At 31.5% G+C, this 288,358-nt stretch overlaps 29 protein-coding genes across 54 annotated transcripts; 11 read left to right on the top strand and 18 right to left on the bottom strand.

The window, feature by feature from the left end:
* Positions 1–232: 232 nt before the first annotated feature.
* On the top strand, positions 233–4,901 carry LOC110623155 (E3 ubiquitin-protein ligase RHF2A). Of its 6 annotated transcripts, none has more exons than XR_002489246.2 (9): positions 233–436; positions 1,323–1,480; positions 1,599–1,645; positions 2,547–2,609; positions 2,713–2,821; positions 2,915–3,306; positions 3,407–3,505; positions 3,628–3,984; positions 4,586–4,901. XR_002489246.2 is itself a non-coding variant. In XM_021768075.2 (8 exons), exons 2-8 carry the CDS (start codon positions 1,349–1,351, stop codon positions 3,932–3,934), a joined length of 1,149 nt encoding a protein of 382 aa, XP_021623767.1. In that variant the 5' UTR covers positions 233–436; positions 1,323–1,348; the 3' UTR covers positions 3,935–4,203. The 6 variants fall into 6 exon arrangements, 2 of the variants coding, with proteins under 2 accessions (XP_021623767.1, XP_021623766.1); XR_002489245.2 differs by having other exon boundaries at positions 235–436; positions 1,297–1,480; positions 3,622–3,984; XR_002489243.2 differs by having other exon boundaries at positions 235–436; positions 3,622–3,984.
* Positions 4,902–12,502: 7,601 nt separating this feature from the next.
* LOC110623445 (fasciclin-like arabinogalactan protein 17) lies at positions 12,503–15,026 on the top strand. Its single transcript, XM_021768392.2, has 3 exons — positions 12,503–14,048; positions 14,629–14,736; positions 14,812–15,026. The coding sequence occupies exons 1-2, from the start codon at positions 12,734–12,736 to the stop codon at positions 14,700–14,702; spliced, it is 1,389 nt and encodes a 462-aa protein (XP_021624084.1). The 5' UTR covers positions 12,503–12,733; the 3' UTR covers positions 14,703–14,736; positions 14,812–15,026.
* Positions 15,027–18,491: 3,465 nt separating this feature from the next.
* On the bottom strand, positions 18,492–19,421 carry LOC110622729. Its single transcript, XM_021767331.1, has 2 exons — positions 18,854–19,421; positions 18,492–18,757 (listed from the first exon to the last, which is right to left on the bottom strand). The coding sequence occupies exons 1-2, from the start codon at positions 19,419–19,421 to the stop codon at positions 18,492–18,494; spliced, it is 834 nt and encodes a 277-aa protein (XP_021623023.1).
* Positions 19,422–26,709: 7,288 nt separating this feature from the next.
* On the bottom strand, positions 26,710–30,460 carry LOC110621970 (protein WVD2-like 4). Of its 2 annotated transcripts, none has more exons than XM_021766287.2 (9): positions 30,235–30,460; positions 29,097–29,355; positions 28,617–28,982; positions 28,466–28,524; positions 28,240–28,317; positions 28,081–28,159; positions 27,917–27,988; positions 27,705–27,812; positions 26,710–27,372 (listed from the first exon to the last, which is right to left on the bottom strand). In XM_021766287.2, exons 2-9 carry the CDS (start codon positions 29,331–29,333, stop codon positions 26,899–26,901), a joined length of 1,473 nt encoding a protein of 490 aa, XP_021621979.1. In that variant the 5' UTR covers positions 29,334–29,355; positions 30,235–30,460; the 3' UTR covers positions 26,710–26,898. The 2 variants fall into 2 exon arrangements, with proteins under 2 accessions (XP_021621979.1, XP_021621978.1); XM_021766286.2 differs by having other exon boundaries at positions 28,081–28,162.
* A 3,799-nt stretch (positions 30,461–34,259) lies between these two features.
* Positions 34,260–38,744, bottom strand: LOC110623759 (fra a 1-associated protein). The gene is made up of 2 exons (XM_021768780.2): positions 38,479–38,744; positions 34,260–34,864 (listed from the first exon to the last, which is right to left on the bottom strand). Exons 1-2 carry the CDS (start codon positions 38,673–38,675, stop codon positions 34,492–34,494), a joined length of 570 nt encoding a protein of 189 aa, XP_021624472.1. The 5' UTR covers positions 38,676–38,744; the 3' UTR covers positions 34,260–34,491.
* A 1,161-nt stretch (positions 38,745–39,905) lies between these two features.
* Positions 39,906–44,050, bottom strand: LOC110622243 (putative pentatricopeptide repeat-containing protein At5g06400, mitochondrial). Its single transcript, XM_021766697.2, has one exon. The coding sequence runs from the start codon at positions 43,959–43,961 to the stop codon at positions 40,866–40,868; it is 3,096 nt and encodes a 1,031-aa protein (XP_021622389.1). The 5' UTR covers positions 43,962–44,050; the 3' UTR covers positions 39,906–40,865.
* Positions 44,051–45,547: 1,497 nt separating this feature from the next.
* LOC110622327 lies at positions 45,548–53,890 on the bottom strand. Of its 10 annotated transcripts, none has more exons than XM_021766800.2 (12): positions 53,615–53,890; positions 53,469–53,521; positions 51,429–51,643; positions 51,167–51,294; positions 50,814–50,922; positions 50,637–50,676; positions 50,012–50,101; positions 49,803–49,902; positions 49,533–49,672; positions 48,105–48,207; positions 46,942–47,756; positions 45,548–46,196 (listed from the first exon to the last, which is right to left on the bottom strand). In XM_021766800.2, exons 3-12 carry the CDS (start codon positions 51,565–51,567, stop codon positions 45,914–45,916), a joined length of 1,947 nt encoding a protein of 648 aa, XP_021622492.1. In that variant the 5' UTR covers positions 51,568–51,643; positions 53,469–53,521; positions 53,615–53,890; the 3' UTR covers positions 45,548–45,913. The 10 variants fall into 10 exon arrangements, with proteins under 10 accessions (XP_021622492.1, XP_043815812.1, XP_021622489.1 ...); XM_043959877.1 differs by having other exon boundaries at positions 53,432–53,521; XM_021766797.2 differs by having other exon boundaries at positions 53,469–53,534.
* An 11,251-nt stretch (positions 53,891–65,141) lies between these two features.
* Positions 65,142–71,700, bottom strand: LOC110622889 (ubiquitin carboxyl-terminal hydrolase 8). The gene is made up of 13 exons (XM_021767590.2): positions 71,367–71,700; positions 70,804–71,004; positions 70,474–70,615; positions 70,024–70,083; positions 69,843–69,935; positions 69,283–69,636; positions 69,052–69,192; positions 68,741–68,911; positions 68,197–68,454; positions 67,216–67,364; positions 66,586–67,131; positions 66,048–66,321; positions 65,142–65,565 (listed from the first exon to the last, which is right to left on the bottom strand). The coding sequence occupies exons 1-13, from the start codon at positions 71,666–71,668 to the stop codon at positions 65,455–65,457; spliced, it is 2,802 nt and encodes a 933-aa protein (XP_021623282.1). The 5' UTR covers positions 71,669–71,700; the 3' UTR covers positions 65,142–65,454.
* A 13,057-nt stretch (positions 71,701–84,757) lies between these two features.
* LOC110623668 lies at positions 84,758–88,662 on the top strand. Its single transcript, XM_043960346.1, has 4 exons — positions 84,758–85,396; positions 86,018–86,173; positions 86,434–87,117; positions 87,352–88,662. Exons 1-4 carry the CDS (start codon positions 85,046–85,048, stop codon positions 88,459–88,461), a joined length of 2,301 nt encoding a protein of 766 aa, XP_043816281.1. The 5' UTR covers positions 84,758–85,045; the 3' UTR covers positions 88,462–88,662.
* Positions 88,663–92,071: 3,409 nt separating this feature from the next.
* LOC110623550 (uncharacterized protein At5g39865) lies at positions 92,072–93,309 on the bottom strand. The gene has a single exon (XM_021768537.2). It carries the CDS (start codon positions 93,124–93,126, stop codon positions 92,236–92,238), a length of 891 nt encoding a protein of 296 aa, XP_021624229.1. The 5' UTR covers positions 93,127–93,309; the 3' UTR covers positions 92,072–92,235.
* A 6,333-nt stretch (positions 93,310–99,642) lies between these two features.
* On the bottom strand, positions 99,643–100,556 carry LOC110623784 (RING-H2 finger protein ATL70). The gene has a single exon (XM_021768805.2). It carries the CDS (start codon positions 100,368–100,370, stop codon positions 99,855–99,857), a length of 516 nt encoding a protein of 171 aa, XP_021624497.1. The 5' UTR covers positions 100,371–100,556; the 3' UTR covers positions 99,643–99,854.
* A 10,048-nt stretch (positions 100,557–110,604) lies between these two features.
* LOC110622064 lies at positions 110,605–113,299 on the top strand. The gene is made up of 3 exons (XM_021766429.2): positions 110,605–110,996; positions 112,548–112,655; positions 112,779–113,299. Exons 1-3 carry the CDS (start codon positions 110,679–110,681, stop codon positions 113,088–113,090), a joined length of 738 nt encoding a protein of 245 aa, XP_021622121.1. The 5' UTR covers positions 110,605–110,678; the 3' UTR covers positions 113,091–113,299.
* Positions 113,300–115,952: 2,653 nt separating this feature from the next.
* Positions 115,953–118,467, bottom strand: LOC110622730 (agamous-like MADS-box protein AGL8 homolog). The gene is made up of 2 exons (XM_021767333.1): positions 117,270–118,467; positions 115,953–116,032 (listed from the first exon to the last, which is right to left on the bottom strand). The coding sequence occupies exons 1-2, from the start codon at positions 118,465–118,467 to the stop codon at positions 115,953–115,955; spliced, it is 1,278 nt and encodes a 425-aa protein (XP_021623025.1).
* A 14,008-nt stretch (positions 118,468–132,475) lies between these two features.
* Positions 132,476–133,541, top strand: LOC110623685 (secoisolariciresinol dehydrogenase). The gene is made up of 2 exons (XM_021768699.2): positions 132,476–132,581; positions 132,648–133,541. Exons 1-2 carry the CDS (start codon positions 132,541–132,543, stop codon positions 133,432–133,434), a joined length of 828 nt encoding a protein of 275 aa, XP_021624391.1. The 5' UTR covers positions 132,476–132,540; the 3' UTR covers positions 133,435–133,541.
* Positions 133,542–137,172: 3,631 nt separating this feature from the next.
* Positions 137,173–138,296, bottom strand: LOC110623729 (secoisolariciresinol dehydrogenase). Its single transcript, XM_021768750.1, has 2 exons — positions 138,218–138,296; positions 137,173–138,127 (listed from the first exon to the last, which is right to left on the bottom strand). The coding sequence occupies exons 1-2, from the start codon at positions 138,256–138,258 to the stop codon at positions 137,335–137,337; spliced, it is 834 nt and encodes a 277-aa protein (XP_021624442.1). The 5' UTR covers positions 138,259–138,296; the 3' UTR covers positions 137,173–137,334.
* Positions 138,297–141,706: 3,410 nt separating this feature from the next.
* On the top strand, positions 141,707–142,680 carry LOC110622731 (secoisolariciresinol dehydrogenase). The gene is made up of 2 exons (XM_021767334.1): positions 141,707–141,797; positions 141,888–142,680. The coding sequence occupies exons 1-2, from the start codon at positions 141,757–141,759 to the stop codon at positions 142,678–142,680; spliced, it is 834 nt and encodes a 277-aa protein (XP_021623026.1). The 5' UTR covers positions 141,707–141,756.
* A 4,976-nt stretch (positions 142,681–147,656) lies between these two features.
* LOC110622213 (nuclear transcription factor Y subunit A-10) lies at positions 147,657–151,995 on the top strand. 2 transcript variants are annotated; one of them, XM_021766645.2, is made up of 6 exons: positions 147,657–147,879; positions 148,144–148,485; positions 150,174–150,286; positions 150,394–150,462; positions 150,700–150,843; positions 151,333–151,995. In XM_021766645.2, the coding sequence occupies exons 2-6, from the start codon at positions 148,221–148,223 to the stop codon at positions 151,735–151,737; spliced, it is 996 nt and encodes a 331-aa protein (XP_021622337.1). In that variant the 5' UTR covers positions 147,657–147,879; positions 148,144–148,220; the 3' UTR covers positions 151,738–151,995. The 2 variants fall into 2 exon arrangements, with proteins under 2 accessions (XP_021622337.1, XP_021622336.1); XM_021766644.2 differs by having other exon boundaries at positions 147,658–147,879; positions 148,153–148,485.
* A 1,090-nt stretch (positions 151,996–153,085) lies between these two features.
* LOC110622033 (self-incompatibility protein S1) lies at positions 153,086–153,499 on the top strand. The gene has a single exon (XM_021766378.2). The coding sequence runs from the start codon at positions 153,086–153,088 to the stop codon at positions 153,497–153,499; it is 414 nt and encodes a 137-aa protein (XP_021622070.1).
* Positions 153,500–153,783: 284 nt separating this feature from the next.
* LOC110623099 (33 kDa ribonucleoprotein, chloroplastic) lies at positions 153,784–156,274 on the top strand. The gene is made up of 4 exons (XM_021767981.2): positions 153,784–154,308; positions 154,399–154,500; positions 155,429–155,737; positions 155,812–156,274. Exons 1-4 carry the CDS (start codon positions 153,895–153,897, stop codon positions 155,935–155,937), a joined length of 951 nt encoding a protein of 316 aa, XP_021623673.1. The 5' UTR covers positions 153,784–153,894; the 3' UTR covers positions 155,938–156,274.
* A 161-nt stretch (positions 156,275–156,435) lies between these two features.
* Positions 156,436–160,062, bottom strand: LOC110623098 (putative deoxyribonuclease TATDN1). 2 transcript variants are annotated; one of them, XM_021767980.2, is made up of 12 exons: positions 159,933–160,062; positions 159,790–159,810; positions 159,577–159,677; positions 159,158–159,215; positions 158,988–159,031; positions 158,796–158,876; positions 158,352–158,422; positions 158,121–158,231; positions 157,649–157,731; positions 157,354–157,570; positions 156,950–157,033; positions 156,436–156,749 (listed from the first exon to the last, which is right to left on the bottom strand). In XM_021767980.2, exons 1-12 carry the CDS (start codon positions 159,952–159,954, stop codon positions 156,686–156,688), a joined length of 957 nt encoding a protein of 318 aa, XP_021623672.1. In that variant the 5' UTR covers positions 159,955–160,062; the 3' UTR covers positions 156,436–156,685. The 2 variants fall into 2 exon arrangements, with proteins under 2 accessions (XP_021623672.1, XP_021623671.1); XM_021767979.2 differs by having other exon boundaries at positions 159,158–159,233.
* A 5,352-nt stretch (positions 160,063–165,414) lies between these two features.
* On the bottom strand, positions 165,415–167,014 carry LOC110623470 (syntaxin-121). The gene is made up of 2 exons (XM_021768429.2): positions 166,102–167,014; positions 165,415–165,982 (listed from the first exon to the last, which is right to left on the bottom strand). Exons 1-2 carry the CDS (start codon positions 166,652–166,654, stop codon positions 165,546–165,548), a joined length of 990 nt encoding a protein of 329 aa, XP_021624121.1. The 5' UTR covers positions 166,655–167,014; the 3' UTR covers positions 165,415–165,545.
* A 2,616-nt stretch (positions 167,015–169,630) lies between these two features.
* On the bottom strand, positions 169,631–179,697 carry LOC110623015 (testis-expressed protein 10 homolog). Of its 6 annotated transcripts, none has more exons than XM_021767826.2 (18): positions 179,421–179,696; positions 179,258–179,330; positions 178,919–179,041; positions 178,229–178,398; positions 177,264–177,413; positions 176,087–176,218; positions 175,932–175,992; positions 174,887–175,179; positions 174,349–174,480; positions 173,150–173,269; positions 172,865–172,951; positions 172,609–172,728; positions 172,353–172,470; positions 172,135–172,260; positions 171,378–171,512; positions 171,133–171,284; positions 170,814–170,954; positions 169,631–170,261 (listed from the first exon to the last, which is right to left on the bottom strand). In XM_021767826.2, exons 1-18 carry the CDS (start codon positions 179,475–179,477, stop codon positions 169,863–169,865), a joined length of 2,589 nt encoding a protein of 862 aa, XP_021623518.1. In that variant the 5' UTR covers positions 179,478–179,696; the 3' UTR covers positions 169,631–169,862. The 6 variants fall into 6 exon arrangements, with proteins under 6 accessions (XP_021623518.1, XP_021623517.1, XP_043815772.1 ...); XM_021767825.2 differs by having other exon boundaries at positions 172,135–172,263; XM_043959837.1 differs by lacking the exon at positions 178,919–179,041 and having other exon boundaries at positions 172,135–172,263; positions 179,421–179,697.
* Positions 179,698–187,583: 7,886 nt separating this feature from the next.
* Positions 187,584–190,058, bottom strand: LOC110623635. The gene is made up of 4 exons (XM_021768636.2): positions 189,573–190,058; positions 189,274–189,435; positions 188,919–189,138; positions 187,584–187,868 (listed from the first exon to the last, which is right to left on the bottom strand). The coding sequence occupies exons 1-4, from the start codon at positions 189,777–189,779 to the stop codon at positions 187,735–187,737; spliced, it is 723 nt and encodes a 240-aa protein (XP_021624328.1). The 5' UTR covers positions 189,780–190,058; the 3' UTR covers positions 187,584–187,734.
* Positions 190,059–195,436: 5,378 nt separating this feature from the next.
* On the bottom strand, positions 195,437–196,722 carry LOC110622974. The gene has a single exon (XM_021767753.2). The coding sequence runs from the start codon at positions 196,720–196,722 to the stop codon at positions 196,042–196,044; it is 681 nt and encodes a 226-aa protein (XP_021623445.1). The 3' UTR covers positions 195,437–196,041.
* Positions 196,723–197,002: 280 nt separating this feature from the next.
* Positions 197,003–199,216, top strand: LOC110622973 (nudix hydrolase 27, chloroplastic). The gene is made up of 6 exons (XM_021767752.2): positions 197,003–197,235; positions 197,322–197,372; positions 197,741–197,833; positions 197,944–198,038; positions 198,720–198,834; positions 198,914–199,216. Exons 1-6 carry the CDS (start codon positions 197,014–197,016, stop codon positions 199,055–199,057), a joined length of 720 nt encoding a protein of 239 aa, XP_021623444.1. The 5' UTR covers positions 197,003–197,013; the 3' UTR covers positions 199,058–199,216.
* A 798-nt stretch (positions 199,217–200,014) lies between these two features.
* LOC110622972 (testis-expressed protein 10 homolog) lies at positions 200,015–212,123 on the bottom strand. Of its 4 annotated transcripts, none has more exons than XM_021767747.2 (20): positions 211,572–212,123; positions 210,628–210,867; positions 210,465–210,537; positions 210,120–210,242; positions 209,428–209,597; positions 208,468–208,617; positions 207,550–207,690; positions 207,394–207,454; positions 206,383–206,675; positions 205,806–205,937; positions 203,627–203,746; positions 203,342–203,428; positions 203,094–203,213; positions 202,854–202,971; positions 202,636–202,764; positions 201,890–202,024; positions 201,646–201,797; positions 201,327–201,467; positions 200,411–200,731; positions 200,015–200,308 (listed from the first exon to the last, which is right to left on the bottom strand). In XM_021767747.2, exons 2-20 carry the CDS (start codon positions 210,682–210,684, stop codon positions 200,204–200,206), a joined length of 2,628 nt encoding a protein of 875 aa, XP_021623439.1. In that variant the 5' UTR covers positions 210,685–210,867; positions 211,572–212,123; the 3' UTR covers positions 200,015–200,203. The 4 variants fall into 4 exon arrangements, with proteins under 4 accessions (XP_021623439.1, XP_021623438.1, XP_021623442.1 ...); XM_021767746.2 differs by having other exon boundaries at positions 210,628–210,871; XM_021767750.2 differs by lacking the exon at positions 211,572–212,123 and having other exon boundaries at positions 202,636–202,761; positions 210,628–211,543.
* Positions 212,124–222,194: 10,071 nt separating this feature from the next.
* Positions 222,195–226,555, bottom strand: LOC110622640 (receptor-like kinase TMK3). Its single transcript, XM_021767231.2, has 2 exons — positions 223,665–226,555; positions 222,195–222,936 (listed from the first exon to the last, which is right to left on the bottom strand). The coding sequence occupies exons 1-2, from the start codon at positions 226,027–226,029 to the stop codon at positions 222,428–222,430; spliced, it is 2,874 nt and encodes a 957-aa protein (XP_021622923.1). The 5' UTR covers positions 226,030–226,555; the 3' UTR covers positions 222,195–222,427.
* Positions 226,556–261,678: 35,123 nt separating this feature from the next.
* Positions 261,679–268,222, top strand: LOC110622796 (digalactosyldiacylglycerol synthase 1, chloroplastic). Its single transcript, XM_021767436.2, has 7 exons — positions 261,679–262,445; positions 263,807–263,836; positions 264,677–264,764; positions 265,722–266,206; positions 266,309–266,575; positions 266,802–267,151; positions 267,567–268,222. The coding sequence occupies exons 1-7, from the start codon at positions 261,822–261,824 to the stop codon at positions 268,093–268,095; spliced, it is 2,373 nt and encodes a 790-aa protein (XP_021623128.1). The 5' UTR covers positions 261,679–261,821; the 3' UTR covers positions 268,096–268,222.
* Positions 268,223–274,193: 5,971 nt separating this feature from the next.
* LOC110623735 (aluminum-activated malate transporter 8) lies at positions 274,194–276,922 on the bottom strand. Its single transcript, XM_021768756.2, has 6 exons — positions 276,489–276,922; positions 276,069–276,209; positions 275,683–275,955; positions 275,463–275,596; positions 275,142–275,285; positions 274,194–274,842 (listed from the first exon to the last, which is right to left on the bottom strand). The coding sequence occupies exons 1-6, from the start codon at positions 276,805–276,807 to the stop codon at positions 274,336–274,338; spliced, it is 1,518 nt and encodes a 505-aa protein (XP_021624448.1). The 5' UTR covers positions 276,808–276,922; the 3' UTR covers positions 274,194–274,335.
* Between the last annotated feature and the right edge of the window lie 11,436 nt (positions 276,923–288,358).

The raw sequence follows: 288,358 nt of genomic DNA on the forward strand, positions 1-288,358 counted from the left end.
TTTTTATATTATAAAAATTAAATAGTAATTTTTTATAATATTAAAATAAGTAATAATTAATTAATTAAAAATAAAAATAAATAATAATAAAAAGATGATGCCTGTTGTGGGATGGTGGAGGTTTGTTTTCCAACCCAATAATTATAGAAAAGAAACAAACGAAAAAGAGAAAGAGGAATCCGACAAACAATCGAACAATCAGAGCCAACCAATAAATAGCCATGTCTCGTCTCTCTCTCTCTCCCACTTTCTCTCACTTCTCTTTTCTCTTTAATTCATCCTTGGTTGCTTTCCTGTTTTCTAGGGTTTCCATGAAGCTCTAGCATCATTCCAACGGGATTACTCTGAAAGCTCTGATCTTTCAAACATTTCATGGGCATTTCTTAAGTTTCTTTCTTCACCCATTTTCTGGAGCTTTTCCAATTTCTCATTGGAGGTAAACTCATGTTTTTCTTCTCTCTTTTCCCTGTTGAATTTCCATGAATTTTTTTTTTGTCTCGCTCCCCTTTCTGCTGTAAACGCTCTGTTCTTTTGATGGGGTAATTCATTTTATGTTCATAATTCTAGCTAAATTTTGTTGGATACCTTTGTGCCTGTCAGTTTGTGTTTTCAAATGTTCTGATTGCGGTTCTCTTATCAGTTTGTGAAGGGAGTAAACTATTTGCCTTAGCTTCCTGGATCTTAATACCCTTTTGGTGCTGAATTTTTCATTCAGCCTTAGCTCCATTTGTATCACTAAAAATATTATGTAGGAAAATATTTTTCACATTTTCTTACGTTTGGGCACTCAAAACAATTGGTCAATGAAAAATATTTTTTCTGTCAAAGAAAAAAATTACTTCCGAACTTTGAAGATCTTGAAGACCGCTATATATAAATTTGTTAATATATTTTATTTTTTAATAGAATTTTAACAATGGAAAATAAGTTATCTAATTGGAAAATATTTTTCAAATTTAAGTTATTTTCTTCAAACAAATTGAATCTTAGTTTTAGTTTGACAAATAGGGTGTAATAAGATTAAGCTCAGGTGGAGAAGAATATTGCATCCAGTCACCACCATTAGTTTGGCCTTGTTTGGTAAGAAAATGGATTTATTTACTTTTTAAAATTTTCAGCTCATTGGAGATGTTAGATGCATTTGAGTTTGCTTATCAATTTAAGGAATTAACTTTTAGGAACTGCTTGGAGTTGCAATTTCCTTTTTTTTTTGGCTTAAAAATGTTGTATTTTCGTGAAAAACATGAACTGAAAATGTTAGTTGGTTCAGTTGAGCAATATTTTTTCTTTTTGAAGTTTGGCTCGTTTTGAACTTCACACAGATTTTGGTGCTTCAAAGGTTCTGGAGATGGAGGAGGTCAAGAAACCTGAGATTCATATGACATCAGTTGCAGCTTTTGTGGAAGGAGGAATTCAGGATACCTGTGAAGATGCTTGCAGCATTTGCCTTGAGGAATTTTGCGAAAGCGAACCTTCAACGGTATGAATTATGCTGTTTGTGTGTTAGAATCCCACATGTAATCATGGATTTCTATCACATCTGCTATTTTTGTGCATATTTTCATGGTTGAATTTATGTTCTCTCTTGTGCCTTGCAGGTGACTAACTGCAGGCATGAGTATCACCTCCAGTGCATCCTTGAATGGTATAGTATAATATATTATCAACTCTACTCATTTTTTTCCTTTTGGACGCTTATAATTTCTGCAAAAAGTGCTATTTGTGTTCTACGATATTAATCACACTTAAATCGAGGCTAGGAATTTGTGGGGGGGGGGTGTGATTGATGCATCATTATCTTTTTTTTGTTTTTTTTTTTTTTCATTTATCCTTAAGAACTGATAGGTTTAAAACTGTTTAGCCTATGGAACTTGGTAATTTGATTTAGAGGGAGGAGGATCAGAGGACTTATTTGTAAATGGGAAAAAATAGACATTTGAAACAACTAAGACTAGTTGTTGCTTGACATGGATAGTAGGCAACATTTAACTTTGATATCTCCAATGGTATGTTTTGCTTCTGGTCCAATGCAATAGGTGGTGTATAGTTTGTTCTTTGTTATAAAGCCATAAGTTTTCTGATCATCCTACTGCCATTTCCCCTTTCTTCCATTGGTTTATATTATATCTGCAGTTTCTCTTTTTAACTCTTTGGTTGGTATGGTATTTTGTAAAGATTTTTGTAATTAGTAGCGCTCTGGTAGTTTTAATTCAGGCTTCTTTGTGAAATTCCTTTGGGCTTTCTTTTGTTGGTATTTTACCTGTTTTCCTAGTTTCAATAGCCCTTCTCTTTCTTCCACAACTATGAAGTGTGGGTCTCAACCAGTTGAATTCTTTTCATATGTTGCCCGAGTTAGTGCTCTCTGTTTTCTTCAATAGATTATGATTTGTGGAGTATTTGGTCCACTTTATACTTTACATCCATTATAGCCTTTCATAATGGAAATTTATCAGATGTCAATGCGAATCAATGAGGTGTAAAAGAGTCATGGTGAAGGAAAGGGGAAAGAAAACTTTGACATTTTGCATGTGATTTTTCACTCGTAGGTGTCAGAGAAGCTCTGAGTGTCCCATGTGTTTGCAAGCTCTCAGTCTGAAGGATCCCACGAGGTTTGGTTTTTCTTGTTATTGTTTTTCCTACTTATTTTGTTATTATTCTATTTATTTCTTTATTCTAAATCTACTGAATTATCTAATGCACAAATTATGGCAGTCAAGAATTGCTGGAGGGAGTAGAGCAGGAGAGGAAGTTCAGAGTTGCTTCATCTAGAAATCCCACTATATTTCGTCATCCTACACTTGGGGGTTTTGAATTACGACATGTATATTTTCTATCATTGCTTGAATTATTTGGTTATAGAATGCAAGCAGCATCCCCAGATAAAGCTGATTTAATCGTATGCACTATAATGCAGTTACCAGTTGGTGCAAGTGATTCTGATCTTGAAGAGCGTATAATCCAGCACTTGGCTGCTGCAGCTGCTATGGGAAGGTCCCACCACTTCAGTCGGAGAGAAGGCCAAAGAAATAGGCAATCCTCCCATGGTCGTCCACACTACATGGTGTTTTCTACACATCCTGGTGCACCATCTTCTGACCATGTTTCTTCCTCAATGACTCGGGTAGGAGGGGAAAATGAGCCAGCTACTGTAGCTGTAGCTAGTCGATCGACTCGAATTGAATTTCATGGGGATGAAATGCCACAAGAAACTGTGCAATTTCCTCCTGCTGTGACGGGCCAAAGTTCATCTGTATCTCGATCTACCATCATTTCTACAAATCGTCGAGGAATGTCCTTTAATAATCGGTATTCATTATTTTCTTTTGTACTTGCTTTATCATTAATCTTTTGGTGTCTTCAAGTTATTAATTTTTATCCTTTTTTTCCCTTTTTTTTTAAATATTAGTGCTGCTAGCCATTCTTCATCACCGAATGAAGACAGAGGAGGACCATCAGAACTTCAGTCAGGGTCTTTCAAATCTAGACTCAATGCAGTGTCAATAAGGTGCAGTTCCAAAATAGCCTCTGTTTTTTTTCTGATCTTTGCCATGTTGTAGATTTGATACAATTTTCTTGTATCTGTTTTTTTTAAGAAAAATTTCTTTATAACATTGTATTTAGATACAGAGAGTCTATTTCAAGAAGTACAAGAGGGTGGAAGGAAAGGCTGTTCTCTCGTAGCAGTTCGGTGTCAGATCTTGGTTCTGAACTCAGGAGAGAAGTGAATGCTGGAATTGCGAGTGTATCTCGTATGATGGAGTGCATTGAAACCAGAGATAATAGACGAGCTAACCGAGCCTCCATACCAACTCATTCAACTGAATATTTGGTTGCAGAAAGGAGCAACCAAAATAGTAGTCACATTCGCAGACAGAGCACTAGAAATGAAAGCAAAACACCGGCTTCTTATGGTGCAAGCTCAGCTTCTTCTTAAGAGTTAATGATTGTTTCAGGGTATCTGTCCTCAGCATTTCATCTTTGAAGGTGTGTGATGATTGTCTGCTGCCGCTAGGTTCAATTATTAAGATTTTTGCCGAGTGTTTTCGTATATTTGACTAAGGACATGGATGCCAACACCCAAGTCCCATAAATGAATGTCCATATTGATGGCTGATGAGTATTATGCTGTTGTTAGATGCAGCAAATATATTAGGGAAAATTATTATTTGGTCTTTGTATTATAAGAAAATTCATTATTTAGTCCCTTACTTGCATTTTAAAAAATCTACTAATTAATTCATCCGTTAACTTTAGCCGTTAAATATTGTAAAACAGTCTAAAATGCCTTTAATACGAAGTGACTAATCAGTAAATTTTTTACATAACCAAGGGGTCGACTAATGAGATTTTTCAAACTATAGAAATTAAATAATAAAACACTTGACGATTAAACTAATGGAATGACTAATTAGTAGATTTTTTAAAATTTTCAACTAATAGGTAAGACTTCTCCATTGTTAAGAACCTTTCATAAGCCCCTTTTAGCGAATAAATGTTATGGTGTTTCGTCGTGTTGGAAGTCTGTTTTGCATCATCTGAATCCTTTTGCAGGAGATTAACATATGAGTTGGGTTTGAATTTTCAGGTTGTAAACTGCTTTTCTCCAAATATGACATGCTGAGGAAAAGATACTTTGATATTAGAGGCTGGGAAGTGATCATTCGCCTGAAACCCAATAAGAGAGGTAAGATGAAATCTTGAGAAAGATTCCAAAGATACTATGTAAATTTGTTTGACACCCAGATTTGTTTCCTAGGCAGAAAAATTATTTTAAAAAAGACCAAAAAAAAAAGAAAAAAAAAGAAGAGGAACATGTATTTGAACTATGTCTGGATTGTTTGACTGTGGCACAAATTGAATAGTAATATATATCTAGTAATACATATCGGTAAAATTCTTAAGTGGATTCGGTCTACTATGAACCTAAGAACACATGAATATAGGTCTTATGTGAACCGGGTTTAGGTAAGTTTTTTAGGTATGTCTAATCTCTTATTTGAAAACTGATTTGGATACCAGAAGTCTTCTGAAGGAAATTGATCTGTTATCGGTTATTTAAGGTGGCAATATGCATGGTTTATTCAAATCATGAAATGCAATCTTCGAGTATGGGGAAGAGTATTGATGAATTACAGTAGCAAGTGCAATAGTTGTGGTTTCAATTAATAAAGTAGTGAGAATTATGATATATTTGTAATTAAGCTCATATCACTCTAATGTTATTTAAGAAATGAAATATTTTGAGTTTAATTAAAATAAAACTAACAAACAAAACGAAAATATGTTGGTCGTTTTTCTTATCAACTTCTCAATATTGATTGTTTCACATATAATTTATAAAGTTTCTGGTTTTGTAAAAAATATTTTTTAATGAGAGAATTTATTTTTTATTATTTAATTTTAATTTTAAAAAATAAAATTTATAAATAAATTTATATATAGAAATTTTAATAAGAATTTAAAAATTGTGAAAAATGATTTATTTTTTTAATTAAAAAATTCTTTTTATTCATTAAATTTTTTAAAAAAATATTTTATATGAAATAAATGAAATTTTAATTTTTTTAAAAATTAAATTATTGGTTTGTGAATTTCGAACTTTAAATTTAAAATTAGTTTAATTATTTTTTTTTATATCTGAGGGAGAGATTTCAATGAAATTAATTTAGACTAAAACACTCCAATACAATCTGCATTTAGCAGTAAGTCAGCCTTATTGTCTGGATTATTCAATCACACAAGCTAAGTCTCTCCTGCCACGGTTAATCTTGCAAAATGATATGCAACATTGTTGGCTTCCCTAAAAATCGTTTTTACTTTCACCTCTCAATTTTGCTGCAAAAAGCTAATAATATTCCTTAATAAATTAGCAATTCTAGCTTCTTGTCCTTGAACTAAAGTCACACAGCTGCATGATCAGATTGTAATTCAATCTTCTTCCACTTTCTTTTCCAAGCCACACTGTAAATTCCCCACAACTCCGCTTCCAAAGATCACATCCACCCAAAGCAATCATAAAACTGCCAATCTAGCGATCGAAATGGTCTTTGAAAACACTAGTACAACCTCCACCACGAGAATTTACACTACCATCTGTGTTAACGATTATCCATCCTAAGCCATTTGGTTGCTAAGTAATGAAAGACAAATGCTTCAACCTATTCTTGTGCAGCGAGTCTCTCTTCCATGCCACCTGAACCGTTTTAGCCTCCTTCAAAATAAAATCAGACAAGAGCTCAGAGTGGTGAGAATCATGATAAAAAACAAAGGAATTTCACCACTTCCATAGCTACCATAGACGGACATCAAACACAATATCACAAGAAACACCATTGATCTGAGCATCAATACATTGTAAATTAGAGACCAGCCACCTAAACACATCATTGGTACGAAAGAAATCATTCTCACTTTTCCTAACACCAAGTTGATTCCACAATCGCATTGCCAAAGGGCAATCTCTTAAAGCATGAAGATAGTTTCCGGTGCAGAATAGTATAAGTCACAACCATCAAAATTAGTGAAACCTCGCTTTTTCCTCCCTACGTTACACATAATTTTTCCACGAGCAACCTTCCACATAAACATTCTAACTCGTTGTGTTCCTCTAGCCTTCCATATCCATTTCCAAAATCGCTGATGGTCTTCCCCATTAGGATTTAAAAGAATTTCATATCCTGATTTAACAGAATATCTACCTGACGAGTTTCTGCTTCAAATCACGCCATCAGCATCCTCAACACCATTAGATAGAGTTAACGGTTGCAAGAAGCTCAAAATATTTTGACGAAGAACTTGCCTCAAGACATTCCAATTCCATCCTACACCCTCAATTCAGTAGTTGCAAATCTTGTCTGATAGACTCAAATGGGAAGTAGGCACCGAAGTAGGCACCAAAGTGAACTCAATTAAAGGCCCTATAGACAGCCATGAATTTGTCCAAAAAAGCATCTCATTCCCAAAAAGCACATTATGACTGATTCCTTTACGAAGAAGCTCCAAACCAAAATACACCGCCCTCCACTTCATGGATGCTCCACTTTTTATCTTCATATCCCATGAAGTTCTACCAGCAGCATATTTCTTAAACAAACATTTAGTCCAAAGCTCATCACAACTGTGCAAAGCTCGCCATGCTAGCTTGCCCACAAGCGCCTGGTTTATGTGTCTCATACAATGTATACCAAGTCCACCCATATAGAAGGCTTAGTCGCTATCGCTCAATTGAACAGGTGCAACTTTTTATCACTAGAATTTCCATGCCATAAAAAAATCTCTACATATCTTTTCCATTTCTTTACAAACTGAAACAGGAAGCACTGTATTTTGTATTAAGAACACTGGAATTGCATTAAGAACCGAGCTAATTATAGTGACCCTCCCTGCTTTAGAAAGCGTAGAGGCCTTCCGGCCAGACAATCTGTGTTTCATCTTGTCAATAACCTCTCGAAATGAAGCTGGATCCACTCTCCCATGAAACAAAGGCATCCCCAGATGATTACCAAGACTATCAGTTCTAGCCATCCTACCATATTCACTAAACTTTCAGCCAAATCTGAAGTAATATTTAGAGAGAAAAATATGAAGGACTTGCTGAAATTTATTCGCTGCCCAGACACAAGCGAAAAATCATTCAAAATCTTCAAGATACAACACATCTGCTCAACCGAGGCTTCAGCGAAGAGGACCATATCGTCGGCAAACATAAAATGAGATGCAGTTGGTCCTCCTCTACATATAGGGACCGACGCAACAATCATATTACTCAACTGCTCAATACATAAAACAAAAAGATAAGGGGACATAGCATCACCTTGCCGAACCCCTCAGGAAGGCCTGAACCCTTTCAATTTTTTACCATCCCATAGTAATTTCAATATAGCCGAGCTGACACACTTCATAATATTATTGATCCAAGCATATGAAAACCCAATATTGAATAAAACTAATTCAAGAAAGTCCCAATTAAATTTATTGGAGGCTTTTTCCAAGTCGATCTTCAAAGCCATATAACCATTAGCCCCTTTAGCCTTGTTCCTCGAGTGGAGTACCTCTTGATATATAACAATATTATCCACAATTTGCTTTGCTAACACAAAATTACTCTGTTTCGGACCAATCAAGAATGACATAACATACTTTAACCTCCTATACTAGTTTAATTACTTCAAATTCTATTGAAATGCAAGCGGAGTTTCTAGTGAATAAAAATCTACCAATTAACCTCCTATAGGTAAAAAAAAAAATCAACCCAAAGAGTGTTGCAATTAAATAGCTGAAATTTGAAAACATTGGAAATTTAATTTTTATTTTTATTTTTTAAAAATAGCAACTAACAGCAACAATGTAAAATTTAGGCCAAGAGATAACTATTATTTATACAAAGATTCAATTAATATTTTAACCTTTCAGTAAATTTTATAAAATATAATTATTTTATTTTTAAATTTTATAAAATATGAATGTAAATCTATGAAAAGTTAAAATGCGAAGGATCAGCTTAAAATTTGTTAAAGGACCGAAACTAAAAATTCAATCGCCATGGATATGAAAAACCTAACTCTTTTATTTTCAAAATTTTAGACGTAGAGAAAAACTTATAGTTCCGTTGACATTGTAGCAAATATTTTTCTTGGTTACTAAATGTATCTATTGCCGACCTCTCCATCTATACAATCCATACCATTAACATTATCGATATATCTTTTTTAATAAATACCATAGAAGTTATTGAATTAAAATTAATATAAACTTGTTAATTAAAAGTATTAATATGATTTTACGGAAAGTATAGAAAATAAATTTTAAATTTGAGTGTTCATTGCAGAGAATGCTAATATCAAGTAGTTAATTTTGTCTCCTTTGCAAAAAGTTCATCACAGATAGTTCGTTCAGAGTTAATCCCCTGTATCAAATGAACTTTGTATTCTCCTTGCCACTTGATGGCTTTTAGCAATGAACTATATCTTATGACCAAAAAAAAAAAAAAAAAATTCTGTCGGTTTATATTTATCATTTTTTCTTTATCATTTTTTCTTTGTAATAAGAGTATAAGGGATTAAAATTTTAAATTTGAGATTTTGTATTGCCGTATTAAATTCATAAAATTTATTTTTTTAATATTGCAATAAATGTTAAAAACAGCATTTAAAATTATGGTATGTATAATGGGTGAAATATTCCTATAAAAAAAATATAAAATAAAGAAAATGACAGATAAACAAAACACCATTTAAAAAAATTTTAGGCGTGAAATCAGCTGAGAGTGACCACTGATTTGCCTGGCAGGCAAGACGTCGCCGTTCGGGAATTTTATTTTGGCTAAAACTAAAACTCAAAGGCGACGCTCTCACGGAACAAAATGCGCGCGTAGAAGGAAAGTCAGTAGAAAAGAGAAAAAAATAAAAAGAAAATCGCTTAGCGTATAAACAATGGGCAGCGGTATTTAATTATTATTTATTCTGTCAGTGGAGACACCGACGCGCACACTACCACCCGTGCTGGCCATTTCTAACTCACGCTCCTTAAACGCATGTCTGCTTGGAGCTGTACACCTCACTTACCTTCTCATTTATGCTCTTCTCATTTATTATTATTTATATATATAAAATCTTAAATAAGTGCGATTTTGAAAATAATTTTTAAACTTTCTTATTATATATTAATTAATTTTACATTTTCAAAATTTAATAAAATTTTATTACGTGAAATATTTTCATTCATCTATATGTTCTGAGAAAAGTTTTGTAGAAGCCAAGAATAATGTGAAGAAAAGAAGTCAATAAAAGTAGAAAAAGTTTATATTATTTATGTTATTTTGAAAAAAAGTGATTTTTTTTTGCATTTTATTGTTTTAATCTCTAAATTAAAAATAAATAAATAAATATTTTAAAGATTAGTAAATATTTATTATCTCTTAAAACAAAATCCTAATAATAGTTTATATATAATTTTATTACATTCTTTAAATTTCCTAGCATTATTCCTAGGCAATTTTGTTTTCGGCTGATAAAGCTTAGATTCGGCCGGTGTTCATATGAGCACCTCTGGGCAAAATTTTGATTCATGGATTGATTATTAATCTGCTATTGATTTTTTTAGGTTTCTTCATAACAGTTAAAGGTCTACCAATAAAATTTTTTGTGGAGATTCTCTAACATTCAAATTAAATTTATAAATTTAGTTGTGTTAAAAGAAGTAAAACAGAAAATAGAAGATAATGATGATTTTTGAATTTCTTTTTAGAAAGAAAAATATTTTTCTAAGACCGAAAATTCTTTTTTAGAGTTAGTTCAGTATATATATATTTCTGATTGTTCTAATAGTCCTAGTGCCGTATTCCATCAGATGGAGCAGATATACTTTTGTGTATATGTGTCAAGTGGTATTTTAATAATGAATTACAGTACAATAAATACGAAACTGATCGATTTGTAACTTTTGCATACGCATTTATGTAGGAGGTCGACATATTTATCTTGCTTTCGTCAGGTCGTGCCCAAATCATGATTAGTTCATCCAACCTACATAGGGTTAGCTTTTTGTCATCGAGATCGGCTAAATCTGCATTCAAAGTCTTGTTGAAGTATAAATTTTAAAGGAGATTATTCGTTTTCTCTGAGTCTTGGTAAACTCAGAGAGTTAATAATATAATTTTTTATACTCAATAGGTCAAATTTTTTATTATTCGGTCCGATCAGATAAAAATACTTTCAAATTACATGTAATCGTATTATGATTTGAGCGATTTTTTTTTTACATATTCTAATTCTTCATATCCAATAAATTGAAATTCTTACTATTGAGTCTGATCAGACATAAATATTTTACTATTGAGTCTGATCAGACACAAAGAGTAGGGAGAGGCTTCATGGATAGTAATTTACAATTTATCAAAATTATAATAAATTTATATAAATTAAAAAGCTGAAAAACTGTAAAATTATAAGATAATGATTTTTTATTACTGAGATTTCACGGTTTAATAATATTTGTTAATGCCTGTAAGAAATAAAATATAAGCACGTGGAATTCATGAAAGCTTTGACTAGTAAAAGTAATATAATTATTTTTATTATTACTATTTAGTAGTTGTTATAACGGTTATAAAATTAATATAATATTATAAATACTTCAAAATTAATGAATATTAAAAATAAATTATTTTAATAATACATAAAGTTGACATAAGATAAAAATTAATTTTATGCATTATGTCACATACGAATATTAAAAAAAATTATATTAAAAAATTAGATAAAAGTGTTTTTGAATTTTGATTTTATTTACACTTTTTATTTTACTCGATGAATTAAGAAGTGATCCATCGAATATTAAGTATTAATAATGATAAATATTTAAAATTGAGAATGCTTATAATTATAAATTTAAGGACAAAATTATAATTTATTATTTGAATTATTGAGATATTTTTAATATTTAGCGAATGATAAATAGAAGTGAGCAGTATTCGATTTAAATCGAAAAAATTAATTGAATCGAATTAATTTAAAAATTTAATTTAATTTTTTATTCATTTCGGTTTGGTTCAATTTTAATCAGAAAAAAATAAAAAATCAAATCGAACCTATTAGTGATAATAATATATTATTTTCAATAATATAGAGATTAAATTATATTAAAATTAAATATTTCGATTAAATTTAAAATATAAAAAAAAATTATTAAAAATTTAAATCGATCAAATCGAATCGAATTGAGATTTAATTCAGTTTCTAATTAAAATTGATTCGATTTAATTTTTATAAATATTAAAATTTTAATTTTTGATTTAATCGATCGGTTAAATATGAAATAATAAATAAAGTAATAAAATATATATGATAGAATTAAAATTAAAATTTAAAAATATTTTGAATTACTTTTTTAAATTATAGATTTAAATATATAAATAAAAATATAATTTATCCTTTAAAATATATATGTTTTCTATAATTTTTTAAAACTTTAATTATAAATATTATCAAATTAATCTTTTTAACTTATAAATGTACTATATTTAATCCTTTATTAAATATGTATTCTATAATTAAAAATAATATAATTAAGAATTAGATAAAAAGCATGAAAATAAAAATATACATTTTATAATAGTACAATTAGAAAATAGTTTAAATGTAAATTTTATTATATTATAAATATTAGCGATCGAGTTTTTTTCGCAAGAAAAATTACAAAAAATTGCTCTGCAAAAATAATAATTCTTTAATTTAGTAAAGTTAAAATACAGAACTAAATTAATTATTTTTAAGAAATCTAAGACGGTAAATATAATTAATAAAAATTACATAAATAAACTTTAATTTAACGAAATTAAAATATAAAAATAAATTATTGAATTTTTTCTTAAAAAAAATTATATATATATATATATATATGTATAAATTTAGAAAGAAAAAGAAAAAAATAAAAACTAAATTCAACGCCTTCAGAAAGGTGTTTCACTCTCTTTCATTATCATATTCTTTTTCTTTTAACAGGTATGAGGTGTCTACATTAGCATTACTTCTGAAGTCGTCGTCTTCTTCTTCTTCCTGTCCCACTAAGCAAAGCCCCAACCCGAACCCAAACCCGCAACGATACCTCACCTTCTCCCTCCTTCTCACTATACTTCCCTCCACATTAACTCTCTCTTTCTCCACATAACACCTAAAGTTCTCATCTTTGATCTTTCTTCGTTCTGCTGCTTCACATTTTTCTTTCTCTGAGCGCCATGGATCCTCCCATCTATGGTGTCTCCAGGATTTTCTTCACTCTCTGCCTTTTCGTTCTCCTCTCTGCTTCCTCTGCTTCCTCTGCATTGCCTCAATACCCATCTTCTCCTAGTAACAAGAACACGGGTATCAATTCAAACTCTGTTCTTGTCGCGCTTCTTGACTCGCATTACACTGAGTTGGCTGAACTCGTTGAAAAGGCTCTTCTTCTTCAGACTCTTGAAGAAGCTGTCGGCAGAAATAATATCACCATTTTCGCACCCAAAAATGAAGCTTTGGAGCGCCAACTTGACCCTGAGTTTAAGCGTTTCTTGCTCGAACCTGGTAATCTCAAGTCTCTCCAGACTCTGTTGATGTTCCATGTTATTCCTCAACGGCTCGGATCCAATGACTGGCCCTCTGAAAGATCCAAGCTTTCTAGGCATACCACTTTGTGCAATGACCATATTCACTTAATCAGTAAAACTTCTGGTAAGAAACTCGTTGACTCCGCCGAGATAATCAAACCGGACGACGTTATCCGTCCCGACGGTGTTATCCACGGGATTGAGCGACTCCTAATCCCGCAATCTGTACAAGAAGACTTCAATCGGAGAAGGAATCTCAGATCCATATCCGCAGTGCTACCAGAGGGTGCGCCAGAGGTGGATCCAAGAACCCACCGGCTGAAGAAACCAGCAGCACCTGTGCCTGTCGGAGCACCACCAGTGCTACCCATTTACGATGCCATGGCTCCAGGTCCTTCCCTGGCTCCGGCGCCGGCTCCCGGTCCCGGCGGACCTCATCATCACTTTGACGGTGAGAGTCAAGTCAAAGACTTTATCCAGACACTATTACATTACGGAGGCTACAATGAAATGGCGGATATTTTAGTGAACTTAACCTCATTAGCCACTGAAATGGGGCGGCTGGTTTCCGAAGGATATGTGCTCACCGTCTTGGCACCAAACGACGAAGCCATGGCCAAGCTGACGACGGACCAGCTAAGCGAACCCGGTGCACCGGAACAGATAATTTACTACCATATTATCCCGGAGTACCAGACAGAAGAGAGTATGTACAATGCAGTAAGGAGATTTGGGAAAATAAAGTACGATACGCTGCGTTTGCCTCACAAGGTGGTGGCTCAGGAGGCTGATGGGTCGGTGAAGTTTGGGGCGGGTGATACGTCAGCGTATTTGTTCGATCCAGATATTTATACCGACGGCAGGATTTCAGTGCAGGGAATTGATGGGGTTTTGTTCCCGGAGGAGGAGAAAGAGAGCGTTAAAAAATCGACGGCCGCCGTTAAGGTTGTCACCAAACCCAGGAGAGGTATGTTCCATGTCATTTTTCTTGATTATAATAATTTTTTATTATTATAATATTTGGGTTTATAAATTAGGCCGTAATAAACCAAAAAGAGTCTGTAATTTTGTGTCGGCGGCAATACAATTTTGACATTATAACTGCTAGGGCACAATTACTTGGAAGAATTGTATGGGCATTTAGCTTCCACCGACGGACAAGGATGGTTAGTGATATAATCCATGTGATTAATTGACATACTTAATGATAAATCAATTAGTTTGGTAGCTGTGATCAAAATTCTCCTACCCCACCCCACCACAACTAAGATGCTAATTCACAAGACCCACCTCCAATTATTTTTATTTTATTTATTTATTTATTTATTACCTCATTTGTTTTGTCTTCTGTATTAAGACAAGTGTGTGGTTTGGAGATGCCTATTTAATTTCTTTTCTTTTTTTGTTGTTGACTTATTCTTTTGTGCCAATTGAAAACAAAAATTACAAAAGCTATCTAAAAATGGAAATGAGATAGCATAGAGTTCTTGTTGAGTCTATTCGGCACGAATCCGAATTAGTCGAGATCTAAATTTGATAATGTGCAGGGAAGTTGATGGAAGTAGCCTGTAGAATGCTTGGAGCTTTTGGTAAGGATTCACATTTCAGTAGATGTCAATGAACCTGCACAGCTAAAATTACTAGTAAATATGATGGTGAGTTCTTTTACTCTTCACAGAATAATTTATTTTCTCCATACAAAAATTAAATAAATTTATTTTCAAATGCAGGAAGGCTTGATGGATGGATCGCCCAGTGTATGATTTCCAAATAATCCCACATAATTAAGAGAGGGGGAAGTGATAGAATTTGTTGTAATTACTGCTATCGCACATCAATTTTTAATTAATTTTTCTTCTTAGAAAACTCTTTTTTTTTCCCTGTCTTTTTAATCACGGGTTTTGTTGTTTGTGGTTTGTGAATTAATTTTTTGAATTTTTTTTTATTTTTTTCCTTGTCGGTAGTGATATTTATTAATTTTGTGTGGAAGTAGAGTGAATTACATGGGTAATAAGATACAAGTGAAATTATCAAAGGTACTGATTGTGGGATGGAGATTAAGACAGCCGTAGTATCTGTAGACATACGGCTACCGATTAATATTCGATTCGATTGAAATCGGTTGAATTAAATTAATTTAAAATTTTAATTTAATTTTTTATTTATTTTAAATATTTTAATCATTTTTTACTTATTTTAAAAATTTTGATTAAAATATTTTTATTAAAAAAATAAAAAAATTGAATCGAGATAATAATATATAAAAATTAATTTATAATAAAATTAAAATATTTTAATTAAATTTTAAAATAATAAAAATAAAGTGTAAAAAATAAAAAAATTATTAAAATTGATCAAATTAAAATGAATTAGATTGATTCAATTCGATTTAATTTTTAATTAAAATCAATTAATTGAATTAGATTGATTCAATTCGATTTAATTTTTAACTAAAATTAATTCGATTCGATTTTTACGAATATTAAAATTTTAATTTTTAATTTATTTAATTCGATTCGATTTTAAATAGAATTTAGCTATTATTCGTATATTACGTTGTCTTTTAAGATGGTTTTTGTTTTCACATAATAAAATAAATAAATAAATAAATTATATGAAGAAGGGCTACCTATCATTGTCAATTAAGGAAACTTTATATTAATTAATTTATTTTTGTGGGATCATTTCCATTAATAAAAAATTTGCATGCTTAGGTTTAGAAGAAGCCAAGAGCAAGGCTATTCCATTGATTATTTTTATAAAAAATTTAATTAATTTTATATAAATATTTTATTTTTATTTATAAATTATATTATGTAAATATTTTATATAATTATTTTACTCTATAATTTTTATGAGACATCGAATTATTCGATAATTTTATTACACGTAACATATGTAATTCATTACGATTCGAATTAATATGGAATTAAACCAAAATCAGTTTATTATATTTAGGATCGACGGTTTAAGAATTTGATGAATGTAGAATTAATATCATGACAATTAGGGATGCTAAACCGAAAAACTAAAAGCTATATCACTCTACCAGAGAATATCACGACAAACTACCACTACGGAGAGCTTACACGGCGTCGTTTACTCCCTTCATCAATATACACCTTACTCCATCCCTTTATTTCCGATTGTTTCCATTATCCCATCACTAGGAAAGCGGGTTATATAATTTGACACTTTAATTTTATTTAAAAAATTAATTGTATTTTATTTTTTATTATTAATTTTTAATACTTAATTTTTATAGAAATATAATTATTTAACTTTTATGTTATTAATTTTTAATATTTATTTTTTATAAAATATAATTATTTAATTATTATATGTGTATATAATATATACATATTTTAATTTTTTAAACATTAAATAATTGCATTTTATAAATTGTAAAGATTAAATAATGATATTTTATAAAATTTATGTATTGTAAAAAAATCATAATATCAACGAAATTTTTGTATGAAAGTGAGCAACTATCATAATTTAGGTAATAGAAAAATTAAAGGGAAAATTATTATTTGATTTTGATATTATAAAAAAATTTATTAATTAATATTTCGATTTTAAAAAATAAATTGATATTTTAAAAAATCTAATAAATAGTTTATCCGTTAATTTTAATTGTTAAATATATAAAAAAATTAAAATAATTTTAATATTTAAAATTAATTAACAAAATTTTTTTTAAAAGTAATAAATCAATTAATAAATTTTTTAAAAATATAAAATTAAATATAAAACATTTAATTAATAAATTTTTTAAAATATTTTTAAAATTAAGAGATTGATTAATAAATTTTTTTATATTATAAAAATTAAATAATAAATTTTTTAAAATAAGAGATTGAATAATAAATTTTTTTATATTATAAAAATTAAGTAATAAAATTTTTCTGTAACCGACTCTTAAATGCCGAAAATATGGAGTAACGGGGTTGTAAAGTTAGGTGAGCCAGCGCAGTAGTTGGGATGTGTCCAAATCGAAACAAGAGAAAGTTTGGTTTCACAGAAAGGTTTTTGCTTTACTCCACAACGACAACCATGCTTCTCACCTCTCCCAATTTCAATTTTTATTTTTATTTTAATATCATATCTGCATGAATGAATTTTGTCATTTATTAGTGAATTTAAGAGATGCTATTGATCTTCTTCAAATACAAAATTCCCCTCCTCTAGTAAGTGCAAAGACAACAATCTCTTCTAACTTGGGGCTTCACCAGTAAATGGACGAAACTAATTAATTCCAAAATAAAAAATCACAAATAAGCCGTAATTAAGATGCATAGATATTGTATATTTTTTTCAAAATAATTTTACTCTTAATGATAATTCAAAAAATTGAAAACAAATAAATTTTAATTATAAAATTAAAAAACAAACATGAATTGTGTGAATAAATATTTTTTTAATTTTTTTTATAGGTATGTGATTTTAGTAAGAGATTTTTTTTTTAATCAAAATAAGAGCTCAGTTCATATTATTAATATCAAATGATAATGCGTTGTATAAGAATAAAGGAGGGCATACCCCAATCAAAATCAGACATAGAACCAGCCCTCCTTGCAACTGTATGAGCAACTTGGTTTGCTGATCTCCTAACAAAAGCAAACGAAATATACTGCAACTCATGAAGAAGAGCCTTACAATCATTAATTATCAACTTAAAATATAAAGAATCAGAGTGTGAAGAATTCAAAGCGTTAACAACCAGCTCACAATCCGTCTCCATACAAACTGGAAAATAATTTTTAGACTTCAACTAGCTCAATGCTTCCCTAAAACATAACACTTCACCCAATAGAGGATCCATTAAACCAGACACGATCATAATTTGACATTCACAACAGTACCCCAATGAATTTCGGACCACCATTCCTAACCCATATGAACCATTAGCCTATACTGAAATGTCTATATTGCATTTATACTGTCCAAGGGGAGGAGGTTGCTAAACTGCTGTAGCTAGTGGTTTAGTACCAGAATCTGTAACTCTAAAATGTAACCAAGCCAGCTGCCATTCTTCCAACACTACTCTAGCCCTATTAACCACATAAATAGGCTGCTGAAAAATTTGATTCCATACAACATCATTACGGTGTATCCACAAGCTCCATATCAACATAAAAACCTCTTCACGTTGAGACACATGCAAAAAAGTAAGAACATAAGACAACATAGTGTTGAGAGAAGAAAAAGATACCCAACCTAAATTTGACAGTAACCAATAAGATCTTGCAAAAGAGCAACAATAGAGAACATGAAAGTCTTTTTCCAGACCAACACTACAAACGGTGCAACACTCATCAATATCCATATGACGAACTCCCAAATGAGAAGCTTTACCTTAGCTGGAATAACAACTTTCCAGATGAGATGCCATGGAAAACTATGGTCAAGATACATCAGCAAGATTATCCTCCATTGCCACGCGATAGCCTTCCTTCACAACATACTCACCCTTTCGATTTAAAGCCCAACACCAATCATCATCGCATTCCCTAAGAGATAAAGGAATATGCAAAATGTTGTCAGAATCATGCTGCTGAAAATGAGTCTGAATTAACTCGGCATTCCACGTCCTATTCAAAATCAAATCGGAAACCCTAACAAAAGGCATGTTCTCAGCGACCTCAGTCCGAATATAAGGATCACCTGCTTCTAAAATCCAATGATCAGTCCAAATGTGAGTGGAACGCCCATCCCCAATCCGTCACCTGCAGCCATAAGTTAAAATAGAGCGAGAAGCACAAATACTTCTCCAAATCTGACTTGGACCATTACCCACCGGAGCTTGGAAAAAATCAGAATGGGAAAAATACTTCGCCTTTAACACTTTAGAAGCCAAAGTATTAGGATACTTCAAAAGCCTCCAACCCTGCTTAGCCACTAAAGCAAGATTAAACTGTCGTAATTCCCAGTATCCTAAACCACCAGCTACCTTTGGAACTGCAAGCCGTTTCCATCGAAACCACCTTATACCATCACCATTGTCTTTCCCATTGCCCCAAAAGAAACTATTCATTATAATCTCAATATCTTTACAAGTATCCACTGGTAACAAAAACAATGATATAATATAATTGGGAACTGACTGTGCAATAGTACGCAAAAGAATATCTTTTCCAGCCTTAGAAAGAAATTTTGTCTTCCATCCTTGGATACGCTTTGCCACTTTGTTAACCACATAATTAAAAATTAATTTCTTATCTCTGCCAACGACCGAAGGCATGCCAAGATAATTATCGTGATTTTCCACCTCCTGCACTCCCAAACATTGACAAATACTTGCACGAAGCCCATAATCTCTATTCGGAGTAAACATCACTGTCGACTTATCATAATTTATTCTCTACCCAGATGCTTGTTCATAAAGAGTCAAGCAATACTTCATCTGAAGCTCTAATAAAGAAGAGGGAGTCATTTGCAAAAAATAAACGAGAAACCGAAATGGCTCTCTTTGTAACAGTAGCACTATGCAATCGACCCTAAGCCTGGAATTTAGACAAAACCGCTGATAATCCTTCAACACAAATAATAAAAAGGTAAGGAGAGAGAGGATCACCTTGACGCAAACCTCTTTCTGGAATTAACGGGCCATAGTCATCACTGCCTCTCACAAAAAAAATAAGAAACAAAAGTGACAATTTTCATGATGCGAGAGACCTAGGACTCATCAAAACCCAACTTTAACATAATAAGCTTCAAATAATTTCATTCTATACGATCATAAGCCTTGCTCATGTCAGTCTTTAATGCCAACACCCCTCACTTGCCTTACTTCTTTTGCTTTAAAGAATGGCAAAGCTCATATGCCACAATAATATTATCAGTGATGAGACGATGCGGAATAAAAGCACTCTAGGATTCAGAGATGACTTGTGAAAGAACAAGCTTCAATCTATTAGCCATAGCCTTACACACAATACGATCAACCATAAAACTAAGAGAAATCGGTCTCAAATCAGCTGCTCTTTCAGGAACAGACTTTTTAAGGATCAAAATTATATTAGTTCTATTACAACCAGGCATCAAACCATCCCCATTCAAACAATTAAGACAAGCAGTAGTGACATCAGACCCAACTATATCCCAATAATTTTGAAAAAAATCATGGGTTCAAACCATCAGGTCCAGGAGATTTATCTGGATGCATTGAGAACAGGGCCACCCGAACCTCCTTAGCTGAAAACAGAGCAATTAACATTTGATTCTGTTGATCAGTAACCTTTCACTGTACATGTGAAAGAATTGGCCCCATATCACCAGGAGTAGACGTAAATAGGTGCTTATAAAACTCAACAATTACAGACTGCAATCTAGAATCCCAATCCACCCAAACTCCTTCATTGTTTCTGTAACGACCCAAAAATCGGACCGCTACCGGCGCTAGGATCCAGATCGGCTTAAGGCCGCCGGGACCCGTAGCAAGCCTGACATATAACCTGTGAACCTGTCAAATCCCATACATGATCATACATACTCATAAATCTGTAAACTTTTCCTTTCCATAAACCAAGCTCAACCTGTGCATACTCATAACATAACATAAACCACACACTGGAGCCCTCATCAAATGCTCCAATGGGGTATCATAACATACATGAATTAAGCTTGGTTGAACATAAACATCATAAAACATTCTATAGATCATGTATCAAAAGAGATTACTATACAAACTCGGTCAAGCACAATTTCTAAACCTCAATACATCATCATTACATATCATAACTGTATAAGACATTACATTACAATTTAATCATGTCCACTGCTAGCTATTACATAACCATGACTTTACTCTATCCGACTTTCTGCTCTATCCTGTACCTGTAAGCCTGGGGGTTAAGGGAGAGGGGTGAGCTAAAAGCCCAGTGAGTAGAACCATAAAAACATATTAACAAAAAATGCTCCAATGAAATGCATCATAACACAGACAATTCACATAAGGGTTGGGTGAACTTGTCTGTTCATAAACACAACATATACCCATAAACATAACAACAACCTAACATGCATTTCTACCCCATGGATCTACTTAAAACTTACTTAAAACATGCAATGAGCTTAAGATCGGCTCTTACCTCTTGAAGATCGAGAGAGAGACGACCTAAACTCGGAGATGGGAGGGGTTGAGTTTCTTTGAACCTCAAAACTCCAAAACTTGCTCAAATGCTCAAGAACTTCAAAACAAAGTGAAAACTCATGAAAATCTTGAAAGATCTTAAGGAAGAAACTCAAGATTGATGAGGGATGGTGGAGGGCTCACCTTGACCGAAAATGGGGAGAAAGCTTGCCCATTTCGGCTAAGGGACCCCTTTATAGTGGCTGGCCAGGCCAGGCCACATTCGGGAGCCGAACGTGCCTCCACATGTATGCCATGTTCGGCGGCCGAACTTGAGTTTCGGCGGCCGAACCTGGACTTCCCTCACTTATGCCTTCGGGGGCCTAAAGCACTCCCAAAGTGCATGTATGTTCGGCGGCCAAACTTGGGGTTCAGCGGCCGAACCTGAGTTTTCCTCCAAGGCTATTTTCTTTCCGACACCCGAGATTCCACAGGACGGTAGAAATTTCGATACCGGAGTCTAGCCGGGTATTACAGTTTCGTAATCTAGTAATAAAATTCTTTCTGTTCCGATTAGACGTAGAAGCATGAAAGAACTTTATATTAGCATCACCTTCCCTTAACCAAGTTGTTTCGCCCTTTGCTTCCAATTCAATTCATTCTGAAGAAGCATTTTATGATATTGATTCTCTAATCGACGTAAGTGAGCAAAGTCAAAACTAACCTGTCGTCGAAACAAAGATAATCTCTTCTTAATCGATTGAAGATGTTCTTGAAACTCCTGATGACGATTACCAGCCCACTGATTAAGATATTTTGCACAAGAATCAATTCCGGATGGCAAAGATGACATATTAAAATTCCACCACTCGTACACAATCCGACGACACTCAGATTCCAGGGACCATGAGTTTTCAAAACGAAACCATTTACGTACAAATTTATGGAGCTGCACCCCTAGCGACAAGCACAACAACAAGTGATCTGAGGCCGGATTATCCAACACAAAGAGCTTGGCCATATTAAAAATAGATTGCCGGTGGGAAGTTGACACTGCCCGATCCAATCTCTCTTGAACAAACTCCAACTCTCTTCTGTTTTCCCAAGTAAAACGGTTACCAAGGAAGCCAAGATCATGTAAACCGCAATCATCAAGAGCTTGACGAAACCCCTCAAGTAACCAACGTGGATGATCCCTTCTGCCTCGTTTTTCAGAATGATACAAAATATCATTGAAGTCTCCAAGCACGCACCAAGGCAAGACAGATTTGGATGGAAGAGAACGCAATAAATCCCATCCCTGACTTCGTTGAGCTCTATTTGGGAAGCCATAGAAGCCGGTTAATCTCCAAGACGCCATACCCTCAATACACACTTTGACATCTATGTGATGTTGTGAATAGCTAATTAGTTTAGCCATCCCAACATCTTTCCAAAACAACGCCAGACCACCTCCTATTCCAACTGAATCAACAACAAAAGATCCCTTAAAGCCCAACTGCTTTCTAACCTTTAAAACACTACTTTGTTTTATTTTTGTTTCAATAAAAAAAATAAAACTGGGTTTTATTGGACACAATGTCCTTTAGGGCCCGAACTGCTTTTGGGTTCCCAAGCCCATGGCAATTCCAGCTTATAGTACTCATTGGGCCAGACGGGACTGGAAACCAGAGCCCGCTCCATCTACATTTTTTGGATCCACTTCCAAAGTCTCAAGAATAACCTCCTCATCCATTATATCCACATCCAACTCATTCATTCTCCTACGTTTTTGTTCTGTAACCATTAATTGATCTGGATCAAGATTTTCAAAATTGGAAAACAACTCCTTCCCATGCACGCTACTACTGGCCAAAGGATCAGACTCAATATTTTTTGAATTTTGAAAATGGCTCGCATCAACAGACTTGCCTTTCGGATCCTTATCCAGATTTTGCATTCCCCTATCCTTCTCTGCCGTCAAACCCGCCCCTGGAATAGCCTGTAAACCACCAATGTCCTCCATCAGGAAATCATTTTCAGACCTAAGCCATTTAGCACCGATCGCGGGCGGCTGCCGAACCGCGGCTCATATCCAAGGACCATAAGCAAATTTATCTCGTGGAAAATTAGGCACATCAAATAACTTAGAACATGACCGATCCGTATGCCCAAGGATTCCACAGAAATAACAAAAAATGTTGAGCTTTTCATATTTAAAATGGACCCATTGCCATGCACCCTTAGGTTTCCTCACTTGCAGCTTACGCTTCAATGGTAATCGCACATCCACATCAACCCTAATACACATGTACTCATGCCAGACTTGTGTAAAGTTTTTGGGATCAGCTGCAATGAAAGAACCAATAAAATTTCCAATATCCTGAGCGTACTTCTCAGACCAGAAACCCAGTGGAACATTATGGACTTGTACCCACATGGCTAACTTCGTTAACTCCACCTGCCTTGGGTTCTCCTCTGGCTTTAACTCATGTAATAAAATGGGTATTTGCTGGTAATTCCATGGACTATATCTCAAAGCATTGTCAATATCCCAAGGGTGAAAGAACTGGAACAAGAAAACATTATTCCTCATTTCTTTAACATGCACCCCTTTGGTAGGCTTCCAAGCAAGAGCAAGAACATGTTGAAATGAATTGAAATTTATAGGTCTTTCCGTCAAAATACGCCCCACCAAACAATACCACTGGAAATGAACTGAAGAAGACGAGTGAAAGAAATGAAAGACTATAGAAAAATCGAAAAACAGGATCAACCACACTCGGGAGAAGAGAAAAAAACTTGCTATGCAAAGCAAGAGATTATGTTTATACACCCTGTTTATAAATAGTAAGAGATTTTCTTTGATATGTTATTCTTGAATGTGTTTTTCTTCTGTATATACTTATGGGGTTGCTACAAGTTGCTCCTTGGTTGTTTTCTGTAGCGATATCTCTTGCATTCAACAGGAAACAAAATATCTCTCACCCTCACCGGTCATACTCCAGTTTATTATAAATCTATCTTGGCTGTGAAAGGTTACCCTTTTAACTCAGGTGGAGGATATTGGGGTTTCCTTTACCCTCCCTTCTTATGGAGCCATCGATTTCCAATGGCATGAGTTTTGCTAAAAGCTCTCCTTCTTCTCCTTTCTACAGCTAGGACTTCCGATGACATTTTAGCTTTTAGAGTTTATTTTAGTTTATGTTGTTTCTATGGATCTTTTGGAACCTAGTTGGCTTTATTACTGAAGGTATGATGTTTTTATGTGTTTTCTCCTCTTCTTCGACGATCTATCAATGGTTCCTGTTCAGTACGGTCCATGCGACAACAGTGGCAAGTCACAGTTCTTCCGCCTCCAACAAGCTAGGGTTCTTTGTAGTTGGGTAGGGCTTGAGTTCTTTGTAGTTTATTTTTTGTCAATTAAACTATATCCAAAACCTTTTGATAGTCAATTAAATGTTCCACCCTTATTTGTAAGGTCGAGTTACTCTTTTAAATGTATTTAAAAATAATTATTTATATTATTATTTATTTTTTTTATCAATAATTTTATAATAATTTGTTTTAATTTTATTTTAACCAAAATTATTATCACTCGATTTTCTTTAAATCTGTTGAATATACTTACTATATAATATTACTTTTAAAACTATATTTAAGAAATTAATCTTATTAAATACTACATTCGTTCCATAATTTTTGTTCATATGAAAAAAATAATTTTTTTTATTAACTTTTCAAATTATACCCAAAAACATTAAATTTTATTAAAATAAAATTATAATAGTGAATTTATAATAGATATTTTTAGAGATTTTTAAAAATAAAATAAAATTAAATAGAATTATAATAGTGAATTTATATGCTATTAATGAAAGAAAGTGGATAATAATTTTAAAACATCTAGAAAAAAGATAGACAAAAATTATGGGACGAAAAGAGTATATTAATTATGAAATATAAAAAATTTTTTAATAATGGTTAACATGATTCAATTTAAAAATATAAAAAATAATAAATAATTTTTTTTAAATGTTTTTTCTAAATTAACTCTCAAGCATGATGTTAAAAACCAACTTTTTCTAAATTATAAATTATATTAATATTCAGAGTGAATTAAAAAAAATAATATACCAATTAAGTTGGATTTGATTGTCTAGCTTGCTTGGACTTTTTTTTTAAAAATTTTTTTTGTAACTTGTTATTTTTAGACTTATAAGTTTTTTTAGGGGTGGGTGTGTTCTTTGAGCTTAAAGCTAAATCAATATTTTAACCTTTTACAAAAATAAAATTACTTCAATTAAGTTGTACGAAATTTTGTAAATTAATTATTTTTTTCTTGAAAAAAAGCATATAGAAGTGAATATAGTACAAAGAATTGTAAGCGAGAAGAAGAGGAAAATCGAAAAAAAAAAAGGACAGATTTATAATTTTCTTTTTAGGTATTACTATTATTCACAATTCAGTTTTTACATTTTTTAAAATTTATTAAAACGTTTTTATTTTTTTTCTCCGTCAACAAAATAGTTATTTCGTCTATTTTTTGCCGTTAAAAATATAGTAAAAGACCAAATTATTCCCCTTTCTTTTCTTCCTCCTCCTTCTTCTTCATTGATTCTTCCTCATCTTCTTCTTTTTCTTTGGTTCTTCTTTTTCTTTGATTCTACTTTTTATTTTTCTTTTTTAGGAGGAGGAGGTGATTTTCTTCTTCTTTTTTCTTGTTTTCTTTTATTTTTCTCCTTCTCCTTCATCATTATCATCATCGTCTTTTTTTTTTCCCTTTTTTTTAATGAGGAGAAGAGGCTATTTCATTAATGAAAAAAAACGATTAAAACTTTTAATAGATATAAAAAAAAATGTTTTAATAGATTTTTAAAAATAAACAACAATATTCAATGATTAAATAAGAGATTTTATTTGAGAGCAAAATTAGATTTTAAAAATTTTATCGCTCATCTTTTATCTATTTTTCATATAAAAGAGTACGGAAAGATTTTTTCATAGAATTTAAAAAGTAAATCTAAAATGAAAAAAAAGAAAAGATAGGATTCCTTTGTGATAAACTCAAGTAATAACAAGAAAGCATTGTTCATGATGCATCAAATCATGCAGAATGGTAGCGGCCCTTTGATATGACATATCTACCTTACATTATTGTTCTTTCATTGTGATGTCTATCTAGTTTTTGTAATAAAAGGTAGATTACAGGATGAGAGGTAATGATTTTTATTCTCACTGTGACAGTGAATATTATTAAATAAGTAGACACAAAACACGAACTTGATATTTTATCCAATTACTAAATTTCAAAAACTAATCAAATTATCCTTTAATTGACATTTAATCTTGTGATAAGAAAAAGAGTGATAATGATTTTATTATTATTTAAATTAGCATTCAAGAATTTTATGTTATAATTTAAAATTCAGTGATAATACTATTTAATATTTTAATCGTTAAGTATGAACTATAATACAAATAAATATTAATTGATCTCAATTTTAATTATTTTATCGTTAATTTTAATCGATAAGTATTAAGAAAATAAATAAATAAATACTTCAAAGAATTTCCTCTCCAAAAATAAATAAATAAATAAATAAAATCATACTATTTAACAAAAGAATTCATGCTTACATGTAACCTATTCATTTTATATTACTTCCACCCAAAATAGAACCAGAGTACCAGCATTCACAACAATATGGAACTTTAAACATCAAAATCTATAGATACAGGGCATATGCATCATGTTCTCTCACCCTCCAACTGTGACCTCAGGGGGCATGGTCTCATAGTTCGGTGGACTCAACATTAATCCATCATCCTCAGCAGAATTCTTTTCAGACATTGTATTTTGATTCTCACATGAAAGAAGGTTAACTGGATTCATATGGTTTTCTTCAGCTTTTCCAACAGAACCTGCTGGGTTTTCGCTCTCGGCTTCTGCAGGCTTTGGTTTGGTCTTGCTGGTCTTTCCTTCTTTTCCAGTGGATGAGCTTTGCTGCTGCTGAAGCTTAGGCTGGGACTTCTTGGTTGTTGTTTTTGAGGCTACGGTTTCTTTGTTGCCATTTCTCTGAGCTCCCTTGGTTGCATTGCGCGATTCTGGTTTCAAAGTAAGTGGACTCTGAGGGCTAAGGGAACATCCACCGCCTTCTGTTGAGCCGTTGACAGAAGTGGTTAAGCTCTTGTGCCTTCCAAGCTTCGGTGATATCGGACGGGTGGTTGGTATCTGTAACAAGTAGCAGACAGTATAGCTTTACTTCAATGTTACATAATGCTCAAATTAGCATACATCTCTGTACAAATTATAATTAGAATGAATAGCAAAGAACTGAATCCAATTTGGCTTTAATTTGTTGACTTCCTGTATCACAGGCGATGTCGTTTCCAAAATCAATCTAACAGATAATCAGAACTGAGAACTTACAATGGATCTAAGCTGAACAAAAGAGAAAGCTTTTAAGGAAACCTCCTCTAGTTATTATTAGTATCAGAAACTTAAAATCATATGCTGCTGCTGCATGACATTTACTAGTATCGAAAAATTCATGCACGCATTACCTTTTTCAGCTCAACTTTTGGTGGTGGATCTTTATAGAAACAGGGCATAGGTGTAGCCTTAAATGTCAAGCTCTTTCTAAGTTGTTTGATCTCTGCTTCCTGGTTCTCCTGCATGCCACCACAAAGCATGATAAAAAAACAATTCCAAGTGGTGAAACTGGAAAAGGAAAGATTAAAAGGAAAAATATTTCAGGTGAAAACAAAAATAATACCTTCGACTTCGCCTGCAAGTTACTTTTTTCTATTTCCTTGGCATTAATCTTCTCTTCTAGCTTTGAGAAAAACTGGCAAAGAAAGGCCATAAGAAAATTGTAACTCTGATATGAATAAAAGCATTAACAAAGATGAAAAAGGCACTTAAAAGTCCAGGTATAACCTCCTTTCGCTTCTCTGCACGTTCATCCAACCTGAAGGAAAACACAGAGCCACTAGCTCTCCGTGCACGAGGAGTAGCACTTCTGATAATAATACAGAATATTTTTACTATAAAATGTATAGGATACAAAATCAATTATAAAAAGATAAAGATTAGTACGAAGTAGTTGAATGGATGTCATCCTCTTCTTTGCTCAGCATTGCTGTTGTTATATTTTGAGAACTTTGATCAGCCAATCTGCAATCACAAAAGAAAACAAATTTTAATATCTTTTTGATTTTAGATGGAGGGCGGGGGCACAGATGCTTCCCCTAAGTTAATAAGAGATACTCTAAGCTCAAAGATTTTAGATTTCAAGAAAAAGTTGATGGGGGACATGACTTACTCAGATGCTTCGGAGGGAGGGCAATTGGTGGATTCATTCAAAGAACTTGATTTCACATGCTGGTGACAATCAACAAAGGCCAAATGAAATAAGGCCTTAGAGAAACAAAGAGAAAGCCAGAGAGAAAATATTAAAGGCATAAAAATCTTACTGGAGTCTGTTGTTTGCTTGGCACAGTTGCCAGAGAAGTCCTCCTGGGAGTAGCTTTACCACCATTAACATTTGATTCCTTTGAGTTCATTCCAGTGGATGTACGCCTACTGGGTTGAGTTAAACGGGGAACTGAAGTGATTGATCCATTTGCTTTTCTACCGTCATCTTCCGCCTGTTTGATCACAGTTTTTGATGGATGTCCATCAATACTTTTCCTCATATTATCAGGACGAATTCCTCGCGCTGGAAATGAAAGACTTTGAGAAAGTGATGGCCTCTGATTACGAGAAAGTGAACCAAGGGTTTTCAAATTAGCTTTATCCTTGGACAATTTGTTATTCTTTGAACCCGAAATAGCTAGTTCCTAAAGACAGAGAGACAGACAGTGACAAGAAGGATAAGAAAGTATGTTCGTATCTAGTTGTAAGATTTTACCAGCTCCAACAAAATGGCTCCATACATATATAGCAGATTATACCTTTGAGGAATTTGAGAGTTTACTTTGAGAAACTTTTGCTTTGGCATTAATTGCCCCACCAGAAGAATGATGACCATCATCTTTCGCAACATTCTCAGAAGTTTCATTGGTGTTCGATGGCCCTTGACCATTAGCAGCAATTTTTTCTTCTTCCGTTGGTGTCACAGCCAAATCTTCAGTGTGAGTTTCCTCAATGACACCATTATCCTTCAATTTAGCAGCATTCTCAGACTCCATTACAGAATCTCACAACAACAAACTGCAAATTTTCAATATTGTTATGGTCAAAATGAAGCATAGAGAGTTGATGACTCAACTGCTATACATTAAATAAGTTGGAGACGAAATGATCATCGAAAACTAAACCACAGTAAACATTCTATAGCAAGCAAATGATAGTAAGCCAAGCAAGATTGGAGATCTCCAACCCAAGGCTTCACTACCAGCAACCAAAATGAGAAGATCATATGTATTCTATAACTGAAAAGGCAATAGCATCAAAAATTAAATCAGACTAAAAACATACGGATCCGAATTAATTGAGCATTCGAACAAAACATCAAACCTTCAAATTTTCAGTCAAAATTATTGAAATCAATAATCAATGCCTAAGAACATAAAAAAAAGAGTGCAGAGAGGGCGATTTGAGAGGTGAAGCTACAGCAAACAATGATCGACACTCTAGATTACCAAAGAATCAAGAACTAGTAAAATATCCCAAGTATAAATTAAACTTCAAAGCAAAAAAACAATAATTCAGTTTCAAACAAAAATTTTCCCACACTTTCTAAGCAACCAACCAGAATCAAATGATGAACAGAGAAATTAAAAAAATAAATAAGGCAAATTAGTACAGAAACAAAGCAAGCAAAAGGGTATTAAAACCCAAATTCCAATGAGTTAAAGCGTTCGCAATCCTTGGTTTCTCCTCACAGTTTCTTGGCAACCAAACAACAGTACAATCTAGAAACCCAAAACTTCAAAAAAGGAAAGATCCAACAGAATCCAGCATTAACCCACCAACTAATTTCCGATGCATATAAAACTTATGAAAAGAATTCAAGATCCATTGAACCCAGAAATTCAATAAGGGAGATAAATACAATGCAAGGGTTAGAATCAGAAAAGCAAAGCATACCTAGGAGAGTAACAGAAGATTGAAGGTTCAACTGTTGAAAAAGACCAGAGAACAAATGGGATAACACAGAAATCTATGCATATATAAAAAGAGTAATAAAGAAGTGACAAAATCAGAGTGTAAAGATGGAGTATCTGAGGTAAGTTACTGACAGACAACTCCTCACTCTCTCTGTGGTTCCAGAAACATAAGAGACAGAGAAAAAGATGGCAGTGAATTTGGGATAAAGTAGGATTGCTATTTCAATGTAATGGATCATAGATTGATGAGACTCTCTCAATGTCTGAAATGCCATTAACAGCAACTTTTTTTTTAAACAAAAAAATCTAATAGAAAAATTTACTATTTAATTGATATATAGAAACTCAATATATTAAAATTTTAAATTATTTCATTAATTTTAATTGTTTAATTATAAAAAAAGAATGTGATGAATGAATTTGCAATTCATGGTTTATGCTAAATTGGTGAGAAAAAAAAAAAAAAGAAACTCTAACCTAATGAGTTAGTCTCTAGAATAGGTCTCTACCCACTAAGCTAGTTGTACAAAGATTTCCATATTTGACTTAGCCTATATTTTTTAAATGCTTCAATAATAGGCTTAAAAAAATAGTATTTTTTAAATATAAAAAAATTTATTATTTCGTTTCCACTATTAAAATAATTTTTTACTAATAATTTACATAGTGACTCTTGATACACTTTTATATTTAAATGTAATAAAATTTATTAATTTATTTTTTAATTTGTTAGACTTTAAATTATATTATATATATTATTATTTTTTATAAGTTAGAAATAAATTTATTTTTTAAACAATTAATTTATATACTAAATATATTTTATTATACTTTCTAAAAAGTAAATTTAAAAAAAATATATTTTCTGAAAATATACTTTCTAAGAATTAGAAAATTATGTGGATTTTTATCCTATTTGGGTGTAGATCGGAAACATTGAATCTTCCAACACATTTCTCTTAATTTTATGATGTGTATTATAAGTTTCAAAATGAAAGAAAGATAGAAAAACATATCGATCGAATTTAATAAATTTAATAAATTTAAAAATTTTTTATGATTTTTTATTTTTTATAATTCAATTTAATTTTTATTTTTTAAAATTTTAATTCTTTTGATTAAATTCAATTTTAATTTAAAAAAATTAGTAAAATCTAGTAAGCAATAGCATATTAATTTTAATAATATAAAAAAAATTAAATTATAATATTAAAATATTTTAATTGAATTTTAAAATATTAAAAATATAAATATAAAAAATAAAAAATTTATTAAAAATATAATCAAACCGAATAAAATAAATTTAATTTAAATTAATTTTTATTTAAAATTTATTCAATTTAATTTTAAAAATATTAAAATATTAATTTATTTAATTTAATTCAATTTTAAACTACGCATAAGAAAATTTTAAAAATATATGCATGTAAAAAAAAAGAAAATTTTAAAATATATGTATGAAAAAAAAAGAAGAAGAAAAGAAGTTTGAGCAAGCAAGGGCGTTATGGTAAATATAGAGCAGCCAATGATTTAAGGTTAACGCAACAGAAGACGACGTGGGGGGTGACAAAGGATCATCTCTTACAAGTCACAGGTGGGTGTGTTTCTGTCAAGCCCTTTTCTATAGCTGACGTGGCAAAAAAAAGGAACGTGATTGGTATAAAACAACCGGGCCTGAGCTGTCAGGAGGTGCGTTGAAGATATAACAGCAGCAAGGTGAGAGGGACAATCTGAGCCGTTGGATATAGAATTTCCAATCATTTAGACACGTTGTGGGACCCTATTTGTTTGATGGATTTGTAGTTTTGCTTGTTTCAGGATTTTGTGGGTGGTGCGTTGCATCCTCGGGCAAAGGCCAAGCCCTGCCTCACCCCTGCCTTGGAGCTTTCCTCTTCAGGTCAGGGTCGTTTCACCACTCTAATACAGCATTCAAACTTGGAATTCTATCCATATGCGACTGTATATATTTAATTAATTAAAATATATCACATATATTAAAATTATAAATATTTATTTATTTTAATAAAAATTTATTTTTTATTTGACATTTTTCGATATAATTATTCTTTTTGTAGGGAAATAATTTGTAACAACCTCATGATAAGTGGCAGAGCTAGGAGTTTATTTTGGGAGAATTATAATTATTATTAATTCATTAGAAAATTATTTTTATTTAATTTTTTTTGCAATAATTTTATCTGAATTAAAAAGTAAATTAGAAGACATAAAAAAATATTTATTTATGTACATGTAATTTGATATTTAAAGAACGTATTTTAATACACGAGAGTTAAAATAATTATTATGAAATTTAATGAGATATATAATTGTTAGTTAATTACTAGAAATAATATATTAATTTTTTTTTTCTTAAAAGAGCTTACGTAATTTTTCAAAAAAAAATAAAATTTATGATTTATAAGGTAATATTTCATTTAAAAAAAGAAATATTCAACTAAATTTGTATTTTTTTAATTTATTTTATAAAAAAATTTAAATAAATTCTTATAAAATAATATAAAATTTTAATTTCAATTAAGATGAATTTGTTTTAAATTAAAAAGAATTAAATTTGATTATGGTCAGAAAAGAAACTAATTAAATTAAATTTTAGCAAAAATTTTTTATTCTAAATGGAGTGTTAATATCTCTCTAAAATCAACGCTCGAACTTCTATTCTGAAAGCCATTTTTACCTATTTAGAATTAAAATTTACTAAAATTCAATTTAAATGGGACTTTTTTTTATAATTTTTCTATTTGAAAAAAAAATATTGAAATTTTATACGATTTTATAAAAAAAATAATTTAAATTTTTATTTTTCTCAATAAATCATGAGAGAAAAAATTAAATTTTTTTTTTAACTTAAAAATTGAACGAGGATTTGAGTTTCCCTTATTGCAAAAAGGAAACGAATGAAAATGAAAGAAAGAGCAGGAAAATGAAGAGCCAAGAGAAAAGAAAATTACCAGTTTTCCATCATAAAAGATCCAAAGCATGTCAATATATAGAATAATTTTTATTTAAATCAAGTCTACATAAGTTTATAATTTAAATATATAGTAATAGACTAAGTATTTTTTTAATATAATATTTTTTTTTAGATAAAAGGATTGTATATACCTATATATGTGTATTATATATATATATATATATATATATATATATATATATATATATATATATATATATATATATATATATATATTTATTTATTTATTTATTTATTTATTTATTTATTTATTTATTTATATTTAATTTATCATTGTATTATATAGATTCTAAAATAATTTTTAAATCGATCTAGCGGCATTATAAAGTGTATATATTTAAATGGGTTTAAGTTTATTTTTTTATATATATATTTTGTTTGAAAATTTATAACACAATTTAGCAAATTTTATAATACATATGATTAATTTTACTTTTTTTAATAAAATAATCAATAATATAACTAATTTGTATAATTTTTTATACATTCATATATTTAAATTTTAATTTAAATATTTTATACATAAAATTTTAATTTGAATTTAAATTTTAATTTAATTTTTATACATAAAATTATTAATCCTTCATTCTGCTCTTTGTGTCTGCAATGAAGAATGCTGAATTGGTGCATGCAATGAAATCTGCAATGGGTGTGACCGTTCGTGTCTCTAGTTTGAGTTGATTCAGTTTGGTTGGTTGGATTGGTTCATTTTGTTAAGTTTTGATTTTGGTTTAATTTAGTTCGGTTTCTGTATGTTGTGTTTGTATTGAGCCTGTGGATCAGTTGTCTGTAACCCTCTCTTTTAATCCTCTGGGCTCTGTAAACTATGGCCCTATGGGCCTTATTGAAATGCAATATCATTTGCATTGGTCAAAAATTTTAATTTACGCCAACTTAAGACTTCAAATACAGCAGATTGCAAGTACTAAGATTAACATTAGCGGCCAAGTTGAAGCAGCATGGTTGGCTTGGCTTTCGTTTCCTATATAAAGCAAATATAAAAAGCTTTAAACTACAGCGATTAAGAGTATCATATCATAATTAACTTCATGAAAATCATCTATCAAATTAACCACAGTGATCATCCTTAGTTTCAACTTATCAATGAGAAGCAAATTCGTTTTCATATTCAAGAGAATATGACTTTAGATTCCAGCACAAACTCCGGCAGCCATGTTTCACTAGTCACATGAAAAAGGAAGGGAACAACAATTGTCTGCTCGAGCAAATCATCAACAGAGCAACTCAGACATCTCTAGCTAAACCAGAAAGATCAACATTACCAGTATCAGTCCCCCTTTGTTTAGGAGAGGCCTCCCTTTTTTGTGGATAGTCTTCAATTGGTATCCCTCTCCTCATAGATGGAGGACAGGATGGATTCTCCTTGTACGAGTCCCCAAAATCATCGAAAAGGCTACTCTTAAACTGTTCAGCTGCGTCAAAAAATCTATTGATTCCACCAAGGAAGTGTCGTTCAATGCCTTCAATATCACTTCGGAGCCCTGGTAAGCCGAATGGCAAGTTTTCAAATTGGCCTAGTGAAGAAGACCCTTTAACCACCAGGTCTGTAACATCATCTTCAGTGTACTCCTTGTTGGACTTCAGCACTTCAACAGGCCTAATTGAAGCAAATGATAAATGAGAGCCAAACTATGTAGGGAAAGGAAAGAACCCTATACACAGGGAAAACTGAAAAATTTGTGAAAAACCAAAAAAGAAAATTGATATTGCTTCAACATATGCAGTGATGTACTACATTTTGATAATGACAAATCTAAACAAAGTTTTTAACATTTACCAATTGATTTCCAAACAAAAAGAGTCCAGAGGTTAACTGAAAATGGTGATGTGAAGATACAGAAATTCATGTTGCTAATACACTTCAAGGTTCAAGCTATAATTGAAGACATGAAACAAAGATCAGAAACCAAATCTTTAAACACAAAAGTTTGACCTCATTAGGAAATCTGTAATCCCGATAAAATTCGCAATAAGTTCACTATTAGTCAGGCATTTCAAATTTCAACCATATTCCAAATTTCACAGACAGAAAAGCTTTAAATTATTTCAACCAAGCAAAACCCAACCATTTTAAGCGTGGTGTCATTTTCATCAACCATAATGGTTAGTTCCATATTCAGCCAATAAACTGCATGTTTATTTGTTCACACCTAGCCAACTATGTTTTGTTTATATTACCTTCAACATCCAAAACTCTCTCAATATAATTTCAATCAGATGATATAGTGATACGTCAATCTCACAAATGCATCCTGAATTTAATATGTTCAGCTTCACTACTCAAATTGCTGCCCGCCCATTTTTAGATAAAACATCCGGTGACTCAAAGCCATTATGCAAGACGAGTCCTTGTATGGATGATCAACCAGCAAAATAAAGCAGTTCCCAATCATTCATGCATTGCAGAACCAGCCAAAAATGTCAAAGCTATCAACCTCAGCAATTAGTTTTTCTGATCTTCTACTTCACTAGTTCTATTGAAGAAATAGAGAGACATGACTTTCCACCAGTCAAAAAATATTTAGTTTGACCTCATACAAAATGAGACTCGCACATTCAATCTGAGCTAAATGAAGATATTAAAGCAAATAAAATCCAAGTACATGAGAAGCATACAAGTATGTATCAAACAGAGCAAGAAAGAAGAAACAAAGGATAAAGAAGATAAAGATCTAGATAATTAAGAACCTTATAAGTTATAATGCCATGGTGGACATGGGTCAATGGTAAAAGCAGATATCCTCATGAAGTGGAAAAAACACACATTAAAAGATCCTCACGTCATCATGCAAAATCAGAAAAGGGCAGACATCCAAATGATACCATTTCAAATGTTGAAGCATGTAAACTACAAAGAAATAAAGCAAAAAAATAATTAAAAAATATTTATGTGGTTCGCCACCCTCTCAAGATGGGAGGACATTTACGCACATGCTTTCTTCCACTATCATCAAATGTTCAAGCTTATCTCCCATGATCCCAATTACATCAAATGATCCAATGATCCATCACAACAAATTAATTATACTAAATAAGTCACTTAGTCTCTATCATTCTCCTCCAGACATAAACCAATGCATCTACCACTTCAGCTACATTATACACTACGAAAAGTGAACTCACCTACACAAACAATAACCCATCATCGATGGATAATAATTTCCTCATAAATCCATGCTCTTTCACCACCTTCGGCTAAAGAGCCTATGTCTCTCTTAGTACTATTAAAGGCGCCAAAAGATGTCGAATGAGGGGAGGCAATGGCCTTGCCTGACTCAAGGCGCGAGTCAAGGCGTTTTCTCTTGAAAATAAGATGCATGGTTTTTTTTTCTTTCCTTTTAAAAACTAAACCCTATATTTCCTTTGAAGCTGCAAATTGGAAAACTAAATTTTAGGTACTAATTAGATAATATATCTCTATAATTATGCTAGTTAATTATAGATTTATATCTTATAATTAGGAACGTAATAATATAATATCTACATAGTTGACTTTCAATATTAAAGCATATTCCAATACTGAAAAGGATTGCGTATATATATAAATATGTCTATAATTCAGTTTGCTAACTAATTAAAAAAGAATTAATACAATATGCATTGCATATATATTTATACATAAGTATGGCATCTCACTTCAAACTCGCGTTGCCTTACCTCTCGCCTTTGGCGAGAGGAGAACTGTCATCTTAGTGTTGCTTTTGGCCTTAATAACATTGCACACACTCTCTCATGAAACTATTATTTGAAATATATATTAAACCCCCAAATCATAATCTAATTAAAAATCCATCTCAATTTAAAAATAACACTATCAAAGAAGATCTACACTATACAGGAAATCTTCCTCCTTCCTATTAATGAATGTTTATTCACTCATATTAGTAATAATGTCTCTACATTCTACAAGAACTATGAGCCCTTAATATATATTGCATATTTTCTCAGAATCAGCTGATAATTCGTGCGATTACCCTTGCATATATGTAAAGTTGATAATTTATATTGACATAGGACTGGTTAGACTCCGTCCCTCAGGAGTTTTAATCAATAACATTGTATTATTTAAATTTTTAAAAAATTTAAAAGTATCCCAAATAGTCAATAAAAATAACTCTAATATATAAAATTATAAAAATATTTAAAAAAATAATTAAAATATAAAATTAACTCCAAATAGTAGAATTTTCAACTGTCCTCCGTCACAATTTAAAAAGAAAAATTACTTTTTAGTCCCTGAGATTTAACGTAATTAAACCTTCTGTCCCTCTATTTTGAGGGCCCAATACTTAAATCACGAAATTCCATCCAAATTCGTAGTCCTTCTGTCCATTTCCTCTACGAAATTCCGTCCAAATTCGTAGTCCTTCCGTCCATTTAAACAGTTCTCTCAATGTGAAATCTCTAATTTTTTTCTCTTAAATATTTTCTCCAGTTACTTAAGAAGAAGATGTTGCAGAAATGGTAGGAAAAAAAGAAAAAGAAAAGAAGAAGAAGAGGTTGCCGAAATGGTAAGAAGAAAAGAAGAAGAGGAGGCATTTGGGTTTGGGTTAGTGAGGGTTAATTTTGTCAATTTAGGTGTCTCAAATGGCTACTACGAATTTGGACAGAGAAGGACTTGTTGGGTCGCCAAAATAGAGGAACAAAAGACTAAAAAGTAATTTTCCCTTTTTAAAACTGTGCTTCTCGAGATTTTTTTTCCCACAAGCTCTCTATCAGTCTAAAATGAGAGAATTCTTTCTTTTTGAGGTCTGGGTTGTGGTTATTCAGTATTTATCTATCAACAAGGACTTTGCAGAGCTACTCAACGTTACCGATTTAATAGAATTATCAAGCTAGATCCAAAGTGCAGAGTATTCTCTTCCTCAGCCAACAAATACAAAGCCAATTCCCCCAGACACAAATGTAAACACCGAGAGAAGAATTAATTGCTCAATTGAAGCAAAAGATATATCACAATCAAATGAAACTAAAAACAAGTTCATTCTCGTCCACCACCCATACCACGCCACACAAAAAAAAAAGGAGTTGAAAGCGATACATAACAACCACAAAAGTAACAAACGGTATTTTATGCTCACTCGTATGCTCCATAGTCACATTTCTAACCCACCACCAACATATTTCCCCTGTTTCAGGAATTAATAGACAGCTAAATAGAAAATTTCAAGAAAAAACCAATAATACAGAAGAAAAGAGAGAAAAACTCACTCTCCAAGGCATTCTCTGAGAATCTCCTCAGTTTTCTCGCACTTCCTAAGGAACTTTCCAGGCTCCACCTCCTCCGTATTGCACTGCGACTTCACCACTTTCCTCGTCGAGCACACCTTCCCAGAGGATGAATCAGGGCCTCTCCAATATTCGCTGATTTCATCAGCAGGCTCGTCGTCTCTCCACACCCAACCCATTTTCGGTTTCTGCTACAACTAGTCTCCTCGCAAATTCCACAATTTATCATGCGTTGCTTGCTTAGGAGCTACGCTTCCTCTGCACTATATATAGCCCTCACTGACTCGGTGGCACTTTGCGAGTCTTGACGAGAAAGTGATCCGCTGACACGTGGCACCGCCGCTGCACATTTATGATCCTGACCGTAGACTTGGTAGACAAATCTAAGCGACATTAAGGTTGTCGTTTTTGCAGGTAAACATGCGAAAATGTGCCAAAGCTTTCTGGAAAACTGAGTTTTCTAGAAAGCCGTAGAAGAAAATTAATTGAAATATATATTTGAAAAAAAAAACTTAATATTAACTTAAAATTAGAGTGTAAATGAACAGATTCTATTCTATTCTTAAAAAGATTAAATTTAATTATTTTTTTAAGTTTAAATTCGAGTTTTAGTTATTTTAAAATTTAAATTTAATTATTCTTTTAAATTTAAGTCTCAACTCAAATTTAATTCTTTTAAATTCGAATTCAATATTAATAAATTTAAATTTAATTCATTTGCAAATAAATTAAGGTGAATTGAATTTTTATTAAATTTAATTTTAAATAATTTACGGATAGAATTTATTTATACAGATATTAAATTTTAATTTAAAATTAAATAATTTTAATTAAATAAATATATATATATAAATTAACTCCAAATTTATAAAAAATAAATTTTTATATTTTAATGTGTAATTAAATTACATAAAATTGAAATTTAAAATATTTAAATTTGATTCATAAAATAAAATTAGAGTTTATTTCTATTATGATATTAATTTTATTATGCTTAATGAAATTATTTACTTTTTCGTAAATTTAAAAATGAGTTAAGTTCATAAATTTTATTGAATTAAATAATATAAAATTTAAGATTGGCTCATTTATTAAATAAATTTAAAATTAAACTCAAACTTAATTCGTTTAGAAATCGAGTTGAATTCGATTAAATTTTTATTGAATCGAACTTATATAATATGAATCAATTTGATTTATTTATATTCTTATTTAAATTATATATTAAGTTTTTAAGAAAAAAATCGAGACAGTATAAATTTTAGTTATATTTCTTGAATTATAGAATCAAATTGAACCAGACTTAAAAAGGCACGGATTTTATACATGTGTGCGGTAATACTTTCTATTGTTTTGACTCTTCTCGTTTTTTTTTTTTTTCTCTTCTTAGTTTTTAAGGTTATTCCCTCTTTATTGGTCGTTGGTCGAACTTTCTCTTGCTTTTTGGAGCACGTGAATAGTAGAGGAATTTTTAGAGATAAAACTAATTATTGTCAAAATCATGATAATTTTGATAAACTTTTTTATTTTATATAAATTTTACATATGCACACTCTACATGCGACGACGTGAGGTCTTGAAGATCAATTTATGGGCATGCTTCTAAAGAAAAAAAATGTTTGAGGATTTATGGTGCTCACCTACTTTCTGTTGTGTGTTTTGGTTTGCTAGTTCTGTTTTTGTTTGCAGCTGGCCTCTCTTCTTGGAAGAACTTGATCAGCTATTTCGATAACGCTCATGATACTCTTTTGGTGGGTTGCTTCGGCATCAAAGCTCTCGTTGCTTCGCTATTGTTGATGTTTAGATCTGGCTAATGGTCTGACGATTTTCTTTGCTCCATCATAGATTCCTGGGAATTTTTTTTCTAGGCTTGCATTTGGGTTTTTTTCCCTCATATAAATTCTTAGTGGACTGGTTGTTTTGAGATACTGCTTTGAGTTGCTGACCATAGGTTCTTTAGGCTTGCAATGTTTAGTTTCTCTTGATAGGAGTTTCTAGACGCGTGGTGCCCTCGCTGCAAGCTTTATCCGAATCTCCATCCTCATTCAGCTTGTCCGGCTCCTTAGGGTTATGTTTGGTCTATTTCTTTATGCTTTTGGCTTATCTATTGGAGTGGATTTAGACTTAATTAGGAGTTATTTTCCTTTTGGGCTTTATCTAAAGAACTCCCTATATCTTTGGCAAAAGAAAGGCATGTATTTTACCGTTTAGTTGAAGAATTTTCAATGAAAATCATTTTTTGGTTTGTTTTAAATAATAACAAATAACTTTGCATCATTCAATTGTCATACGTTAATCCCACAAAAAAAAGCTGGTGGCCAAAAAAATTGCAATTAGAGCATGCATCTATCCAAAAAAGAAGCAGCAGATTATGTCAAGAACTTGCGTTTGCTTCTTAAAGCCAACTTTTGTTTCAATACAGTCTGAGCTAAATCATGTTTACCTTCTCTATTCAGCCCAAAAATAACAGTTCTAAAATTGATAGTACTTGGAACAATCCTATCATCTACCATTTGGGATATAAGCTGCAAGGCTTCTTCAGATTTACCTGCCCTACAGAGACAATCAATGAACATTGAATAAGTCTTAAAATCTGGCGCTGGTCCTTCCAATTTCATATGATTGAACACATTCCAAGCATCAACATCTCTTCCCATGTTCATGTATCCTCGGATCAATGCTGAATATGTAACGATTGTCGGTTTGCAGCCATCTTCTTGCATTTTCTTGAAATATTCCATAGCTTTTTCCATCTGTTTCTCCTTGAAAAAATGAACTATTAAGGAGGTATAAACATGGACTGTTGGTTGAATGCCTGTCTGTTTCATGGAATCCACCTTGGCCAATGCTTCTTCTTGTCGTCCCTTTCGTAGTAATCCGTGAACAAGGGTTCCATAAGTATACTGATCCAATGAAGTTTGTTCTGCACCAACCTCATCTAGCAAGGATAAAGCTTCTTCCAGGCGTCCTGATCGACAAAGCGCCCTAATGTGCAGAGAATAACTAAGAGGAATTGTGAAACCTACCTTGTGAAGAGAATCTAAGCTCCTTCTGGCTTCTGATAATTTACCAGCTTCACATAAACAACAGAGATAAGTTTCAACCACTTCCCTGTCAGGGATGTGTCCAGCACGAATCATCTCCTGGAATATGTTAATAGCTTCATCTACCTTTCTACCTTTTCTCCCACAAAGGCTGATGATCAAATACTTGTAGGTACTTTCATTTGGATTATAACCATTATCTTTCATCTCATTAAAAATTTTTAAAGCTATCTCGGTAAGACCTGTTCGACCATATTGCATTATCATGATTGCCCAAGTGTCTGGTGTTATTAAGCAACCCTTCCTTCTCATCTCATAAAAAAGGCTTCTCATGTGCTTGAAATCTTTCCCGCGTCCTGAAATTTTCATAGCCATGTTGTATGTTTCTGTAGTGTGGCAACAGCCAGTTTGCAAACCTACCCATGAAAAAAAATGTAATGCAGCATTGCCATGCATGCTGCAGTTACGCAATATCTCCACAACCAATTCTGGTGTGAACTGAACAGTGCATTTCTCCAGAGCTTCTCTCATTATGCACCAATTGTCTGAAGATGACAAAATCGAACTGATTTCTTGCAGGTCCTGCTCATTATAGCCCTTTGAAAATGGTTTCAACAAGTAAGGGTCCGTCATTCCTTGCTCTGACTGATCTATCATTCCAAGCTCGAGTTGGTTATGATTCTGTTCTACTTTGAGCTCCTCATCCATGGATGCCTTGCATTGTAGAGAATGAAGACTACACATACTTTGCATATGCTTCACTTTTTGAATATTGTCCTTTTCTCCCTTCTTCTCCATACAAGCTATAACCCACTTGAATATTTCATTATTAATGAATATCTTGGAAGCCTGCATTTTGTTCAGAACCTTCAAAATTTCATCTGTTTTTGAAACTTTACAGAGCTCCTTAATGAATATGGAATAAGATTTCCAAGTGGGAATGATTCCCTTGTCTTCCATATTATTGAATGCTTCCCATGCTTCTGAAATTTGATTCTGGCGAACATGACCTGCAACAATCGTCATGATTGCTACACAGTCTGCCTCAATTCCTCTTCCCAGCATCTCATCATATAGATCGAATCCTTTTTTGTACTGATTCAAACTGAACAGGTGTTGCATTAATTCTGTATAGGTGGAAGCAGTTGGTTGCCATCCGGATTCTTTCATGCTTTGAAACAGCTCCAGTGCCCTAGAAAGTTCTTTCTTCCTCAGGTATCCACTGATGATAATTCCATAAATCTTTGCATCAATTAAAGATTTTTTCTTCATAATTTCAACGATTTCCATAGCATCTGCAATATTACCAGCCCTGCACAGTCCTTTCACTAAGATCTCAAAATATTCATAGTTAACTGGTATCCCTTTATTCTTGAGATCGCGAATCAATGCTAAAGCTTCTCTAATTCTCCCTGCCATACAAAAGCTTTTCAGTACATAAACATGAACATGCTGCTCCGGAATCTGGGAAAGCCTATTCATGTCATCAGCAACCAAGTTTACACCACCAACGTCTCCTGACTTTGCCATGGTATTCAGTAACATTTTGTACAAAGTTAAATCCAGTCCCATATCCCTTTGGGTCATCTCCTTGTAAACTTCCAATGCAATCTCACCTTTGCCAGCATTACATAGAAAATGCACCATCGTTCTGTAATTTTTTTCATCAGGTTCACACTCAGATTTCTTCATCTCCTCAAAGAATAACAAGGCTCTGCCTGTTAATTTTGCCTTCCCAAACTGAGAGATAAGAATGGCCCAAGTTTTAATATCCTTCTCGCATGAGTTCTTCTCCATTTCCCCTAGCAAATCATCCACCACCTTAAATTCTTTCGCTTCCCCAGCTATATATAACATGGTATTGTAAATCTTGGTTGTATGATAAAAACCATCTTTCATCCGCAGCCAATTAAAAAACCTGAAAGCTAAATGTGGAACTTTAAAGCATCTCTTCAAAACTTTCTCAATAATCTCCGGTTCAAACTGAAACTCTAGACTCTCTAACCTCTCCTCCATTGAAACCAAGTCATTTTCTGCGCGAACAATCTCAGTGATCTCATGAACTACAGGGCTAACATCAATTTCATCCAACACTGAGAAATTCTGCTTCCCTTGCAACACATTGTTGGGCTCAACATTTTCACGAACACTTTGTGTGTGAACCTTTACTTCTTCATTGAACTCACTTGTTATGATCCCAGATGGGGATTTTTCGGGAATTACATTATCAGCTCCCAGAATTTCAGTGATCTCCCTGAAGAGCGGATTGATAGAGCTAGATTCTGCTTGGGCTTGCAATTCGGGTTCTTGGGATTTGTTCGAATGGGATTTAGAGAGGCTTGAAAGGAAGGAAACCTGAGGTCTAAAAAGCTTATAGCTTGAGTTTGAGAACAAGAATTGTTGTCTGATTATATGCCTCATTAGCTCAGGAGCTTGAGAGATTTGGAAGTTGAAACTGGCAGAAAATCAGAAACAATACCTCAGTTCCCGTGCGCTCGGAGAAATGGTCATTAGCCTGTATGGAGTTCTAAATTTATAAGAATTTAATTAAAATGTTTTTTTAAATAATATTTATGTTTAGAAAAAAAAAATTAGTTGCGGTTTGACGCTTTTTTTTAATAATATTTTATAATTTAATTTGTAATAAAAAATTATATAATTTTACTTTATTAATAAAATAAGATTTTTTAATATTATTAATAAATATTGTTGTGATATTTAAAAAAATTAATTAAAATAATTTTTAATTAAAATAAATTATATTTTAATTCTGTATAATTCATATATTTATAAAATTTTATTTTATAATAAAATAGTGCTTTTAATTATAATTTATATATATATATATATATATTATAATTATTTATAAATTAATTTTACATATTTATTAAATTTAATGTTGTATAGTTAGTGACAAATTTTATACAAAAGTGATTATATTTATATGATAATTAACTTTCTCTCATTTCATTTATGTGACACACACTAATAAATATAAATATAAAATACAAAAAAAATACAGAAATACAATAATAATTATTAATATTATTCATTTAATATTTTTTATTAAAAAAATAAGTGTGAAAGGGTGATTTACCGCAGTATTTATTGGGGAATTATCGAGTACAGCAAGAACTAGACTAGCTCACACTTCGGTTTGAATTGTGAATTGAATAAAATTAGCTGGGATCAATTTAGAATCAAATTGCTCAACCTCTTCCCCTGAACCAAGATCAAAATCAGCCAGTTCTGAACCAGAACTGATCCGATTTCATTTTTCTTTTTCTTTTTTTAAAATTTATCTTGGTTGGTTTGCTATCTATAGTTTTTTTTACTATATGAATTAAACAAATGATATATTCTAAGTCTAAATTTAATGTATAAATTATTAATATTATTGTAATTTAAAAAAATAAAATAAAATTGAAAATAAACCGAAACTGAAAAAAAAAAAGAAATCATTTAACCATTTTTAACTAAATTCACTTCAAATAAAAACTTATTTGAACTATAAAATTTAGTGATCAACATTTGGTCGGTTCAGTTCAAAATCGAATCGAATAAATTAAAAATTAAAATCTTAATATATATAAAAATTAAACCGAATTAATTTTAATCAAAAATTAAATTAAATAAAACCAATCTGATTATTTTAAATTTTAATTGAAATAAATTTAATTAAAATATTTTAGATATAATCTCTAAAAATAATATTCTATTATCACTAATATACTATTATCACTAATCCGTTTGATTCAGATTTTTTAATTTTTTCTCGTTAAAATTAAATAAAAATAACTGAAATTTTTAAAATTATAAATTGAATTAAACTAAAATAAATAAAAAATTAAATCAAAAATTTAAATTAATTCAATTCCATCAATTTTTTCAATAATAAAACCTTACCTAACCTAGAATTCCAACTTAAAACCAAACTGAAACTGGCTGTAGCCGGATTTGACCGGAAGTTTATATTCCCTCCTCACAAGATTTCATGAAGTCCACTCTCAGAGGAAAAAAAATTCTTATCATTTATATAAAACATAACATTTCAGTGTATTTCTAAAATTTTCCATGTTTACAAGGATTGAACATACATCAAGTAAGACAATGGACATGTCTTTATCTGTAAATCACCACCTTTAAGTGATGTTCTTGCACAGTAGTTGCTTATTCATTGATCATCTTCATCAAATCTATAAGCTTTCAAATCTTATCCGAGTTGAGGGATGAGAGATACAAAAGATTTATTGGTTCGGTTTCTCCAAAGAAAACAAGAATATAATGATACAATCCATATAAAAAGATTTCTGTAATTCTGTGTAAGCTATCATAGATCAACTTTATTTGGATGTGAAGATAACAGTCACCATTTACGGGCGGCTCGGACTGAAGCAACACAACCTGTGTTTTCTACGCCAGCTTGATTTCTTCTCTACCTGCAAAACATTTTCATGGATACCATTTACCTCAATATCCATTTGCTTTTCGTTTCGCAATGTTCGATCTGTAATTGGTAGGTCTGCATTGACATCCTTGGAAGTTCGCAACACCTGGATACTTTCGGTGGCTATTGGAAGATACTGTTCTGGTGATGCTGGTGCGATCTTGTTATGGTTCACTTCCCTTGTGTAAGAATTCGATCCCACACGCCTGCTGAGCAAGATCAGATCAGTAATTGTATTATTAGAACGACGTTCTAAAGATCTACGGCGAAGAGAATCATTTTCGCCTGCCCTTTGGTTGAAGGAGCAAGATAAAGAAAGCAAATGCTTCAGAGACTGTTTAAGCATAGTCAGTTTTTCCAGAGACAGAATCAAGGTCCAACATACTTGGCCATGAATGTCTCTCTCTTGTTTTTCGTATTGTTCAATTAAGAAAGAAGATGGCATACTAATTGTTACATGAATGAAAGCTTTGCCAAACAAATATATTAAAAATGAAAGAAAATGGAGAACAAGAACGAAAATGGAGTAAAAAAGGAATTTTACATGATTAAGGTTCCATTTGTTTCAAGGAAAATATTTTCCAGCAAAACATTTTCACATTTTCTAGCATATGGTGCCACTCAAGAAAATTAATCATAAAATAAAAAAGCAAGTCATTTTAAGAAACATAACATCTTCTTTTGTCAGTTTCTGCACACTTTTATATATAAATTTGTTAATATATTTTATTTTTTAACTTAAAATTAAACAATGAAAAATAAATTATCTTATCATGAAAAATATTTTCTACGTAAACTATTTTGTTTAAAAAGTATTTTTCAAATACAATTTATTTTCTATAAACAATCGGAGCCTAAACTTCAATATGTTTGCGATTATAGAATTTGGACAAGGATCATCACTACCATCATTATTGTAAATTTGTATGATAGAAATATGTTAAGATGAAGTACCTGACATCACGATTGCTGGATTTATTCCTGGATTCATGTGAAGTTCTCTCCACTGCTGTAACTTTTTCGGATACTTCAGCAGAGACCTCAGAATCTGAAGATACTCTATCGTCTGCAAGAGGTGAATCCTTTTCTGCACCCTTTTGTAGGTTTGGAGAATTGTCACTGATTACGCCAGGGGAAAACTTGCCTGGACTGTTAAATCCACATTCCCGGACCAAAGAAATGGCCTTCTCTAGAGTTTCTAAAGCTTCTTCTACCTCTGGACTAACAAGAATATTTCTTTTGCAGTTCCCAAGACTCTTTGTTACAAATTTATCAGTTAAGGGTGGACCTATACTTTCGCCACAGTTCTCTACTTCTACACTAACGTCACTCTCTTCTTCCTCAATTTCGTCAAATGCTTTCCTATCTGTAGTCACAGTAATATTTTGCAATATTTCAGTTACACTGCCATTGCTATGAACTTTCAGTTCTGTGTCATCTATTTCATCTTTCAATTGTATGAGTTCTTCGCTCTCATCTTCCTCGATCTCACAAAAGATTTTCTTGTCTGTAACTTGTGCATTCTCTAACATGGATTCACTTGCACCCTCACCTCCCGTAACTTTCGGTTTCATATCCTCCAAGTTTTTCTCCATATCTTTCGGAGAATGCTCTTGCAGTGGAAGGCAAGCATCGTTTTCAAGTTCTTTCCCTTCCGTAGTTCCATTTGTCTCATCAGTGGAATAAAGAGACTCACGTATTCGAGCATACATTGGATCCTCCAAAGCTTTGCGATAATCTTCATCATGGGTAGACACAGAAGCCACTGCCTGTAGTAGTTTAAAGATTGGTGGTCAGAGAAAACAGTTCAACATCAAACAGAAATCGTGTATTCATGAGAATGCAAGGATGGATCATCGTATGCCCTAATCAACCCATTGAGTTGAAAATGGGTGTAAGACAAAAGATAGCATGTTCAAGATCCTGCAGCTCCTATTGCAGCTAGAACACATGACTGTCTCCACAGAGACTCAAGCTATTATTTTGGCTGGTGCCGGTTTTAGTAATTATGTGAATAGCCTGAAGGCTTAAAAGAGCCAAATAAGTTGGTCCCAATGGCTGGTATCCAGCATAGAAAAATGATTCTAGGGAAGAGAATCAGAGAAGAAATGTACAACCTTTTGATAGAGCTTGAAACCACTGCCAACAAGTTGCCTTGATATAAAGTTTATAAGGGATGGGGGGACAAAGTCCAGCTTCAAATCCACGGTTGCTATAGTCCTAACAAATTTGATGACAATATTCAAATTATATAATAAAGAAGGTATAAGAAAAAAAAAAAAAACAGAAAATAAAAGGTGAAATATAATTGTGCTTTCCTTCTTTCAGCTTATTTTTATCTTCTTTCTAATTAGCCTATCTTTTTTCTTAAGCTACAAACAGCCTCATTTTTATTTAAATATAAAGAGCAGCTGCCATGTGGCAAAAACCTTAAGCCAATTTAAAGCTAATATTGACAAGGTGAAGAGCATACATCTTGGCTGATCATTCAGGTCATACCCCAAGATGAACATTCTACAGTGAGTCACACTGAATAAAAATTTACAGATGCGTGCATACATGGTTTAGCAACCTCTGAACTATCTACGAGTCCCTAACTCAAGATTGTTGTGAAACTGCACCTAAAGCCAATTAGATTAACCATGGAAGCAAAACCTTTTATCTACAGACTTTGCTTCAACTATGCATCAACTAGAAACAGCCTGAGCTCAGAGTTACAAGCAAAGATAGAGTACACTATTCACCTCCACTTCATCTTGTTTGAGGTCTAAATGATAATACAGGGATAAAAAACCCTTTATGAAAGGATTAAGAGGGATATTTGCACTAATAGAAGAAACAAAGGAAAAAAAAAAAGGAACCAATTCATTCATAAAAGCTAGAAATTGCCCAAATCGAGTAAAAGGTGCCATGGTGCTTGATTGGGAGAAAATCATGAAATCATGATTCATGATTTCATAGATATGATAGAAAATTTTTCAAGTTAAAAAATTTTGAATTCTTTTAGTCCAAATAAGAATTTTTCAAGAAAAGTATTCAATTATATTGAATTCTTATAAAATTCTTATTCCAAACGAAGGGTAAAAGTTTTTTTATTGGCCTAACTAAACAAAGAAAGAAAAATGGTTTACATTTTTAAATGTCCTTTTAAGTAATAAAAAATAAATTTTAAAAAGAATAAAATTGTGAGTGACGGACATTAAAGACACCTAAGTTTAAATGTTAGGATCGTCATTGACCCCCCTAAGCTGCAAGACACCTTGCGTCTAAATGTCCATATGCAGCATAGATAGTTGAATACGCTGCCAAAAAGTGATTTAATTCAGGTTGAAGGGTCAAAAAGGAAAAAAGACAAAAAAGACAAAAAAAAAACATAGTTGGGAAACTAAAATGATATTTCTATTTCTTCAAAGCTTTACTGGGAATATGGTATCAGAACAAGACAGAATAGTAGAGGAAAAGAACATAACAGTTGACTACAGCTATGACTGGATTAAGATTTAAATTAACAGGATTCATATGATACGCCAATAATTACAACTCACCGAAAGTAACTTCTATCTTTGGTCACTTTTTGTATGGCAAAGCCTCCTACAACATCAATCCTTACCACATCCTTCACTTCAGGGATCCCATCCCTGGTAAATCCATGGGTAGTTTTGTCGACGCTCTCCAAATCCGATATCTGAAAGCAATATAGTAATGAAGTTTTTCTTGTTTAGCTTCAACTGAGGATTAGCTGGATTTCAAAAACTATGGCTAGAAAAGTAATTGCAGCTGAAGTAATAATGAAGTTCACCATTTAAAAAGATTACCGTGTTTAAAAGAACAACAACTAGACCATCTTTGAGGTATTCAAACAAAAAATAGTGCACAACTGCCTCCCTAGCTGATAGCGGCCACGTTACCTTCACCCTTTCTTACCAAATTTAAGAAAACATCAGCATTTTTAAGCTGTGGGATTGAAAGCAAAGGAATTAAACAAATTACTTTAAACAACTGCTAAACTTTTAGCTTGACAAACCTTACTAAAGATATTTGTTCACCAATCTGCACTTTTTGCAAACATTTGCAGTTCGTAATTTTAAAAGGTGGGAAACTAATCTGTGGCCACCTGGGAAAAAAATAAAACAAGAAGATATCACCAAATTATAGTGAGCTTCAATCCCACAGTAAAAGTTCTTGCAAAATATCAATCCTTATTTTAAACATGCAAGTCTAGACAATAGTGTGTGTGACACACAGCATTCCAATCCCCAAGAAATTTTAAAGGCATAAAAAAAATGAACAAAAATCAAAGAAACGCAAACAAACATATGGGCACTGACAGATACAAATCCTCCCAATTTTAAGGGTGGGATTCCCATGAACGTTCTTATTCTTCTAGTCATTAATATTTTTACTATTGTAATATACAACGTTGTTTCTTTAAAGAAATAAACAAGAAAGATAACAGTTAACAAAAGAATATAGAAAAGAAACAGTTTATTTTCAGTCAACTTGTGGATGCTACAACAAAATTTTCACCACATAAAGAAAAAGTTTAAACTGGCAACATCTATGTTATCACATGAACTCATAAAAGTTCTCTCACTGAACACGACACATTACAAAATGAAGTAATACTCAAAAGATGGATCAACCTTTACCATTTCTTGTAGAGGGTTGACTCCCAAGAAATACATAAACCTGCAATAAATGTGTTGCTTATCAAATAAGCTTCTGTTACATAAAGCATTAAAGGCCCTAAATAACTGCCTACTTTTGCTTCTCAGTGCAACTTGTGTGATGAATCTCAAAATTTTGTGCATTTAATCCAAACTCACAAGTATCAAGTGGCCCATCTACATAGCCTTCAACAAGTAATGTATGAAGGGGAGTACCATGGGGTCCTGGCTGATACATGACACGGTACTCTTCATTGTCGTCTTTTAACTGTTGAGAGAAGCAAACTTTAGCAATATCAGTACTGAAATCAAACAGAGAGGAAAAGAACAACATAAAAGAAAGCAGGTGTTGTAGGTTTCTGACGGTATGAGCCAATAAAATTAATGGTTGACTACAAGAAGTTTTTGAAAAGATTTTCAAAGAAGAAACATGAGAATATTCTCATCAATTATGATTTGAAAAATGAAAGAAAGAAAGAAAGAAGAAAGAGGAGTCAGTTAAGATAGCATACTTTCCATTCAGCATGTGATGTCTGAGAAGTTTTTGATTCCTCATGCTCACTAACTGAAGCACTCCTCAACATGTCAAGAAAATAGGATACTTCACTAGTCTTTTTTTCAATTACATTCTCAGTACATCCTGAAAACAACAAGTTAAAAAACAAAAATTTAGAGTTTGACAAATGCCACTAATCTCCACAATTATTAGCTTACTGTAACAAGAGCATCAATCCAGATGTAAGCAGCAAATAGAAAGTTTGTAGAAATACTGGCCTTCATTCTCATCAGGTGAAGACCGGAGGAGCTGACTCCTCACAAGGGTTTTAAGTGCATCATTATCTGTCAGCTCCTGGGATGCCAGTGTCCTATCCAGCCTTTCTCTGTATTCTGAGATCTTCCCATTCTTCCCCATCTTTGCATCTCCAAGCAAGTAAACTTGAACTTTAGGGTGTAAACTAACTCACTTGATCACAACTAGCTATCATCTCCTGGAAAAATATTTAAAAGAAAAAATAAAGTTAACAACTTATCATACCATTAAAAGGGCTAATGGTATGAAGATCCCAAAATTTGAAGCTTTTTAATTTTATGAATTTGGTTCACCAGTTATTGATTTGTTTCAATTCTATCTAAAGGGTAATGGATGTGTGTTGATGCTTGTTGCACTCCGATGAAACGAAAGTAGGACATAACTTGTTGACTAGGAAGAGTTGGGCACTTCTGAATCCTAAAAACAACCAAATGGTTGTACATTGAAAAATTTTCCCTTCAAGAAGCTGCTTAAAATTCATTATAAAATCTTTAGTTTGCAAAACACAACTGTTTGTTGGCTCTTTAGACTCAAGAAGGGTTCACATCATCCAAGTTGGCCATTTTTGTCATGTTGACAGTCCACTTCAACAACACAGCAGCATGGGCATATGTATTAAATTCATTGGCTATAATGGAATCAAAATAAATAATTTATGGACCAAACTAATGATTCAGTGAAAAAAACTCATAGATTTCAAGATATTTCAAATTATTCATAATAAGCAAATTGGAATAAAATTCCACTTATTCTGTTTTTGTCACGCCTACCTGACCAAAACAATTTCATGATATTTTCTATGTAAATCACCAAGAGGAGCAGTTTGGCTCCATTAGATTTATGCCAATTAGTCCTTAGAAATGACCATATCCGTCAGCAAATGCATGTTGCACATATTGGAGACAAAAAGAGAGAGTGCTGAGGGCCATGAAGATGGTGATAAACGGAAAGAGGAGACCTAAGATGACATGGAGGAATGTAATAGAAAATGAGTTAAAAGCTTTGGTGCAAATGCAGGTTTAGTGTCTTACAAAGCTGAATGGCAAAAAATGATTCACATAACCAACCCCAACTAGTTTTGGTATAACGCTTGTTGTTGTTGTATTATCTATCAACTGGTTCAGGAGGTAACCACTTAATCCTGTTGTGTATCCAACCTGCCTGCAGTTGCCTTTTCCTATCAATGTCTAATATGCACATGGAGATCTCTAGCACCACTGCTTTAAGAAATATCCACCATTATGCCACCTGAAGTCTGAAGCTCCTCCATCAAATCAATGACAAACCATAAAAGTGCACCTTAATCATATACATACACCAATACACACTTGAGACTTTAGTAAAATATGAATCATTTTATCGGTAAAATTATATAATGAGAGTAACCTTGTTCCACTTTATTTGAAACACCTTCTAACCCATTAACAGTCATTTAGATTAGTTTGATTCCTTATGCAGACATCCACTAAATCAAGCTTCATCAAAGGCAATAAAGCAATAGAGTCCATGACAAGATTAATGGTTCTCTTGACTTCAAGGGAAGGATGTGAAGCTCAGATTTCAGAAACTTCGAAACTAAATTAGGAAAGATGCTAGTTCAGCACTAATAACGTCCAACACCTCAAGAGCATTTAATAACCCAAAATTTAATTTAAGGGTATGAAAGCTCTTCCATCACAATCTCCTTTTTGTAAAGACTAACCAACTGTTGTAGCAATGAAACTCCTAATTCACCATCAATTAACTAACCAAGCAACAACACAAGATTGGCAAATCAATAAAAAAACAACAACATAAGCTTGCTGCAGATACACAAGCATTCACATATCTGAGACCTTAGCCAATAAAGCCAGCAATAAAAGATTAATCCATCAAAAACACAAACTGAGCTGAATATTTCCAAGGTACAAACATAATCAACCTCACAGATATTACATCAAGCAGAAAATAAAAGAAGGGAAAGTACCCAGATGCAGAAACTAAGAAGATAATAAAAACTCCACCTCAATTGAAGCTCCTTAGCTGGAACCCATTTCCCCTTCTCTGAAAAACCACCCTGATTAAAACCACTGAAAATTCTCACAAACCTAGTGGGTACAGATCTCAATATAAAACCATCATTAAAGGGGAGACAATCAGACAAAGGCACCTGATTCGTGACCGTCCAGACGGGTAAAGAATATGGACTCTTCTTGAACTTGACGATTTCCAGACACCAAGCAGAAGAATCACCCCAGAAAAACAAAAAAACCATACCTTTCCCAAAATACGTAATAGTCTGAAAACATTAAAAACAGCAATTAATACATTAAATAACCGGTAAAGGATCACGGTTGTTGGGTGGAGTCGTGGAGAGTTGCACTGATTTCAGGACATTATGTGAGTGGTCCAAGAGTAGGTGGATATGGAACACCTACGTTCAGTGGATTCTGCATTAAATGACAGGTAATTAAAGATAGTAAATTTTTAATAAAAGGAAAAAAGAAAACAACATTGGAAATGACAGGGACGCTTCTTTTTACTTGAGGAAATGCCGTGAGTAGGAATCTCTTGCTTCTCTAACGTAACTTGAAAATGCATAAGCGTTGCCCTTTAGCACAAGATTACAGAATTCTGTCCAGGTGGCTTTTTCTCCACCAATCGCAAAGGGAACTGTTGAGGTGGCTTTAGATTTATACTCTCTTTCCTTTTTTTCTAATCTCTTTCCTTTCTTTTCTTTTTTTTTTTTTTATTTGACTTCATTTCACCTCTAAACAATACTGTTTTACTGAAAAAACTTTTCACAGTATATTTTATGTAGTAGATTTTTTAGAAGTTTTTAATCTTTAAAAGTCTTAGGTTTTTAGTCATAGTAAATTTGGAAGATTTTGGTACTTATTTTTTATTATTTTATTTTTTATAAAATATTCCTTCTCTGTTTAAATACACCACAGGAGTTCTCGATCTCTAGACATTTTAATCAATAAAATTATAATATATAATTTTTTTCATCTTAAAAAAAAAGAGAAAAAACTAATTAAAAATTCAAGAAATTCACAAAACTAAGCAACTTAATTTAGTTTTGTTTTTTATTAAAATGAGAGTTCAGTAATATAATATATAAAATTCAGTTGCAATTGCAAATGAACAGGAAAATTAAAATCTGGCTTTTTATTGTTTTGCCCTCTCAATTGCATTTGTCTCCTTCAATGCAGTGGCTTTCTTTGTCTTTTGGCCTGTGATTTACAAATTTACCCTCCATTTTGCTTATTTCGCTGCACTTTTTCGGTTGGGGTTTTATCATTTCATTCACTGAGCATCTTTATCGTGAAATCCCTTGCTTTCCCCTGTCCTTGATTTCAAACGACGTCGTTTAAGTTTTGCATGTTCTCTGCCCTTTGCCATCTTTGTGCTTCGACCGAAACCTAAATAAGGAGTTTATCGTTCTGTCAAAGAGAGAGAGAAGCAGCGAGGCGGCTGCACATCGTCTTTGGTGCTCAAACCAGCCGCAATTGAAGCTCAATTTCTGGTGGCGCTTGCATTTACACCGATTGTTGACATTTGACACTCTCTTAAATTTACGAGTTAATCTTAGGTAAGGAATCCACTCTTATTATGGAGAGAGAGGAGTGAAATTCAGGTAAATTTTTTGTTGATCTTCCAATGATCATGGACTCAGACTATTTTTCTGGAGGGCTTGATGCTCCTGGATACGACATAGAATTCATATTTATCTTGAACGACAACAATTTCTCCAATCAAATTTTCAAATTTTCAAAATGGAGATAATCTCTAATTTTTTCAAAACAAAATCGGATAGTGACCTTTGTACCGGTTTTGCTGACTAGTATAAATTATAATTTGGAAGTTACATGCAAATACCTTGTCTTTTGCTCAATTTTGCTTCAATTCTTTCAAGAACTCGACCTCTCCAATAACACAAGATTTGAAAACATTTTAAAGCTTTATCATAAATTTGACCTAATAAAGAGGAGTGAGAAATAAGATAAGAGTGGGTGAGGATTTGAAATATCATCATAATTATTAATGGCACTGCCCATTGTTCCATGCTATAATTTTCAATTAATGGCTTTTATTTTGTGGCAGATTTGAAAATGTACTAATGCTTCGTTTTCTAAAACCATTATATCTTTTAGCTTAAAAAAATAATAATAAAAAAAGAAAGCATAGTGACCATCTTAGCCATCCACCACCTACCAGCTTTTATTTTGTTTTATCATCAACTGGTCCAAATATTGATTGGCATCTCCATAATGGAATTGAAATATAAGGACTGATAATTACATTTAACAACTTAATTGGCTAGTCAGCAATTCTTACATTTAGCATCCTCTCCAACAACTCATATTAATTAATTCTCTAAAAACCTGACCAATTCATTTCAACTTAATATCCCGTAAAATTCGAGAATTAATCTGTTTATTAGAAAATGAGCTCATTAGAGAGATCTCTTTTAACACCTCAAAATTCAAAAAGAAGAGAGTTAATATGCTTGTTTTTATTGAATAAAACAAACTCATTTTACAGTAAAAATTCTAGAACTTCTAATTAAAAGTAAAAGTTTAATATAAGCAACTATTAGATTTAGAATAAGATAATAGAAAATATGATAAGATAAAATAATAGAAAATCTAAAAAAAAACTACTAGATAAATAAAATTTCTTTATTATAGATTTAATCTATCCATTATCCATAATAGTCTACGTGGACAAATTTTCTGATTCGATCAATCAATATAAATGTTTTCCTATAGTGTATAATAGGGAGATGCTTATATTTGCTTTAATTTGAAGATCATGTTAGGAATAGGACAATAAAAATTCAGACAGGTATAACTCAATTCTTTGATTAATCATAGCTTCCTGGTTTGAGAGTCCTAAGAAGATGAATTTAGTTGCTGCATTAGTTCGTAGCATGCGTGTTGAAGATGTGTTATTGCAGTTGCCATTGACAGTAAAGCGATCTTCAAAAACCGTCTACCAGGTTGTACTACCATTCTGCATCTTGTAAATCTTTTCAGGTAGTAAGTGAATTTATATTGATTAATCAAAGAGATGCTTATATTAAAACCTTATTAATACTTATGGGGCATGCTAATGTCTAAGCTGCAAATCTGTGTTCCAGCCCTAGGTTTTTATTTCTCCCAAAATTTCTGGGATTAAAGCGTAATGTCTTTTGGTTAGTATGGTCACAATTTAAAGATAAAGAAACTAAAACCTCTTCCTTTTTAAGGTTATTCACTCCGCTCGAGCAAATGCGACTCATAATCATGGGTTGTTACCTGTAGGCATCCTCCCCCTTGCAAGTTAGTTTTCAGAAGTGAACACTGAAGTGGCTTGTTGCGAGCAATTTTTCAAATCATGCATATTTAAAAAAATAATTTTCAAATATAAGAAGATAACTCTTCCGCACTATAAGTGCTGAAGAGCTATAAAGTGCACGGCCCTGCAGTGCTTGCATGCACGTGCATGTGGTTGCACAGCAATTTGTACGCACAGTGGGCGGCAATAAATTCTACGGACGCACAGTGGACAATAAAATCTCCACGGACCGCACAGTAGACGGCAATAAATCCCAATGGCTGGACGGCAATAAATCTCAATGGCTAATTCGGCAATGTTGGTGTCGAACTAGCCAACGACTATCTCTCCCCACTCCCTTTATAAATTATCCCAGAACACACACAACTCAATAAATCACTTTAACCTCCCCTTTTTGATCTCTCTGTATATTACCTTGTCCACTATTTTATAAATTACTCAAAATCTGCCCCTTTTCGATTTCTCTATAAATTACCTTGTCCACTACTCTATAAATTACTCAAAATCTGCATTATAGCTCAACAAATTGCGTTTTATAAATTATTTATTTTCCTCTACAAATTTCATAAAATTTCTCATCCTACTCTTATCGATTCGACTACAAAAAAAGGAATTCAGGTAAGTTTTAAAAATTTTATATTTTAAATTTTTATTTTTTTATGTATATAGTAAATTGATATGAAAATATTTATTATTTTTTTTCAGATAAATGACAGTTCTTGCATATGCTAATATTCATTGGGATGGTAATATATTATAAATAGTTGTAATGGTTACGATTATGATGGAGGTTTTTCAAAGATTATTCCAATGAGTAAACGGATAAATTTTAATCAACTGGTCGGTAAAATTGTTCGTGCAATTGGATTATCCGAGAATAATGAATTTATAGAAACAATTAGTTTTAGAAAACCTACAATTGTGGATGGATCTTAAAATTTGAATGTATGGAGATATGGGGTGAAAATGATGTATCTAGTATGTTTAATTACTTATATCAAATTGGTGGTATACCTGGTATAGAAATATATGTTAAGATATTTCGTTGTGTTGATATTACAAATAAGGATGCTGATATTGGTCCATCTGGAACTGCTATGGAATCAAATGATGAACCATGTGAAGAGCAAAATGTAGTTGATGATTATTGTTTATATGATAGTCTTGCAGGGCCGTCAATTAATTTATCTGATACAGTACAGAATGAGAACGAGAACGAGGATGAGGACGAGGATGACGATGAGGATGACGATGATTCATGGATGTTTACTGAGGATGATGAGGATGATAATGGTCATGAGGATAGTGGCAGTGAGTCTCAATATTACAACACACAATTTCCTAATCCTATTGTGTCTATTGTTCATCCTCCTCCATATGCAGAAATAGACTTCGATTTGCTGAGGGTGGATCCTTGTGATAGGCCAGAAGGTCGTTCCTTTTAGGATCCTTCTAAAGAGTTTTCAGTTGGGATGATATTTTCTTCGAGAGATGCAGTGGCTGCGGCTGCAAAAAAATATCATTTAAGACATCATCATCAATTTTGTTATCATGAAACAAGAGAGAAGACTTATTCTATAAAGTGTAAAGACAAAGACAGTGGGTGTGCATGGAGGCTTCGAGCATCCAAGAAAGAAGGAGAGGATGTATGGAAAATTACGAGATACAGTGGACCGCACACATGTACAAATCCTCAGGTGACAAAAAATCATAGTCAATTGGATGAAAATTTCATTTGTTCATTCATCTTTGCATTAATTGAACAGCAGCCCGATATAAAAATTGTTGCCCTATAAGCTGAAGTGCGGGATAAATTTGGGTACGAGCCATCTTATCAGAAAACATGGAAAGCTAAGCAGAAGGCAATTGCAAGGCTTTATAGGGGTTGGGATGAATTATACAGTCGTTTGCGTAGATTCATGACTGCTCTTCATCATTTTAATCCAAAAACAGTATACATGATTGAAAATAATCCGCATTGGATAAATGAGCGATTAAATCCTATGTGTCGTGTATTTGACCATATGTTTTGTGCTTTTAAGCAATCGATTGAGGGATTTAAACATTGTTGACCTGTTATCTCAATCGATGGGACATTCTTATATGGAAAATACACGGGGTGTATACTGTGTGCAATGGAAATAATCAACTATTTTCATTAGCTTTTGCCATTGTTGATAAGGAGGACGGTGACAATTGGTCATGGTTTATGGATTGCTTAAGGATCTTTGTGACCAACTGAGAAGATCTGTGTGTAATTTCAGATCGGCATGCTGAAATTCTGAAGGCGATGCAGAAAGATTGGTGGCAACCTCCAGCTGGTCATCATCGTTACTGCATCAGACATGTTTTGAGTAATTATAATAAGACATTCAAAAATGCAGCAATAAAGGAAGCGTTGCGCAAGGCAGGTATGTTTCATGTTTCAATACGAAGTATGCCTAATTTTTTAAATTTAAATTCACTTTTGACTTGTGCTAATTTTACTTTGATGAAATTGTCATTTATATGAGCAAATGAAAACTAGAAAAGAAAGTTTTTCGAGGCAATGAACAATATTCGGGAGGTGCACCCAGAATCATATGATTGGACAATAAAGATAAATTTAGAGAAATGGACGAGATCACACGATGGTGGACCGAGGTATGGTGTGATGACAACAAATATGGCAGAATCACTAAATGGCACGATGAAAGGATTTCGAGTGTTGCCAATTACGGCAATGGTTGAAAAAATATTTTTTCAATGTGTCCATTACTTTGATACGCGGAGGACAAAATTTTTGGATCAACAAAGCTGAGGCTATATTTTTAGTCAGTATTGTAGTGACACACTGTGTGCTAACACAATCAAAGCAAATGCACATAGAGTGAGACGGTTCAATAGTCAGACAATGGTTTGCGAAATAATTACTGCAAATGGTAGGCAAAAGCAAGTGGTCAAACTCATGGATTAAACATGCACATGTGGCAAATTTCAGGAGTTAAGATACCATGTTCCCATGCTATTGCTGCATGCATGTCATATTCAATTGACTACGAACAATTTATATCTGACTATTATAAATTGGATCGTACTATCCAATGTTACGCATACACGTTCCATTCCCTTGGACATCCTGACTATTGGCCTGCAGCAGATGAACTTCCTCTCGTGCCTGACATTTCTAGAACAAGGAACAAGGGACGGCCAAGGTCTTCTAGAATACGTAATGAGATGGACTGGAGGCCAAACAAAATAAAAGAAACGTCCAGGATCCATTGTTCCATATGTGGCAGGGTGGGGCATAATAAAAAAACTTGTATGGGTTGAGAATCAAGTAGATAAATATTGTAAATAATTCAATTAATTTTTAAGTTATTTTGTTGTGTAACATAAGAATTACTCCTTATAGATTTAGAGTGGCGCAAAACATTTCCACCTAGTTCTCACACTAATTCAATATTTCCTTCGTTTTTCCTTTGATAAATTGAATAATATGAAATTTGAATTAAAAGGAAATAAAAATATTTGAATATATCATTAATTAAATTCTAAGTTTTCCAAATTGCATGTGCTTACCTCTCCAACTCATTCATAGGCTCCAATTCATTTAATTATTAAGTTATGAGTCATGCTCCCTCAGCTAATAGTATAAAGTTTATTTTTTTAAAAAAATAAAAATAAAAAAGAAATTGTAAAATAAAATTGTAAAATCTCAATAATTATTCCTTTAATTATGAAATAGAAAGAAAAGCATATCATAACTTAACAACAACAATAAAATGAAACTGCCTCTTCGATTGATGAAATCCAACAATTCAAGCAAAAGCATCAACACATAAAGCATAACAGAATAATACCAAAGCATAAGGTTACAAATTCTTAACGTTATTCACATGGAAAAATTGCATAATCAATTCAATATTTAAAAAAAACTACTCAGCTCTGCTAAATATTAAAATTACAAGACAAAAACAATCTTTTTCTAACCCATTCCGTTATCAGCAGTCATTTCCAACTTCACATCAATATTATCTGATTGAATAATCACCATGAATCGAATACGCTAGGTTGACACACATAATTTAAAAATATTTTTGAATTTTGCATTATTTGAAAATTATTTTTTTAAATATGCATGATTTGACAAATTAATCGCTTGTTGCTGCTCTCGCTAAGGACAATCAAACAAATTTTTTATTTCAACTTAATTATGAATTAAAATGATGTTTATTAAGTTAACTTATTTTAACATACGTGCCATATCTTTATATACCCAGCGGCCTTCAATTTTAAAAATAATTTTACAAAAAAAAATCTTACGGAAATTGCAGCAATTTCTTTTTTTTATTAAAAAAATTTATTACTTAGTCTAATAAAAATAAATTTATTAATTATACATTGATTTTAAAATATATTATAATATCTTAAAATTTTAAAAATTTTATAAATTAAACATGATATTGATCGTAACTGTTAAATATTTTATTGTATAGTCTTATAATAAAACTCGGTTTCTATGATTTTTGTTTATTTTATTTTTTCATACATATTAAAAAATATAATTTATTATTAATTTTTTAATTATATTTATTTTAAATATATTAAATTTTATTAAATATTATATTAAATTTTATTAAATATTAAGAAATATTTTTTAAAAAAAATTTAAAAATAAAAATAAAAATAAATAGAGTTATAATAGTCATATGTTATTATAGTCTAAAGAAAGAAAAGATAGGATAAAAATTATAAAATTGAGAGAATATTATTTAATCTTTTTTACTTTTATTTATTTTTATTATTTTTTATAAGGCTATTGATTAAAATTTTAAATATTTATAATAATTTGTATTTATATTTAATATTTTAAAAATTGGATGATAAATTCAAATATTTTCAATTTACAACAAATATACTCAATAAAAAATTAAATTAAATTTATATTAATTAATAATAAAATATAATATAGTTCATAAAATTCTATTTCAATAATAAAATACTCATTAAATATATCTTTTTATTATAATAATATTATTTTTTTATTAATTTCATTATTCACTCTCTGTTTTCACTTTTATATAATATTAAAAATATTAATAAAAATTTAAAATATAAAAAATAAAACTTTACAATTTAAAATATATAATATTTCATTTTATTTAAAATATTATTAATAAAAATTTTTAAATATAAAAAATATATATATAATTTATAATAATGAGTATAAAAATTCAGTGAAATATTTTAATGTACTCTTTTCGTTTTACAATTTTTATCAATTTTTTTTATGCATATTAAGAAAGATAAATTTTTTTATTAACTTTTCATTTATATCTATTTTAAAAAATTAAATTTTATTAAATATTAAAATATGTTTTGAGAGATTTATTAGAAATAAAATAAAATAAAATAAAAATATAATAATTAATTTATATGTTATTATAATGTAAAAAAATGAATAATAATTTTAGAATAACTAAAAAAATAAATAAAAATTATGAAATAGAGAGAATTATTTATATATAATGTTTTATATAATAGAAATTTATTTTTAATAAATATTTATTTAATATAATATATTTAATATTATATAAAATTTATTTAGTTTCAATATAAAATTTAATTAAAAAATTTTATGTTTTATTAATAATATAAAATTTTAAAAATTAGATTATAATTTATTATTTAACTTTTTCATATATATATATATATATATAAAGCTGAGGTCTAAAATACTGTATGGAGAGATTAATAAGTGACATATTTAATTTTATATAATTATATTAAGTGGCACTTTTAAAATTGTCTATTTATGCACACTTAATATTTTTATTTTTATTTTTAAATTATCTATGCTAAATGTCATATTTAATATTTTATTTCTATTTTTAAATTTTTTTATATTTAATAATATTACTAATTAATATATATAATAATGGTAATTTATTATATTTATTATTATAATTTATATATAATTTTTTAATTTTTTATAAACTTTTTAATTATTATTATTATTATTAGTGTGTGACTTTTAATTTTCTATCATTATTATCAATGTGTGACTTTTTAATTTTCTATTATTACTATTAATATGTGGCTTTTTAATTTTTTATAGCCTTTTTAATATAATATATTAATCATGATAAAATAAAATTTTTAACATATATTTTATTTTTATTTTTAATAATAAATAAATTGTAAAAAAATTATAACTGATATTATTAATTAACTAATGAACATGTTTTTCATCTTTTATATGAATAATAAAAAATATATGAGAGAGTATGTATGTTATGTGGTACAAATTTATAATTTTTTATATATTTTAAATTTTAATTTTATATAAAATAATAATTAATATATATATTAAATAAAATTTATTATTTTTATCATCACTATTAATATATGATTTTTTATTTTTTTATTTTTTAAATATAATAAATACAATTTATTATATTGATTTTTATTAACTTTTTAATTTCCTACTACCTTTTAATATACTATATTATTATATCTTATTAAAAATTTTATTGTATTTTATTATTAAAAAATTATTGTATTTTTTATTTTAATAATCAATAGGATGTTAAAAATATATTTATAAAAATTGAATAACTATCCTATAAAAATATATTTAGACAATAAAATAAATTATTATAAAAATATATAAATATATATATATATATATATCCATAATAAAATATTATGTTCACAATAGTTAGTTTATTGATTTGATAAATTTTTTTAAATTATATCTAATATAATTTAACTAATAAATTTTATATATTTTTATTTGTGAATAATTATATAGATTTAATTATTATAAAATATAAAATAATTAAAGAATTAATAGAACTTTAGTTTATTCAAATAATTTATATAAAAAATAAAATAAATTTTTAATATAATCAAGCGTTATAAACTTTAAATAATTAAATTATTAAACCTAAATTATTATAATTTATTACATTAAATAATTTTAATTTATTCATTTTTTATAAAAATATAATTTTCATATGTTTATTATATATGAAATTTATTAGCATAATTTTCATTTTATATAATTTTTCACACAATTCTATCTCCATTATTTTTAAATGTATCGTATTTTAAAGATATTTTTTTTATTGTTCTCTCCGCACTAGCATGGTTAAAGACAGAAGTTGGACGAGAGTCATTCAAAAATTGAAAGTCTTTGATTCAAATGATTCTCTCTCTGCCGCCGCCACAACTGCTGCAACCGCTATTCACTACTATTAAAATTTAATAAATTTTATTTTTCTAAAAGTATAATTATTTAAATAGAATTAGTTATTAAATATTAATAATGTATGATAATAAATATTTAAATTTTTAATTTATTTAATGCAAAGAAATTTGATGATGTAGGATTTATATTTGATTAATACTTTAGATCTTTAAATTTTTTACTTTACAATTAGAAATTATATATAGTAATTGAATTTTTAATTATTATCTGCAATTATCTTTTTTGTTTTATGACAATAAATTATATATTTAATCAATAATTTTTTATATTATTTTAAATTTTAAAAAATAAAATAATATATTATGATTTATTCTTCATCCATCAATAATTACAAATTCAAAATTTATATATAAAAGATAAAATATTTTGCTCTACTTATGGTGTGAATTCATTAAAAAATATATTATTTTATAAAATAATTTTATATTATTTCATTTAATAATAATATAAAATATTTTAATATCCATCCAATATACACGCAAACGACTAGTTTAACTGAATTGTTTGACTTAATTCTTTGGCTAGTATTTTGACAAATTTATGCAAATTAAAATAAATTTGAAAAATTTTAGTTTTATATTAGATATAAATGTAATTTATTATAAATATTTAAAATTTTTACCCAATTTTTTTTTATAGTATCTATTCATATCAAGTATATATTTTAGATTTAACATTGACAAAAATTGAGCTGCTAAAATTTCTGACCTCAACACATTTTCAATTGATGAATATTTCTGCAAATCTTCACCCACTCCCAAAAGATGGTGCACAAAATTTTCCAAACTGAATAATTGCCCAATTGCGCCCATACCCTTCATCCTGCTTTCTTCCCAAGTTCATAAATGTTGATCATCTTAAGCGTATAGGTCCATAACATTTTGATAAATATTTTAAATAGATAACCCGCAACACATATTAAATATTAAACCATGCACCAATAAACTTTAATCCAATTATAATAGAATATCATTTTCAAAATTCAATGATTCCTATATCATTTTCAAAACTTCTAAAAGTCTGAAAGTTGAATTCCAATAGTCTATTGAAAACTACGCAAAAGCCCGAACCTGAAAAAGATGCATGAATAAGCCAGGACTCTAACTAATACCAAATTTCCATTTTCATCAAAACAATATACATTAAACCAACGGGGAATTTTCCCCGCAAAAATTTGTGACAAAACTATCAATGATAATTTTTGTCAAAACCATAATTCTTCATGTGAAATATGATATATACATGTAAGAAGCAGGTAATTCAATCAATTTGTAATCAACTTTCATCTTTCACCAGAAGCTTCCAAAAACTGTACGACTTGTCTTCTGTTCTTGTATCTGTTTTCTCCAAATTCCAATCTCTAAGCTTTGTGATGTAACCCTGATTTCAACTTGAATTAGTGCCCAACAATGTCAACTAACTCTCTTGTAGAAGAGGACATAAGCAGCAGATGTTTTGATCCTGTCCTCGCTAACAGGAGAAACATTCTCATCATCAAACTCATACCACCTACAATGGCCATGCTGCAGCGAAGCAAACAACAAAGACAACTTGAGTTGGAACCAGATTTAACTCAATGACATACATGAAATACACCTATATAAAGACATTCCAAAGGGCTTGAAATCATTTGGGTTTCATTATGAACAGTTGCACAGAAATAAGATGAGTCTGCGCCCCAGATACTAAAACAAAACATATCCATCTCAATATTGGATCTATTGCTCTATGCATCAGATTCTAAAATAACCTGGAAAAATTGTATTTGTAAACATCATTTCCAGTGGATAAGGGAAAAAACCACTAAAATTAGATGAAAGCAAAATTTATCAAAGCCCTTAAGGGAAAAAGGCATAAAGATAGAAGAAGAAGAGAATAGGATATTATTCACTATATGACTTTCTGGTTTTTTGAGTCGCTGGAAATTAGGACAGGTGTATATACATGTACCACGTATGAATGAACAACATTTGACAAAAGGAGAAACAGAATGAATAGCACTTACATCAACAAATGCAGTATAGTGACCACCTCCCATGCCTCCATAATGATTACTTATCGCATATAGAGTATATCTATTACAAAGATGGCTATCCTTGTGAGACATGTAAGTTGAAAGATCAAAATCCTCAACTGGGAAGTCAACATATGTTTCTAGTTTGTTCTTAATGATTCGACTGTATGAGAACCTCTTTAAATGAACAACCAATATTTCAGGCAATCTCCAAAGGTCCAACTTCTTACTAGCTTGTCGAGGCCTTTTACAGCTGGGACAGTACCTACAATTATATATAATTGAAACATCTGGAATCAGAAAGTGAAAGAGAAATATGATCAATTTGATTTTTTGCGTCCATGGCGAGAAGTTAATAAAAAACACAAATAGATTACATAAAACGTGTGGATGCACACAAAAGAACAATAAAATAAGCAAAACAGACAATGTGAGAACAAATAGCTATGAACCTCACACACATGCATAGATAAAATTGGAACGCAGAACTTTATGGCCCAAGTTCTATGTAAAAACCAGGTTCACTTACCACATGTCGTCTGGTCCTAAAGGCTCTTCCTTCAAAAATGCTTCAAGGCATTTATACAAAGAAACAGACTCTTGAGGCCTCCTAGTGCACAGCTGTGGCTTAAAAACCTCTGGCAAAGAGCTAAGAATGCATGTATCATACTTTTCAACCATTTTTTCGGACCAGAGAACATGCACTTCTAATCTATTGTTATATGATGGAGCCAGTAATGGTTTATTCATCTCTATTTCTGTCACTCTACCATGATAATCTTTGATGCAGAACTGAAAATCATTACTGAACAGAGGGCCATTATCTGTTTCACTATCAGAGTCTGCATTACCATCTGAAACATTAATGCTAGGGACATCCTCCATGGCAGAATCTTCATTAGCTGTGACTCCAGAATCATCATCATTTAATGTATCATCAGGCATTAGAAATGGACTAAGCAGTTTCAGATACTGATTACGGAAATCAGATCCATTAGAGTGATCAGACAATCTTGCTACAAGAGGAATCCCAAATAACTTCCAATTTGGTACTGATTTCTCCAATTCAGACGGCCTGAACCCCAAAAGTCAAATACCAATAAATCGGTAAAGGAATAGCATAATGCCAAACATCAGTTAAGAATATGAATAAACTTACTTGTCCAAGAGTTCATGCATAAACACAACCAAGGGAGATGCCTCGGTGACTTTGGGTAACCGATAAGCTACAAGTTTGTCATCATCTCTGATCAAAGCTAATGAATCAGATGGCTCCTCCAGGAAACGGAATATTTTATTCTTGTATATCTACACACCACTCAAGTTAGTTCTGAGTTCAATATAGCATATAGAAAATGCATATGCAAATTCTAAATCCAAACACAACCCTAAATTGCCAACCCATTTTAGAAACTAATAAAATAAAATGAGAGGGAAGTTCCATATGAAATTTTCCGATAACTGAGAATGAACATATTCACTGATGGAAACAACTCAAAGACAGATATAGAATTGATATAGAAGTTCACTTAACCAGGCACTGGAGAACCATGCTTTAATTAAGCATTCTGTCACCCGCATGACAGGATTGCAATTGAACATGTTTCAATTTTTAATATTGATTGGCTTTTCATAATCAAGTGCATTTAATTAAAAGAATTAATTTGCAAAGCACAAACCCATACCTGTACATTTCCAACTTCTAATAGTGAACAATAGTAATGCCTATGCAATCAAGGGAAATTCAATTTAGGAATTATGTTGATTAAATTTTCATCATTTAAGAAGTTCAGATTTCTATTATTTAGGAAATATATTATTACATGTGTATGTTTAAATCAAATAGGCTTATTACTTCCTAGTTAATATTGGTATAGTATTTTCTTATTTTGGGATTCCTAGTCCTAGTATTAGTAGAACTAGTTATTATACTATAAAATACAAGTCACTTAGCTATTCTGAGAGAGTTTATTGTGATTATTATTGATTTATAGAATTAATACAAAAATTGAGAATTGTTCTCATCCCCTTATCGAGTGTTCTAGACCACAATGCCAAGGGTGAAGCTACAGTAAAACATGCCCCTAATATTTCATTGAAAAGCAATAGACTTATTTGAGAGCATTGTGTAGCTGCATACCTCAACTACTAGCAGGGATTCATCATTTCTTAAGGAACATGCAGTGCTCAATGCCTCAATAAGGTCCTTTAACCTCCCACAATTTGGCACAGATACAGTAATAGGACAAGGCAGGGTAGTTCCATCACTGCTCAACATGGTCAAAGTCATTGTCCGCATAGTAGTCGAAGGTAATGGCAGTGAAAGGTACATAAATGGATCAAATGTAACAGACTTCTTCTTGCAAATGGGGCAAACCAAGGTTGAACGGTATTGACCCTAAAATTAAAAAATTTAAAAAAAAAATCAATTGAGCTGATAAAAACAATGTTAGTTCATTCATCAGCTGATTTCCCAAAAAAAAATCAATACAAGAGTTCATATTTTTTAAAATCTAAATATCCCAAGTCATTTTCTGGATCTGAAAGGAGGACTACTTTTCCCAGGAAAAGAAAGAAGGCTACAACTCTGCAAACTGTTTATGCATATCATTGTAATGATTTGCACAGGACTCAAGAATCAAAACTGGTTCAATCTGCACAATACACCCTCATCAAAGACTCACTTGGAACAAATCAACTATAATAGAGTCATTGCGGGCAAGGTGATTCTGCCAATATTCATCTGCCACTTCTTTGTCTGAACGGCTGTCTGCATCTTTCACTTCTATGTATGGCTTGCATTTCACATGATTCAGATCTTCATGCAGTCCATCCAACAAAAAGGCAAGAAATTCCTGCATTTGGATTTTAGAGACACAACAACAATAAAAAGTTATCCAAAGAGTGATTTTCCCCACATGAATTAAAACTAGTAATCAATCGCTAGCAGAAATGAGGAGCTAAGACTGCACTAAAATCAAACACACATACTAACTTGAGAATCATGCTGATTATACCCACTGAATTGAGGAGCAAATTTAGCAAGTTTTAACTTGAACATTCTAGGAGCAACTGGGGATGCCCCTGGAGCCCACAACTTTCTCAACAAGTCTCCAAATGCCAAAGCAAGCTCACCCTGAATTAGGGCAGAAATTTATTCAGAGGATGAGCCATGTGAAGGAAGCAAAAACAAAAACTAAAAGACAATAAGCCCATTGTCACATACATTCATCCCTAGCGGATTTTCACGGTTTATTTCTTTTCTGTAATCTCCTACAAAATAATCAACAATCTTTGGAGTGTGTGCCAAACACTGAATTGCACTATTCATGAAACATGTATTCCCAAGATTTTGTAGTCCTGTCAAACCCAAGAAACGAGCTCTTCTATAACGACATCCAGAAACTGACAAGTTTTTGGGAGTTGAACGAGAGATCACATAATCACTGCTTCCATTCATTTTAACTGAACCACTGTCAAAGGAGATATCTTTTCTGTCATATTCTATCATTCCATCTATACTTTCATCTCTACCATTCTTGGAATCTGAAAATCCATGGACTTGCAATTCAAGGAGAATCTGCATACATAACAAGCACACAAGATTATCTATAAGCAGACTAAGCAGCTATTGCCAGAAATAGAAGTTGTACATAACTCTATTTTATGGAAGTTCAATAGTTGCCTTCATCAACCAAGTTAAGACACAAAATGCCAAAAAATTGGAAAAAAATGAGAAATTGTAGAGAAAAAGAAATGATAATAACATAACAAAAAACCAGTCACCTCTTCAGCAGATTGTCCCATAGAACCATTAGGCAAGTTAATCCTATCATTCAGAAACTGGGTTGTTTGCCCAGAGAAATCCCAAATATGCACCTGCACAGATGAACTCAAGCATAAAACATGTTTTGCTTCAGTACATAAAGGTTTTAATGTGATATTAAATAATCATTGACAAACTAACCTGCTCAGCCTCGGGAACAAAAATATCACAGGCTCTCTTGTAGAAACCAATCATATTGTCCTGTAAAATTGAAGTCGATTATGAAATAAATGGAAGTAGAGACTAACAAAAGGATAACTCTAGAATTAAGCATCTGCGATTAATCAAATATATATATATATATATATATACTCTGGATTGAACTAAAAGTTCAATATATGCTCACCGAATTGTCATTGGTTGAACTGAAAGACATGTTGGCAAGGTCTTAAAAATTTATCTTCTATGTGAAAATGTCCCTTCTAATTTAATTCCTAAGTACATTTTGTTTAGAAGGATATAAGATAAAGATTCGATGTTGGAAAATATGCAACCCATTTATGAATCATGATTCTACACGTCACCTACAAGAATTCAATGACGACAGCCATTGCAACAAAGAGACAAAAGGTCAGAATACAAAAGATTCACCTTTAAGCTGATCTTCACAACCAAAGAATTTGTTTCCCAAGAAACTGAAAGCCTAATTTGTATAGGAAAGACATCTTCTAGATCATCTTCTGAAAGAAAAGGGCGATGCACATCTGTCACTGCCACATTACAATCATTATGCCTGTAGAAGTTGAGCAAATCAATGCCCAATATACCAGGAAGACATCAACTCCAAAAGAACTCTCCAGAAAATTAACATTTTTGCATAAATTGCAGCAATGCATATCTATAATATTGTATAACCATGGATGTAGTCAGAAATTTTGTAAATACAAGGGGAAAAAAGTAAAGTGAACCAAATCCCCTAACCATTTCAGTGCCTGCAACCACATTGTCCCAGAGACTAATGCGTACTCCTGACCTGAAAACCCTTCAGCAGCATTACTACTCTTCCTGGAGTCCTCTATCTTCTTTAAATCCAGTACAATTTCCATATCATCATCATTACTCACCGACACATCATACAAGACTCCCGTTTCATTAGCACCCATTTGCGTCTCCCTCCACCAACTGAAAATTGGCAAAACACAATAAAACTGCTTAGTAATCTAATTTCCATCCATAATACCTACAAACATCTACAATGTAAATGTTCCTCGCTTAATCACTATCCAGGCCCCAAATTTTCAACCAAACACATTAATTCCAACAATTTAAAAGACTTACAAATTGGAAAATTTTGAAACCATCCAAACGAACATACTCACTGTAAAGCTCCAGAAAAACTAGCCATGCATGCAACTTGACAAATAAAATCCAGCTAAGAAGAATTTTAAATTTCCCTTGGCTATTAATCACAACCTCATTTCCAATCCATTTTCCCCTTTCCCTAACTATAATCAAATACCTAAGCAAAGGTGAAACGAACGCACCTGCAGGGAACCAAGTAGAGCTTGTCAACGCCATTGTCGTCATCATCGAGAAAGTGAGGTTGAAAGTAATTGGAAGTAGAGGCAGAGGAGAATTCAAGGTCGAGGAAGTTATCGTCGGCGGAGGAGAACAAATCGTCGTCCATGAGGGAGGGGAAAAGAGCTAGGGTTTTGAAGAAGAAAGAGCGAGCGAGGGATTTGCAGAGACGGAAAGTGGAGAGAGAAAAGTAAGAAAGCTTGAGAGAGAGGAAACGAGCGGATTTGGTGATTAGCGAGAGACGCAGCTGCTCTGCAAGACGGCTCATAGAGACATCTATTATTGTGCGTGGTGCGTCAGTTTATTATGACTATGAAACCAAAATAATAATAATAATAATAATAATAATATTTCAATTTATGCTTGAATATTAATTCGTTGTATCACATTAAAATTTTATGATACATAAAATTAATTATTAATTAATATTTTTTAAAATATTTTTGTATAAAAAAATATCATATAATTTCATATTAATATATTTAAATAATATTTAAAAATAAATTATTTTTTATTTTATATGTTTATTAAAATTATAAAATTGATTTTCATGTATCAAAATGAATTTTCTTTTTAAAAACTATTTGGATAATGCATTAAAATATATTGTTTTAAAGTTTTTTAACAAAATTATATTTTAAATGGTTGAATTATTATTTAACTTATGTGGAATTATTAAATTAATTAATTATTTGATATAATTTTCCATTAAATTGTTAACTTGTTTAATAAATATAAATATTTAATATATATATATATAAATTAAATTTTTGAACAATAATTTTAGTGGTGTGAAATCACGTAACCTTTATAAGGGAACTTTATCCAAGAGGAAGATGATACAACAGGGAAGGATCAAGTGTTTGCGGATACGCGCCGAGAGCGAGAATGGGGGAGAGATATTGTCTAGATGGTTCTGGTTTTGCTCTTTTACAATGAAAACTGGACCTGGCACTAGTGGATACGTTACACGTGGCTATATTGAGCTTAAGGACCCACCTAGATGTTGGCAGTCAGAAGATTTCGGGACATCCAGGATTGGACCTTTCGTCCGTAATTCAGATTTAAAAAATAAAGAATATTATCATTTTAAGAAAGCGTAAATTTATCTTTATAAACTAGTAAGCTTTAATAACTTTGCGAAATATATATGTTTTTATATTTTAAAGTTTAATTATTTAACATTTTAATTATATTATTGGTGACTGTGGACTGCGGTTGTTGTTTAGCAGCACCATGTTTTTTGGACTATGATTTACGCTTCGGACTTTAGATTTCAGTTTCTTTATGGATTTAGAGCTTATAATCCTCTGTGTTTCAGTTCATCCACTGCATTTTTTTATGCAATAATTTTGGCATCGTAAATATTTTAATTTATATAATTTTAATTAATTTTATTAATTTTACACTCTCATATTTAATTTGATAATAAATATAATTGAGTAAATCCGAGATATTTAAGTTCAATTCATTCAATTTTTAATTTTCAATTAAAAAAATCTAATTTATTAATTTTAAAATTACAAAACTTAAATAATTAGTTTTAAAAAGTATGAAAACTAATATGTAGATTTTGTTTATAGAAACTAACTTTCATTTCCTCTATCTCAATAAAAGTTAGGATAAGTCAGAGTTTTTATTTGTTTATGATTTTTTATACTTGTATAATTTTGTTGTGATTTGGTTTAGTATAAGCAAGATTGTAGGTTTGCATATCTATGTTGCTTATTTATTGTGGTTTTGTTTATGGTCTATTTGTAGTTACCAATGTTGAGGTTTTCTCCTTCCATAGTCTGTTAGTTATTGATTGCATAACTTGGTTTTGGTGTCTATCTCTATTATTCTTTTGCTGATTGTTGTCTCAAGTGGTAGGATTTGGTGGATTAGTCGATGCTAGAGAGCAAAATACCTCCTTAAGACTGCTCTATGGTTATTCAAGAGTGAAATCGCCGTGACATTATTTTCTTTGTTTTTGATTTCGGTTTGACGAAGCTGCTCTATTGGATCTGGTAATGGTTGCTTAATATTTTTGTGCGGCGACTCACGAGCGCGAAATGCAATGGTGCAGCAGCTCACAGGCAGTCGACGAGATGCACGATGCAGCGGCAGTGCTGGCGTGATTTGGGCTGGCATGATTTCAGACGGTCGACGGGTCTTTAGGCGATGTCAATATCAATGATGCGCGATGAGCGATGCTGCAGCAGGCGTGTCGCGTAATTTAGGATCAGAAAAACATCTAAATCATCAAATACTATTTATTAAGTTATTATTAGTGAGACACCAAAACTATATAATTTTAGTTAAAACTATATAATTTTAATGAAAGATGTATTATAATTACATAATTTAATTAACGGATTATAAAAATATCATTTTTATATAATTAGAGAATTTTATTTAAAATTATATTATTTTAATTAAAATTATAAAATTTAGTCAATATAAATAATTATATAAATATATTAACAATAATTAATTATATATTTATAGTCGTATTTAATTTAAAAATATTTTTATAATTATATTTTAATTTTAAAAAGTATTTAATTTCACAACTCAATTTATTATATAATACTATGAATAATGATATTAAAAAATACTTATTACAATTATTTTTATTAATTATTTGTGATTTTTAAAAATATTATTTTCAATTATTTATAATATGTTATAATTTATAATTTTATAATTATTTTTATTTTAATTATTTAATAATGTTGATTTTTTAGGATAATTTATTGAATATTTACACATAAATATTAATTTAGTTTTGCATTTTATATTACTTATTTATATTTTAATTTTTTTTCTTATAAATATATACACCATCTAAAATTTTTTATAAATATAATACATATTTTCTATTTAATTAATCATTGTTAATATATTTTTTATATTATGTGTTTAGTTATTAATAATTATATAAAAAATTTATAATTATATTTTAAATTTAAAAATATTTAGTTTTCACAATAATACTACTTAAATAATAATATTAATAAATATTTATTATAATAATTTATATTAGTTATTTGTGATTTTGAATAGTGTGATTTTCAAATATTTATAGTAGTTTAAATTTTATAATTTTATAGTTATTTTTATTTTTTTAATAATATAGAAATTTGTTCGTAAATTAACTTAATTATTTTGTTAATAAAATAAAGAGCATGCTTTTATAAGTTTACTTAATAACTATGTTTATGAATTTATTTAAATGATTCTACTCACTAGTCTATTTAATCAATCTGTTCGTAAGTTTATTCAATGAGTTTGCTCACAATACTAAAAATAGGTCAGCTCATGAATTTTAATAAGTTAAATATTATTAAATTTAAACTCCACTTATTGAAATGACGAATTTTAAAATTGAGTTTAAATTTGATTCGTTTAAAAATCAAATTGAATTCAGTCGAGTTTTTATCAAAGAGTTTAGTCGAATTTTGATCGAAATGAGTTTCAATTAGCTTACAAATAATTTAATTTATTTACCCCAAATTTTATTTTTTTTATTCTCTTAAAGTTGGATTCCATGATTCTTTCTTTTTTTTTTCCGCCGAATTGAGCTTATAACTGAATATCCTTTTGAGCTTTTAATGTAATATAACTTGGACGGTTAAAAAAAAAAAAAAAGCCCTGGATTTTGCATGAAGACAAAACGACGGGGAGATGAAGAGAACATCCAACAACAAATTCACGAATCGGGATCAGTCCGTGAAATGGTGAGAAGCAAATGGAGTTGAGAGAGGGAAACCAATAGCCTGACTAGTAAGAAAGGCCCAAACCCTTTGGGCCGTTCACTGTAAAATTTAGAAAAACAAAATTTAGGAGAATGTACAAATAGAATTTTATACCCACGTATATAGAAATTTTAAATTTTTCATTTTTCATTTTTTTTTTCAAATTTAACTATAATTTAAGAAAAAGTATTTTTAAAATTGTTCTCCACTACTTTTTTATAATTAAAAATTGTGGTTCTTAATAAAAAACGATATTTTTTTCTACATTAAATCAATTATAGTTTTATAAATTCAAATTATTATTTTAAAGAAATATTAATAATACAAATATCTTATTTATAAACTAAATGAATAACTGTATTAAAAATATATATATACCCTTATTTAGATTTAAAAGTTTTGTAATAATTCAAATTCATTCATTTATTTTTTAACTTGAAAAAGTAAAAGTTTTAAATAACTGCTTTCAGCTAATTTTCTAAATCTAGATTTTATATTTTATATTGGTGTGATTTATTCCGTAAAAAAAAAAAAATCCTTACTATCGATAGTTTAAAAAAAACTAAAGATTTAAAATAATCACTTTAAATTTGTTTTTTTAAATTTAAATTGTATGTTTTATATGATTCATTTTTAAAATATCAATAAATTTTAATAAAATAATACACGATTTCATTTTTAAAAAATTTAATTTTTTCATTACAAATAATAAATTTAATAAAAAAATAAATTAAATTGAATTTTTTAAAATATTTAATAAATTAAATTTTCAAACTTATTTATAAATTTAAATATATGGTTAATAGACTATCTAAATAATAAATTTTAAATTTTAAGAATTAATTTTTTAATTTACCAAACATATGTAAATGAACCAAATCATTCGTAACCTACTCGAAATTTAAATTTGATCGAGTTCGACTTGATTTCTAAACGAGTCAAACTCGAGATTAATTTTTAGACTCGTTTGGTAAAGTAGCTAAATTTGAACTCCATAATATTCGGCTCGTTAAGACTTGTGAGTTCAGCTCGTTTCTGAATTCATGAGCAGGCTCATGAATAGGCTCGTGAACGGTCTTGTTAAGTGAGCTGATATTATTATTATAAGAGAAATAAACTCAGACTCTACATATATTTTTACGAGTCAAATCTAAATTTTCTAAAATTCAACTCTATATAGTTTAGTTGCACTTTTAAACTTGTATATATTTGAATCATTAAAATTTAAAAACTCATATTTATAAGTTTATGAACTAATTTATAAATATACTTATTTAACTAAAATTATTTTAGTTTTAAACTTATTAGTTTTAAATTAAAACTCATTATACATGTAAATAAATTGAACTATTCGTGAACTATTCGACACTAAACTCGATAAAAAATCGACTCGTCTAAACTCGTTTGCTAAATGAGCCAAGTTTGAACTTTTAACATTTGGCTCGAATTCGAAATGAGTAAAATTTGAATTCGGCTCGATTTTGAAAAAATTTTAACGAACTAAATTTAAACTGTTCAAAACTCGGCTCGACTCGATTTATTTATACCCCTACACTCATTTACTTAAAATCCATTTATTTAAAAATAAATCACGGTAAAAAAATAGATAAAAAGCATATGTTAATTAGGCAATTATTAAAGATGAGATTATACACTTGCATACAAATGCATAAGATTATGGTGAGGCATATAGATGAATCAAATATGGATGTACTTGGTTTGAATGAAATAGGAAAAGTAAGTCAAATGCCAATTGCCCAAGGCTTGCTTTAATTTTAAAATGGTGCTCATTTGTTGGCCTACAAAATGTAGCAATAGAAGAAAAGATGAGTCTTATTTAGGGCACCCATTTTCATGGGATTCCTCAAAAATCCAACATCAAGATAAGCTGTTCACGAAAATTAAAGTGGAAAATGTGGCACTCTTAACCTTTATTGGCCCCCACCATTAATCTGGCATCTAATCATGGATTCTATCCCAAGGTAAAAAATCCCACCTACTCCTTTCTTTTGTCAACATTTGGATTTCACTTACTAATTTATTAAATTTATAAAATTAATTAATAATATATGAATTTAAAAATAATATGTTAATATTTTTTTATCTTTAAAATATAAGAATTAATTAATTAACTGAAAAAAAGTTAAATAGGGATTTATTTTTTTTAGAAAAAAAGAGTTAAAAGCCCTTATTTTATTAATTTAGCCCATAAAAACCCCAACCTATCAATATCCAGTAAAAATTTAACAATAACAGAAGGCATTAAAAAATTGGGTAATTCTATCACAACAACTAATTGATCTTATCTATAGGTTTGCTGAGTCATAATTAGATTAAATTACTTTTAACAAATAAATAAAATATTTGACAACAAAAAAAAAACACTCACATTTAATATATTATTTATTTCATATAAAAATATACTTATCTCTATTTTCACAAGATTTAAAAATAATAATTAATAATCTTCTGTTTATATTATTTTATTAAAAATTAAAAAAAATCATATTACTTATTAAAATTATATATTTTTCATATTTAAACTTTCAATTTCGATGAGTTTTAATCATTGTTTATTTAATTTTTTTCACTTTTTATGTTCTTTTTTTATTCCAATTTCTATTTTAATATATCTATCCATTTTTTAAAATCATAATTGATTTAATTTTTATCACTTAAAATTTGAATTAATTAAATTATAATTTATTGAATTGTTAACCAACATAATATTTTTATCAATTCATGTAATATATAGATTCTAAAAAAAATAAAAAAGAAAAAATAAAACTTTTCAATTTTAAAAGCATTTTTACTTCATTCTTAGACACTAAGTTAATAAAAATAATTTTACATGAGTGTTTACAAATTATTTGATATTTTCTCTTTTTTTAAAATTAAATTATTTGATATTATAATGCATAATAAATGATTTATAAAATATTAAAATTCATTTTAATGTTTAAAATACTTTTTACACGAGAAAAACATTCACAATAATAATAATATATTCTTCTTAAAAGAAAAAAAAAAGTATTAAATGGCATTTTTTTTAATTTTGTTTTTTTATAATTGCATGAAAATTCAAGTAATGATATTCAATAGAAAATAAGTTTAAGGTATGTATTTATAAACTTAACCTATTTTACTTATGTCTTTTTTACTTTTTAACGAAGTATAATTGCGTCCTATACTTATACATTTTATCATTATCACGCGGAGCTATATATATAAATATACTGTATTTTTTATTATCGTCAAGTGACTATTTAATTTTTATAGCGCTGTATGAACACGATTTCAAATGTATAGTTGTCTGTTGCTTACTGACCCATTAAGTCGGTCGAGCTGGATTTCGAATTCTGCTTTATCCAACTTATTTGTATGAAATCAAGGTCATGTGTTATTAAATGAACTCGTGTAGCCAACTTTTATGAGACTATAGTCCGACCTTTTCATATGAAATTAGCTAGTTGTGGTCATAATATCGGAAACTCAATAATTATTACGACTAAAAAAAATTATTTGTGTAAATACATAGATTTATGTTTATTCTTAAAAATTATGGGCTCCATCACTAAATGGAATACATAATATTTAAGCTAGGTGTGTTCTCAGAAAATATTTTATATATAGAATTTTTTTAATGTTTAGAGCATTTAAAGCTCTACAAAAATTGATTAACATTAACTATTTTGTTTAAAAGGAAAATTAAGCATTTTTAAGAAAAAAATAAAATTTTAATTTATTTTCTGAACTTTGAAATTTTATTAAAACCACTATACTCTATATACATAAATTTATTAATTTTTTAACATTGTATCTAAATAATAAAAAATAAATTAATTTTTTAAATTCTTTTCCATAAAATAAATCAAATTCTTCAAATAAACAGAAATTATTAATTAACTAAGTTTTCATTTATTTTATAAAAAATATTTTTTTAAAAATATTCTTTTACATTTTTTTATATTTGAATTAAAATGACTTTGAAATTTTGTTTAGAACTCCTATATACCAATTTGTTAATATATTTTATTTTTAAAATTAAAATTATTTTATTAAAAAATTTTTTTTATAAAATTAAATTTTAAATATAAATTATTGTAAAATATAGAGGCTAAACGAAGGAGATTTTTTTTTAAATAGAAATTAAAAATTAAAGGAGTAGAAGTTAAAATCTCTCAAATTTATTTAAATATATTTATTATTAGACTAAATTTATGAGTGCAAATGACGGAGGGTATCATTGTTTCACTGATATTATGCAAATTAAATTTAAATATTTCATACATAACAAAATTAATCTAATTTATAAGAATTGTAATATTATTTTAATTAATTAAAGCTTTAATTTTATGTAGGATTCTTTACCTCTTGATTTAGTATGATTCATTTAAAAATAAATAAACGAATTTTTGTAAAATATGCAAAATTGTAATTTTTTAATGATAATTTTTTTAAATGAAAAATTTTTAAGTTAAAAGAAATGAATTGTTTTATTAAAAACAGGATAATTATTAAAAAAATCAATTGAAATAAATTTTTAATTATTTATTATTTGATATAATTAAAATACTAGATTACATTCATGACTTTTAAAAATTAAAAAATATATGTATTAATTTTAATAAATAATTCAATAAAAAAATAAATCCTCAGCCGTTGGAGTTGCATACAAAATACATGTGGCTCTTCTCAATTGGCTGTTAAATTATAAATTTATTCTAGTGAATGGTGTTTGGGTCTCATTCCTCCTAAAGTCGGCACCGGTTGGATTTTTGTTCCTTTCTTTGGTCTGTGCGTTTTGGTATTTTTAATGCCCTTGGATTTTATAAAACGACATGATTTGGATAATTACAGTTTAAGACTCGTACCAACCATTTATGACATCCATATCCCTCCAACTTCAATTTAGACATTTAAAAAAAATATAGATCAGATGCATAAGTTGCCAGATAATTAAATAAAAGATAATTTAGATAATCTTGTTATTATTATATTTTTTTAAATTATAAATAAATGGATCAAATAACACGTATGAAACTAAACATCTCTTTTTTTTTTATATAATTTTAATCATTGAATAAATACTTATGTGATATAATTTATTTAATTATATTTTTCAAGAGAGAAAAAAAGAAAAGAAAAAGAAGAATATTTTTTTTGATTCTTAAAGTTGGGTCCTGATTCCCTTTTCTTCCCAAATCCAAATCGATAGTTCCGATCCAAAACTTTAGCGCTGGCCAACACGGATGAGAGTAAGACTGGATCAAAGTCCTTGTGAAGGGATGATTCACAGCCAGCTGTTCCCTGGGAGCTTATCACAAGCTACGTTCTTCCTTAGATAAAGCTTAAAGCTTGAGGGTTATAGAAGAATAAATGTAATAATTATTGAATTATTTATTAATATTTAAATCTGCTATTTTATTATCTATTTTTTCTTTTTAATTTTGCATAAATTTAGATAATAAATATAACATTCCATTTCTTCTATAAACTAAAATTTTCGTTTTTCGATAATATCCATGGAAATTTTATGATATATATTATTTTTATATACTTATCGTTAATTTTTTATTTATAAACTTTAAAAGTTAAAAAAAAAATCAATTAAACTAATTTCGATGGTTATTGTTTCCTTAACAATTAATTATTTAATTAAATATAAACAGCTTGTAATTACGTGTAATCTTATCTTAATCAGCTGCTAAATACAAAGTGAAAGGACACACGGCTGAATTTTAACCTGGCATTTTTCCCCATGTGGTGATGGTGACCTGGTGGGCTATATATATATAATTCATTACGTGCCCTCTTTCTATTGGTTGCTTGTCCATTCCTTGGCTTTGCAGTTTGCTCTTTTCTCCTATTTGAGCTTTTTCGGTTGTCCCCATCCTATCTTCCATGAATTACCGTGAATTTAAATTGCAAAATGTGCTTTTTTTTTATTAAACTATTTTTTTCCAACGGTCACCGTACTTCCTTTATACTCATTATATTTATAGTTTAGTTTTTTAATATATAATTATTATTTATAAATAATATAATAAATAATATTTCTCTAACATACTAATTTTAAAAATTATTAAGATTTCTCATTCACTACTAAGTATTAGCTGAAATCTAAATTTTAATATATATAGGTATATTCATAAACAAAATAAATACAATATTTTTTATTATAAAGAAAAAGAAAAGAAGTTGGCCTAGCCAAGAAGCCAAGAGATCCAGAATGTGAATAATGTTGTCCCAAAAAGGAAGAAAAAATAGGAAGAGATTGGATTGCATGACCCATAAGGGAAACCTCTCACATTGTTAAATGTTCACACAAAGAATATTAAATCACTGAGGGATTATTTGCATTTGCATGATCCTTACCCAACTTTTCAAGCCAAAAAAATAAAAATAAAAACCAGCTTACCAAAGATTTCTTCATGTGCTTCACATGCAACTCAAAAAGGTCTATTTCCAAGCAACAAGTCATCCCTTTGCATATGAAAAGAGAAAATCAATTCTATTAGTCATCATTCCATACCATCACTGATGAGAATAAACAATTCAATAATGATTTTTACTCGGTTTATTTGTAAAAATAATTTATATAAATTTATCGTACGTATGAATTCTACTTACATAATTAATATGATGGTAAGTGTATCTAAATAAATTTGAGAGATCTCGTGTTTTACTTTTCTAATTCTCAATCTCTAATTCAAAAAAAAAGGTTGGATAGGCTAATTAAGACTCTTAGCAAAAAAAAAAAATAATTAAAATATAATAATAAAAATTTTTATTTGAAATATATTTTTTAGGATATTGGATAAAATAATTTAAATATTTATAAAAAAATTACAATTATATTCTAAACTTTATTATTTAGTCAATAAAACTTGAATTTTAATATTTTAGCAAATAGACTAAATTGAATTTAAAAGTTAAGGGTAATTTATAATGTAGACTTTAAATTTTATTTAATTAATAAAATAATATGTTGAAATAAATATTTTTACATCTATTAAATTCAATAATATCTTATTTTCAATTATTATAAAAATTAAGTTTAAAATAAATAACCTTTTAAAAACATTTTGGTGGTTGGTGGCACACGGCATGAAGCTCAAACCAACTAAAGTGGTCTAATTCTTCGTTAAACAGTGCTTGAATTTTATTTTATTTTTACTAATAAAAATATTATCCGAATGATTTATTGAGATGATATTATTATTATTAATTAATTATTTTCATGAATATCTCACACATTTATAATTTTAATTATTAATTAAGAAATTTGAGATGTATATATACATATGATAATGACCATATATTTTTTAAAATTTATCCAAATGAACCTTATTATTATTATTTTTTTAACTTAACTGATATTATGAGGTCTAGATAGAAAATAAAATTTTTTTGTATGAAAAAATTTAGTTTGTAGAGTTACGTTCCTCTTTTTTATTATTATTTTTTTAATTCTCTAATAACACATAACCATCACAGTAACACATATTTTTATCATATAGAGTTATATGTACGAATGTATCTGTCTGTCTATTTTCGTCAAATGATCATTTAATTTTTTTTTGACGTCCATATTGATAGTATCGTTGTATAACTGGATCTGCTCTCCTACTTTTATTACATTAAATGAGTTAAACTCCCTGCTAACAGGTCGTAGATTAAATAATTTATTAATAAATTAGTCTGATTTTTTTGGAATTGGTTATCAGCCCAGCAGTCATCTTTAACCTTCACTATTTGTCTCTTTCACTTTTTCTCAGTTTTGGTCACCATTACAACCTTTATTACATTAACCCATTTAACAAAAGTTATCTAGACTTCTTGTTATTGACAATTTTTTTGTTTAACTATGAAAAAATTTAGTAATTTTATTTTTTTATGGGCATGTGGGGATAATTAAATATTAGTGGCTATCAAGGTAATAGCAATTGATTATGTCAAAAGTGATTGTGATGATGGTGGATGAAATTGCTTCAATCCACAACTTTATTAAAATGGTTTGAACTTTGAAGTAAGGATATGGAGACCAATAATTACTATTTCCATTTTTCAATTGCTTATCCAAAACATCATTTAGTTGGCACCAAACTCTAAATACTAAATTTCAACCAACCATTCAATTTACATACTCAAAAAACAAAAATTATATTTATTTTAATTTTTATAATTATGATATTATAAAAAATTAAAAATTTTAATTTATCATAATTATAATAAAAAAGTATTAATTTAAATGATTACAATATAATTTTTAAAGTTTTATTTGAATAATAAAATATTTTTTATTCTCTATTCTCATTTTTATATAATATTATAAATATTAATAAAAAACTTAAAATAAAAAAATACAACTTTATAATTTAAAACATATAATATTTTATCTTATTTAAAATATTATTAATGTGAAGTGAAGTTTTTTAAATATAAAAAATATATACATATAAATATAAATATTTAGTAAAATATTTTAATATATATTATTTATACGTAACGTTTAATATAATAATTTTTTTTAATATAATATATTTAATAATACATATAATAAATATAAAATATATTTAATTTTAATATAAAATTTAAATTAAATAATATATTTTATTAATAATATAAAATTTTAAAAATTCTATTATAATTTACTATTAATTTATTTAAATTAAATTTAATTATATTCGCTATAACTTTAACAAATAGAAAAATTTAGCTTTTACTATCAAAATTAAAATGTTAGGTATAGATGTAAATTATTTTGAATTTTTTTTAATATCTCTTTATAATTTTATAAAATTCAATATAAAATAATATTTAAAAATGCTAATTATTTTAATAAATAATACTTATTCAGTTAGTAGTTAGATAGATAAACTATATATAAAAGGTAATTTTTCGCAATTCATTCATTTAATTTCTAAATATATTAAAATTTTATTTCATAATAATTTTAAAAATAATATTTAAAATCTTAATTTAATATTTAATGACTGAAAATTTATTTTCTATAATATTTAATTAATTATTATCTGATATCTATTATTATTAAATATTTAATAATTACTATAATAATTAATATGATCAATAGATTCTAAATATTATTTTTAAAATTATTATCTAATATAATATTAATGTCAAATTTATTATGCTAATATTTGAGAGTGGTAATTTTTATAGGAATAAAATATTTTTTTTATTCAAATATCTATTTATTTATTGTATAATCTTGAATTCGTCAAATAGGGAAAATTATCTTAAAAACTTTTTGCAATTAAAAAGTAAAAAATGCCTATCCGACAAATAGGAAATGAGTAGAAAAAGGGATTAACTTGGAAGTCAACTAATCGCTCGTAGATACGCCGTTACCCTTCGGAGTACCCACCACCAAGTCTTCTAACCAAAAGAGCTCGGCTTCTGTTTCCGCCCTCCCAACCACCCCCACCCCCACCCCCACCACTTCACGACCACTTTTAGCCCTAACCCTCTTCTGTTCTTGTTGCTTTAACCATGGTTAACTTCTTATTTGTCTTTTTTTCTTTCCTCTAACCCAACACCTTGCACTGTATTGTCTCTTAGATAAAGACTCTCTTTTTATTCGCCCCCCCCCCCCCCCCCCCCCCCTCTCTCTTTTTTCTCTCTGAGTAAGCTAACGAGTAACAACTCTATTTCTTTAAAAATCCATTCCCCATATAACGGCATATTCTCTCTCTCTCTCTCTCTCTCTCACTAAATTCCCAAGAAACAACCATTGATCTTTGTTTTCGCTTTCGTTTTCATTGAACTTGTGTGACAGGAAAAACAATACTTGAATCTTTTTATTTTTTTGATTTTTTTAGAATTGGAGTTTTGAGGTTTATTATTGTGCATTTTTCGATTTTTTTAAGAGACTTTGAGGAATGGTGGTTAAGATGATGAAGTGGCGGCCCTGGCCGCTGTCGGGTCCCCGGAAGTACCAGGTGAGACTGGTGGTCCAGAAGATGGAGGGGTGGGATCTGGTGCATGAGGGTGGAGAGGACAAGGGAAGGAATTCAGAGAAATTAACTGTGGAGATTCGATGGAAGGGTACGAAATTTGCGCTGAGTCCTTTGAGGAGGACGGTGAAGAGGAATTTCACCAAAGAAGTGGAGGTTTTTGGTGGGGAAAACGGTGTCGTTGGATGGGATGAGGAGTTTCAGAGTCTATGTACTCTATCGCCACAGAAGGACAATGTGTTTCATCCTTGGGAGATCGCTTTCACAGTTCTCAATGTGGGTTTGCTTCTCCTTCTCTTTCTGTTATTTTTATTAAAAATTGTGCCTTTCTTCTTATTCTTCTTTTTTTTTTTTTTCCCTTTTTCTGGTGGGTGTTGGGAGAATTCCGACTGGTGAATTCATGGATGAATACAAATATTTTGGGCTGTTTCTTTTTTTTGGCTTCAAAATCTTTTTGTTGGTGTGGATTGCCATCTATGAAGGTGGAACTGGGTTGTGATTGAAGATTAGTGTCTATTTCATCAGCTATTGAATTTTATTTTTGTTTTGGCTGATTATATTTCTTAGTCAATTTGAGTGGATGATGGATTCTGAATTTATCTTTGCAGATTAAAAGTTGGATTTAGTTATATTTCTTTACTGTTGCATTCATTTGATTTAGAATTTTAGATTGATGGAGAATTTATCTTCTTGGTCACAGTTCACGATTTGTGTTTGATTGGATTCTTTGAAACCATTTTCTATGTGATCTTTCTGAAAAACGATCATTTGATTTTGCTGTTTTTGGTTTCTGCTATCTTGGATTAGTCATTTGTTTGCAATTCTTACATGATTTCTGTAATTCATTTCTCTGTCTTTGCTTTCTGGGGAGAATTAAGCTGCTGCTTTCTGATTCAGGGTATGAACCGAGGTCTGAAAAACAAGGTTTCTGCTGTTGGAACTGCAATGCTAAACCTTGCTGAATATGCTTCTGCTGCTGAACAGAAAGAGTTGGAATTAAGGCTACCTCTCTTGCTTCCTGCTGGTGCAGCTGAGCCTCAGCCTGTGCTATGTGTATGTGTATTAAAATCTTTTACTTCGCCCATATTGATTCTGCAAGCTTTAGCATTTGACATTTTCCTAGTGGTGGTGGTATTAGAGTTCTACCTATTTGTGATTATGTCCCAGTGAGGTGAACAGCTGATGGATCCCCCTTCCCTGCTCTTCTGTTTTGTTGTTATTATTATTAGTATATTATTATTTTTTAGTGCCAATTGCATTTCCAGTTCCTTAAATTTTCACTTTCTTATGGAAAGTTTATGTAAACCATACAGATATCACTTAGCTTATTGGAATTGAGAACTGCTCCTGAAGCCACAGAGCCGTTGCAGAGAGCAATAGTTCCTGTTTCCTCTCCACCTCAATCAGGAGAAACAGTCTCAACTGAGAAGGATGAGCTATCTGCAATTAAAGCTGGCCTCAGGAAGGTTAAGATTTTTACAGATTATGTTTCCACCAGGAGAGCAAAAAAGGCTTGCCATGAGGAAGAGGGAAGTGAAGGCAGGTGCTCTGCTAGAAGTGAGGAAGGCGAGTATAACTATCCACTTGACTCAAATTCAAGTGATGATTTTGAGGAAGGAGAATCAGATGATATCAAGGAGGATTCTACTGTTAGGAAGTCATTCAGTTATGGCACACTGGCTTATGCAAATTGTGCTGGAGGATCATTTCAATCTGATATGAGCAAAAATGGTGAAAATGAAGATTGGGTTTACTACAGCAATCGGAAGTCAGATGTGGGTTCCTCACACATTGACGATTTAACTCAAATCTCTGAGCCATCTGTATTGCAAAGCTCAAGGCGTAGCATACTATCTTGGAGAAAGAGGAAATTGAGCTTTAGGTCACCTAAGACCAAAGGAGAGCCATTGCTGAAAAAGGCATATGGAGAAGAAGGTGGAGATGATATTGATTTTGATCGTCGGCAGCTTAGCTCTGACGACAATGGTGCTCTTGTGGTAAGATCAGTTTTGCATATGTATTATTTTCATGCTTTAAGCTAATAATTTCTTTTACCGTTTTAGTTCCAGTGAGTGGTATTTAAAGATTGAACATAATTGGTCATCTTGGACTATGATTCAGGGCATTCTTGTGATTATTTTTATTCTTTTTTTTTATCTTTTAATTAAATTCCTTAGATCAACTGGGATAAGTTCTAGCTCTGAATGATGGCAACTCTTTTTTTTTTGCAGCCTCATAAAGCAGATGAAGATTCATCTGCAAATCGATCATCAGTTTCTGATTTTGGAGATGACAATTTTGCTGTGGGCAGTTGGGAAAGCAAAGAAATAATAAGTCGCGATGGGCACATGATGCTTCAAACAGAGGTCTTTTTTGCTTCCATTGACCAAAGAAGTGAGCAGGCAGCAGGGGAGAGTGCATGTACAGCACTCGTTGCGGTAATTGCTGATTGGTTTCAGAACAATCTCGACATCATGCCGATCAAATCTCAATTCGATAGTTTGATCAGAGAAGGATCACTGGAATGGAGAAACCTATGTGAGAAGGAGACCTACAGGGAGCAATTTCCAGACAAGCACTTTGATCTTGAAACTGTCCTCCAAGCCAAAATACGTTCGCTTTCTGTTGTTCCTGGAAAGTCCTTCATTGGATTTTTCCATCCAGATGGGATGGATGAAGGAAGATTTGACTTTCTGCTTGGTGCTATGTCCTTTGATAATATTTGGGATGAGATTAGTGGCACTGGATCAGAACATCCGAGCAATGACGAACCTCAGGTCTACATCGTAAGCTGGAATGATCATTTTTTCATCCTCAAGGTTGAACCAGAAGCTTACTATATTATCGACACGTTAGGAGAAAGACTCTATGAGGGGTGCAATCAGGCATATATTTTGAAATTTGACAGCAATACAGTTATTCGCAAATTGCCAAATGTTGCTCAGCCATCCGATGAGAAAACACTGGCTGATCAGCCTGTCGTGGCAGTTGATGTGGAACCCAAGGATCAGCAGGTGAACAAGGAGGAGGCTTCTGTCTCAGGTGCAGTTGTAATCAAGCCTCAGGAACCAATGAAGAGCGAGGAGGAAGGAGAGGTGGTTTGCCAAGGAAAAAACTCTTGCAAGGAGTATATAAAGAGCTTCTTGGCTGCAATTCCAATCCGGGAATTGCAGGCGGATATTAAGAAGGGTTTAATGGCATCAACACCTCTTCATCACCGTTTGCAGATTGAGTTCCACTATACCCAGCACTTACAAGCATTGCCAGAAACTCATGCAGCGGCGGCAGCAGCAATGCCAATGGTAGCACCGTTGGAATCCAATGAAGTTGCAATAGAATAGTTTACTGCATAGAGACTTAAGTGTAAATTTTAGCAAGTGTGATTAGCCTAACTTGTTTTTATTTGTTAATGGATTTCGTATGACGTGAATGGGATATTAACAAAGAGGAAACTATATCAGCTTTTTGATGAGTTTGCAAGAGAAAGGGTTGTGTTTCTTCTAATCTGTTCTTGAAATGGAACTGTCTTTATTTTTCATATATTGGCACCTTGTCTGTCTCTGTTACTGTTACTGTCTAGTTGTGACATCTTCTAATTGCCTTTTGCCTGATCTTTCCATAGAAAAGAGTTGTGTATAGCACGTTAATTTCTATTTCAGCTTTTCTAGTTCCTCATTAGTGTTCAACTTTTTGACATTTCTCATCTTTTTTGAATATATTTTTGTCGTTAAATATTGCATATTTCATTAAAAGCAGTTAAGAGAACAGACAAGGCTCAAGGCTTGAAATCAATACCATACAAGAAGAAGCCCGTCTAAAGAGAAACCCACCTAGAACTTAACCCTAGAAAAGCAAGGCTTTGAACCGTAAAGAGTACAACCCAAAACCTTAACAGAGGCCTAGAGTGTTGCGCCGTTGAAAGCACACAACACGGGAAGGGACAACGACCATCGAAGATAGAGAAGATGGTTCATTCCTTCAACATAAAACCACGTACGGTAGGAGAAAAGATTGAGAAGGCTCAAAGGAAACCTAGATAGACAATCATCTTCAGTGATCGGATTCAAGTTGTTGAGGTAGCATTAGAACAAAATCAAAAAGATAATGTAGAGTTCCAGGGACCAGAACAACCCAGAGAAAACATCGTGAACATCCCAAAAAAAGTACCCAACTTCAAAAAGCATAAGAAGGCCAACCACCGAAAGTGGCTGTGCACACAGAGTTGATGGGCAAAGGAGAAATACCTGCAAAAGCCAGGACCAACATTTCTCAAAAAATTCTTGTTTGGTCTTGTGACTTTGACAGGCTGATCTAAAGGTAACATTCTGGAGCTCCTTTCGGATTTCAAGTTCCTATGCACAGGTAATTATATCAAATCTACCGTTAGATTTTGTAGTGAGGATGTGAATGGTTTAAGATTTTTCTTTTGGATTCTGGTTATTTGCCAATTACATTTTCCCAATATTTTGTAAGCTATAAAGAGCAACTTTTGAAGGTTGTTCTTTTAAGGGCATGAAAAAGATTTCCCCATTTGAAACTTTGTGATTTTCAAAAAGACTAGGTCCTTTTCTTTTTCTTTAAAATAAAAATACAGACAAGGAATGTATAGTCAATTAGTTAATTATAATACATTTTTTTATTCTCTCTTTTGAAAGCAATTATAGATAAATTAATTGGTTCAAAATCAATCACATACTTCTTAGCCTGATGACCTAATCCTCAATCCTCTTTGTGTCTGGCTTTTGTGGCTTTAGAGTTCAATTTGATGGATATTCAACTTTGAGTAAAGCTTTGGTGCTGAGGAGGATAGTTTAGGGGAAGGAACCAAACTTTTTAACGGTTAAAATTAATAAAAATAATAATTAATAAATTTTTTAAAATTTAAAATATATTTTTTAAAATTAAGAAACTAATCAGTGAATTTTCTTTAACAAATTTTTTTTAATAATACTGTGATATCAGTTGATCTTGATAAACACAGAATTAATCTAATTGTTTTAGCTATGTTAATGTTGGCTTTAAAAGAAGAGGAACAATCAATGCAGCAGGGTAGCCAATGAGTGGAATAAGCAAAACCCGGTGGGTATTATAATGCTTCATCTTCCAAACAGAAGTGTGCATAAAATTGCAGAAATTTTTGAAATTTTATGAGCAAAGTTTTAGGCCAGTTAAGTCAACTGCACATGAGCCGTGGACCCATATCAATTAGTAGTTTGATTAAGTTAAAAAAAAAGGGGCCACTAGCTTTAGCTTAGCTTTGTGGTGATCTAATCTTCTGCTGGATAAGGGTTCATTTTCTTCACTTCTGGTCCCAGACAAACACTAGTGACTGTCTACTCCTTTTCCTATACGTTGATGTCTAGGGCATGTCATGTTCCTGTCTCTCTGCTTCATGCAATTTCACATTGGAACCTATTCAGTATGCAGATGAACACTGTGCTCAATAATCAACAGCCTTCTGATCAAGCATGCAGATGTAATCCAACAGTTGATAATTTATGTTTATAGCTCATACATCTCCTGCCTATTCATTTTCATTTCATATATTTGCCTGTTCTATTGAAGTGTGAATTTCAAAAATAAAAAATTATTGTTTATTCGCTGTATTATAAAAAATTCATTAAATAGTTTCGACATTTTAAAAAATCTGCTAATTAATTTTTTTATTAATTTTAATTTTACTATTTAGTCTATATTATTTATAAAATTTATTAATTAATCTCTTAATTTTATAAAATGTATACTAATTAGTCTTTAGAAATTTTTTTATAATTTTTTTTATAATATTTTTTTAAAATGAAAATTAGAGATTGAGAAAATAAAATTTGAAATCTCTAAAATTTATTAAGATGCACTTACCACCGGGCTAAAATTAATATTTAACTGCTACCACCGGACTAAAATTAATATTTAACTGCTAAAATTAATGGAAAAATTAATTATTAAACTTTTAAATTATTCAGATGTGTTAAAAATAAATTTTAAAATTAAAAGATTAATTAATGAATTTTTTCGAAACGTAATAGTAATTTTTTTAAAAAATATTTCCTCACGAATATTGATGTCAAGTATAATGAGATTTATAACTTACATTTTTATCTCTCATTTAATTAGGGTTTTAAAAATTATTAATAATAATAATATTTTTTAACAGAAGAAAGCTGCATTGACTCTAGAAAAAGGGTTTGGCATAGATGGTGGATAATGAGTTCACTTCATCCTTTATTGTACCACACAAGCTTTTTTACACCAACCACACATTCCCATGTGCATCTTCTTCACAACTAATTATTCCTAACTTGATAATAATTACATTTCAATTCAAATTCACTAGGCTCCAAATCCTTCATAATCCTCTTAATACATTCTTTCTCTTCTCTTCTTTCATTATAGATTTATTGTTATTAGACCATGCATGCACAATAAGCAATTCTAATGCAGTTGGCTACAATCAGCTGAGCTTTAAAAATGGACTTTGTTTTTATCGAAAAATAATAATTATTCTATTCGCACAATCGATTTATTAAAGAGTAAGGTGGTTGAAGTGAATATTTATTCTATTTATTAGAGTCAAATTTTTAACTTTACTTAAACGAAAATAGCATAACACTCAAATATTATTTGATTTAAAAATAGATTTTTAAAATTTAACAAATGGTACTAAAATATAAATTTTTTTGGTTAAAATTACAAGGGATAAAAGATTGAAAAGAGTTGAACACGAGAATTCTTAAGTTCACTCCAATGCACTAAATTAAGCTAAGTCGGTGATTGCTCTGAAATCTAGATCAAGAAGGTCCGAGAGAGTAGCTACATAACATCACAAGAACAAGAAAGGGCCGAAGGAAATATGATATAATATATAGAAATAGCACTTGATATATCAAGTCACTTGATGTATGATCCAATATCTGCAATCCCACAGACCTCTAGCAACTGAAGCAACAGCTATTGAATAATCTCCCAGTTAAAAAAAAATGTTCTGAAATTAAAATTCAGATGAGAAGTTAGAGAGAAGAAGAGGGTATTAATACATCACAGAATCAAGAAAGAGCAAAATAAAGAAATACTGATCACAGCCAATTAACCAGCCAACAGGAGCCAAGACTCATCACTCATCGGTAACAAATGCTGCATTTAACCAATCCATTTTCATTACACTCAGAACATCTAATGATATTCATTTCATCACTCTCTCCACCATTAAAGACCCTGCGGCTTCCATTGCAATTGAAACAAACTACGAATCTCTTGTTGCCACAGCCAACACAAGGAGCATTAGACAGGAGTTTTGGGATTCCTTCCAAGAGCTTCTTTAGCTTCCCTTGCTCGTGCAAGCTAACAACTTCATCAGCTCCTCCTATGTATCTTCCCTTGATGAAAAGCCTCGGAGGAATCACTCTGCCACCCAATATTCTCCACAGTTCTTCCCTGTATTCTAAGTGCATGGAAACATCTCTCTCATAGAACTCAACCTTGAAACTTTCCAGCAAAAACAGTATCGTGTGGCAATCTTCAAATGTCTTTCTTATACTTCTCAAACTTGTTGTGTATAGAACTATAGATTCGCTTCCTTCGGGAGGACATTTCTCTTCAAAATGTGAAAGAGATGAATATTCTTCAGTATACTTTTCATGATCAGCTTCATCAGCTGTGTCATATTCCATGGTAATCTCCGAGGAGACGGGAGACTCCAAGTTATCTATGGCTGCTGGGACATTGTCGTTGAACACCGTAAAGGGTGTAATTTTCTCATCGTCGTGAACATGGAGTTCCAAATTATCAGATTCTTCATTTTTCAGTTCTGATACAGCAATATCTGCAGTTACAGGTTCTTGGAGATTGTTGATCTTGTGATCTTCTTGTATGTAAACTGATGGGATTTGCAGGATCTGATTGGAGAACTTGTCTGTGGAGTTGAGGTGAGAAACCAGACCATGTTTAAGTGTGTGTATGGTTGGAATAAACCTCAGTTTCTTCAAGAATCTTCCCTTCATTGATTTCATGTCTTTGTGTTTGTCTGATCAAAAAACTGGATGACATGTGATGAAAAACAGCATTTGATCAGTGGAACAGATGGAATGGGGAAAAATTTTTAGTTGAGAATTGACTAATGAGGAGACTAGAGGACATGAACAGGGTTAAGGAGGTTTCTCTTTTGGTTTCCAGTGGCAGAAAAAGTGAAAAGCTGAAAAGCTATCTGTTTGTTGCTTTTTAAAGTGATGAATTGATCTCTGCATCAATTGTGGAGAGGTGGGGTGGGGGTGTCTATTCTCCACGGTGCTTCCCCACCCCATTTTAGTGCAGTGACACTTTACCAATAATTTTTTTTAGTGTCTTTAATCTTTTCTACTTAATTAAAGTTCTCGAATTCGAACACCGAATATGAAACACTTCTAAAACAAGAGAGTTTTGCCCCTTAATACCTGCTTATGAACCAAATTAGTCAGATTGCATGTATCAAGAAATAATTTTTGGTGCCTTATCAAGGTATGAAGGGCAACAAGTGAAAAGGAGTGCTTTTTCATTTCAAAAGAATTGGCTCAGATTACAACTCATGCCCTTGATGCCTTTTGATGAGGCAGAGTTTGATTGGTGGTGTAGTACCAATTCAATGGTTTCCAATGGAGCAAAGCAAAAGGTCAAGTTTCAATACCAAGTATGAAAGAAGGCTTTGAGGCTTGATGGATTGGACTTTGCCACAATTTTTTCTCTAGTTCAAATAGATGAACCCTTTGGACATCAAACCAATCGTGTTTACCAAATCTCGAGATTCCCAAATGTGGACGAATTTTCTTGGTGTAACAATTCTTGTTTAAATTGGATTTCATATACGCCTTACTAATATTAATACTAGTAGTTTATGTAGATCCGATATACGTAAATTTTTTCTTAACAATTAGTAATTTTTATTTAGATTGAATTTATATGGATTTATAGCATAAATATATAATATTTTATATAAATTTACTATATAAGTTTTTTCTTATATAGTAATTGATTTTTTTTTATTAAAATTGAATAAAAATAATGAAAAATTTTAAAATTAAAAGTTAAATCGAATTGAAATTAATAAAATATTAAATCGAATTTTTAAATTAATTTAATTCAATTAATTTTATTAATTTAAATCAAATATTACAAACCCCACTAACCTACTAATAAAGTCCTAACATGAAGTTTTATGATTTTAAATATGATCCTAATTTCGCTGAATTAAAACACAGAATTCTATTTTCTAGTGATGCGAAATTTAAATATATGTAACGACCTGAAAACCGGACCGCTACCAGCGCTAGGATCCAGATCGACTTAAGGTCGCCGGGACCCGTAGCAAGCCTGCCATACTCTCTGTGTGCCTGTAAAATCCCATACATGCTCATACATAACCTGCAAACCTCTGCCATCTCATACCATGGTTCAACCTGTGCATGCACTAACGTTGTACACAGACTCCCATTGCCAGAGCACTCATCAAAGCTCTAACTGAGTCCACACAGTATATGTTAAACCTGGTCATACATACTCCTCAACTGGACATAGTCATAAACAAACCATGGATACAAAAAAAGGATTTACATTACATCTGGGTCAAGCACAATGCTATACAAAACCATTACATCTCTTTACATCATTACATGTCCACACTATGCTATTACACTTCTCTTACTCTTTCTCTTCCTGTACCCTGCTAGACTCCCCTGCACACTGAACCTGCAAAACTAGGTTAGGGGAGAGGGGTGAGCTATAAAGCCCAGTGAGTAGAAACACCGAAAACAGTTCATTATTTACATGCTCTCATGAAATGCATCATATCACAAACATTTCATATCACGGATGGACATGACCACCAAAACTCCCTCCAGTATCAGTATGCCTGGCCCAGCCAGGTCTTACAACCTCAGTATGCCTGGCCCGGCCAGGTCTTACAACATCTGTATGCCTGGCCCGGCCAGGTCTTACCACATGTGTATGCCTGGCCCGACCAAGTCTTACAACATCTCTAGGGCTATTGGGGTCGCCTTGGTCCATCCACATCATCATATTCATCATATTATGCAATGCGCCATATTCGTGAAACTAGTGCAATCAACCTACGATAATCATCATGATGCATGAAACATGCTAAAAGCATTTGATTTCTCAATGAAAAGAATTAAGGTTAGGTCCACTCACCTCTGGCTAACTCGGGACTGACTTTGAAGCAGTGCTCACTGCTGATCTCTTTGGTTCCTCTGGTCTGTGCTTACACAGATGGACTCAAATGAGGAACCAAACTAGCTCAAGAATAACTCTATAAAACTCCCCAACACCCCCTGAAAAAAATCCTACAACAATTACATAAAGCATGCAAAAGAAGGCTGGACAAGGCACTTTCGGCGGCAGGTTCGGCGGCCGAAAGTCCCATCCAGAGACGAAACTCAAGCACCTTCGGCGGCCAAATTTCACTTTCGGCAGCCGAACCCTTTCGGGGGCAAGGTTCGGGGGCTGAAAGGCACTCCAGGGACGAAAGTCCCTAACCTTCGGCGGCCGAAACCCCGCTCCAGAGCCGAAAGTCCAAACTTTCGGGGGCAAGCTTAGGCAAGCTTAGACAGCCGAAACCACCTCCTTAGCATGTTCGGCGGCCGAACCCTCTTTCGGCGGCCGAAACTGGATTTCCCAGTTAGGCAGAAACTTGTTCTGCTTCATGCAAACGTGCCCAAACTTCACTCAAACTTGCAACCAACAAAACCACAACCTACATATACTCAAGTATAGGCACAAAGGGGTCCAAAACTAACTTAAAACCCCAAACATACAACACAACCAACACATAAGCATGCTTTGACCAAAACTCAACCAAAACCACAACTTAACCTAAACATGCATATCTACCCAAACAACTCCATAAAACCTTCAAAAAACATAAGAGAAGCTAAGGATCCACACTTACCTCAGAAAGATCTCGAGGATAGGTGATCCTAACGTGGAGATATGGAGAATCAAGCTCTCAAAGTCTCCAAACTTCAACACTTTGATCTTTTGCTCAAAACCTTTAAAACAACATAAAAACTCATCAAAACTTTGAAGGATTTGAAGAAAACATGAAAATCACCCAAGGAAGATCATGGTCTCACCTCTGTCTGTGAATGGAAAGAAAATCTTATTCAGTCACCGACCTAGGGCCTGTTATAGGTGGCTGGCCAGACCACCTTCGGCGGCCTAACGTGATTCCAAACTCATGCATGTTCGGCGGCCGAACTTTCACCTTCGGCGGCCGAACCTGGCAGTTCTTCCTTGGCTCTTTTCATTTCAAAACTCATTTCCTTTTGTACCAAAACCAGTAAAACATACTAAAACACTTAAAAACATCAATCTTACCCTTCTAGCGGGATCCGACATCCTGGATTCCATCGGAACCTAGAATTCCGATGCCGGACTCTAGCCGGGTATTACATATGTAAAGTTTATTTGATCTAAGATACGATTTAGGTATATTTGATAATAATTTTTTTTTCAATAACTAAATTAACTATTAAATAAAAATTTAAGAACCTTTTATTTTTTTATAGAACATTTTTCTCGTACAATTCACACAAAATGAAAATATAAATTAATTTAAAAAAGACTTGTTTGATCAACTAAATATTAACAAATTTATTTAATATTTTCTTTAAAGAAGAACAAAATCGACATCCTACATCAAGAAAATTTTGGCCATCAAAAAGAAAAAATTACAGAATACAGTAAATGGCCTCTTTGCTACAGTGTCACATGTCCCTATATTCAGATTCGTATGTACGGAGGCGTCAGAGTCCTTCTCCACGCCAGACGACTATTTAATTTTGCTGGCACGCGCGGACAGGGCTACAAAATGACTGGGCCTGCTGTCCTTCTTTATATCACGTTACTGGACTGGACTACTTCCTGCGAGATCCAAGCTTGCGGACGACTCGATCTGCTCTATGTGTCTGAGTCAGGACCGAAAATGCTAAATCAGCCAAATGAAGTGGGTTTTTGAGACCTTGAACTTGTTTCGCTTCTTCAGGCTTAACCTCCTCTAAGATGAGTGAGGTCCAACATCATCACAACATTAAATAATTTTCTAGAAAAATATTAGCAGATCTGGAAATTGTCTGCAATTTCTTTATTTATGTCATGGAGATTTTTTTTAGCAGCTTTCTTTAAGATCTCCTATTTGTTTGGTTGAGAGTAACTTAACTAAAAAATTTAAAATTTACGAGTAATGCTATTTTTTTTAAAAGTTTATAATAATTTATTTTAAAAAAGTTAAATAAATTTTTATGAAATTATATATAATTCCATTTATTTTTAAAATACTATAATGACCTAAGATATAATGTATTAATGTGCTGTTAATTAATCGCATCAATTAGAATCCTCTGATGTTAGTTTCCTGTTGCCAATTTCTTGCATCTTAAGGACTAATTTGGTTTCATATTAGGAAAAGAAAATTTTCTACGTTTGAAATAATTTAATTAAGAAGAAAAGAATTGAAATAAATTCTTATAAAATTATATATGATTTTAATTGTTTTTAAAATAATTTTTAAATTAAAAATTTAAATTATTTGATAAATTAAAGAATTAATAGAAAAAAAATAAATTAATTTAAATTTTCTTAAAAATAAGATTTTATTTCTTATAAATATATACTCTTTCCGTCTCATAATTTTTATTTATATTTTTTTCTATTCAAAATTATTATTTACTTTTTTAAAATTATAATAACTTATAAATTAACTATTATAATTCTATTTAATTTTATCTTATTTTTAATAAATCTCTTAAAACATATTTTATTGTTTAATAAAATTTAATATATAAATATAATTTAAAAAATTAATAAAAAATTATATTTAACTATTATAATTTTATTTAATTTAATTTTATTTTTAATAAATTTCTTAAAATATATTTTACTGTTTAATAAATTTTAATATATAAATATAATTAAAAAAATTAATAAAAAATTATATTTATTAATATGTATGTAAAAATAATGTAAATAAAAATTATAGAACAAAAGGAATAAAGCACAACGAGATTTTAGTTGGATTATTCCTTGTGTAGCTTAGACCCAAAATGAGCAAGTGCTTCAAATTCTCGCAATCATACATTTTTTTCTTTTGTTATCATCATTATTAATATTATTACAAAATTTTATTATTTAATTATTATATTATGAAAAAATTTATTGATTGATTTATTAATTTTAAAAAATATATTAAAATATTTTTAATATTTTAAAAAATTTACTAATCCACACATAACTAATTTTACCTATTAAATATTTTATTATTTAGTTATTATAATTTAAAAAAATTTATTATATCACTCAGTTTTATAAAAAAATCTATTAATTAATTCTCTATATTTAAGTATTTTAATTTTTTTATAATATTTAATAATAAAAATTAGTGAAAGGATTAATTAATAAATTTTTTTTAAATGCCAAAAATCTATTTTTCAAATTAGAAAAATTGATTAATGAATTTTTTTATAATATAAGATCAAATAATAAATTACCCTTATTATTATTTGAGAGGTATTCTACTTCTCCAATTTCTAATCTCTATTTAAAAAAATAAAAAAATAAAAAAAATTACATAAATTCCGCCAAAATCAATTATGTCAAATGAAGAATAAAAGAATTGAACAGTCGTCTAGCTTCTGTGCTAGTACCTAGTTCATAATTCAAATATGAAAAAATTACTTTTTAGTTCCTGAGATTTAACGTAATTAACACTTCTATCCCTCTATTTTGACGACCCAACACTTAAGTCCCTCACTTTCTCTTCCGTCCAAATTCGTAGTCTTTCCGTCCATTTAAACCGTTTGGTCAAAGAGTCAAAGGTGAGATGTGATAATTTTTTCCAAAAATACTCTTCTCTCAATATGAAATCCCTATTTCTCTTTCATGTTTTCTCCAGTTACTTTTATCCATTATTAATTCTCCTTTTTTTTTTCTCAATCTCTTTTTTTCATCTTTTTTCTCCCTCATATTTTCTCTATTTCCTTTTGACATAGTTGATTTTATTTTTTCTCTTTTTCACCTTTGTTCTCCCTCATTTTGACATTGTTGATTTTATTTTTTTTTTCTCTTTTCCATCTTTCTTCTCCCTAAAACATTATTTGAGAGTTGCAGAAAGGGTAGGAGTTATGGTGAAGAAGAAGAAGAAGTTGCAGAAAGAGTAGGAAGAAGAAGAAGAAGAAGAAGAAGAAGAAGAAGAAGAAGAAGTTGCAGAAAGGGCAGGAAGAAGAAGAAGAAGAAAAGGCATTTGGATTTGGGTTTTGTGATTTTGAAATAGCGGGATTTTTAGTGAGGGTTAATTTTATCAATTCATATGTCCCAAACGGCTATTTTGGACGGAAGGATGAATTTGGAAAGAAAAGAAAATGAGGGACTTAAGTGTTGGATCGCCAAAATAGAGGGACAGAAATGTTAATTACGTTAAACCTCAGGGACTAAAAAGTAATTTTCCCTTCAAATATATACCTTTCTTTTACTGTATTCAATCTTAATATTCAATCAGCGTTGATTGGTCTTGTGTCTGCAACTAGTAAATCAATCTTTAATTACATGATATATGTGCACAAACTCCTGATGATCAATCATATCTACTATATATTACAAATCAAAGAGTATTGTGACATAAAATTCATCATTTTTTAAGAAAAAAAAAAGAATATAGAAAGGAATTACATCACAGAGATGGCTTGAGAAGACGACCCTAACCCCTCCTGCTTGCCAATGGAACCACCTCAGCAAGAGGCGTTGAAAGAGGAGTTGGCAACGGAGAAGTTCTGCAAACTGGACAAGTAGGGTGCTGACGCAGCCACGGATCGACACACTTCAGGTGGAAGAGGTGGCCGCAGTCCGGCAACAGGCGGAGCATATCAGTATTCTTATAGTCCGCCAAGCAAATAGAGCAACAAGCACCAGTAGAATCTTTCTTATGAAGTTTGGCCTCAGAATACATCAACTTTGGATAGCTTTTCAATGTGGCCTCATCAAGGCCAATATCCACCACAATGTTCTGCAACTCAAGTGACTGATCTTCTCTATCACTTCTCTGGTTAGCCACTGATGATGGCTGCTGTGTTCTTGTGCAGAAGTAAGAAGCTAAGGTGATGGTTGTGATCAGCAAGAGAATCCCAATAGAAACTCCAATTCCATAGCCAAATCCACCAATGTTGCTTGAACCCAGAAACCCTCCTGCTCCTCCAGACCCATCTGTGCTGTTCATATTCTCAAGAAATCAAAGCAATAGCTGCAAGATTTGGATTTGGATGAGAGTATAGAAATGGCTGGTCAGCCATGGCTGTGGGAGTTAAGACAAATGGAAGCCAAGGGGGGAGGCTGTTCAAATTCTAATATAAAAAAAAGTCAACGGTAACATGAGATGGAAATGTAGATTAAAGAGAGAGAAAAAAAAAATTGGTGGAGTTTTAATTAAGGGGATATGCATTTGAGGCTTTAAGTAAAAGAGAGGGCAATAGACCAATGAGGCAAATGCATGTGATGTGATATTCAAATTATGGGCTATCTGCCTTAGAGTGCATTGTTTATGAGGTCAACGCTTCTCTTGCTCATCCTTAATTATATTAAAAATATATTTAAGAATTAAAAAAAATTAGAAGAATTACAATAAAATTCCTTAAAAATTTATTAATTAATCTCTATTTTAAAATCACTATATTAAAGTTTATTTGTATTTTGTGAAAAATCAAACTATTTAATTATTTTGTTAAAAATATCGTAAATCAACTTATTTTAACTTTAATTAAAGTATTAAATAATATAAATTTTTTAAAATTATAAAAATTAATAATATATATAACGGTTTTAGTATGATTTTATAAAAAAGAAATGTATGAATTAAATGATTTTAAAATAAAAATAAACTAGTAAAAAATTTAGAAATATATCATAATTTTTAAAAAATACTGATAAATAAAATATTTTAAATAATTATGGATAAATTTTTTTTATTGATTAACAACACTTTCTTTTTATTTTACGATGAATTTGAGTTTGAGATTTCATGATTCTTTTAAGAAAAAAATTATTATTTAGTCTTTAGAATATAAAAAAACTCAACAGTTGATCTTTCAGTTTTGAAAAATATATTAAATATTCTTATCGTTCTAAAAAGCTTACTAATTAGTTCATCTGTTACTTTTAACTATTAAATATTATAAAATAGTCTAAAATACTCTTAATACGGAGAGATTAATTAATATTTTTTTTAAAAATATGAGAGATCAATTAATAAATTTTTTAAAATTATAAATATTAAATAGTAAAATATCTAATATTAAAATTAACAGAGATTATTAGTAGTTTTACGTTAAAACGTCAGTTATATTTTAATATATTTTTTAAAATCGAAAGAGTTAATAAGGAGTTTTTTCGCAAAAAGTGAATAATACTAATTTTTTATTTTAAAAACATTGAATGTAAATGCTATTACTATATACATATTAATTAAATGTCTGTAGTTTATATTGATGTCAACTAAGCATATGTTTGATCTTGATTAAAATATTTTGTGTGAGTTGCACAATCCATGTATTACCAAGAAATTGAAAGCTTGTGGGATTTTTCTTTGTTTTTTTATTTATTTATTGAGAAATTGAATGGGCACAGGAGCTTTTTCTTCATCACAGCTAGCTGTTTATGCATATTTGAAGGCCAAAGACCATGAAGCATTGTTGAGAGGTTGGTGCTGGCAGTTAATAATACCTAACATATTCAATAATTGAAGGATTTGTTTCTCTTGCTGATGAAAACTATCAAAATCAACTTGTATTTTACTAAATACCCATTTAGGGAAGTCATCATTAAGATGACAATATGTTCTTTAAAAATATTAATAAAATTAAAAAAAAGTCATAGTTAAGGTTAAGGTGTCAATATATATTTAATAAAAATAATAAAAAGTTAATATGGTTGTTAACTTGCTCTAACCATATTATTGTCTTTTTGTTTATGTTCTGATGTGACTTCTATTATTAATATATGTGTTTATTGAATTTAAATTATGATTTATTGAGAAAATTTTATTATTTATTTTAAATAAAACATTTTATAATATTAGGTAATTTATAATTAATTACTTAAATTTAATAAAATTCACTACTTAATTTCTATCATTTCTGATCACCAATACGAGACTCTAATCTAAGGTTCACGAAGCCTCTTAAATGGGCCTTCCTTGGGCCTGAGTCTCTTCACCCCCATCTCGGTCATGAGGCTCAGCAGGAAAGAGGATAACCGGCCCATCCACCTAGTAGATCTGTTTACATGCGTGCCAAGGGGAAAATTAAATAGCCGTTTAGCATGGAGCAGACGTCTGACGCTTTTATATGTACGTATCCGTATGACAGAGACAGGTGGCCCAGTAGTAGCAAGGCCGTTGGACGTCACTAGTAGACAAAAGAAAAGAATAAAAGGAGAGGAGCACCCTCTTCTCAAACCAAACTTACTCAACAATTGTAAGCTCTATTTTCTCTGGATCTCAAAGCATCAATTTCAATTGTAACGACTCGAGAACCAGACTGCTACTGGCGCTAGGGTTCATATCGATTTAAGATCGCCGGAACCCGTAGTAAGCCTACTATACATCCTGTTATACCTGATAAAATCTCATACATGATCGCAAGAAAGTATAAATATAAACATTCCATGAACCAAGGCTCAACCTATACATATATCAAAACTGAAAACATAAAACCCATACTAGAACCCTCATCAAATGCTCCAGTATAGTAAACATCATATGCCTCAAGCTCAGTTCAAACATAAACTCACACTTAAGGATTACAAGGACAAAAGTTAGGGCAAAGCACAATTCTAAAAACCATAGAGCAGTACATGTCCACATCTATACTATTACAAAAGGTTATACCAGCAACTCAGCCAACTTTCCCGATCTAACTCTGATCCTGCAAACTTAGGATTAGGAAAAAAGGATAAGCTAAAGCGCCTAGTGAGCAGAACATAAAAACAGTTCAATAAACATATGATCGAATGAAATGCATCACAACATAATCAATTCACATCAAGATGGATTTGTCACCAGTAATCATCTACAAATTCTAATAGTGCCCGGCCCACGACGGGTGCTACTCTGGACTTCCTCTTATATCATAATATATCCATAATGCCAAGGGCGTAGAATGAGCAACCCTGGTCTTTCTCTTACATAGTGTTAGGGGCGTAGAATAGGCAAACCCTGGTCTTTCCATATTCGTCATAAAATGTCATACTCGAGGGCTAATGGGTCATCTAACATCCATCCACAACAACAGTGAAATGCAATGCATCATATTCGTGAATTCTAATGCAAACAACCTAATACATAATCATGGCATTCGTGATGCATGAGCATGCTTAAAAGGTTTGATTTCTTAAAAATAACATATCAGTTTAGTTCTACTCACCTCTGACTAAAGCTCGTCTAAGACTGACGCAGTTATTTCACTGCAGGTCTCTACGGTTTTCCAAGTCTGATCATACACAGATGGACTCAAATGAGGGACCAAACATAACATTTGCAAGACTCTAAACAACTCCTCAAGAACCCCTTAAAACATACCAAAACATGCATATAAAACAAGCATGGGACTTTCAGCGGCAGATTCGGCGGCCGAAGGTCTCTCACAGGTCCGAAAGTCGGTAACTTTCGAAAGCAGGTTTGACGATCTAAACCCCTTCACAGATCCGAAAGTCAGTAACTTTCGGGGGTAGTTTAGGCAGCCAAAAGATTGCCTCTACCTGTAGGTTCGATGGCCGAACCTTACTTCGGCGATCGAACCTTTTTTCGGCGGCCGAACCTGGATTCTCCAGTTTAGGCAGAACCTGATTCTGCCCTAGCATTCAATCTCTCAAAACACCAAAAAAATTCACATGCAAGGACCTCACAACAACCAAACCTATTTAACATACTTAAGAGACCTCAAAAACTGCCTCTAACCCAACATGCAACAACATAAACACAAGAGGAAGCATGCATTAAGCACATTTAAACTCAAATCCAACAATCAACAACAAGGACAAACATGCAACCAAAACCATTAAACCCTCAAAACACAAGCTGAAAACCTTTCGAAAATAAAAGAAAAGCAAGGGTTTAGGCTTACCTCTTGGAGACAACTATGGTGACAGCAATCAAACTTGGAGAAAGAGGAAAATCGATCACTGGAGGTCTCCAAGGTTTAAAACTTGAAATGCAACTCGTGTAATACCCGGCTTTACTCCGGTATCGGAATTCCTACCGTCCGGTGGAATCTCGGATGTCGGAAGCCTCTAGTAGGGTAGAAACATGTTTTCATAAAATGTTTCAATGTATTTCATGGTTTTAAGTAAAAAGAAAATGAGTTTTTGCATGAAAATAATCTTGGAGGAAGACCCAGGTTCGGCGCCGAACCTCAAGTTCGGCCGCCGAACATGCATGCACTTCGGGAGTGCTTTAGGCCCCCGAAAGCATAAGTGAGGGAAGCCCAGGTTCGGCCGCCGAACATGGCATGCATGCGGTGTTGGGAAATCCCGAGATTAATGGCAACCCAATTGCGCAGCGGAAAAATAAAATTTTGGATTTCCTTTTCCAGAATCCGAGTGCTTCGTTTAATTAATAAGATGGATATGAGACTAACCTGTTAATCTCGCCAAGAAGAAACCATGTTGGACTGATGGTGCTGCTTTTTCAAACGAACACCCTCTATGGTATCCACACGAACGTCTTCTATCTTTCTAGAGTGCTAGCTCTCTCAAAGATGGATAGATTATGTGCTTCACAATCTGCAATCTTTTAGGCTGAGTTTTCTCAAAAACACCTGCCTTCTACAATTCGTAGAAGGGGTATTTATATGTTTCAGTCTTTTGTTTTTACACAAATCCTTTTCCTAAAAGCAGTTGTGTTTTTCCTACAACTCCTTTTCCTAAAAGGAGTTGTATTTATCCCACAACTCCTTTTCCTAAAAGGAGTTGTGTTCATAACCAACTATCACAATCTCGCAGATACTCAAATATCTTATGTGATAGAGTCCTTTATCTGTAACAGTTACAGATAGACTGCAGATCTTTTAAATATTATTATCTCATAATAATAAATGATTAATAATAATAACACTTTATTATTATTAATTATATTAATAATTAATATTAATAATAATAACACTTATTATTATTAATTATATTAATAATTAATATTAATAATAATAACACTTATTATTATTAATTATATTAATAATTAATATTAATAATAATACTTTATTATTATTAAATATTAATAATAATAACATTTTATTATTATTAAATTTAATAATAATAACACTTTATTATTATTAATTATATTAATGGGTTTTGGGCTTTTAACCCATTAATATAACATAGCACTTCAACAACGTTCTTTTGTGTGTGACCCAATAGGCTCACATTAATTGGCAATAGGCCCAGTCCCACAAGGCCCATAAGTCATAAGTGGCCTCTAGTAAGACATTATGACTACCCAACTAATATGAGGATCAATAGTCCAATGAAACCTAATAAATAGAACATGAATTAATCCTTTTGTCACACGATATCTAGTTTGAACATAAGTCATGGTCAATGTCAAACTTATAATGTTCAAACTTATAATTTCTCAATCTCTAAGTAAACTGATAAATTCAAATGATATTGATCACACTATCAATTCATTTGAGCACGGCCATGCATTTCTCAGTCTCACTCATCGAGGGGCCCAGAAGATATCTCTCTCATAGAGAGGGACAAATTCTATCTTGATTATTCATTTTCCTCTACATAATTTCTATTATGCTCAATCATAACCTTTATGATTGTCCGATTAAAGACAACGTTTGGTTATGTCAAAACATAACAGTCCTTATGTTGGAAACTATGACAATCTCAAGTCAAAGGATTAAGACATAACTACTTTGAGATTCACTTATGACAATGACCCATGTAGTGATCTCAATGCGGGTCCATCCAATACTTTATTCTCTAACAAGTATTTATGATTATTGAATTATATCAACATATACATAATCATCTCATGATTATCAATCAATAATCATACCAGTTATATTTTATTATTATCAACATAATAATAAGTAACCAGGGATGATAATCATTATTATGTAACATGCAAACAAATAATAATGATAAAACCTCTTTTATTAATAACCAAAATGACATACAAAAAGGTCCAAGATAATGGCCTAGGGCATATACACTAACATGCGGAGGCACGTTCGGCTCCCGAATGTGGCCTGGCCAGCCACCTATAAAGGGGTCCCTTAGCAAAAAACGGGCGAGTTTTTCTCCCCACTTTCGGCCAAGGTGAGCTCTCCGCCGTCCCTCACCGATCTTGAGTTTCTTCCTTCAAATCTTTCACGATTTTCACTAGTTTTCACTTTGTTTTGAAGATTTTCAAGCATAAAGCAAGTTTTGGAGCTTTGAAGTTCAAGAAACTCAAATCTCTCCCATCTCCGAGCTAGGGTCATTTTCCTCTCGATCTTCAAGAGGTAAGGGCCGATCTTGAGCTCACTTCATGTTTTAAACAAGTTATAAGTTGTTTCATGAAGTAGAAATGCATGTTTAGGTTGTTTTGAGTTTATGGGTTTAATGTGTGTTTTTGAGCAATGTGAGTATGCTTGATGTATTGTAGTAGGGGTTTAGGCTAGTTTGAGACCCCTATGAGCTTGTATGTTTGATTGTGTATGTTTGAGAGTGTTGTAGAATAGGTTTATGCATGTTTGAAAGGTTTGGGAGGCGTTTGTGCATGTTGGAGCTAAGTTTCTGCCACTTTGGAGAAACTTAGGTTCGGCTGCCGAAGGAACTTTCGGCCGCCGAACCCGCTTGTGGAAGCAGCCTTCGGCTGCCGAAGCCTGCCCCTAGAAGAGGACTTTCGTCTCTGGAGGGCAGTTTCGGCCGCCGAAAGTGCTGCCGAACATGCATGAGTTTCGTCTCTGTCTGGGAGTTTCAGCCGCCGAAGGTGCCGCCGAACCTGCCTGACTTTCGGCTCTGGAGGGACTTTTGGCCGCCGAACCTGCCACCGAAAGTGCCCTGTTCAGCCTTCCTTTGCATGTATTCCATGAATGTTTTGAGGTGTTTTTAGGGGGTTTTTGGGGAGTATCCCAGAGTCATGTTCATGTATATTTGGTCCCTCATTTGAGTCCACCTGTGTAGGTTCGGACCCGAGGAACCGAGGACCTCAGCAATGAGTTCAGCTGTTTCCGTGTCTGTCAGAGCTAGCCAGAGGTGAGTGGAATAACTCTTATGCTTTAAAATAAATAAATCAGTTTTAGCATGATTCACGCATCATGAATGCCATGAGATATAATAGGGTGCTTGCATTAGAACTCACGAACATGTTGCATTGCATAATATGTTGATGATGTAGATGAACGTTGAATGATCCTTTAGTCCTCATATGTCACGATATGATGATGATACGGTACGGAAGACCAGTGAGGCCCATTCTACGCCCCTGGCACCATGTAAGAGAAAGACCAATGAGGCCCATTCTACGCCCCTGGCACAGTTGGAATGTTATGTTATGCTAGGTTATGTAAGAGAAAGACCAGTGAGGCCCATTCTACGCCTCTGGCACAGTTGGACCATGTAGAGGACTATTGGTGACAATTTCATCCTTGATGTGATATGATTGTGATGTGATGCATTCCATGTTACCATATGTTTTAAATGTTTTATTATTCTGCTCACTGGGCTTTATAGCTCACCCCTCTCCCTTAACCCCCAGGTTTGCAGGTACAGGGTAGACCAGGAGATCAGCAAGAGTAATGAAGTCTTGGTTATGTAATAGATAGTGTGGACATGAAAAATGTTGAGATGTTACGTATAAGTACAGTATAGAAATGTAATGTAAAATGTTCATGGATGTTAGAGGTGTGCTTGACCATAGAGTATTGTTATCCCTTTTAATACATGATCTCAGATGTTTTATGATGTAGATGTAAACCAACTCAACGCATGTTATGTCACCCATTGGGGCTTTGATGAGATCCCAAAGAGGGGTCAATATTTATAGTTATGTTTATGTTTAGTGCATGCACAGGTTGAGTTTGGTGTATGAGAGAATGTATGAAAGAAAAATTTTAATTTATTTATGTATATTCTTGATCATGTATGGGATTAAACAGGTTTACAGGTTTTATGTCAGACTTGCTACGGATTCCGGCGGCCTTAAACCGATCTGGATCTTAGTGCCGGTAGCGATCCGATTTCCGGGTTATTACAACTCGGATCTTCAAAACCGTAGTTAAAAACGTATGGATTCTCTAGAAATTGAAGTAAAACGGGAAGCGCATGAAATTACCTCTGCCCGAAAATGGAGGAGAGTTTCTCTCGATTTTCAGGTTGAAGGCCCTTTATAGGTGGTTAGAGAAGCCACCTTCAGCGGCCGAACCTTTTAAGTCTTGCCAAAACTCAAAAAAGTCACTTTATGGAAATCCTATTTTACCCTTCTAAATATTTCGGCTTTGAAATTTTGAATTCCGATGGAGATTTTCATCGAAAAGTAGAAATTTCGTCGCCAAAAATTAGCCGAGTATTACATCAATGATAAAAATAATTTTATTTCTAAAATTTCATTCTGTTAAAATTTATTGTTAGATTATAATAATTTAATTTTTTATCTTTATTTATTATAATGATTTAATTCTTTTAGTTTTAATAATTTATAATAATTTAATTTTTATAGTTTTAATATTTATAATATATTTAATTCCTTTTTTACAGGGTTATTGAAATAAGAGTTTATATATTTTGAATTGATTTAAAATATTCTTTTATCACAATATTTGATTTAGTGTTCTAAATGTGGATGCAAATTTTATAGTCAAATTATGGAAATTTTATATATATATTTTTCAATTAAAGAAAAAGTTAAAAATATTTTATATATTTTAAGAATATTATATAAATTTATTAAATATATTTTTTTAAAATAAAATTAAATACTGAAAAATAGATTATTTTGTTAGATTTTCATAAAAAAATATTTTTAAAAGTTATTTTCTACAAATAATGGAGAATATGATAAATATTTTATTTATATTAGTTTATAATAAAATTAATTATTAAATATATTTTAAATAATGCTACTATATAAATGAAATTCTAGCATGAAGGGATAGGTTTAGTTAATTTTGGTGGTAAGTCCGTTTAAATAAATCTGAGAGATCTCAGTTTCTACTCTTTTAATTTCATTTTCATTTCAAAAAAAAAAAATTCTAATTATATTTAATCCTATTATAAATGTTGATGTAAGGAGCTTGCCTTTGGTAGGGCACTGCAACTGCACTGCTGCGGCACCACTGGCTGCGCCGCTGCGGCACCTTCATCCCCCTTCAAAGCATTTTTCGGTCGCCGGTACGGCACGTGCCCCCTTGCCGTACCCTCCCTCCGCCCCTGATCACAAGTAAGCTTTAATTTTTCTGCTTCACATGTCATACTTTCATTCAATCTAAAACATAATTAAGAGATTGCCAAGCTTCACAACACTCTCTTTTCTTAATAAGGTTTTGAGTTGTAGTTTCTTGTGATGGTTTTTCTCTTTTTTCTTTTTTAAAAAAACTCAAACTAATATATAAATTATGTATAGTGCAATATTATTTTAAAAATTTATTAATATATAATTAAAATTATAGTTAAAATTCATTTTTAATAAAGAGTTAAAAGTTTTGGTAATAAACATAAGTTACCATAGTGATTTAATATTATATGTATTTAAAGTATGTCGTGAGTTGTCACCATAGATCATATGATAAAATTTTAATAATTCGTGATACTAGATCATAAGAAAATAGGTTCGATTATTATGATGATCAGTAGTCGTCGAAACGACAGAAGACTCACCCTCTTATATTCGATGGAACCTTTTATAATACTTAAAATACTGTTCAAATATTTTATACTGTAAATTTTGAAATTTTTTATTCACTATTTCATACTAGTTGAATTTTTTAAAAAATTATAAATTAATTTTACTTTTTTACTATATGAAATTAAACCATATACAAAATTAAACCATATACAAAATTCAAGACACACATTTTTATATATATTTTTTTAAATTTAAACTATCCACTTATATTAATCTCTGATAATTTAATGAGTTGAGTTTCATTGTAAATTTTAAATTATTAAAAATAAAAATTTTAATTATATTAGTATTATATAAAAATTTTAATTATTTAATTAAAATTTTAAAAATTTAATCATGTTATTGTTAAAAATATAAAGTACTTGCTGAAAATAATTAGGGTTAAATTTCATTATATTATCAATTACACTTAAATTTTTTTTAGTGAATATTATTCTTATTATTTTAAAATAAAATAATAAAATTAGAGCACTTCCATATTTTGTCCCGGGTCAAGTACGGTTTCGGACGCGAACCGGGCACGCACATCTGAACCCGCGCAAAACGATTCGATTCTTTTTCCCTTCGATTTTCCAATGTCTTTCTCCTTCTGTTCTTCCATGTGAAGTCAAAGAGAAACCAAACCAGAGCTCGCTAACAATGGCAGCCACGACTCATAGATATTTACTGTTGATATTTCTGGCAGCAGTATCGTCGCTGTTGTTGGTGGAATCTGGCGACACGAATCACATCTACCGGCCTTGCAGTGACACCACCGTACAGCGGTCGGATGGGTTTACTTTTGCCATCGCATTTGCATCGAGGACCGCCTTCTTCTATAAGAATAATAGCAGCCTTCAGTTATCTCCTTGCGATTCAAGGCTATCCCTCTCTAGCCAGAATTCTCAGATCTCCGTTTTTAGACCTAAAGTCGACGAGATCTCTCTCCTAACGATTAACACCTCTTCCTCCTCTCCGGTTAGTTAACTCCATCTGCTTCTTCTTCTCTGTGTCTTTACGCGGTTCGATCAATTTGTGATTTTGTTATTTGTTTCTATTGTTTTTGGATGGTATAGAGGCTGATTTGACTTGGATTCAACGTTGAAGTCAGTTTGCTTAAATTTAGGAATTTTTTATTTGTACTGATTGATAAACTGGTACATACTCGATTTGAAGATTTAATTCATGATTTCGCGCTTAAGAAAGATAAAATTCTCTAATTTTGCAGCTAATGTTTTGGGGAAATGAGAAATATGGCTTTAAAAGACATAACGATATAGGAACTTGATATAGAAATCCGCAACCCTTTTTGTAATGAATACTTTTTAATTATCAATATCCTGAATGCCAGAGGAACATGAGCAAAAGAGAATGAAAACCAAAAACTATATGATCTCTATTGCATATAAAACTCGGTGGTGAGGCCAATTTGACTAATGTATTATTTATTAGCTTCTATTTGGTTTACTGTTAATCCTATCCTGATTTTACTTTAGAAAAGAACGTTAGGTTTAAACTCTTGCAACTATGTTGCCTAAGATCCAAACTTTCTGAAGACTACGTCGTTTAATACTGAAGTAATGCTTTCTGATACGCTGAAGTAGCAAAACTTGTTGTCACCTTGATCTACTTGTTCTGTGCTCCTTTGCTTAGATGGAAAGGAGGAGCAGCAACAGGAGTTTAATGTGTTGCAGCAAGCACCCCCTGAATCGCTATTGGAGATTCTGCAAGAGCGCTTATCATTTCGGTATAAGCTGAATGAGCTTACCTCACCATAAGGAGAAAATCCTTCATAAGATATGCAATGCTGTCTAATGGACTCAATGGTGATAAGGGAACATATGATAGTTGTCCAAAAAGAGCCAATGACTTCCTGGTTATCACTGCTATTCTACCAAGTATGAACTTGGTGGTAACAGAAAAAACGACTCATCTACTTCATATTAGGTCAACTTCAACAGAAAATTAAATTCCACAAGGGAACCCTGTCCCTGATATTATGGTTGTCAGTGGTTTTGTTCTTTTCTCTCTTTAAATGTGGAATATTTACTTTGAATATTTGGAAAAAGTATGCTTTTTTGCTTAAGATAAAAGCTTCATGTACAGTATTTGGGGGTTGATGCCCACTTAAGAACCTGAATCTCTTTTCTATAATGCTGTTGAATAGATGGATATGATCGAGTCATTGAGGTGCTATTTGGCTTAGCAAGGATGAAGATCAGGATAGGAATCAAAATTTCATTTCTTTATATTTGATTACTCTGAAAGGAATGGAAGTGATAAATCATGAATGGATGGGCCTTAATATTGTTCCTCCTTGATTGTCTAGGGTTAGAAATTGAAAATACAAATGAGCTTTCTGTTCCATTCCGACTGATAACCAAAGGGCACTGTTTCAGTTGCATTTGATTTGCTAGCCCTCCATTTCACTTCCATAGCTTCTAGGTTTGGCCTGATACTTGAATGTCATTGTGAAAACTGTGCCACCTGTATCTAATTAACGTGATGCCTAATATTTGTTTTCTTCAGGACAATTATGGTGGATATATGGTCGCATTTGCTGGGAGAAAATATGCTGCAAGGTCGCTTCCTGCTTTTGTCGCAAACAGCACATACACTGTGACAAGCTTCACTCTGGTAAGAGAAGATTTTGTATCCATTATGATTTCAGGTTTACATTTATAAGATAAACGGAAACCCATTAGTTTTCCGTGAACATTTGTTTGTTATCATCATTATCATCATCTTTATTAAATGCAGGTTCTTGAGTTTAAGAAGGGCAGGCTGCAAAACCTTTACTGGAAAAGGGATGGATGCACTAGATGTACGGGAAACAATAACTTTGTTTGTCTTAACAATCAGGATTGTGCAATCAGAACATCGAACTGCAAAAACCATGGAGGTTCAGTAGATTGCAGCCTTGGTATCCAATTGGCCTTCTCTGGCACGGATAAGCATCTTGCAGTTCTCAACTCATGGTATGAGGTGGAAAATCTGAGGCAGTACTCACTTTTTGGCCTTTACTCAAATCTCAGGAATTCTCTGACTAGCCAGTATAATAAGATATTTTAATTGTGCTTATAGAAGTTTTGCTCCTGATTTGTTGGAATTTTCCCCTCCTTGATTTTGAAGTTGCCCACCTCTACCCTTTGCTGATGAGTGCTTCCACTCGCATGTTGCCATCTCTTTGCGGTTATTGTGTGTAAATTTAGAAATACTATCGGTTTTTTGTGATTATATATGAAAAAGAAAAAGAGAAAATGTTACAGTTGAAATTTCAATTCATGATGCCTTTTAAAGTTTGGAGATGGTTGACATTTGCTATTTTTATTGTTGCTCTTTTCCTAATTGGCTTGGAGCTTGAAAGAGTGTCTGTTTGCTTGTGATACCACTGAGCTTGTTTTTGAAGTGATGCTCAAGTGCCTGAAATTAATTCTTCCTTGTTAATCCCTAGATGGAGTGTGGAAAACTGAATCGAAAAAGGTTGAAAATCAAATACTGCAATGTCTATTTTTTATAGACTGAAGCAAATCGAAATAAGAATTAAATAGGCACATAGAATCTCCAAAGCAATTGCTGGAGATTGAACAAATGAGAGAAGAAAGGAAGAATGGAGAAAGAAGTACGAGTTTAGCATTGAACGGAGTGGAGATCGAGGATGGAGCACACTAATGGAAGTGTGAACGTGTTGAAGCAAATGAAAATTTAATTCATAATTAGACTTTTTTTTTTTTTGATAAGGGATGGGTTTGGAGGATTGCAACTGCCAGACCAAGCCCGCGAATATCAGTAGAATTATTACTTAATTATATTTGCAGAATTATTACTTAATTCTTACATCATATATAAATTTATTAATTAGTATTTTAATTTTAAAAAATATATTAAAATATTTTTTATATCTAAAAAAAATTATTAATTAATTATTTAGTTTTAGCGTTAAATATTATAAAAAGTTTAAAATATTATGAAAAGATTAATTAATAATTTATTTAAAATTTAAAGGATTAAATAATAAATTTTTTTAAAATTATAAAAATTAAATAGTAAAATATTTAAAAAAAAGTAATTAATAAATTTTTTAAAATATTAAAAATATTTTAATATATATTTTAAAAATTAAAAAATTAATTAAAATTTTTTTCTATATTGTAAACATTAAATAGTAATATGTGAATATCGTAACTATAATTTACTGATCGTCCTCTTATTTTATAAATTCATGTTTTATACGGCATTCCAAAAAAAAAAAGTAGATGCATATACACATCTCATCCCTCTAGCATCAAAGGAGAAATAGAAAAGTAAGTGATATATTGAATGTGCATTTATTTAAGGTATTTTAAAAAAAAAAACACATTATTCTTTATTTTAAATACTAAAACATTTGTTTAGAGTTTAAATATTTGTCAATCATTCAAACCCTAATTGAAATCAATAGTTAAAAAATTAATAAAAATACCTATATATTAGGTAAGCTATTGGAGGTCCAACTTTGTTATGATGAGCGTTATGCCTAATAAATTAATTCAGACTAGATATTAAAAAAAAATGGATATATTAGTAGCTCATCCATTGATTGGATAATATGTTATATATAAATGAAAAAGAGAATGTCATTTGCCATTAATTAATGTTCTTACATGTTTTTAAGAAAATAAATCATATGTGAATGTGATGTTGTAACTAATTTTGTCAGCTTATTTTAATTAGTCTGTCCACTTTGTTTAATTTATGTCAAATGCGGTCAATTAAATTTAATTTAAGTTATTAATGAATATTAAGTATTTAACTCCAAATAAATGCACATTCATATATCAAATTCTCACACCCTATAGAAGAATTAAGTCATACCAAACGTAAAAGAAAGTAATTTCACCATATTTAAAAAAAAAAACTATAAACATATAAATAAGGATTTTATAATAATTAAATCTGTAATTAATTGATTGAATAGATAAAAAATGAATTATTTGCTTATAAAGTAATACATTATATATAAATGAAAGCAAATGTAAATTAAATTTACCATTGTATATATTTTTTTTAAAGTAAAATTACTGATTGTATTAATAAAAAATTCTATCCAATAAAAAGAGATATCATTCCAAACAAAGAGATGATTATACCTAATAAATTCTCTAGTCAAAGTACGGGCAGTTAGAATAGCGTTGCGACGAACCCATCTAACAGAAATATCAGTTATAGAGTCTAACAAAGATTCACAATCATTTGAAGTCAAACTTCTGCATAAGATAATTTGACAAAAATGCTTCTCAAGCGCCCGTCTAAACTCCTACATAAGATAATTTAGCAAAAATATTCCTCCTTATTTCTCATTTCTCGAGCATAAATAATTAAAGTTTTCCGAATAAAACCATGGAACAAAACTTCTACGAGATAAAACTCGAATAAAGTTCCAAGGCTGACGTTGTCATTGCGATTCCGAAAACTAATAATAATCCGTAAACCTCCATTGAACATTACCTTCCGAAACAACCGAATCAATAAAATTTGAAGAAAAGCCAACCCCAGAAACAGACACATAACTTTTTCACATTAACGAAAGGTTTTCTTCCAATCCTTGTCTATTGACTGAGAAGCAACCATCAAAATATAAAAAATTACGAAAAAATTCCATATGAAAACTAAGAGCTTTTGTTTCCATCAAAAATAAAATGTCCGGCTTGTAACTAGTAACAAAATCCTTCAATGCATTAACTGTCCGAGGATTGCCGAGTCCTCGGCAGTTCCATCATAGAACGATCATTGCTTTCGGCTATCCCGACTTTTGACGGGATTAGCTGCTTCACTATTGTCTGTCAAATTAACATTCGCAGGGGTGTTGTTAGAGGTATCCTGTTGAGAGGAAGAAAAACCTGTAATAACGTTATGTTTGATATTTATTGGTATTTTTTTAGCATCATCATTTATTCAGACTGCACTCTCCTCATCAAGCTCAAAATCCCTGACCAATTTAGTCAACGTCTCGTTGTAATAACCAGAAGGAAGGTCTTCAATCAGAACCCAAAAATCAGAATCAATTAGAGGGATATGGAGAGAGTTTTCATTATCTTGTATCTCCTTCCAAACAAGTGGAAATCGATTGTACAACTAAGAGCCCCATTCACTATATTTTCAAAATCAATATTATTAAAAAATCGAAACAGATATCTTTTTATCTCTAATTCCATAATAGATATCCCTCTAAAGGATGCTATAAATATGTCAAAAATGTTTGCATATTCTGAAAATTGATTGGATTGTATATGAGAAACATCCCCGTCATACAGAAATCATAATTGACGATCAGAATATGTTTAGACTTCTTAATAGGGACAACAACATCTTGTTCTTTTATCGATAGTCAATTGACACAGATCGTCTTCCATGAAAAGGGGAAAGAAGAAGTTAGATTTAAGAAAAAGGAAAAATCGAGAGTATCGAGACGTAAAGGAAAATTTGCGTCGAAAGTATCCGTTCTTATTGATATATCTCCATTTGTATATTTATCTATATACAAAATAATATATTATATAAAAATAAAATATCATGCGCAGTTAATTAAATTTAATTCAATTAATTAACCTTATTACAGATCAAATTTAGTTCTATTAATCTTATGTACATCTTTAAGAGAATATATCATTTACATTAAAATAATATATTATATATAAATGAAAAGTGGAATTAATTTTGATTTATTTTACTAATGAGGAATAAATATTTAAATAAAAATTTTTTTAAGTGTTTTAATTAAATAATAATGTGCTATTTTTTTAGATATCTAAAATAAATCGACATTGGTGTATAATTTTGGATAAATTTAGTCTATTAAATTAATCTAATTACATTTTTTTTGGTAACATACTCTACTTAATTACATTTAAAATTAAATTTTATTGCCTTTTGAATCCCTTCCTGCTATAATCTTCAAATGAAAGAGGCAAAAAGCTCAACAAGAGAAACATAACATTTCATTTAAGGGCACAAACAAACAAGAGACACATAGCATTTTATTTAAAAAACAAACAGAAATAACGGATACACAGCAACAAATAGACACCTTATTACATCATATATGAATCAAATAAAATTCTGATCGACCTTTGGCGACCGAACTTCAAACACACATTTAAAAAGAGATCAAGATATTCAGCTTTGGACGAAACTTAAAACACACACACATGAAGAAAGATATTCAAGGTTAGAAATTGTGAGGCCAAGGTTTAGTAGGATCAAATGGCATGCCTGTGTCAGTCCCAGCGGGCAAGAATCCAGGAAGCCCTAGGTCGCCTCCGGCTGCAGTGGGGCTTTCTCCAGTAGTGCTGTCGGGAGCAGGAGCAGGAGGACGAGGAGGCAGCCCCAGCCCAAAAACATTTGCACTGCTACTGCCTGCAAAATTTTCAGGATGAGGAGGAGGCGGCCCCAGCCCAAAAATATTTGCACTGCTACTGCCGGCAAAATTTTCTGGAGGAGGAGGTGGAGGAGGCAGTCCCAGCCCAAAAACATTTGTACTGTTACTGCCTGCAAAATTTTGAGGAGGAGGGTGCAGCCCCAGCCCAAAAGGATTGACATAAGGAGGCATTCCCAGCTCAAAAGGATTCATACCAATATTCATGTTCCCCTGAGGGAGTCCCATGCCGACGATGTTGCCGGCGCTGCTATCTCCAAAACGCCCAGGGTAAACACCCATATCAAAACCACCACCACCACCAGGAAATCCGGGGAAGTTCAACCCTTGTGGGAGGTTGGTTCCACTGCCGCCACCAGCAATATTTTCGTTATTGTTCATCATATCAATGAACCACTGATCCCACATTAAAGCTTCTTGAGGATTAAACCTCATAAGCTCTCCACCAGAACCACCACCTCCTCCTTCTTGGCCCATCTCTTCCATAATAACATCCCCATGAGGAGACATCGGAAGCGGAAGAGGAGGAGGAGGAGGAAAAGGGTAAGATGGAAGAGGAGGAACTTGTTGAAAATACTCGGATCTTTTTCTTAACTCCCTCATTTTCTCCTCCAACAGCCAAATGAAAGCCTGAAGTTCAGTCACCTCAAAAGAATCCATTTCATTATCACGACGAAGTCGGTCCATGAGGTAGACCAACTCATACTCCCTGTTCTTCATATGATTCTTCCTGCAATGTTCCTGCGATTTGGCCATCCTCTCCTTTAGATAACTTTCTTGATTCGTCATCTTTTTGCACCGCTCCACCTCCGGAATGCTTTCGTATCTCATAATCAGCTGCTCCACCTCCGGTGGCGATGGCCACACCATAGGCTCTGGTTCATCTGGGCTATAGATGATGGCAAAAGCATTAACACCGCACAAGGTGGTGAGTTCACTCACTTTTTTCAGCAAGCCAACTCGCCTTTTCTTCAGGCTGGCCTTTCTCGCAGCATCATTCACTATCCACACAAGCTTAACCTTCTTTCTCGTCATTTTTTTGATTTTTTGCTACTCACTCATGCATGAGACCTCAGAAGGTGAAGGGTTTATATAGCAAAGAAGGGAAGGGTGGGGCTTGAAGAAATTATTATATTTCAGGGGTGAAATGTGAAATAACAGGAAATAGTTGAGGGCAATTAATTTATAATAAATCCATTTGTCAATATTCTAGAGTTATGAGATTTTGGTAAGTGAATTACACTCTTTGCTTTCTATGGTAAGATATTTCATTTTCATTTAATCTTTTTGTTATTCTGGACCAATACTATATCCCATTTGTCACTCATGACATGGACATTTCTACTATTGTGATTGGTTCTTTTAAAAAATTATAATAATATTTTATTTAAAAAATGGGTCCATTAGATATTGTCCAGCACTAAATTATTTAATTTGCATAATATCAATATGAATTTGAATTCAAAATAGATTGATTTTTTCTTCACAACCAGAGATATTATATTATTTTTCATTGTTTTATTTAGAATTAATATAAAATGATAAATATAACTTATCATAATAGTATTTTTTAACTCTCCATTTAATATAATTCATTTGATAAAAAAAATTAAAATAAATTCTTACAATGAATTTTTTTTATTTTAAATAAGAAAATTATGAAAAAAATTACATTAAATTGAATTTTTATAAAAGCTTTAATTCTAAATGAGAGTTCAAAAATTATTTTAACATAAAAGATTATTTTATAGGATAATTATTATTAAAATATTACTATGAATTTGGTTATTAATTTTTTTTTACTGTTCTTTTAAAATTTTTCACATGTTAAAAAATAAAACTGATGCATTCTTTATATTATAATTTTTTTAGTTTGTTCTATACTTTTATAATAATGTAATTACATAATTTGCATGGCAATTTTTACACTTCATAATGTAATTTCTTAATTTTTTTTAACTGTAATTACACAGTTTTATATCTTAATTTTATAAATATACAATATTACACAACTTTTTATTTTTTTTTAAATTTAAGTCCTCATACGAAAAAAAACTTCAGTTTTGTGGCGGATAAAAAAAAATCTAGAAACAAATATAAAAAAAAAAATAATTTACAGAGTTCAGATTTTTTTTAATAAACAAAAGAGTCGACTGAATTTTCCTTATAAAAATATATCTATCATGAAAAAAAAATTAAATATATGAGAATAAAGATATATATAATTGAAAAAAAAAATAAAAAAATGATAGATTTGTCATTCTATTAATTCATTTAATTAAAACGTGTTTTTGATTTTTATGGAAAGAACTTATAAAAGTATAAATGTAATAGTAGTTATGGTAAGAAAATCTATTATTCACTTATAATCTAATTTAAAAATATTTATTTTATATAATTATTATATATTTTTTATTTAAAAATTCAATTTATAGGTTGTATTTTAAATTTAATAATCATTAACTACAAAATAATAAATATTTTTTAAATCAGTTTTTATAAAAAAAAATTAAATGAATTCTTACAAAATTATTTATAATTTTATTTTTATATATAATAAAAAAATTATAAATTTAAAAGTTTAATTTTTTTTATTTTAAAAAAATTAAATTAAATTAAATTTTTATAAAATTTTTAATTCTAAACGAGAGGGTTTTTGTTATCCTACTGTGTAAATCTAACCAAAATTGATATTTGTTCCACTTGGGAAGAATAATAATATTTAAGTATTTTTTTTTAAAAAAATTTAAGATTAAAATTGGAAAAGATTTGTTATATGAACTTGAAAATATTGCACTTATAGACTTAATCTGACAGTAAGTGCATTTGAATAAATCTGAAAAGTGTTAGATTCTATTCTCCCAATTTTCAATTTCTAATTTCCATTTTAAAAAAAAAAAACTTGAATAAATCTTAAACAACTATATATATTATAGTTAGCTGATTGATAGTGCAGATTTTTGTAGTTAGTTTTATGTTATACTATGATTTGATTTAATGCATCATATCAATTTTATGAAGTTGCATTTCAAGAGCACTGATACTTGTCGCTAATTAGACATTAGCTTTATTCAATATCAATTTTAAAAATAAAGTTAGTATTTTATATCAGTCAAAACACTATTATTTAGTAATTAAAATAATAAAATATAAAAAATTCATTTTTTAATTAATTTTAGGATTTTTTTATTTTAATTTAATTCTAGTAATTAACTTTATAAATTTTTATTACAAAGTTCAGTTTTAACTTAAATTAAACTATCGATTTCAAAATGTAATTTTAATTTTGATTTGTAAATTCCAATTAAATCAATGAGAGTTTCTCGAATTTTAATTCCAACTCTCAATGAAAAAGTTTTTTGTTTCCTTTTTAATAAATCATAAATTTGTCCAGCGGGGAAAATTGATTTGACCAGCTAATCTATTTTAAGTCATAAAAAATATAAAATAATCTAAATATAATAATTCACTAAATATGAATTCAAAATTTAATAATTAAATTTAATCTCATACGTGCATTTAAATAAATTTAAAAAGTTTTAGATTTTATTATTTTAATTTTTAATCTTTTATCTAAAAAAAAATAATTAACGCAACTAACTCAAATATAGTATATTTAAATTGATACAGTTAATTATTTTTTTTTAAAAATTAAATAAATGATTTTTAAAAATTTTTCACAGATTGAGGAGGTGCGTACAAGAATTTATTCTATTAACTTTTTAATGGTTCAATAAATAATTTAAATCAACAAATAACTTAATATATGAGTTAAGTATATATTCTTTTATTTTTAAAACTCAATAGTTTAGTTAATATAATGTTAATTTAATCATTAAATTGAAGATTTTTTTACCTAAATTTCATTAATTATTTTAAAAATGATTAAAATACCTTTCAATATATAGTATTTTCAAAATTTTAATTTATGTCAAAATTAACAATTATATCACTTAATTTCTAAAAATAATAGCTTAATCTTATATTTTAAATTTATTAAATACAAAATAAAATATTTTCATTGAATTATTTTAATTTGATGGAGTTAAAGTAGAAGGACAAACATATTTTAATAATAGTTTGAGGTATATAGTAATTTTGATATAAGTTATTAATATAAAAATAAATTTCTGTATTTATAAGTATAAAAACATAATTGACTGCTTTTTTTTATAAATATAAAATAAAAAATATTAAAAATAAAAAATCATTAATATTAAAAATATAAAAATATATAACTTAACACTACAAAACGGACATCCCTTAATAATTTTAATAGATTTACTAATCGATTAAAAAATTTATTAGTAAATTTTAATATAAAAAATTTATAAAAATTTATCAACAAATTTTAAATTTATTAGTAATTTATAAATTGTATTGAAATTTATTAATAGATTTAAAATTCATTGCTAATTCACTTTACGGATTTTAATATATTAATAAATTTAAAAAAATATTTAAATTACTAACGGACTCTAAATTCGTTAGTAATATATTTAAAAAATTATTAACTTATTTACAAATCTATTACTAAATTTTATTATTTAATTATTAAGTAAAAAACGTATAAAATTTACTAATGAATGTTTTCGTTAATAAATCTATTGGTAAATTTAAAATGATATCTCATATAAAATTTGTGTTATGTTATGAAAAATTCATATTTTTTCATTATCAACAGATTTATTAATAGATTTCAAATCCGTTCATAATTTTTTATGAAAAAAAAATTTACTTTTACATTTAAAATTTAGTAACGGATTCAAATCGATTAGTAAATCCATTAGTAATTCGTATTTATAAATATAACACCATATCTATCTCTTTTTATCATTCATTCATTTTATTATTTTTATTATTTCTATTTTTTTCTATTTCTCTCATTTTCTTTTTGTTTTCTACTACTTTATTTCATTTCACTTTCTTATCTTTTTTTTTCTTCTATTTTTTTATTATTTTTCATTCATCTCTTATCCTTTTTAATCTCATTCTCTTTCCCCTTCTATTATTTTCTTTATCTTCTTCTATAATGTTTCTTTCGCTTTCTCCGTTTCTTTTTCCATTATTTTCTTCCTTTTCTTCTCTTATTCTTCATTTTCTCTATAATTATTTTATTTTTTTTCTATTATTTTTCTTACATCTCTTATTCTTTTTTTTTTTATCTCATTCTCTTCCCTATTCTATTATTTTCTTTATTTTTCTCCATAATTTTTCTTTCACTTTCTCCATTTTCTTTTCCATTATTTTCTTCCCTTTCTTTTCTTATTCTTCATTTTCTCTATAATTATCATTCATATTATTTCCTCTCATATTATTTTCTTCTATCATTTTCTTTCTATCTATATGTTTTTCTATTATTTTCTCTTCATTTATTTTTTTTCTAATCATTTTCTCTTTTTTTTCCCTCATTTTTCTAATCATTTTTTTACTCTACTCTCATTCTTCCTTTTTTTTCATAATTTTTATTTTTCTATCTTTTTTTCCTTTTTCTCTTTTTTCTTTCTTTTTCTTTTATCATTTTTTTCTCATTCACTTTTCTCTTATTTCCACGTTCTATATATTTCTAATAAATATTAAACATAAATTAAAAATTTAGTAATAATAATAATATAATTTTAAATCTTATTGAATTAATAAAATATAATATTTATAATAAAATTTATTATTTAATCGAGATAACAATTATTTTGTCGAAATAATAATTATTTTAAAATTATTTAAATTTTCAATAAATTTACTATCAGATTTCAAGTTATTGGTAATTCATTAATAGATTTACCAACAAATTTAAATCTATTAGTAAATTATTTTTTTCCTAACGGATTTAAAATCCGTCGGTAATAATAACGGAAATTTCATTAATAAATCTGTTAGTATTACTAACGGACTTGAAAACCATTGATAAAAATTTATCAACGAGTTTTTTAACAAAAAATCGTAATCCATTAATAATCTATTGATATCAATAAATTTTTAAAGGATTACCAATGGAAAAATGTATTGCTAATTCAAAAATTTTTTATAGCTTAATATATAATAAGAATTTTTTTTATATATAATTTCAAAACTTTTAAAATTTTTACCTTTTCAACCTGAAATATTTTAATACCTTATATTTTATTAACTTGCTTTACCTTTACTTTAAAAAAAAAAAAAATTCGCATGTTTCATCTAAAGGTAAAAACAAAAAGGGCAGGTATTCAAATCCCACTCCAATTAATTAAGAATCATATAATTTATTAAAAATGAAAATGCACCTAAAATGAAAGTTATTTGTGATTGGTTCACTATAAGAACTGTTGGAATGCTATCGAAAAATCACCAACCATCAAGATCTGTTAGTGTTATTGATGAAAAGACTAACAGATCGGTATTATGCTTTCTTCACTAACGGAAACTTAAATCCGTTAGTGAGCAAGATTACTTATTAACGGACGATTGTGTCCATAACAACCGAAAAAATGTTGGCATATGGTATTATTAAGAATGGAATTGATCCATTATTGAATTTTAAACTTAAAATTATTTCATCTTGCATATGCGTTCAGAAATTCTCAAATCTCCATTTCTGAAATCTCTAACTAATTCTATCTCCTTATTTCTGAATTTCTCATTAGTGTAAAATCTCTCACTGCCAACATTATCACCGATCAACTGCATTACTATCATCACTAACATCACCAGGCGACTTTTGATTGGAAAGTGGAAGATTTATTCGGCGAGAATTGAGCTCAATATTGCCTCTCCATAGTGCGATTGCTTCCACTTGCCTTGTCTCCAAGCTCTCCGGTGAACTCGGCACTGTCCAAGGTTTTTATCCACCTTCCCTTACTCTCACACTGATGGTTTTTATTCTATATCTATATGCAATTGCATGTTAAAATAATTAGTGAATTTTATAGATTGAGTATTAGTAATTGAATAGCTAATTTAATTTAAGAAATTATCTATTAAAATTTGGAGGAGAAATTGTCATTACAATGTGAATTTCTGCATAGCTTTCATTGTTAATAGTTGACAATGCAATATGATGTTGAAAGACTAAGAAGGAAGAGATATGTAGGACTTGAGTATTAGGGTTTCAAATGAGATTTATAGATGCCTTGATGATGAAGTTATTGCACTGTGATTTCCCAAGGTACTGATACTGATACTGGGAAAGGTGCACTATTGCAAGGCACTAGTGCAATATAATGTGGAAAAACAGATTTAATTCGTTAATAAATCCGTTTATTAAAAAATTGTGTTGCTTAAAGTGTATTAACCCTTAATTTTATTAAATTATTTTTTATTAAAAAATCATTATATAATATATTAGAAAATCCAAATGTAAGAAAATTATTTCTTTCATAGTTTTTATCATTATTAGGTATTATATTGATCCAAATGGACATGTCGTTAAGCTCTTATTTATCTCTTATCTTTCTTGCTTTCTTTATCTCTCTCCTTTTCTTTATCTCTTCTCCTTTATGAGAGAGTAAATATAAAAAGAAAGATGATATTAATGGATATAAATATGACTAATTATAAAATTGAGGGATGAAATTGTAAATAATTAAAATATTTAAGGATTAAATAATAATTTAATTTTAAAAACTAATGAAAAGATGAATGGAAGGACCTAAGTGTGGAATGAGAGCAAATCTAAGGACTTAATAAGCTAATTCTCAAAATAAAAGGGCCAAATAATTATTAGTAAAAAAAAAACTAAGAACTAAAATGTAAATTTTTCTTAATTTTTTACTCTTAAACATTTATTTTAATAACTATAAAATTTTATTTGTATCTAAATATTTATACATCTAACTCATCTAACACCGCCAATATAATTTTATAAATGATACACATTATGATTTTAACATGTATATCAATTTATAAAATTAAAATTATATATGAAATTATTTATATTTAGAGAAATAAAAATTTAAATTTTTAAGAAAATTTTTTATGAATAATGTTTTGATTATTTAATAGATTTTATAGATTGTTTAGATTAAAAAAAATAAATCTAAAAAAAAGTGAGTTTCATAGGTAATGAATTAGATTATTTAAATTAAAAAATCTTACACATATATAAAAATCAAATAGTGCTTTTATAATAATAGATTAGACTATTTAGATTAAAAGAGAAAAAAATTTTAAATACTTATATTTAATATTCTATATCGGTAAATTTATTTAATTTGTAAAATTTTATTCATAAATTTTTTATATTGTTTTACTTAAATTTAAATTTAAATTTCAAATTGAAAATTTTATTTGCATGAACAAAAATTTTTTTAAAATGAATGATATTAAAATATTATTAAAAAAATAAAATTAGATTATGACTTAAATTTTTATATCTGTCGATTGCTTAAATCTACCATTGCTTGTGATAAAATTTTCTTTTTTTCTAGGAGACATCATGTTTCCTGGAAAATCCAGAACAACCCATAAACATACATGTTGTTTTTGGACTTGAGTTTGTGATGGTTTTGATTCTTGTTTTATTGATAGGATAACTGCAATCACCGCCTTGGCTACCTGCTAAGCAAATTGAAAGTAGTGCTCTCGCCAATGCCACAACCTTCTCTTTTTATCTAGGCCACCTTTACCCTGAAACCTACATATCAAATTGTTAAAGCTGTGTTAAAGCTACGTCGTTTTACTGCTTATTGTTATTGTATTGAATATCTAAATTATATCGTATTGTTGGTATGAACTGAGTTTTATATGCACGTGTTGTGCATATGGGGCTGTCTGGTATAAAAGGAAGTGATGCTTCCAAAACGCAGGTGTAACGTCATTTTATTGCATTTGAAATAAAGCTCTCGATTTTTTTCTCTCTCTCCTGCTTCTGCACATAGTATCAGAGCTTGAACCCTAACTCACGGCGGCGCGTCGCCGGTTGTATGCTAGAGATCCTTAGTCCTTTGGAAAGATTTGATCATGGCGAGCAGTAGCAAGGAACAAAAGGCAACTGGAGCTCCAGAAAAATTGCAGATCGTGAATACGGGGATGGGAGACCCTCTGAGTCTTCAAACATCGGACCATCCAGGTATGAGCCTAGTCTCTGCACCTCTTGTAGGATCTAATTTCAGATCTTGGAGTAGGGCCGTTAGAATAGCCGTAGGAGCCAAGATGAAATTGGGATTTGTCGAAGGCACTACTTCGATACCTAGTAAAGACACTGAGGGATATGAACAGTGGAAAAGGTGTGATTTCATGGTCATATCTTGGATTCTCAACTCCATCTCTAAGGAGTTAGTTGATGGGTTTATATATACTGCCTCTGCCAGAGATCTCTGGCAAGAGATCTGCGAGAGATTTGGAGAGTGCAATGGTCCTATGATCTATGAGTTGCACAGGAAAATATCCCTTATCTCCCAAGAAAATCAGTCTGTGTCAGTCTACTTCACTAAGCTGAAGAGGCTGTGGGATGAGCTTGGGTCAGTAGAACCTCTTCCAACATGTACTTGTGGAGCCTCTAGGGCCATAGCTGAAATAATGAATAGGAATAGGCTCATGCAATTCCTAATGGGTTTAAATGAGGTCTTCGGGTCTGTGAGAGATCAGGTATTGGGGATGGACCCTTTACCAGCTGTAAACAAGGCTTACTCAATGGTTGTAAAATTTGATATCAAAGGGAGATTCTGGGGGGCAATGAATGGCAACTCAGAATCTCTTGCCCTATTGAATAAGGCTCAAGCTCAGAGTCTGTCCAGACCAAGAAGGTCTGAGGTCAAGAAGGGTCACTGCACCTTCTGCAACATGGATGGCCACACTCGGGAAGGGTGTTTTAGACTGATTGGGTATCCTGATTGGTTCAAGGCTAAGAACAAGATAGGAACCCAATCTTTCAAAGGCAATAGAAGCACCAAAGTTATGGCTGCTGTTGAAGGGAACAAATCAGAAGAGGATAACCCTTTGGAATATCTAGACCCATCAAGTAAAATACATGAATTGACATCCATGCTGAGCTCTTTAAAACAAGAAGTCTCTCAGCTTGTAAAGGGGAAAAGGACTTTTGCCCCAAGCACATCTCATGGACCTGAGGCACATTTCATAGACTTTGCAGGTAAGCCTACTCTCTATAACACTTGCAATGCTGAAATGCAAACTAACTCTGATTGGATCCTAGACACTGGAGCCACAAATCACATGTGTTCAGACAGCAACCTGTTCACCACTTTGCACCCACTACACAAGCACATTTGTGTGTGCTTTCCAGATGGGAAAACAACTCAGGTTACTCAATCTGGAAAGCTAAATCTCTTTGGCAAATTGATTCTAGATAATGTTCTTTATATTCCACATTTTCAATATAATTTGATTTATGTTGGTCAATTAATGAGTAGCCATGGCTACTGTATAGTAATGTGGAAGGATTATTGCCTTATACAAGACCCACTGAATAAGAAGGTGGTGGCCATAAGCAAGAAACATAGAGGCCTCTTCAGGCTGAACCAAATGAGCTTTTCTCATTCTGATGTAAGAAATTATTTGTGTGAAATCATGAACTCTAATGCTGATCTTCATAGCTTTGTAAATAGCACTCCCTTCCAAATGGATTTGAATAAAGAACATTCCATACAACTTGAACAGACACATAAGCATGTAGTGACCATGAATGATATGCACGATAGACTAGGACATGCATTAGTAGGTAAACTCAAACATGTTAAAGGCATAAGTATCAGTAATGAGGCTATGAAATATTGTCCTGTATGTCCCCTAGCTAAATAAGCCAGATAACCTTTTCCCAGAAGTCACACCTTAGCCTCAAAACCTTTTGAATTAATTCACATTGACATATGAGGGCCATATAAGACCAGCTCTATCACTGGAGCTAAGTTCTTCCTCACCATTATTGATGATTATAGTAGTGCTGTGTGGACTTTTATGATGCACTTAAAAGGTCAGCCTTTTAGTTTGACTAAACACTTTATACACATGGTAGAAAATCAGTTTAATACCGCCGTCAAAGTCATTAGAAGCGACAATGGAAAGGAGTTTCTAAGCCATAATTATGGTTCTCTGCTTATGAGTAAGGAAATTAAGCACCAAAGATCTTGTCCATACACTCCACAACAAAATGGAGTTGTGGAGAGGAAACACAGAAATATACTTGACACAGCTAGAGCCTTGAAAATGCAATCACAAGTCCCTATTCAATTCTGGTCAGAATATATCTTAACTGCTACTTACCTAATTAATAGAATGCCTATGGAGCATTTTGATTGGTCCACGCCTTATGAGAGACTCTATGGGACCTCACCTGACTATTCTCACCTGAGAAAGTTTGGTTGCTTGTGTTTTGCTACTTCTGTGGGAACTCAGAAGGATAAATTTCAAGAAAGAGCCATTAAAGCTGTGATGATAGGTTATGCCAGCACACACAAAGCCTATAAGCTTTATAATATCAGTGATAAAACCCTTTTTATTAGTAGGGATGTCGTTTTCCATGAAAAAATATTTCCCTTCCAAAACACTAATCTGATTGAGAACTCTGTGGTTCCTATTCCTGTGATTGAGAATGATTGTCCAAATGTTGATTTTTGTCCATCTAGTCACACCAGTGATGACTTACAGAAATAACCTTCAGTTAGAAGGACCCAAAGACATAGGCAAGCGCCTGTCTGGATGCAGGATTATGTAAATTCCCAACAAGCATCTTTCATGACCTTTCATCCCTTACATCAGTCTTATATTTGCAATATCAACAAGATCATTGAACCTTGTACTTACACTCAAGCATCTAAGGATGCACATTGGGTTGAAACCATGAAGCAAGAGCTTCAGGCCCTGAAAAATAACAACACCTGGTTGCTCACTAATTTACCTAAGGGAAAAAAGGCAATAGGTTGTAAACGGGTCTATAAAGTGAAATTTAAGCCAAATAGGGATGTAGAGAGATATAAGGCTCGGTTGGTGGCCAAAGGTTACAACCAAATTGAGGGGTTGGATTACAAAGACAGATTTTCACCTGTGGCCAAGCTTACAACTGTAAGAATTTTCATTGCTCTTGCTACTTCCAGACAATGGCCAATTTTCCAATTGGATATAAATAATGCTTTTTTTACATGGTTATTTTGATGAAGAGGTGTACATGACACCTCCCCAAGGCTATCACAGAGCCCGGCCATGGCAAGTTTGCTTACTTAAAAGGTCATTATATGGGCTTAAACAAGCTTCTAGACAGTGGAACATTGAATTTACCAATTTTCTCAGGAGTTTGGGCTTTGTGCAGTCCCCACATTATCATTGCCTATTTACCCAGCACACTGGTGCTGTAACTTTGATACAGCTTGTGTATGTTGATGATATTATTTTAACTGGAAACTCCATTGATGCCATTATTGAGTGCAAGCTTGCTTTACATTCAAAATTTACTATTAAAGATTTGGGGCCTATGAAATAATTTTTGGGCCTAGAGGTTGCTAGATCCTCTCAAGCAACTTTACTTAGTCAAACTAAGTACATTTCAGACATATTGAAAGATGCAGGCATGTTTCATTGTAAACCTGCCTCTTGTCCTTTGCCTCAAGGCTTGCATTTGTCTCCTGAATCAGGAGAGCTTTTTGATAAACCTGATTTATATAGGAGACTTCTTAGTAGGCTTCTTTATGTTAATCTCACAAGGTTTGATATATGCTATGCTGTGCAACACTTGAGCCAATATACGAGCATGCCCCGAAAACCTCATTAGGAGGCTGCTTTACATGTGCTTCGCTATCTTAAGGGCTCCTTACATCAGGGGCTTTGTTTTCCTGTGAATACTGATCTATCTCTGAATGCCTACTGTGATTCTGATTGGGCAGCTTGTACTTATTCCAGAAAGTCACTCTCTGGATATTGCATATACTTGGGTCCTTGCCTTGTTTCCTGGAAAACGAAGAAACAACCTACTGTTTCTAAATCCTCAGCTGAAGCTGAGTATCGTGCAATGGCTAACACTGTGTGTGAACTCCTCTGGATTAGCTATATTTTGCAGGACTTGCAGGTTCACATTCAATTGCCTGTTCTACTGCACTGTGATAGCAAAGCTGCCATGCATATTGCTGCCAATCCGGTCTTCCATGAGCGCACAAAGCATATCGAGATAGACTGCCACCTGGTCAGAGATCAACTTCAATGGGGATTTATATTACCTAATTATCTTACTACTGAAGAGCAGTTGGCCGACATATTCACCAAGACTTTACCAGCCTCTCGCCGTGGCACTTTAACCTGCAAGTTGAATTTTTTACCCTTATCAGCTTCAACTTGAGGAGGGAGTGTTAAAGCTGTGTTAAAGCTACGTCGTTTTACTGCTTATTGTTATTGTATTGAACATTTAAACTATGTCGTATTGTTAGTATGAACTGAATTTTATATGCATGTGTTGTGCATATGGTGTTGTTTGGTATAAAAGGAACCGATACTTCCAGAACGCAGATGTAACGTCATTTTATTGCATTTGAAATAAAGCTCTCAATTTTTTTCTCTTTCTCCTGCTTCTGCACACAAATAATCAAACTCACCAATGAGTTGGAATCCCAGAAATTGAAGTCTAATCAACAAAGAAAAGAAAAATTAAATAAGGAAGAGCGTCCCAAAGATGAGGATTTGAAATAGGTTTGCTTACATGATCTCTCTCGACTTAATTATGGGAATGGGAGATTTTACAAGTATTTTCAGGATTTATATCTGATTCTGATGGAAGACAATATCACAGATATGTTAATTAATTATAATGTCAACTTAAAAAAAATTACTGATTTCTTGCTGGTTTTAAAGGAATTGATTAATTAATTTATTGCAGAACGCCGGAAATGAAGCGAATATCACATGCTGCATATGCATGGAAAATGGAGAAAATCATAAACAAATAGTTAGGAGAGATGATAAGGTGCGTGGTAGCTTCTATTTTGAGTCAAAGGAATTAATTGGGCTACGACCTTAATTATTATTTTTTTTTTCTGACTATCAAATTTGTTTATAGAGTTTGTTCTTATTTATAAATCAACTGTACAGATCTATTATAATTGGGTATTTTTTTATCATACAATTTGGACAGTGAATTTATATAAAATAATATAAATTAGATCCATATTTTTCTTTTTCTTCAAAGTAAGGAAGATTTCTGATATGATCAGTATTCGATTTAAATTAAATAAATTGATTAAATTAAATTAATTTAAAATTTTAGTTCGATTTTTTATTCATTTTGATTCGGTTTAATTTAATTTTTAATTTAAAAAATTTCAGTTATTTCGATTCGATTCAATTTTTATAGAAAAATTAAAAAAATCGAATCGAACCGATTAGTGATAATAATATATTATTTTTAATAATATAGATAAGGTTAAAATATTTTAATTAAAATTTAAAATATTAAAAATAAAGAGTAAAAAAATAAAAAATTTATTAAAATTGTAATTTTTGATTTATTTGATTTGATTCAATTTTAAATCGAATTATTTAGTTTAATTCAATTTTAAATCGAATCGACCGATTCATGATCCTTTGAGCCAAGTTTAATTTAGGACTATATCCATTTATTAGGACATCGATATTTAATTTGGTAATTTTTAATTTTCATCTATATATTTTTTTTTAATTGAAAATTAAGAATTGGAGAGTAAAATATGAGATCTCTTAAATTTACTTAAATGTACTTACCACTAGATTAAAGCATGTGAGTACTAATTTCCATCTATATATATGTCACTATATTTTAGATATTTATATATTATAATGTATTAATTAAAATATTTATATCAATTAACATAAAAATTATAATAAATAATAAATCTATACTTATGTAAATAAAATAATTATACATTATGATATAGAATATTCAATACATGGGCTTCAAATGATATAGCATACCTAGAATGACTATCATAGCAATCAATTTTTTTTTATAATAATAAAATAAAAACCATGAGCATTTTAAAAAAATTGTGTGAAGATTTCTTTTATTTAATTTTTGGCAGTAATCTTTCATCTAGATCTTCAACTCTTCCCTATATATGTATGGCATAGAAACTCTCCTAGAAGCTGCATAGCTATTGCATTACCCATCTCATTCTCCTTTATCACAGAAGCAAATTAACAACTTACGAGCAAATAAATATCATGGCTGGCTCTTCATCCCTGGCTACTAATTTTGCCAAGAGGTAGCTTTTTATATATCTTTTTTTTTCCCCCTGCAAGTGTTTTTAACTTACGATATTTATATGCAGGCTACAAGGTAAGGTTGCCTTGATAACTGGAGGAGTCAGTGGGATTGGCGAGAGTACTGCAAGACTCTTTGCTCGTCATGGAGCTAAGGTTGTGATTGCAGATGTCCAATCGGAGTTGGGTCACTCTGTAGCGGAGGAAATCCGATCAGAATCTGGACAACCAGTTTCCTATGTCCAATGTGATGTATCCAAAGACTCCGATGTGGAAAACGCAGTGAACACAGCCGTTTCAATGCATGGAAAGCTTGATATAATGTTCAACAATGCAGGAATCACAGGAAAATACGATCCCAGCATATTTTCAGTAGAGCGTGAAGATTTCAGTAAGGTTATTGACATAAATGTGTATGGAGGATTAATAGGAGCCAAACATGCAGCTAGAGTGATGATCCCAGAAAAGAAAGGATGCATTTTGTTCACTTCAAGTTTTGCTTCAGTGTGCTATGGTGGAATTCCACATGCATACACAGCTTCAAAGCATGCAGTTGTTGGGATAACTAAGAATCTGGCAGTGGAATTGGGGAAGCATGGAATAAGAGTTAATTGCATTTCGCCTGGAGGGGTTCCAACGCCTTTATCTGCGAAGGTAATGGGAGGTGTAGACTTGAAAACTGTGCAAGAAGCTTACATGGCCATCTCAAATCTTAAAGGAGTACCTGTTGATGCTATTGACATAGCTGAAGCTGCTCTATATCTTGGAAGTGAGGAGTCTAAGTTTGTGAGTGGATTGAATATGATTGTTGATGGAGGTTTCGGCCTCACAAACTCGGGTTTTAGCGCAAATTAAGCATTAATTTTCATTGCGTTAAGTACTGGAAAAATAAACAAGTGAATTATTTGTTTTTTTTTTTTCTAAAAAAAAAAGTTAATAAAAGAATACAAGCACGTTTCTGTTATATTACTAGAGATGTTCTTGAATATATATATTGATTTCTTAAATTTTAAATTTTTTATTGATTTCTTGATGGTGAAGATTAAAGAAAAAAAAAATTAATTTGATGTTTGTTGATAGGAGATATAGTAAGACAAAAGCATGATTAATTCAATTTTTAATTTAGAAAAAAAAATGATATACTAACTAAAATGACATTCTAAACTTTCATAAGTTAAAATAATTTCTCACCGTTGCAATTTTGTAATATTTAATAAGAGTTAAAAATATTAAATTTCACTTTTCAGTTTAAATTAATATTAAAAGGTTAAAGCCAAATAAAATTGAGAAAAATATATAACTTATATTTCAAAAATATGAAAAGTGATAATATTATTTAGTCTTTTAATAATAATTCAAATACAAATATTAAAATTAAAAAATAATATTTAATATTTTTGACACATTATACAGTTTAAGGTAAATTTAATTGTTTTCCAATATTTTCAAATATATATTTATATTTGATTTTGATGGAAACATATATGGAGCTTTAAAAAACCTGGTATATTTTTGATTTCTTGCCGGCTTTTAGAGTAATTAATTACTCTCTTCCCTACGTTTTTTAGTTAACATATAAATTAATTATTATAATTTTATTTTATTTTATTTTTAATATAATTTTTAATAATTATTTAATTTTAGTAAAATTCGATACCTGATATGTAAAATAAAGTGTAATAATTTTATGAAAATGAATTTGTGATGTAGTAGTTAATGGAAGGTGATTTTTCAAAGGTTTTGGATTCTATTCCATCGATAATAAATAATTAATTTTTTTATTATTTAAATTATAATATTTAAATATTTATTTATTTATTTGTACCATCAAATAATATTTATTATTCAAATATTAATTATAAACTTTTAATTAATTATATAAAATATATTTAATATCCTTTTAAAAAAAATAAAATATATTTAATATAAAATTAACGGTATAATACTAAATTTAATAATTATTTATTTAAATATTTATATTATATAAAAAATTAATTGAAATATATCTAATAAATATATAAATTTATATATAAATAATTTATATAAATGAGAGAGAGTTTTTTTTTAAATTACCTAATTTTAATTAAATCTGTATAATTTTATTGTAATATCAATACATATTTTATATAAAATTTATTAATGTATTATCATTAATTATTTATTTGTTATCATTTTATTATTTATACATCATTATTTATTTTTATTTAAATATATAATTTATATTAAATTATTTTATATTATATAAAAAATACTATACATATAATATAAATATAAAATATTACATAAAATAAATATATTAATATAAGTATAATTAATTTAATATATATATATTACACTCAAATTTTATCAATAAAATCATATTAATTTATATTTAAATTATATAAATATTTTAATTTATAAAATTAAGTGAATAATATTAAATAAAAAAATAATCATATAAATACATATATAAACATATAAAAGTAATAATAATAATAATAATTTATTAAAAAATTTAATAATTTAAAAAAATATCTACTTAAAAAGAATGTCTACTTAAAAAGACATAATGAAAAAGATATATAAATTAATAATATAATTATATAATTAAGGAATAAAAATATAAAAATTAATAATATATATAATAAATAGATTAAGTAGCTTAAATAGGGGTGTAATCGAATCGAGTCGAGTCTCTTAACAAACTTGCTCAACGAGTATCTTAACGAGTCTATTCACGAGTCCCTTAATGAACCTATTAACGAGTCTCTTAACGAGTCTGTTTACGAGCCCCTTAACGAGTCTGTTCGCAAATTTTAACGAGTCGAATACTACTGAACTTAAATTTGACTCGTTTAATAAACGAGTCAAAAAATTAAGTTCGAATTCGACTCATTTAGAAATCGAATTGAATCCGATCGAGTTTTTATCAAGTCGAGTTTCGAATAACTTATTAATAGCTTGACGTTCAAAGCTCTAATTATTAATAATAATTTTATTATTTTAATAAAATTTAATTCTCAATTTTATATTAAAATGAATATAATTAAAAAGTTAGTACTCACCTTTATCTTTTATTAAAAGTTATTTTTGGAGGTTTGTTTTAAATAAAATTCATTTGATGATTTCACTTCATTAAATATGTTTTTTCTTATTTACTTTTGAATAAGTGAAGTATTTGTAAAATATTAAGTAAATTCAGTGTATTAATATGTGTCTTAATTGAAGAGTACTATAATATTGTTTTATTTATTTTTGTTAAATTAATATATTTATTGTTCTTCTTAATTTGTGTATAAAAATTTTTAATTTTAAATAATTATCATTTATGAGAAAATTTTAAATAAGTAAAAATTATGAGGTGAATTGAGTAATGTAATTAATAGCAGTAGGAAATCAACGTACAAAAACACCAGAAATGAAGCGAAGATCACATGGTGCACATGCATGGAAATGGGGAAAATCATAAACAAAGGATGGTATCCCTTCGTTTTGAATTCTTTTCTGACCTTTTTTTTCAGAAGTCTTTTTTTGAACTTATTCAAGGGCGGAGGAAAGGTACGGTCACGTGCTGTATCGGCGACCGAAAAATATTTTGAAGGAAATAAAGGTGCCGCAGCGGCGCAGCCGGTGGTACCGCAGCGATGCAGCCGATGCCCTGGCAAGTTCCTGTCTCCGCCGCTGACCCTATTAATTATTTTTTCTGACAAACTAATCCGTATACATTCAAGCATTGACTCCTATAATAATTTATTTTTTTTTAAGCTGTGGCCATGTGAATTTATATATAAGTGTGTGCATAGATCCCAAATCTCAATGCAGGTTTCAGCCAGATGGGGACTACATACATCCATAACCATTAACCATTTACGAGGACATCGAGGAGGACATGGAGGACCAGTTCAATAATAATAAGTATTGTAGTTGAGAATTTATTTAAAATAAATTTCAAATCACATCTCTTCACAAAATATTTGTAGAGTTTGAGAAATATTTTCTTTGAAAAATTACTCATAAATTTGAATTTTGAATGTTATAATTGTTATTAAAAAATAAAAAAATAATTAACCAACCTAGTATCCTTTGTACTTGCTGTGATCTTGCTCTTCTACCATGGGACGATCAGATTAAAGGAGGAGACTAAAACGATAGCTGTGGCACTCCTGGTTTCGAATCTTCTTCTATTGGGCAGATCTTGTTTAGGGCTAGGGTTTCTTTTAACCCTTTTAGACATGTTTGTATGGGTTTTATTTTCTAAAGATTTTCTTTTGCAGAGTTGAGTTTTGGGTTTAATGATGTTTTTTTTCAGTAGAGATTGTAGGTCTATCCTTGTTGGCTATCGCCAAACTCTTGCAATGAAATTACCTTTTGCATAGTTATAAAAAAAAAAACAAAAATTATAGTCAGAAATAATTAATAGGGTCAAAAGAGAACTCCCAACAAGGTAGCCCAATTCTTACTCAAAACAGAATCTGGCTAACACTCTTAACTATTTCTTTACGATTTTATGTGAAACATTAATTAATTAATTACTTCAAAAGCCGCCAAGCTCAGCTAATTAATTATTAATTAAAATATATATGATATTGTCTTCCATCACAATCAGGAAATATAGTTGCAGCGTCGGCCATTCCCATAATTCATTCGTAGGTATCTTCCAAGTTCCAATACATAAAGAGAACATGCATGCATGCATGGCATGACATTTTATTAATTAACTTTAAAATAAGCAGACAAACAATTCACCTTATTCATTTTTGAGTACTTAAATGAGAATTAATGATCAATTTGTGTTAAACCTGAATTTGTTAGGCAGAAACCTCCATCAACAATCATATTCAATCCACTCACAAACTTGGACTCTTCACTTCCAAGATACAGAGCAGCTTCAGCAACATCATTAGCATCTACAGGCACTCCTTTCAGATTTGAGATGCCCATGAAAGCTTCTTGCACAGTTTTCAAGTCTACATCTCCCATTGTCTTAGCAGCTAAAGGCGTTGGAATCCCTCCAGGCGAAATGCAATTAACTCTTATTCCATGCTTCCCCAATTCCACTGCCAGATTCTTAGTTATCCCAACAATTGCATGCTTTGATGCTGTGTATGCATGTGGAATTCCACCATAGCACACTGAAGCAAAACTTGAAGTGAACAAAATGCATCCTTTCCTTTCTGGGATCATCACTCTAGCTGCATGTTTGGCTCCTATTAATCCTCCATACAAGTTTATGTCAATAACCTTTTTGAAATCTTCATACTCCACTGATGATATACTGGGATCGTAGTTTCCTGTGATTCCTGCATTGTTGAACATTATATCAAGCTTTCCATGCATTGAAACGGCTGTGTTCACTGCGTTTTCCACATCGGAATCTTTAGATACGTCACATTGGACGTAGGAAACTGGTTGTCCAGATTCTGATTGGATTTTCTCCGCTACAGAGTGACCCAACTCGGATTGGACATCTGCAATCACAACCTTGGCTCCATGGCGGGCAAAGAGTCTCGCAGTGCTCTCGCCGATTCCACTGGCTCCTCCTGTTATCAAGGCAACCTTACCTTCTAGCCTGCATATAAATGTCGTACATTTAAAAAAATGCTCGTATAAAAAACGATATATTAAGAATTGTGAAAGTAAAGATATAAGGTTTGGTTACCTCTTGGCAAAACTAGTAGCTGGGAATGACGAGCAAGCCATGATATTTCTGCTTGTAAGTTGTTAATACTTTGAAAAAGGAGGAAGAGGATGAGTATGGCTATGGCTGTCCAGCTCGTGTGTCATATATACAAGGAAGGGTAGAGCATCTAGAAGAATGATTACCGGCAAAAATTAAATTTAAAAAAATCTTTATACACGTGGTTTTTTATTATTATTATGCAATAATTTATTCTTCAATAGTCATCCTAGGCATGCTGCTCCGTATTATATAGTTTTTATCATTATATATAATTATTTTATTTATATAAGTATAGAAAACTTATTATAATTAATTAATTGATATTATATTTTAATTAGTGCAATATAATATATAAACGTATAAAATACTTTCATATCTATTTTTTATTATTGTTTGAAAGTTGGTTCCATATTCACAATTTTATTTCGTTTCAAAATTATATTCGGTGTCAGTTTTAATTCAATCCACCTGTACTTTGAAAAGAATAATAAATATATTACAGACCATCTTAAAATAAACTATTTAATAGTTATTTTATTATTTAGTGATGTTTTGAAATTTAATAAAAGATCGAATTGAGATTGTGTGTAAATTTAGTTCGAATGGCTCATGTTTTCCTGCTTAATTAATTTTATTTTTCTTTCTGTCTTCTAATAATATATAACCATCCTCTTATTATAATACAATATATTATAGTCAGGGTCATATATTTTCTGATGATGTATTTATTATTAAAATATAAAAGAAGAAGAAAATTTTATCATTTAATTAAAATAATTATCATTTATTAATATATATATATAAATATATAAATAAAATGAAGAAAAGCTATTGGAAGGATGGAATAATTAAAAGAAGAAGTAGATGAATATACAAGAACACCATAAATGAAGCGAAGAGCACATGCTGCATATGCATGGAATGGGGAAAGCTATAAACCTTTTTGGCTCCCTTCTCTGACCCCAATTTTTTTGAGAAGTCTTTTTTTGACCCTATTAATTATTTTTTCTTTCATGGAGTTTGTTCTAAATTATTGTTTAGCCATGTGAATTTATTTAAGTGTATACATCCAAATCTCAATGCAGGTTTCAGCCAATATTAAATGGAAATATGGATGCATGATAAATGAGTCTATTTAAAAAATGTTCATATTTTCATAACCATTTACAAACGGATGTATTCGGTTAAAACTGAAAAAATTGATCAAACTAAATTAATTTAAAAATTCAATTCGAGTTTTTATTTATTTCGGTTCAGTTAAAATTTTCATTTTAAAATTTTTAATTATTTCGGTTTAGTTCAGTTTCAATAAAAAAAATTAAAAAAAATTAAATCGAACCGATTAATGATAATAGTATATTATTTTTAATAATATAGAGATTAGATTGTATTAAAGTTAAAATATTTCAATTAAATTTAAAATATTAAAAAATAAAAATTTATTAAAAATTTATTAAAAATTTAAACCGATAAAATCGAACCAAACTGAATCAGAACGGTTCGATTCAATTTAATTTCTGACCAAAATGGATTCGGTTCGATTTTTATAAATACCAAAATTTTAATTTTTAATTTATTTGATTCAGTTCGATTTTAAACTGAATCGATCGAATACTCACCCTACAAAAATTCAATTGAATAATAATTATTATTATTATCATTTTCGTGGTCATTGTCATCGTAATAATAGTGAGAAATTATTTAAATTAAATTTCAAATCACACCTCTTCATAAAATATTTTTAATTCACACATTAACAAGAGTGAGTAGTATTCTCTTGAAAAATGAATAATAAATTTGATTTTGAATGTTATAATTGGTATTAAAAAAATGAAAAAAAAAGTAGTTAGTTTTGATAAAGTGTAAATGACCTGATAATATTTTACTAAAACGATTCAAGTTAAATAAATAAATAAATAAGAAGAAAAAAAAAGAAGCTAATTGGATTTTAATTTGCTTATTCGCATGAACATACGACTCTAATTCTTGTAGAATTTGGAAATACCTTAAGGGTATGATAAATGTTCTTAATTATTATATTATTGCTAAAATGAGTATGATTCCTAATAAAATTATATTAGTTTATGAGTAATATTCGGTTTAAATTAAAAAAAATGGATTGAACTGAATTAATTTAGAAATTTAGATTATTTTTTATTTATTTTGATTCGATTTAATTTTTATTTTTAAAAATTTTAATTATTTCATTTGATTTGATTTTTACAAAAAAATCGATAAATTCAAACTAAATTGATTAGTGATAATAATATATTATTTTTTATAATATAGAGATTATACTATAATTGAAATTGAAATATTTAAATTAAATTTTAAAATATTAAAATTAAAGTGTAAAAAATAATTTGTTTAAAATCGATTCAATTTAATTTTTTATAAATACTAAAATTTCACTTGAATTTAATTTAAAATCAAATTGACCGAATACCCACTCTAATTTTAGCTTATTGCAATGCAAAACGAGGCTAGTTTTGACGTAAGATGAAAAAAAATAATTCTCACTATTGATAAGGGAATTAACGGGCTGTATATTTTAAAGCGTATTTTGTGAGGTATGAAAGAAGTATAGTAAATATATCATGTATAGAAAAATTAGAAATATTAAGTGATAATAGTTAGACAGCTCAATACATAAGAATATTAGACTATAGTTCTGTGAAAATTCAACGCTGGTCCATCCATGTAAGCGCGATTGAGGTCCCGCGCCAAGCAGGATGGACAGAGCAAGACTCAGACTCAACTGAAAGGGATCCTGCTTAATTGACTTAATAGATCAGTGGAACAACAGATTTTTACACATTTACGATCATGTCAACAGAAGTGTCATAGAGAATTAAATAGCCGTTTGACGATAGAAAAAGACACAGTATGTCCGTACATATGACTTCCTGTATGACAACAATATATTATATTATAACAGGGTGATAGTTACATATCACTAAAATAAATGAAGGGAGATATGAGTCATTAAGACTAAATTCACACAAATACTCTAATTTAGCCTTTTATTAAATATGATAATATCACTAAATAATAAATTCACCGTTAGATAGTTTATTTTAAGACTGCGTGTAATATATTTATTATTTTTTTACAATTTTTTCTTAATAATTATAATCTTAATATTTATATCAAGGTTAATTTATTTAATATTAACATATTAATATATTTAAAAAATTTAAATTAAAACGGACACCAGATATAATTAATTATAATAAGTTTTCTATACTTATATAAATAAAATAATTATATATAATGATAAAAACTATATAATACGGTGCAGCATACCTTGGATGACTATTGAAGAAGAAATTATTACATAATAATAATAACAAACCACGTGTATAAAGATCTATTTTTTAATTTAAATTTTGCCAGTAATAATTCTTCTAGATGCTCTACTATTCCTTATATATATGACACAGAAGCTGGACAGCCATAGCCATACTCATCCTCTTCCTCCTTTTTCAAAGTATTAACAACTTACAAGCAGAAATATCATGGCTTGCTTTTCATCCCCAGCTACAAGTTTTGCCAAGAGGTAACCAAACCTTATATCTTTACTTTCACAATTCTTAATATATCGTTTTTTATACGAGCATTTTTTTAAATGTACGACATTTATATGCAGGCTAGAAGGTAAGGTTGCCTTGATAACAGGAGGAGCCAGTGGAATCGGCGAGAGCACTGCGAGACTCTTTGCCCGCCATGGAGCCAAGGTTGTGATTGCAGATGTCCAATCCGAGTTGGGTCACTCTGTAGCGGAGAAAATCCAATCAGAATCTGGACAACCAGTTTCCTACGTCCAATGTGACGTATCTAAAGATTCCGATGTGGAAAACGCAGTGAACACAGCCGTTTCAATGCATGGAAAGCTTGATATAATGTTCAACAATGCAGGAATCACAGGAAACTACGATCCCAGTATATCATCAGTGGAGTATGAAGATTTCAAAAAGGTTATTGACGTAAACTTGTATGGAGGATTAATAGGAGCCAAACATGCAGCTAGAGTGATGATCCCAGAAAAGAAAGGATGCATTTTGTTCACTTCAAGTTTTGCTTCAGTGTGCTATGGTGGAATTCCACATGCATACACAGCATCAAAGCATGCAATTGTTGGGATAACTAAGAATCTGGCAGTGGAATTGGGGAAGCATGGAATAAGAGTTAATTGCATTTCGCCTGGAGGGATTCCAACGCCTTTAGCTGCTAAGACAATGGGAGATGTAGACTTGAAAACTGTGCAAGAAGCTTTCATGGGCATCTCAAATCTGAAAGGAGTGCCTGTAGATGCTAATGATGTTGCTGAAGCTGCTCTGTATCTTGGAAGTGAAGAGTCCAAGTTTGTGAGTGGATTGAATATGATTGTTGATGGAGGTTTCTGCCTAACAAATTCAGGTTTAACACAAATTGATCCTTAATTCTCATTTAAGTACTCAAAAATGAATAAGGTGAATTGTTTGTCTGCTTATTTTAAAGTTAATTAATAAAATTCATCTGATATTTTTTATGATTCTGAAGGAATTCACTTGCTTATATTTTATATTCATATTATAAATTGAATTCAATTAAGTTGGGAGTATGTCCGATTATCCGAGGACATGGAGGCCCAAGTTCAGAAAGTTTGTTTTAGAATGTTAAGCATCTAAAATTTTCTAATTTAACTATACCTGAATAATAATCCTTACCCAAGGTTAGATTAATTTCATAACATATCTCCCTTTTACCACCTCATTCAATCTTGAGGAGGAAAATAAAAATAAAAAGGAAAAAATGAATCACTCACTTTTCTGCTTTATTTTTCCTTTATTAAAGACTCTGGTTTATGAATCCCCAGCTGATGGAAGCTCTGCCTTTCAGAATTAAATGAGTGATGTAGACACCCGATATGTGGTGAAGCCAAAATATGACAATAAACTATAAAGAAATGGCGGATCTTTATGCGGGATTGCAAATCCAAGAGGATGATAAAGGCACAATGACCTTTTTCTACGTGCACTTGCGAGAGATTTCCACTTGGAAAGTTGTGGTGTGGTGCCTACCACTACTTCCATTATAAGAGTGGAGTTATGGTCAGCAGTATTCGGTTCAAATCGAAAAAATTAATTGAATCGAATCGATTTGAAAATTTAATTTGATTTTTAATATATTTTGGTTCGGTTCGATTATTAATTTCAAAAATTTCAGTTATTTCAATTCGATTTGATTTTGATCAGAAAAAATTAAAAAATCAAACCGAACCGATTAGTGATAATAATATGTTTTTTCAATAATATAGAGAAATTAAATTATATTAAAATTAAATATTTTAATTAAATTTTAAAATATTAAAAATAAAGTGTAAAAAATAAAAAAAAATTATTAAAAATCGAAACCGATCAAATCGAACCGAACCGAATCAAATCGATTCGGTTTGATTCGGTTTCTGACCAAAATCAGTTCGATTCGGTTTTTATAAACACTAAAATTTTAATTTTTTATTTATTCAATTCGATTCGATTTTAAATTGAACCGATCGAATGCTCACCTCTAATATTCGTTACTAATATAATTATTATATATATAATTATTTCATGCAATCGTAATAATTTTAATATAATTATTATATATATAATTAATAAAAAAAATTTCGACGCATAAAAAGTAAATATTAAAATAATTTAAATATTTAATTGATTAAATTAATTCTGAAGAAGTTAAAAATAAATGCAAATATGCTCGTTGAAGTTTTATTTATTAATAAAAAGTTTTTAAAATAAATATTTTTATTTTATTTATATCTTTTATTTATTATTGTTCAAGTCAACCATGTTCTTTTCAGTTAATTATATTATTTTTCTTTTTAGTAATCAAAGAATTGTAAAATTTAATTTTTAAATTAAATTTCACATTTTAAAGTTTTATTAAAAGTAATGAAATAAAAAATAGTATTTTAATATATTTTTTTTTTAATTTTTAGCTCTTAAAACTTATATATATGATTTTTATAATCCATCAATATTTTTTTATTAAATATTTATGCTCAACATTCCATAATCAATAAAATTGAAAACCATATACATAACATTCAAGAGTTAAAAAAATATTTTAGATATTGTTAAAATTAATATAAAAAAATATTATTTTATTATTCTAATATGTGTTAATAAAAAATTGAGATATGTTAAATATAATTTAAATTTATTTTCAATAATTCTTTAATCATTGAGAAGAGACAATAATATAATTAATAAAAAATGACATTGTTGAATTGAATAGATATAATTAAAATAAAAAATTTTATTTCAAAGAATTATTTTATTTATCAAATAAAATTTTAAAAACCATATTATAATTTCTAACTAAAATCATCATGACTAACCTTAAAATTTTAGATTTATGGTTTAAGAAATAAAATTTAGAATATAAATATGATATTTCACAAATTTTTAAATTATTTTATTTAATAAGTCAAATATTTATTACAAAAAATTTATCATATATTATTATTATTATTATCATCATAATTATATGATTGAACTTAATAATTTAATGACGCTATTAAATTTTAAATATATTTCTTGTTATTATTATTATTAAGCTAATTAATTTATAGATAAAAAAAATGCATTTATAATTTGATAATTTTGTTGTATTTGCAGTTCAGAAAAAGAAGAAATCCTAAAATAATTACAAAAACATGTTGTGAAATATTATAGCATGGAAAGCTAATGCTGGGTATTAGCCGGCAGCCGTTTCTAAAAATCGTTTTCACCGTCCAATTAAATAATCATTTTTTTAAATATAATTAAAAGAATCAGATTTTCCAATTTAAAAAATTAAAAGAAATATAAATGATAAAGAATAGTAATATTTGATTTTGGTTAAAAACATATAGGAACGGTTTGTGCCTTTTTTGACAGGAATTCCCTGTCCTTACCCTACCTGAGGGGAAAAGAATAAAAGAGAAATTTTGCATTAAAAAAAAAAAAAAAAACAAAGGAAATCTCTTTGGGAATTATAAATTTAGAATATTGATTTTTTTTTTCTCTTTAAGTTATCAAATACAATAAAATAAAATCAAACTAAGCCCACATCAACCCTAAATCCGAAAACAATTCAGAAGAAGACCCGACCCGTAAACACGCTTCGGTTACAGCAACCCTAACACGTTGCCTCATCTCCGCTGACTCGCGGGTTGCCTCCAAGAATACCAACAGATGGCTTGAAAAGCTCTCCACATAGTAGCCAAAAAGACCATACCAACGAATTGAAGCCCAGGAGAAAAGCAGAAAGTAGGAGCTAACCATTGTTCCAACACAGATTAAATTATAATTATGGTTAAAATATTTTAATTAAATTTTAAAATATTAAAAATAAGATGAAAAAATAAAAATTTTATTAAAAATTTAAATCGATTAAATTAAATTGAATCAAACTGATTTAATTTATTTTAATTTTTAATTAAAATCAATTCAATTTAATTTTTATAAATATTAAAATTTTAATTTTTAATTTATTTAATTTAATTTAATTTTAAATCCAACTGTACGCTGATCCATCACCTCCTCACTCAGTAGGGTAGCCACCAAACTCCTGTAGATATTTTCTTTTAACCAGTAAATAGAGATTCTATTGATAAAGATAATAAGTACAAGGTCCAATCTAAATTCACATGCTACAAGAAAACAATCCAACCCACTAAACTTTAAGGAACCATGTCGATTCAATATAATTTGCTATTGTCTCGCTGCTTTGTCCAAAAGGAAGGATACATTGATAGATAGAAAACTTGCGGTAAAGATTAGAGAGTTGCACCACAGGGACATGCAAGGATAACCCCACAGCATCCCCAACCTCACACTGAAATGTAGGGAGCAACCATAGGAACAGGAGCTCATGATACATTATAATTTTTTATTTATTTAAAAATAAAATTTTTCATTTTAATTAAAAAATATATATATTTTTTCCTTCTCAATAAGGCCATATATATATGCAAATGCGACTTTGAAGAATCCAAAGTGTTTTTTTTTTAAGAAAAAGAAAAAAGAGCTATCTCCCAAGGAAAGGATGCATTGTTATTTATGAAACACTACCATCCAATAGTTAGAGGTTGACAATCGTCCTTGGATTTTCAGCTTAAAAATGAAAAATTATTATTTAATTTTTATAATATAAAAAACCCATTAATTAATTTCTCAATTTTAATAAAATTATTTTTAATATTTTAAAAAAATTACTAATTAATTCATCCATTAATTTTAAAAAACTAACATAGTTCAACTTCCCTTACTTATTGATTAAACTGAAATATGAATATTTTCCAGCCAGAAAAAATATGCATGCTTTAAATAAAGTCTTTGGAGTAATCAATTATCCAGAGTATAATTAAGAAATTTCATAAATTAAATTAGTATATTCCCTCAATAATAATAATAATAATATATTTTATAAAATTTGAGAAAAATCACAATTCAATCCATGATTTTTAGTGAAAATGATTTAATTTCTAAAATTTTATTTTATTAATAAAATAATGTTTATATTAAAATTTATTGTTATATATTTATAACAATTTGGTGATCGACTTTTTTTTAAAATTTATTATTAATTAAAAATTAATTATTAATATTTATAATTTTAAATAAAAAATAATTACTGTTCTTTAATTCAAAAAAATAAAATAAAAAGGCTTAACCAAAACGCTAAGGAAGCACGTTTGAAGACCTTTTTCTCCAAAGACATCACAGCAATAAGTGATTCAAAAAAGACAAACCTAGAAACTTTCACTTCAAGAAATTAAAGAGAAAAAGTGGTAATCTAGATCACCATCCAATAATTATTATTATTAATTTATATAATTAATTAGGAAGCAGACATAGATAGTGTTAAGCATGCAAAAACCACTTTACCTGTACACAATTATATGCAACCCACTTCATAAATTTTAAAATTTTTAAAACATTTCATGTTTAATCGGTGTTAAATTTATCAGAGTAAATATGAGAAATCTCAAATTTTATATTTTAAATTTTCGATCAAAAAATTTCAAAATTTATATTCTCTTTAAATAATTTTTCTTTAAATAAAATAGTTATTTTAAAAAATCATATTGTGCTTTCAAATAAGCAATGAAATCTCCAATTGATTGTTTTTTTTTTCAAATATACATATAGTTTTTTTTATAATATTTTACAAAGAAAAGAATATTTACTTAATGAAATAAATCCTATTATCCTATTATATTTAAATCTTGATAAAAAATTTTATTTAAAATACTAAAATTAGGTTAACGAAAAATCAGAATCTCCCACATTGAATAATTTATTTATAATTATAATAAACATAAAAAGACAATAAAATATTTCCAACGATATAATGTTATATACAATGTTACTGCATGTAGTACAAAACACTTGCATGAAAGCTAGAGCTCATTGGTGACTGGCCTGTAGTTTCATCTCACTTGTATGCATTTATCGCCGATCTCTCTCTCTTTCTTCCCCTTTCCCTCACTTTCTTTCTGTTTTCTGCTTGAAATTGTTCCGACATGGCTCCTAACAAATGGGGTTTCTCTCTGCTTCCGTTTCTCTAGAACTCGCAGCTGCTTCTTATCTGCTACGTACTGTTTCTGTTAAGTAAGCCCTCCATCTTCAATCTTCTACTCTTTCTTTCATATTTCTATTTTCTCAGAATCTTTTTGCTTTTTCTTTTTTCTCAAGATTTTATTTTTCTGCTTCACTTGTTCTGATTTTGCAATTTACTATGGTTTTCCCTTCTGACCTAATCTGGTTTTGAAGATCGTTGGTTATAAAATTTTTTAAGGAGAAGAATAATATGTTCTTTTCTTTTTCATGTCTTCTTGAAGCAGAATATTGCAAAGTATTGATGGGATTTTTTAGTTTTCACAGACTGCAGGATTTAATTTGAACTTTATCGCCTAAAGAATCCATTGTTCAAATCAGCTTGGAGGATTTTAATGGCTGTGAAAACTCTGTACTTCAAAGAACATGAAGAAATCGTCCATAACCCAATTGGGCAGCTGTTGTCTGTGCCATCAATGCCCTGGTGGAATGCTTTTGGATCTCAATCTTCTTATGGTGAATCCTGTGCTCTATTCAAGCCTTCTTCAATGGAACAGCCACCAACCGGTGAAGACCAGCTCTCTTCCATGAAGCAAGCCAGGCGAGCTATTGAGCAAGGGATAGATAAAGGGAATATCACTCAATTCACTATCTTTCCTGGTAAATTTCCTCCTGCAATTATGTATTTTCAATTGATTGATTAGATTTTCAGTAGATTACTGAAATATAACTTGAAAAGCTTTGAGAAAGCTCTATTGTTTATCATCTTTTCATTGCTGCTAGTCCTAAAAAAAAGGAAAATTTACTATTTAGTCCTTAATTTATTAATTGGTTCTTATAATTTTGAAAAACTATAGTAAAATGTTTATAGATTTTAAAAAATCCACTAATCAGTCTTTCTGTTAAAACAAACAGTTAAGTGTTTGAAAAAATTTATTAGTGGATTTCTTAGTTTCATAAAAAGTCTATTAATTTATCCTTATTTGACGGCTAAAATTAATAGAGGAACTGAATAGTAGACACTTGTAAAATATCAGTAAGGTTTTAATATATTTTTTAAAATTGATATACTAACTAATGAGTTTCTTTATAGTACAGGGACCAAATAGTAATTTTTACTAAGAAATATGAGGTAGTGCCTTGAACTACAAAGGTACTGGCCATGAATTGATTGGAAATAGGATGCAAGTAAGGGTAGTGAGAGTTGTGTTTGGTTTGATATTGCCTCTTGTTCATGAAACAATAATTAAGGGTAATGCATGTAGGATACCAAACTACACATGCAATGCAAAGAAGATTGAAGGGAAGTAGTGTCAATTTTGGATCAGGATGTGTCATCTAAAATGGCATTAAAACTTCTTCTTTTTCCTTTTTTTCTATCTTTCCCTTGTTTTCTTCCAGTTTTATTTTGTGTGATCTAAAAATAAATTCCTCTCTGTTGTGTGTGATCTTTCACATCTAAGTTTTCCGAGTAAGAATATCTCTGTATTTTGAAGGTCTTGAATTAAATTTGAAAAGAGGAGGTTGTTATATGGTTTGGCAGATTGATTCATACAACAGATGAAGAATTATCCAACTCAAGGAGGAAATCTATTCTGAAAAAGAGAAAATAAGTTTCTCAAATGACTTCATATACCTTTTTCCGCCATCAATATAAGCAAACACATATTGCTCAAAGATTTGAAACTTATGGATACAAAATTAACAATGGCACAGTCATCGAATTGACAACTTTAAGTCCCAGTACAAGGTGTAGATACTGATAGCTTGGTCGTAGGTACTGATATAACATCATTCCGAAATGGTTCATCTAGCCATGGATGAGTCGATCGTAAGACTGGATGAGTAATTAGAATGCTACTCTTATGCATTCTGAGCTGTTGCTGATACTGTTTGTTTATTAGAAACTTAAGTTTTAGCGTTCAGCTTCAAGTTGTTAAAAAATTTTACATTTTTTGGAAATTATTCGATTTTCTTTTTCGGGTCCATTGGAAGCTTATTAAGCTTTTGCTACATAATGATGGAAGCCATCCCTCTCCTTAACTCCCACCTGACCCAAATCAATTTGATTTTCAACTCTTCTTCTATAAGGATGTTATTGACTTTATGCTTTGATCCAAGTATCTTCACAGTCAAGTGCTTTGATTTGAGGCAATGAACCACTTCAAATGTTTTCTTTTTTACTTCAAAATTGTGTAGGACTAGTTATATATGATCCTTCTGATTTTCTCAGAAAACATAGCAAGCCAGTCCTTGTTGATAGATAGAGGTTTCAATTTATGAAAAGTTGCTTAAAGATCATATATTCTAGTATGAATTTATTCACCAACCAGGTGTTTTTCTTTCAGGTGACTGCAAAAGTTTAGGTGATGGACAAAAAACTCCTCAGACAGCCATCTCTCTGCAAACATCTTTGCCTGAATATCATGCTCATATTGATCAGGGATTTGGTCAGCCTATGGTATGGCCATTATTCTTAAAACTAGCAAGTTCTCTTTTTTTATCATTCCAAATTGGTTCTTAGGACTGATGTCTGATTGCTGCTTGTTGCTTCTGAAATGATTGCAGATCTATGCAAAATATCCTGGTGTGGATGGAAGTTATGGAGTATTCTCAACTTATGGACCTCAAGTATTGGTATATGTCTCTTCCTTTCTAGATTTATAGCTCCTTGAAAAATTTTCTTGCAACTACATTTACCCATTCAAAACAATGTTAATTTCCATTTGTTTAATGTTGTCTGCTGTTAGTGTGGTGTCCCACCCTTCTACTTCTTCTTCTTTTGTACCAGGGTTATGTTAACATGTAATCAATAACCTGTTGTGACTGGAAACATAACATGAACTCTTTCATTTGTTTTTCATCCAACTATAGGGGCGAATAATGCTGCCAATGAACATGACAACAGATGATGGACCCATATTTGTTAATCCTAAGCAGTACCATGGAATCATCAGGCGTCGAAAAACCCGTGCAAAGGCTGTACTGCTGGAGAATAAGTCAACAAGAAATCGTAAGGTGTGTTGTATTAGGTTCACAACTTGAACTAGTAATTGCTATAGAATGGAAAATTTTATATCATAGAATGTTGAAAGTGTGGTAAGACAAATTCGAACACCTGTGTAACTTCAATTCTTAATCCTCAGTTCCTTGTTTCTTAACCTCACCTAAGATGACAATCAGGTCAAGTAAAAATTCAATATCAACTTTAGCAAACATCAGTTAGTTAAAAATGATAAGTGCTAGCCCTCTAATACATTCACTTCTATATTAAATCAAACCCAGAATTTGTTTTGGCCATTTAAAGAAGTGTCTGGCTTTAATGGCCATTGATCTGATTGGTCTAATATGCTGATTCGGGTTTTCATAGTAACATTTGATTCTGCTCTTAAGCTTGTCAGGTTTTCAACTTTTTTCATAATATTTGATTTATTAAGATCAACGTATTATAATTTGGGAATTGAAATGGAAGTTCCTTTCTCCTAAGGTTTTTGTTTTTGTCTACAGTCTTACATGCACCTTTCACGCCATCTTCATGCAATGCGACGCCCAAGGGGAACTGGTGGCCGTTTCTTGAACACAAAGACTTCAGACAATGGAATAGGTAAAACTGAGGCAACGAAAGCTGGTGATGCTAAAATATCAAAGTCAACTGGTTCCCAGAGTTCTGAAGTTGTGCAGCTTGACAGTGGAACATTGAACTCATCAACCGAAGCAAATGGTGGTGGATCAAGTCTTTCAGGATCTGAAGTGACGAGTATGTATACTAGGAGAGATCTTGATTACTTCTCAATCAACTTTTTGGCATCACAAGTGCCATCTTTTTCACTCATGATGGACAGTGGACATAACAATGTTATGCCCACTAAGTGGGTTGCAGCAGCAGATGACTGTTGCAACCTGAAAGTCTAACAACAAGTGTGTGGATTTGGGGCTTAGTTCTTGAACTAAGCGTCAAATCCCATCGTCGATGCAACCAGATGAAGAAGGTCTGTTGCATTTTAGTTTGTTGCACGCCTTTATGGAGATTGACTCTGCCATTTGGTTGCTGGGCAAATCATTCTTGGCTCCTGCATTATGGTCATCTTTGTCATTCCAAGCAATCCTGAATTCATTGGGTGATCAGAGATGAAAACCTTAATGCATTGTTAAAAAAAAAAAAAAATTAAACTACTAGAAAATAAAATGGGTCCATTCCCATCTTTTAATGATGCTGTGAAAGTTTGGTTGTGTCTGTGATCCTGAATGATGTTGCAGCAGTGTGTTATCTGTCTGGTTTTTCAAGTTCTTAAAATAATGTAATCCTGGAAAACTTGTGTTATCACCTATATTTTTGTAATCACCATGTGTTTTAGCATGGAACTTCATTTATGTTATCACATACTTTTGTGTAATAATCACCATGTGATGTCCCATTTATTGAGGGAATACTTGAAAATGCAGAGGACAGTATTAATTGGTGCAATATTATTTCTACTTCATCCTTCTGTTGGTAAAAAGTTGCAGCATGCTATAAGAAGGAAAGAAACTTAACAATTAAGGTAGGAACTCTTGAAGGCTTCACTTGTTACATGTTTAGAGTAATGTTACTTTCTTCCCGTCATATGCTTCTAATATAAACTCAAAACTCAATTTAACCAAGTCTTAACTCCAAAATAGTTGGAGTTGGCTTAGGGATGACATGGTCGGGTATTTTTGGAGTCTTCGATCTGACGGAACCCTAATAGAAGTCTCCGATCTCACCGAATCCTAATAGAATAGATTTTAATAGCATGTAATCGGGTTTGAGTTTTGTATATACATTCAGGACATGTTTAGGTAGTTTAAGATAAATTTTAATTGGGTTTGGGATGGATTCATTATTAATAATATTAATGGATTCAGATTTATATATAGTGATTTTCATTGAGTACTTTACCTATTTACATTCTTAAGTTGGTTAGAGGTGAGCTTAAGTGCATGAAATTCTTTCCTTGGATCTACTTGGGTCAGGTTCAATGGAAAGAAATAAATATTCTGGCTCACAAGTTCCAAGGTTCTTTAATTTTCAAAATATTCAGTAAACATAGCCGCTTGACACCATTGTAAATTTTAGATGAGCCAAAGAAAAGCAGCAACAAAAATAACATGTTCATATAAAAAAGAGAGGTAGCTAGTCATATACTTTGCTTGAATCCCACATGCAGAACTATAAACAACAATAGATGCATTGAAATAACACATGAGTTTCCTAAACAAAAGAACATAACAGTAATTTAGAATGACAAACATCAGAAACAGAAGCTGCAGTGTCATTCTAACGTTCTTGCTGATGGGTTCTCAACACATTGTGTTGGGAAAAGTTAATGTTGTGATAACTAACAAGCTGGGAAATGGGAGAACCATGAACATCCATTGCCGATCTCGCGACGATGATCTTGGACATCATTCTGTTGCAGATGGGTCAAAAATCTTCTGGAAATTCTCTGTTAACTTCTGGGGAACTACACTGTTTTACTGTAATGTGAAATGGGATGATTCAAAATGGCATGGTTTTATTGCTTATTCTTATGAAAGGGACTCTGACCGTTGTGAAAGAGAGTGCATTTGGAAGATTTCAGCTGATGGGCTTTTGTACAAATATAATGAAGTGACTGCAGAATGGGAATTCATGCCATTTCAAGATGGGCAATAATATAAAGCAGTAGCAGCAGACTTCAAACTCCAGAGCATTGACGGCAAGCACTCACTGTGCTAGTTTATAGGGGTGCATTATAATAGGGGGGCAAAATAGGTAGAAAATAACTAAATAGTTTCATTTCCTATTAATTATAATCAATGCTTTTAATTTTATTTTTTTAATATTAAACATTTTAATTTTTAAAATTTTATTTTATTAGTCAATTATTAATTAAAAAAATTAATTTAAATTAAAAAATTGAATTATATTAAATTTCACACATATCAATCTTTTATCAACCAACCCACCTTATCCACCACTCATCTTCCGCTTTCAAAGTTTCCTTCTCAATCTCTTTTTTCCCGACGCAAAAAGCAAATATTTTTCCTGTTAGAGTGTCAGCTCTTTCCATGGCAGCCTCCACTGTTTCTTCTTCTCCTCTTCACGCCAAACTCTCCAACCTCTCCTTTACTCCTTCTCCTCTTCCACTCCCTACCCACTACTCATCAAAGCCCTTTAATCCCTTAAAACTCAAGCTTAACACCCATTTCCCAAATTCCCATCTTCTCCTCTCCCCTCCTCATTTTCACGCTGCTTTCGCGGCTTTCGACAGTTTTGAAGTAGCTCAAGATGATGACATAACGGCTCAAGATGACCCACAATCTGAAGGTGAAGACTGGGAACAAGAAGAAGAATATGAGGAACTGAAACCCATAGATTCAAACGAAGGAGGGAGGCTTTATGTGGGCAATTTGCCATATGCTATGACTTCTTCACAATTGACAGAGGTTTTCCAGGAGGCTGGTCGTGTCATCAATGTTGAGGTTGAAGATTTTCTCATGTTTGATTTTTTTTTTTTTCTTGTTCAATTACAGAGGAAAAGTTTTGCTGATTGATTTGGATTTCGTGTATAGATTATTTATGATCGCGTCACTGATAGGAGCAGGGGTTTTGGCTTTGTTACAATGGCAAACGATGAAGAAGCTAAAGAAGCAATTCGGATGTTCAATGGATCGGTAAGTGCCACTCTTTTATTCCCTTGCATTCTGTTTATTTCTGATGGTTCTTGCATTTGTCCCTGTGCTTTCTGGTTGAACCTTGTCGGGTCTGGGTATGTGAAACTGTGGGATATTGAATGAGAGGAGGAAATGGTCTGGGTTGAAATGTTTAAAAAAAGTTATGTTTAGTGATGAGGTAGAAGACAAAGCAGAAGTTTAAGGCCTTATATTCTCTTATAACTACAAACTGCTTAGGGATGTAATTGGGCAAGGTACGCTAAAATTAAACTAAATAAAATCCAAACTCGAATCCTATTAAGTCTCATGTATTCTAATTATCAATTTATATAAAAAAATATTTTTTACTAATAATTTTCATTTTAAAAATTTAATATTTTTAGAAAACATTTAAATTTTAATTTTTAAATAAAATATATAAAAAATATTATAAATATTATTATAAAAATATATATTTTTATATTAAATTAATTATTTAGTACTCAGAGATAAAATTCAAAATCAATTCCAACATATATAATTTATTTTATTTTATTAAAATTTAATTAGATCGGATAATTAAAAATATCCAATTCATTAACATCCCTAATCAGGCATGTAAGAAGGCTGCTCATTCTCTTTCGAACAGATGAGAAAAGCACGTCTATTTAAAAATTTATAGGTACCCGTACATGTCATGATCTTAACAACAGATATTTTATATGTTATCATTATTCTGATGTGGGCAGTTGAGCATAACTCAGCTCCATAGATCTTTACGTGCACATGGAGGTTTGAATCTTTTCTTTGCAACTGTTCATGTGTGTGCAAGTGCATAAGCTTTAACATTGAGCAGAAGCTGGAGCCACATTTGTATTTTCAACTGTTAACTAAACATCAAATGTGACGATGAAATTGGTAATCTTTTACTGATGTTGATGGTCACCAGCAAATTGGAGGTAGAACTGTGAGGGTGAACTTCCCCGAAGTGCCAAGGGGAGGTGAGAAGGAAGTAATGGCACCAAAGATTCGGAGCTCCTACAAAGGCTTTGTAGACAGTCCACACAAGATCTATGCAGGAAACCTCGGTTGGGGCCTTACGTCTCAAGGTCTAATAGATGCTTTTGCAAACCAACCAGGTCTGTTAAGTGCCAAAGTCATCTATGAAAGAGACACAGGAAGATCTCGAGGTTTTGGGTTCGTCTCATTTGAGTCTGATGAAAATGCAGAAGCTGCTCTAAATGCCATGAATGGAGCGGTAAGACTTTGTTGGCTATAGATTTTGCAAAGTTGAATCATTTTTGTGATCATCTATTGTTATTCTATAAACAGGAAGTGGAAGGGCGACCTTTGAGATTGAATTTGGCTGCAGAAAGAGCACGTTCTCCACCAGCTATAGAAGCAAATACAGTAGATAATCTTGACAGCAGTGAATTGCTTTCTAGCATTGGCTCCTGACCAAAACATAGAGTAGCTCAATGAGGGCTTAAATTGCTGTTAAATGAAGCACCAGAGGAGCATTATGAGAAAATATAGCACTGGCAGATTTTTCGATCCTTGCGGTTCTTTTTGTCTTTCATTGCTCCCCTGCCCTTTACAAAGGGTTCCTGCAAATTAGCTAGCAAGAAAGTTAATTAAAAGCAGTCTTTGTCATGCATTTTTTAGTTATGTAGCCCGAGATTGTACAAGAATTTAAATAGCATGCCAAGAATTATCCTTGTAGTTTGCTGACTGCATTGTGTTCTAAGCTTTTAGCTATTGAAGAACAATCCACTGATGGAAATGATTCTGCAAACTTACGCTGCAAGATACCAGTGGTTTCAAGCTTTAAATTCAAGTGAAAATGCTTTGTGGTGTAGAATTATAGGTTAGATGATATTCACTGATCCTGCGTTTTACTCCACTTTCTCGACAAATCTTGCTAGGATGGATGGGTGAACGTTCTCTTGTAAAGTGTTCATTGCAATGGCGTTTTCATTTTCAACAACTTAGTTCTATAATGTCAGTTGCACAATTGGAAATTATGGAATTCAACCAAGTAAATGACCCAAACCAAAAAAACAGGGGGAACGCCTGAACCCTTAGATGATAAAGCCTCGTTATGGTTCCTACTTCCACAATCTTTTAAAAGGAAAAAAGAAGGGGTGGGGGCTGTTGAGGATCTCCCACTACAAGAAGAAAATCTTCCTTGAGGATAAGAACTTCACTAAGAATCATGACGACCATCAAGAGCATCTGCAGCGGAATCCAAATCATGGGGAAAGAAAACCCTGCAACGTGCAGCAAAACGTTTAAACTAAAATGAAAATGACTCTTGAACTTGGCACTATGCTTGGCTCACATTACTTTTCAAAGCTCAATCTTCGAGAGAACTCAATAAACAGCCAAGATTTTGATTGTAGAAAAAAGTTGCCTAAGAATGCTCTATCCATCAATAGCAACCAATAAAATAACTCAACAAAATACTTACCTACAGGTGTTGAGATAAATTGTCTTGCTTATTTGATCTATGTCATGGACACCTTTACAGCCAGCCACAACCTCAAGAACTTGCCTGGAAACAACACCCATATCGTTTCAGAAAACAGAAAAGGAGAACTAACAATTAAGATAGTCTTTTGATTCACTCCTAAAACCAACTCTTTTTTTTTAAGCTTTTCTAGAAGCAAAAATGAGAAGAAAGTTTCTTCGAACATAGAAAATTGATTTTTTGAAAGAAAGAAAAAGAAAAAGGAAAGATAATTGCTTTTATAGGAAAAAAAATAGAAAATCTAGAATTCTGCTTGAAGACATGGCTGTTTTAACATAAAAGTAACCTACACAAATAGTTCCCTTAGCAAAACTTAACCTTTTAAAATTAAAATAAATCCTCACCGAACTAAACAAGGCTCATTCCGGCCTTTGACAATGCAGTCCTGATCATACTTCTCTTTCTTCTTTGAGGGCCACAAAGATTTTACGAATTTAATCCCTGCATGAGTATTCTTGATTTCACAATATGGAGAATCTGTCTCAATCATCATTCTCTCAACAGGAATACCCTTTATGACATCAAGGTTCTCAATCATCTTTAGTGAGCAACCATTTACACCTGTTTACCAGAACCTCAGTAGGGAACTATATGCAAATCCAGAGACAACTTGAAAGATAAAATGGTTGTTGCTTTGACCTATGTAAATATTATTGAATGCAAGAAGTTTATCACAATCTTCCGCACTGCCAGTAAATGAATGAGCGACCCCAGCACTGAATCTGTAAAATCAGAATAACCCATATATTCCGTCAGAGAAACTATTATAAATTGGTGAAATTTTAATTAAAAGTTTGACCCCATTTCTGCAGAACAAGAAAAGAATTAAGAGAGAAAGAGAGAGAGACTGCAGTTTGACTATACTTTTTCACTTACCATTTGGGCATTTCTTTGGCAATGAAATGGTTTTCCCTATTTCGGAAGCACACTCAAGCTGAAGAATTAATGTACAAGTGGTTGGGACCTAGTTTTCTTTCCTTCTCATGGAAAATTATTACAATGGTCTAGAATTACATATATCATTCACACAAGAAGTAAAGGCCAGACCAAAACAATGATAATATGGCAAAATTAGTATGAAGCAAGATTTAGCTGAGATTAGCAAACTCACTTATCCTTGTTGCGTGCCACAATTTCACAGAAATCTTCAGCAGCTGCACGCATATGTAGGAACATAGGCAGCTTCGTGGCATATGCTAGTTCAAACTGCTTCTCAAAGTACCTACATTTTCCACATGGATAAAAGTTGAAGTCAGGAAAACACTTGATTAGATGAAACAGGCAACAAGGTGATAGAAACAGATGAAGTCCCCTAGAAGCAGTTCCATCAGCAATGACTTACTTCTTCTGAATCTCTGCTGGACAAAAGTGAAGCCTGTCATAATCCAATCCACACTCTCCAATTGCCACCACCTTATTTCAACATCCAAGTGCAAAGCACATCATAAATAATAATATAAAAGTTAACTGGAGTGGTATGGCTTTCCTAAGCATAAGAAATGCATAAAGCATTTAATGAAGAATATCATATCTAAGATCATAGCACTAAAAACACGTGTAACTATTAGCTATAATTTGTCTTTGCAAGCAAAGCTCAATACCATTAATATTTAATAGGAGTTAATACCAATAAAGCCAATAATTCAGAAACCTATTACCCCAAATGATGAAAAGCAGAATCAAATTTAAGATGTAAGATAAACTCTCGGGCACATACACACATATGCATTACATGCACTGATGTTTATGATGATTTACCCCTTGTAAAGAGGCCAATAAATTATACCTTCCCTTTCTGAATTCCCTCTTGGGCCAATGACAGAAGAGACTGAAAATGCTGCTCTGGATCTGTGCTTTCTTCAAACTCCTGAATATACATAGAAAAAAATTCTAAACCTCCCCAGATAAAGTAGTGCAATTTGTATACATCCGGAATACGTCAAAAATAAACACAATTGATGAAAAGGACAAAATCAACCTTGCACCTGGTAGGGTGGACCCCAACTGTACAAAAGAGCCTTCCTGTAACAAGCAAGAACAAAAGATTTCAAAATTAATAAAAAGCCATGTTTTTGGAAATATATCAATATCCCCTTAAAAAAAGAAAGAGAACACAAAACACAAATAACAAAATAATAATGGCCAAACCATCAGTCTCTGCAATGGCCAGAGCTTCTTTGGACTCCTCTAGAGATCCACCAGTCACCTGTGACCACAAATCCAACTATAGTTGTAAGGACACTAGTCACACTACATAATTTCAACAAAAATAGCAAATCATACCATTATGCAATAAGTGTTATAATAAACTCCAGTACTTTACCAACTACTAATTTAGCTTCCTGAGTTAAAAATTTTCTGTAACATTTTAATGCTGCATGTTCTTAAACCTAAAGAAAATAAGGATAAAAATATATTGCATTAAATTCACAACTAACTAGTGAAACGTATTACATGATGATATCTAAGAAGGCAACCTCCATTGATTAATCAGTAGGAAATAGACTCTATAGTAAGGGCATATATATAAGTTCAAAAATGAGGAAAGGATATGAAAAAAGATTTACAATTATTCTATCAACACCAGCGCTCCAAGCCCGGTTCAGAACAGCAGCTATATCGGCTACATGGTACTGCTTCCCGTTGTATATTCCTTTGAACATTCCATCTGCACAAAAACTTGGATATACACTTGTCAAATTGAGAATAGAGAGTAAACAATAGGAAAAAGAACCGATATTACATTGTAAATAATGCGTTCGATGAAATGTCTGACAGACCTGTGAAGTTAACAGCTATATCTGCTTTGAGCGCCGATAAAACACAAAGAAATGAAGCAATTGTTAGCTACATAAACATTTGGAGATTAACGTCACATATAGAAAGAGTAAAGATGAAATTTTGCAGGTGAAGTAAGACTTGCCTATCATTCTTATTGACCCCATTGCAGAGAATCGCGGTCTTCCAGGTAGTGATCCTTTTCCTCAGTAATTTGCAAGCAGAGCAATGTCAACTACCAGAAGCCGTTAGTTCCATAGCCCAAGTAAATTATGGGCTTTGGATTATTAGCCCAAAAGGTTTCAATTCTGATTTGGGGTTTGTTTAGACATTAAAACTATAGTTGGATAGTTTATAAGGGAGGTGGGAAAATATTAAGAGGAAAATAGTTTATATTTTTTATTCTTTATTTTCTTCGATATGTTTGGATTGATGTAAAATAGAAGGAATTCCTTTGTTTGGAAAGAGAAAGAGGAGAAAAAAACTAATAGTTTTCTTGAAATTACTAATTTATCCTTTATTTTTAGGTCTGTTGCTCAGTGATTTTAATTTTATGAACTTTTATATTTATAATATAAATTTTTAATTTTAAATAAAAAAATTATTTTTGATGGAAATAAAAGTTTTTAATTTTCATATGAAATTTTTTCATAATTTTTTATATTTTAATGGTTGTTTTTCAGTCAATAGACAATGATTGAAAGAAGGCATTTCGTTAATGTGAAAAAATTATGTATCTGTTTATGTGATTGTGGTTGACTTTTTTTCAAATTTTATTGATTTAATTATTTTGGAAGGTAATATTCAATGGAGGTTTATTAGATATTATAAATTTCGGAAATTGCAATGATGACGTTAGTTATAGAATCTTATTCAAGTTTTATCTCGTAAAAACTCTCTTTTTGTAGTTATGTTCGGAAGACTTTAATCATTTATGCTCGAGATATAAGAAAGAAGGAGGAGTATTTTTGCCAAGCTCATATTTTGGCTAGAGAATTTATTAGGTGTAATCGTCTCTCTATTTAGAATGATATTCTTCTTTATTTGATATAATTTTATTAATACAATCGGTCGTTTTGCTTTTTAAAAAATAAAATAATAATAATTTTTAAATTTATTATAATTGTAACATTTTTTAAATTAATTTATACGATACATTATATGTCATTATTTTTATCACATAAATAATTTAATTAATTGAAATTAAATCATAATTAAGATCCTAAACTCTTAATTATATAAAATTTTTAAATTATATAGTTAAATACTTAATACTCTTATATTTAAAAAAAATTAATTGAAAATTTTAAGTAATTAAGAATTTAAAATTTTAATTCAAATTAATTAAATTATTTATATGGTAAAAATAATAACATGTGAATTAATTTAAATATAGTCAAAATTAATTTTAAAAGTTGCTATAATTATAATAAATTAAAAATTTAACTTTTTTGATTTAAAATGAAAATTTTAAATTATAAATATAAAAACTCATAACGTTGGATTTTTTTAGCCAATAAACTTTATTTTTATATAAAATTAAAAAAATTAAAAGGTATAAATGTAATTTTAAATTGTTTTCCATAGAGAAAAAGAGTTTTATTTTCCTCCATTTTCCAAACAAGGAAAATGATAATATACTCTTTATTTAAAATAAATTATAATATTATATAATTTATTGAATATAATAATAAAAAATTTATTTAATTTTATCAAAAATAACATCAAAATATTAAATAATTAAAATAAGATATCATATAATAGTTTTTAATTTTAAAATTTTTATTATGATTTATACTTAAATTATTTCAGTTATTTCTATTGTAATTTAAATTTATAATATATATATATAAATTAATGAGTGTACCCATAAACAAAATAGAGTGTACCCATAAACAAATACATTCCTATATTTTCTAGATCTTTGATAAAATTATAATTTATATCATTCAAAAAAAATTTACTTTCAATCTTTTTCCCATATCCAACCATAATGTCCAAAGTGACCTAGGGGTGAGCATTCGGTCGGTTCGGTTCAAAACCGAACCGAACTGAATAAACCAAAAATCGAAATTTTAGTGTTTATAAAAATCGAACCGAACCGATTTTGGTCAGAAACCGAACCGAACCGAACCGGTCTGATTCGGTTCGATTCGGTTCGATTTGATCGGTTTCGATTTTTAATAATTTTTTATTTTTTATACTTTATTTTTAATATTTTAAAATTTAATTAAATATTTTAATATTAATATGATTTAATTTCTCTATATTATTAAAAAAATATATTATTATCACTAATCGGTTCGGTTCAGTTTTTTCGATTTTTTTTTTATCAAAACCGAACCGAACCGAAATAACCAAAAATTCTGAAATTAAAAACTGAACCGAACCGAAATGTATAAAAAATCAAACTAAATTTTTAAATCGATTCGATTCGATCGATTTTTTCAGTTTGAACTGAATACGGCTGACACCTAGTCCAAACATAAGCTGAATGTTTTATTTTCTAGATGGGCAGATTGGCGTCGTTTCTAGAGGCATCTACCAACTAAGAAAAATCTAAGGGCAGAAGGTATTAAGAAAAATCAAGGGCCTTGCTTTTCTTTTTTTTTTTTTTTTAACCAAAGGTAAATATCATTAAAAAACATAAAAATACAAGATATACCATAGCCCCAAAAGCAAAAGAGTTCAAGATGGCCCACCCAGAATACAAACATATCCAAGCCCAAGAGACCCTAACCCAATAAGCTACCCAACCCAAATAGTTGACCCGATGCGATGAGCTTCTCAATGCCATCCTTCATCACAGCTACATGTGGCCAGCTAGAAAGGTATTCTTCGGTGATACTAGCATTTAATCATATCTCTTTTCGCCTACATGTCCTCATACCCAAAAACTAATTTATGTATATTTATATATTTAAATAATTTATACTAATATTACAATTCTAATTTATAGTTATAATAATATATTTTATATATTATATTATCCCAATAAAAGTACACATATAATTATAATATTATTTAATTATTAAATATTTTTTACTATTTTATTTAGCCAATTTAATTAATTATAATTTATTCTATTTAAATATATTACATATATACATAATATATACTAATAGAATTATATTATTAGAATATAAATTACTAAAATAATTATATATATATTATTTATATATATAATAACAATATAAAATTATTATACCTTTTAGTTATTAATCAATTATTAAATATTTATAATAGTATAATTTAACTAATTTAATTAATTAATTAAAATCCATCCTATTTAAATAGAATATATAGATGGACCACTTCAATAATATTAATAAAATTATACTAATAAAATATAAATTATTACAATAATAATATATAAATTAATATTTGTGTATATATACTTATAATCGTTATTAATAAATATATATATATATAATTATTATATATTTTAATTATTAATCAATTATTAAAGATTTATAAAGATATAATTTAATTATTTTAATTTATTAATTATACTTTATTTTATTTAAATAAATTATATTATACACTCATCTCTACATTAATAAAATTTATATTTATAGAATATAAATTATTAAAATCAATTATATATATATATATATATATTTGTAATTATTATCATTATTATCTCTGTGTTATATATATATAATTATTAATTAGATTATATAATAATAAAATATAATTTGATAAAATTAAAAATAAATTAAATTAAAATAATTGTGATTATTTAAAAAATACTATTAAATTAAATTATAAAATTTTAGATATTATGTAATTTTAAATAAAATTATATAATTTTATTATAAAAAAATTTAAAAAAAATTAAATACATTTGTAATATATTACAAAAATGATAAAAACTTAGTTAAATTTTATTTTTTGTGAAAACATTGCAACAAAATTTTTAAAAGTTTTACTGAAAATTTTTTTTTCTTATTTTAAAAGTTTAAAAATGATAATATAAATATTATATTATATTTAGTTATTTAATATTTTAAATATTATATAGTATTATAGATATTTGATATTATTTTAAAGTTAAAATATGAAATTTGTTAGTTTAATATAAATAATATTAATATTATTTTAAAAGTATTTAATTCTTTTGTTGAAGTTTAAAATTTATTATAAAAATTGAAAATTATACTGAAATTATAATAAAAAAATTAATATTACAATTAAATCCAAATCAAAAATACATAAAATTGTATTGAAATAATTTAAGGAAATGACTTTCTATTTCAATTCGGGTTCTGATTTCTGCAAGAAGCCACACACACACCTACCCTCTAAAGAGGACAAGAGCTAATCATTGTTAGGAGACAACCTCATATCTAAAAGTTGAACGCAGTAAGTGGAGGTGATAAAATTCATCAGCGTCTCACTTACGCCTTCCAAAAATGTCGCCTATCAAGATGTCATCGGCTATACCTGTCGAGCTATACGAACCAATGAAGGAGAGTATACGGTGCTGCGAAACCTGAAAAGTCCATAGAACACAACAAGAAGTTATAACAACTCAAAAAAACCTCTCAAGAAGCTTCACTACAAGCAAAAGATCAACTAAACAAACTTATATACATTCCAATTCAACGGTGGGAAGGAAGATCCACAGTCGGGTCAAGAGAAAGGACGGCCTTTCTTATCCCTCCATAAAACGAAAAATGAAAGGTTAGATTTCAAAACCTCTAGTTAAATCCGCGAAAGAAAATTTCTCTGTTAAACAAGAGAGAGAAGGCCCTCAATCCTAATATGAGAGCAAGAAAGCCACGAATGGTAACTGAGTATTTTTCATGAATATGTATGTCATCTGGGTATTTATTCCTTCCCAATTCCCACTTCCCTCTCTCTGTAGAACTGGGTTTGGATTGCAGTTTTAACTGTGATAGAAATGGAATATTTCTTTAAAATGTGTTGCAGTTTAACAGTATATAATATTACCAGTAATTGGTGCCTAAACACAATTTATTATATTAATTGCATGGATTAAAATTTAATCAACAAATTGATAGCCTTAGTTGTCTTCTATTGGTTAGTAGATTTCTTAGGCAAGTGATAAGTCTCATTGCATTCTCAAAGGAAACATAAAGGTTTGATTTATAGAACCGGCATTGTTAAGAGAAACAGCTATCAACCCCGTAATCCGTCATTTTGCCGTAAAAACCCTGGATAAAAAATTTTTTCTTGTCATTTTGTTTTGCTCTTAAAATCCCAATTACCAATTGCAGTAGTTGGAAGCCACTTTCTTTGCAAGTAAATTCCAAGTTCATGTGAATCAGAATGTCAATGGAGTATTTTTAAAGTGCTTTATTACAGGCATGTAGGATACTTTCTCATAAGCCAAAAAGTCCTAAATTCAACTTCGTAACCATTTGTATAAAAAAAAAAAGAAACAACAGAATCAATGGCAATTCCTCTGTGAATATGCATGAACATTTTGACACCAAGGGTTCGGGAAAAGCTAAGCATCCCATCTCATCTCAAGGTATCAATTCAACAGCTATAGATCATATGGGCTACACTATGCATCTATGATCTCTTCTCATTATCTATCAACATCCCAATTTTCCATCAAAATCAAGCTCTAGAAAAAAGAATATAACAAAAGAGGAAAGGAAAATCAAAATAATAAATCAATCAATCAACAAAACCAATAATCAAGTTTCAAACTAACAAATATCCCACAAAATAATAACATACATGCATATGATCAGCATGTATAAGCTACAAAACCCATCAAATCCTACTGCGGTGGTGGGGGTGGTGAAGGTGGAGTCTGTGCAGGGGCTGGTTGGCTGCCACCACCGCCCCCGCCGCCGTTGTTTTCCCATGGTCTCACAGTGAACAACACCACAAATAAGATGATGACCAGCAAAATAATGATAGCATAGCAAGTCCATTTCCGGGTATTTTTCTGATAAACTCTCGCCGTATTCAACTGCTGGGTTCCGCCGCGGACGAAGGAGCTTGCTCTCTGCATATTGCTCTCAATATCATCCAATTGCTCGCCTTGAGCTTGCACCAATACTGCCATGTCCAAGAAAACTTGGTGCAGCTCTTTTAGATTCTTCTCCATATCCTTCACAGCGTCGTGCCGCTCTTGTATCTCATTTATTGTATCCAAAATCCTTCCCCTGCCCTGTTCTTGGATTGCCTTCTGAAGAAAAGTCTCGCTCTCACCTGAAATTGCAGAAAATTTTATCTCAATCAATTGGGAAGCCATCAAAATTCCTGATTTGGGTAGATCAAAATTGAAGTTAAAAAAGAAAAAATTTCAAAATCTAGCATCAATTACCGACCTGTGGAGATCAGGCGATCCAGGGTCCTCTCATCGGGATTCTCGCCGGTTACAGTAAAATACCTCCTCTGTACAGTCTCTCTGTACTCTCCAGATATCTTCTCTCTGAGGCTATTAAAACTGTCCATCGAATCCTTCAGCTTCTTCCTCAGCCCGTTGACTACAGAAGTCCTGGTCCGATCCGACGAAGACCCAGGTCCACACCCTGGCAGACTCCGATTAGCGGCGTTGGAACGGTCCAGAGCCTCCAAACGAACCTTAATGAGCTTAGCTTTCTTCAACGCTTGAGCGACATCGGCATCCATCTTCGACCGCAAATCCTTGACGGCCTTAGCGTTGTGTAGAGTCTTGCTCTGCTCATGAGCCGATTGGAGGCTCTCATTGAGCCTTTCCAAGTCCTTCAGCTCATCTTTAACAGATTCAACATCACCAAAAAACTTATCAAGATTGACGCCGCCGGTATGCGGCATCTCTGACATCTGGATTACATGGTGATCGGGGGAGGCTTCCTCACTGCGGAAGCGAGAGAAAGACCCAGAAAACAAATCATTCATCTTTTCTTTCCCTCGTTTTTAACAGATTACTAGTTTCCTTCCTCTATTTTCTTTTTACTCTGATATAATATCTTTGAAGAATTGAAGGAGATTATAAGGAGAGACTGGTCAAACTGGGTTGCCAGCTTCAACTACTCCCTGGATTTCAAGAGAGGGAGGAGATTTAATTTAGATAAAGTCAATCTGGTACAAGTCAGGCTAGGAGATTTTCTTATATAAATTTCCGGGAAAATCATGGAGGAAACATCTGAGAAAGTGGAGAGATCTTTTTGAAGTGTTTGAACCGAGTAAAAGGGCTTAAATGGAATGTTGTTGTTTTGATTTGAAGTTTTCATCAGCAGACGCGTGGAATTTTTTGGACTTTTACCTTCAAATGATTGATTTTATTGTGCAAGTAGGAAGATGAGATATTAAAGAGATAATTTAATTTGATGGATTTATTTTAATTTAAGATTTAAATATATTATGTTTTTTTTGTTTAATTATTGTATTCGGCACATATTAGGAAAAAATGAATAAAAAAATAATTGAAATAATTAATATTTGGCATATATATAAAAAGGTCTTCCTTAACTCGTAATTACGAAGAAAATAATTTCTTTAATATAAAATCTTTTTATATATATAATTTATTATCTGAATTCTTTCAATTCTTTTTAATTTAAATAATTTAAATTAACGTTTTTTTAAAATAAAAATTAAAAAAATAAAATTTAAAATTTTATTAACCTGTTAATAAATACATTGAAGTAAATCTGAAATATGTACGGATTAGAAACTGATATAACTGATTTCAAATTTTATTGAGAAAAAGTAGTTATTTTTTAAAAATCATTTGGAATTTAATTTTGAAAATTATTATACCAACTCCGGAAATGGATTTAAAAAATTATAATTTAAAAATAATATAAAATTATTCAATATAATACTGAGATGTAAATATGTATTTAGGAAGGGTTAAAAGAACATTTTGACAATGTCATGGTTCCGCTATATATTTAATATTTATATAAAAAGTGAAATTCTGAAAAAAAAATATTAATTTAATTTTATTTCTGTATTAATTTTTATTTATAAAAAAAACTATTGTTCAGTATTTCCATTTAATAAATCAATTTAATCAATATTATATTCAAATTCATGAATTTGTATTTGGATAAGGTAATTTGTTATGGACTTTTAAGAAATTATATATTTAAATTTCAATTAAATTCAAAATACAATTAAAGAATAAAATTTTAAAACAATAATAATAACAACTCTACTATTTAAAATTCATCTAACTAATAAAGAATTTTTTTTTTTTGAACTGAAACTAATAAAGAATTTCTGAATAATTTTTTTATGTTTTGTTTATTCGAGAATTGAAAATTGAAAGAATAGAATATGATATTTCTAAGATTTACTCACATATATTTACTAACAGACTAATTTTATGAGTGTAATTTTTTTATGTTATTTTTATTTTTCCTACATACTTTCCTTTACGTGACTCGATCAATATTTATTTACTCTTAACCTAAATTTATATATTGAAATTAAAACTAAAAAAAACTAAGTTAATTAATTTTTCAAAATTAATGTAAAAAAAATAAAAAAATGTTTAACAGAAAAATTAATCTTCTCAACTGAAAAGAATTTTAAAAAGTATATAACATAAAATAAAATTATTAATGACATGATTAATTAATATTTAATTTTTATAATTTTTATAAATTTAAATATGTTATAATTATTATTTTAGTTTAAAATTTCAATAAAATGTTTTTTTAGTTTAAATTTTTAGATATTAATATTAAATAATACGACTATATAAATATATAGTTAATTTGATTTTCTCAACTAAATAGCGATCTTTCAGTTTTTTTTTTTTTTCTTTTTAATTAACTAGCCGAGTTAAAAACAATCCCTAATCTAAACAAGAGAAAAAGAAAACGAAAAAATAAAAACAGAAGCACCCAATTCGATTTGATTTTGTGGATTTTCAAGCAAGAATCATGAGATTGGGAAAAGGAAGGAAATTTTAAGAGGAAACAAAAGGATAGAATTAATAAATATTATTTTTATTAATAAATATCACTTTTTAATAATAAAATTTTATTTTTTTAATTTTATAAAATGAAGCTTTATATACTATTTTATTTTTATTTTTTATTTTTTAATTTTAATTAATGACAAGATTAAACTATATTTATTTAAATTTTAAAGAAAACATTAGAGATTAATTTAGACTTTTACATTGAGCTCATCAATAGATAAAAAATTAGAGATTAATTTAGACTTTTACATTTAGCCGAGTTAAAAACATTAAAGATTAATGTTTCTATTAATTTTAATTATTAAATATTATATAAAAATTTAAAATATTTTGATATAAAAAATTAATTAATAGATTTTTTAAAAAAAATAAGAGATTATCTAATAAATTTTTTAAAATTATAGAGATTAAATAATAAAATATTAAACCGTTAAAATTAATAAAAAAATTAATCAATAAATTTTTTAAAATGGTAAAATTTTTAATATATTTTTATATTATAAGAATCAAGTAATAATTATAAAATAAAGTTAAGAAAAGAATAAAATAAGAAAAGATAAATAAAAAAATAATTGAAATAATTATTTTTAATTATCTTTCTTAGCCAATTATTAAACACATGATTTTAACATTCTTTATAGCAAGTTCATAAGTGACTGAAATTGATACGAAAAGACTTTCAATATTGAAACTAACGCCATCATCTTTCATTATCATACAAAAATTTCATCACAACAATTTTCTCTTTAAATGTATTCGTTTTATATTTTCTAAAAAATTAATTTCTCATTGTCCCATGAAACATTGATTGTTCAAGTGCTTATGTTATAAAATCATCCTATAATAAGATGCATTTAAAATTTAATGGCTTAATTTTTTATAAACAAAAAGTTAAATTGTGATTTTCTATTAATATAAAAAATTAAGCAATAGATGAATAGAAATCAAAACTGTATGAAAGTATATATTTTTTTTAAAAAATAAATTTATATTTGAGAGGAAAGTCTTAGCCTAAAATTTCATGTAATGCATCATCCTCTTAAAGCCATATACATTTGAGAATTGCATACACGAAAGACTGTTAAAACTACAAAATTTGGGCACACATGCCATTGCAATCTTGTAATGCAACAATAAACAAGGTTAAGCAATTTGCATCTCTTCATCTATTCAACTTCTAATAGTCATTAGTTCATCCAATGCACATTGTATCATATGCCTTTCTCTAATACCCAGATTGTTTTCCTCCTGTAGAGAGTGTATGTTTTGCCAAATAAGATCAATCTCAGCCCTTGATGAACAAATAATTTGCTTAATCTTGGCGTCTCTATTCATCAGCCTTAGGACATTCACTATATCATTTATCCTACTTGCACGTCCTGAAGCATGATGGGTATGATCATTTGAAGAGAGTGAACTACTTGTAGACATTGATGAAGCCATCACATTCAATACAAGTTTCAAGAGCTTGTGACTTCTATCAAATAAGAAAAAGCAAGGCAAAATATAGCAACTCTGTTTTGGTACATGACTAGAGCTCATGGGCACATCATCATCTCCTGGAATACGCTGCAAAGATGTATAATAATTTCAGAACATGAATAACATACAACTGATGCAACCAAATGACAACATGATAAGCAGGTATAATTTTTTGCATGCCCGAGTTGGAAGGACATGTTCCTGGCACCCCAACCAAGTCCGAGTAACAGAAATGCGCTTAAATCAGCAAAGCTTAATCTACAAATTCATAACATCAAAATCTCAGCAAATTAATTTTTCGTCCTCCATAGATGAAGCTTTAGTAATTATTCATAACTTATTGATAAAGTACTACATCAAAGGGTTTAAAGCCACGAGGGAGGCAAAAAAAAGTTCAGGTAAGTGCGTTAAGTGGCCCCCCTATTTCGTTTCTGCTCATCGCTGATATGGGCCATATGGCATACATTAAGAAACTGTAAAAATGTTTACTTGGACACAAATCAGAATTTTCCAGGACAAGTCTAAAGATAACATAAAATGTAAAGAATATCAAGGAACAAAATAAAACGGCTGGTCGTCCAAAAAAAAAAAACTATCAGTTGACAGCAGATGTTAAGCGAGAGGGAATCAGAAACTTACATGTACTACGTCAATCAAATAACCTAAAAGGAAATTGCTCAAACTGAGGATACTTTCTTCAGAAAGTCTACTGGGTTTGGAGTCTAGCACTACAAGCACCCTGAGCATAGCACAGACATTGTCCAGCGGCAGCTTTAATAACTGAAATGGACAATGACATAAACACAAGGCCTCACGATTGCAAGGAAAATTTTAAGGGCTGATCATGATTTTTTTAGAAAAACATGTCCTAAAAAGCATCAGAAGTATGAAAGCCTGCAGTACATCCATATAAAAAAAGAATGACATGAACAAAATGCTACAGAAAGAATTAACTTACGATCTGCTCTAGTATTACTTTCTCCAGTATCGCAAGAAGTAGAACATTATCACCCATCTGTGCCAGGCATGAGCAAACAACACGGATCAATGACTTGAAAGTTTGATGATTTGAGATCTTCGTATCTTCCTCAATATCAGGATGAGCATCTCCTGCAGACATGAATATATTTTCAGACAGAAACTACCTAAAATCATTCATCCACATATTCACATTTTCTTGCCAACATAGGTATCTCTACTCACCTGGTAAGACATTGACACGGGAGACCAGAGTAACAAAGAAGCTAAGGTGGTCAGTAATCTGAATGTGGCCCGCTTTAAAGGCCAAATGCAAAACCTCTATGATCCGAAACAAGAGAGATGCATCCAAATCAGGACCTGAAATATAAAGGAAAAGAAGATAGAAAATCAATTAGTTCCATGGTATTCAATAGACATGGCATAGTTATCTCATTTATTAGTATCGTGCCCTACTTTAATGGGCATAACACACTGTGTACAACAGCGAGAAATAGGAAATAAGATCAGTGTTATACCTAAACATGTAATTGACTACCTCAGGTGGAAAACCATTTGTCAGCTTCAACTTAATGGAAAATCTTATCATCAAGGAATAAAAGTCCTCCGTTATTGCCCTATGATCTTAATTCTCAAAACTAAAAGTAACTTCTTTTCCAACGTTTATGTAACATTTGGTTCTACCATTAAGATGACTGCATCATTTCACAATCTACAGAATGCAAACTTACTGCACCTTAAAGAGAGGATTCATGCTATGTAACTAAGCATGGACATTGGATTTCTTGCAGTCTGTGCCATTAAGTTTTCAATAACTAATGGAGGAGAAGGGCCATCAAGTATGAAATTAAATTATATAAAAGCCTGATACTTCACAATTTAGCAAATTCAGCTATTTTACGATCAACCCTAAGGCATCAATAACAGAAAAACCTAAAATAAGTTGAGCATCACTTTGAAGAAATGTACAGGTAATACTCACAGAGGCAGCAAGAAGCTATCGTTTTCAGCATAAGTGGATCCAAATGACGGAAATAATAAAGACAACATATGGAGAGTTCTTGACAATCCATAGGAAGCTTTATGAAAGGACCGTAACATTTCTTCCCTGCTAAATAGTATCAAATATGATAAGGAACCATTTAATTAATCTAAAATATACAGAAAACTATCATCAAATTGTTAATAATCAGTAGTAACCTTCTCGACATATGCCATAAAATTCTTGCAGTGAGTATTGCAAGTTGTCATATTCAAATGCAAGCAAAGAGCTCACTGTACAACATTGACCCAGACGAAGCAGAAGATGCAACACAGCCTACAAAAATGAGTGCAGCAAAATGGTTATCAAGTGTTGTCGAGTAACGTCGTCGCACATGGTAATTATAGAAGAAAAGCGAAACTTAAATATTGTGGAAGCTAAGTTGCTAAATCCATTTGTAACTTGTCCAACTACCTGGGAAGATGCTGAATGCCGATCCCCTAGCAGGATTAACAACATAGGCAGCTCTCTCATCCAAGTAATCAGATGATCCAACAGTTCCGAATCACTTGCATCTGTGTACAACATTCCTCTCTAAGAATTTTATGCAATACATTAGAGAGAAACAGACAGTGTTTCAGCGATTTGCTACGTCAATTGCCAAGCAGGGATGTTAAATAATCTTTAGGGTAAGGAACACGCCTTTCTAAGGGTCAGAAAATGAGCTTACAGAAAAAAGCATTTCTTCCACTGCAGAAATGCAGGCCAACTTTACTGAAGACTCCGGATTGCAATTGAGGAATGTCTTTGTAAATGCCTGCAATTGAGATTTGATTATTTAACATCCTTGCAATCAGTATTATTGGTTCTTGAGAAACCTCTAGATATCTAGAACAATAACCAAGAACAAGGAACTATCAGAACAAAATCAGATAATCTCATGAAACAGAGATTTCACTGACATAATTTGCTGAAAATAAAAAAATTGTCCACTTCTTGAAAGCACAAGTCAAACCTGTAGAAGGCGGGACTTCCAATTGTCTTTTACTTGTGTTACAAGTTTTGGGACAAAATGAACCAGAGCAACAATCTGCTTTTCTCTAATTGCTCTGCCAGACCTTACTTCACTGCGGATCTGCAGAAAATAAAAATAAAGAAATAAATGCAGACATAGAAAAGATTTATAAGGTACCGACATATACGATGCTCCTTTCCATCATAATAAGTTAAAAAGGCTCTTAGTTGAGAGCATCAGAACATCTCAATATATAATCGAGAGCAAATGAAATTTCTGTTTGGTTTGGTTCAATTGGTTCTTTACTTCTGTTCCTTCCAATTTCTCATAAAATAAATTTCAAGTGTTCACTTCTTTTCAGTTCGAATTGGTTCAAAATCAAACATACAATTTCCAGGCAGGGTAACAATGCTTTTATTGTTCGAGTTGAATTGCTAGGAAGCTACTTTACAGTTAAATCAGCAAAAGCTCTGCAACATTGTCTTTCTTAAATTCTAAATAATATGGAGATTAGTTCAATTCTTAGCACAGTAAGAGATGTACAAACTTCCAGAACCTAGCAGTAATATCTTCAGAATGGTGTGGTTTTAATTGAGATAGGCAAATTTGAATTGCATACATCTTCGTATTGAATTGACCATTCATTTCCAAGTAATCTTCCTCATCTAGTTTAGTCAACCATAAGCATGTCTCTCAATCCTTATATTAATTTCTATTACATCCTAACAATTATACATTGTAAAAAAGAGGGCATATCACATTTTTTTCGTCTTATAATCTTGCACCTCAGTTGACTTCCATCCTCTGGCTGCCATTGAAGTAGCTCTTAACATCTTTCTGCTGCCATTAATGACATTTTAATTGATATGATTGTGAGAAACCCTAGCATAATATATCTGAAATTCTATTAAAATGTTGTCCCACATCGACTAGGTATAAGGTAAAAAAGCGTTTCATATATGGCTTAGAAAGATAACAATCTTTCCCTAGAAGGTGCCTTTTGAGGGTGGAGTTAGGTCTGATCCATTTTATCAACAATACGCTACACGAGCGTTGTAAGTTCCTATAAGCACTAACATGAAATAATTCTACATAGGAAGAAAGCATTATATTGATCTCTAATTAATTGGCCCAAGATGCAAGTCCACATGATTAAGATCTTTTCTGAAATTTCAAGGACAGAGATAGTGCAGAAATACCTTCTCAAGCAGCGCATACTCTATAAATGCAAGGAATTTCTCTAGTAACTCAGCAGAAGGGCAGATCCATTCACTCAAGTGAAAAAATATTTCAGCAATCATAACATTCAAGGTAAAATATCGATCATCGTCCTGTCATTGAGACAAAATCGAGAAAATTACTATGACAATGAGAAGTGCTACAGAACTTCATATGTAGGGAGTCTCTAAGATATAAACTAAAGGGAGGTACTTTGTTAAGTTTGAATGGAAGGAAAAAGGAGCAGTAGGGGGAAAAGAACTATATTTCCATTTTTGCTCAGAAGACAAGAAACAAAAGAGAAAAGGAAAATCGAGAGAGTGATTCCCCCTCTAAAGCTCTCCACAAAATGGTAAAAGAATTAATCATATATATTTCAACTCCTGGGGTCTCTCTCTCTCTCTCCCCCCTCTTCTCCCACTCCTTTCTTTTGCTCATATAATCATTTCAGTTATTAAAAAAGACACACACACACACTGCTGATGGAGAAACAGATTGAATGTAAATTTAAGTTTCTACCTTTTCTGAAAGGTGAAGCACTGGATTCAAAGGAAATACACCTACGAACTTCTTTAGCAGCACTGAAGAGATGCTTTGATCCCACATAGAAGGATGTGATTCTCGATTATCCTTTTCAGTACCATAAACAAAAAACCTGACTACAAGGTCAATGCTCTTAAGTATATTATGCAAGCAATCAAATGACTGAGCATCCAATTGTTGTGTGCTGTGAATTAATGGAACAAAGTCTTGGAAGCAGTTGACTAAAACTGGAACAAGATCCTTTAGTTTGTTGATGACAACAGAAAAATCTGCACAAAAAGAAAGAAAAATGTTGGTTTAGAGCATTAGCATCCAATATTTGGAAAGACATAAACAAAATCAAATCAATATGCTAACATGTCAGTACCATGAATGTAGAGAATGTGCTATCAGATATGAAGGGAATTTCGTCAAGATTAGGAACCATGCAAAAATAGCTGAACAGCAAATTAAACAAGAACTAACAACTCTCAGAATCATGCTAAACATAACATATGTTATACTCCCTCCATCCCATAAATTTTTTCGGCTCTGCTTTTTTACGGATATTAAGAAATGATAGTTATCTAGTTAAAGGACAATTTCTTCCTATTAATTTTCCAATTATACCCATCTCTAATATAAAATGAGAATATTAAGTTTTAATAAACAATAAAATCATTATTAATGACATATGGTTTAAATTAAATGCTAAGAGATGATTTGAATTCTCATTTGGAAAAAATAAACAATTAATGAGGAATTATATTGAAAATAAGATAAGAATAAATAGGGTTATAAAGGTCAATTTATATGTTAATCATAATGTAAAAAAGGAAAGTGGACAATATTTTGTGGACATTCAAAAATGGAAAGCTAGACAAAAAATTATGGGACGGAGGGAATATAAATCATAAATGGTAAAAGTTGTTGGCATTATTGCCTATGCAAAACTATAACTCAGAAACTGAATGCTGGCGTTGTGAAATGTAACTTTAAATGAACCATTGGAAGATAAGAACAAGGTACTACTAAGAAATACCAGCAACTTCTGTAGGCTTGTCAGGCTCAAAAGCATGCAACATTTCTTGCCCATGGACTTTCTATCAAATTGAAGAAGAGAGTGTTAGAAAACAATAGACAATCAGAAAAGGAAGGCTTAAAAACTTCTATGTTCAATTGATTTGAACAAGTAACCTTCTTGCATGAGCTACTAGACGGCAATAGAGACAAGCAGCACACCAAACCAGCAAGCACATTCTTGAGCTTGCTCTTGTCTTCTAAATAGAACTGGTTCTTCCGCAGAATATCAGCATAATTTTGAAGAACCTGTTAATAAATGGAAAATAAAAGAACATCAGTCGCACACAAGCATCATCCACTAAAATTCATATCAACATCATGTGGACAGTGGGTGAGGGTTTGGTTGTTCTACTTTTCCTATGCCCTAAATACTGTATGTAGAAACACCAAGGAATCAACCAAAGATTTAAAGTGAAAGAAAGATGTCCCTCAAGAAACTATAAAGTGTGAAAATACAGTAGTGGATATGTGGTCATTATGCACAACTATACCATGTATAAATTTGTCCCGTTCCTTTCTATATCAACAATATTATGACTATAGTCTTGCACTTCTATAAGAAATGAAGAATTAACAACAGGAAATCAACATTTGAAATCAGAACATTATGTAGCCTCCACCACCAGTCATGGACATCAACAGTACAAGTGATATCAACAGGACCAGTTACACCACACATACAAAACATAGATTACTTTCAAAAGCAAAGGATCAATGATGCACTCTGTTAAATTCTGAGACAATGTTGGATATGTTAGACATTAATTCGTTTTTAACATAAGCTTATTTAAGTGATTCAACACATCAAAATGATGGACTAATTTAATGTTGCAATCCAAATACCTATCTTTTGTCCTTTCTTTTATATTTTCCCAATGTAGGACAAGGATTTCCAACGCTCCCCTATCAAGGGATTCGTCCAATCACATGGTTGTCACTTGATAATTAGTTAGTAATAACCCAATACTTGGCCAATTATACAGCCTCATGGATGGCAAAAACCCACAATTTCGACACCATGTTAAGATTTAAGAATAAGCAAGAGGAATAAGGGGATGAAAGGGAAGAAAAGGAAATAACTCAAAGGCTACATCTTTATTCAATTGTATTCTAGTGCACATAATAAGCTTTTGGATTCATAATGGAAGGCCCAATACATTTATGGCATAATACCATAAACTAAGTTATCCGTCAACTAATAGAATATATAAAGTTCTCCTTAACAGGAATACATAATTATGTCTGATAAGTACATAGGAATGTTTGAATAGCATGATTCAAATTAAGATACCTTTTCAGCGTGCAAGGAAAATGAAGCAGGAAAATGCTGTACAATGAGATCAAAGAACTTGAAAGCCATAAGCCGAACTTCAATTGCTAAATGCGTCATTGCATTAAAAATGTAGGCCATAATCAAAGAAATGAAAGGCCCTTGATTATCCTGGACAGGTAGAGCAGATAAAAACAACTGTCAAAGTAAAGGATGAAGTAATGATAATAAAGAAAAATATAACAACAAAATGACAACCATAGAAAAAAAAATGAGTATTAAGATAAGCATCAAAACATAAATTTGTTAAAACAGGTGAGAGAGAGAGAGAGAGAGAGAGAGGAAATTAAAGAGGCGCCCATTTTTCCTTATTTTGTATAAAATATTTAAGTTGTTCACATAAATGTGTCATTTTGAAAGTTTTACTCTTCTGAAAATCCAAGGATCAATAGGGCATCCCATGAAGTAGCAGAAGAATTCCAGTCCATATCAAGTCCTCAAAATGAAAGAGGACACTATACATAAAAGTGATAAACAGTCATTTATGGTCCTACAAAGTATGATGTGGCCACATTTTTAAGCATTGCAAATTTTATGCAAAGTGGCCATGGTCAAGACACGGACAAGAAACTTGTGCATAGAGTGTATGAGAGTTTAAACATTGTCCCATGACATCAAGCAAAGAGACACTTCACAAACACAGAGCACTTGGATCTTCAAACGAGAATTAAAAGAATGATTAAAAACTGTTTTCTCATGCTTTAGCTGATAATCTGACAGACAGGAGGCTTGTTAGCCAAACAAAAAAAAAGTCGCAATAAAACCATAAAAGCAGTTGGACTGAAAATTGAAAATAAAAAAAAAAGGGTGTACACCACAAGAGTATTTGGTGCCAATACCAATCCTTATAGATTTTCAGGTATCCAATTAATTAAACAAACATAACGAGTATGGGCTTTGAAGCAGTTAAGAAAATGAAGAATTACCTCATTGCAGCCAGGTAAAATTACTGATTTAAGAAGTTGATAAAGGGTTTCTCGAACCACTTTATCTTCATCGCTGACTCGTTCACGTAGTTTTTCTATAACTGCATATCTGTGCAATTTCAGTTCTTCCGGATGCTTAAGGAATAAATCCTTCATACCCATCAACGCATCTTCAAAAGAAAGAGATAAAACAGTTGAGATTCATGAAGTAGTGGCAGAATAATGAATGCAGGGGCTAAAATAGAACATTAAAAGTAATTAAGAGATAGAACTTTCAAGTAATTTAACCAGTAAACTCAATCAAATATACATGAATTACTAGAGGCAGAAAAAACCTGTAAATTTTGTGATTCACATGCACAAATTACACAAATGCTTAAACAAAAAAACAAACCACATGAACATAAAGGAATAATGAAGTACGTAATGGAGACAAATAGGTAAATAATTTTCAGCAACAAGGAAAAACGTATTACTTGAAAAATTCAATACCTAACAGGCATGTATGCAACGATACCTATCATCATTCTTATGTTAATTTCAAGAGAAAAGTTACATAATATATGGTCTCCGTCCCTTATTAAGTTTGTTTCCCATCCAATACCCACATTATGATATTTTACTAACTTCCCTTGTCCTAAATTTCTTCAAAACCAGAGCATTAAATTTTCAGATTAATAACAAGGATACCTTTACGAACTTTCGCATTGTGATGGGAAGTTTGTTGAAGAAGCTCTTTCAAAGTCAAGCCTTTCTTGCTCACAGCTAAACCCATTTTCTCCGAAGCCAGACTTTGCTCAGGGAGAATGATTGCTGCTCATAATACATTCAAATAAATTTTCAACAATCATATCACTCCACAACAAGCCATTTACAACTAAACATAACAGTAAGGCATGAAAAAACATTGAGATTTCATTTTATTGGACATACTGTACTATCAAAGCTACAATTTTAATAATTAAATTTCAGACTATTTTTGTGGAAGAACTAAATTGATCAACAAATACATAGAAATTAACTAATTACCTTTGGATTTAATTTCAGTGTTTGTAGCATTCTTAGGGGGTGGCAATTTCCTGCCAAGCTTCCGCTTAATTTTCTAGACATTTGCAAAAAATCGTTAAAACACATGAAATTTAGAAAGCACAACAGCCAAAAAAAAGAGTATGGTGTCTACAGGCAAATTTACCTTGAAGTCCACACCACGCTTTTGCTGCTTCTTTGAGGAAGCCTTAGTTTTTGCCATTTTTCTGGTTCAGAGGAGCTTAGGGTTTGTGCGGGTGAGCTGGGGAGGATGGAGGTGTAGGTATGGAGACCCACCAAAAAAAAAAAAAAAGTAAAAGAGCTATTGGCCCTCTGGTTTGATTGATTGAGAGGGAGATGACAAAGAGGAGTGGGAGATGGGAAGCAAGAACCGAGACGAGAGCGAGTTTTGGGATATTGGTTAATTTCACAAAGGTTTGAACAGGTAATTAAGAGGTATATATATATAGGTAGAGCTGCCCACCCTCTGATTCGACTGTGAATCTGAGTGTTTTGATTTAATTCCAATTTAATTTTGAAAAATTATAGTACTTAAAAGTGATACATAAGTCTTTTAATTATTAAATAATTAAATTTAATTTTTCTCTTGTAAAAATATTATTTTTATTTAAATATAATATATTTTATTTTTATATTATAAGAGTGTATAATTATTTATTTATTTATTTATTAATATTAAATAAAATTTAAATACGGTATAAAATTTTAAATAAAATAAAAATAATATTCTGATCAAGATGATATTCTATGATTATGATTCTATCACTTTATAAATATTTAAATAGTTAATTTAATTTTTAATTTAATAATTGATATTAAATAAATTTTAAATGCGATATTAAGTTTTAAATAAAATAAAATATAAAATTTTAAATAAAATAAAATATAAAATTTTATTAAATAAAAATAATATTTTAATATAAATAATATTGTAATTATAATTTCACTATTTTATTATTAGAAGTTTATAATTTGAATTATTAAAATTTGAATTTAATATATTTTAATATTGATTTATATTAATATTATTTAAAATTTATATAATTTCTTTATTTTTATTTAATTTTAACTAAATTATCAAACAAAATTAACTATTTAAAATTTAAACTTATGAACTAAAATAGTAAATAATTATAATCATAACCACCTCAAATCAAATTAAAATCAGATCATAACTATTAAAAAGAAAATTTATAGCATAAAATTATTAAAATAATAAATTTAAATATTAAATAATACTAAAAAATAAAAATGACTATAAAATTATTAAATAATTATAATTATATATATAATTAACAATATTCTAACGATTATTAAATGTATAAGCACGTTGAATAATGAAAGTGGGAGGAGGAAGAATATTAGGATTTTTGGTAATAATATTAAACTTTTACATTATTTATAATAATATAATTTAATTATTTAAGTAATTAGATAATTTTATTATTAAAATTTAATTTTAAAATATATGATAATTTTATTTTTTAAATTATTTTTTTAAAACTTTTTTAAATTAATTTTAATTAATTATGAAAATCTTAAAGGATATATAAAAATTAATAATTTCGGTAAATTTTTTGAGATAATATTATTAAAATAATAATTTTAAATATTAATTAAAAATATTAAATTAATTATTATGATATCATTTAATTATATTTAAATTATTAATTTCTTGAGTTTAGTTAATTTTATTTGGCAATTAATTAATATTTAAATATGTTTTGATAATTATTATCTTAAATTTTTAATCTTGATATATTTATGCATTTAAAATTTTAAAATTTTTTTAATATATCTACCATTAAATTTATAGGTTTTGATTCATATAGGTTTTAATTTATATATATATATGTATGTATAATAATTAAAAAATTAAAATTTGTAAATATAATTATTAAAATAATAAATTTAAATATTATTTAAAAATATTAAAAATAATTATCACAATATTAAAATATTAAAATTATATTTATTATACAATATATTAAATTTATTTTCCTATAATAATAACATTAACTTGATGTTTTATTGTAAAAATAATTTTAATTATACTAATAAATGGTTACGAATGTAAAAATTTAATTTATAGATCGAATTTAAATAAATAACTAAAATAAATAATATTTTTATTATTGTCTTAAAATTTATTATTCACTTTATTTTATTATGATAATATATAATTGACTATTATAATTTTATTTAATTTTATATTATTTTAAATTAATAATTTTTATAATTTTTATAAAAAATAAATAAACTATTATAATTAAATTATCATAATTTTTATTTATTTTTTAATAATTAAAATATATTATTAATAATATTATTATTATCGGTATTTATAAATATATTTTTTAATATAAATTATTAATAAATTATTTATAATAGAGTTGATTTTAAATGATATTTATAAAATTTTTTTTTGTGATGATGTAATATGTAAATTTATAAAAAAAATAATATTATTAAAATAATATAATATTTTAATATATGATTTATTATTAAATTTTGATTTTTTTTAAAAAAAAATTATTTTAATCAATTGTAACGAGTGAATGACTAAAAAAAACGGAGACTTAAATTCAAAAGCTTGAAAATAGTAAATAAATCTTTTAAATTAAAAAATAATAAAAAATATGAAGATTAAATAATAAAAATTTTAATTACAAATGAATTAAAGAGTTTAATTTTATAAAATATAATTATATTTAATTAAAAAAATTTTAAAATAAAAATGAGTCGATAAATTTTTTAAACATATAGAAATTTAATGAGAATTTTTTATGTTTTAGAAAAAAATACTTATATACCTTTAAAAAATTTTAAAAATTTCAGGGACCGGCCGGCTCGGTCCCTATTAATAAATATATATTTTATAGTGATTATATTTTAATTTAAAATATTATATTATTTATATAAAAATTAAAATTAATATATACAAAACTATAATTTTATAATTTACTTGGAGAAGAAGGGAAATAATAAGATTACCGATTTTATTTTTATATTATTTAATTATTTACAATTGATTTTAAATTTTAAAATGAATAATTATCTTATAATTTAAATAAATTTAAATTAATAAATTATTCATGTATAACTTAAAATAATTTTAAATATTTATCATTTAAAATTAATATATGTTTAAATTTCTTATTTATAAATTTAATTAATTTTATTTGATAATTATGTAGGAAAATTGTTAAAATTTAATAATTTTGGTAATATTTAAATTAAATTTTATGAGATAAGATTATTAAAATAATAAATTTAAATATTAATTAAAAATATTAAAATAATTATCATGCATTATTATATTTAAATTTTTAATTTCTTAAGTTTAATTAATTTTATTTGACAAATTAATTAATATTTAAATATATTTTAATAATTATTATCTTAAAATTTTGAATTTGATGTATTTTGTGCATTTAAAATTTTGATATTTTTTAATATTTTTACCATTAAATTTTTAGATTTTGATTCATATATATATATATATATATATATATATATTAAAAATTAAAATTCTTAAATACGATTATTAAAATAATAAACTTAAATATTATTTAAAAATATCACAAATAATTATCATAATATTAAAACATTACATTAGATAATAAATTCAAATTTAGAAGATAAAAATATGATTATCACAAATTAATAATTTTTAAAAAATAAGATAGTAAAGTGATTATCTTAATTTTAAATATTAATAATTTTATTATTATTTAAATACTTATAAAATTTAAAAAATATTTGAAAGAATAATTTTATTATCTATTGTTTTTTAAACAATGGTTTTAATCACATGTATATTGAAACATGAGAAACTTAATATGACGCTAATATCGTATATTTTAAAATTTTTAATAAATAAAATCATTTTTTTCTTTAAAAAGACATCTAATAATTTAAATTTGAAAATATTTAAATAAAATATTAAAATTTATGATGATAATAAGTAATTACGGATAATTAAATTAAAGTTTAAGTGTATTAGAATTCATATTTTATAAAGAAACTTGTTGGTAGCTTTTAAGATTGTAAATTTATAATATTATCTGTAAATAGTAAATCAGACAAACTGACTTTTTATTTTTATCTGTATTCAAATATACATGTATATAAATATAATATTTTTATATTATAAGAAATGAATTTTACACTATTTCATAATTTTATTAAATTTATATAAAAATTTAATTTTTTTAAGTATTAAAAAAAATTGGTCTGATAAGCAGTAGTATATTATAAAATTATTTATATCATTTACTAATTTATTTTAAATAAATAAATAAATATATATATATATATATTATATAAAGAGATATAAAATAAATTTATTAATAATAAAAATATAATTAAAAAAATATATTACAAGCTTAAATATATCATTTCTCACATTCATAAACTATCATTACGGTGACTAATATTCGATTTAAACTGAAAAATTTGATCAAATTGAATTAATTTAAAATTTAATTCAGTTTTTTATTCATTTCGATTCGATTCGATTTTTAATTTTAAAATTTTTAATTATTTCGATTCGGTTTGATTTTGATAAAAAAATTAAAAAAATTGAAGCAAACCGATTTAGTGATAATAATATATTATTTTCAATAATATGGAGAAATTAAATCATATTAATATTAAAATATTTTAATTAAAATATTAAAATATTAAAAATAAAATGTAAAAAGTAAAAAATTTATTAAAAATTGAAATCAATCAAATTAAATCGAATCGAATCGAATCGAATTAGATCAGTTCGATTCAATTCAATTTTTAACCATAATTGATTCGTTTTAATTTTTATAAATATTAAAATTTTAATTTTTAATTTATCTAATTTGATTTGATTTTAAACTGAACCGAGCGTGTGCTTGATCCTTAACTATAATAGCTTTTAGAAGCATGATTACGAAGCTTAATGTTAGGTCACAAAATAAATTCTAACCAGGCAGAATACTTGTTTTCAAGTTAAAATTGAGACTCTATTTATTTGACGTAAATTTTTTATTTTTATATTTTATAATATTTAAAATATTTTAAAATTTTAATAAATAAAAAATATATTTTTAATTAAAGGATAAAGTAAGTCATTTTAAAAAAAATATTTTCTCTATCAAAAACAATTAATTATTTTTTGCACTTTGTGATTTTTCTTAGAATTTATATATAAATTTATTAATAAATTTTATTTTTAAATTAAAAATTAAATAATAAAAAATAAATTATTTCATTAAAAAATATTTTTATGAAAAATACGGTAAGTTTTTATAGTACATGGATGGCCAAAATTCATTTCAAACTAATGAAATTGTTTAATTACATATTTGTATTGATGTATTATTTAACTCATTGAATATTTGAATTGAAAATTAAAATTTATTAAACACCTTTTACGTATAAAAATCATAATATGATTAAATATAATTTAATTATATCATCTATGACTTATTAAAAAAGTCGAAAAGAATTATATTTATTATGGTTGTGTTTTAATTTTCAGAGTAATTTATTATTTTATAAAAAATTTAAGTATGATTAATAAAATTTTATATTTAAAAAATACAATCAACAAAGTGTGATTATTTTTTACTTATTTTGATAAGTCATTGATGACATTATTAATTAATGTTTAATTGTTATGAATTTTATGAGTTTATATATCTAATAAATTATTATTTTAATTTAAATTTTCAATAATTTACAATTTTAATTAAGTATTCAATGTATTAGTATCAAATACTACAAAAATATAAATATATATTCGAAAGAATAAAATTAATTTAATTAGAAGTTTAATTAATTTGATTATTTTTTATCTTAAGAAAGTTGATCCATTTATTTTTATTTTTATTTAATTTTTTCAAATAGCTATAAAGGATATATTAGTCCTATTCTAAATTAATGTATGTTTCAACACACTTTTCTCGTATATAAAATTATATTAGAGTGTGATATATTCATGAAAAATTCAAAATAGGTGAGAAGACTGATATCACTATTGGGAAATCCCGAAATTATTACAACTCAGTTGCGCAGCGAAAAAATAAAATCTCTGTTGATTTCCTTTCACAGAGTCCGAGTACTTCGTTTAATTCAAAAGATGAATATGAGACTAACCTGTTAATATCGTCAAGAAAATGCAATACCGGACTGATGGTGCTGCCTTTTCAAATGAACACCCTCTATGGTATCCACACGAACGTCATCTATCCTTCTAGAGTGCTAGCTCTCTCAAAGATGGATAGATTATGTGCTTCACAATCTGCAATCTTTTAGACCGAGTTTTCTCAAAAACCCATCACTTCCACAATTCGTAGAAGGGGTATTTATATGTTTCAATCTTTTGTATTTTTCTCACAACTTCTTTTCCTAAAAGTAGTTGTGTTTATCCCACAACATCCCACAACTCCTTTTTATACTATATTAAATTTTAACATTAGAAAAAAATGTTTAAAATTCTTATAAGCCGCATACCATTTTTATTTTAAAGTGACGTGAATTTAAAAAAGTTTTAAACAAAATTAAAGAAAATAAAAGGATAAAATTAATAGAAATTCTTGTTGTAGATTAAAATTCTTAAATGAGATCTATAAAATTTTATAATTATTTATCCCAATTTTTATTTTTATATTGAAAATCACGAGAAACATACTTGTAAATTTTGTACGTTCGTCCTTTAGAAGTTCTTTAACCTCTATAAGCCTTATAGATTAACTTTGTACTTTGGTCAAATTTACAATATTATTTTTAATAATAAATATCACTTTTTAATAATAAAATTTTATTTTTTTTAATTTAAAAAAATAATATTTATATACTATTTTATTTTTATTTTTATTTTAATTAATGACAAAATTAAACTACATCTATTTAAATTTTAATAAAAACATTAGAGATTAATTTAGACTTTTACATTGAGCTCATCAATAGATAAAAATAAATTGAATTTATTAAAAAATTTTAATGAAAATTTTTATCAATGTCTATATAGGATTGATACCATAAATAAGTGAATTTCTTTTAATTTTTATATGAATTATACCATCTGTTTGTGTCTTGAATTTAAAATGAATTAAATTTATATAAGAACTATTTAAATTCCGTCAGTAATTTTAACTAATATGGTTTGGTTAAAAAGAAATAAGAGAAAATATAAATTAAAAAATTAAAAATTTTATTGAAATTCTTTAAAAATAAAAAAGTGAATTTCTAATAGTTTATAATAAAAATAAAACCCTAATAAGCAAAATTATGAAAATATCTAAAATATTTAAAAAAACAATTAAACTATAAAATTAACTATCTGAACGATGAAATTTTTGTATCGAATTTTGTGACAAGGTATGGAGTTCTTGTTATATTTTTGAAAGCCGTGCGTCTCGAAATTTTATTTCTGAAAAATTATCGTGAATTTTTATCGAATGTCAGCAAAAATTAGGTCTGATCTAAATTTACCATAAAATTCAAGATTAGTTGTTACATATCATATTTTTTTTTAATTCTATTTTTAACGATTAATAAAATAAAATGATTTAAAAAAACCAACAAAAAGTTAAAAATACTTTAAGTTTTAATTACATATTCATTATTTTTTAAATAAAAGTGATTTTTTTAATAAAAGTGATTTTTTTTATTTGGTAGTTATTTTTTAAAATAAACTAACAAATTTGGTTCAAAAAGTGAAAAATACTTTTTTTTAAAATAATTTTTAGCTTTTAATTATTTTTTAAGAAAATTTTAAGTAATAAAAAATTAATAAATAGTATTTAAGTATAAGTAGAATTACGAATTTAATTTAGATAAATCTTAAATTAATTCAAATAATAAAATACATAATTATAAATAGTATGGATGATAAAAAATATTTTTAATAATCATATTATTTTTACTCCTTTAATAGTGGGAGTTGTACTTGTAGTTTAATATTTTTGTTATTTTTATTAAAATAAATTGATTTTAATAACTAATAAAATTTAATTATTTATTATTAAACAAAGTCTCAGCATACAGCACAGACAAACTTACTCTATTTTGCCCTAGAAGCATATACATCCTAACCATAGCTCTCCGCTACACGAAACCCTAAATGATTATTCATCACCTTATGGCTCAATTCACCCTCATACAAGATTTCAATTTAGCTCATCTTCAATTGCTCAAAAGTTTCAATTTAAGCTCATTCGAATCAAGTTGCTTGATTTTCAAACCAAGTTTAGCCAAAAAAATCTAAAATTGATTTTCGGCAAAATTGAGCTTAAATTAAAACTTTTAAAATAAATAAGGCAAAATGTTGAAAATGAACTAAATCGAACATTCCAACAAGATGAAATTGAACATACAGTCATTATTAAACCTTCTAATCTTCTTCTCCTACAGGTCTTATTCTTAATTTTTTTTATCTTTCTTGACCAATTTCTACACTAAAAATGAAGATGAGAAGCTCAATAAGTCCAGTCATGGGGCAAACCCATCTCTGGAGGAAGGTGATAATAGCAATCCTCCTGCTTGTTGACCCCAGGACTTTTCATGGAATTCCTCTGTTGGTTGACTTGATTCTCTGCTCTGCTTCTCACAACTGTCATAATATTAAATAAACCATAAATTAAAGATCTAGAAGAGGTTAAAAAAAAATGATAAAAACATTGCTGGCTCCGTTTGTTTAATGAAAATTTTTTCATTTGAAATATTTAGAAATTACAGTACATGAAGTTCTTTTTAATATCTGTATATATAAATTTATTTTTTAAATTAAAATTAAATAATAAAAATGAGTTATTAAATTAAAAAATATTTTTTAAATATAAATTATTTTTTAAAAAAATATGCTTTTGTTATTTTATTTCTAGTTAATTTCTTAAAATATGTATGATGCCACCGATTAATTATCTGGGAATTCTCAGCAACCAAACCATACAGAGCATTCTGCATTATACAACTGACAACTCCCAAAAAAGCAATGACTTTTACAGATTTTCTTCCCTTTCTGTTTTTCCAGAATGCTTGACAGTGCAAATATTGATATAATAATAAGGCCCAGCCACAGCATTATTATTTGGGCCCATCTATGAAAAGAAATTTTGAGAAGCTGGGTGTATGCTCACTAAAGAAAGCACGAGTATGCAGTCGTACACCCCCAATTACAAGTTCAATTCAACAATAATTAGTAAATGGAAACAATAACCATCGATTTGGCTTTGAATTTCTAAATGTACAGAAGAAATCATTTTGCCCAAAAGCTAAGAGTGAAGAACCTCACCACCTCCTCAAACAGTGATGAAACAAAAGGAAGCTAATTTTGCTTTGGTCTCTTGTGAAACATAAATTTCATTTACTTTGATCATGACAAACAAATAAATTGCAAGAGAACATACAGGTTGGTCAAATAATAATCAACAATCACACAAAGGGTAATATAGAATATCAATTTTCTATCTCATAGCCTCTATTTTCCAACTGATTTTGTATTTCTTTCCCATAAATGAATGTGTAATTCACATTTAATTATCTTGTCCTAAAACTCAAATTAGCATCATTCCCCAAGATTAAGAAAATTAGCCTATGATTTACATATCCCTATGAAGAAAACTAAACAAACCAGGAAAGCAACCAAAGTAAGCCAACTCACCTTGCTTCCTTTTAACATCAGTGGTGGCAGGAGAAGCTGTTGTGGGGTTCACAATGCGAGGATGGAAAACACCAGTACCCCCAGATTCTCTCACACCACCACCACCACCACCGCCACCTCTAAATCCAAACCCACTTCCCGGAAAAGGGTGAAGCCGAATCTGAGGAGGGTTTCGCTGCCTTTCACAGACCCTAAGCGTTGTATCCGGGTAGCTGTCAACCTATACATGACAATCCATTACCCACTGATGTACATTAGACATCAAATATTATTAAAGCTGACAAAAAGCAAGGCCTTTGATAGGACAAGGCATAAAAACGAAAATGGAACGGGCTTATGTTTCTTGTTTTTGCACCTGTGGCTGGACTTGAAACTCATGAAACGGTTCAGACCTGGCCAAAAGGGGTCCGCTTCCGTACCCATTAAGTCTTTGACCCAGTTCAGCACCGCCATTAACCCCAAGGGACACAGGTGGCAAATGGCTCGCCGATAATTCTCTAACCGCTATTTTGAACCTCTGTAAAACACATCAAAGGGAGCCAGTTGGACAGCCATGCCATTGACGGCACCATTTAGAAAGAGATTAAAAAAAAAAAAAAACTCATACAGAAAAATAAATAAAGCTAAAGAAAAATATAATAATGCTCAAAGAACCTGCGAGTTGAGCGGCGATTTTGGATGGGGCCTTGAGGGGGTTGGAGATGAGTGATTTTGGAGCAGAGAAAGAGCTGCAAAATGGCCAGCAAAATCCTCCATGCAAGAGATGCGATAAGGGTTGTATTTGGAGGGAACTTCATTGAGAAATATATCAGAAGGAAGCCAAAGCTCTCCATCCTCCAAATTTGGAGGAAACTCCGCCATTAAAAGAGAAAACAAAACCAAAGAACGGAACAGGAACAGTGCATATATGGATTTTCCAAGTAAAATATAGTAGAAGCTAAAGAGAAAGGGCAGTGGGCGTTCAAAGCTTCAAGAGCTGGAAGCGGGATTTTTTTTGATTTGGGGAATAAGGGACTGTAGAGGAGAAGAGGGGCTCTCTCTCTCTCAAAATGACGTTACAATTTCCTCTCACTTTTTTTCTTCTTAGAAAAAGAAAAATGATTATAGAAGAAAGGTGATAGAAATAGAAACAGAAATAGAATGTAAGGCAGTGTTTGGTTGGAGAGAAAACCTTTTCTTTTTCCTTTCTTTTTGTTATGACAAAAACTGTTTCTTTAGTACCAAAATACATTGTATTTCAGTTTTTTGTTTACTTTACTAATGGGTGAAATAATATATTTATTGTGTTTAAAAAAAGTATATTTATTAAAGTTTATTAAATATGATAATTTATAATTAATTTTCCATTTTATATAATTTTTTATGAGATAATATGTACTATTAGAAATTTTTTTGTCCCATTTTTAATTTTTAAATTTTAATTTTATAGAAATCTTAGCAATAATTATTATTATTAAAATATATAATAATTAATAATTAATTAATGATGGAAAAAATAATAATTAATATAATAAATATTTTTTATTTTAATGTGGTAGATAGTATTAGACAATACTTTTATAAATATTAAAAATAAAAAATATTTTTATAATTTTTTAAAAAATATTTTGTTATGGTTATTTCTAACAAGTGCACGTTGTACTTACTAAAATTCATTAAATACAGTTATTTAATACCAATTTTGCATGAATAATATTATAAATTATATTTTTTATGTGATGTTGCATTATTTTCAATATGATATTAAATAATTTATAATATTACCACACAAATTTAATATCGCGCACGTGAGTACTGTGCTTGTGCGGTACTTAGACAGGCCCCAACGAGGTTACAGCCCGTCAAGTTTAGCCTATCGAGAAGTTTTGCCATGCTGACTGGTTTCGCCCTGCCTTGAGCTCATCAGGGGAGCGGCTCCAGCCCCCGACCAGGGTGTGCAGGTATGGTGATCCCACACACAACGGCCCTTCGAGCAACTTCCCACCCAATCTTTACGGCAACATCTTCCCCAGCATGGTGTCACGGCATCCCGAAGATTTATGCATGTGACAATCTCCCCACTCAATCCATGCTCGCCCTCGAGCATGTCTTCAATTAAGCACTTTGATCCCAACATCGTTTCTCCGAAGTGACACTTTTCCACCCAAGCTACGAGCGCAACGAGCCAATGGGGACGTCCCTATCCCGTCGGAACGCAGGCTTCACCTTGCCTTGCCCCACCCGTTGAGACACTCGAGGAACCCTATCCTCGCTCACTCAGTTGCCCCGCAATACTTGCTCTGGACACCACCTTCACTTAGTGAGTCCGCTATAGCACCTCGGTATGCGCAGCATCAATCCTTGCTCCCCTCCACCAAGGAAGCTCAACTCAACTATGCGCATTCACTCTGCTGGTTCTCCACACCAGGAAAGACAACTCCTCTTCTCCTCTGTTCTTCTAGGATCTTCAGGCGGGATGGCAAACATGCCATGCGGAAGCCCACCTTGGCTCTGATATCACATGTCACAGGCTTAGCCTAGTGGTAAGTGCATCTGAGTAAATCTGAGAGGTCTCAGGTTCTACACCCCCAATCCCCATTTCAAATATATATATATATATATATATATATTATTTAATAAAATTTTAAAAAATTAAATTTATCAAAATCGCTCAATTTATCATACTTAATAAGTGAGTAAGTTATTTTATCCAAAAAAAAAATTAAAACACCTCAACTTTCGATTTATTATTGAAACTTTTCTCTCTGTATAAAATTACCATTATCAATAATAGTTTAATGTATTTTTATTATATTATAATCGTCATATCTTTTATTATACACCCGATCATATAATAGTTAAATTATTAAAAAATATTATATTTATCTCTATATTATTATAAAAGAATTATAAAGATAAATACTCGCTATTTTTTATATTATTTAAAATTTTATTTTATGTGCAAAAACTTCAAAAAAAAATTGTGATATATTTTTATATATAATTTTTTTTATTTTAATAGGACAAATGTACACTAATTAAAATTTGTATTACATGTTTGCATCCATTAAAGTTCATTTAGTATCTTATTAGTGTGGGGAAAAGAAATACATTTTTAATGATAAACATACATTTTCATACTATTAAGATGCATTTATCATTAAGAACACTTTCTTTCGTAGTTTTTGAAACAATTAATTATTTAATTTCTCCCTTTATTCCATTAATAATGCATTAAAGTTAATTTTTTTAAATTTAAAATTTATAATATTTAGTTTGTATAATATCAAAATCGCAACTATTTAATGTATGTAATTCATGCAATGATTGAATAGTCAATTCAATATTCATAAAAAATAACTATTTTATTTATAGAAATATAAGTTAAATATATAACTTCAACTTTTATATAAATGGTCAGTTGATATTTTGGCTTTTTAATTTTTTTTTTTTTAATTCAAAGCGATCAAAGAAACTGTATGAGGAGGAGGGATATGAACCCAAACTCCTTAACCTAACTCATAATAAGCCGATATTGCTAGAATATGAGCGACATCATTCGCAGACCTGTAAATAAAACCACATCTTACTTCTTCATAACTGGATAGAAACAGTTTATGATCTTGAACCAAAAGACCAAAAGATGATAAATCATCTAACGAAATATTGTTAATGGACACAACAAGAATCTAAGCATCAGATTCGAAAAGAACTCGATCCCATCCACACTATTTAATCCAGCTCAATGCCTCTCAAAATGTCATTGTCTCAGCACACTTAACCTCCATCTGACTGCAAAAATAACCTGCTTTAACCGCCATAAATCTACCATTAGCATCTCGGACTACATAGCCGAAGCCTAGTGAACTTCGTTGCGAGTTTAAAGAGACATCAATATTAACCTTAATCCAACCCTGCGGTGGAGGAGACCAGACAGTCAAAGCCGACACAACATTGGTGCAGCCGGTAGAATCAGAGCAGGCCCCCCTCCATTACTGCAAAAAATTCAGTGCTATGAAGAACACACCACTCGCAATTCGACCCTGAACTTTCCAAACAACATTATTTCTGTTATGCGACAAAACCCAACATATCATTAGAATAAGGGAAGCATTCTCCGCAGAAGCAGTAAGGAAGGCTAAAGAGAACCACTCTCTAAGAGAGGCAGCGGAGAATGCAGGCCAACCCAAAGGCGAACTCAACCAGCAACTGCGGGCAAAAGGACATTGAACAAGAATATGCTAGACAGTCTCAGGAGTCTCATGACACAACGGACATATCGAATCAACCGGAACTCTCCTGGACTGAGGCAAAGAGAGGCAATGAACAACATTAACTAAAGCACGCCAGCAGAAATTAAACACTTTAGGAGGCACCTTCGTCTTCTAAAAACGACTCCATATCTCACTACTTTCCCTATGTCGAAACCCAGCAACAAAAAATCTGTAAGCACTATTGACAGAATAGTGACCCTTGATATTTATAGTCCTTTAATTTTAACCATTGATATTTATAGTCGTGTAATTATTTAATATTTAAATTTTATAAATTATAATTATTTGGTGATAAATACATCTAAATAAATTTGAGAAATTTCAGATTTTATTCAATTAATTTATATTTTAAAAAAATATATTTATAAAATATAATTATTTAATTATTAAAATTTTTATATATTTATAAATCAGGCAGATATGTAAAACTTAAATAATTATATATTTATAAAGGTCGAGTGTTAAAAAGTTAACCATGAAAAATTCAGGTATTAACTGATTTTTTTATAAAAATTAATTATATAATGAGATTACACGGGTGAAATAATATTATTTATAATAGAAAATTTAATTTTATTTGAAAATGAGATTAATAATTATTAAATTAAATACTTAATATAGATTTATCCATTTCATCATATAAACTTTAATTATTTGACGTAAAAATTAATAAAATATTTAATTAATTATTATACACCTCACTTTTATGAGGCAGGGCTTTATATAGACTACATGCAACTTAATATTTTTTTTAATTACCTTTTAATTATAAGTAAATGAAAGATTTATTAATCTTATCTGTATTTTAATATTTTTTTCTTTAATTTAGATATTATATTTTACTTTATTGTAATTAAAAAACTGTATTTTATTTTTGTTATTATATTAGGTACTCATGATGTTTAATTTTCTCATGAAAGATACGTACACATCGCTGACATGTTAAGTGAGAATGATTTATATATTTAAAAATTTTAAAAAAAATCCCTCTAATTGAAGTATTATATGAAGTGAGGAGTTATTTAATATGGAGTAAAAATATATGAGCTGAATCGATAAAAAAATTAAATTAGATTTAATAATTATTAAAAAAAAATACAAATGTTTAATTGTACTTATTTTTAAAAGTTTTTTACTTTAATTATTCTATTCATTAAATAAAATTCGCTATCCACCTTTTTTATTTATCTTTATATTCTCATACATCTCCTTTTATATTTCTCTCAAATAATGATTTAACTCTCGCATTCTTTTTCAATATGAGTAATGAGACCGGTGAATAGTAAGTGAATTATTTAATAGAAAATCAATTTGAACATATAATTTTTTAATTTTAATTAATTAATAATAATAATAATAATGGATAGAAATTAAAGAAGTATATTTTCTAGTTAATAAATTAAAAGTATAATAATATTATAATATAATTTTAAAATTTAAAAGCATTCTAATTAGTTGGAATAAAATACAGAAGTATAATAAGAAAACTGTTGTTAATTTTAACTAATAGATTAATGAAAAAAAAATTAACGGATGCTTTTTTTTTAACTAACGAAATAAAATTATAAAAATGTTTTAATATAATTTTAAAATAAAATATATTAATTAATTAAGATATATTATAAAAACACAATAATAATTATTTTTTCATTTAAAAATTTTAAACTGTGAAAGTTGATAAAATTGTAATTTTTTATTATTTATAAAATTATTATTAATTATAATATATTTTAATAAAATTCTTAGTACTTAATTTTAATTAATAGTGTAAATTTAATTAATTTTTTTTATTTCAATCTATTTTTTTTTTTTAAATAAAAAACTATCCTTATCTTCCGTAAATTCGCTGTAAATCAATGAGCCTAAATATTAAAAGCCCAGGCTCTTTAATTCAGCTCATTTTAAGTTGGAGTTCACAATGGACCAAACCAACAACCCGTTTTCACATCACTATTCATATCTCACCTAATATAACTTCAGTTACTTCTTGAAGGCAAATATGAAATTATAATGAATTGAAATAATAATTTAATTTATTAAAATAATTTAATAAAATTAACACAATTTTAAATCATATGAATATGAGTAGGTTAGAGTATCAAAACTGACCAATCGAAATTATATATAATAGAGATGATGGGAGTGTTGTGGGTGTTATTGGTAGGGCATATATAATTGCTTATCTTCCAAAACTCAACAAAAGAGGAGGGGCCAATGGCCCTCACCAAATAAAAGGATTGCCTTTGATTTATAAACAACATCACATACAGAAGAGATTAATCCACTAATTCCATTTCCAGTGCCAACTTTTCCAATTGCAAATTCAATTAAAGGAAAAGAACCTCTGACAAACACAAAACAAAAAGATAAAGAAATGGTTCTCTTCTCATTTCACATCTTCAATCAAGCATCAATTATGCCATTGATTTTTTGATGCCAATTAGCAAAAACTTGAAAGCTTAACCAAAAACCACCTACCCATTATTTAATTATTCCTTTAACCCAAAATCCCACTCTTATTTTCTTCAATTAGAAGCCAAATGCCCAAAATTCCCATATCACAATCACAATTCAAATACCTCTGTGCCCTTTTCTTCCCAGTTTTGTTTCTTGCTTTCACCCAAACCCCAAAACCCAAAACCCAAATCAACAAAGCAAAACCCCTATCCTTTTTTAGGGTTACTAAGTATCCCTCTACTTACATACCCATGTACTGTATTAGTATATACATCCCTAACTTACAAGGACAGTCATATACCGTATAAGGTATACAGTTGCTTACTGTATGCCATACCGTACACTGCTCCTGCTTTCTTCCTGCTATGCACAGAAAACTCATCAGTCAAAATGCCGACGCTGGATTATCAACCTCAACTTGATCTTTTAACGGGACGGGCAATCGGACCTGCCGGTGATCGGAACCCGAAAGTAACAGTATCATACACACACCAGTGGAACCCAACATCTCTGCCAATCTCCTTAGCCCTCATGCATTCCTCGCATACTACTGTTCTATTCGCTCTCTCTGTTCCCAAGCTCGGCCCTTCGAGCCCTGTACCCATATTCATCAAGTACCTGTACCGCTCTTTCTCCATCTGAAGTTCCTTCACCCGTCTTTCGTACTCGGCCCGACCCAAATCCAGGCCAGAAAACCCACTACCGTTTATTGCAATAGTGTTACCGTCTCGCCTCAAAAGCATCAGATTAGCAGGTGGATCGAACCGGTTCTGCATAATTTCAGCTACCTCGCGGCTTTTTCGCCTCCTCTCGCGCCTCGATCGCTTGAGAACTACGAGAAAGAAGCAATCCTTCTCGCAAGAAACCGCCGCAAAATCGATCTTTCCGGTAACCGGGATTCTTGAGCCACGCCTCTTGCGGTCCGTGAGATAAATAGAAAACTGGTGAGAAGAGAGACCGAGTTTCTCACCAATAATCGATTGCAAAACTTTGAAATTCAAAGACGGCGAAACGACGACGTTGCCGAGGCTAGTCTCCTGTTCGCCGTCGAAGAACAACACCGGAAAGGGAGCCTCCTTGGCTTCCATCATCATTGGCAAAATAAAACAACGAGATTAGAGGAATTTACAAGGGGTCGAGGACATGAAAGCGAAAGGATTGGCTCTCAAGTAAACACAGAAGAGGGTTTATATATAAATGGCGGGTTTTAGGCGGAGGAGGGATGAAACGGTAAATGTAAAGAGGCGGTTAGGGTATTTTGGGAATAACAATATTAATAAGCACGGGAGCGTGGGAGGAAACCAAATGGTTTTTTCTTATTACGGTATATATACTGACTTGGGGACCAAGAAAGTTGCCGGAAACTGCAAAAACGACGCGTTGCGATGGGGTTGTGCGAGTGTCCACGAAATCCTCAAGTTTATCGATTCTCTAGTCGAAATTGCCCTCCAAAGTTCGGCAAATTTCCGGGCGTGCCATTGTCGACGTGGAAGAATAAATTCTGGAAGGTGCCTTCTTCGTTATCTCCAGCAGCCTTATCGGTGGAAACGCCTCCTCAAGGCTACAGAAGGAATGTGGGGATTTGTCTCGTTAATCCTTCTAAAAAGGTTAGAAATTGAGTGAAATATTTGGGTTTACAAAGATAATTTTTATCGGGGTTGTTAATTGCTCCATTTTCGGGCTTCATTTGTAGATCTTTGCTGCTTCGAGGATTAACATACCGGATACATGGCAAATGCCTCAGGTAGATTCAATTCTTTTCTGGGTTTTTGTTCTCTTTGTTTGTTTTTTAAATTTTGATTCTAGCTTAATTTGAATTGATGGGCAATTCAATCAATTCAATGGAGCAATGTTTTGTAGAATTGGATTAAGGATTTGCTTGTTAATTAAATTGTGCGAGTTGTTTGTTAGTGAGAGGATTGAGGACTGTGGGCTTTATGGGTGCTGCTTTCTTAATGCAGTAATGCTCAGTGAATTGGTCCTCTGCACATTTTGGCTTTGACTAGTATAATTTTGAGACTAAATGGCCTTCATGATGCTGTGTTTTGGGTTAATATTAGAATAAACCAAAAGGATTTGTATTACAATTGCCTGGGAGCTTGTCATTTACAGGGCGGTGCTGGTGAAGGTGAGGACCTTAGAAATGCAGCAATGAGAGAATTGAGAGAAGAAACTGGAGTTACATCAGCTGAGTTTCTTGCAGAGGTGGGTTCTTTTGTTCAGTGTTTGTTATCTGACTTGCACTCTTTAGGGGCATGTATGAATTGGAAAGACATGTTCTGCTGCTTATATCACTAAGCTGATTTTGGATATAGGCTCCATACTGGCTTACTTATGACTTCCCACTCCAAGTCAGAGAGAGACTTAATCGTCGATGGGGCACAAACTATAAAGGTCAAGCACAGAAGTGGTAAGCACATTCTCTTGCAAAAATTGATGTGTTGGAGTTATTTGCATTGACAGTAGTAGTGTTACTTGTAATGCCTGACGTTAATTCAAGCTGCTGTTATTGACTTATGGTCAGTGCACTTAGCTGCTGTGAATTACTAACCGGTTGTGATATTATATAATGAGAGGTACAAAACATTAAAACCTTGTTCCACAACCCTAGATGTTAAAGTAACTATTAGCTAAATGTTAGGGGGGTATTCTTGATTTATTATTTAATCACCCCAGATAGTATTTTGACTAGGGTCAAAACACTATATCCTATCTTAAAAGATGTTGCTGAGCAGGGCTTAAGTTTGAGTTATGGCTTTTGTGTGTATCCTTTGTTAGTAATGTCGGATCATATATTGTTTTGTTGCCTGATTCGGTGCTTGTCTTTCTGTTATTAGGCCGTCTACTTGTTATTGCCAGGATTCTTCAGTCTTCTACTTTAAAAATTGACTCTCTATTGTTAAAAATATGCATACTTTCTTTGTGATTTACCCTAGCTCAACGCTAACTTGTGTTAAATACTGCTTCAAATATGGAAGATATTTTGCTTTTTCGATGAATGAATAATCAAGAAGCTTTACTGTATGCACTTTTCCAATATGTTCTGAACATTGCCCCCATGTTCCTTAAATCAAAATTTTGTGAAAAACAGGTTTCTATTTAGATTTACGGGGAGGGAAGAAGAGATCAACCTAATGGGAGATGGATCGGAAAAGCCAGAATTCAAGAACTGGACATGGATGTTACCAGAACGATTGGTGGAGCTTGTGAGTAAACCTTACTGCATGAACATGAATTGGAAATTCTATATTTGAAGATTGATACTTATTTTGTGTTATGGAGCAGGCAGTGGATTTCAAGAAGCCTGTATATGAACAAGTTATGAAGTTGTTTAGTCCATATCTTCAGGGAGATGTAGACGAAGGAAGTTGTTTTGCACAAAAGATGAAGCTGATAATTGAAGAGCATATGGAGTCCCCTCCAGCATGAAGTAGCTTGAAATGTTAATTAAACTCTCGTTGATATTTCTGGTGCAATACCAGGTTTTGTCTTGAAATTAACCACAGCTATGAGAATCGTAATGTTCTGTTACTGTCTTCTTTTGCAAAGCATCCTTGCGAAGGCTTTCCAGCAAAAGCACTTTTAACATATTGCTGTTTCTTTATTGGTATTTCTTTAGTCAAATTTAGAACGACGTATTTAAGAGGACGGAGGAGAGTGGAAAGAGAAGTCAAAGAAAAAATAGTAGATTTTTTTAAAAATTAAAAAATCCCAAGTGTTAGAAAAATATTTTGAAACATACCATTATGTAGTACTTTTGTGAATTCTTAAGAAAAATTGCACTCAAATGTACCATATAATAAATTTTAATAAAAAATATGCTTAGGTTAGCAAATTTGGAAAGTTTTAGTATAAATCTTTCAAAAGTTGGTTATGCTTGACATCAATATATAAAATAATGGGATGAGGATCTCTGCTTTTGACCCGTTTGTTATTATTTGTTTCAAAAGAATTTATATGAATTCTTATAAATATTATGTATAATTTTATTTTTTAAAAAAATAAAAACTTGTAAATCAAAAATAAATTTATATTTTAAAATACTCTTTCTATTTTATAATTTTTATTCACTTTAACAGAAAGTTGCATGGCTGCCTGAAGCAAAACTTGAGAACTTTTTGCTTCATTTATTTTTTTAGCAAACCAAACATCACAGTTTCACCCTTTTGCTTAGGAAACAAAAGGGTGCTAAAAAAATATTCCCTACCTTAATTATCTCTCTTAGTCAATTATTTAATACATGATTTTAACATTCTAAGAAATATCTTAATAGCAAGTTCATATGTGGCTGAAATTAATACGAAAAGGCTTTCAATATTAGAATGGTTATGGCTTAATTATTTATAATATTAAAAAATCACAATTTAACTTTTAACAAAAACTGTATGAAAGTATATATTTTTTTTTCCAAAATAAATTTATATTTGAGAGGAAAGTCTTAGCCTAAAATTTCATGTAATACATCATCCTCTTAAAGCCATATACATTTGAGAATTGCATACACGAAATACTGTTAAAACTACAAAATTTGGGCACACATGCCATTGCAATCTTGTAATGCAACACTAAACAAGGTTAAGCAATTTGCATCTGTTCAGAACTTCTAATAGCCTTTAGTTCATCCAATGCACATTGTATTATATGCCTTTCTCTAATACCCAGATTGCTTTCCTCCAGTGACTGCAAAACCAAAAAAGAAAGAAAAAAATAAATCACATACAAATCTAGTACCTCTAATTTCAAAGGCACTCGAGTGTTATAATACTTGAAAGTAAACTTTACCTGTAGAGAGTGTATGTTTCGCCAAATAAGATTAATCTCAGCTCTTGATGAACAAATAATTTGCTTAATCTTGGCGTCTTTATGCATCAGTTTTAGGACATTCACTATATCATTTATCCTACTTGCATGTCCTGAAGCATGATGGGTATGATAATTTGAAGAGAGTGAACTGCTTGTAGATATTGATGAAGCCATCACAATCAATACAAGTTTCAAGAGATCGTGACTTCTATCAAATAAGAAAAAGCAAGGCAAAATATAGCAACTCTGTCTTGGTACATGACTAGAGCACATGGGCACATCATCATCTCCTGGAATACGCTGCAGAGACGTATAATAATTTCAAAACATGAATCACATACAACTGATGCAACCAAATGACAACATGATAAGCAAGTATAATTTTTTGCATGCCCGAGTTGGAACCATATGTTTCTGGCACCCCAACCAAGTCCGAGTAACAGAAATGTAAGTTAAATCAGCAAAGCTTAATCTACAAATTCATAACATCAAAATCTCCGCAAATTAATTTTTCACCCTCCATAGATGAAGCTTTAGTAATTATTCATAATTTATTGATGAAGTACTACATCAAAGGGTTTAAAACCATGAGGGAGGCAAAAAAAAGTTCAGGTAAGTGCATTAAGTGCCCCCCCTATTTCGTTTCTGCTCATCCCTGATATGGGCCATATGGCATACATTAAGAAACTGTAAAAATGTTTACTTGGACACAAATCAGAAATTTCCAAGAGAATTTCCAGGACAAGTCTAAAGATAACATAAAATGCAAAGAAAATCAAGGAACAAAATAAAACGGCTGGTCTTCCAAAAAAAAACTATCAGTTGACAGCAGATCTTCCAAAAAAAAACTATAAGTTGACAGCAGATGTTAAGCGAGAGGGAAACAGAAACTTACATGTACTACATCAACCAAATAACCTAAAAGGAAATTGCTCAAACTGAGGATACTTTCTTCAGAAAGTCTAGTGGGTTTGGAGTCTAGCATTACAAGAAACCTGAGCATAGCACAGGCATTGTCCAGCGGCGGCCTTAATAACTGAAATGGACAATTACATGAACGTAAGGCCTCACAATTGCAAGGAAATTTTTAAGGGCTGTTCAATAATTTTTTAAAAAAGCAAGTTCTAAAAAGCCTCAGAAGTATGAAAGCATGCAGTACATCCATGTAAAGAAAGAATGACATGAACAAAATGCTACAGAAAGAATTAACTTACGATCTGCTCTAGTATTACTTTCTCCAGTATCGCAAGAAGTAGAACATTATCACCCATCTGTGCCAGGCATGAGCTAACAACACGGATCAATGACTTGAAAGTTTGATGATTTGAGATCTTCATATCTTCCTCAATATCAGGATGAGCATCTCCTGCAGACATGAATATTTTTCAGATAGAAACTAGCTAAAATCAATCATCCACATATTCACATTTTCTTGCCAACATAGATATCTCTACTTACCTGGTAAGACATTGAAACGGGAGACCAGAGTAACAAAGAAGCTAAGGTGGTCAGTAATCTGAATGTGGCCTGCTTTAAAGGCCAAATGCAAAACCTCTATGATCCGAAACAAGAGAGATGCATCCAAATCAGGACCTGAAATATGAAGGAAAAGAAGATAGAAAATCAATTAGTTCCATGGCATTCGATAGACATGGCATAGTTTTCTCATTTATTAGTATCAAGCCCTACTTTAATGGCCATAACATACTGTGTACACCAGCGAGAAATAGGAAATAAGATCAGTGTTATGCCTAAACATGTAATTGACAACCTCAGGTGGAAAACCATTTGTCAGCTTCAACTTAATGGAAAATCTTATCATCAAGGAATAAAAGTCCTCCATTATTGCCCTATGATCTTAATTCTCAAAACTAAAAGCAACTTCTTTTCTAACGTTTATGTAACATTTGGTTCTACTATTAAGATGACTGCATCATTTTACAGTCTACATACTGCACCTTAAAGAGAGGATTCATGCTATGTAACTAAGCATGGACATTGGATTTCTTGCAGTCTGTGCCATTAAGTTTTCAATAACTAATGGAGGAGAAGGGCCATCAAGTATGAAATTAAATTATATAAAAGCCTGATACTTCACAATTTAGCAAATTCAGCTATTTTACGTTCGACCCTAAGGCATCAATAACAGAAAAACCTAAAATTAGTTGAGCATCACTTTGAAGAAATGGACAGGTAATACTCACAGAGGCAGCAAGAAGCTATCGTTTTCAGCATAAGTGGATCCAAATGACGAAAATAATAAAGACAACATATGGAGAGTTCTTGACAATCCATAGGAAGCTTTATGAAAGGACCGTAACATTTCTTCCCTGCTAAATAGTATCAAATATGATAAGGAACCATTTAATTAACCTAAAATATACAGAAAATTATCATCAAATTGTTAATAATCAGTAGTAACCTTCTCGACATATGCCATAAAATTCTTGCAGTGAGTATTGCAAGTTGTCATATTCAAATGCAAGCAAAGAGCTCACTGTACAACATTGACCCAGACGAAGCAAAAGATGCAACACAGCCTACAACAATAAGTGCAGTGAAATGGTTATCAAGTGTTGTACATGGTAATTATAGAAGAAAAGCGAAACTTAAATATTGTGGAAGCTAAGTTGCTAAATCCATTTGTAACTTGTCCAACTACCTGGGAAGATGCTGAATGCCGATCCCCTAGCAGGATTAACAACATAGGCAGCTCTCTCATCCAAGTAATCAGATGATCCAACAGTTCCGAATCACTTGCATCTGTGTACAACATTCCTCTCTAAGAATTTTATGCAATACATTAGAGAGAAACAGACAGTGTTTCAGCGATTTGCTATGTCAATTGCCAAGCAGGGATGTTAAATAATCTTTAGGGTAAGGTTTCTAAGGGTCAGAAAATGAGCTTACAGAAAAAAGCATTTCTTCCACTGCAGAAATGCAGGCCAACTTTACTGAAGACTCCGGATTGCAATTGAGGAATGTCTTTGTAAATGCCTGCAATTGAGATTTGATTATTTAACATCCTTGCAATCAGTATTATTGGTTCTTGAGAAACCTCTAGATATCTAGAACAATAACCAAGAACAAGGAACTATCAGAACAAAATCAGATAATCTCATGAAACAGAGATTTCACTGACATTATTTGCCAAAAATAAAAAAATTGTCCACTTCTTGAAAGCACAAGTCAAACCTGTAGAAGGCGGGACTTCCAATTGTCTATTACTTGTGTTACAAGTTTTGGGACAAAATGAACCAGAGCAACAATCTGCTTTTCTCTAATTGCTCTGCCAGACCTTACTTCACTGCGGATCTGCAGAAAATAAAAATAAAGAAATAAATGCAGACATATAAAAGATTTATAAGATACTGACATATATGATGCTCCTTTCGATCATAATAAGTTAAAAAGGCTCAATATATAATTGAGAGCAAATGAAATGTGAAGTATTTAAGAGCATAAAATCACTTTTCAATTGCAATTATGCACTTGAGTTATTTGGCTTACAACTTTCCATGTTGTTAATTAGGGCTGAGCACTATTCAGTTATAACCAAAAAAACAAATTATAGTTCAGTTTTTCGGTTTGACTTTTTGTTCCCTAGTTCTTCTTTGCCTGATTCACAACTGCACTTGAGTTGCAACTCACCAAAAACCATCTAGACTTTTGGTTTATTGATTCGGATTGTTGTTTTTGCCCATTCTACAACATTGTTGACAACCCACTGCACAATTGCTCTATCCTCCTTCACCAACCAGTTCTCTGCTTGGCTCACAACCTTACTTGAGTTGCAACATGCTCAACACCTTCAATCTTCTTCTTCATTTTATCTGAATCACAACAACCCCTCGTTAAATGAATGGATTTAGGTTTATTGATTTGAGTTTTATTTATTATCTTTCCATTATCATTGTCAACAACCTATTACACAATCACTTTCTTCCATACCATTGCAGCCTCTTACTCACTTTTGTATCCTTCCCTGCCTCTCTTTTGGCCTGCACGCTTCTATTACCACATATATCATCCATAGATTGCAGTACCTGTGGATTTTATGTGCTGCCACACACAATGCTACTAATTAATATATGAAGCATGAACAAAGCTCTGGGAAGAAACAATAAAAATTCAAGCCGGAGAGATTTGAAGGTGGAAAAAATGACGGATTGGATGACTTGTAGTAGGGGATGAAAATTTGAGTGAGTTTGGCAAAATTTGGACTTGTTTGATTGTTGGAATTTGAGCTTGTTTAGGAAAGGTCTAGGTTTATTCATTTGTTCAGAACTTGGGGCTGTTGGGAATTTGGGCATCTTTCAATGTTAAAAGGGAGATAGCAGACACAGAATTTTCAAATTTTTTCCCCAACCAATGAATCTAATGTCATAGAATCTAAGAGCCAAGAACACAAAATGCAAGATTGGAAGAAGCTCTGATCTAAAGAACCAAACCGAATAAATTTATATTTGGTTTGGTTCAATTGGTTCTTTAGTTCTGTTCCTTCCAATTTCTTATAAAATAAAATTCAAGTGTTCACTTCTTTTGAGTTCGATTTGGTTCAAAATCAAACGTACAATTTCCAAGCAGGGTTCTAATGCTTTTTATGTTGGAGTTGAATTGCTAGGAAGCCACTTTACAGTTAAATCAGCAAAAGCTCTGCAATATTGTCTTTCTTAAATTCTAAATAATATGAAGATTAGTTCAATTCTTCACACAGTAAGAGATGTACAAACTTCCAGAACCTAGTAATAAAATCTTCAGAATGGTGTTGTTTTAAATGAGATTGGCAAATTTGAATTGCATACATCTTCGTATTGAATTGACCATTCATTTCCAAGTAATCTTCCTCATCTAGTTTAGTCAACCATAATCATGTCTCTCAATCCTTGTACTAATTTCTATTACATCTTAACAATTATACATTATAAAAAAGAGGCCATATCACATTTTTTTGTCTTATAATCTTGCACCTCAGTTGACTTCCATCCTCTGGCTGCCATTGAAGTAGCTCTTAACATCTTTCTGCTGCCATTAACGACATTTTAATTGATATGATTGTGAGAAATCCTAGCATAATATATATGAAGTTCTATTAAAATGTTGTCCCACATCAACCAGGTATAAGGTTTCATATATGACTTAGAAAGATAACAATCTTTCCCTAGAAGGTACCTTTTGAGGGTGGAGTTAGGTCTGATCCATTTTATCAACATACGCTACAAGAGCATTATAAGTTCCTATAAGCACTAACATGAAATAATTCCACATAGGAAGAAAGCATTATATTGATCTCTAAATAATTGGCCCAAGAATGCAAGTCCTCATGATTAAGCTCTTTTCTGAAATTTCAAGGACAGAGATAGTGCAGAAATACCTTCTCAAGCAGTGCATACTCCAAAAATGCAAGGAATTTCTCCAGTAACTCGGCAGGATGGCAGATCCATTCACTCAAGTGAAAAAATATTTCAGCAATCATAACATTCAAGGTAAAATATCGGTCATCATCCTGTCATTGAAACAAAATCGACAAAATTACTATGACAATGAGAAGTGCTACAGAACTTCATATGTAAAGAGTCTCTAAGATATAAACTAAAGGGAGGTACTTTGTTAAGTTTGAATGGAAGGAAAAAGGATCTGTAGGGGGAAAAGAACTATATTTCCATTTTTGCTCAGAAGAGAAGAAAAAAAAGAGAAAAGGAAAATCGAGAGAGTGATTCCCCCTCTAAAGCTCTCCACAAAACGGTAAAAGAATTAATATTATACATTTCAACTCCTGGGTTCTCTCTCTCTCCCCCTCTTCCCCACTCCTTTCTTTTGCTCATTTAATCATTTCAGTTCTTCCCATTCTTCTAAGGTCAAACTGATGGAGAAACTTCGGTTTCTTTAAAAAAGACAAACATACACACTGCTGATGGAGAAACAGATTGAAAGTAAATTTAAGTTTCTACCTTTTCTGAAAGGTGATGCACTGGATTGAAAGGAAATACACCTACGAACTTCTTTAGGAGCACTGAAGAGATGCTTTGATCCCACATAGAAGGATGTGATTCTGGATTATCCTTTTCAGCACCATAAACAAAAAACCTGACTACAAGGTCAATGCTCTGAAGTATATTATGCAAGCAATCAAATGACAGAGCATCCAATTGTTGTGTGCTGTGAATTAATGGAACAAAGTCTTGGAAGCAATTGACTAAAACTGGAACAAGATCCTCTAGTTTGTTGATGACAACAGAAAAATCTGCACAAAGAGAAAGAAAAATGTTGATTTAGCGCATTAGCATCCAATATTTGGAAAGACATAAACAAAATCAAATCAATATGCTAACATGTCAGTACCATGAATGTAGAGAATGTGCTATCAGATATGAACGGAATTTCATCAAGATTAGGAACCATGCAAAAATAGCTGAACAGCAAATTAAACAAGAACTAACAACTCTCAAAATCATGCTAAACATGACATATGTTATACTCCCTCCATCCTATTAAGAAATGATAGTTATTTAGTTAAAGGACTATTCATTCCTATTAATTTTCCAATTATACCCATCTCTAATATAAAATGAGGATATTAAGTTTTAATAAACAATAAAATCATTATTAATAACATATGGTTTAAATTAAATGCTAAGATATGGTTTGATTTCTCATTTGGAAAAAATAAACAATAAATGAGGAATTATATTGAAAATAAGATAAAATTAAATAGGGATATCAAAAGTCAATTTATATGTTAATCATAATGTAAAAAAGAAAAGTGGACAATATTTCATGGACATCCAAAAATGGAAAGAAAGACAAAAAATTATGGGACACAGAGAGTATAAATCATAAATGGTAAAAGTTGTTGGCATTATTGCCTGTGCAAAACTATAATTCAGAAACTGAATGATGGCGTTGTGAAATGTATATTTAAATGAACCATTGGAAAATGAGAAGAAGGTACTAAGAAATACCAGCAACTTCTGTAGGCTTGTCCAGCTCAAAAGCATGCAACATTTCTCGCCCATGGACTTTCTATCAAATTGAAGAAGAGAGTGTTAGAAAACAATAGACAATCAGAAAAAGAAGGCTTAAAAACTTCTATTTTGCAATTGATTTGAACAAGGAACCTTCTTGCATGAGTCAACTTCTAGTCTAGACGGCAATAGAGACAAACAGCGCACCAAACCAGCAAGCACATTCTTGAGCTTGCTCTTGTCTTCTAAATAGAACTGGTTCTTCCGCAGAATATCAGCATAATTTTGAAGAACCTGTTAATGAATAGAAAATAAAAGAACATCAGTCGCACACAAGGATCATCCACTAAAATTCATATCAACATCATTTGGACAGTGGGTGAGGGTTTGGTTGTTCTACTTTTCTAGGATTCAATAATATTTTAGGTTGCTTTGACAGCTAAATCACGTACTTCTTTGAAAAGAAAAATCCTAGAACTTATGCACCATCGAAACGCTTTTCCTATACCCTAAATACTGTATGTAGAAACACCAAGGAATCAACCAAAGATTTAAAGCAAAAGAAAGATGCCCCTCAAGAAACTAGTTGCAATCCAACGCTCCCCCATCAAGTGATTCATTCAATCACATGGTTGTCACTTGATAATTAGTTAGTAATAACCAATACTTGGCCAATTATACAGCCTCATGGATGGCTGAAACCCACAATTTGAACCAAGACTCGACACCCTGTTAAGATTTAAGAATAAGCAAGAGGAATAAGGGGATGAAAGGGAAGAAAAGGAAATAACTCAAAGGCTACATCTTTATTCAATTGTATTCTATTGCACATAATAAGCTTTAGGATTCACAAGGGAAGGCCCAAGACTACCATAAACTAAGTTATCGTCCAACTAATAGAATATATAAAGTTCTCCTTAACAGGAATACATAATTATGTTGCCCAAGACTACCATAAACTAAGTTATCGTCCAACTAATAGAATATATAAAGTTCTCCTTAACAGGAATACATAATTATGTTTGATAAGTACATAGGAATGTTTGAATATCATGATTCAAATTAAGATACCTTTTCAGCGTACAAGGAAAATGAAGAAGAAAAATGTTGTACAATGAGATCAAAGAACTTGAAAGCCATAAGCCGAACTTCAATTGCTAAATGCGTCATTGCATTAAAAATGTAGGCCATAATTAAAGAAATGAAAGGCCCTTGATTATCCTGGACAGGTAGAGCAGATAAAAACAACTGTCAAAGTAAAGGATGAAGTAATGATAATAAAGCAAAATATAACAACAAAATGACAACCATAGAAAAAAAAATGAGCATAAGATAAGCATCCAAAACATAAATTTGTGAAAACAGGTGAGAGAGAGAAAGAGAAAAAATTAAAGAGGCGCCTATTTTTCCTTATTTTGTATAAAATATTTAAGTCGTTTACATAAATGTGTCATTTTGAAAGTTTTACTCTTCTGAGAATCCAAGGATCAATAGGCATCTCATGAAGTAGCAGAAGAATTCCAGTCCATATCAAGTCCTCAAAATAAAAGAGGACACTATACATAAAAGTGATATGCAGTCATTTATGGTCCTACAAGGTATGAGGGGGCCACATTTTAGGCATTGCAAATTTTATGCAAAGTGGCCATGGTCAAGACTCAGACAAGAAACTTGTGCATAGAGTGTATGAGATTTTAAACATTGTCCCATGACATCAAGCAAAGAGACACTTCACAAACACAGAGACTTGGATCTTCAAATGAGAATTAAAAGAATGATTAAAAACAGTTTTCTCAAGCTTTAGCTGATAATCTGACAGACAGGAGGCTTGGTAGACAAACAAAAAAGAAGTCACAATAAAACTATAAAAGCAGTTGGACTGAAAATTGAAATTTTAAAATTAAAAAGAAAAGGTGTACACCACACAATATTTGGTGCCAATACCAATCCTTATAGATTTTTAGGTATCCAATTAATCAAACAAATATAACGAATATGGGCTTTGAAACAGTTGAGAAAATGAAGAATTACCTCATTGCAGCCAGGTAAAATTAATGATTTAAGAAGTTGATAAAGGGTTTCACGAACCACTTTATCTTCATCACTGACTCGTTCACGTAGTTTTTCTATAACTGCATATCTGTGCAATTTCAGTTCTTCCGGATGCTTAAGGAATAAATCCTTCATACCCATCAATGCATCTTCAAAAGAAAGAGATAAAACAGTTGAGATTCATGAAGTAGTGGCAGAATATTGAATGCAGGGGCTAACATAGAACATTAAAAGTAATTAAGAGATGGAACTTTCAAGTAATTTAACCGGTAAACTCAATCAAATATACATGAATTACTAGAGGCAGAAAAAACCTGTAAATTTTGTGATTCACATGCACAAAATTACACAACTGCTTAAACAAAAAAACAAACCACATGAACATAAAGGAATAATGAAGTAGGTAATGGAGACAAGTAGGTAAATAATTTTCAGTAATAAGGAAAAAAGTATTACTTGAAAATTCAACCCCTAACAGACATGTATGCAATGATACCTATCATCATTCTTATGTTAATTTCTAAGAGAAAAGTTACATAATATATGGTCTCCGTCCCTTATTAAGTTTGCTTCCCATCCTATACCCACATTATGTTTTTTTTACTAACTTCCCTTGTCCTAAATTTCTTGAAAACCAGAGCATTAAATTTTCAGATTAATAATGAAGATACCTTTACGAACTTTTGCATTGTGATGGGAAGTTTGTTGAAGAAGCTCTTTCAAAGTCAAGCCTTTCTTGCTCACAGCTAAACCCGTTTTCTCCGAAGCCACACTTTGCTCAGGGAGAATAATTGCTGCTCATAATACATTCAAATAAATTTTCAACAATCATATTACTCCACAACAAGCCATTTACAACTAAACATAACAACATATAAGGCTTGAAAAAACATTGAGATTTCATTCTTCTTGGACATACTATACTATCAAAGCTACAATTTTAAGAAGTTAAATTTTAGACTATTTTTGTGGAAGAACTAAATTGATCAACAAATACATAGAAATCAACTAATTACCTTTGGATTTAATTTCAGTGTTTGTAGCTTTCTTAGGGGGTGGCAATTTCCTGCCAAGCTTCCGCTTAATTTTCTACACATTTGCAAAAAATTGTTAAAACACATGAAATTTAGAAAGCACAACAGCCAAAAAAAAGAGTATGGTGTCTACAAGCAAAATTACCTTGAAGTCCACACCACGCTTTTGCTGCTTCTTTGAGGAAGCCTTATTTTTTGCCATTTTCTGGTTCAAAGGAGCTAAGGGTTTGTCCAGGTGAGCTGGGGAGGATGGAGGTGTAGGTAAGCAGACCCCAAAAAAAATGAACGAGCTATTGGCTCTCTAGTTTGGTTGATTGAGAGGGAGATGACAAAGAGAAGTGGGTTTCTTTAACAGGAGATGGGAAGCAAGAAACGAGAGTGGAAACTGCCTTTTGGGAGGGAGAGGCGCACACAGGAAAAAATACTGGTTAATTTCACATAGGTTGAACAGTGTAATTAAGAGGTATATACAGGGATGTAAACAGGTAGGGATAGCCATTCCAAATCCGTTTAACAATACCCACACAATACCCGAACACGATTTTTTTACTTCAATTCAATGACAAAAAATTTAAAGAACTTGCAATAATTTTCACAAAACTAACTATCTGCAGGATATGCACAACCCAGCAGTAGAAACATTGGAGAAATGCTCAATGACACGAACCAGGTGGATTACATAGAGGGTACTTAGGATTTATAATCTCTTCACTAAACCAAATATCATTCTGGTAAATTAAGGCATATTTTTCTTAAACGGCATGGAATCTGACAGTATTAACATATTTTAACAGCAACTAAAAAGATCTTGATTATCATATTAGGAGTAACCAAATAGCAAATAATAAGATTAATAGTCCACAAATTCTAAAAATCTTTAATAGCAACTTTTAGTACATAAATCAGATTAATAGTCCATAAATTCTAAAAATCAACAGTGTTACAGCAAATAATCAGATTTTTTAACAATATCCAAAAAATCAGATTAATAGTCCATAAATTCTAAAAATCTTTAATAGCAACTAAAAATTATTTAACAACATGCACATACATAAAATATGTTGATTATCAAAAAATTTGATTGCAAACCTGAAGAGACTCAAAGGAGATGTCGCCGACGCCGATTGGGGAGAGGCAAGGGTTGTCTCCGGCAGTGGTCAGTGAAGTGGGGGAGAGAAGCGTCAATTGGAAAGAGCCGATGCTGACTGGGGAGAGGGAAGAGTTGTCTCCGACTGGGAAGTGGAAGATGTCGCCACACTGGAGAGAGAGAAGAAGATATCGCTGACTGGGGAGAGAGAAGATTTATCCTCGACTGGGCAGAGAAAGGAGACGTCGCCGGTGCCGACTGGGCTGCCGGCACTCGTGAGTGAAGTGGGGGAGAGGCGTTGACTGGGAAGTGGGATATGTCGCCGACTGGAGAGAGAGGAGATATAGCTGACTGGGGAGAGGGGAGAGGGAAGATTTATCGTCGCAGGGGAGAGAAAGGAGACGTCGCCGGTGTCGACTGGGCTGCCGGCAGTCGTCAGTGAAGTGGGACAAAGAGGCGTCGATTGGGAACTATGGAAAGGGAAGCGGGGGAAAGAGGCGCCGACGAGAGAGGGAAGCAGTGTAAGTGACTCGAGTAAAAAAGTAATTAGGGAAGATGGTCAGTTTTGTTATTATAGCTATTCGGGTCACGGTGTCGGATCACGTAATTCGGAATTCGAGACGGATAAAATTTTTTAAATCTGAATTTATTTAAAATTTATTTTTGTAAAAATTTAAATTCGTCTTGATAGAGTTTGGGCGAAAATCCGCTCACCTGCTGAATATATATATATAGGTAGAGCTGTCCAACGTCTGATTCGACTGTGAACCGGATCGGTTAACTGGTTACGGTTTGTAAATGACACCAAACCCCTTATATTAGGGGTAAATTATCGATTCTTCTTCTAAACCAGAAGTTCCATTTAATTCCAATTTAATTTTAAAAAGGTTGTATTACTTAAAAAGTGATACATAAGTCCTTTAATTATTAAATAATTTAATTTAATTTTTATCTTTGTAAAAATATTATTTTTATTTAAGTGTAATATATGTTATTTTTATATTATAAAAATGTACACTCTTCTTATGATTTCTTTATTTATTAGATTATAATTAATGTTATTTACATATAAATCTACAAAATAAAAAAATATGAATACAGAGTTTTAAATAAGATATAATATAAAATTTTATTAAATAACAATAATATTCTGATATAGATAATATTTTATTATGATTATAATTCTATTACTTTATTAGCAATTATAAAAAATATTTGAATAATTCACTTGATTTAAATTATTGAAATTAAAATTTAATATATTTTAATATTAATTTTTATTAATAATATTTAAAATTTATATCTGTTTCTTTATTTTTGTTTAATTTTAGCTAAATTTTCTACTTTCAAATTTTTATAATGGAAACATAATTAATTATTTAAAATCAAACTAAAATCTAAAATAATTATAATCATAACCACTTCAAACCAAAATGAAATGAGATTAAAACTATTAAAAATCAAAATCGTTCTTGAATAATTATAAAGCGGGCTGGTTTCGATTTGATCCAAAAATCAGATCGAACTGAAACCAGCCACTCAGCAAGGCCTATATGTATACATTTTTGGTTGATTGTATACATAATAGAGACATAATTGGGTATTATTTAAATTAGATTATAATTTTATTATTTAAATTAATTTTGGAATTTATTAAGAAAAATTAAAAGTGAGGATTTAAATATTACTAAATTAATTTCAGAATAAGCATTTTTTTAAATAAGGATATATATTAGATTATAATTTTATTATTGTAAATTAATTTTAGAGTTTATTAAGAAATTTTAAAATAAAGATCTAAATTAATTTTAAAATAAAAATTATTAAAATAACACGTTTAAATATTAGATAAGTATTAAGAAGATTATTAAAATAATAACTTCATATTTTAAAGTATAAATTAAATAAAAGTTATTTTAATTAATGAATATTAAAAATATTAATGAAATAAATAAAATAAAATAAGAAGCATATAAAATTACCAATTTTTTAGTGAATTAATAATTCAAAAATTATTTCACTTAAATATCTCTAATTTTTTTAATTTTTTTAATTAATTTTAAGAATTAATTAAGAAAATAATAAGATATATAAAGTTATTAATGTTTAAAAAACTTTAAATTAAATAGATTATTCTTTATTTGAATTTAAAATATATTATATTGTAAAAAATTTAATAATATATAAATTAAAATTATATTATTAATTATAAAAATAAAAATTATGATTGAAATTTTATATGATAAATTTCAGATTACTTTTATTATGATTGATTAAAAAATAAATAAATTTAATATTATTTATTATTTTCATTTAATTGAATTTTTATTTAAATCTAATTATACAATAAATTTATTAATTGTAATTTTTATAATTTATAAATTAAATTAATCCTATTTTTAGATTAGATGATATTACACAATTTTAATTCATTATGGATTTATTTTTAGAATGATAAAATATAGAGAATACCAAAAATATAATTAGATAAAACTTTATAATTTTAGAAGCGTTTTTTTTTATTTTATCAAAATTTATAAATAAAAGTTATTAATTTACAAAAGTCAGTATAAAATTATTTTTTTTTAATAGCCTTGTTTTTTTATATATAATATACATCATATATTTTATTTTATTTATTTTATAAATTAATTTATTTTTTTAAAATTATTTTTTAATGATATTATTGTTTAATTAATAGTCTATATTATATATAAAAATGAGAATAAAGAAAATAATGAGAATTTTTAAATTTTTCTTATTTAAATTTTATAATTATTTATTGTTCTCTATTTTGATTGGTTAATAAATAATATAAAATTTTTATTATTTTAAAAATTCAATTTATTTGAAGATATATTTTTATTTAAATTTAAATTATATTTTTATCTATAATTTAATTTTAATAAATTATATATTTTAAGCTTTATATAAATTTAAAGTCGTTGTTCTATTTATATTTAAATTCAACTTTAAAAAATTTTATTATATAATTTAAAATAAAATTTATAATAAAAGCTAAAGTTATTAAATATTTTTTTTTAAAATATTATTTCATACTTCACTTAAAAAAATATAATTTAGTAATAATAAATTTATTATTAATGTATATTAATTATTATTGATAAAATTTAGTAGCACTTATTTTATCAAAATAATAAAAATTTATATTTACAAATTGTTAATATTATTATAATTAATATTAAATAAAAATTAAAATTATTTTAATAATAATTTTAATTATATCAAAACTCTATTATAATTTATAATTTAAATAATTTTATCATTTAAATCTAAAACTAATAAGTAATGTTAATTAATTGAAATTATTTTATCTATTAGAATAAAATTAATAAAATTATATATATTATTAAAATTACTCGTGATAATTTAAAATTATTATAATAAAACTAATTTTAGTTAAAAATTAATATAAATTTAATATTTAAGATTAAAAATTTAAAACTATTATTTATATAACTTTTAATTTTATTGATGAGATTATTTTAATTTTATTGATGAATTTAAAATAATATATGAAAGAGATTATTTTAATTTTAAAAATTATATTGATTTTAATATTATCTAAATATTTAAAAAATTAAATAAAATACTTAAAATAATTATATTATGTTACTTAAATATTCTTGTAATTTTATTAATGAGATTGTTTTGATAAATAATTTTAATTAAAATTCTATGTAGACTAAAATTAATAAAAAACAATAATTTTATTAGATAAATAATTTAAATTTTTTGAAAGAATTAAAAATTTAATTTAAATTTTATTAATTAAATTAATTATAGAATTTACATAAATTTTAATATCTTAATTAATTTTTTTCTGTTTGAATTCTTTAATTATTTTTATTATAATTCAAAATCTTTAAAAAATAGTTTTAATCGATAAGATTTCATAGAAAATTATCCAAAATATATTATTTTAATATTTAAAAACTTTAAATTGAATATATTGTTTTGTATTTAAATTTAAAATCTATTTTATTTTTTATTCAAATTTAATGTTATATATATTAAAATTATATTATTAATTGTAAAAGAGTTTATATAAGTTTAACATTGTTAATCAAATTTTGTAAAATAAATTAATAATTTTTTGATTTTAAATTAATTGAATCTTACCTATAAAGTTATTTAAAAATAAATACTTATAATACTTTTAAATTTAGTACTATTTATTGTGAATTAAACTTTCGCAATGTATAAATTGAAAGATAAATTATTTAATTAAATATTAATTTTTTTTATAATTTTATAATTTTATAATATAATTAAATGTGTGAAGGGACCACATCCAAATTTATATAATTTTTTTTTTTTATTGATTTACATACCTTACAGTAATAATTATAACTATTCACCAGTTTCATGTTGTCCATGCAAAACTGCTATGGAGTCCATGCAAAACTCAATCACTATATAATGAGACTTCAATGAGGAGAATCCATGCAAAACTGCTATGGAGTCTTTAAGTTCTCAATTACCTTCTAAACAATTTGATTCTTACCATGCAAAAAAGAAGTCAAAAAAGAGTAGGGTGTCGATAGGCAAAATTACCTTGAAGTCTACACCATGCTTTTGCTGCTTCTTTGAGGAATCCTTAATTTTGCCAGTTTGGATTTGTTGATGGAGTTTCAGGTATTATTGTAAAAAAATGCTCGAGCGAGCGGATAATTTAAGATTATCTTTTTAATGGATATGAATAATAGATTTGATATTCGTTTTCAAAATTGACTTTTTGTACTCAGTTCGTTTTGAGAGCAAAATTGTCAGATCGGACTGGATAACTCCGCAAACTATCTATTTTAAAAATATTAAAACGATATCATTTTATCCATTAATTTTATTTTTTATAAATAAATATTAAGACGTGGATAAAAAAATGGTAAAGAAAGAAAATATATTAATTTTTAAATAATTTTTAAATATTGTTGATTTGGAGGAAGATGATACTGATTAATATTTTCTTATTTTGTATATTTTTAGTAAATTTATTTTGTTATAAATATGATTTTAATAGATTTTGTTTAGATTTTAGTTTAATTATATGTTAAGTTTTTTTTTTATTTGAGGGTCTTAAATTATAAAAATTGTTAAAATTACAATTTTTTTATTACTCTTTTATATTAATTTTTGTCGATATGTGATGCATGATAAGTAATTATAGTATATAGTTAGATCGGCAGAAAAAAAAAATATATATATATATATAAACCTATTTATTAATTATAGTAATTTTCTTTATTTATTGATTATGATCGATATAATATGAAAATTATGTATGCATGAGTTTAATTAGTATTTTTTTTACTCTCAATTCATTTTTTTTAAAAATATAATAGATATATTTGTACCTTTATGCAAGTCTATTATTGGCAGAATCGAGCCTAACTATTAAAAGTCCATTTTTAAAATGAGTTTTTTTTACTCGATTTATTGTTCACTAAATTTGCGCGGACCAGACCAGACAATCCGTTTTGACTATATTAGATATCAAAGTAACGATACTAAAAAAATAAGGAAAGAGCTACTGACTCTTTGTGTGTACTGAGTTAGGGTTGATCGAGAAGGAGATGAGAAAGAGAGTTTAAAGCAAGCAGAATCAATAGTCAAGTTGCATTATGGGAGGAAACAACGCATAGAGGTTTAAGGTTTGAACAGTATAATTGAAAGGTATATATAGGTTATTTGGCCACGGTCTAGTTTCGACCATAAATCGAATCTGTCAACTGATTTTATTTTTTAAATCGCACTAGAATCTTATATTAAAGGTTGGTTAAATTATTTTTTATTAAAATAATAGAGATTAAATTATGAATTTTATTAAGTTTTAAAAATTATATTATAAATTAGAATAATTTATAATATAATCTCTAAAATTTAATCGAACAATTTAGCCTCTAAAGTTTCATTATATTAATATAATAGTTATTCTGTTAAAATTTTCTATTAAATTATAACAGTTTAATTTTTTTAATTTTAATAATTTATAATAATTTAATTTTTATAGTTTTAATCTTTATAATAATTTTTTTTAATTTAAGTTAAAATTCTTCAATGAACTAAAGTAAATTTAATAAAAGGACTGTATTGTTAAAAATTGAAAATTTATAAACTAAATTACTTACTATTAAAAAAATAAAAGTTAATAAAAAATTTTTTGTATATTTTATTGCAATTAAACCTATATTTTTTTACTAATTAAAATTTGACGTTTTAAAATTTATCCAATTATACTCTATTATCGCTAAAAATTAATAAAATTATTACGTTATTCGTCAACCTCAGTAAATTTCAAAATCAACAAATTTTAAAATAAAATTATAATAAATTAAAATTTTAGATTATAATTGCAATAAAATTAATCCATTTGAAATTAGTACTATATTTGAGAATTAAAAAATAATTTAAAAAATATTATAAAAAAATATTTTATTATTTTTAATATTTTTAATTGAATTATATTAAATATTATTTTAAATTATTTTTTAATATGTCATGATTAATATATTTAATAAGATTATTTTCTTAATTATAAATTTAAAATTAATTTTAAATAGTAAGCATATTAGATAAATTTAAAAAAGATCGATTAATAATAATTTTAGTTAAAATAACATCAAGATAAATTATTATTATAAAATTATTAACAAAAATTTAAAAAATCAAATAATAATATAAATAATAATTTTAAATATATTTAATAATAAAAAAGAGTAGCTTGATAATTTTATAAGTTTTCAGCTATATAAGTAACAATGGGATGTATTTAGTTAAATACAAAAAAGATAGAATTTAATTACCAAAAACATAAAAGTATAAGGTAAAATTACAATACAGGTAAAATATAGATTTTGTTAGTGATTGATTTTAAATTTTGCTGACGTCAAGCGACAATTTTAATAATTTTTTAATGATAAAAATAATGATAAATATAATTAAAATAATTTTAAAAAACTAAATTTTAATCGATGAAAAAAGAGTATATGGTCTAATTATAATGAAATGAATAGTGGAGACTCTTTTTCATCATTAATTTAAAAAATAAAACTAAATTATATATTTTATTAAATTTCAAAAATTATACTATAAATTATTACCTCATAAATCACCCTAAACATAATTTATTGGCCATGTTATTGCGTATGATTGGTCAGAAGGTGCATAATTTCTCCATCCTAATGAGACCAAAACCTTGAAACTAACCAAGTAGCTTTACCAATCTGGGAAAGAAGTAAACTGTACGTTTAGGAAATGTTAGTAACATTCACCGCTGACCGTTTAATACTTTTTATTTTATTGATGGAAAAGTATAATAATTAATAATTAATTAATATAATAAATATATTTCAATTAATATAATAGAAAATACGTGTTAAAAGAGTGACTGATACTTATATTTCTCTGGTAGATTTTATTAAATTTCAGAAATTATAATATAAATCACTCCAAACATGACTCTCCAATTTGTTGTCCATGTCATAGCATATGATGGGTCAGAAGCAGCATAATTTTTCCACCCTAATGAGACCAAAACCCTGAAACTAACAAGCTAGCTGTCCTAAACTGGTAAAGAAGAGGCCACCCACATGGCAAGCATGGATGAGACATGCATGAGTCTTAGTAGCAGAAAATTCACATCACTCATATCAACTTCTCTTAAATAATGGCATAAAGCATTCCATTTCAGCAACTGGAAAGTGAAAATGACCTTAGCCTTTCAGACACAACACAAGAGTGAAGAACAGGTCCCCCCATTATGATGTTTGCCAAGTGCTGTGATTTCCTTTTGGGTCAGGCATTTGCATTGGCCACTGAGAGTGGATTATATTGGAATCAATTTCATATTCACAAGGCCCACAAGCTTTATTAATTCTTGTATTTCTAGAGTTTCCTAGTAATTTCCTACTTCAAAATTTTAATTGGTAATATAAAATTTTATTAAATTTTAGATCCATCATCCATGTTAGGAGTAACTTGCCATGGTGGAGAAAGACAGAAGAGGGTGAAGGAGATAATAGAAGGATGGGAAGGATAGATATGAGACAGTGAAGAGTTGGATGAGTATTCAATCGGTTCGGTTTAAAATTAAATCAAAATTTTAGTATTTATAAAAATTAAATCGAATTAGTTTTGATTATAAATTAAATCAAATTAAATCGAATTAAATCAGTTTGATTAATTTAAATTTTTAATAAATTTTTTTATTTTTTAATTTTTAATAAATTTTTTATTTTTTTACTTTATTTTTAATATTTTAAAATTTAGTTGAAATATTTTAACCTCAATATGATATAATTATTTTAAATTATTGAAAATAATATATTATTATCACTAATCGATTTGATTTGATTTTTTTAATTTTTTTTAATTAAAATTAAATTAAATTGAAATAGTCAAAATTTTTAAAATTAAAAATCAAATCGAATCGAAATAAATAAAAAAGCGAATCGAAATTTTAAATTAATTCGATTTGAAAGGTAATAGAGAAAAGAGAGAAATGGGTATTTAAAAAAAAAAAAAAACTCCCTTTTAAAAATTTAGCTAAATGCCATATACCCTCATATTAATATCATTTTTTATTCATTTAATATTATTTAATGTTTAAATATGTTATTTTAATAATTTTAAGCTATAAATTTGAATTTTATTATTTATATATAACTCAAAATTTAAATTTTTATTAATAGTAATTATCAACCACTTGTAAATTTAAATATACAAAATTTATATTTTATTAACTTTAAACTAATTTAAATAATAAAATCATTATTTAATTTAAAATTTAAGTTCAATTATATACTTGCAAAAGATTATATATTATATATTTATAATTAAAATTTTTAGATGCTAAATTTGTAAAAATTCAATAAATTATTGTTGTAATAATAAGTAATTTAATTCTCCTAAATTTATAACTAATTAGATTAATAATTAATTTATAAAAATTCCACAAACATACTTCAGTTTTAAAATCTTTTAATCACTTTTACAACATTAAATTTGTAATTTTTCAATTAGTTTTAGAAGTCAAATTTAAATTTCTTTTGTCGAAAACTTTAACTATGGCCAAGTAGTATAAATAGCAAATTGTGTTTATCGTTATTTGATAGTAAAATAAAAATTAATTAAAATTCACTATTATAAAATATTATAGCTAAAAAATTTTAAAAATATATAAAAAGTTTCAAGTAGGTTATGATTTTAGTTTTATAGAGAATATGTGAAGTTGCAAACCCTTAAATTTCTTTTTATATAACACTTCCAATTATGCTTATTTATAAATTTTAAAATAAATAATAGTTATGTAAATAAAGAAAAAAATATTTATAATTTAAAAAATAGAGTAAATTACATTTTACGTTTTAAATTTTAACATAATTAATAAATCAATCCTTTTATTTTTAAAATCAAATATTTAAACTCTTTTTATTCTGTCAAAGAGATTTTTCCGTTCTAAAATATAATAAAAAAGGAGAAACAACTATTTTTAATTTCAAAAACACTTTTTAAGAAAACTTCACTCTCTTCTTCCTTTTCTATTTACTTTTCTCCCCATTATTTAGGGGTAAGCAGTATTCGATTCAAATAAAAAAACTGATCGAATCGAATCGATTTAAAAATTTAATTTGATTTTTTATACATTTCGGTTCGATTCAATTTTTAATTTCAGAAATTTCGATTATTTCGGTTCGGTTTGATTTTGATAAAAAAAACTAAAAAAATCGAACCGAACCGATTAGTAATAATAATATGTTTTTTCAATAATATAGAGAAACTAAATCATATTAAGATTAAAATATTTTAATTAAAATTTAAAATATTAAAAATAAAGTGTAAAAAATAAAAAAATTATTAAAAATTAAAACCGATCAAACCAAATCGAACCGAATCAGACTGGTTCGGTTCGATTCAATTTCTGACCAAAATCAATTCGATTCGGTTTTTATAAACACTAAAATTTTAATTTTCGGTTTATTCAGTTCGATTCGATTTTAAACTGAACCGACCGAATGCTCACCCCTACCATTATCTATTGAATTCTTTTATTACAAAATTTTGAGAAATATTTCTTAAAAAATAGAAAATTTTAAACCAAACAAGGCCTTATTTATTTATTTTTATGTTATGTTTGGGAAGAATGTGAGGCTAAAGACTAAAGACGGTCATAATCGGATATTTTTTAATACTCATATCGATCTCAGATATTTTTTAGTACCCAATATTGATCACACCTTAATAAAATTGATTTGAATAATGTATAATTGGATTTAGGACCCATTCAGATATGCATACCTTTTTACTTTTTTGAGACAGATAATAGCTAGCTTGTTGCATTTGCACATTTTGTACTAGTTTTTTCAATTAAAACATGAAAAATAATTTCGACATTTGCAATTTCCTCACTGGGAAAAACAGAGTAAAAGTACTACAGAGAATGCAATTAAATTGAGTAAGGCCAAATGCACGATTACCTCATCTAAAGCTCAAATGAGAACCCAACTACCCCAAGTCAGCAATAATGGCAGAATGCAATAATTTCTTAAGACAACATACCAATTTGATGGATTGAAGAATTGAGATTTTTGAATGAAATAGGAATCTAAGAAATAATAATCAAACAAGAAGTTTGCATTTATCATTGTTCTCTATCTACATCACCAATGGCAATATCACAACTGAAAATCCAAAGCCTACATGAGAGCTCTTGAAAGTTTAGATTGCACACTACAGCATATTTGACATTAAAATTCAGAAACGGAAACAACAGAACAATGCTATCTAAGCCAACAGAAAGAACAACCGATAAAGAAAGGCAGCGAAAAAAACACCTCTTTTACCGACCATCTGCAGAAGTGAAAGACTCAGCAAAGCCTGTTGGCCTTGCTGGGATACTACTCTTGCTGTCTTCTAAGTCCACATAACTGAAATCTTTCCCTTCAGCTTCTTGCCAGCCTTTCACCATCTGGTTAAGTGGAAGGCTATAATCAATACCACAATATTCTTCTGTATCATCATCCAATGGTTTCCATTTATCGACAAGAGGGGCTAGTACATTCACTGCATAGCTCATATCCGGCCTTTGATTAGGCTCTCTTGCTGTGCAGTGCCCAGCAAGTTCGGCAATGGTGGAAATACTCTCAAATGTTTCATCTTTGACATCAAGGGCAGGATCAATGGCAGCCCTGAGTTTCTCTTTATCTGATTTGATATGCCAGAACCATGCAGCTAAGTACTGACTTTCCTCTGGTCTGTCCTCATCGAGCGCCATCAACCCAGTCAACAGCTCCATTAACACTACCCCGAAACTGAAGACATCAGCCTTGGTTGTGATTTTTCCCGTCACTACGAAGATCAAATTGACAAATTCAGTGTCATTAGGATAATGTCATTGTTCAAGTACAATAAGGAAGTTCATGTTTAAACTAAACTTTGCAGAAAAGAATCACATTCTGAATAAAGAAACCTTTTTCAGTTAATGGGTTAGGTGAATTCTTCCAACAAATGTCATTTTCTATTAACTTGAGCATAATATTTTCACAGCATTGATTCTTGAGATTACATCTCCATTTCCTTTTTTAGTTCTTCTGAACTACCACAAATTTAAGATATGATTTATGGATGATTTTGAATAAGAAAGCAAATTTCCTTTTACTTCAATCCCAAAATCATGACTTCAACTAGAATAATTCTCATGAAGCAGTACGCTTATCACTTTTTATACTTGATCCCCATAAACTAGCATGCATTCACCTATATTGATAATCATCATTTAGCCCAGCATCAAAAGTCACTAGAGATTTCAGGGAGAGAGAGTTTTCTTACACACCTTGTTCAATTCAATTCATTTATTTTCTATCAAATTTCTTATTTGGAATGGAAAACTTATTTGTTTTCTAACTTACAAAATTTTCATTTTTGAAAAAAATGAAATCATGAATGATTTTGTTAGAATCCATTTGAATTCTTTTCTTGCAAAATGAATCATGCCAAACAAGGGGAAAGTTTAGATCACTTAAAGCTATTACATTTTAAAAGCAGCAGATTCAGAGAATGAAGAATAGTATCCTTACCGGCATATTCTGGAGCCAAGTATCCAAAAGTTCCAGCAAGCCTGGTCACTACAGATTTCTCCCCATCAGGAGCAAGTTTCACCAATCCAAAATCTGAAACTTTTGCCCTGAAATCATCACCAAGTAAGATATTTGATGATTTAAGATCTCTGTGAATGAAACTTCTGTGAGCTAGATTGTGAAGATATTCCATTCCTCTAGCAACATCCAAAGCAATATTTAGCCTCCTTTTCCAAGAAAGGGGCTCCAATTTCAAGCTCTTCCAATGGAAGAGATGCTTACTGAGAGCTCCTTGAGGCATATACTCATAAACAAGGATTCTCTCATTGCCTGCAATTGAATAACCCAAGAGTGATACTAAATTACGATGTCGAACCTTTGAAAGAACAGCAATCTCAGCCTGGAATTCATCCAAGGCTTTGCTGCTAATCACACCAGATTCCATTCTTTTTACTGCTATTTTTGTCCCATCATCCAATTCCCCTTTATAAACCACTCCAAAGCCACCTCGGCCAAGCTCATTCTCCGGGCAAAAGTTCTTTGTCACGTTTCGAAGAACTTGAATTGATATGACTAGATTTCCTGCTTCAATGACATGAGACTCACCAATACCACTACTATCTCTGCTTGCAGAACCACTCCCTGTAATTGTTGAAGTGCTTCCATTGGTGTTATTGGCAACAACAATCTTCAACGTGTTGTCAGAATCAGATGGATCTCTTGGGTGAATGACTAGAGAACTTGAAGCCTGGAACCTGTCTTTTCTCTTCTTAGAATAGTAAATGGATAGAGGAATGATCAAAACAGCAACAAATGCAACACTTGCAACAGGAGCAACAATGGCAACAAATGTAGACCTCTTGCTTTTCTGTTTTGCTGATTCTACAGAATCACCAGGATTAGAATTTGTGCCTTTGGTTTGTGATGGAGACTTAGGTGAATCAAAACTCCCAGAAGAAGGATTTTTATTAGGGGATTGATCTGGCTTACCACCTGTTAATAGAGGATTCCCATCAATGACTACATCAACAGTAGTAGGGAATCTTGGAAATGGAGGTGAAATGTTGTTGCTACTGAGATCCAAAGTTTTCAAAGAGGTCAAGGCAGTCCAGTTAGCTGGAACAGGACCGCTAAGACTGTTGCCCCCAAGATTGATATGCTGAAGAGAATCTAGTTTTGCAACTGAAGGACTCAAGGTACCACTAAGATTATATTTAGGCAAAGAAATGGAATAAACCTTATTGGAATTACAAGTCACCCCAAGCCATGATGAACATGGATCATTGCCAATCCATGAAGAAACAAGCCTAGGAGGATAATTCAATCCATCAAGAAACTCTAACAGTGCCATAACTTCTGGGGCACAAGGAACCCCTGGAGTTGACAGACAAAAGGAATTTGAACTGCAAGACACCTTAGCTGCTTTAAACATTGGAGTTGGACCCATTAACTGATTATTGTTCAAATCTAAATGCTGTAATGGCATGTTTTTCAAGTTATCAGGAACTAATCCAACAAGTCTATTAGTATTGAGATTGAGATCCTTCAAAAGAGTCAAATTACCAATGCTCTCTGGAATTTTACCTGTGAATTGATTCCCATGAAGCCACAGAACAGTTACAGATTCCATAGTTGCTACCACATCAATTGTACCACTCAAGCCACCACCTTTTTGATCATTTAGCCATAGATTCTGGAGAGACATGCCACCTTTAAAGCTTGGTGGAAGTTCTCCTGATAAACTATTGCCTGAGAGTTTCAGATTCTGCAGAGATAACAAGCTTCCCAGAAAATCAGGAAGTGGACCAGCCAAATTGCAATTTATACAAGAAAGATTGGTCAGTTGTGAAGAACCTTGCAAATCTTTCGGGAACATCCACCCTGTAGTGGCATTTAAAGGGTTGTTATCCAATGCCAAGATTTGCAAGCTCTCTAAACCTACGAAGAAATCAGATGGGATAGCATCGAACTGATTGTAATCCAAATAAGCATACTGTAGTTTCGATAACCTACTGAAGGATGGTAAAGGTCCAGTAAATTGGTTCCTCTGAAGGCCTAAGTTTTCAAGCATGATGAGCTGGTTGAGATTCTGAGGCAAAGTGCCTTTCAAACTCATATTTTGAACCTGAATCTGAGAAACCCTCGAATTGACACAGTGAACATGGTTCCAAGATTGGCCACATGGGTCATTACCATTAGCAGGCCACTCCAAGAGTTCTGGATTCTCTAACCCATCTCTGAATGCTTTGAGAATAGTCCAGTCATTGGGATCTGTATCACTATAAACCACAGAAACAAGACAATACAGTGCTAAAACAAGCTTTATGGGGCTGTTTCTCATGGTAGCAGATCTGCAGAGTTGCATTTTGCTTCATCAACAACCATAGCAAGAAAGAGAAGAAGAGCTTCGTTTTAGCATCACTGGCTTGTTCTTGAAATACCCATTTCAAATCTTGCATGGAAGTGGCCAAAAACAAAGTAAAAAACTCAAAATTTAGCCTGCATGGAAGAGTGATTCCTTGACAGTGGTGACCAACGAGAGAGAGGGACAGAGATTGAAGCTTCAAAGGCAAAGAGAAAGCAATAAAGTTGGGATCTTTGAAGAATGAAGATAAGCACAGAATTGAAGAAGAGGAAGAAAATGTAGGAAATTGAAAAAAATTCAAAAGAGTTAGGAATGGAAAATGATCCGTACTTAGATATAATTCTGGAAAGTATTTTGACACACATGGCACTCAACAGAAGAGAGAACTGGAACATCATCAGATGCCCATAAAGGGTATTTTCGTCTTTCAGACATTGTAAGAAGAGCTGAAGCTAAAGCCTAGGAGTGATTTTACACATGGAGATGGAGATTATTAATTAGTTTTCTGATGAAGACTTGGATGTTAACGACAATACGCAAGTGTTAATTATTTTATACATTCATCTTGTGGTGATTATTCTCTTATAGTTCGTAAGAATTGCGCTGGACTTTGACACCTCTAACGAGTTGGTGCCTCTAGGCTTTCGTGACTAAATTTTGTCTCATCCAAAATTTTTTTTATTAAAAAAATTATTATTTAATTTTTAAAATTAAATATATTAAAATATTTTTAGTGGCTAAATCCAAAATTTGGAGTGTGTATTATATTACTATAAAATAGATTTATGTCATACTCAGATTTTATTTATTACTATAACATAGATTTAAAACAATAATGGTAAAATATTATATTTTTATAAAATAATTTTATTTTTTCAAATATATTGATAATTTAAGATATTTTAATTGAGATTGAAAATTATAAAAAAAATAAAGCTATTAATAATGATTTCAATAAAAAAAGTTATTAATAATTAAAAAAATTGGAAAAGTTAATGTCTAAGTGTTTTTGTGATAACGGATATAGATAAGATTGTGTCCTATAAAGTAAAAGAAACGTAGATAAGGTACCAATGGCAGTATCGTAAGTAGCTGGTAGAAAGGGATGCGACCACGTGTCACGCGACCGAGTGGTGGACGGACGCTGACCCCGCACTACAGCCTCACAATATATCTAGCGGGAACCGAATTCGGTTCAAATAAAAAAATTAATTAAATTAAATTAATTTAAAATTTTAATTTGATTTTGAATTTTTAATTTTAAAAATTTTAATTATTTCAATTCGATTCGATTTTAATAAAAAAAATTAAAAAAATCGAATTAAACCGATTGGTGATAATAATATATTTTTTTTAATAATAATGAGAAATTAAATTATATTAAAATTAAAATATTTTAATTAAATTTTAAAATATTAAAAATAAAGTGTAAAAAATAAAAAATTATTAAAAATTGAAACTGATCAAATCGAATCGAACCGAATCAGACTGATTCGGTTCGATTTCTGATCAAAATCAATTCGATTCGATTTTCATAAACACCAAAATTTTAATTTTCGATTTATTCCCGACCAAATACATACCCCTAAATATATCCCAATCTCTTAATGAAAAATTACATAACTACCCTCTTCTGTTTCGTTTGTAAAAGTATCTCGGTTTTTTTTATTATAAAAATATATATATATTTAATCAATAAATAAATTAAAATTATAATAAAATTTATATTTAATCACATCTCATTTATCAATTGCATATATATTTCTTGCATTAATTTAATACATTTAATTTTAAATATTATTACGATTTTATAATATAGTGAAAATAATATATTCACTATTAAAAAAAGTAATTATGCAATTTTTTTTATAGGGGAAACATTAATTTCGTAGTTCTAGCATATAGTTGATAATATACAATTAAAAAAAACTTACTTATATTAAATTTATATAAATTTATAATATAAATGAATAAAGTTTTATATATTTTTTATTTTTATTTTATATTATGAGATATTTTTTTTTTGAAATTTATATAAAAGGAAATTGTATTTAATGAAGTAGTGAGAAATAAAGGAACCTGTCAGTGCAGGAAAACACAGAATTAATTGGATGGCGCACTAAATCCTGTCCTGTGCTTCCAAAATTAGGTAATTTAGGTTAAAATTAAAAGTTCCCTAATGCTCATAACCATCCAAATCAATATTTCTAACCAAATTTAGCTTTACAATTTTAGAAAAATATGCTGCCTCCTGTCTTTTTTTTGTTAGCGGCTCTCCATCCAACCCTTTCTGTATTATATATTAAAATATTAATTAACAAAATAAAATTTTAATAATAATTATCACGGTGGAGAGAGGATATGGTAAGAGGAGCACGTGCCGTACCGGCGACCGAAAAATACTTTGAAGGGATGAAGGTGTTGTAGCGGCGCAGCTGGTGGTGCCGCAGCAGTGCAGTTGCAGCAGTGCAGTTGCAGCGGTGGTGCCTAGCAAAGGGAAACTCCTAGTTTCGTCACTGATTATCACGTTCATACATTCACAAATTTAATCTGATAATAAATATATTTAAATAAATTTAAAAAATTTTAAATTTTATTTTTCACAAAATCAATCATTTATATAATTAATTTTGTTAGGGTGGAATTGAGATAATATTATTGACAAGTTATATATTTAACCCTTTTGTTAATCTATTAATTTTTATTTTATTTTATTTTTTGATAAATATTTTCTAATATTCAATTATTTTATATTTTATTCTTATTGAGAAGTCGTAGGTGAGGGTAAGGTGTGGCGGTGCAAAGGTGGCTTTTGATTGGGCTTCAAAGCCACAGACAAAAATGGGGTCCCATATCTTATGCTAAGCCTTTTGTTTGTAGACCAAAGGGTCAAAAAGTGTGAGCCCCACTTTCTTTTTTTCTTTTACTTTTCTTATAAAAATATTTTTTTTTCTGTAATTTGTTCCATCAATTGAATTTGTTTTATCGTCGAAATCTCCAGAATGATGTGTTATGATTATGATATGATTAATATCTAATTTAATCACATATATATAATATATTATATTGAACCATTTATTAATAAATTTTTCTATAATATAATGTTTAAATAGATGAAAATATTAAAATAATTTGAAAAAATAAAAATTATTTAATCTTTATTTCTATAAGATGCTTCTTAATATTTTATATAAAAATAAAAATAAAGTATTTGTGGGGTGGCCACCTTTTAACTATTTTCTAGGTTAAGCCTTCTTTATAGGGTTAGTTGAATGAAAAATTCTTAAGCAAACAAATTCTAGGATGAAGAGGAAGCTCAGCTTTTGTCTGTAAAAAGAGAAGAGGCTATACAATTATGGAGTATTTGATCAACTAATTGAGTTTTTTTTTTTATTTTTTTTTATTTGAGGGTTGGTGATAATGCCATCAAAAGAAACATGAAAGAAAGTACAGTCAAGTCAAGACTTCAGCATCAGTCTCTTATATGAGTTTCCACTAATCATGCCAAATTATCTTCCCCTGATTGGGGATTCTAATTGATATTTTTTTACCTTTAACTTGATATTTGTATTTTATGACCGTTGAGTCACCAACGCTCTATCTAAATCAAATCCTTAAAAGTTAGAGCCAAAATCTTTTAGAGTACACTGCATGAGTTAATCCATCGACATATCATTCAACCCGTAATTAAAATAGACCGAACTGATCAGAGGTCTAGACTCATCAGAGATGAACATAGCTCATCTAACATGATGAAAAATAAAATAGCAAATTCAGTTATGTCGTGATCCTATTAGCACGAACGCCAAGAGAAAATTAAATGGCTGTCTGACGATAATGGGCAAGCAGATATACCCGTACATACGACTTTGTGTGACAGTAACAAATGATATTGTAATAAAGTGGTGATTGTGCATCACTAAAAAATAAGAAAAAGAAAAATAAAAAAAAGAGAGCTCGATCCATTAAAATTAAATTTATTTATACACACAAAAATTTTATTTTATTCTGAATCTCAAATCATTATTCAATGTTGTATATTTCTCAATCTCAACATCGTCCATATTAAGATTATTGATGGTTTGTGGATTTTAAGAGCATAATCATATATTGATTTTGTCAGCTAAAATATTTTTATTATTATATTAAGTCAGGTTTTATATGAGGATAAATTTTAAAATTATTAAATTAAATATTTATATTTAAATTTTAATTCATTTTATTTAAATTTAAGTGTAAATATTTAATTTAATAATTATTAAATTTTCATTTAATAAAGGAAAAAAAAATCACCAACCAAGATGTGATAATTGGAACTATCATCCATCAATTTTCTATTAATTGGTGGAGCACGTTGCTTTTTTATTTTATTTTTTTAAATGATTATATGTAAATCATAATAATAGAAAAACAATGTTTTTTATTTTAATTATGAAAAATGGTTGCCACAGCCAATAGCAGATGGGGTAGATTTGATGTAAGATTTATGTGGGAGATCACTTGCTCTAGGGCACATGCCAACTTTAAGAAGTACATAATTCTTCTCAATTTGAGACCAATAGTTCTCCTTCTTGGCCCATTTTCTATTATTAGAGTTTCTCTTATTTATTAGCCCAACTTTATTTTGTCCAATAACTCCATCTATTATTATAATATGGTTGTCATGTTAAATGTATAAAAATATTAATTTTTAAAATTAATTAAAATCAACACTTATAGACTTAGTCTAAAAATAAATATATTTAAATAAATTTGAGAGATTTCAGGTTTTACTCTCTCGATTTCTATTTTCCATTCCCATTTTAAAAAAAAATAATAAAGTCGATAAATTTTGGGACAAAAAAATGGCAAAGTGACACCTAGAAACTGCAAAATTGGGAACATTTCTAGTTGTATGATTGGCATGATTTTAATTTATCATGTGCATATGCATTCAATATTAAGACCCATTTCTAAATCATAATTTCAACTTCAAGACAAAATTCCATTATTTTTCTTTCTTTTTTTTCCAACCCCAACAACATCTCACTGTTGACAAAAAAAAAAAAGAGAGGTACAGATTTGTTCTAATCTTTTTTTCTACACGTCTTGCTTTAATTTTTAATTAATTATTGATAATCGCCGAGTCTCATTCACTTTAATTAGATCAAGATTAAGTAAACAGGAGCGGGCCAAAACCCACTAAATTCTTTAGGCTGAACAACTCGGCTCCTCAGGTTTCGATCCAGAAAGACGGAATAGGCTGGATTATATGTGAGTCTGGGTCCAGTGGTGAGAAACCCAGTCCGATGATATGAAATGATGAAATATGGCAGGCCCAGTCACTTCTCAGCCTTACCCGCATATGCGTCGAAAAAAATTAAATGACCGTCTGACATGAATAGGGAATTTAATACTTCCGTACGTACGAATGCGTGACATGGACATACGACAATATAGTAGAGAGACCATTAGACGTTACTAACAGACAAATAAAATGTGATGATCTGAGATCCAATGGAATAGGGTTTTACAAGGGTTTTGTATTACTGAATAAGGCTTAAGCTTTCTGAGGAGGGGTCTCCTCTTTTATACATTATCTTGCTTGCTGATGACGTGTAAAGGTTTCTCCAGGATTGGGCCACGCGTCTCTGCCATCCGGATTCGGGGGTACTATGGTATCAGCCTCCTACTCCATGCGTAACGGCCTCTGATTCTCTTCATGCGTACGTTCGAGCGGATCTGCCAGGCTGTCTGGTGAATATCATTCTGGCTTTTGGACTGGGTCGAGAGTTGGGCCGGATGCTAAGCCCAAGTGGAGAGGGCCTGCTTCGTGCGGACCGGGCCGGTTTGAGTGAGGAAGATGGGTCGAGCCCGGCCCTGAAGGTTGGATGAGCCATGATTGTTATATGTATCAGGTATGTGGGCCTCTACGTCATGGGCCTTGGGCTGTGGTCAAGCCCCTGGTCCGGGATGAAGGAATTCAGCGGTCATCAATTGCCCCTTCACCTTCTCGGCAGTTATTGCTCCAACTGCCGAGGGGGTGAATACCAAGAACTATTATGGTCACGTCTGTTCGGGTTCAGGTGCCTTAATAACATCCTTTCATCTTTCAGTCGTTGCGCAGTTTCTGAATTCTATCTGCTCTTTCCTCTTTCTGTCTTTTCTCTATTCTTCTCGTCTTCTGCCGCCTTTATTTTCTTGTCATCATTATCTGGGCATCTCCTTTCTTTCCTTTTCCGTGAATACCTTTTAAGAATCTGATATCGCTGGCTTAGAGTCTAGTGTAGCTCTGCCTCATACTAAGTCTACAGGCTCCGAGTATATATCAGCGCCAGCTTTTCTTCATTCTTAAGCCTTCTGTTGAAATGGGAAATTCTTGTTTTATCTGTGGCAGGTCTATTTGATGCCTTCTTCAAACAGATTGCCTCGTGCCTCAGAGGTTTGTTTTGATTTTGCTCTTATCATCTTAAGGGAAGACTGTTTCTGACTTCTTTGTTTTGAAACTTTTTGCAGTTCCTAAAATAAAAATGGGTCAGCTCAAAATTCTAGAAAATTTGATGTTACCTCTTAGGCGTCTGGATGGTGCTTTGAAGATCCTTCTGGTATGGCAGCTGAAGGGTGGGACCATTCGGGAAGCTGCTGAAACTGCTTTGCCCAGGTCTTCTGGCCAGCCTCCTCCTTTGCTTGTTGTCCGGGCTCCAGAGAAGATCTGGGCTGTTGAGGGGTTTGCTCTAACTTCACCTTTTTCCGCAGAGAAAAAGGGAATTTCTTCGATGCCCCTGTTGTTCTCTTTTGATATAAATGGGAGTGGCGCCGGCGCTCAGCTCGTTGTTCCTTTTGATGTGAAGTACCAGTATTATTATTCCCTTTGGTGTGAAGTACCAGTATTACGTGAGGCTGGGATCTGCTGCACTCAGTCAGGTCTCCGGCGATTTTTTCGAATGTGTACTTCACGATCTCTTCGGGGCCATAGCCTCGAAGACTTATGTTTTTCATGTGTGGTGCACGGTCGGCATACCATATCTGAGCTTGTTCGAATGTACCGTGCATCACATTTGGGTAACCGGACGTTCGCCCAGGGGAACAGTGAGAAATGCTTATGGGAATCAACTTGTTCAGTTCCCCTGTAATAGCGAGACAGATCTTGGCCTTTTCTGAGAAACTCTCATTCCGAGCTACGAGAAGTCCTCCGAGCTGAAGGCTAGAATAATAGGGTAGATGAGGAAGTATCTGGATATGTAAATTCTTTAAGGATAGTCTTTCATTCCGTAGTGTAGGCCTTTGTAACGCGCTGTAATGTGCTTTTCTTTTAATGAAGTTCTTGTTTCGCTCTCATGCTTAAACTGTTCTCTTTTTATCATGTGTGAAATACTTCAGATTGCTCGCTTTATAATTTCAACCAACTGAGCTCTGTCCTGCTTTTTCCCGAGCTAATCTAACCTATCTGCGAGCTCTGATGAGTTGAATTCTGGATTCACTTAGTCAACTGGGCATTTAAGTTTTCGAACTGGATTGTCTGACCTACCTGTGAGCTTGGTCTTTATTTTGATGAATTGAGCTTTGAGTCTCCTTCACCCGTCCGGGCTCTCAGGTCATGTTGTCCGAGCCGAACTGACCGACCTGAGAGTTCTGTCTTTGCTTAGTGAGATGAGTTCTGAGTTTCCTTTAGCCGGCCGAGCTCTCAAGTCATGCTGTCCGAGCTGGATTAATCCGACCTTCTGAGCCCGGCTTCTGATGAGTGGAACTCTAAGCTCTCAGCTTTGTATGACTCCGAGGTGCTTTTGACGCTTCTGTCCGATCTCCCATCCTTTGTTTAATAGCGGTAGGTCAAATCTTATAACTTTTTGAGTGATGCGCAAGTCTGACCTTTATTATGCTCCCATTTGCTTGTACTTTTGAGTCTTTTCATGACTTGCCCCTCTGTTTCCTCGGCATTTACTATAGTAGTAGGCTAAGTTGCTCTGACTGATGAGTTGGGCCTGTATTATGTGGGTGGCAAATGGGCTCTTAAATGATGGACTGTCATCATATACTTGGCCCTTGATAGATGTAAAGAAGCCCAGCGATCATCCTTTTGCCCCTTTACCGTCTCGCCGGTTGTAACCTAACCGTCGAGAGGGTAAACTTCGAGAACAATTAATGATCGCACCGCTCCAAGACAAAACTGTTCAGTATCGACGCTTTGCCTCATAATAGCCTTTCTTTCTTTCTTGCTTTTCGAATTCCTTCTGTCCTTTGAAGAACTAGCGCTTGGTTACTCTCTGTCTTCCTGCAATTCCTTCTACGTCTCTTCTTTCATCCCATCGTGTTCTCAGGTACGCTTCCTTGTTCTTCTATGGCAAGTTTAAAGCTTCCTGATGTTTTTGACCTTGAGTCGCATATTACCCCTTCCAACATAACTAATCACATCTCCCGGAGGCTTTTAGATACTCCGTTGTATCTTATTCGAGCACCTCTTCCAAATGAGAGGATAGTTCTTCCTTACCCTTGCCCTCCTGGTTTAGTAGATCCCCAAGAGGTTCGTAGTATAATGTTTTTCCTGAAGCAGAGAGAATTTGGTCTACCGCTCCCTTTTACCCCTTTCTTTGTTGAGGTTTTTGAATACTTTGGGGTAACTCCTCGAATGTTGTCCCCAAATTCCGTTTTATTCATGTCCTGTTTCGAGTCTATATGTCTGGGTTGGGGTTTCGCTCCTACGGCCTGTCTGTTTGTCACTTTTTTCCGCTTGGTTAGGGCGAAGCAAAACTTCTATTACTTTTCCCCCCGTAATGGGCTGTCTATTCTTACGGGCTATAAGGATTCTATAAAGGGATGGGTAGAGAATTTCCTTGTAGCGGAGTTGAAATTAGGGTCCTGCCGATCGTGGGATGTGGACCTGAGGTGGGGGGAGATCTTTCCGGGCTGCAACGATCTGCCCGAATTGAGTCTTATCGAGCAGGTCGGGCTGCTTCGACTGACTTCTATTGAGAGGAAGTATGATGTTGAGAAGTGTATTTCTGCGTCAAATCTTAGGGATATCCAGGACACGGGTATAGTGCTTTGTTCGGGTATTCTGTGTTGTTTTTGCTCACAATATCAGGAAGTATGCTGACTCTTTATAACTTCTTGTTTCTCGCAGCTTCCGAGGTTAGAATGGATAGCATCAAATTCCCCAAGAATTTTGCCCTGTCTCGGGAGAACATGCATGCAATTTTTGACGCCTTTGGGGATGGGCGCTCTGTAACTGAGATTGCTGCAGAGCTGGCTCAGGCCGCTTCTTCCAAGAAGATCGACCGACCTCTTGTCAAAGCCTCTTCGCTGACTTCCAAGCCGAGCTCTCGCAGCATTAAATCAGCTCGGACGTCTGGCCATGGCAGGTCGAGCTCAACCTCAGAGGTCGTGAGGGAAACTTCCCTAGCTGTTGTGGAGCAGACCCAAGCTACTGAACAAGTGGGGCAGGGTGCTGTCCATTCTACTGAGGAGGTGTTAGGGGGGAAACTTAAGTCCCCTGTTGAAGGTAAGGCGGCCTCTGGGACAGGGATGGAGATCATCCTCCTAGAGGATCAAAGCCCGGAGGTTTCTGGTGAAGGTGCCCCTGCCCCTGTGAGGACTGAGCCTGAGGGATCTGAGGGTGTCCCCTCAAAGACTGGAGGTAAGCGTTCGACCCCTTCTGGAGCACCTGTCCCGTCTCCTGCTCGGAAGAAATCCAAGACTGCTGCGGGTCCTTCTCCACCTCTTTCTACCATTGAGAAGGGGAAAGGTGTTTCTTCTGTTCCTTCGTCGTCCCCTACTGACAGCATTCTGGACCTGTCAAGCATTTCCTCTGAGTCTCCGGCCTTTGCTGTTGCCGCACTTCTTCGGGAGCGGATGTTCGGCGGAATAACAGAGGCTTCGGATCCTCGTCTTCTGGCCCTGACTGGTCATTTGGCCAGTTCTACCAAGGAGCAGGTGTCCTTCCAATCTCGCTCTCGTGAGGAGCTCGGATCTGCGATTGGAGAAATGCTTCTGATGGTAAGTTATTTTTTCTTTTCACTTCTCTTTGAGTTTGCTTTGTTTCTTTTCTTGACAATTGTTCTTCCGTACTAGATGTTAGGCCTGGTTATGGAGGTGGATGCCCGTGACCTCTCTCTCCGGGAGTCCGTGGACCGCCGGATCGAAGAAGCGCGTCGCGATGAAAACCTAACTGCCACCAGCGACGCGAGGGGCCACCTGGCCGCCGCCCGGGAGCAGATCCAGTCTCTCCAGGTGGAGTTACATTCTGTACTGGAAACCTCTAAAAGAGCTGAGGACAGAGCGGTTGAGGCGGCGGAGCATAGCAAATCCCTGGAATCAGAGCTGTCTCGTACTCGCAGGGTTCTCCAGGAGTCTGATGAGAGGGCAGCTTGTAATACCCGGCTAGACTCCGGTGTCGGAATTCCTACCGTCCGGTGGGACCTCGGATGTCGGAAACCTCTAGAAGGGTAAAAGTATGTGGTTGTGAAATATTTTCATGTTTTTAATGATTTTTAAGTATGAAATTTAATGAGTTTTTACATGAAAAGTCTTTGGAGGAAAACCCAGGTTCGGCCGCCGAAAGTCAAGTTCGGCCGCCGAACATGCATGCGTTTTGGAGGCACGTTAGGCCCCCGAAAGCATGAGTGAGGGAAGTCCAGGTTCGGCCGCCGAACCTCATGTTCGGCCGCCGAACATGGCATGCATGCGGAGGCACATTCGGCCCCCGAACGTGGTCTGGCCAGCCACTATAAAAGGGTCCCTTAGCCGAAAACGGGCGAGCTTTTTCCCCATTTTCGGCCAAGGTGAGCTTTCCGCCGCCCCTCACCCATTTTTGATGTTCTTCCTCTAAATCTTTCTAGATTTTCACTTGGTTTTGAAGATCTAAGCTTTTGAAACAAGTTTTGGAGCTTTGGGAACTCAGGAGCTCATTTTCGTGGATCTCCAAGTTTAGGTCGTCTCCCTCTCGATCTTCAAGAGGTAAGAGCCGATCTTAAGCTCCTTATGTGTTTTAACTAAGTTTTATGCAAGATCTATGGGTAGAAATGCATGTTAGGGTATATGTTGAGTTTATGAGTTTTGATGCTTTGATGAACAATGTAGCTTGTTTATGTGTTGTTGGAAGTGTTGTAGATGGGGTATATGATAGTTTGAGACCCCTAGGTGTAATGTATGTGAGGTATGCATGTTTTAGAACTAGTTTTTACATGATTTGAGCTTGGGAGGCAAAATGTGCATTGAGGAGCTGAGTTTCTGCCTTTCGGGAGAAGCTCAGGTTCGGCCGCCGAAGTGACTTTCGGCCGCCGAACCCTCTTTTGTGGAGGCAGCATTCGACTGCCGAAGTTGCCCCCGAAAAGAGACTTTCGTCTCTGTCTGGGACTTTCGGCCGCCGAAGGTGCCGCCGAAAGTGCCTGACTTTCGGATCTGTCCAGGGCTTTCGGCCGCCGAAAGTGCCGCCGAAAGTGCCCTGTTCAGCCATTTCATACATACTTCTATGTGGCGTTTTCATGATGTTCTAGGGGGTTTTTGGGGAGTATTTTAGAGTCATGTTTATGTATGTTCAGTCCCTCATTTGAGTCCACCTGTGTAGGTTCGGACCCGAGAAATCAGGGACCCCAGCAGTGAGATAGTTGCTTAAGAGTCTGTAGAGCTTCAGCCAGAGGTGAGTGGAATGAACCTTAAGTTTTTTTAAACAAATGAAATATAACTTTTTGGAGCATGTTCATGCATCATATATGCCATGTGATATTCTAGGTTGTTTGCATTAGTATTCACGAATATGTTGCACTGCATAATATGATGTGGATGCGGATTGGCTATTGGATGATCCTCTAGTCCTCCTATGGTATGATATGATGATGATACGGTATGGATTGCCAGTGAGGCCCATTCTACGCCCCTGGACTATGTTAAGAGAAAGACCAGTGAGGCCCATTCTACGCCCCTGGCATATTGGAATGTTATGTTATGTTATGTATGTAAGAGAAAGACCAGTGAGGCCCATTCTACGCCCCTGGCACGATTGGACTATGTTGAGGGCTATAGGTGACAATACCATCCTTATGTGATATGTTTGTGATGTGTTGCATTTCATGGAAGCATGAAATATTTTAATATATGTTTTCTCTATTCTGCTCACTGGGCTTTATAGCTCACCCCTCTCCCCTAATCCCAGATGTGCAGGTACAGGGTAGATCAGGAGGTTAGCCAGAGCATGGAAGTTATGTTTATGTAATAGTTAGATTGTGGACATGACAATTGTTTTATGATGTAATGTAAAAGAGTTTTAAGTTATGATTATGTAATTTGAATATTGAGGATAGAGTTGTGCTTGACCAATACAGATTGTTAATCCCACTTGCATGTACATGGTCTTTATGATATGAGATATGAGGTTATGTTTCTACCAAGCTTATGTATGATGAGTTACCCCGTTGGAGCATTTGATGAGGGCTCCAGTGGAGGTTTATGATATGTTTATGTTTATGTACAGGTTGAGCTTGGTTGTTATATGAGAATGTTTACATGTTTATGAGTTTTGTTGATCATGTATGGGATTTACAGGTTTACAGGATATATGTCAGGCTTGCTACGGGTCCCGGCGGCCTTACGCCGATCTGGATCCTAGCGCCGGTAGCGGTCCGGATTTCCGGGCTGTTACAGAATGGTATCAGAGCCCTAGGTTCACATGATCGGACCTAGAGTGTCGGGCTCATAGATGTTCTAGAAGGTCAAGCACAATAGGAAAGGTCATGTCCACTAGGATAGGATGTGGAGTCCTGTCTTACATGATGATGTGATATGCCATGATTATATGCATGTGCATAAATGATATGCTATGCTATGTGATGTTTGTGATGAGGGTTCATGTGTGCCCACATGAACCATATGATGCTGATGTTTGTGCTATGTGTGGTTTTTCAGAAAACAGGATGAGAGGAACTCGTCGATCTGCACGATTGACTGGAGTGCCACCTGAGGATGAGGGCATGAGCGCCCGTCCTCCAGCGTTGCCTAGGGCAATGTCTAGCAGGTCCAGCAGGGACCGAGCAATGAGAGACCCTAGAAGGTCTTTGGATTTGGACAGAAGCAGATCTGTGAGGGAAACAGTACAAGGGAGAATGTCAGTGGATGTGGAGGACAGTATGGATGTAGAGCAGAGGAGGGATGGCAGTTTGGGGATGAGTATGTCAGAGGAAGGCATGGGAGAGTCCCAAGGAGGCACTCAGGCCTCGGGTTTTGTTCAGCCACCTCATTACCCACCTTTTTCACAGAATCCCGGGTATTCGATGGGAGGTACATCGGATTACCCTAGTTTCACCCCTTATCCCACACAGATGCCATACCCACCATATTACCCACCGTACTCCCAGTACCCAATGTATCCACCTCCACCCTACTATCCAAATCCAGCAAACCCTACCTCAGAAAATGTTGCACCACCTCCACCACCTACAGAACTAGCAGCCCCAGTTACTCAACCTCCTAACCCTAGCTCATCCAGAGGGAGCAAGGTCAAGATGACCGACTACATGAAGCTGGGTGCTCCCCAATATGATAGTGGTGATGACCCATTTGTGTATCTGGAAAGGGTCAAAATGATAACAGACGAGATAGGGGCGGATGACAGTAGAGCCATTCAGATGGCTGGGTTCACCCTAAAATGCAAGAAGGCCCGTGAGTGGTTCAAGAACTACATCAAACCGAGGGTGGACAGTCTTCCATGGGAGGATTTCGCGAATGAGTTTGCAGGATGGGCTTTCCCTGATAGTTCAAGGGAATTGAAGATGATAGAATTCGAGCAGTTGAGGCAAACTGATGACATGAGTGTAGATGAATATACTGACAGGTTTATGGAGTTGCTGCCATTTGCTGGGCAGAACCTTGATACAGATCAGAAGAAGTCAAGGAGGTATATCATGAAGCTCCATCCCAGGTATTCCTCCTTGGTACAGTCAGCTGATAGAGAGAGTTTCCATGCCATAGTGGATATGGCTAGGAGGATGGAGGCTAGTGCTATCATCGAGGGAAATGTCAAACAGACAGCAGCACAGCCTTCCGGTTCCAAAACCCCAGGTAGGGGAAAAGTGGATCCTTCTTCTTTAAGTTCAAGTAGTAAGAGGTGGAGCAGTACCACCAAGAAGCAGAAGAAGAACAAGTTCTGGAGCAAGATCAAGTCAGGTCTGGGATTAGGAAGTGGCTCGAGCTCAGGAGCAGACAATGTAGCATGTGTGAAGTGTGGTAAGCCACACAGGGGAGTGTGCCTCTATGGGTCCAGAGCCTGCTTCAGATGTGGGCAATAGGGACATATGGCTCGGGATTGTCCTAGAGCAGCTGTTATGGCACAGTCCCAGCAGACAGGTTCAGGCAGTGTAGCTCAGCCAGTAGCTCCAGCACCAACTCAAGCCAGTGGCAGAGGTAGAGGGAGAGGAGCAGCCTCTTCTTCAGCGGGCTTCAGAGGTGAAGGTCCGTTAGCTCCAGCAAGGATCTTCACAATGACACAGCAAGAGGCTAACACATCCAACACCGTGGTGGCAGGTAATCTCATCATTGGTTGTTCTGATGTGTATGTATTGATGGACCCTGGTGCATCTCATTCTTTTATTGCTCCGAGGGCCGTAGAGAGGTTGGGATTGATGACTTCGGGGTTAGAGTGTCCTCTCTGGGTCAGTGGACCCAAGTGTGATCCATCAGTGGCAGAGTCAGTCTGCCAATGTAGTCCAGTGTTTGTTGAGGGGAGATGCATGTCCGCCGACCTTGTGGTTCTAGAGTTGACAGATTTTGACGTCATTCTAGGGATGGACTGGTTATCTACCCATGGTGCTACCTTGGACTGCAGGGACAAGGTAGTCAGGTTCAGAGGTCAGGATGGATCAGAGGTAGTCTTCAGAGGAGACAGGAGGGGTACACCTAGAGGTTTGATCTCATCTCTTCAGGCTCGTAGGTTGCTTAGGAGGGGATGTCAGGGGTATTTGGCTCATGTGAGAGAGCTAGATAGTCAGATTAGAGAGCCCGCCGCAGTGCCAGTGGTTAATGAGTTTTTAGATGTGTTCCCAGACGAGCTTCCAGGTTTACCACCTGCTAGGGAGATAGAGTTCGAGATAGAGTTAATGCCTGGAACGAGACCGATCTCTATCCCTCCCTACAGGATGGCACCAGCTGAGTTGAAAGAATTGAAAGAACAGTTGCAAGAATTGGTAGACAAGGGCTTCATCCGACCGAGTACCTCACCCTGGGGTGCTCCAGTGTTATTTGTAAGAAAGAAGGATGGATCCCTTAGACTTTGCATTGACTACAGGCAGTTGAACAAAGTCACTACCAAGAATAAGTACCCTCTGCCAAGGATCGATGATCTATTCGACCAGCTAGCCGGAGCGGGTTGTTTCTCCAAAATAGATCTGAGATCGGGGTACCATCAGTTGAGGATCAGGGAAGAGGACGTTCCAAAGACGGCTTTCAGGACCAGATATGGGCATTTTGAGTTCCTTGTGATGCCGTTCGGGTTAACTAACGCCCCTGCAGCATTCATGGACCTCATGAACAGAGTGTTTAGACAGTACCTGGACCACTTTGTTATTGTCTTCATAGATGATATCTTAGTGTATTCCAGGAATGCAGAGGAGCATGCCCATCATCTGAGGATAGTTCTGCAGACCTTGAGGGAACATGGCTTGTATGCCAAGTTCTCCAAGTGTGAGTTCTGGTTGAGGAGCATCTCATTCTTGGGGCATGTAGTGTCAGAGAATGGAATAGAGGTAGACCCCAAGAAAGTGGAGGCTGTGACTAACTGGCCTAGACCCACCTCAGTGACGGAGATCAGAAGTTTCTTGGGTTTGGCTGGTTATTACAGGAGGTTCGTTCAGGACTTCTCAAAGATTGCAGCTCCTCTAACCAGATTGACCAGAAAGAACCAGAGATTCGTATGGACCGACCAGTGTGAAGAGAGTTTCGAAGAGCTTAAGAAGAGGTTGACTTCAGCACCAGTGTTAGCTCTGCCAACTAGCAATGAGGACTTCACAGTGTTTTGTGATGCATCCAGAGTAGGTTTGGGTTGTGTGCTGATGCAGAATGGCAAGGTGATCGCTTATGCTTCTAGACAGCTGAAGAGGCATGAGTTGAATTACCCCACACACGATCTTGAGATGGCAGCAGTCATCTTTGCACTCAAGATGTGGAGGCATTACCTCTATGGGGTAAAATGTGAGATCTTCACAGATCATAAGAGCCTGCAGCACATCTTGAGTCAGAGAGATTTGAATTTGAGACAGAGGAGATGGGTAGAACTGCTGAGTGACTATGATTGCAGAATCCAGTACCATCCGGGTAAGGCGAATGTTGTGGCAGACGCCCTAAGCCGGAAGTCACTAGGCAGTTTATCCCACATCACGGCAGAGAGGAGACCGGTGGTGAAGGAGTTTTACAAGCTCACGAATGAAGGTCTACAGTTGGAGTTGTCTGGTACAGGTACTTTGATTGCACAGATGAAGGTGACACCCGTGTTTCTGGAGCAGGTGGCTCAGAAACAGCATGAGGACCCAGAGTTAGTGAAGATTGCCAGGACTGTTCAGTCGGGCAAAGATAATGAGTTCAGATTTGACAGTAAGGGGATCCTCCGCTATGGGAGCAGATTATGTGTACCAGATGACATAGGGCTTAAGGGAGACATTATGAGAGAAGCTCATAATGCAAGATACAGCGTTCACCCCGGAGCCACCAAGATGTATCAAGATTTAAAGAGGGTTTATTGGTGGCCAGCGATGAAGAAAGAAGTGGCACAGTTTGTGTCCGCCTGCGAAGTATGTCAGAGGGTGAAGCTGGAACATCAGAAGCCGGCTGGAATGCTTAACCCGCTACCTATTCCAGAGTGGAAATGGGAGAATATAGCTATGGACTTCGTAGTGGGGTTACCGGCAGCGTCCAACAGATTGGACTCCATATGGGTGATTGTGGACAGACTCACCAAATCTGCTCACTTCATCCCTGTCAGGAGTGGCTATTCTGTGGACAAGTTGGCGCAGGTATATGTAAATGAGATCGTCAGACTGCATGGGGTTCCCGTTTCTATAGTGTCAGATAGAGGGCCCCAGTTCACCTCCAGGTTTTGGCGGAGTCTGCAGGATGCCATGGGTACCAGGTTGGATTTTAGCACTGCCTTCCATCCACAGACTGATGGACAGTCAGAAAGGACCATCCAGACAATAGAAGATATGCTCAGAATGTGTGTGCTGGATTTTGGCGGTTCTTGGAGGCAGCATCTACCTTTGGTGGAGTTTGCCTACAATAACAGCCATCATGCTAGCATCGGGATGGCTCCATATGAAACTTTGTATGGGAGGAAGTGCAGATCACCCGTCTGTTGGGAGGAAGTTGGAGAGAAGGCTTTAGCAGGGCCTGAGTTAGTTGAGATCACCAGCAGGGTGGTACCCATCATCAGAGAGAGAATCAAAACTGCTTCAAGCAGGCAGAAGAGTTATGCAGACATCCGCAGGAGACAGTTAGAGTTTCAGGAGGGGGATCTGGTATTGCTCAAGGTGTCTCCAATGAAGGGAGTGGTTCGCTTCGGAAAGAAAGGTAAACTAGCCCCACGATACATCGGACCCTTTGAAGTCTTGCAAAAGATTGGGAGTGTATCGTACAAGCTGGACTTCCTGCATCTATGGACAGAATCCATCCGGTTTTCCATGTTTCCATGTTAAGAAAGTACGTGTCAGATCCGAGCAAGGTTCTTAATGAGCCTGATGTAGAGATCCAAGAGGATCTCACCTATGTAGAGCAGCCAGTGCGGATTCTTGACACTCAGATCAGAAAGTTGAGAAACAAGGAAATCCCAATGGTGAAAGTCCTTTGGAACCACCACAATATTGAAGAATGCACCTGGGAGACACGGGAGTCCATGCTCCAACAATACCCCCATCTGTTTTGAGGTGAGTGTTAGTTGTTCTATGTGTTGCATGTATGATATATTGTATGCTATGTTGTATGTTATGATTGATGCCATGCTTTGTATGTTAGTTGAGGAACATTCGGGGACGAATGTTCTTAAGGGGGGAGAATGTAATACCCGGCTAGACTCCGGTGTCGGAATTCCTACCGTCCGGTGGGACCTCGGATGTCGAAAACCTCTAGAAGGGTAAAAGTATGTGGTTGTGAAATATTTTCATGTTTTTAATGATTTTTAAGTATGAAATTTAATGAGTTTTTACATGAAAAGTCTTTGGAGGAAAACCCAGGTTCGGCCACCGAAAGTCAAGTTCGGCCGCCGAACATGCATGCGTTTTGGAGGCACGTTAGGCCCCCGAAAGCATGAGTGAGGGAAGTCCAGGTTCGGCCGCCGAACCTCATGTTCGGCCGCCGAACATGGCATGCATGCGGAGGCACATTCGGCCCCCGAACGTGGTCTGGCCAGCCACTATAAAAGGGTCCCTTAGCCGAAAACGGGCGAGCTTTTTCCCCATTTTCGGCCAAGGTGAGCTTTCCGCCGCCCCTCACCCATTTTTGATGTTCTTCCTCTAAATCTTTCTAGATTTTCACTTGGTTTTGAAGATCTAAGCTTTTGAAACAAGTTTTGGAGCTTTGGGAACTCAGGAGCTCATTTTCGTGGATCTCCAAGTTTAGGTCGTCTCCCTCTCGATCTTCAAGAGGTAAGAGCCGATCTTAAGCTCCTTATGTGTTTTAACTAAGTTTTATGCAAGATCTATGGGTAGAAATGCATGTTAGGGTATATGTTGAGTTTATGAGTTTTGATGCTTTGATGAACAATGTAGCTTGTTTATGTGTTGTTGGAAGTGTTGTAGATGGGGTATATGATAGTTTGAGACCCCTAGGTGTAATGTATGTGAGGTATGCATGTTTTAGAACTAGTTTTTACATGATTTGAGCTTGGGAGGCAAAATGTGCATTGAGGAGCTGAGTTTCTGCCTTTCGGGAGAAGCTCAGGTTCGGCCGCCGAAGTGACTTTCGGCCGCCGAACCCTCTTTTGTGGAGGCAGCATTCGGCTGCCGAAGTTGCCCCCGAAAAGAGACTTTCGTCTCTGTCTGGGACTTTCGGCCGCCGAAGGTGCCGCCGAAAGTGCCTGACTTTCGGATCTGTCCAGGGCTTTCGGCCGCCGAAGGTGCTGCCGAAAGTGCCCTGTTCAGCCATTTCATGCATACTTCTATGTGGCGTTTTCATGATGTTCTAGGGGGTTTTTGGGGAGTATTTTAGAGTCATGTTTATGTATGTTCAGTCCCTCATTTGAGTCCACCTGTGTAGGTTCGGACCCGAGAAATCAGGGACCCCAGCAGTGAGATAGTTGCTTAAGAGTCTGTAGAGCTTCAGCCAGAGGTGAGTGGAATGAACCTTAAGTTTTTTTAAACAAATGAAATATAACTTTTTGGAGCATGTTCATGCATCATATATGCCATGTGATATTCTAGGTTGTTTGCATTAGTATTCACGAATATGTTGCACTGCATAATATGATGTGGATGCGGATTGGCTATTGGATGATCCTCTAGTCCTCCTATGGTATGATATGATGATGATACGGTATGGATTGCCAGTGAGGCCCATTCTACGCCCCTGGACTATGTTAAGAGAAAGACCAGTGAGGCCCATTCTACGCCCCTGGCATATTGGAATGTTATGTTATGTTATGTATGTAAGAGAAAGACCAGTGAGGCCCATTCTACGCCCCTGGCACGATTGGACTATGTTGAGGGCTATAGGTGACAATACCATCCTTATGTGATATGTTTGTGATGTGTTGCATTTCATGGAAGCATGAAATATTTTAATATATGTTTTCTCTATTCTGCTCACTGGGCTTTATAGCTCACCCCTCTCCCCTAATCCCAGATGTGCAGGTACAGGGTAGATCAGGAGGTTAGCCAGAGCATGGAAGTTATGTTTATGTAATAGTTAGATTGTGGACATGACAATTGTTTTATGATGTAATGTAAAAGAGTTTTAAGTTATGATTATGTAATTTGAATATTGAGGATAGAGTTGTGCTTGACCAATACAGATTGTTAATCCCACTTGCATGTACATGGTCTTTATGATATGAGATATGAGGTTATGTTTCTACCAAGCTTATGTATGATGAGTTACCCCGTTGGAGCATTTGATGAGGGCTCCAGTGGAGGTTTATGATATGTTTATGTTTATGTACAGGTTGAGCTTGGTTGTTATATGAGAATGTTTACATGTTTATGAGTTTTGTTGATCATGTATGGGATTTACAGGTTTACAGGATATATGTCAGGCTTGCTACGGGTCCCGGCGGCCTTACGCCGATCTGGATCCTAGCGCCGGTAGCGGTCCGGATTTCCGGGCTGTTACACAGCTGAAGTGGAAGCTCGTTGTGTAGAGGTTGTAAAACAGCTGTCCTCTATGACAACGGCCCTTCAGGAGAGGGATGAGGCTGTTGGCCAAAAAGCCGAGGTCCAGCGCCAACATGAGGCCTTAAAGGCTGATTTTGAGGGGCTTCAAGCTCACCTAAGTGAGGTGAAGGCTCAGAAGGAAAATGCCCTGGCCCGGGTGGAGGTCCTTGAGCAGGAATTGGGCACAAGTGCTGAACGTATCAAAGATCTGTCTTCATCAGCTGAAGAGTTCAACCTTCGCCAACAACAGCTAAAAAATGAAGTCAGGGTTTTGGAACGTAAATGTTTAGCCCTGCTTGAGGTGGTAAAGTATGCCGAAGGGAAGGTTCAACTGAAGCGTGAACAGTATATAGCGGAGTATCAGGAGTCTGATGAGCTGAAGGGTAAAATTGATCAGGCTTGTGAAGCTCATCTTCAGGACTACAAAGACTCGTCTGAGTTTAAGGAATTTGTGGCTGAGGCTTATGAAGAACACCTTGATGAGTATAAAGCTTCTGGTGAGATGAAAAAGGCTATCCTTGATAAGGCCTACCGCATGTATGTAACTGGCTACAATCGCGGTTTAAGAGAAGCTAGACAGGCTCCTGATGTTCCTTTGTCCGAGCTTCAGAGGCGCGAAGTGGACTCAGATGGCGAGTCAGTGCTATATGGGGAGGATGATTGCCCTTTGCCTCGAGGAGATTCTCGGAGGAACATAGACCGGCCATCTGAGTCTTCGTCAGAGGAATCTGAGGTAGGGTCGGAGGAAGATGATCTTGATTCTGAGAAAGACGGCCTCCACCCTAGGTCAGAAGTGGCCCCTACTATTAATGTTGAGAGCTCTGGCCCCAGGGACACCGAGCTTCCTTCGGGGATGGCTGTAAATAGAGATAATGCAGGCGAGGGTGTACTTACTGATGTAAGTCCTTTAAGGACTATTTATCCTCCTTCCTTGCCGGAGAAATGAATTGTAATAGTTAGTAAATGAATTGTAATAGTTAGTAATGTAATATTATTTCTTGACAGTTATCTTTACTCTTCGTATTTGTGATGTAAACTATATAATTTCATTTAGGAGCTCTGAATTTGCGAGCTCAGCTCTTAGCTGATTATTTGGGAGATCAAGTCTCGTACCTTTTTTAATGACAATTATCATGTCAGTGTTTGGCTTTTAGTCCTGCTTTCTGCGCTGTGACTTCGTATATTTGTTTCAGATAAACTGATATAGGCTTTGATTATAGCCTTTTTTATCCTTCTAAGGATGTCTTCATTTATGCGTCCTGTTATGGAGGGAGCTCGGCCGTTCTGTTTGGCCTTCGTATCTGGATCCTTTAAGGATATAAGTCTACCCAAGTTGAGAGCTCGGTCTTGGGCCTTTACGAATCATTAGTCCGAGCTGGGAGCTCGGTCCCCTTTTTTTTTTTTAACTCCGAGCTGTTCTCTTTCCGAGGTCGGAATTGGATTTTATAAGTTGTTCCGGGACGACCTCGGGGCCTCGCCGGTTTTTTGTTTCCAGGAGATCTTACGGGATCCTGTTTTTTCTGTGAATTTCCGGGACGACCTCGGGGCCTCGCCGGTTGTTTTGTTTCCAGGAGATCTTACGGGATCCTGTTTTGTCTTTGAATTTCCGGGACGACCTCGGGGCCTCGCCGGTTTTTTGTTTCCAGGAGATCTTACGGGATCCTGTTTTGTCTTTGAATTTCCGGGACGACCTCGGGGCCTCGCCGGTTGTTTTGTTTCCAGGAGATCTTACGGGATCCTGTTTTGTCTTTGAATTGCCGGGACGACCTCGGGGCCTCGCCGGTTGTTTTGTTTTCAGGAAATCTTACGAATTTCCGGGACGACCTCGGGGCCTCGCCGGTTTTTTGTTCCCAGGAGATCTTACGGGATCCTGTTTTGTCTTTGAATTTCCGGGACGACCTCGGGGCCTCGCCGGTTGTTTTGTTTTCAGGAGATCTTACGGGATCCTGTTTTGTCTTTGAATTTCCGGGACGACCTCGGGGCCTCGCCGGTTTTTTGTTCCCAGGAGATCTTACGGGATCCTATTTTGTCTTTGAATTTCCGGGACGACCTCGGGGCCTCGCCGGTTTTTTGTTTCCAGGAGATCTTACGGGATCCTGTTTTGTCTTTGAATTTCCGGGACGACCTCGGGGCCTCGCCGGTTGTTTTGTTTCCAGGAGATCTTACGGGATCCTGTTTTGTCTTTGAATTTCCGGGACGACCTCGGGGCCTCGCCGGTTTTTTGTTCCCAGGAGATCTTACGGGATCCTGTTTTGTCTTTGAATTTCCGGGACGACCTCGGGGCCTCGCCGGTTGTTTTGTTTTCAGGAGATCTTACGGGATCCTATTTTGTCTTTGAATTTCCGGGACGACCTCGGGGCCTCGCCGGTTTTTTGTTCCCAGGAGATCTTACGGGATCCTGTTTTGTCTTTGAATTTCCGGGACGACCTCGGGGCCTCGCCGGTTTTTTGTTTTCAGGAGATCTTACGGGATCCTGTTTTGTCTTTGAATTTCCGGGACGACCTCGGGGCCTCGCCGGTTGTTTTGTTTTCAGGAGATCTTACGGGATCCTGTTTTGTCTTTGAATTTCCGGGACGACCTCGGGGCCTCGCCGGTTTTTTGTTCCCAGGAGATCTTACGGGATCCTGTTTTGTCTTTGAATTTCCGGGACGACCTCGGGGCCTCGCCGGTTTTTTGTTTCCAGGAGATCTTACGGGATCCTGTTTTGTCTTTGAATTTCCGGGACGACCTCGGGGCCTCGCCGGTTGTTTTGTTTTCAGGAGATCTTACGGGATCCTGTTTTGTCTTTGAATTTCCGGGACGACCTCGGGGCCTCGCCGGTTGTTTTTGTACAGAATTCAGGCTTATTGGCCTTACTGTCGCTTCGTTCATCTCAGCTGGTTTTTGTGCCTAACTGAGGTCTTGTTTGCGAGGGATCTTTCTGAGCCCTGTTCTTTTCTTTAAAAAATGTTTTTTCACAAAGATAATCACATTGTATAATTTTCATTTATTCATATTCGTCAAAATACGATGTTGTTTTTTTTTTTTTTTTTTTTTTTTTTTTTTTTTTTACAAATATTTCAAGGAAAATACCTTTTTAAGTGCTGGATGTTCCAAGCATGGGGCTCGGGGTTTCCTTGCATATCTTCAATTCGGTATACCCCGGGCTTAACCACTTTTGTCACCTTGAATGGACCTTCCCAGGTTGGTGCTAGTTTGCCTGCAGCTGCTCTTTTTCCAGTAGCTTCCAGGTTTCTTAAAGTCAGGTCTCCCACCTTCAAGCTTCTTTCTCTGACCTTTTGATTGTAATATCTTGCTGCTCGTTGTTGGTAAGCCGCAGTTCGGACTTGGGCATCTTCCCTAACTTCTTCAAGAGCATCTAAGTTGCTCCTTAATTTGTCCCCATTAGCGTTCTCACTAACGAATTGAACTCGATGAGTGGGGATCTGCAATTCAACTGGGACTACGGCCTCTGTGCCATAAGCAAGTGCAAATGGGGTTTCTTGAGTGGGCGCTCTGGGAGTGGTTCGGAGTGCCCATAGAGTGCTATTGAGCTCTTCTGCCCAATTTTCCTTTGCGCCATTCAGTCGTTTCTTTAATCCTTGAAGGATAGCTCTATTAGTGACTTCCGTTTGGCCATTAGTCTGAGGATGAGCCACGGATGAGAACTTATGCCATATGCCCATGTTCGTCGTGAAGGCTCTGAAAGTGCTGCAGTCAAATTGTCTGCCGTTGTCTGAGATAAGTACTCTTGGTATGCCAAATCTGCAGATGATGTGCCCCCATACGAAATCTATCATTTTGCGAGCTGTGATTGTGGCTATTGCTTCTGCCTCTGGCCATTTCGAAAAATATTCCACGGCCACCACTACGAATTTCCTTTGCCCCGTAGTCTTGGGGAAAGGTCCCAGGATGTCAATTCCCCATTGTGAGAAAGGCCATGGACTGGATATGCTTGCTTGAAGAGTGGCAGGGGTCCTGATGGCGTTAGCAAATCTCTGACATACATCACACCTCCGGACAAACTCTTCTGCTTCTTTTTTAACAGTGGGCCAGTAGTATCCTTGCCTGAATATTTTGTTAGCTAATGTCCCTGCTCCCTCGTGAGCCCCACATAGGCCTTTATGTATTTCCTCCATTACCTTTGCGGCTTCTTCCGGACTCACACACCGGAGCCATGGGCTGGATTTCCCTTTTCTGTATAAAGTTCCCCTTATTACTTGGTAATTGGCAGCTCGAGCTGCTATCTTTTTGGCTTCGACTTTATCTTTGGGGAGTTCGCCCTTTTCCAAGTATCTCAAGTATGGAGTCATCCAAGTTGGGCTCTGCTCCACCTGTAGTACTGTGTTTGGCTTCTTGAAAGCAGGTGTGCTGACATGCTGTATGTAGACTTCATCAGGGAGCTGCTCTAACTCTTCTTTGGTCAGCTGACTGAGCAGGTCTGCCTCCTCATTTTCATCTCGAGGTATCCTCTGAAATCTCGTAAATACTCCTCGGCTCGTGAGGTCGGCTTCCACAGCTTTTACTTTATCAAGATAACTCTGCATGATGGGATCTCTGGCCTGATATATTCCCGTCACCTGGTTGATCACCAGCTGAGAGTCACTATTTACTTCGAGGTCGGTTACCCCTATTTCCAAAGCTACCAACATTCCGTTCACCAAGGCTTCATATTCGGCCACATTATTAGAAGCTTTGAATTCTAGCCGTAAGGCATAACATACTTTGAAGCCCTCCGGCCCCTTAAGTATTATCCCAGCGCCACTGCCATCTGAGCCTGATGCTCCGTCTACATATAGCCTCCAGCTGGACTCTTGGGAAAGCTCTCCCTTTCCTTCTTCGCTTGGTATCTCCGAGGAGGATCCTTCCTTCTCCTTGTTGAATGAGCATTCTGCTATGAAGTCAGCCAGCGCTTGAGATTTTATAGCTGTCCGAGGTCGGTACTCCAGACAGTAAGGGCTGATTTCCACGGACCATGCTAACATCCGTCCTGACGTTTCCGGCCTACGTAGGATCTTCTTTAATGGTTGGTCCGTCATCACAACTCCTTGGTGGCCTTCCAGATAAACTTTGAATTTCCGGACTGCTAACAACAAGGCATACGCCAATTTTTCAATATTCGAGTACCTGACCTCAGTATCTCTGAATATCTTGCTGACGTAGAAAACAGGTTTCTGCTCCCCGTCTTCCACTCTTACTAGTACTGCGCTAACTGCTTGCTCTGAGGCTGCCAAGTATATCAAGAGTTCTTCCCCTTTTATGGGGCTGCTGAGCACGTGAGGTGAGCTGAGGTATTCCTTAAGCTCTGTGAAGGCTTTTTGACAGTCTTCTGTCCATTCAAAATTCGGGACCTTCCTCAATTTTTTGAAGAATGGCAAACACTTTTCTGCTGACCTCGACATAAATCGATGAAGCGCCACTACTCTCCCGGTTAATCTCTGGACGTCCCTTACACAGGTCGGCTCTGGCATATTCAATATGGCTTCCACTTTCTCCGGATTGGGTTCAATGCCTTTTCCACTCACCATGTACCCCAAGAATTTTCCTCCCCTGATGAAGAAAGCGCACTTTGCTGGATTCAGCTTCATCCTGTATTGATCTAACACCCCAAATATCTCCCTTAAATCCGTTATATGTTGTGGAAAGGTTGAACTTTTAACCACCATGTCATCCACATACACTTCTACATTCCTGCCAATCTGGTTTTTAAAGATTTTATTCATTAATCGTTGGTAAGTTGCCCCGGCGTTTCTTAATCCGAAGGGCATAGCTCTGTAGCAGTAAGTCCCGTCTTCAGTTATAAATGAGGTCTTCTCCTCATCCGTTTTTTCCATTGGGATTTGGTGGTAACCAGACATAGCATCCAAAGAAGACATATAATCAAAACCAGCCGTTGAGTCGACCATCTTATTAATATCGGGAAGGGGGTAACAATCTTTAGGGCAGGCCTTATTCAGATCGGTAAAATCTATACACATCCTGTATTTGCCATTGGCTTTTTTGACTAACACAGGATTTGCCAACCACTGTGGGTACATAACCTCCCTAATAAAGCCTGCCTCTTCTAGCTTCTGCACCTCTTCCTGGGTAGCCTGCTGCTTCTCTCTTCCCACTACTCTCTTCTTTTGCTTTACTGGTCTGGCCTCGGGGAGGACATTCAATTGGTGTGTCATTACTTTGGGGTCAATTCCCGGCATGTCTGAGGGCTTCCATGCGAAAGTCGATGAGTGACTTCGGATCAGGGCCATGGCTTCACTTTTTTGTTCTTTGGTGAGGCCGGCATTGAGACTGAAGACCTTACTCGTTTCTTCTTCTGATAGGGAGAAAGTCTCCAGCTCTCCAACGGGCTCTGTCCGGGCTTCCTTTGTCTCATCCCTGACCTCCAAAACTTCTGGATCAAGCGCTTCTCCGGTTGAGTTCGGTTCCGTCACTGTGGCCAAGTATACTGCCCTTGCTTCCTCCTGGCTTCCGCGGACCATTCCCACTCCTCCTTCCGTTGGGAACTTAAGTGCCAGATACCTGATGCTAGTAACAGCTTCGAAACTGAACAACGCCGGCCTCCCCAAAATCGCATTGTAGCTCAGCGGGAGTTTGACCACCAAGAACACCTCATAATGGGTGCGAGCTTTGGGTGCTTCTCCCAAGGTGAGGGCCAGCTTCACCTTCCCTTCTACAAGTACCGGTGCTCCTCCGATCCCTTTGATGGGTGACTGGTCCCGAACCAGCTGTTCTTCTGGGATTCCCATCTGCTGGAAAACCCGATATGGCAATAAGTTAACCTTACTCCCATCATCCACCAGAACCTTCTTCCCCCGAAAATTATGAATGACTGCTTCAATGACAAGCGCGTCATCATGGGGCATCTGAATGCCCTGTGCATCCTCCGAAGAGAAAGCGATGGTCATGGGAGAGTGGTCAACGATCTGCATTACCTCGCCATTGCTGGTCTCCCCTTCCCGGTTTCTCTTCTTTCCTCGACGGTTCATCCGTCCTCCAGTTCCTCCTACGATCATATTAATAGTCCCGCTGGACCCATCGTTCACTGGCCCCGTTCCCGTTCTCCTGGGCATCTGGGCTGCCGGACTGGGTTGAGGCCTCTGCCCCTCTGGTTTCTTCACAAAATTTTTGAGATGCCCCCTTTTTATCAATCTCTCAATCTCTGCGATTAACTGAAAACAGTTATTTGTGTCGTGGCCATGCGTTCGGTGATACTGACAATACTTATCAGGATTCCTCTGATCTGCTTCCGACTTCAAAGGTTGGGGCCACTGGAGAAACTCTTTATTTTGGACAGCCATGAGCACCTCGGCTCTAGACGCATTTAATGGAGTCGGTTTCTCCGGAACCCAAGGAGGGAGCGTTCTTGGTTCGAGAGTCCGAGGAGGAGGAGGCCTGTGATCCCTTCTTTCCCAGGCCTGCTTGTACGGTTCAGGCCTCTTTCCATGCTTTTTCTCGTGCTTCTCCGACCTTCCCTCCTCCAGGGCTTTTTCTTTTCCTTCCGCCCTTTTGGCAAATCTACTCGTTACTAAGGCGTCATCCTGCCTTATATACTTTTCCGCCCTCTTCATCAACTCGGCCAGTGAGGTCGGAGGTTTCCTGCTTAGTGAACCGAAGAACTCGGCAGAGGTTGTTCCCTTCTGCATGGCCTCTACCGCCCTTCCTTCGTCAAGCTCGGGGATCTGCAGGGCCTCCGTATTGAAACGGGCGACATACTCTCTGAGGGATTCACCAGCTTTTTGTCTTACTGTTTCCAGATAACTCGTCTTCCTATCTGCAGGCACCCCAGCTACGAACCGGCTAATGAAGCGAGTGGCCAGATCTCCGAAACTTTGAATGCTTCCGGCCTCCAGGCTGTTGAACCATGCCCTCGCTGGTCCCGAGAGCGTTGTTGGGAACACCTTGCACATCAGAGCATCTGACAGGGTTTGTAACTCCATGAAGGTCTTATAGTTCATGACGTGCTCTCTCGGGTTACCAGCTCCATTATAAGCCGCCATTGGTGGCATCATAAACTTTTTGGGAACGGTCTCCTGCTGCATTAACTTTGAGAAGGGAGAAGAAGTAGGCAAGGAGGTTTGACTCTGATCTTTCTTACCTAGCTCGGCTAGGAGCTGCTCCTTCAACCTTTTCAATTTTTGGTTCATTTTCTCGTCTTCCGGGTTGGATCTTTTGCCCAAGCTGCACTCTTCCTCCTCTGTTTCAGCTCCCGTTTCTCTGGTTGTTTCGGCAGAATAGTCGTTCACCTCTTCATTTTCTATCAACTCTCTTGCCCTTCGCCCATGAATTCGGGCCTCCGGTTCTTCCTCTTCTCCGGTATCGTGGTTGTTAGTTCAGAGGCGGGCAGAGGTAGGTTGGGGTTCATCGGTTCTGGGTTCCTCCACTACTGGGAGTGCGTTTACTGGGGTGCTAAGTCCCCTTTGTTGCATTATCTGGCCCAACCAGTGAGCAGTGGTTTGTAGCTGGAGAGCCATGGTTTGAATGTCTTGGTTAGACAGGGTCATGGCGGGAGTATTCCCTGCCAGGCTTGGCGAGGGATTAAGAGAAATAGGTGTTTGGTTATTCAACGTTGTAGGGCTAGAAAAGGAGAACTGCTGCCCATCTTGGGCAGAGCTCAGGTCATTTGGAATATTAAGGTTACTGTCTTGGTGGTTTGCCATCGTGGATCTCAGTGGGTTTTGAAAGTGAAAACTCCGGTGATGAAAAGATCTCCTTCGTTTCCCACAGACGGCGCCAATTGATGATCTGAGATCCAATGGAATAGGGTTTTACAAGGGTTTTGTATTACTGAATAAGGCTTAAGCTTTCTGAGGAGGGGTCTCCTCTTTTATACATTATCTTGCTTGCTGATGACGTGTAAAGGTTTCTCCAGGATTGGGCCACGCGTCTCTGCCATCCGGATTCGGGGGTACTATGGTATCAACCTCCTGCTCCATGCGTAACGGCCTCTGATTCTCTTCATGCGTACGTTCGAGCGGATCTGCCAGGCTGTCTGGTGAATATCATTCTGGCTTCTGGACTGGGCCGAGAGTTGGGCCGGATGCTAAGCCCAAGTGGAGAGGGCCTGCTTCGTGCGGACCGGGCCGGTTTGAGTGAGGAAGATGGGTCGAGCCCGGCCCTGAAGGTTGGATGAGCCATGATTGTTATATGTATCAGGTATGTGGGCCTCTACGTCATGGGCCTTGGGCTGTGGTCAAGCCCCTGGTCCGGGATGAAGGAATTCAGCGGTCATCAAAATGAATAAAAGGAGAGAAATACATTCCTCTCTGATAAACTTAGTCGACTACGTAAACCTTATTATTTTGAATCTCAGAATATCAATTATTAATTTTTTTTTCTATTATTTCAAAAAATCTTGCAACTTATGACGCTTTAATTTCCCATTTTTCATAGTATCCGTGGTGAAATCTCTCATTTCTTTAAGAAGAAGAAGCAGAAATCAATAAAAAGGTTGGTTGCATGTGAGATTTTTTTTTACGATTTGCAGACCTATGCTCATTGAAATTATTTTGATTTTTTTTTTCTTTTAATTATGAAAAATTTTAAAGTAAAATTGTGATATAATTTTATATAAATCACAATTTATTAAAATTTAAAGGGTAAACTATAATTTAATCCCTCTGGTTTAGTGAAATGTAACCTTTCGTCCCTCTGTTTTAAAAAACCTTCAATTTAGTCACTGTGATTTTTAAAAACTATGCCATTAGTCCCTCCCGTTAGATTTTCAGTTAAATCACCGTTAATTTTAGTTAAAAAGACTAAAATACCCATTTTCTCTCCTTCTCCTTCCCCTTCCTCTTCTTCTTCTTCTCCTTCCCGATCTCCTTCTTCTGCTTATTTTTCTTCTTCTCTTTTCCGATCTTCTTCTTCTTCTTCACTTGTTCCTTTGCCTTTCTTTCCTCTCTTCTTCAACATGTTAATGGTCTCATGCTCAACACAAGCACCGTACTTCTTCTCCAGAAACAATGCAGCCTTGGTAACAAGACAATTAGAAAATGGAGATTGGTCATTGTTCATGACTATTGGCAAAGCTGCTTGGCGTTCTTCTTGAACCGTGTTTCTAGTTTGTTGAGTCTCATGGAATCGTAGCTTTAACCATTGGATAATAGACTCTTTCAGTTCTCTTTCCATTTGGTCATTATCTCCCAACCAACCAATAAGCTCTTCAAACTCTTAATCAGTTTCATATGAAACCCATGGTGAGCATGTAGGAATACTATCATTTGGATTAAACATGAATGGAAAACAAGCTCTTGACCCTTCCGAATCCAAAAAAGTGTTCATGCCAAGTGAAGCAGAATGCTTGAAAATTGAAACATTGTCTGATAGGCCCTTATGATATGATATTTTCCTGAGCCGCAAAGTCAAACTCCCATCAGCAACAACCCGAGCATGCCCAGCAGGTGTAGCAGAAGCCCAATACAAACGACCTATAGAATCACTGCCCAGAAACTCCCTCCGCGTAGCTTGCTTTAGAAGTTGTGATTCTATGCTGGTAATCAGATTCTGCAGATGAAGAATGTCATCCTTAATGGTGCTCAACTCAGGACAATATGCTTGTGACTCTTTCAAAGCAACAGAAGGCACATTCTCCACATCCTGAATATTCATGTCTGATGAGAGAGAAGGTCCTGGATGATCTAAAGGAGTTGAAGAGTTTTTCCCAACATGTTCTTGCATGTTATTATGGTGGCAAATTTCACCCGTGTGCTCAGTTACTTGTTGCAGCCAGAAATTCTTCCCTACACTTAAGATTTTTCAATTCCATTGATAATGACCGCAATTTCTGCTGCAATTCAGTTGTAGTTTCCACGCACTGCTCAAGGTGCTGACGAACAAGAGCAGAGTTGAGTAATTCATCACAAAGGAACTTAAGAAGAAAGGAGATCGGAAAAGAGAAGAAGAAGGAGATCGGAAAAGAGAAGAAGAAGAAGAAGAAGAAGAAGAAGAAGAAGAAGAAGAAGAAGAAGCAAAAGAAGGAGATCGGGAAGGAGAAGAAGAAGAAGAAGAAGAGGAAGAAGAAGAAGGAGATCGGAAAAGAGAAGAAAATCGGAAAAGAGAAGAAGAAAAATAAGCAGAAGAAGGAGATCGGGAAGGAGAAGAAGAAGAAGAAGAGGAAGGGGAAGGAGAAGGAGAGAGAATGGATATTTTAGTCTTTTTAACTAAAATTAACGGTGATTTAACTGAAAATCTAACGGGAGGGACTAACGGCATAGTTTTTAAAAATCACAGTGACTAAATTGAAGGTTTTTTAAAACAGAGGGACGAAAGGTTACATTTCACTAAACCAGAGGGACTAAATTATAGTTTACCCAAATTTAAATATATAATTTTTTTTCATTTTCCATTTTTTAATTTTCAACAAACCGTTTCTTTCTTTCTTTCTATTTTTTTTTCTTTTTACTCCGTTCAATTTTCAACCTTCTAAAAAGCATATTTTTCTTCACTAAGAATATTTTAAATTGAATTTCTAAAAGTTATTTTAGAAAATTCAATTCTAAAGCTCATTGATATTAAAATTAAAAAAATATATTCAATTTTATTTATTTATTAATAATTTGAGATCCAAAAAATAGGGTTTTACAAGAGTTCTGTAAATTTAGAAAAAATTTAATCTGAGAAGAGAGGATTCCTCTCATTTTATCCCTTTTCTCCCTCTGCCAGTAACGTGTAACGGCCTTATCGCTATTGGTTCACCTGTCTCTGCCATACTGATATGGTCATACGAAAATATCAGATATCTGCTGCAGGCGTAACGGCTATTTAATTCTCCCTGGCACGCATGTGGACGGACCCACCTGGCAGACGGGCTGGACGGGCTGGCCACCTCCTTTCCTTCGGGCTGGGCAAGAAAAGGAGAGCGAGACTGAGCCCAAAGGAGATCTGGTCATTGGACCGAAAAGACTGGACCGGTCTGGTTGAGAAATCTAGATGGAACCCGGTCTTTGAGCTGAACGGACCGAATCTGGTTCATGCGGGAGGCTTAAAGGCCTTTAGGTAATGGGCTGTCGTCATGGATTTAGCCCCTAATCCAGCGGTCATCACTTATTATTAATTAAGAGTAAATAATATTCAGTTCAAATCGAAAAAATAGATAAAATTTAATTTTTTTATTTTTAAAAAAAATTATTTATTTCTATTAAATTTAGTTTTAATAAAAAAACCGATAAAACCAAACCGATAAGTGAGTAATAATATATTATCTTTTATAATATAAGAAAATTAAACTATAATTAATATTAAAATACTTCATTTAATTTTAGAATACTAAAAATAAAAATATAAAAAATAAAACCATTAAAAATTTAATCAATTAAATTAAATTAAATCATCGAATCAAATTAGTGTAATTTAAATTAATTTTTATTTAAAATTAATTCAGTTTAATTTTAATAAATATTAAAATTTTATTTTTTAATTTATTTTAATTTTAAATCCAATCCATCGAAATCCTTACTCTTATTATTAATTTTTGGTGGCAAGAAGTCACAGCCACCTGATAGCGTTACTATTCTTAGCTACTGAGGAAAAACCTTAAAAAAGAACCTTCCATTATTTTATTTTGGATGAAATGTAACTCAAAAGCATGCAACATCAATTTTGAATTTAAAAAAAAAAAGTAAATTGCAGTAGATGAAATCAGTACCAAAATTTCATATACTTCAATTTCTTATTGAACTAAAATTTATAACTCACACATTAACTATTTCCCTTTAAAAGGTCTGAAATTATAAGTTTATAACTCACACATTGACCCAAATTAAAATTAGTGAATATTGGGCTACAGCCTCAAATAGAAATTCGGCCTAATTGAGAGAAGGCTCATCTCAACCCATTCTTGCACCAAAACTCAGTCAGTTCTCAGCTTTCATCTTCAAATTCCTGCCTCCTTATTTTCCTACCCTAATTTGACCTGACCTGACATAGTTTGGGAGAAATGAATTTAAATAAGGGAGATTTACTATTTATTTTTTAGATATTAACAAGTGAGTCTCTAAAGTTTTAGAAATTTATTAAAACGTTCTTATTTTTTCTATACGTCAACGAAATAGTTCTTTCGTCATTATTTATGTTAAAAATAGATAAAGGATGAGAGAAAAAAATTTTAAAATCTAATTTTACTTTTAAATAAAATTTTTTATTTAGTCATTGGATTTTACTATTATTAATAAATTAGTCCCTATATTTTCAGAAATCTATTAAAATATCTTTATATTTTTTCATATCTATTAAAATATTTTTATCGTTTTTTTCCATCAATGAAATAGTGCCTCCTCTTCCTCAAGAAAAAAAAAAGATGATGATGATGAATAAAAAAAAGAAAAAAAAGAAAAAATAAAGAAGGAGAAGAAGATGATAATGAATAAGAAAAAAAAAAGGATAATCGAAAAGAAAAAATAAAAACGTTTTAATAGTTTTCTAAAAATGAAAGAACTGACTTGTTAATAATGATAATATTTATGAACTAAATTATAAATCTTCTTTTAAATAAATTTAAATAAAATTATGTATTATTTTATTATTTTTAAAAGTAAAAAATTTATAAATTAAAAAAATAAATTTATTTATTTTAAATAAAATATTTAATTAAAAATAAATAAATTGAATTCTTATAAAAAATTGTATTCTAACGTAGAAATATTTATTAATAAAATGATTTATATTTTTCAAAGTTTTGAAGTTTTTTCTTTAAATCTTTCTGTTGCAAAAGTTTTGAAGTTTCAAATTAGTAAAATGATTTATGTATTAATTTTTTTTATAACGTGCAACACACATATTTCCATTCGTTATCATAATTTTAATTTTTTTTTATATAAATTATATATATAATATAATATTACGAGGATTAATTAAATTTAATTATTCATTATTATTATAATATTAGTATAACTGTGTTTGTAAATAAAATTAAAATGTTATTATCATTAAATCAGTTGTTTTAATTTCAATAGCCTATTAAATTTAATTTTCCATTGTTGTAATAGTAAATTTTCATCATTTCCCCATATATATTTATCTATTATAATATTATCATATTATATACTCGTAATTAAAATCATTAAAATTTTTAAATTTATATTAATAATTTTACATGAGGAGTTTAAGACTTCATTTAGAAAATAATTCATATTTAAAAAATATTTAATATATGATTTTTTAAATATTAATTTAAATAACAATGATTAACTAGTTTGACACATGTATTCTAAGATTGACTTCAATTTATTATGGGAAAGTAATTATTTAATTTTTTATTTATTAGTTAATTTTATTGATTTAAAATATTTATTAAAATATTAGAAAATTTATTAATCAGTTATTTATTAATTTTAGCCATTAAATTTTATTATTTAATTTTTATAGCTCCTTAATTTTATAAAAGTTAAATTAATTAATTATTCCAACAAATAATATTTTAAATTTTTATCAATAAATTAATGAAATACTAATTAATAAATTTTTTAATATCTTATAAATATTTTATTATATATTTTAAAATTAAAAAATTAATTAATAAAATTTTCTAAAGCATAAAAATTAAATAATAATTTTCTCCCTATTATAATATAAATTTACCTTTACATGTTTTTAGCGTTTAAACCAATTTTATGGTGTGTTTTCTTTGTAATAACATTATATATATATAATTTTATCTTTAATTACTTTTTAAAAATAATTAGATAATAGGTAAAAAGATAAGAAGATAAACACCCGAAATTAATAAAATAATGATAAATATTTTGAGCTAATTATTTTAGTTTTTTGCAATTCTCTCAAATTATGCCTAATTCAATAGGAAAATTGAATATTGACATTAAATAATAAAAATAAAATATAAATACAAATCTTATTTATATTATATATAAATTATTTTTTAAATAAAAATATAAATTAAATTAGAATTTTATTACTTAAATTAATTTTGAAACTTGTTAAAAAATGCGGAAATATTGTTTAGAAAATATGCTAATATTTTTTAAATTTTTAATACTTAATCAAAAAGACTAAAATACCCTCCAAGTATATTTCCTTGAAGCAGCATATACCGAAGGCCTCACTTAGGATTCGGAGAATATTCAGAGGAAACTTTTGGCTGTACTTGGGTGTATCGCCACCTTCATGTAGCCGTCAACAGTCAGTTTCAATTTTCTTTTTCATTTTATAAAAAATTAACATTATGAACTTTTTCCTCCCAGTACGGTTTTCCCGTGATTTAAACCTTCTAGGGCCAATCATGGCATGCCACCTAATAAGCCCACGTGAACATTCCAGCTCAGCACCCGCCAAAATCTACTGCTACCCATTCAAACCTACGTGTTCATCCACGTGCCCACTCCAAGAGAAGTATAGAGAACTCCCTCCCTGGAAATCATAAGCGTTGAAACCAGCAAAGACATCCTTTCGTCTTCTATCAGTTTCCTCTTCCACAGCTCGCTGCGAGCAACAATAAGAAGAAAAACAAAATCCCTAATTCACTAAATTTCGAATCGGAATCCTACCATGGACGGCCATACGCAAACTTCGACGTCGACGAACGCAGCTTTCTCTTTCATATATAAAGGATGGCGGGGAGTACGTGACTCTGCCGATGCGGATCTCCAACTCATGCGGGCCCGAGCCAACTCCTTCAAGAACCTTGCCGACTCCTTCGATCGAGAGCTCGAGAATTTCTTCAATTCAACTTCCACTTCCTTCTCAGTAAGCTCCTTCAGGTCTTCCACGCCTACGGATATTGATTTCGTGAAGAAATTGCAGCCTAAGATTTCGGAGTTTCGGAGAGTGTACTCGGCTCCAGAGATTAGCAAGAGGGTATTGGAGAAATGGGGTCCGAAGGCTAAGCTAGGGATTGATTTATCCGCTATAAGAAACGCTATAGTGGCGGAGGTGGAAGATGGGAATATAAATGGGATTGTGGAGTTCGATAGGGTTCGGAGAAGGAAGAGACCTGTTAAGTTTAGGGAGTTCTGGGGAGAGTGGAAAGAGGAAGGAGGTCAATTTGGGGAATGGGAACCGATAAGGGCCTTGAAAAGGGGATTCAGGGAGTTGGAGAAAAAGAGCGAGTCCGTGGAGATTTTTGGGGGCTTCAAGAATAATGAGTTTGTGGAAAAATTGAAATCCAGCTTGGTGCGTTTATCTATTCTCCATTGATTGAATAATTTTTTGTTCTCAGTGAGCTATCTATTGTTGCTGCTTTTAGCTTGTCCCAAGTTATTTCAATTGTTAATTTAAATTAGTTATTAGATGAAGTATTTTAAATTTCTTCGCAAATAATATGAAAGAAGTTAAATCAATTAAATTTTATTAGTATAATTCAATTCAAAGTAACTAATTCCTATGTTTGGAATAAATTTGAAGTGATGAAATTCTATTAAATTCAATTGTTTGCAATAAGTTCATGATTGTTACTATGGTTTTAATGGGTTGATGAAAAGAGGCAAGGTGTTTATGATTATTATTTTGGTTCTTGAGTCCATCCTTACTCATGCCACATGAACTGAACTTTTGAGAAATCCTAACAAACATGAGAATTGGTCAAATAAAATACAATTGCATTGAATTCCAGCTTTCATGAAATTTACAGATACTATAATGCTTCTAGTATTTGATTTCTGATGCATATGTTTGTTTCTTAACTTACCTTGAGTGATGTATGCCAATTTATGGACATATTTCAACTTTGACGCGGCATTTAGTAATTCTAACCACAAAAATCCCTCATACTTCCATTCATCAAATGTATAAACATTTGTTTCAACCTGTTCGTTCAACATAACCCCATCAAAAACTTGAAAAACTAAGTTGCTTATATGAGGGTTATGTTTCATGAAGCTATGTACCACCTTTCTTCCAAGTCTTGTACTCATTATTCATGGTCCTCCCTACCCCCTTGTTTCTTATATATGTATAAATGTGCTGCTAAGGAATTTCAAAGTGAAGGTTCCAGTAGATACAAACAAAGGACTGCATACTAATTGGTTTTCTGCTGCTGATGTGATTTCTTGATCCCTGTTGGAGACTTTCCTTGTATTGAATCCCATTATTTTGACCTTAAGATTCTAAAGTACTTAAGTATTTAACTAAATAATTAAACAGAGGATCTCAGTTCCATTGTTCGAAGTTCATTATTCCTCTTTTTTTTTCCCTTTTTTTTTTGAGAGTTAGGATTCTTTGACTCCTAGGCCATATACTTTAGATAAATCACTAAATTTTGTTGGAATATATCAGTCTAAGGTACTGCATCATTTTTGCTTGAGGTGCTTAACCAGACCACTTGTGATTGAAAAGGATGGAAATTTTGTATACCCTTTTGCCTCTAGTGTTCCAATTGGTGTTTGATTTGACATTGAACACCTTAGCTTGTAAGATTTAGAGCTACGATGTTAATACTAAATTTCATTCAGGCTCAATGTTTGTTATATAAGCATTCATTTTTATAATGATAAGCCACACACATTCTTTTACTGAAGTATCTTTTTGTTTTGCAGAAAGCTATCCGGGATCCTCAAGAGTCAAAGGTTTGGTGTCCAAGACATCCATTCTTTAATCTCAAATCTTCATGAAATGCTTATTCATGCGTTTAATATATGTAATTTCTTCTTATACTGCCAGGTTGCAGTGAAATTTTTATTTCTTTTGTTTGCTGCATTAGCATATCTGGTCTAGCATCTAACGGCATGCAACATTTATGCATGGAAGGTCGTAAATTTCATGCATGCTTGGTGATATTCATGGAAGCTTTTATAGATTTGTGATGATTTTATGTTAGTCTTGGAAGATGAAGTTTCTGGTGTCTTAATCCTGTATTTTGCGTGATCTTAAATGGGAGGTTTGGGCCTCAAATGTCATTGGCATTTATTGTAGTTTTGGGTATTTAACAAATATGCTTTCTGCATATGTGAGCCTCTCTCTCTCTTCTTTTCTCTTTTCCCCCCACTCTTCTCTTTCTTTTGCACATACAACCATTTTGTGGCTTTTCATTGTATATATTCTTTATGTAAGTGTGCTTCTCTTTAAAAGGTCATGCTGTTGTGATCTCCTCTCATAGCAATTCATTAGCATGCAGACATATTAATAGGAATAGATGCTCCACAATAATAATCCTGATTATGTTTCATTTCACTAACTTTCTTGTTTGATACCTCAAAGTGAAGATCAATAAGCACGCAAACATTCCTTCCGTTTTCAGATTAAATGGGTTTCTTGTTGGTTAATTGCTAAATCTTTAAGGAGTGGTGAGGGTGTTATGTTTATTTGGATTAAAAAAAGGTATTATTATTATTATTATTATTATTGTTATTGTTAATCAAATGGAATATGTAGTATGCTAAATGTTTTCTTGTCTGTGTCTGATATAGGAAGTACCACCACTGGATGTACCGGAACTGTTGGCATATTTTGTTCGGCAATCTGGTCCATTTTTGGATCAGCTTGGGATTAAAAGAGGCAAGTAACTTTTGTGTTATTTGCAGAGCAAATACTTAATTATTAGTTCTTTCTGTCTTTTGGCCTCTTTACTATATCCTGTATAATTAACTATCAATCTTTTTTGTTATGTTTTTAACAATTTCATTTTTTTTATTCCTTTTCTTTTCTATATTTGAAGGCTGAAGAGTTGTTTATTTTCTCTCACTTTGCATTATGTCATGCTTAGGCAAGTAACTTATTTTGCGTTATGTCATGCTTAGGCAAGTAACTTATGTGCTGTTTAAAGAGTAGTGTGGGCAAATGCATGATTACTAGTTCTCTCTCTCTTCTCTTCTCTATATCCTTACAATTAATTAATTTTCTTTAAACTTCATTTTTGATTCCTTATTTTTTCTATACATGAACCTGAAGGCTGAAGAGTTGTTTACATTCTCTTATTTTGCATTATGTCTCATGCTTCCTGCATTGACCTGTATGTGCTTTTTTAGATATGAAATGTATAGATGGAAGATGTTAATTTAACAACTTTTATCGATACAAGTTTAGCTTTATTTTAAACTTTAACTGGTGTTTTGATACTGCCCGGTGAAATAGGAAAATTGGTGGTTCCATTGCAAATATTATGACCAAGTTGTTTGTGTTGTGGATGCCTAATTTTATTTCTTCATAAAGCTTTTCCCAACAATACTATTCTTCCATTTTGTCTAATGCATTTAATTTTGCATACTGATGGTACCAGAAGCAAGGTAATCGGACTTTGTGCATCTATGGAAGAAAATGGTTTAGAATCCATTGGTGATAGGAGAACCAGCATATTTGTTACTTGTATTCCCTGGCTTTTGAATAGTTGTGCCTTGTATACAGTTTTCTTGATATTTGTTTCATTATGTGAGTTTCCCTCTTTCTTGATAATGTGTGTATTACATACCTTCACCCTACTTCTGATAATTGTTTATGTCTCTTGTATGGTTTCAGATATATGTGACAAGGTAGTTGAAAGTTTGTGCAGTAAAAGCAAGAATAAACTTTTACAGCGATCTCTTGCTACAGGAGAATCCTCTTTTCTTGATAATGAGAATGTGAATGATGAATTGGATTTACGGATATCAAGTGTCCTTCAAAGTACAGGGCATTGTTATGAGGGTGGCCTTTGGCCAGATTTATCAAAGCATAGCCCATCAGATGGGAAGAGGCATGTAGCTATTGTCACAACTGCTAGTCTTCCTTGGATGACTGGCACAGCTGTAAATCCACTTTTTCGAGCAGCATATTTATCAAAATCTGAAAAACAAAAGGTCACATTGCTGGTTCCATGGCTTTGCAAGTCAGATCAAGAACTAGTTTATCCCAATAATCTCACTTTTAGCTCACCAGAAGAGCAGGAGAATTATATCCGGAACTGGCTTGAGGATAGGATTGGCTTTAAGGCTGATTTCAAAATATCATTTTATCCAGGAAAGGTAGTTGGTTGACAATTATTTTGTCTTTTTTTTTTTTTTTTTTTTCCTAATAGTTTCAGATCTATGAGCAATATGTGACAGTTTGGTGTCATTTTTTTCTAGTTCTCAAAAGAACGGAGAAGCATAATTCCTGCTGGAGATACTTCTCAGTTTATTCCATCAAAAGATGCTGACATTGCCATCCTCGAAGAACCAGAGCATTTGAATTGGTACCACCATGGTAAGAGATGGACTGATAGGTTCAACCATGTAGTTGGTATTGTCCATACAAATTACCTAGAATACATCAAGAGGGAGAGGAATGGGGCTCTGCAAGCTTTCTTTGTCAAACACATAAACAATTTGGTTACCCGAGCATATTGTCACAAGGTAAATTTGTCTAGTTTGTGGGTCATTTTGATTCTCTGTGCTTATCTTTCTTTTGTAAGTTGCACGTCATTTTTAAGTTGCATTCTTGGTGTCTTATGCCAAGTAATTGGATGCAGGAAGATCATTTTAGTAAAACCTTATAGTTTGTATGTTTTTTTATTAATTTGCTTTGATGTTTGCATTGTTTGTCCTATTGTTGAACTAAACTTTGTGTTGCACTATTCAGGTTCTTCGTCTCTCTGCTGCTACCCAGGATTTACCAAAGTCTGTGATTTGCAATGTTCATGGTGTCAATCCAAAGTTTTTGGAAATTGGAGAAAAGATTGCCGCAGAAAGGGAGGTTGGGCAGCAAGCATTCTCAAAAGGAGCATATTTCTTAGGCAAGATGGTCTGGGCCAAGGGATACAGAGAGTTGATAGATTTGCTAGCAAAGCACAAAAATGAACTTGACGGGTTCAATTTGGATGTGTTTGGCAATGGGGAGGATGCACATGAGGTTCAGATTGCAGCTAAAAGGTTGGATTTGAATGTCAATTTTCTGAAAGGGAGAGATCATGCAGATGATTTTCTTCATGGGTAAGTATCTAAGGCCCTTTTTTTTCTTATTAAATCAATTCAAAGTATGTTCAGAGGAGAGTATGATATTTGGAAAAAAAAAAGATTATGCAATTGTTGTCCACTTCAAGAACAATAATTTTTAGGGGTGGGGTCGGGGCGGGGCAGGGCAGGGCAGGGCGAAGGGAGGATTCAGTATTCAATACTTATCTGAGCTGAGCTTCTTTGTTGACCTAACTGCTTAAATGTTCTATCCTGGAATGGAACCCAGGACTGCACGGGTGAAGTACCATGTGCTTGTGTCTGGCTTAATTATATTTCCTTCAACCTTATTAACATTTTTTTCCTTTTCTTGAAGAACATGTTTTTGTAAAATCCTTGTTTTAATTGTTTTATGTTTTATTTTTTTAAAAAATATTTTCTTCTTTTCTTGAAGGTACAAAGTTTTCATAAATCCTAGTGTTAGTGATGTGCTCTGCACAGCTACTGCAGAGGCACTTGCAATGGGAAAATTTGTTGTATGTGCTGATCACCCATCAAATGAGTTCTTCATGTCATTTCCAAATTGTTTGACTTACAAGACTCCTGAGGACTTTGTTGCCAAAGTGAAGGAAGCATTAGCAAATGATCCTCAACCTCTTACGTCTGAGCAAAGATATAATCTCTCGTGGGAGGCGGCAACTCAGAGATTTGTGCAATATTCTGAGCTGGACAAAGTCTTGAATGATGATATTGGTAGTTTGACCAAAACTAACGGAAAGAGCATAGCAAAAGCAGTTCGATTGCCTAACACATCTGAGATGGTTGATGGAGCGTTGGCATTTGCCCATTATTGTTTTACGGGGAATGAGTTCCTTAGACTCTGTACTGGAGCAATACCTGGGACGCGTGACTATGATAAGCAACATTGTAAAGACTTGCATCTCTTGCCTCCACAAGTGGAAAATCCCATCTATGGCTGGTAAGCAGATATTGATTGTCTACATCAACAGCCATGTGTATAATAATCACACTGTAGTTAGAAGCTTTCTACGCTTGTTAGCTGGAATGATTTTTTTTTTTTTTTTTCAACTGATGTATTTAGCTTTGATTCACATATTTAGACAGCTTCATCCAAATTTTGTCTCTTCCTTGTTAATAGATATTAGCAACTGCCAAAGTTTAGTAATTTAGTGAAAGCGAACTATGTTCTAATGTAGAAAAGAAATGATATATTTCATTTGAAGCTGTAGATACTATTAATATACTCCTCATCATGTGATTGGTCTTGCCTTGTATAATGGTTCTGGTGTTTGTTTTGTAATTATTAATTGTATTGGTAGTCATGCTGGGCCTGGGAAAGAAGACTAAATTTACTATAGGTTGCGGTAACTAGTTTTGTAATCATTATGGGGCTTAATTAATTGCCTGCATTGAATGTCATGAGGAACCTCTATGTTATTGATATATATTTCTCATTTTGAATGATAATAATAGGAGGTTTTGGTAGCTAGGCTAAGATTGTGGGATCTAGGTTTTAATTGAAATTTTGAATCGAACAGATTTATTGGTTGTCATTTTAAAAAAGTATGGTTTTTCAATTTAGCAAGAAATTGAACTCACTGAACTGAACCAATTTATCATTTATACCATGCTGTTTTATGTTCTGCTCTATAAAACCTTTTTCTCCCTGCACACTCTTTTCATACCTTCATTTCTTCTCTTTGTTTGTCTTCGAAGTCACGTATTATTGAAAGAAGAAAGGAATTGTTAAGAGATGAATGGGAGGGAAAACCAGTTATTAGTTAGTAAATTTTGGAGGGAAGTTCTGTACAGGTCAGCCTAGTAGTTAGAGTTTGTTAGAGGCAGTTATATTACTCTCATGTATAAAAGTATAAATAATAGCTGGCAAGTACTCAGCTACTACTCATGAAGAATCAATAACAAAGATCAGCCTATTATCTCTCATATTTTTTTCTCTTCTCATCTAATCTAATTCTTTCTCTCATCTCATTTTAATCTTCTACTTCTCATCTCAATTTCTTCTCTTTTTCATCTCTAGATTCTGTTCTCAGACTCTCTTCTTGACAAGCGCATTTCCTCCGCTTCATGCCTTCATCTCTCCACTTTTCTACTTTGAAGCCCTTTCATGCATTCTTTTACTCTCCTCTCAAAAGTCGAAGCTTCTCTTTGACAATTGATCTGAGCTTTTGATGAAGGAAAGCTGGAGATCTAAATGAATGAATCCTTGTTGCCTCTGCTACCGCTCCAGATATGCCTAAGACTCCAGGGTCCAGATCTTGTTGCCTCCATTGGCTTGATGCCTTGGGTAGCCTTTCGTGCATTATACCGTCCTACCAGTTGATAAAATCTGGCCTTAGAGTACTCAGGTGTTTCATTTGAATGTTACTTTGATTGAAATTGCATTGTTTGAATTGGTTAGGAGACTGTTGAACAAGGTTGTATTTTCTCCTTGTTTGTGTTAGATTTTGTATTATTTGTGGAAATGATCGTGGTATTCGGATCTTGTCTTTGTTTTGATTGTTGAAATCTGTTGTTGGGATGAAATAGAAGTGTTATGGATCTTGCCGCTGTTTTGATTTGATGATGTTGGAACCAAGGAACAAAACTGATTTATTTCAGTTTGACTTGATTTGGTTTTTCATATCATGCAGCTCATTCTTCCTTTTCCTTTCTGTTCAGAAATGAGTTGGATACTAAGTCATTTTTAATATATAGCGGATTGAAGAAAAGGTGTTACGACATTCGTGTCCCGGATGTTCTCTTTGGCAAGCAATTTCACATGTTCAAACAATTTGGAAAACAAAGAAATTGAATAGCTCTTATTGGAACCAATACCATACTATTCTTGCAGGAACCGTTATTATTTATTTATTTATTTTTTCTGGTAAAGGAAAAGAAATCAAATTAGAATAAACAACTGGCAAGATTTAGCATAAGTCACTTTAATACGATGGTGTTTCAGTCAGAATCCCAACTGCAGGAGGAGGAGAGATAAGTCTTCGAGTTCGTTTGTTTACTGTGACAGCAATTAAGAAAAATATTGGAACCGTCATTTCTTGAAGCTTTATAATATTTATTTATTCATTTAACGGGTTTTCTATATGAGGACAATGATCAGGATAATTTTGTTCCTTGATCAAATTTTACTAGTGAGCTTATGCAGCAAAGGAAAAATAACACACTCTAAGCCACAATCAACAGCACCCTTATTTAAGATATGGCGTGTAAAATGAAAAAAAAAAAAATTGGAAAAACAGCATACACCTATTCTATTTGGAATAAAAAATCTTGAAAGGATTTAATTTAATTGATTTTTGATTTTCTATTAATCCTCTTATTTGAGATAAAAAAAATTCATTTAAAAAGCCATACAAACCCATATATTCTACAAATTCTTTTGTTGGATCAAACCTGTTGGTTGGTTTATTACTAAAATTTTAAGGTTAAACACCCAGATGTATATACACCGATCATATAAATAAATAACAATAGATTTTACATTTAATTACATTCCATTGACTACGTGCATAGTTACTGAATAATTTCCCCCAAACATACCAAAAATCAAAAGTAAATTTAAATAAAAAAAAAAAAGAAAAAAGAAGAAAGAAGCAAGGAAGAGGAATACGTATGGCTACGCACTCACTTGTTTCTTCGTGTGCTTCATGTGCTACCTATCTATTTCATGAAAACTGTACGTACTTGCCATTGAAAAAAAAAAAAAATTTGCTTCACATGACTTCACAGGCTCTCATTTAAGCACGTGATCCCCATTTAAATACTGCTACTTGGTGTTTCTACAGACTCTTCAACTTAGACAAGAGCTTACTCGGATGATCAGAAAGCCATGCATGGGACAATATTAATTCCAGTAGTGGTGAAGAACTGTTAACGAAGTCTTGTAGTGTCTTTAAGGTAATCTAATTTTTGCCCATAAAACTTCTGAACCAAATGTTGTTCAATGATGAATCAATCTCCAACATCCAGCAGACAAAAGCTTGTACGGATATGTAAGGATTCAGTCACTAGCATAAGTTCATCAATGGCATGAACTTGGATACCCTTTTCTTTCTTTTTTTTTTTTTTTTTTTTTTTTAAGTTTCATATGATTCTTAATTTTATTTGTAGAATTTAATGGATTGTGATTGCTTATTTCAATTAAATATTGAAACCTGCTATTAAATATAAATTTATCGATAAAAAATGAAAATAAAACACTCCAAAAATTTTATTAAAAAAAGTAATTTCAGAGGTAATTCATGAAATTTATTAAAATTTATAATTTAGTCTATGTTTTATAAAATGTAAATAATTTAGTCTATAATTTTTTATTTTGTTAACAAATAGTTATAAAAATTAAATTATTATAAATTTTTAAAAAGTGATTAAAGTGTTGTAAAAAGTGAAATTTAAAGAACTAAATTATTATAGTCTAATAATAAATTTTAATAGAAATAACTATTTTGTTAATATAATGAAATTTTGAGAATTAAATGATTTTTTATTAAAATAATAAAAATTAAATTATAAATTTTATTAAATTTAAGAGATTATATTATAAATTAATAATCTAACTTACAAGCATCATTTTATACATAATGCAATAAAAAAAATCAAAATAACATACTTACATATTGAAATAATCATTATTGATAATTGAAGTGTTGATAATTTATGACATAAAATCACATATATATTTATCTATTATGAAGCATTCTTTAGCTAAGTGATAATTCTATATTAAGTGAAATAGATAATATTTTTTAATTAATTTTGAGAGTTTTTATCAAATCTTACCATTTAATTAAGTTATCAATTCATAAAATAAAAATCTGAAATTTGGATTTGGATCCCAATATCACAACTATGGTTCTTGAGAAAAAGGTTTAGTGATTGATTAATCAAGTCAACCCTAGTTAGTGAGGAGTAACTCTAGTTAATTTGCATACTTTAGCCGAAAGTATGCAAATCAGAAGTTGAAAATGAAGATTCCTGAATTAACTGTTGATATTGAAAGCTGAATTAATTCCAGCTTTACAGTGTGACTTAATTTTATGGGATAATCATTCTTATTGGAATTTGTATTGCCTTCTCACCTATACCACTTCACAAATGTTCAGCTTTTAGCTGATTAAGAGCTTGGTGGGATTAATTGTAGCCACTCAAATATTTATTTATTTTCATGGAAAATAATATATATCGTTTAGTCCTGTAATTTAATGAAATTTATAATTTAATCTTTTTATATTTTTTTAAAAAAATAAATTATATTTTATTTCTTAAATTTTAACGTCATTAACAGATAAATTTTTATATTTTTTAAATCGAACACGAACACTTAAATTTTTATATAATTATTTCATTCAAATTAAAGGTATTTTCATCCATAATTTCATTAGTCAACCTGTTAAAGAAAAAAAATAAATATTTTAAATATTTAAAATATTCTCAAGAACATTTAAATTATTTTTAATATAAGTAAGAATTTTATATTGGATAAACTATTGACAGATTAATTTTTATATTTTTAAAATTAAATCTCTAAATCCCTAAATTCTTCAATATTAGTTTAAAAGTATATGAAATTGTAAATATTTTTTAAAAATTTTAAAATTATAAATATTAAAGTATTTTAATAAATAAAAATTAAAGAATAAAAGGTGTTAAAAATTAATTAAATGAGATATTACAAATAAAAGTTAATAGAATTTAAGTATTTTTTTAAATAAAAAAATAAAGTATCAAAATATTTAAATTATAATAGATGAGTACGGAGTGATTATAAAGAGATTTAAGTGTACAATTTTAAAAATTTAGAAATTAATTTATTAATTATGCTAAAATTTAAAAATTTAAATATAATTTACCTATTTAAAAAGTGTAATAAAAATATTTATACACTTGTTAACGTAAAAAATGGATGAATAGAACTCTTATTTGGATGGATAGAATTTAAGTGTTTGATTTTAAAAATATAAAGATCGATCTGTCAATTATTTTAAAATTTAGATATTAAAATATAAGTTTTTTTTAAAAAAAACACATATTTTAAAACCATTAACTATTTAATTTTTTTATTAACTATAAGAATTAAATATTTGTAATCTTGAAAATTGTAGGAATTGAATAGTTTGGGATTTTGAAATTACAACAACGGGTTGGTTTTGTCTTAAAATTGCATGGAAATTTTAGTAATGTAATATTATTATTGGCTTAAAAATAAATGTTTAGAGTAGATGATTAACGATTTGAAAAGATAGGAGCTGAGTAGCTGATAGTTTGAAAAGATAGGAATTAATTAATATATTTTTATTTATTTATTTTTAAAATTTTAAACTCTCTTAATTAATTTAAATTTATATTGTTTTTTTAATTTTAAAAATAGATTATATTCAAAATTTTTAGATAAGAGATAAAGAATTGAGATGGAAAATCTCAAAATTTGAATGTTTTATTTATCTGTACAGCGAGAGGACGTTGCTGCTTTGCATCCCAATTTCCGTCTCATATTTTTCTAAAATTAATGGAAGTTCTTCTCCAAGGAAAGTTCTATACTTGCAACAAGTTTGTAAAGGTTGAGATAATTTCATTGATTAATTAGTAGCAGCAGTATTTCTACATGTTCTCACGTACTGGATGAGCTCAAGATTTGTGCAGATAAGCTAAAACAAGTTATAACATGATAAGTGATAAGATACACACATGAAGATGAGGATTATCTAAGGAGATAAGAGCTGTTGATAAGTTCTCTTTCAGATGTATCACTAACAAGTTTCAGTCCCTTTCTTACTTTGCGGCTAAGGGGAGCAATAATGATTTAATTCGATTATTTAGTCTAAATGGTTCTGTTTAATTTCTAATTTTTTAAAAATTTGACTGAAAAATTAAAAAAAAAAAAGACGAAAGTGTTTATTTTTATATGACTTTTTTTTTAATTTAACGGGACTAAATAGTTAATTTCACTAAAATAAAGGGACCAAATATTAATTTTTTGTAATGAAATTTCAATTATCATTGACTGAAACTATTCTGGCAAGAAAAAGAAATTGCTCCACATATCTTATCAAGAGAGAGAACTTCTCTCCTTCCCTTAAAAATGTAAATTTCTTACAAGCAAAGCATGGAACTAGTGGGGGAAATTTTCATTAATGATTATTTCCTCACAAGAGATCAGTTTGCAGAACACTCAACTATATTGATATTTACACTACTAAATCTTGCCGCTGGCTTGGCTTTGGTGCTTCAGACTTCTCGGTTTCTGGGGAATCTGTAGGGTTTGCATCTATTGTTATAATAATATGATTATTATTTTCACCATGAAGAACTGGGTTTACAGTTCCTCGGTGAAGCAATGGCTGGGGTTTCTCCGGTGACACAGTAGGTTCCATCGCAGGCTTGAAATGTGCTAGGTCTGCAAGTTCATGCACTGCTTCAGAAAGTTTTTCCACACACTTTACGATCTCTATTAATGTGGATGCAACTGTTGCAGCAGGCACGATATCTAGGAGGTTTGTTTTCTCTAATGGGTTAGCTTTCACTGCAAATTTGAGTTCATTAATGGCAGTTTTGGAGTTCTCCACATGGATTTTTGCAGAGGAGGGATCTTCCATTGTTTTGATTGCTGAAGCTAGTGATCTTAGTGCCTTGCCTGATTCTTCACTCATCTTTGTGCATGGTTCTTGGATTTTACTCTGGAATTCTTCTGATACCTAAAACAATTTGGATGGTGCATATGCTTTTGAGATTGCATTAAGCAAAAGGAAGCTTTTTTAATATACAAGCAAGAAAATCAAGAATATAACAATATCTAAATGGAACAATGACCTACTATTATATTCTTTAAAAGCATAAACTTTTTTTTTTTTTGAAAAAAATCTGAAGGTGGCTTTGGAACGAGATGTCTTCTGTTGGAACAAGCATATACTTATTCGAACTTGAGATCTCATCAGACTGATGAAAACTCTAATATAGTATTCACCGACAATATATACGAAATTAATATAATTACTTGGATGTTAGAGTTGATGTAGCTATTAAGAGCTTCAATATGGTAAGCACATTGTCTTGAGATGGCTCCAATCTTCAAGTATTGCTTCCATGGATGCCGGAAGCCGAAACGGCCATGTCTAGGCTCCCATCTTGCAAGATTTGCCTGCAATGTTCAGGAAAACAAATTTAGCTTAAGTAGCTAATTTAATATAATAGTTGAGGTATCTTTAATTCTATACAAATATATGTGTACGTATGGTGGAGGAGAGCTCATGAAAAGTGCAAAGAAGTTAGTGGCACTCATCCAAAGACAAAAAGGAGAGATTCTTAATTTATTTACCATGGAATCTTCTGTGGATTTTGAATTAAGGACACTTCTATATCCTTGAAGAAATGGCTTGTCGCTATTGGAGACCTTAATCTTTCCTTCTTCATCATCTTCAGATTTATATCGAAAATATTCATCTCCAAAACCTGTAAATTTCTTCTTACTCATCCTTCTCAAGATCAAATAAAAGCCAGAAACTTAATTTCTATGGATTAGCTAATTAATTAATTACCTACAAGGTAGCTTGCAAGCTTTTCTATATTGGAGGTAACCAAGTTATGAAGATCTTCACCAGCCCAAACTGGACAGATACACATGGAGACAACTATGCAGGTTGCTCCACCTATTATTATTGTTGATAGTCTTTGATGAGCCATGTCTAAGAGCTCTACTACTCGAACACCGGATACTGAAACCATACTGAATGTTAATATGAATATCAAGACTCCATAGTCATATCTTGCCTTGATTCTTGGGAAGAATCGAGTGAATGTAGATGCTGCAGCTGTATGTACATGATAATACATATATTAATCATACATGTGTAGCAGTATTTGCTGTACGTCTGTATATATAACGATTGTATGGTAAAATTTCTCGTATATAAGCAGACCATACCTAAGAGGAAAACAAGGAATCCAAGAACTATAGGCTCTCCTTTCTTTCCAAAGAGCCTTGCCAAGTGTTGAGCTCCAACCCCTAATGCACCAGCTAGAAATGTTGCAAAACTTCTATTCAAACTCTTGCTTAAGGTACCACCTAGGCCAAGAAATTAAAACAAATTAATGCATTACTAACTGAAATATGCAGAATTGAACAAATCTACTCTAATTAATCATTTAAGGTTTTGTTTGTTTCAAATGGATTATTTTCTGGAAAGTTCTGGCAACTTAACTGGTTTAGGAGATGTATTTCCTCTACAATAAAGATAGAAATGACTTTGATTTTCTCAGAAAATAAAGAAAAAATGACTAACTAAACAAACAAAATATTAGCATTTTCTGGAAACTTAAAGGCCTTAAAAGACAATTAACTTACCTACAGTGAATTCAAAGACTACAACCACTGTGAGCACAGCCCACATTCCCGCAACCCCAAAACCATCATAGAGAGTCCTACAATAATATAATAAGGACACCAATGTGAGAGCAAGTGCCACTTTGAGGGAATGAATGACTCTTCTTGGATCATCATGTCCAAGCTTTCTTATGCTCTTTGCAAATCTAATCACCTTGTCCTTGGATTTACAAGGGAAGGCTTTGAGCCAATCCCATCCTCTAGTGAAAGACCTAGCCTTCTCTTGATTTGCTGACTCAATCTCCATTGCTAGAGATGATGAAGGTTGGCAACTTTGCATGAACTAATTAAAAAATGAGGAATGGCTTTAAAAGTTTTGAGCTGGATTTCTTTTCTTCTAAGTATTTTGAGAGTGAAGAAAGATATGGTGGGGAATTGAAGAAAATGCCCTTTGAAGAGAGTCTCTCACTAGCTTATATTTATAGTAGCAGAAAGAGTAGAATGGAACTAAATAAAGAATATTAAACTGGAACACATTGTAGGGATGGTGTCTTAATTTTGTAGGGTCAAAGGACAAATTCTTATATATATATTTGAGAAAAAGACTTCATTCAAAAAGTGGCTGACTAGGATATCTAGTTTAAGTCCCATATTTTAATCTCAACTAATTAATACAAACTGACTTGTAATTATTTAATTAATGGCTCAAGTTGGTGAATTATAAATATTCACACGGGATAATTCGGTCGATTTAGTTTGAAATTGAATCAAACGGAATAAATTAAAATTTGAAATTTTAATATTTATAAAAATCGAATCGATTTTAATAAGAAATTAAATTAAACTGAACCGATCTGATTCGATTCGATTTGATTTAGTTTGATTGATTTAAATTTTTAATAAATTTTTTATTGTTTGCACTTTATTTTTAATATTTTAAAATTTAATTAAAATATTTTAATCTTAATATGATTTAATCTCTTTATATTATTAAAAATAATATATTATTATCACTAAATCGGTTTGGTTCAATTTTTTTAATTTTTTTCTGATCAAAATCGAACCAAATTGAAATAATTAAAAATTTTAAAATTAAAAATCAAACTGAATCGAATCAAAATAAATAAAAATTTAAACTAAAATTTTAAATTAATTTGATTCGATCAAAATTTTCCTTTTCAACTGGGTACTGATAACCCTAATATGTATAGTACTAATTAATATATGAATCTAAATAAGCTAATGAGTTTTTACTGCAAAAAGTCTGAATCACTTGGAGGAATATTTTTATTAAAATAATATATATATAGGCAAAGTGAAGTCCAACAAAACTTAGTGTGTGCCTCATCCCGTAGTACCCAACAAAAAAGAATAGCTAGGTCACCACTATCCAATGCTACCAGTTTCAGAGTAAACATTACATCAAATAGGACCATAATGACAAGAGTATGACAAAGAAATAAGTAAAAAAAAAAAAAAAAAGACATAAATTAAAAAGGAAGGAAAAGATACATGGCTTCTAATTAATTAAGAGGAAGTCAAGTCAAATGGGTTTAAGTTATAGATTAATACATTTCAAACACATAAATTAGTAGATTTTTTTTCATAAAAAAAATAATAAAATTCTCAATAATATTTTTTGAATTCATAATAAATTAAATTCATCTAAAAATTTTTTAAATCACAACTGAACTATAAATTTGAGTATAATCTCATATCTAAGTAATATTCAGTTTAAATTGAAAAAATCGATCGAATTGAATTAATTTAAAATTTTAGTTTGGTTTTTTATTCATTTCGATTCAATTTGATTTTTAATTTTAAAAATTTTGATTATTTCGGTTCAGTTTTATTTTGATAAAAAAATTTAAAAAATCAAATTCAATCAATCAGTAATAATAGTATATTATTTTTAATAATATATTGAGATAAATATGATTAGATTATATTAATATTAAAATATTTTAATTAAATTTTAAAATATTAAAAATAAAATATAAAAAAATTTATTGAAAATTTAAATTGATCAAATCGAACTGAATTGAATCAGATCGATTCAATTTGATTTAATTTTTGACTAAAATCAATTCGATTCGATTTTTATAAATATCAAAATTTTAATTTTAAATTTATTCATTTGGTTGGATATGAATCGAACAAACTAAATGTACATTCTAATTGAGAGTAGTTGCACTTGAAGAATAAGACAATATATTATAATGTTTTGTTTGAAAAATAAAATTACGAATGATTTTAAAATTTTTTTACATTTAGTTAAAAAATTAAAAATTTCTTTTCCAATAAGAAAATTAATTAAATTAAAATTTTAATTCTAAATAGCAAATAAAAGAAGATAAAATGAAATTGATTTTAATTATATTATATACACTCTCATGATTGGAGAATTTCACAATTTTATTGTTTTGAACATTTGGGTTTTCATTGATCTCTACCCATAATTTATATTCTCATCATGTGTTTTTCTTTTCTTTTTCTTTTTCTTTTTTATCGATCTACAGACTTATCATCATCAATATCGGATTGTCATTGTCAGCAAATCACTAGTGAGTAGGATTTGACGCGATCACATATGATTGTTTCTTTTTATTTTCTTATCCTCTTTACTCATCATAATTTAGATGGAAAAAATTCAGGTTTTTTTTAAATGGAAATTGAAAATAAAAAAATAAAATTTAAGATTTTTAATATACACTTATTATTATATTGAATTTGTGAATATCGAAAAATTATTAAATTTAATAAATTGTATAAAATAATTTATATACCTAATTAAGAATTCATATTTTATAGTTTATAATGGGACTATCATTACTTCAATAATTTATTAATTTTTAATTAACAATATTGAATATAAGGTTACTCTCTCAAAGAAGATAATAAATTAACAATTAAGTATAATATAGTGATAAAGCCATTATGCTTTCCAGCAAAAATTCATCCCAATTATTTGTGATAACCGCAGGGTCTTTTTCCTTTTCCTACTGGTCTAGAATCCATAATAGTAAAAGTCAGTCCAAAGGTTAGATCATCTCAAGAAAAGTCTGTGGGACATGAAGACCTCAGTTGATCTGGGCCACCTGCGAGCCCAGGTCCGCAATATTGAAGCCAGCTCCACGATGGGATTCGGTAGTGGGTAGCAGGCCCAGTCTTTTCGTAGCCCTTTTTGCACGCGTCCTGAGGAGAATTAAATGGCCGCCTGACATGAGTAAGAGGAACTGACACCACTGTACGTATGGAGCTGAACGACAGAGACAGAGCAGAAAAGCCGTTAGATGCCACTAACCAGAAAGGGAAAAATGATAAAAAGAGAGGGACATCGTTCTCTTAGGATAGAACTTATTCATCAATAGTAAACCTTATTTTTTTTAAATCTCAGATCATCAATTTGAAAGATATATTTAAAGAGCAAGTCATGAATATCAGGAATTAGTTTCCGTTTAAATTTTATTTATGATAATTTTAAATCATTTTAAAACTGTTATTTTTATAATATTAAGATAATAAATTTATAATCATCGTTGTAATACTGTTATATAAATTATAAAATTTAATAGTGTTATCTGTAAACCGTAAAATAGATATAGGAAGGATTTTGTCGTGAAAATAAAGAGTGAATCAAATTCAACATTATGAATGGAGAGAAATTAAAGGAAAAGATATGATACTTTAGTTATATATATCCCTTCCTTCTATATTACCAAAAACATATGCATATAATGATTCTTCAATTGGAACTTGTCAGATTATCAACCAACTTGCTAAGGTAGTAATGGCAAAGGATAGACATGTGAGAGGGAAACAACAAAGAAATCTATTGATCATGGTGGGACAAAGCAATGACAAACAACAACAGACATGTAAGAGAGAAACACTGAAATAAATTCTGGATTTCATGTAGGAGAAATTTTATAATATAATTATATTATTATTATTAATGATGATAAATTACATATAAATTTTATGATTGATGTTTTAAAATTCAGAAAATAGGATTTATGATAGTTGTGTAAATTTGTATGGAGAATAAGAAATTTTTTATCTTTTATCCCTTTTCTTTTTATTTCCTAATAACGTCTAATTGTTTTTCTGCTATAGTGTTATCTGTCTTTGTCTCTGTTACTTAAATCTGTACGTACGGATGTGTCAAAACTTTTCTTCACGCTAGACGGTCATTTAATTTCTCTCGGCGCGTATACGGCCAGGATTGCGATGTGATTGGATTTACTTCTCTACTTCTTATCACGTTATCGAACTAGATTTTTTTGTATGGGTCCATTTGCGTGATCCATCTGAACTATTTCACGCTACCGGACTGAGATATACGATGTAGGACTGATTCACTTGAATAAAACACAATGAGTCTTGAATTATTTTATTTTTTTAAAATTTGATCTTATTTCATAATGAAATTATTTTATTTTTTTTAAATTTGATCTTATTCCAAGTGCAGTAGTGCGTAAAGTTGAGTGATGATTAATAATAATTATTAATTTTTAAGCGAAGAAATATTTATAATGATTGAAATTCGGAATTCCATATCCATCAACTCAGTTCATCCGTATTTTCCTTTTTCTGAGGTTGGCGTACATGGGAATCGTTGTATGTATGGCCTGAAATAGTTATTGTATGTTGGGTGATATGGATTTTTAATTTTATTGTTAAATTAATATTTGATTTTGATTTTGATTTTGATTTTGATTTTGATTTTGATTTTGATTTTGATGGATGGAGCAAATTCTGAAGGACAAATAGAATATGTTCATTTTGTTTTAGATTATTCTCTTACGACAAAATCTATCAATAAAGGTAGCAATTGGTTGTCTGCATCGTATCACTGCCCTAAAATAAATATTTTATAAAATATCATTCATTTAATGCAACAAAGGAAATGATGGTTTGTGTAATGCAATCAAATTTCTTTAATTATAATAATTCTATATAATTTAAATAATAAACTTTTCTAATAATTATTTATTTTTGTTTCACTAATCTCTGTTGGAATAACAACCAACAACGCAAAAAGAAATTTCTTTAATTATAATAATTCTTTTATATAGATTTGCCTTTGTATTGCCAATATAATTAATAACTTCTCGAAAAACAACCAAGTCATACTAAGAAGAGAATAATTTTTTTTTTTTTTTTGCAAAAATAACAAAGTCAAATTATAAAAAAACAACTACGTATATTTAAAAAAAGAAAGAGACTGAAATGGATAATATTCATAGCTATAATATTCAGAAATTAATTATAAATATATATAAAGGCTTAATCCTAAATAAGTAAATATTTAGGGATAATTTTATAAATATATAACGATATTTTTTAAAAATAATTATAATATTTTGGAGTCGCTTTATAAAAATATGTGATTTATTTATAAATAATTACAATATTTAAAAATTAATTTATATTAATATAACAATAAATTTGTAAATATGTATAATATTAGTGATTAATTTATAAAGTTGTGCTTATTTATATATATTTATAATATTTAGAGATAAATGAATTAAAAATTAAATTAAATGATCAAAGTATGTTAGTTAATTGTTTTCGTAGCTATTAATAGGAGAGTATTTGTTTCAAATTGAAAAAATCGATCGAACTGAATTAATTTAAAATTTTAATTTAATTTTTTATTTATTTTTGTTCGATTTGATTTTTAATTTTAAAAATTTTAGTTATTTCGGTTTGATTTAGTTTTTATCATAAAAAATAAAAATAAAAAATCAAACCGAATCGATTAGTGATAATAATATATTATTTTCAATAATATAAAGAGATTAGATCATATTAAAATTAAAATATTTTAATTCAATTTTAAAATATTAAAAAAATTATAAAAAATAAAAAAATTCATTGAAAATTCAAACCGATCAAATTGAACTGAATTAAATCAGACCGATTCAATTCGATTCGATTTCTGACTAAAATCAGTTTGATTTTCATAAATATTAAAATTTTAATTTTTAGTTTATTTAATATGATTTTAAATTAAACTGACCAATTGCTCACCTCTAGCCGCTAATTATTCAATATTAGTTACTAGTAATTAATTATTTGTATAGTAATTTAAAGTAGAAATATTCAGTATAAAATAAATATTAAATTAATTATTAAATACATGGATATGTAAATTTATAAAATTTATTTTAAATTAAATTTAATATATTTTAACTGTAAATATATTGAAATATAAGTATATTGAAAAAACATATATATTTTTTTAATTTCCTAAAAAAATTTTATTACCCTAAAATTCATTTTTTTTTCAATAGATAATTATACTAAAAAGAAAAAGATCCTAAGGCCTAATTACAACACCCATGTCTAGACCTAGGCCCAAGCTCAATTAAAAAGAAAACCCTAACTTGCAAATTGAGAGGCTTCTGAAAATTACTACTGCTGCTAGAGAGAGATGCTTATAGAGGAACTAAGACGTCAACGACAAAACCAAGAAACACAGATGAAGTATTAGCATTGGAAGCCAATGATTTCAGGAAGAGAGAGACAGGATCACCGAAGTCGAAATCATGAAGCAACGCCTTCCTTCGTCAGAGTCATGAAAGAAGACATTGAGAAGAGCTCACTGGCCGTTGTCTTGTCTGGAAGATCAACAAAGGAAGGAGACAGAAAAATCCAAGAATCTGAACGTCAAGAAATAAGCTAAAACTCTTCACATGACTATAATATATAAACTACCGATTGAAGTATAATAGATGAAGGGTGAGATTTCAAAAGAAAGCCGATCATTCCAGTGAAGGAGGCTCTCTAAAATTCAATGTTAAACATGGTCTTCATAGATATATTCATATGTCACCCTTTACTTTGGTTTTTAGAATATAATGAGCTGCCCATAGTTACCGACCTAAACAAATTGAGTCAAACCTAACTTTAAAAAGTTTAAATATGATTCGTTAAAATTTTTTCGAACTCGAGCTGAATTCGAGTTTTACTATTCGAACTCGAGCCGAATTCGAGTTTTACTATTTCGAACTCGAGTCGAGTATTAAGAAACTCAAGTTTGACTCGTTTAGCAAACGAGTTTAGACGAGTTGAGCTTTTATCAAATTTAGTCTCGAATAATTCACGAATAGTTCAATTTATTTATATGTATAATAAGTTTTAATTTAAAATTAATAAGTTTAAAATAAAATAATTTTAATAAAATTAGTATATCTACAAATTAACTCATAAAATTATAAAGATGAGTTTTTAAATTTTAATGATCAAAATATATACAAGTTTAAAAGTGTAACTAAATTATATAAAACTGAATTTTAGCAAATTTAAAATTGGCTCATGCAAGTATACGTAGGGTTTGAGTTTATTTTTCTTATGATAATAATCTCAGCTTACTTAACAAGACTGTTCATTACTCTATTCGCGAGCTTGCTCATGAATTCAGAAACGAGTCGAACTCATGAGATTTAACGAGCTGAATACTATGGAACTCAAACTTGACTTGTTTACCAAACGACCCTAAAAATAAAATTCAAGTTTGACTCGTTTAAAAATCGAGTTTAGCTCGTTTAGAAATCGAGTTGAGCTCGATCGAGATTTTATTGAACTGAAAGTCAAATAACTCATGAAAAATTTGATTTATTTACACCCCTAATCATAATATAATATAGTATAGTATGCATAAGCAAATTGACTTAAAAAATTCAATATTTGAATTGATTTTTTTTTTTATCAATAAGTATTGAAAAGGAGAAAAGATCGATTCATCTAATGGGTAGTAGGTCCTAATTGGCAATTGACCAATCTGTTGTAATGGTACAAAAAGTGGCCATTCCAAAACTCCATTTTCTCTTAAAAAAACATTTCATAAATCAATCCTAGTGAAAAGTAATTGCCCATCAAATTAAGAAAATTTTCAAAAAGATATTGTATGCATATGAAAAATTCCTTAATTTAGTGAAGTGTCAATAATAAATTATTGTTTTTCTAATTTAAAAAATATTGAAATAATAAAAACAGTATGAAGTTAGAGTACTGTCTGCCATGCACAACAAAATCATGAAAGACCCAATTGTTAGAAAGTGAAAGCAGATGAAATTGCCAAGTCTAAAGTAGTAGGTGGGAGCTTAAATTATGAAGCTCAAAGGGTAACCAAATGAGGATTTCAAGCCAATTGGGGAGGCCCATAAACAGAATTATTGTTTCAATTAAATGGGCCACCAATGTGGTCCATCTTTACAAACATGGACCTAGCAGTAGTAGATAGATGCTCTCTCTCCCCTTTTGTCCTCTCAACCCCCTTCACTTTCTTATCCTCTAGGACAAAATTTAAGGTCCATTTTTAAAAACTATCACCAAATTGACCTCTGCCTTTTTACTCAATCTCTTCAATAGTTTGCATCAAATCAAAGTTTCTAACCCATTTGGTTTTTAGTACACTTTTGGGTTCCATCGATTGGATATTAACATTTTCATTTTACCCTTTACACGAATTAAATTAGAGTAAAAATAGAGTTAAAAATCGAGCTAGTTGAACTTAGAATCTCCTAATTCAATTTGATATAATTATCATCGTAAAATCAAAGAGTTTATAAATAAATGGGTGTGTTGCGTTTATTTAACTTAAAAATTTTAGTAATTTTTTTTATAAAAAAAAAAGTTAAAATAAAGAAATAATAATAAGTGGAAGGAAGGAAGGAGAAGAGAGAATTGGTTGATGTAATGGGCTTGAAAAAAAAAGCTAGGAAAAGAAACATGTAGGATACCACTCCCTCCTCTCTAAGTGTGAAATTGGGAATCTCATCATTGTACAACAACTTCAAAAGCAATTGTATTGTTTTTTTTTTTTTTTTTTTGAATAAAAAAATAAATAAAAAATAAAGAAGACAAAAGACCCCATATATCTCTAATCTCTTATATCATTTGTTTCAGAACTCAAGCAAGTTGACACATGGGCCAACCTCACTTTGAGACTCCCATCTTATTTCAATTCATTCATATCAACACAATTTTTTTTTTAAATTTCATCCAATGAAATAATAAAAAATTAAAAAAAATCCAATCCTATTAATTTCACCAAATTTTAATTTCCTTAATAATAATAAAAATACATTATAGAGTGAAGACAGGAATTGAGAAGTTGGATTGGGACAAGCAAGAATTGCTGCATCCTCCAAGTCTGAAAAAGAAAAAAATATATATATATATAAATCAAAACATGTGACAAAGTATCTATAACAAAGTTTGATTTAAATATTAGTTTTGATGGATGATATGATACAAAAAAACATAGCAGGAGAGACTGACTGAAAGATACATAGAAAGCCCATGAGATCTTGATAGTGAGATTAATTTTTATATATAAAAATATATACGACACACTAAATATTGTCTATACTTTCTGAGGCACTTAACCTTCCAAACTCCTTGTTTTCATTTCTCTTATCACAAAACTATCCGTTAATCAATATCATCATACAATTCAAGATTCGTATAATGCAAAAAGCAAAAAGTTCTATTTTTTTTCCATTAATTTAGTTTTAATATAATATAATAAAAAGCTTTATAATATTATATATTGATAGTTAGTATTGATATACTTATTTGATGTTTTGACTTATTGAATTGTGATGATTGTCGGATTTCTTACACCTGAAAGTAAGGTCAGACCCTAAAAAAGAATATTGATCCAAGGCCTAAAGCTCATTAGGTTTGACTCAAGCAAACCAACTACACGCTGTGGATCGCAGTCCGAAAACGTGAAGCAGGCTAAACAGACCACGTGAATGAGTCCGTACAAGAAAAGTCTAATTCGGTGATGTGACAAGAGGTAGGAGAGCGGGTCAAATCATTTTGCAGTCCTGTCCGCACGTGTGCCAGAGAATTAAATAGCCGTCTGGCGTGGAGATAGACCCTGGCACATCTGTACGTACGGATCTGAATGACAGAGACATGTGATACTGTAGTAAAAGGGCGATTAGACGTTATTAACAAATAAAATGAAAAGGAATAAAAGAAACATATTTTTCTCTGATCAAATTTACACAAATAACTGTAAACCTTATTTTCTATATTTTAAAATATCAAATTGCAATTTAAAATATCAAATTGCAATGAAATTTAATTCAGCAGTTTAAAGTATATTATTTTTTAGTAAATATGATTTTAATTTTTTATAACTAATTTTTTTATTAAAAAAATTATGATGGAATGGTTAATCTTTTGATAAGAAAATGATAATTATTATATTATATTATATGGGTTCCCAAGTTTTGGTGATTAACAAAGAAAAAAAATTACAAAATGTCACAATCCAACACCTACGATGTCAATCTTTAGCTCACTTTCTCTTATTTTAAGATGAGAAATAAAGGAAAAGAAAATGAAAAGAAGAAGCAGCCCAGATCAAAACAGGACAAATTAACCTAGTTAGGCATGTCTAAGTTAGAGGTTTCCAACATTTAATTTAAATTTAATATATTTTATTATTTATAAATATTTGAATGTCAGTTCTAAATCATAATGATAATTATAAAATAAGAAAAGTTTATTTAAAAATAAAATAAAATTAGAAGGATAGATAGTATAGATGAATATGTCTGCCTAACAGGACACTTGCGGGATAACCCTTGGATATAGCACGGCCCACGTACGTTTACCTTTTTATAATAATAAATTTATTAATTGTAAAGAAAATTTCAAAAAGCTAACTAAATTCAAATCCCTAATTCCTAGTTGGCAACGTTTCAACATGAAAATTTTAATCATAAAAATCCAAGTTTGGTGGCAACCCAGATCAAGAAAATGAAGAAAAATTGAATTTTTTTTACACCTTAAAAATAGGATTTTTATTTTAAAAATTGATTAATAGAAAAAATACACCATAAGGATACTTGAATAATACAACAACTTGATTTTGATTATGAATATAAGAAAATTTACTTGGGATTTGGAGAGGAAATGAATAATTAATTATTGTTAGGTTTGGAAAAGATTTTTAATATGAAAATAATATTAAAAAAAAGATATTAATTATGATAAAGTAATCAATAATACAAATAAAGGACTAATTAACGATACAAGACATGTCCATCAACTTTGGTCGGGTTACATTTATTGTCTGATAACAAAATAACCTAACTGTAGAGTGACCACCATATTCTTTTAATTCAAGGTTTTTTTTTTTTGAAAAAAATGGTTATGGTTTTATTTTAAATTATATTAAATTAATCAAATTCACAGTTGCTGGCTTGCTGCACCATCGTTTTAATTAAAAAAAAAAAAAAAAAAAAACTCCTGGCTTTCGGGTCTTCGCCTTTTTAATAATGAGGGCGCTGTCACCGTAGAAAAACCATTTTCCATTAAGGGAAGATCCTCTGGCCTCTGCTGTGCTCACTGTTTGCCAGTCACGTTTTGGATGATAATATGTCCAATCTAACATCCCTCACTCGCACCTCTCTTTCTCCATTTACCCATTGGGCAGTGAATTTAACGACAGGCATCTGCGCGTTCAATTACTAAACTACTCTCCATCATTCAAATTTACATGATATCACAGTGGATTTTTGTCGTTCTTACTAAAAAAAGACGCAGATACTTGCGTACGGCCTACGTCACCAGCCAATCCTTTCGTTACACGCAACCATAGTAATCATCTGTATATCACCCGTACATCATGTAATCAGATCATCAATTGTTGACCGCTGGATCGTAATCAACTTTTTTTTTGACTTCTAATCAAGCGGTAATATTTGGATAAACCTATAAAAAGGAGACACACTCGTGCACTGCGTGAAAATGACTCAAAAAGCTGACGGTGGGATGTATACAATAATAACTTCGAAAAGTTTTTTTTATTTTTTTTTTTTCAAGAGACGAAAAATTAATTGAAAATAAATAAATAG

Source organism: Manihot esculenta, chromosome 9 (genome assembly GCF_001659605.2).
Source record: "Manihot esculenta cultivar AM560-2 chromosome 9, M.esculenta_v8, whole genome shotgun sequence".
NCBI classification, from domain to species: Eukaryota; Viridiplantae; Streptophyta; class Magnoliopsida; order Malpighiales; family Euphorbiaceae; genus Manihot; species Manihot esculenta.

Bases quoted from the DNA above. Each gene is read 5' to 3' on its own strand.
- LOC110623155 (XM_021768074.2), top strand. From the start codon at position 1,349: ATGGAGGAGGTCAAGAAACCTGAGATTCATATGACATCAGTTGCAGCT. The intron at 2,822-2,914 runs GTATATTTTCTA...ACTATAATGCAG, and splicing joins GGGGTTTTGAATTACGACAT to TTACCAGTTGGTGCAAGTGA. The intron at 3,506-3,621 runs GTGCAGTTCCAA...CATTGTATTTAG, and splicing joins CTCAATGCAGTGTCAATAAG to ATACAGAGAGTCTATTTCAA.
- LOC110623445 (XM_021768392.2), top strand. From the start codon at position 12,734: ATGGATCCTCCCATCTATGGTGTCTCCAGGATTTTCTTCACTCTCTGC. The intron at 14,049-14,628 runs GTATGTTCCATG...GATAATGTGCAG, and splicing joins TGTCACCAAACCCAGGAGAG to GGAAGTTGATGGAAGTAGCC.
- LOC110622729 (XM_021767331.1), bottom strand. From the start codon at position 19,421: ATGTTTACTCCGAATAGAGATTATGGGCTTCGTGCAAGTATTTGTCAA. The intron at 18,758-18,853 runs GTATTTGTGCTT...ATTGGATTTTAG, and splicing joins TCCAAGTCAGATTTGGAGAA to AAGCAGGTGATCCTTATATT.
- LOC110621970 (XM_021766286.2), bottom strand. From the start codon at position 29,333: ATGGAGTCTGAGAATGCTGCTAAATTGAAGGATAATGGTGTCATTGAG. The intron at 28,525-28,616 runs GTAAGATTTTTA...GATTGTCACCAG, and splicing joins CAAGCAAACAACAGACTCCA to CATGTGAAATCAAGTTCTTT. The intron at 28,163-28,239 runs GTACTAATCTTT...TATTATTATCAG, and splicing joins GACATCCATTCAACTACTTC to AAGTGCTACTCCTCGTGCAC.
- LOC110623759 (XM_021768780.2), bottom strand. From the start codon at position 38,675: ATGGGTTGGGTGTGGAGAGACGACGAGCCTGCTGATGAAATCAGCGAA. The intron at 34,865-38,478 runs GTGAGTTTTTCT...TGCTTCAATTAG, and splicing joins CTCAGAGAATGCCTTGGAGA to GCCTGTTGAAGTGCTGAAGT.
- LOC110622243 (XM_021766697.2), bottom strand. From the start codon at position 43,961: ATGAGGCATATAATCAGACAACAATTCTTGTTCTCAAACTCAAGCTAT.
- LOC110622327 (XM_021766800.2), bottom strand. From the start codon at position 51,567: ATGGGGAAGAATGGGAAGATCTCAGAATACAGAGAAAGGCTGGATAGG. The intron at 50,923-51,166 runs GTATGCTATCTT...TTCTCTCAACAG, and splicing joins CATCACATGCTGAATGGAAA to TTAAAAGACGACAATGAAGA. The intron at 49,673-49,802 runs GTAATCTTTTTA...TATTGCTTTCAG, and splicing joins TTGTTGTTCTTTTAAACACG to ATATCGGATTTGGAGAGCGT.
- LOC110622889 (XM_021767590.2), bottom strand. From the start codon at position 71,668: ATGAGCCGTCTTGCAGAGCAGCTGCGTCTCTCGCTAATCACCAAATCC. The intron at 69,637-69,842 runs GTGACTGGTTTT...TTATGTATGCAG, and splicing joins TGGGACAATCTGCTGAAGAG to ATTCTCCTTGAATTGCAAGT. The intron at 67,132-67,215 runs GTAAGTTTATTC...TTTGGGGTTCAG, and splicing joins ATGCATGAACTCTTGGACAA to GCCGTCTGAATTGGAGAAAT.
- LOC110623668 (XM_043960346.1), top strand. From the start codon at position 85,046: ATGGTGGTTAAGATGATGAAGTGGCGGCCCTGGCCGCTGTCGGGTCCC. The intron at 85,397-86,017 runs GTGGGTTTGCTT...TTTCTGATTCAG, and splicing joins TCGCTTTCACAGTTCTCAAT to GGTATGAACCGAGGTCTGAA. The intron at 87,118-87,351 runs GTAAGATCAGTT...TTTTTTTTGCAG, and splicing joins ACGACAATGGTGCTCTTGTG to CCTCATAAAGCAGATGAAGA.
- LOC110623550 (XM_021768537.2), bottom strand. From the start codon at position 93,126: ATGAAATCAATGAAGGGAAGATTCTTGAAGAAACTGAGGTTTATTCCA.
- LOC110623784 (XM_021768805.2), bottom strand. From the start codon at position 100,370: ATGAACAGCACAGATGGGTCTGGAGGAGCAGGAGGGTTTCTGGGTTCA.
- LOC110622064 (XM_021766429.2), top strand. From the start codon at position 110,679: ATGGCAGCCACGACTCATAGATATTTACTGTTGATATTTCTGGCAGCA. The intron at 110,997-112,547 runs GTTAGTTAACTC...TGTTTTCTTCAG, and splicing joins ACACCTCTTCCTCCTCTCCG to GACAATTATGGTGGATATAT. The intron at 112,656-112,778 runs GTAAGAGAAGAT...TATTAAATGCAG, and splicing joins CTGTGACAAGCTTCACTCTG to GTTCTTGAGTTTAAGAAGGG.
- LOC110622730 (XM_021767333.1), bottom strand. From the start codon at position 118,467: ATGACGAGAAAGAAGGTTAAGCTTGTGTGGATAGTGAATGATGCTGCG. The intron at 116,033-117,269 runs GCATGCCATTTG...TTCTGATTGAAG, and splicing joins GCCCGCTGGGACTGACACAG to ACCTTCCTTCTGGTTATTAC.
- LOC110623685 (XM_021768699.2), top strand. From the start codon at position 132,541: ATGGCTGGCTCTTCATCCCTGGCTACTAATTTTGCCAAGAG. The intron at 132,582-132,647 runs GTAGCTTTTTAT...ATTTATATGCAG, and splicing joins GCTACTAATTTTGCCAAGAG to GCTACAAGGTAAGGTTGCCT.
- LOC110623729 (XM_021768750.1), bottom strand. From the start codon at position 138,258: ATGGCTTGCTCGTCATTCCCAGCTACTAGTTTTGCCAAGAG. The intron at 138,128-138,217 runs GTAACCAAACCT...ATTTATATGCAG, and splicing joins GCTACTAGTTTTGCCAAGAG to GCTAGAAGGTAAGGTTGCCT.
- LOC110622731 (XM_021767334.1), top strand. From the start codon at position 141,757: ATGGCTTGCTTTTCATCCCCAGCTACAAGTTTTGCCAAGAG. The intron at 141,798-141,887 runs GTAACCAAACCT...ATTTATATGCAG, and splicing joins GCTACAAGTTTTGCCAAGAG to GCTAGAAGGTAAGGTTGCCT.
- LOC110622213 (XM_021766645.2), top strand. From the start codon at position 148,221: ATGGCTGTGAAAACTCTGTACTTCAAAGAACATGAAGAAATCGTCCAT. The intron at 150,287-150,393 runs GTATGGCCATTA...AAATGATTGCAG, and splicing joins AGGGATTTGGTCAGCCTATG to ATCTATGCAAAATATCCTGG. The intron at 150,463-150,699 runs GTATATGTCTCT...ATCCAACTATAG, and splicing joins CTTATGGACCTCAAGTATTG to GGGCGAATAATGCTGCCAAT.
- LOC110622033 (XM_021766378.2), top strand. From the start codon at position 153,086: ATGACAAACATCAGAAACAGAAGCTGCAGTGTCATTCTAACGTTCTTG.
- LOC110623099 (XM_021767981.2), top strand. From the start codon at position 153,895: ATGGCAGCCTCCACTGTTTCTTCTTCTCCTCTTCACGCCAAACTCTCC. The intron at 154,309-154,398 runs GTTGAAGATTTT...TTTCGTGTATAG, and splicing joins GTCGTGTCATCAATGTTGAG to ATTATTTATGATCGCGTCAC. The intron at 155,738-155,811 runs GTAAGACTTTGT...TTCTATAAACAG, and splicing joins TAAATGCCATGAATGGAGCG to GAAGTGGAAGGGCGACCTTT.
- LOC110623098 (XM_021767979.2), bottom strand. From the start codon at position 159,954: ATGGGGTCAATAAGAATGATAG. The intron at 159,234-159,576 runs GTAAATCTTTTT...TTACAACTATAG, and splicing joins CTGGTGTTGATAGAATAATT to TTGGATTTGTGGTCACAGGT. The intron at 158,423-158,795 runs GTATAATTTATT...TGTTGAAATAAG, and splicing joins AGGGAATTCAGAAAGGGAAG to GTGGTGGCAATTGGAGAGTG.
- LOC110623470 (XM_021768429.2), bottom strand. From the start codon at position 166,654: ATGAATGATTTGTTTTCTGGGTCTTTCTCTCGCTTCCGCAGTGAGGAA. The intron at 165,983-166,101 runs GTCGGTAATTGA...CTGCAATTTCAG, and splicing joins GGATCGCCTGATCTCCACAG to GTGAGAGCGAGACTTTTCTT.
- LOC110623015 (XM_021767825.2), bottom strand. From the start codon at position 179,477: ATGGCAAAAACTAAGGCTTCCTCAAAGAAGCAGCAAAAGCGTGGTGTG. The intron at 171,513-172,134 runs GTGAGTATTACC...TTTATATTTCAG, and splicing joins GATAGCTTCTTGCTGCCTCT to GTCCTGATTTGGATGCATCT. The intron at 170,262-170,813 runs GTAAGTTTCTGA...ACATCTTTGCAG, and splicing joins ATTTGATTGACGTAGTACAT to CGTATTCCAGGAGATGATGA.
- LOC110623635 (XM_021768636.2), bottom strand. From the start codon at position 189,779: ATGGCGGAGTTTCCTCCAAATTTGGAGGATGGAGAGCTTTGGCTTCCT. The intron at 189,436-189,572 runs GTTCTTTGAGCA...TGTGTTTTACAG, and splicing joins AATCGCCGCTCAACTCGCAG to AGGTTCAAAATAGCGGTTAG. The intron at 189,139-189,273 runs GTGCAAAAACAA...TGTCATGTATAG, and splicing joins AGTTTCAAGTCCAGCCACAG to GTTGACAGCTACCCGGATAC.
- LOC110622974 (XM_021767753.2), bottom strand. From the start codon at position 196,722: ATGATGATGGAAGCCAAGGAGGCTCCCTTTCCGGTGTTGTTCTTCGAC.
- LOC110622973 (XM_021767752.2), top strand. From the start codon at position 197,014: ATGGGGTTGTGCGAGTGTCCACGAAATCCTCAAGTTTATCGATTCTCT. The intron at 197,373-197,740 runs GTAGATTCAATT...TGTCATTTACAG, and splicing joins ATACATGGCAAATGCCTCAG to GGCGGTGCTGGTGAAGGTGA. The intron at 197,834-197,943 runs GTGGGTTCTTTT...TTTTGGATATAG, and splicing joins CAGCTGAGTTTCTTGCAGAG to GCTCCATACTGGCTTACTTA.
- LOC110622972 (XM_021767747.2), bottom strand. From the start codon at position 210,684: ATGGCAAAAAATAAGGCTTCCTCAAAGAAGCAGCAAAAGCGTGGTGTG. The intron at 203,747-205,805 runs GTATTTCTGCAC...TATTTTCTGCAG, and splicing joins AGTATGCACTGCTTGAGAAG to ATCCGCAGTGAAGTAAGGTC. The intron at 203,214-203,341 runs GTAAGCTCATTT...TAAAATTCTTAG, and splicing joins TGGAAGAAATGCTTTTTTCT to AGAGGAATGTTGTACACAGA.
- LOC110622640 (XM_021767231.2), bottom strand. From the start codon at position 226,029: ATGCAACTCTGCAGATCTGCTACCATGAGAAACAGCCCCATAAAGCTT. The intron at 222,937-223,664 runs GTAAGGATACTA...TGATCTTCGTAG, and splicing joins CTTGGCTCCAGAATATGCCG to TGACGGGAAAAATCACAACC.
- LOC110622796 (XM_021767436.2), top strand. From the start codon at position 261,822: ATGGACGGCCATACGCAAACTTCGACGTCGACGAACGCAGCTTTCTCT. The intron at 262,446-263,806 runs GTGCGTTTATCT...TTTGTTTTGCAG, and splicing joins AAAAATTGAAATCCAGCTTG to AAAGCTATCCGGGATCCTCA. The intron at 264,765-265,721 runs GCAAGTAACTTT...GTATGGTTTCAG, and splicing joins TCAGCTTGGGATTAAAAGAG to ATATATGTGACAAGGTAGTT.
- LOC110623735 (XM_021768756.2), bottom strand. From the start codon at position 276,807: ATGCAAAGTTGCCAACCTTCATCATCTCTAGCAATGGAGATTGAGTCA. The intron at 275,597-275,682 runs GTAATTAATTAA...AGAAATTTACAG, and splicing joins GCTTGCAAGCTACCTTGTAG to GTTTTGGAGATGAATATTTT. The intron at 274,843-275,141 runs GTAATTATATTA...AAATTGTTTTAG, and splicing joins ACATCAACTCTAACATCCAA to GTATCAGAAGAATTCCAGAG.